At 37.6% G+C, this 279,573-nt stretch overlaps 12 protein-coding genes and 2 long non-coding RNA genes across 17 annotated transcripts; 6 read left to right on the forward strand and 8 right to left on the reverse strand.

Moving 5' to 3' along the window:
- Positions 1-3,627: 3,627 nt before the first annotated feature.
- Positions 3,628-5,210, reverse strand: LOC105443102. The gene is made up of 3 exons (XR_004065908.1): positions 5,143-5,210; positions 4,430-4,621; positions 3,628-3,794 (listed from the first exon to the last, which is right to left on the reverse strand). It is a non-coding gene; the product is annotated as an uncharacterized LOC105443102 (long non-coding RNA).
- A 33,003-nt stretch (positions 5,211-38,213) lies between these two features.
- LOC100889102 (deoxynucleoside triphosphate triphosphohydrolase SAMHD1-like) lies at positions 38,214-54,787 on the reverse strand. Its single transcript, XM_030994192.1, has 11 exons — positions 54,741-54,787; positions 53,706-53,895; positions 52,921-53,064; positions 51,254-51,466; positions 50,583-50,674; positions 49,005-49,061; positions 48,585-48,777; positions 47,103-47,231; positions 45,862-45,966; positions 39,930-40,179; positions 38,214-38,359 (listed from the first exon to the last, which is right to left on the reverse strand). Exons 1-11 carry the CDS (start codon positions 54,785-54,787, stop codon positions 38,214-38,216), a joined length of 1,566 nt encoding a protein of 521 aa, XP_030850052.1.
- A 27,434-nt stretch (positions 54,788-82,221) lies between these two features.
- Positions 82,222-94,021, forward strand: LOC115918953. Its single transcript, XM_030995523.1, has 11 exons — positions 82,222-82,384; positions 83,915-84,259; positions 87,331-87,669; positions 88,104-88,388; positions 88,690-88,977; positions 89,344-89,625; positions 90,125-90,145; positions 90,482-90,742; positions 91,110-91,214; positions 91,484-91,608; positions 91,958-94,021. Exons 1-11 carry the CDS (start codon positions 82,264-82,266, stop codon positions 92,384-92,386), a joined length of 2,601 nt encoding a protein of 866 aa, XP_030851383.1. The 5' UTR covers positions 82,222-82,263; the 3' UTR covers positions 92,387-94,021.
- Positions 94,022-112,851: 18,830 nt separating this feature from the next.
- On the reverse strand, positions 112,852-113,535 carry LOC105436904. Its single transcript, XM_011662953.1, has one exon. The coding sequence runs from the start codon at positions 113,533-113,535 to the stop codon at positions 112,852-112,854; it is 684 nt and encodes a 227-aa protein (XP_011661255.1).
- Positions 113,536-122,455: 8,920 nt separating this feature from the next.
- LOC115927886 (nose resistant to fluoxetine protein 6-like) lies at positions 122,456-143,258 on the forward strand. The gene is made up of 13 exons (XM_030994194.1): positions 122,456-122,652; positions 133,614-133,895; positions 134,655-134,818; positions 136,049-136,130; positions 137,038-137,143; positions 138,156-138,382; positions 139,115-139,297; positions 139,722-139,815; positions 140,311-140,403; positions 141,017-141,173; positions 141,852-141,931; positions 142,410-142,511; positions 143,168-143,258. Exons 2-13 carry the CDS (start codon positions 133,637-133,639, stop codon positions 143,256-143,258), a joined length of 1,638 nt encoding a protein of 545 aa, XP_030850054.1. The 5' UTR covers positions 122,456-122,652; positions 133,614-133,636.
- Positions 143,259-143,580: 322 nt separating this feature from the next.
- Positions 143,581-145,358, forward strand: LOC115928217. Its single transcript, XR_004065948.1, has 2 exons — positions 143,581-144,153; positions 145,033-145,358. It is a non-coding gene; the product is annotated as an uncharacterized LOC115928217 (long non-coding RNA).
- A 3,109-nt stretch (positions 145,359-148,467) lies between these two features.
- Positions 148,468-152,447, forward strand: LOC100888663 (nose resistant to fluoxetine protein 6). Its single transcript, XM_003728239.3, has 4 exons — positions 148,468-148,533; positions 149,212-149,398; positions 151,058-151,200; positions 152,013-152,447. The coding sequence occupies exons 1-4, from the start codon at positions 148,468-148,470 to the stop codon at positions 152,139-152,141; spliced, it is 525 nt and encodes a 174-aa protein (XP_003728287.1). The 3' UTR covers positions 152,142-152,447.
- A 5,278-nt stretch (positions 152,448-157,725) lies between these two features.
- On the reverse strand, positions 157,726-167,538 carry LOC764875 (SET domain-containing protein 4). The gene is made up of 9 exons (XM_030994195.1): positions 167,412-167,538; positions 163,731-163,832; positions 163,284-163,321; positions 162,505-162,593; positions 161,016-161,451; positions 160,402-160,576; positions 159,512-159,713; positions 158,865-158,985; positions 157,726-158,375 (listed from the first exon to the last, which is right to left on the reverse strand). The coding sequence occupies exons 1-9, from the start codon at positions 167,512-167,514 to the stop codon at positions 158,256-158,258; spliced, it is 1,386 nt and encodes a 461-aa protein (XP_030850055.1). The 5' UTR covers positions 167,515-167,538; the 3' UTR covers positions 157,726-158,255.
- A 57-nt stretch (positions 167,539-167,595) lies between these two features.
- Positions 167,596-182,086, forward strand: LOC105436902. 4 transcript variants are annotated; one of them, XM_030995186.1, is made up of 12 exons: positions 167,599-167,707; positions 168,858-169,013; positions 169,678-169,831; positions 170,337-170,582; positions 171,045-171,155; positions 171,954-172,271; positions 172,744-172,881; positions 175,689-177,000; positions 178,735-178,801; positions 179,515-179,637; positions 180,557-180,662; positions 181,519-182,082. In XM_030995186.1, the coding sequence occupies exons 3-12, from the start codon at positions 169,688-169,690 to the stop codon at positions 181,885-181,887; spliced, it is 2,934 nt and encodes a 977-aa protein (XP_030851046.1). In that variant the 5' UTR covers positions 167,599-167,707; positions 168,858-169,013; positions 169,678-169,687; the 3' UTR covers positions 181,888-182,082. The 4 variants fall into 4 exon arrangements, with proteins under 4 accessions (XP_030851047.1, XP_030851046.1, XP_030851045.1 ...); XM_030995185.1 differs by having other exon boundaries at positions 168,858-169,009; positions 181,519-182,081; XM_030995187.1 differs by lacking the exon at positions 168,858-169,013 and having other exon boundaries at positions 167,596-167,707.
- Positions 182,087-184,631: 2,545 nt separating this feature from the next.
- On the reverse strand, positions 184,632-225,007 carry LOC754042 (activating signal cointegrator 1 complex subunit 3). The gene is made up of 42 exons (XM_030995189.1): positions 224,967-225,007; positions 223,404-223,626; positions 222,220-222,327; positions 221,169-221,758; positions 220,669-220,780; positions 217,798-218,002; positions 217,190-217,343; positions 215,798-215,923; positions 214,973-215,173; positions 214,074-214,214; positions 213,214-213,378; positions 211,882-212,130; positions 210,818-210,952; positions 209,887-210,078; positions 208,914-209,138; positions 208,068-208,187; positions 207,272-207,523; positions 206,542-206,718; positions 205,341-205,566; positions 204,021-204,274; positions 203,455-203,623; positions 202,739-202,830; positions 202,186-202,314; positions 201,777-201,862; positions 201,025-201,191; positions 199,954-200,099; positions 199,377-199,497; positions 198,651-198,793; positions 197,877-198,014; positions 197,159-197,279; positions 196,501-196,633; positions 195,424-195,549; positions 194,510-194,621; positions 193,886-194,020; positions 193,065-193,120; positions 192,299-192,467; positions 191,209-191,360; positions 189,533-189,644; positions 188,086-188,197; positions 187,339-187,430; positions 186,351-186,513; positions 184,632-185,771 (listed from the first exon to the last, which is right to left on the reverse strand). The coding sequence occupies exons 2-42, from the start codon at positions 223,537-223,539 to the stop codon at positions 185,584-185,586; spliced, it is 6,630 nt and encodes a 2,209-aa protein (XP_030851049.1). The 5' UTR covers positions 223,540-223,626; positions 224,967-225,007; the 3' UTR covers positions 184,632-185,583.
- Positions 225,008-226,068: 1,061 nt separating this feature from the next.
- On the reverse strand, positions 226,069-243,202 carry LOC764886 (cyclin-dependent kinase 8). Its single transcript, XM_030995190.1, has 14 exons — positions 243,185-243,202; positions 240,137-240,347; positions 239,374-239,484; positions 238,516-238,659; positions 237,644-237,701; positions 237,006-237,137; positions 236,366-236,509; positions 235,015-235,084; positions 233,883-233,955; positions 233,087-233,184; positions 232,039-232,123; positions 229,753-229,848; positions 228,503-228,622; positions 226,069-227,977 (listed from the first exon to the last, which is right to left on the reverse strand). Exons 2-14 carry the CDS (start codon positions 240,335-240,337, stop codon positions 227,702-227,704), a joined length of 1,608 nt encoding a protein of 535 aa, XP_030851050.1. The 5' UTR covers positions 240,338-240,347; positions 243,185-243,202; the 3' UTR covers positions 226,069-227,701.
- Positions 243,203-250,885: 7,683 nt separating this feature from the next.
- LOC105436901 lies at positions 250,886-252,010 on the reverse strand. Its single transcript, XM_011662948.2, has one exon. The coding sequence runs from the start codon at positions 252,008-252,010 to the stop codon at positions 250,886-250,888; it is 1,125 nt and encodes a 374-aa protein (XP_011661250.2).
- Positions 252,011-253,956: 1,946 nt separating this feature from the next.
- Positions 253,957-255,259, reverse strand: LOC588161. Its single transcript, XM_795398.3, has one exon. The coding sequence runs from the start codon at positions 255,079-255,081 to the stop codon at positions 253,957-253,959; it is 1,125 nt and encodes a 374-aa protein (XP_800491.2). The 5' UTR covers positions 255,082-255,259.
- Positions 255,260-264,185: 8,926 nt separating this feature from the next.
- LOC115927887 lies at positions 264,186-265,313 on the forward strand. The gene has a single exon (XM_030994196.1). The coding sequence runs from the start codon at positions 264,186-264,188 to the stop codon at positions 265,311-265,313; it is 1,128 nt and encodes a 375-aa protein (XP_030850056.1).
- The last annotated feature ends 14,260 nt before the right edge of the window (positions 265,314-279,573 follow it).

A 279,573-nucleotide genomic window follows, 5' to 3' on the forward strand; every position in this document is an offset into this window, starting at 1 on the left:
TCAGCCAAAATCGAATGAGGTTATCATCCTCGCGTTTTGTGACTTTAACACTTTGTGGCAAGGGGCTGGTCTCCTGTAAGGAACCAGAACAAGTCTGTAAAATGAAAATATTGGAATCATTATTACATTATTAGGAACTCGGTCCCCGCTAGCTTGCTTTGAACAGTAATCCCAACACCCATGATACCATACAGTGCGTCCCAGGAAAAACGAAACCGAACATTATCGATGTTTTATCATAACTTACTCACAATTACAATAAATAAATGACACATATTTGTAAAGTTTAGATCCTCCTCTTTCATTTGATGCAATAAAGCATGGGTGATTTAAAACGATTTGAAGAGAGGAAGCCGAAAAGTCATTTGGCGGGCGATATCCGAATTTAAAAGAGATAATCACACTTCTAGAAAGCTCATTTTCTGCCATGTCATATGACACCTCAATTAGGAAAAATGAGCCAGGAATAACAAAGTTCTGTTTGTTTAAAGTAATGCTTGCATTTCCATAATTTGACTAAACGGTTTCATTTTAACTGGTTGCCTGTCGTAGCAACAAACAGAGTTGACAAAAGACTTAACTCCGCTTAGTTGACGATCAGCCATGCATCAAGTCTTTCGTCTTCTTTGTGAAATTCGGATACCGCCCGCCAAATGACCTTTTGATTTCCTCTCTTCAACTTGTTTTAAATCACTCATGCTTGAAAAATGCATCATATGAGTTGCATCAAAAGAAATAAAAATATCTAGGCTTTACAAATATATGTCATTCATTTAGTATAATTGTGATTAAGTGATCAAAACCGTGTCGATGTGCTATATAAGTGCCCTTTTGTGGGGCATTAATACTCATTACTGTCATTTATGACTTAAGGGCGAAGGTCCCCTAGTTGATAAGCATATTAGCATACACATGCCTTTATCATTCACGCAAAACAAACACTGGCAAATAATTATTCAATACAATCTGAGAATGTATACTATTATCTAGATCTATTAAAAAAAATATATTCCAACTTTATGAGCGACAGTGTATACAAATTTTGCTAAATATTTGTTTTTTTCCCTTCTAAATATACTCATCAAGTGAAGGTCAGCAGATAAACTTAAGGCAATTGAAATTATTAATGTAGGTGTCTGTATGCTATCATCTCTAGAATGCATAGAAATTGGAATAGAAATTTCGAAATATGTAATACGTGCTACTCAGATGACTGTGTCAAAAATAGGAGACCCAAAATACATGACTTTAATTCAATTGTCCAAACCTGTTCTATCTCAATAGCCGATTGATTGGATCTCGAGTTGGTGTGTTGGCTCAATGATTGGCTCAATGATGCAGACCCTGACATTTTCACAAGTGCTTCTAATATGATCGCAGAGATGTTGTTAAGTGCATCTTCTCTCGTCTTCGACTCCCTTAGTATGAATCGCATATGTCTTTCAAGTGTTGATGCAATTTTTTCGTTGGCAGCTCTCACCTGGTCATCTTCATCATATTTCAAAAACTGAATAGGAAAAGTAATAAAGTTTATAACAAATTATAGTTATCAGATATTTCCTGTTGTTTTTTGTAAACCTATGTAGGACTCCGTGTAAAACGATTCGGCAAAAAACAAGAAAGAAAAGATCTAAAGAAAACATATGCCCCATTGAATTCGAAAAACTATTTTGTATGTGACATCAATTATTTGCAAAAGTAAGTAGTCCACGCCAAATTTACGTTGATATACACTGCGGCCCAGAAAAAACCAAAACCGAGAATTATCGATGTTTTTATCATAACTTAATCACGCATCAGGTCTTTCGTCTTTCTTTGTGTATGGCTGATCCTCAATGAAACGGAGTTAAGTCTCTTGTCAACTCTGTTTGTTAATACAACAGGCAGCCAGTGAAAACCAATTTGTTTAATCAAATTATGGAAATGCAAGCATTTCTTTAAACGAACAAAACTTTGTTATTCCTGGCTCATTTGTCCTGATTAAGGTGTCATATGGAAGACCGGAGCAGAAAATGAACTTTCTAGAAAGTTCATTTTCGCATATTTAATGAGCTTTGAACTTTGACCTACATATTCTTAAATCGAGATTAAACTTTATTTTGATACCATGTACGGCCTTCATATCATATTTCATTAAAATACGTAAAACATTTAATACTAAAGTTATCGAAGGGAAACCACATTTCGGATACATAATTAGCTGATTGTGCATTTGTAATGAGCTATGACCATTTGACCTTTGATCTACGTACTCTGAAATCGAACTATGGCTGTATTTTGATACCATGTACTTCCATATCAAATTTCATTAAAATCCGTCAAACATTACCTCAGTTATCGAACAGAAACCAAATTTTATAATAATTACCTGTTTTTGCATATTCAATGAGCTTTGACTCTTGACATACATACTCCCAAATCGAACTTAGGCTGTGTTTACTAACGCAAATCATAGCATCCCCTCGCTGGGTACAAATGGCATATTTTTAGCAGTTAGTGCATATTTGATGAGCTGTGACCTTTGACCTACATACTTTGGAATCGAACTTAGATTGTGTTTTGATACCATGTACCTTCATATCATATTTACTAAATTTATCCCCTCCGACTATGTCGGCGAGGGGATAAAATCTCCTTTGATAACGCAAGTCTATCTTCTCCACCTCCCTCTCTCCGTTTTTGTTTTGTTGCTCGTGTTGATCATGCACATGTTGCCTTGACAAGCTTGTATAATTTACGTGTATCTTTTGTTAACATTTCTAAAATGCACTTGTATTCAATGAAGAAGCCTTGTTTAATACATCGTTACGTTTTTTTAATCAAGATTCATACTTTGTGTTGAGTCTCTCTCTCCATATATATATTAACATATAAAGGCGCGTACGCAGGGAGGGGGAGTTTTGGGGGTTGAACCCTCCCTTCCCCCCTTTAGTATTTTGTATGTGTATATTTTTGAGCAACCCCCCCCCCCCCTTGGCGTTTTTTTTTTTTTTTTTAATGAAAAAAAGGTGATAATAATAAAAAAAAAGTGACCTTACCCCCCCCCCCCCCCCCCCCAACGATACAAAATTTCAAATTTTCAAATTTCGAGACCAAAAAAAAAAAAAAAAAAGTGTCCTCTAACCCCCCCCCCCCCCGGCTGGCTGAGTCGTTACGAAATGTTTCGGCCCAATTTAAAAATTTTAACCCCCCCCCCCCCCTTGAAAAAAAATCAAAAATATCCTGCGTACGCGCCTGAACATATACATTGTATACTTTATAACATTATACATATTTTACATGTAAATATTTATTCATACAAGTCATATACTTGTTTAAATACATATATATCTATTATTTGTTTTGCTGGACAGTAAAGCTAACAAAAAAATGTATATAGATATAGATGAATTTTGACTTATTATTAGCCTATTTTGTTCCCCGAAATGAAAAAAGAATGAAACTGAATGTTAAAAATAACCTCAATAGAATTTTCATTATTGATAATATCGGATATCAAAGAACATGAACCACCCCCTCCTCATTTAAAAAAAAAATCCGGACGAGAAAATAAAAGACAATGTTACTTGGCCTTAGCTCCAATAAAAAGAGATGTAAAAAGGAAAATTGCATATTACGTTTTCCTTGTATAAATTGAACATGGATCTATCCGATTGCTGGTTCACGGGCATTGTCAGCAGAATTTCACATACGTCTCTGTTGCGGTCGACAGGAATAGTATCTAGTGCATCTAGAAAATATTCAACATCTGTCAGAACATCTTCTTGGACGCCCAGGTTTCCGCTGCTGAGGTACTGGGATAAATTGTGGGGAGCGATTGACAGAAAAAAAGGATAAGTTTGCTGTCACATGTGGGCTAACAATTACAACCTCTGTATTAAGGGCACACTGGTGACACCGGGTTATTTATTTTTTAGGGGGGATCTTTGCAAATTTGACTGGAGAGTTAAACCATGTATTACAATCACAATGTACAATGAATGTAATATATGTAGAGCTCAATAATGTAATTAAATATTGGAATTATATATATATATATATATAATTTTTAATAGTCCACCTCGATGGGCGAATATAGGATAACACCTGTCATGGTAAAATCTCCCAATAGTTCTAAGAAATAAATAAATATCTGCATGAGTTTCAAATTACAAAAGTTGGAACATGCTTTCTAAATACCACGGATGTATATTCCTTTAAGTATTTATATATGTATTTTCATGTCGGGACTGTCCTATGGGTCAACGCGCGTACGGCTTTGTAATGTATGGAGAAGGAAAAATGGCATGAGAGATACTCACATGTGTACAACATCGATAAAAAAAATATCTATGATCTGTTTCTTCTTCTTTTTTAAGTTAAGGGTTAGTTTTCAACAATAGAGATTACGTCATCAATAGGCGGCTATATAAAGGGGGAGATTCCCTACCTTCTCAATAGATGCAGAATAGTTGTAACCTTTTTGAGGTGCATCTTCTTCTTCATGCAACTCTACAAAAGAGTGTAACACTTTTCTCATGCTTTTCACGACTAGGCGTCTTCCTTTCTCGTTTTCAGCACAAATATCTTCTATTAGGAGTGGTCCTACAGGCGGTAGTGGTGTTTCTTCTGCATCTGAGGTCTGTAACATAAGGCAGACAATATGGTATAGACTGGCTCAACCAAACAAAGTCACTCGAAACAGGACTCCCGAAGATTATGGACTTTTTCAGCCTCTTTTTTTCTTCGTGCATCCAAAGTCGTTGTATAGCGCCCTCTCAAGACTGATATTACTTTAGCTCTTAAACAACATTTCTTGACTACACTCGACCGATTTGCTATTCGCGTTTGGAAATTATATATCAGAACGCTGAGATTTCCATGATCACAGCTACCATGGAATGGCCTTAGGCGCTATGTGAAATATTTTGAATTTACCGGGAGTACCTGTAAATTTTAGCTTAATTAATTTCTCGAAAGCAGAAATGTTTTAGGGGCTAAATATTTTCTAGTGCTTATTATACATCTACAGGGGCATCTAAATATATCAACATTTTAAAGAAATACTATCAATCCAATTTTCAAAATTTCCCGAAACTTTGCATTACCTTTAACAGATAGGGCAAATACAAGAAAAGTTTAATGTGAAAAGAGTGTACTTACTAATGCCTGGGATGCATTTGAATTTTCTTCTGGCCTGTCATCCACGTCTACATCATCACTGCCATGTGTACCTTCCTATTAAAAAAAATAGAATATAGCCAAGCCTTAGAGAATGAAACACCCTCATCCACAAGGAGTTTGTTAACGTAGATGGAAAACACTTTTAACTATACCCCGTGTCAAAAAATATCCTGTTCAGGGATGGTTAATTTGACATAAAATAGTCCCACCACGAAAATAAAAGTAATGGCTGCGTTTTAGAAATAGAAAAAAGTCAGAGTTTGTCATTGTATGATAACATTTTAAAAGTCAAAGACATACCTGTGCACTATTATAGAGCAGTGTAGTAGAAGAAGAATTCAAGTTGCACGGGGCACTCGCGTACAACCCGTTACAGGTCGTACTATATTGAGGCCTCGATGAAATATTGGCTTGGTCGCTCATGACTGCTGGGCTTCCTTGCTGTAAATAAAAATTATAAACCAATTCGAAATCATATTTAAATAAAGGGTAAAAATCCGGACCAAAGGTTACTTGATTTCACTACATACTGTTAGAAGCGGGAAAATCAGACAAAGAGATTTTCATTTTCTTTTTTATTGCGGGAAATTGGAAAACTAGTTTTACTTTTTAAATAATTAAAGAGAGGTAAGTGTTTGTCATTGTATGATATAAATATACAAGTCATTTACTTACCTGTGTATGGAGCAGTGGAGTAGAAAAATAATTCGCGTTATAAGGAGCACTCGCATCCAACCTACTATAAGTGTTAGGCCTTGGACCCTCCGATGAGATATCGGCTTGAACGCTGGTGTTTGCCGGGCTTCCTTGCTGTAAGTGGTAATAACAAACCAATTTTAAGTCACATCTAAGTAAAGGGTAAAATCCGGACCAAGAGTAACTAAATTTCATTACATACTGACAGGAACAGAAGAATCAGACAAACAGATTTTCCTTTTCTGTTTTACTGACAAAAATTGGACAACTGGTTTTACTTTTTTCCCCACTGACATTGAATATCTATGGAAAAGTAGGAAAATCTCTTGACAATTAGAATTAGGCCATGAGTTTGTGTAGTTATTCGTAATCCCTTCACTGCGTGTTTTAGTTGACCAAGTTGATAGTTGTTAAGGAATTTGCATAGTACTTCCCTATATTTTACCCACTTCATTAGTAAATTAATAATTTGATGATCAGTTTTTCGATAATCTTCAGGCTTCCTAACTCTAATTGTTTTTTTGCTTATATTGAAACAAGTTAATCTCTGATCGGACATGCCCTTTAAAACCGGTCTGCACTAGTTTGGCCAGGGGGGGGGGGGGGTTAGACCTCCCTGCAAGGTGACTGACAGGTGTTTATCTCATCAAATTAGCTCTCAATTAACATAAGAAAAAGAGGATCATGGGGGACCACTTAACAGGCACCGATTAGGCATTGTTTGCTATATAGAGGGCGCAAGTAGCTATAGGTAGTGCAATATTTAGGGCTTTAAAGAAATCTTTCCTTTTCCAGCTGTTCATAAGGTAACCCTATACCAGTGGCGTATCAAGGTATTGGCCTCATGAGGCACACAACTTCTCAGGCTAGTGCGATCCATTATCTAAATAAGGAAACCACATTTTAAGGGCCTTGGTTGAGTAGAGGGGAGAGGGGGTCGTACTGTCCAAAATGGACTTATTTTGGGAAGAAAGAGGAAAGAAAAATCCCAAAATTTGTATATATATCATGCGTTTCCAGGGTGCAATCGTACAACTATTTAATCCTAACTCCTAAAAGTTGCTTAAATTTTGTGTTCTTAAGCGAAAATCTGTCAGAAGAGGCACATTGTAGAGGTGTCGTGGTCGAGTGGCGTACGCATAGGGGTAGTTTTGGGGGTAGAACCCCCCCCCCCCCTCAATTTTTTGTGTGATTGTTTTGGAGGAAACCCCCTCCCCTCATTTTGTTTTATCGTTTTAAATATAAAAAAATACAAAATTATTAAAAACAATTTTTTTTTTTAACGTGCTAATAGGTGACCCAAAAAGGTGACCTTATCGATCGGCCAAATTTCCAAATTTCGGGACAAAAACAAAATGTGCAGAGCAACGAGCCCAGGACAGATCATACTGGAGCATGATTTCTCGTAGGGGAGCAAGGGGACACACCGTCCTATGCACTTAAGTCAAGTAAGTCAAGTAATAAGTAAGTCAAGTCAAATGGGACATACATAGTACTTTTAAAGAAAGACTTCGTAACGGCGCGCCACCTTTTATACATTTATCTATTTATATATATTCATTCATTTATTCATTCATCCTCGTTCATGTTAATGGGTGCAAAAGGTAATTAAGCATATTGAATTTGTAGGCATAAGCATAGCTTTTGATACTGAGACCCGCTCTGTAACGGAGTATTTTTGCAATTATGTTGTTTAAAAACACGTATCCAGGGTTCCATTAACGACGGGGGTTCGTACTCAATAAATACTCCGGTTTCATAATCCGTTTCTACTTACAGAAGATAGAACGTTTTATTGTTTAATAACAATAACACGATCAATTTATCACACAAATGAAATTATATAAAACAATTGAACAAGGAACCTTCTTACCAAACTTCGGCAGGCTGTAAAGAGTCTTGTATCCATAATTCCTAAAACATAAGGAACATATTTTATGGTATAGATCAGTTTGAATTCAATTTTTGTCCGAAATGTGATAGGGTTCTGCGATCTAAATTAAAAACATAAACACTTAACAACTAATGTTTGGTTTAGGTGATGGGACTAATCTCAAGTAGCAGTTTGCTATTTGTGTTAGTTCCCTCTCCACAGAGCATCTATGTTTATTGTTTATCTGTTCGTTGTATCTATTCGACATGAATGTTGGTATTTAAACAAAATATCTTATGTCAGATTTGATCCAGATCTGATGTGTCCGTGTATGCCAGGGGTCTAATGCCCATTCATTAAAAATACATCTTTTGTTAAATATATCCCTGCGAATACATCCCACCCCCTCCCCCCCCCCCCCCATTTTTTTTTTTTTTTTTAAATAAATTAATTTTAAAAAAATAATAAAAAAATAAAAATAAATAATAATAATAATAATAATAATAGTAATAATAATAATAATAATAATAATAATAATAATAATAATAATAATAATAATATCAACAATGAAAATTAAGTTAAGATAAAGGTGGGTGCTGGTAATGCGATTGCATTGTGAAAGAAAAGGTGTTGAATGGATCATAAAAGATGATCATATAGCATGTAAGTATTGGTGTGCACTGCAAGGTCCTGGAGTCATCGAAATCATAATAGATTTGGCCAGTCTTGGTAAAGTAACTTTGGTATTACAGCTCACTTTGTCTACATAGCTACATTTTTGACATTATGATATAAACTTTAAATTTGGGCAAGTCCATATCTTAGTTTCCATTTAATTTCCTAGAAAATAATTTTGATATGAGTTTAGATCCTGATTCCTAATATCCTGAGGGCAACATTGATATCATTGTCCAATCCCACAGAAACATGAAGATCTTAAAGGGATCCGGTAACTTTGTCTCAGATTCTGAAACAAAATTCTGGATTTAGCTCATGCTGCATGATAATTATAAACCTTTTATGTCAATCAGGAACCCCATGACTTTTACAAGCCGATCGCCTGTCTGATTATCAAGATATTTATGATTGAAATTACAAATTTTGAAAACCGTTTGCCAAACGGTTTTCATAACACTACAGTCTATTGGGGAAAACGAGTATGGTAAAAGCGGCCACTCGAAGATTTTTTTTACTTTTTTGAGGTACTTCTTGATCATTTTGAAGCGCAATTTTTTTAGGGCTTCAATATTACACCACATCACAACCACTGATAACACGTAGGGCTGTCTTTCTCAGGTTTAACATTGTTAAACGATCCCTTTAACATTAAAAGTCAATGTAAATAGCTTTTGAGCGGGTAATAAAAAAAAGAATGTGCTTACGTTGCCGGAAAACAAGACACAAAATGATGATGATGATGATGATGAGGATAGAAATAATTATTGACAAAATAATTATTATATCTTCAGTAGGTTTCGGTGCTATCTTCGTTGAAGCTCTTGAGGGAACACCTGGAGAGGTTGTTAAAAGTCCTCCCTCTTGATCTAACGATAAAAATAATCATGAATTCATCGCTATCATATTTTGAGAAAATTTAGGCTAATATACATTTTTTTTTTTAAACAATAATAACAATAATAATAAAAACGGTGCTTATAAAGCGCTTACCACCGAAGTCTCTGAGCGCTATTGCCAATTTTGCTCAGCTATTTGCGGATTTTCGACGACATAATTTGGAAGAGCCTCATGAACTCCTCCTCGAGGTTGGTTATTTATTTGTTTATTTGTTTGTTATTGCCGTTCTATTTTTGTTACCATGCCATTTCTCTTTATCGTTAAAAATATGAAATTATTTTTTCTATCCTTTCCCGCCTTGTCTCGTTGCCCTGCATAACCATTCATGCAACGATGTTTGCTTTGTCTGCTAATATTCTCTATTTTCTCCTTTCCATTCTTCCATTCTCATTGCTTCCTTTACACCCTTTCAGCACCAGTTTGGCCATGAGGGATTAGACCTCCCTGCATAGTCACTGACAGGTGGTTATCTCATCAAATCAGCTCTCAATTAACATAAGAAAAAGGGGACCATGGGGGACAAACCGTCACCACTAGGCATTGTTTGATAAAAGGGGGCGCAAGGGCTTTAATTCCTTCTTCCTCCCTTCTACTATTCTCATTTCTACATGCCTGTAATTTTGTTATTCACAGGGCATACCCATAACAAGCCTTGCTTTACTTTAGGCCCATTTACTATGCATAGCAATACAATGAACGATGAAATGTTTAAAACTATATATTGTGTTGCAATTGACTTGTATGCTTTACTATTTATAGTGATTATCATGATTATACTGCAAAATAATTGGACGAATTTTCTTTTTTTGTTTACTATTAAAGGAATGTTGTTAACAATTTGAAATAGAAATAATCATGTGAACAAAATAAAACTAACAGTAAAATAAAAATGAAAATACATTTGTTTAAAGTTATACATTTCACGTAATCGAGGTAACTAGAAAAATCGCAATCTGCATTGCCGCGCAATGTGAATGTATCCCCCGGCAGTGGCAGCGTTTTTTGTGTCATCCTTATGTTCGAAGGAGGGACAAAGATCCCCTTCCCTAAAACAAAAGGATAACGTAGAGATCGCCACTCGTGGCTCGGACTATAATTGTCAAAACTAGGAGCAGCATCAGCGAACACTAGAGATGTTAAAGACACACCTTCATACAAAATTTGAAAGAAATCCGTCAAGAAATGCGGCAGTTAAAGCGCAAAAGACATATGCCCTTTGACCCTATAAAGGACGGACCAATAAGGACAGCATCGCCCGAAAGTGTAGATGTGTAGATTGTACCAAGACACAATCCATACAAAATTTGAAAGAAATCCGTGAATAAATATATGTCCTGCCGAGTGCACTCACGCCATCTTGCAAAATATGACCTTTGAGCCTATAAAACATGGGACACTGGTGACAGCAACACCGAAACTGTCAGTGTGTAGATGTAACCGACTTAGACTTTCATACACAATTTGAAAGAAATCTGTCAAGAAATGTTGCAGAATAGACTACACACTAGAGTGCGTTGGCGTAATGAGCAAAACGTTTGGGGGTCAGAACAAATCCTTATCACCACCAAGTAGCATAATGCAGGGGCGGCGGAGCGTCTTCCAAAATAGAGAGGGGGCACCAACAAAAAAGGGCACATCCTGGAGAAAAAAGGGGCACCTAAAAAGGGAAACATCAACAAAACCTGGACAATTTTTAGACATTGGTATATACTCCTACATCGTCATGATCGTGATTACACTACGAGGGATGATATCAATATTTCTTTCTTTCTTTCTTTAGGTGGTACAAGATACTGCTTAATTAAGCAACATACTTTGCAGTTCGATGTGATAGTCTGAATATTAATTTTCGAGCGTGTATAAATGTTGAGATTTGTGAGGTCCCAGTGCAAAAAAAATATATCTTATAAAGAAGACCAAACAAAAACCTGTTGAGTATTAAGCGCAATCTAATAAAAAAAACTGGAAAGTTCTTTAAAAGCAACATAATTGTAACATCTATAAATGCGATCGAGCGTAGCGAGCTCTAGGGAAAGTTAAGGAAAAAAGGGCCTCTACGTCGCTTTGAATTAGGGGTGCATATTATGGAGAAAGGAAAAGTAGGCTCTTATCAAAAGGGAAAAGGACAGTTATTAGAAAAGAAAAGGTGCTCGTGTCAAAGTAAAAGGGCAATTACCAGAGTCTTAAGAGGTAAAAAATGGCGTTTCTTTCACCTGAAAAGGGACACTCAACAGAACAAAAAGAGGCGCTTATGAGAATAGAAATAGGGAATTTGTTGGAGGAGAAGGGCATCTATCAGATTGTGATAGGGGCATCTATCAGATGTTAAAAGGGGCATCTATCAGATGTTAAAAGGGGCATTGTTAAAAGGGGCATCTATCAGATGTTAAAAGGGGCATTTTCAAAAGGGGAGGGGCTCATGTCAAAAAAGAAAAGGGGCACTTATCCGAAGGAAATATAGTACTTATTAGAAAGGAAAAGGGGAACGTGTCCAAATAAAAAGGGGCACTTATCAGAGGTGAAAAGTGGCATTTAAGAGAAAGTGAAGGGGGTTCTTATTCAGAAGGGAAAAGGACACTTATGAAAAGATGTACTCACCAGAGATGATAAGAGAGGAAAATGACAGTTATTAGAAAAGAGGGGCGGAGGCCGGGATTATACCAAGATACACCTTCGTCCAAAATTTGAAGGAAAAAATCCGTCAAGGAATGTGGCAGTTTAGAGCGCACACAAGAATATGACGCGGTAACGGCGTAACGCTGCTGAATCCAAAGTATTCTCCTGCATACTGCCGGGGGATATAATTATACATATGATAGTATACAGCCAATTTATATATTAATGACTTATGAAAATTAAATGTAGGCACAAGCATGGACGTATTACGAATGGAGATTCGACGTGATTCTCCCCCCCCCCCCACTCCGGGAACGGAGGGATACCATGCGTGTTCCCGAAATCTCCGGCTCGTAACAAAAGAAAAAGGTCTACCCGTAATAGACACCGGACTTATGCTGAAAAGGGTGTGGTGCTGAAAAGGCTCGTATAACAAACGAAAAAGGTCAACTTTACACCCCAGACTTTTGTTGAAAGGGGGGTGCTGGGAACACGCATACGCGTACCCTAAATAACACTCACTATGAACATGACTGACAAAGAAAGCGGACAAAATATACAGTTCCCCATGTACACAAAGGAACATCCCTTCACTGCTATTATGTAAAAATGTGTAGAACAGGTGTCACATGCATATTCACCTTTTTACATAATAGCAGTGAAGGGATGTTCCTTTGTCTACCTGAGGAACTGTATATTTTGTCCGCTTTCTTTGTCCGCTACGTTCATAGTGACTGAGTGGGGGCGGGGGATTATTTCTTTGATCCAACGAGATCCGCCGCCTTCTGATTATTTGCATCTTAATGAAAACATTCAGCAATAACGACTGCGTAAGCATTTTCGGTCATTGACAGAGATCGAGCAGTCTCCCTCTCTTGGGTTTTGTTTGGATGGTGTGCTCTGTAAGAGTGTGTCTTAAATAAAAACATTTTCAATAGGGAGCAGCAAAGTTGAAAAGAAGACGATTTTGGTGATATTATTACTGATTCGCACACTTTCGCACGCATCAATGACCTTGTAAAACGGTTGCAGTCTGAGCATGAGCAGATAAGGTCATTGCAGAACAAATTGTGAAATACACGGAGACGGAATACTGGATACGTGCTCATGAAAGTTATGTAATCAGTGTTCATTTATGCACAAGCAGAGCACTCCATGATACACAGGTGGAAGTATTCTTTCAAAAGGGGAAACAAAGGGTAAGTATATAGCTTCCCATCGCTGTAGAGGGATTATTTCAAAATGTACAAAGTGGGACCTCTTCAATTTTGTTGAAGTTCTGTGGATATTCGGGGTCATTGCAGCCATGTGCTAACCGTGAACTGTCCATTAGAAGGCCTTGATCTTTGTAAGCCCTGTGCGTTGTTTGTAACTCTGGAATAGTATGAGGAAATTGGGGGAAACGGGATTTTAAATCACAAACAATCCAAATATAACCTGTATTTGGTAATATCAATATTTTTTTAATTAAAAAAACAGTACTTGGAACAACAATTTCCTATTATTAACCACAACTGCACATCGATTTCCCATGATTTAAGCGATTTATTATCTTCTGCGCATGTATATTAACATTTTTAAAATCGATTCTGTCCCGGCTTATTGGCGGCGGACCTCATGAGATCAAAATGAAGAAACATGTACGGAATGTTATTGAGACGGCATTGACGGAGACAATTACAATGAATTCGTTGACAAAACGACGAATGTCCATCCGTAATAGGTCCATGATCAAATTCTACTCAGTAATGTAATGCTAAGCTAATCTAATTTTGTTGTAGTCCTCTTGGGATGTTGCTTTTAATAATAAAGATTTATACTGCGCTAAATCCACTTAAAAATCAAACACTCAAGGCATTGGAGTGATATGATACTTTATCATACCTGTAACAGATAGCAGTACTTGGGCACCTTCCTTAGTGAAGTTAGATGTAGTATTAGTCGCCACTTTACATTGATAGATTCCACTGTCCGTCTTCTTAAGATCTTTGATCGTTAAACGTGTAGCATGGTCGCTGCCCTCATATCTTGTGTCGTTTGTCCATGGGGTATTACTCTGGACTTCGAGAGAGTAGATAGTGTGATCGTTCTTCTTCCAGTACACATATTGCCATGTCACATCATGGACAAAGAGACACGACAAGGTGACATTTCCTCCAATGGGGACAATCTCTGTAGAAGGAGTAAATTATAGTAAAGATACATTGCACTTCTGTTATACCTTTGATGCATTGGAGGTACTTGTTCAAATTATGCCGCAGTTAACTGCCTTGGTTTACCGCTTTCTTTCTTTTTAAAATTTGTTTTGGTATTGTTTCTTTGCTTTTTTATCATACTTAAGCGTGTACTTCACATTTGTGTATAGATGCTTGTTAAGTGGGAAATACAAACACATACCACGAACAAATTCATTCCCTGGCTCATTCAGAAATCAAGTGAAAGTAACAGTTTGACAAAAAGCTATATAGAGGAGGTGCCTTTAAAGGGCCCATGACATCGAAATACAAATGTATTCCTGTTGGTGTGCATTACTGCATACATCTCATCAAGCGCGTACGCAGGATTTTTTCAAGGGGGGGGGGGGGGGGTTAAAATTTATAAATCAGGCCGAAAATTTCGGAACGACTCAGCCAGCCGCTGAATAAGCGGGGGGGGGGGGGGTAAGAGAACACTTTTTTTTCTATTTTTTTTTGTCTCGAAATTTGAAAATTTGACATTTTGCTCCGTTGGGGGGGGGGGGGGGTGTAAGGTTAGCTTTTTTAGGTTAACCATGGGAATTTTTTTTCTTCCAAAGGGGGGGGGTTAGGGGAATTTAGGGGGGTTTCCACCAAAAAAATACCCCCCAAACCCCCCCCCCCCCCCCCCCCCTCTGTTCGCGCCTGCATCTCATACTTTGATATGTTAACTTTTAAATTTGTTTCATAGATTATTAAATATTTTTTGAAATATTTGTTTTTCAAACTTGCTAAGCTCCACCCCCAAAACCTCCAGATATCATTCCCCTTGTGACAAATTCTGTCAGTCATCAATGAGCTTACTTAAGAAAGTACCACAAACAATAGCAACATACAAGTTGCTTTGTCAGACGTGTCAGACTAAATTAATTTTCTAGAATAGACAATGGTATGTAATTTCCCCCAGATTAGCACACGTTCATAATAGAATTGCATGCTTCCATACATATGTACAATACATCATCATTGCCTTCGTCTTCCTGGTGACGCCACAGCATGTGGCCAAGCATTCTTACAGTATCTTTACATGACTGACACCTCGCGACTTTACAACTGGATGCTAAGGGGAGAACCGAGCGCTCCGAAAGACTAGATGGTGGCAGCTTACCGTGTGAGAATGTTTACTTGATTTTGGTGGCACAGTGATAGCCTATGTACCTTTTTCTCTCACTGAAATACACCCCTCTTTCTTACCTTCCATCCATCTCCTCTTCTTTTCCTCTTTGTTAAATAACCACACCCCACCCTTCCCCGTATTCCGCCACATTTGGTGGCAGCGTTGGGATTATTTATCTCCCCCCCCCCCCCATTCCGCCACAATTTATTCATATATATATATATGAAGAGAGAGAGAGAGAGAGAGAGAAGGAGGGGGCTTGAATTAGCAATGGTGACGTTACTGTCTTATTTATATTTGGTAAAACATGTATTGAAAATTCAAAATACCTGACTGAGGGTCTGATCTTCTGATTTGCCCTCCCACCGTCAGAGCACCTGCGAACATGCAGGTCATCATGCAGTTAATAATGCCAACTTGCATTGTGTCATTCCTGTAGTATATAATACATACACAATATCATATTTCTGAACAATAGCATAACGGACCAAATGGTTCAATTGGCAGAAGATATTGATGTTGTCCTACCCCACAAGAGAATATCATTAATTCAGTTGAGAATTCATCCATTAAGGTCACTCAATCTTCACAAACCTCATGGACAATAGTATTAGGGTGATCACACTGCCTGTCCCGCGAATACACACACACACACAACAGCAGTCAGAAGGTGGAAATAGCAATTTTTTGTAAATTTTTTTTTTTTTAATATTTTTAAATTTTTATTTCACATATATTTCAAGCATACCTTTAATTACAGTTCTGTGTAGCTTCATTGTTATAGGCATGTGGGAACTATGTTAAATGATTTATTTACAATATTGTCTTTTCAGCCATTGTGTGACATGGCCCGCTGATCGCCCATTGACTCGCGCTGCTATTCTGCGTGGTGAAAATGCACCTCAATGTATAAAACTCCCCTACAAAAAATGCAATATCCTCGTATGTTTCACTCATTGAATTAATTTGTTGTTTACACTCAAGGTAGTCACAACTGTACTGGGGTCACCAAATTTTTGTTTACTCTGATATTCAGTCCCTGTGGAATGTTATTGCCTGTTGAATGGCTTCTCGGAAAATCGTCATAAATCCTCAAATCTGACATTTTTTAAAAAGAAAATATACTGTGATGTAGCTGAAAGTCTGCAAATTTTTATCATTTGATCGGTTTTTCTGAATAATTTGTGAAACACATGAGAAAATAGCTGTGACGGTGATCCAAGTAATGTTATCGCCATATTTTATTTGTATTGCAAAAATATTTGGAATTTAATGTTAATATTTGGTGTAAATATGATCTATAAATATATAATTTAAAAAATGCCAACAAAATGAACAGTTTGACTTTCCTATATATATAAAATTAGCTGAAATGACCTCATTTGCATATTTGATGAATATTCATGATTTTTTTTTCTTCAATCAAATATATTTCCATACCTGTCTAATATACATAGGTTTCACTGATGTATCATGTTCGGGTTTTTTCATATCTGCAGATTCGCAAAAATGGCAAAAATTACTTATTTTGTTGGCTTCTGTTTTCAAAACGGTAATAGATTTATGAATTTTCTTTTTTGTATTTTGATATTTTATTGTCTGATAATTGAATTTATTATTTGTGTCCGAGAAAGTGATGAATTTAGTTGTCAACTTTGTCAAATTTTGCCATTTTTGCCAATTTGACCATTTCTGGCAGGTTTTTCGGTAATTTTGCGATTTAAAAAAAAATGGTATAAAATCACAACGCATTGACCGATTTCAATTCTGTTTTTTGTTTTTTGAAGCTTTCATAAAGCTTGATCATTTGCAATCATCAAATAACATGTGTTTGTTGTACTTAGTTTTGGTGCGCTTTACCTAATAGTATTTTTTTTTGTAGATATTTACATCATCATTGTTACCAATATTAGTATTATCATTATAATTAGTAATAGTAGCAGTAGTAGTAGTACATATCAAAACGTTTGGGTCACTGAACAGTAATTATTTTATTAGCCAAAATGTTCTATGGAGAATAACGTGAAAAATAGGTCTTTTTTTACATCCATCTACGTTCTGCAAAAATTTCTGCAATGTTTGTTTTGTTTTGTTTTTGTTCCCGAATGCCTTGATTGACTTGTAAAAGACGACAAAGTCTATGTTCTTTCTAGCAAAGCGAACAAATTACAATTTCATTATGAATTACTATATTTTATTTTTTTTTTAGTAAATTATTCACTCTTGCATTTCAATAAAATGTCATAACGAAACCTGCAATCACAAATAGACAAAATGAAAGGGGAAAAAAGGAACAGTACTTATAATTCTTTCTTTTATTTTACTTATAATGTGACATTGTATGATTTAATTACTAAGGGATTATTATACATTATGACGTTGACCAGAACAAAAAGTAACATCAAGAAAAATGATACTCCAAATTGTTATTCTCGATTACAATTGGTAAGGTATAAAACACAAATTACACTGGCCTTGTATTTTGGGGGGTTAAACTCCCCCTCAAAAGAACAATTGTTTGCTGACTAACTCCCCCCCCCCCCCTAGAAATATCGACCGGCGCTATTTTCACATTTCCACATTTCCACAAAAAATGTGCTCATTACCCCCCCCCCCCCCCCCCCCCCCCCCCCCTCCCCTCCTCCCTTACTGGGCGAAATATCGGCCGGCGCGATTTTCACATTTCCGGGGGCAAAAAAGGAAGAACAAAAATTGTGCTCACTACCCACACCCCAAATCCCATCCGCCATACTGAGCAAAATATCGGCTGGCGCGATTTTCAAATTTTCGGGGGCAAAATTGAAGAAGAAAACAAATTCTGACAAAATGAAAGGGGGAAAAAGGAACAATACTTATAATTATTTCTTTTATTTAAGTTATAAAGTGACATTGTATGATTTTATGATTAAGGGAGGATCGAACCATATGACGTTGATCAGACCAAAAAGTAACATAAAAAAAAATGAAACTCCAAATTGTTATTCTCGATTGCATTTGGTAAGGTATAAAACACAAATTACACTGGCCTTGTATTTTTGTTGTTCCTGGTTGTCTACTATTATTTTCGTAATCATCAACGTACACGATACAATGAATAATACACAATGTAATATGACAACAACATGGCGGATTTTAGGTTGTTTCAACGAATTACAGCTGTTCCTCCATAACTAATAAGCGTGGTTTTGAATAAAAATGTACACATTGACTGTATTTCCATTTAAATAGATAATACTCACCTTTTATCTCTTAAACCAGTCCTTTCTTTCCGTTCAAAACTAGAGTGGACTAGGAGCAATGGCTTTTATGTGGCTCATACACCGTTTGCGCCTAACAAAACGGGGATTTCCAGACTTGACCCCAAAGTTTGGTAATGGGGATTCCCCATTTTAGAGCAAAGTCTTGCGTTTCGCTTCAAGATATTTTTTTTTTTTAATTAAAATAATATCATTAGAACAGTTACACATTAATTTATAACAATATTAGTTGTGTTCTCCAACATAAAAAGGTGTTATTTTGTGACACTTCATAGATTTCTGTTGAATTTTCAGTTGGCGTTATTATTTATGATGTACGAAAAGCCTGAGTTAAAGACTAATATCATGACCTCGGCTTAAACAACAGTGACGATCGAGCTAGGGTCTTATTACAGAGAAGTGAGGTGGTTCCACAAAACCGACTGTGATGGACATTGGTCCGTAGCTTTATCGTGCCTTGCAATTAAGGTTCGATCTGCAGGTGTAAAATACAAATCAAATGCGATTTGATCAATTTTTATACACGTTGTACAATGTACCCCTTTTTCACGATATTGTGCAATGTCAGTTTCGGTGGGAATTCCCAAATCGAGCGCCATGTATAGTCTGAACTTGGTGCTTCGTGATCATTCTTTTTTCATGTGAATGAAGAAACACATTAAAGAACCCTTGTCTGATCCCAACGAAATTACTGTGTATCAACGTTGCTTATTTCCTTGCAACACAGCTACATAAAGATACTGAGTTGCAACAGTTTCTCAATATTAGATGTAATTTTCAATTCATTTGTTGTAAAGCCTTGACTAAAGACCAAAATAATGACCACAGAGCATACCCTTACAAACGCCTACGCAGGGAGGGGGGGGGGGGGTGTTTTGGGGGTTAAACTCCCCCTCAAAAGAACAATTGTGTGCTGACTAAATCCCCCCCCCCCCCCCCCATAGAAATATCGACCGGCGCTATTTTCACATTTCCACTTTTCCACAAAAAATGTGCTCATTGACTGTATTTCCATTTAAATAGATAATACTCACCTTTTATCTCTTAAACCAGTCCTTTCTTTCCGTTCAAAACTAGAGTGGACTAGGAGCAATGGCTTTTATGTGGCTCATACACCGTTTGCGCCTAACAAAACGGGGATTTCCAGACTTGACCCCAAAGTTTGGTAATGGGGATTCCCCATTTTAGAGCAAAGTCTTGCGTTTCGCTTCAAGATATTTTTTTTATTCTTATTAAAATAATATCATTAGAGCAGTTACACATTACTTTATAACAATATTAGTTGTGTTCTCCAACATAAAAAGGTGTTATTTTGTGACACTGCATAGATTTCTGTTGAATTTTTAGTTGGCGTTATTATTTATGATGTACAAAAAGCCTGAGTTAAAGACTAATATCATGACCTCGGCTTAAACAACAGTGACGATCGAGCTCGGGTATTATTACAAAGAAGTGAGGTGGTTCCACAAAACCGACTGTGATGGACATTGGTCCGTAGCGATCTGCAGGTGTAAAATACAAATCTTATCTGATTAGATCAAGTTTAATACACGTTGTACAATGTACCCCTTTTTCACGATATTGTGCAATGTCAGTTTCGGTGGGAATTCCCAAATTTAGCGCCGTGTATAGTCTGAACTTGGTGCTTCGTGATCATTCATTATTTCATGTGAATGAAAAAGCACATTAAAGAACATTTGTCTGATCCCAACGAAATTACTGTGTATCAACGTTGTTTATTTCCCTGCAACACAGCTACATAAAGATACTGAGTTGTAACAGTTTCTCAGTAATTTTCAATTCATTTGTTGTGAAGCCTTGACTAAAGACCTAAATCATGACCACAGAGCGCGCCCGTACGCGCATATTTTTTTTACACAACTGTTTAGCCACTTCAGTCAAATATACTGTGCAAACGACTAGAGACAGAGTCTAGCATTACCCTTAGCAGTTTTGTTGGATTGCTGGAGCTGTATACATGCATGTGTACATACATGTACGTATGTACGTACATTCCTCTTCTCTTTCATTATGTATTTCTGTGTTCTCCTTCAATCTATCCTCTTCTCTTTTGTCATGTATTTCTTTTTTTTTCTTTCAATCTATCCCTTTTCTCCTTAGTTATATATTTCTTTGTTTTTCCTTCAATCTATATCCCCCAGTTCTCCTTCATTATGTATTTCTTTTGTTCTACTTTATTCTAACCTCTTCTCTTTTGTTTTATGTATTTCTTTGTTTCTCCTTCAATCTATCCTTTTCTCCTTCGTCATCTATTTCTTTGTTTTAATCTGATAGATTCCCTTTCTCCTTCTTTATATTAATTTCCCTGTGTTTCCTTAGTCTAGATCTATGATCCTCTATAGCTCTTCAATTATGTATTTCTATGTTCTTCCTTTGACTTATCCTCTTCTCTTTCGTCATGTATTTCCCTTGCTTTTCCTTCTCCATATCCTCTCCACTATCCTAGTTTTCCCCTTTCTATCATTTTCCCTTCCCTGAGTGTACGTGCTTGCTGACGACTTAGACTCTTTCACCAGAGCACTTCTTGGAATTTTTTAACCAAAATGGCTAAACAGTTGTGTAAAAAGAATATGCGCCGCCCGTACAAACGCGTACGCAGGGGGGGGGGGGGGGGTTGGGGGGGTTTTGGGGGTTAAACTCCAGGGAGGAATAGGAATACAAAAATTGCGATTTTTCAAATTTCCGGGGGCAAAACTGAAGAAGAAAACAAATTGTGCTCACTACCACCACCCCCACCCCCCCCCCCCCCCACTAAAAATCCTGTGCCCGTATATACATAATGTGTGTTTGTGCGTGATTTCATGTGTGTGGATGTGCATGGAGTTAGTAACTCCATGGAGTGTGTGTGCATGGACGTGGTGGAGCGTCGGTGTAGAGCGCTACATAATCATTTGGCTTCCAGCTACTGGGGTAACAATATCAGGGAACCAGGACGGACACGATGTGACGTCAGTGACGAACATGTACGTGCGCTATGTTATGAGAAGCCATCGTTATTTCAACAAAAAAAGAAGCCAATAAAATAACTGTATCACTGATTATGAGCTTTTGGTGCACCGCTGGTACCACAAAATACGTAATTTAAATGTTGTGGTTAGGCCGATCAACCATCGTCCTATATCGTGCGGAAAGTGAAAGTTCAATGCGATATCATAATATACCCATAATCTCTAATCGAAACTCCTCTCATTACAGCCTCTTGTGAACAATTTGAACAGTGGCAGACCCAAAATTCTCTGGTGGGGGGGGGGGTAGAATGGGGGGTGGGGTGTGGTGCACAAGTCCGGAAATGATGTGATAGGCGAAAGAAAATATTTTGTTTGGTGTTGCGTTTCGCCTTTAAAGATGATCTTACAAGTCCCCCCCCCCCCCCCCCTCCCCCTTGGGATAGGCACGTTCCCCTGCTGCACCTTGGATCCGCCTTTGGTGATTATGTTTCGTATGTATGTATTGTTTTGATTGGAAATAATTGGAAAGGACAATACAATGTGTCACTTGTGTTTATCATATGCTGTCACAATATCTCACTTTCTATTGGTTATGTGGCCTATCTAATCCAAACTAGAGCCTGAAAACGAATGCACACTTTATGTGAGAAAACGGTTGGCATCGCGTAGGGGACAATTCTCTCCGACCTTTATCATGGATATTTTCCTCGCTTCTGTGATGTGCTTTCTACCTTTAACGCGTATGTATCCATAATTAATCGATGTTTCATTAGTGTACATTTTCATGTTAGCGTCATTGTAATAGTTATCTTATATTCTGTACCCTGTTTTTAAGAAACTGTACGTTTATACGTTTATTTTAGTAATATTGCTTTACTGTTGCTTCGAATATAATGATCATAAAAAAAGATATTTATTTAGATCAGGATATGGGAGAAAGTTTAAATCGCCAAACATTTTTTAACATCCTGTTATAAATTTTGAACTAGGATTTCACGATTTAGCGATAAGCAATTATGACCGCTTTTTACTTTTAATCTAACAGTAAAAAATGTAGTCAAGAAGTCAATTCAGACATATTTCCTTTTAAAACAATATACACCGTGTGAGTCAAACAAAAGTTTACACCTAGAAAATTGCTAGTTATTTTAAAAATTATCCATGAACAGTAAGTTATTATACATCTCATGAAAGAGTGTTTTATTTCAAATCATTTGGTATTATTTTTGTGTGGTATGTGTTCACGCTTGGATGAACAGGAGGCATTGTTTGCGAGAGTGTAAAAATCGACTTGTGCCAAAGTGATGCCTACAGTGAATAAATTGAATGTATCAAATGAAATGCATTGCACATGCTTTTTGCTGAAGCAAAGTCACACACACACACACGCGCGCGCACAAATGTTCGTTTATATTTGATATAGGATATGTGTGGCATGATCAAATTTGTTAGGGGTGTTATTTGGATCTGCAAATACCGAATTAATACCCAAATCCCAATTGTTTTATTCGAATATCACATAAGCAACTTTGGCGCAAGTCGATTTTTGCACTCTCGCAAACAATGCCTCCCGTTTATCCAACCGTGAACACATACCACACAAAAACGATACCAAATGATTTGGGATAAAACACTCTTTCATAAGATGTATAACAATTTACTGTTCATAGATGATTTTTCTAGGTGTAAACTTTTTTTGACTCACACTGTATATATGCGCGTGCGTGTGTGTGTGTGTGCTTGTGCATGTGTGTGTATGCGTGTGTGTGCCTGTGTGTGTGCGTGCAAAACGAATGCTCACCAAAATGGCTATCTCTGGTAATGACATTTTGTTTTGTTTTCGACCTAGCCACAGCTAAGATGCAATTTGCTACAATAATATATAACAGGTGAATGTAGCAGTTCGTCGCTATTTGGCGTGCATAATTTATATGTGATTACATTTGCTCTATAATTGTAGGAGTTGGAGGATTGACGGTTTGGGGAAACGGTCCAGTGGCTTCCTTCATCGGGGGATCATCTGAGCTAATGTGCTCTTTCTCGTCTACCAATCCTCTTATCAGCCTACCAATCCTCCTACCCGGCTCAGGAATTTCTCACGATGACCTCCCAATCGGATCTTGTACAAAGACGCAATGTACACCTACCTCGTCGAAATATCAACTATCTGTTTCTACGACTGGTAGTACCGGAATGATGACTTTAAACATTGGCGATACACAGGTTTCAGATTTGGGGAGTTATTTGTGCAGAGTTTCAACTATCGGGGATACTAAGTCAGTGTCACTAAATCTTAAGTTGAGAGGTACTTCTGCTTTGATACAAACTCTATTGTCTCCTTATCATATTTATTATTGTACTATCAACCGAAACAATGAAACTGCTTAAAGTTCTTTTCAGCTTAATAATGTTTGATTTGTTTAAATATGTTAATATTGGAAACTCGAAAAGCTATTATAATAAACATTGCAAAAAAAAAATTAATTCAAGCATTAAGTTGAACAGTTAATTAAAGCACTTAAGATGAAATGAAAGAGAGAAAGAAATAAAGAAAAGAGGGGGAAATGAACGAATGCATGAATAAACAAGATTAGCCTACGTATGATTGTCATGATCATTTTCATATTTTCTTTTTTCGGAGTTGAGGGGCTGCTCAAGAAAATAGTAATTACATTTTGAATGTGACAACGGAATGTTTAATCTGTCACTGATTAAAACGGCTATAATCTACTAGGCCATTGACCCTCTACCCCCCCCCCCCCCCCATCTCATTTGGCAACGTCACTGCATTGTGGCCTAAGGGTCATCTCATTAGGAGCATCTCTATCGGCAAATCATGATTAGCCGATTTTGAATGACTGGGTAGAAGTGGGAGAAGGTCATTACCCATGCTGGTTTCGCCATTTTGAAACTTACATGAAACGTAAGGAAAAGATATTTGATTCTGCAATTTTGTCCATTATGGTCCTTGGTGATCTTTTTTGTACTTCTTTTTCTTACATGAGTTCTCAAAACGGTCATGTACAACAAAATACAGACTTTGGGCACTGCATTTTTAAATGAATGAATTCTAAATATTTCAATTATTGTAAGTACATAAACCTCGTTGCGATCGATTCCAAGTGAACATTGAGCCAAACATCTTGCATGTAAATGTATCGTTAAAGTTGTTGTTATTGTTTTGTTTACTCCCCTCTCCCCTCCTCTCTCTGTCTGTCTCTCTGTCTGTCTCTCTCTCTCTCTCTCTCACACTCTCTATCTACAGAGTGTCCGATACAAATACCAAACATTAATTGTTCATCCAGTGTAACCATCGGCTCAAGCAGTCTTTTGACCATACAATGTTTCTACCAGTTACAAGAGAATCAATCCCATCATCACCAAACACAATATGACGTAGTTCATCGCTCAGAATCTTCTGACCTGTATCATGCTAGAAGAACCGGGAACTTCTCTTTGTTGACTGAGACTGTGACCCTCACCAGAAATAGCATTCCTAACGCAACGGAAGACTCGGGTATAGAGATTATCACCCAGTGCTGTATGAATAAGACTAGACTACCTTGTAAGCCGACTGGTGAAGACCTCTGTTCTGGTCTTTGCAATACGACAGTTTTGTGTAAGTGAATGAGGTAAAAATGTGCAAATTGATTAACAATTATAAATCTGTTGCAGCGGGAAATAACAACAAACAGTAAGGGAATTGGTCTTTGCATTGAAAACCATTCGCATTCTTCCCACATTTTAATTTTTGATTGATAATAATACAAAATAATACATTATATTTATATAGCGCTTATTACAATGTTTCTAAGCGCTTTACAGAGTTGTACTTAGATAAGAATACATTCAATAACTATAATTAATATATACTAATCAACCTACAATTAATTCAAAATACATACATAAGCACAGATACATCTAGTCAATACATATAGATACAATAGAATACAATTAATTTTAGGGCGAAACATTACGAATTCAAATTAAGGCAATTACATTACATCTACCGTGCAAAACACATCAAAGCTACATTGATATATGTTCACACTGCATTCCATCTGATGTTAAAATAACCTACAGATCCTCCTTCTGATCTCGTCTTGACGCAATCTCCACCGGGACCTTGGCGGGATAGTTGGCGAAATGCTTCCATCCTCTGCAGGTCGAATGGCTTTCCATCACCAACCGTCTCCTGGCGGAGAATTCGTGGGGAGGGTTCACCGGTGGTCGTCCTGGCGAATGGGACAGAATCATCCACGTTGTTCTTCACGGAGGTTCAACGTCATCAGACCGGAGCATATATATGTGAAGCTGATAATCACCTAGGGAGACTAGACAAAATGAAGCATATATCAATACAATGTGAGTTTTCTTTCAGACAATAAATACATTTTTTCCTTTTATTATCCATCTTTCAAAGATTAATTAATATAACCTGACTACAGTAGGTTCTTATTCAAATGATTCATTCGGTCATCATGGTCATATTAAGAATAGTGTATAATTTCACTATTAAAAGCAAACATTCTGTCTTATTATCCATAGATCCTCCTTACATTGATCACCGGATGTCCGTCGTTCACAGTAATGAAGGAACTGTCGTCAGCCTACCGTGTATCATCGACGCCAATCCTACATCATCAATGATCACGTGGTCTACTTCTAACCAATCACGCATCACCACAGATGAAACTTTCTCCATCGAATTGACCGGTCCATCTGATAATAAACCAGAACGCAGGGAGAGCAGAATTTCCTTTACGGTCCACAGAGGCTTGTTTGGAAATTTTACATGTACTGCGAATAATACCATAGGATCAGATTCTGCCGTCATTCAGCTCTCGGGACACTGTAAGGAACCGTGTTAGTTTCTGTAAACCCTTTATGCTCGTAGCGCTTAATGCGTCATTTGGGACTTAGTGCTGCGTCAATGACTGTATGGTAGTGTATTTCACACATCGTACAAAGAGTGAATGCAAAATGAACAATTGCGTTTATCACTTGCTTATGCAATAATCACTTTGTCGACTTGTGATTAGCGTATAAGTAACAACGCAAGCTATAGACACTAAGCCGAGTTAATAACATATTCATTTTTTTTTTCTATGTTCAATTCATTGTTTCAAATTGAACATATTAAAAAAGAAACGCAATTTGAATTCAGTGTTTCTCCTACCGCTTGCAGTAGGAGAAACAGAAAGCCTCATTTGGATAAGATGATAAACCAGTAGAAAGCCTCATTTGAATAAGATGATAAACCTACAAATAAAGGTATTAAAATAAATCGATTATAACAGACATTACTACAAGTCATAATCATACGTGATCAACAAAATATTTCATCAAGGAAAAACAAAAAGGCCTTTTACATCTACCAATTACAGGTTACCCAGATCCCCCGTACAACCTGCGAGTTATCAGCTACTCGGAGACGTCTCTCACTCTCTCCTGGAGTCCAGGCCAAGATGGCGGCTTGCCGGTGACGTTCACCGTTACCTGTTGCGTCAATAAGAGCCAAGTGGAAAGAGCGTGCAAGACGGAGCATTCCATAGTGACTCCGGTCCTCACGGTTACTGAGCTTAAAAGCTATACTATGTATAGCATAACCTTGCGTGCTGTCAATGGCGTTGGCAACAGCAAGACTAATGTTGAAATCGTCGCATCGACTGCTCGTAAGTTGGAAAAAATCTTTTTCATTAGGAAAAAAACGTATTTAGCCAATCCACCAGCTGTTGTTGCTCTTATGTCCTGTCATTTATTTATTCATTTTTTATCTACTTATTCATTTATTCATTTATTTGGAAGGAGTAAGTTCACGCTATAGAATATGTAATACTCTAACTGTCTGCCCCACCAAGCATTTCAACTACGCCTGCTCGCACCGTATGGTTGTTATTATCGTCGTATTAATTTTGTGGGTATGTTTCTTTCGTTATTGAATATTCCCGCCGAACGTTTGTAGACGTTTGCGTGTATCAAATCTACCATTTTACGTTATAATCAGATAACATCCGTCAGGAATGAATTAATTCATTCATTCATCACTAGAAATTTGTAAGATCTTTTGTATTATTATTAAAACGTGCAGTTTTGAGGCAAGATGATGCCCTACGCATGCGAGAGGCCCGAATTATTTCTTCAGTCCAAATTTAAATTACTTTTTTAATTTGAGAGTGGTGGTGTTCTGTTTTAGAAAAGTACATTTTCTGAATTAGCTTATAAATGTCTAACATGTGTTTAACTGTGTATACATTTTGTATGGTAAAACGTAAAATTATAATTACAATTTCTTTATATTTCTTCTTACAGCGGGAACTATAAAAGTGTATGGTAAGTGAATCTTCAATTCGCTATCATGAACATTTTGTTGACGTTTCTAGTACACATTTCTGCTGGGCATATTGCCTTGCATGCTCTGACACTTCGTTAAGGCCTATACACTATAACGGTGAGCAGTACATTGTCTTTAGTCAGCGACTGATTGCTCAAGATTTTTGATCGCCTGGACGATTTTAATGATGCATCAAAAGCGCTTTGCCGACAAAACTGGTCAGCAGAATGTTTTTCATGATGATTAATCGACTGTCCAAGCTTAGGCGACCAGTGGGTGACTGGTCTTAACTGTTTTGGGGCAGCATTGTTTTGTCGGTAACATTCAGCACGCAATCGGCAACCAGTTTGCGACCTATATACTTCGCGTTATTGTTTAAAAACGTTGATTGACTTTTTGTTCTTGTAAACCATGTGCAAAGTTATTCCGCCAATTCATTAGTTTTCATACGGGCAAATTACCGTAAAAGCAATGGCCAACAATGTGTGACCAGTTGGTAAAACTTTTGTGACCAGTCGGTGACCAGTCCGTCAAGATTTAAGGAGCTGTTCTGACCATTAGGGTAAATAATCATGGATATAATTATGTCAAAAACAAACTATGGAACACGCACATATTGGATTTTTTGTTTCGGTTCAGATCCGATGTATTAAAATATGATCAAACATTATTGTAGCAGTCTCTGCTGTGTATTTATAAGTAGAATATACAGATTTTACGAGTTATTTTTTTTCGTCTCTCTAGGTGTCAAGGCAAGGTATCAAATAGGATCTGGTACACTAGAAATATCTTCTGCTGAACTTCGTCCTTTCCCAGACGATCTTTGTATTTATGCCGAGTTCCATGTTGGTGGATTTCGACACCGGAACGAGACATGTTTACGTCCGGGTCAGACAGGATATATTCAAAATGGCGCCAAAGAAAATCAGCTCTGGTTGGTCGTCTGTGGAAAAGGAGTATGCAGCTTACGATCAGCCGTGACAGATGGTGAAATTGATATTTGGAGTACGTATTTATAAGGATATATTCTGTCAGACTATTTGCAATTCAACTACAATTCAATAAGAACATGGCAGACGATACAAACTGGAATTATTGATGATATAAGGGTAATTTGTGGACTTTCATTTTTCTTGCTGTTTGCCCTCTTTTAATGAAGAGCTGTCAATGAATAACCACTTTTATATATACATGTATATGTATATATATATATATATATGTGCGTGGTATAATAGTCAAATGAGAAATAGATTCCAATTTTTGTAATTAGTTCTTTTTCTTTACTCATTCCAGGGCTTATGGTCATTGTGATTCCCGTGCTTTGCTGCTTTATTGGATTTTTATTGCTGCTTCTGGTCATTGCTTTCATTCGATGGTTTAAACGTAGACGACCAAGGGGTATGAAGATGTTTATCTAAATAACAAAAAATAAATTGTAATGTAACTTTTCACTAAACATATTGACATTCTTCAGTATCTGTTTGAATTATTATTCGGGACCAATCAACCAATAGTCAGTGGTTGATCTAGGATCTCAAGACCTGGATGTGGAGCAAGGGGTGGGCATAATTAAAGTCAAGAAATTCCCTGACAACAGAAAGTTGCCACCTAATATTTTAAAGGTACTATGTCCCATTTGCAGGCCAAAAAATGAAAAAGTTAAATTCCAACTGCATTTGAAAGATAATACTAATTTAGAACTTCCCTAAAAAAGATGGGGCTTGAAAATGTCTTCAAGTGGGAAAATAACGACTATTAGTTGTCAAATCGACTTTAGGGCTATAGAGCCCAAAAGTAATAGTCTTAATTTTCACACAATTGTACCGAATGATCATACGTTTTATGCTGCACAAAGATTCAATCAGTTTAATCTTGGCCATCACATGAAGTGGGTTATTGATGTAGACAAATGCTCATGTACCCTTTACAACTTTTTTCATGTGTGTTACCAAAGAAGAAAAAAGCCAGTCAGTCACTCAATAGTGTCTGACAGTGAAGTCTAGCAAGTAAACCGGTTTCCTTGCATAATTTGAATATGAAGACACTGCTAATGTTTAAATTTCACAGATAGGACATACATGACATATTCATAATTCCTGCAAAGTTCTACAGAATTTGAGGTTGGCTGCAAAAGGGACATAGTACCTTTAAGGTGCAGTCGATGATGAAATTACTGCCGGGGTACTAGTCAGTTTTCGTTTTTGTGAACTTTAAAATATGGCACAATGGGCTCTGGCAGCCAGCCTTCTTACCTGGATTCACTACGGACAGTCGATACAAAAATGTGTTTTTATATAAATATATATAATAGAATAAAAATAATAGTAATACTACTCATAACAATTATTATCATTATCAGCATCATCATATAAAGTATAATAATAATAATAATGATAGTAATAATGATGATAATGATTATGATATTGTCTTCTTTAGCATGGTTAGTCTTATCAATTTTCACTGTTTTGTCGTTATTATTTTACAGCATATGATCTCAAGACAGTTGAACCCTCTACACGGATTCTGCCAACGCCGCCAACCCAACCTCGTGGAGTTCGAAATTTGAGGTCAGACCACACTGGGGTGGAATTTGGAGCAACAATGAGTGAGGCAAGTCGATATTTACAATATTTCCACTTTCTCAAAGACACACATGAAGAGAAATATCAAAAGATATGCAATTAGAATCATATTATATCAAGGACAAATACCTTAGTTATTCTTTGATAGGATAATTGAAAGGTTTTTCACGCTGATGTGTTTCAACGGATAATTCAAAATTTTCAATATGAATGAGAAAGCATTAACAATTGAAACCTGATAATCACGGTTTAATTATCACAGACAGTAGTTTTTCCTACTTGTTTTACTTTCTCATCAACACCTACAGGCCTATGAGGTGATGGAGACCAAACGGGTGGACAAAGGGCCAGTGGGTTTATACCTGTTACCCAGCACAGTAAAAACCGGTGTTGATGCACTAAGCAGTCCCTGCAGCCATCCACAAAGACCCCCCAGCGCTGACGAGGCGTTACCTCCTGACGACCAAGGCTACACCCCAATGGACATCACCCATTCTGAAGGAATATACATGACCCATATACGTCATGGTCATAACCAGGAAGCTGAGGGTGATATCGCCTGCGAAAGGAGAGAAACTGAAATGGAAACGTGTCCTGCCGCAAGTGACAAAAAACCTGACGAAATCAAAGACGACGACGACGATGATGATGACGACAGTGTGTACGATACGTATACCATCGGTGAGGACGATGTTATTCGCCATGAATATATGGAACCGATTGGTCAGGCACCTAGGTTTATTGAAACTGCACTTTGATATGTTGTTTGCGTGCTATTGGTGGAGGTGTCATGGTATAGTGGTTCATTCAGTTGACTCTCTCAAAGCAAGGGTTGAGAGTTCGAATCCCACCCTGGCACTACTATCCTTTGCCCATTCCCGCCATGGTGTAAATTGGTATATTGCTGGGGTACTGATAAATTCAAAATCCCCTAGGAAGTACAGCATTGATGATGAGACTCCCATAATTGGTAAACAAAATTATCATCATTATGACTGGAGCAATGTAAGTAGCCACATAAAATGCAGATATACCTATAGATGAAGACAATGTGTAGCCTTTTTAATATAGTAAATACAATACACTCAACTCCACGTAGCCTCTAGAGATCTTCCACAGACTAAACACCTATTAAAGCTATTTCGGTGGATGAATGTCATCCGTAGAGTATACGCCTGATTTATGGTGCTGTTAATATACACTGTTCTGGTGTAGCGAGAATGGAAAATTGGAAGTGCAAATATTTTACACATGTTTATACATATTTCCTGTATGACCTCTTTTGTGAATACAATTTTCGCAATACATACATGTATGATATAAATGGCAATCGTTTATGACATGGATTATTAATTGCATGTAATTTTATGAGCACAATTATTAATATATATATACAGTGGAGACCCCAGTAGGCCCAGGCCATCGAAAAAGAAGGGGAGTGGGCCTCATATATCCTGTCACATAAAAATACACAACCTACACCGTTTTGTTTTCATTGATTTCTCAATTAGTGTTTCTATCCTACCAAGTAACTGAAGGAAATGTTAGAATATAATTATGTACAGATTGTATGTCAACTTGCTGTTACTTATCTGTATATCCTATATTGTAGGGCTATTAATAAAAACTCAATTACTCCTACTCTTTTCTTTAAGAAAAATCACCGGACTGGGAATTCCCACCCTTTTGAGTATCTCCAATTTCAGAAATGGATCATCAGAAACAGTTGATCACAATCCCCCTCCCACCCCCCCCCCCCTCACTTCAAAACCGGTTGTCATGCATGCACTGCCTTAATGTCGAGTGTTGCCAAGACACAATTAACAGACTGACATTCAAAAGAACATATGAAAAGCTCCATTCAAGAAATAAGAGCGAAACCAATATTCGTTTAGAATGACTTTGTTCGGGGAAAATAGAAACGTGGGGTCGCTTTGAAAATATATTTTGGACTTTGGGTCTTTGCACTTTTGATAGATATAAGTTCACCATGTTTCCTTGTGTTCGAGAAGGAAAGCAATTGAATAACTGTATTATTACAGACACCACGCATTAAATGCATTACTTTTCGCGTTTGCTGTTCACTAGCCCTGTCAGATTGTTGAATGATTCCATGGTGTACTCAACTCCACACCAGAATTAGGTTTGGACTTTGGATCGTTGTATGCATTCGACTTCTATGCGTAGATACAGGGGTGTTGGAGCTACCCCCTCCCACCCCAGTCCCAATCTTTATCTTCGTATTTCTACAATATAGGTTTTGTACCCTCTCATTATACCAATAGATACTTTTATTTTCACGCAGAGAGCGGGAAATGTAAAAAAAAATGATGAAAGCCCCATTCCCATTTTTTTTTTTTTTTTTACTTCATTTTGATTGATAAGATCATTAGCATAAAGACATAATCACGGCTAACTGCGATTACCTGCACAGGGTGTCATATATAAAATCAGTACCCTCCTGTTATCTTACCAGCAACAGCAAGAACAGCATCAAGAACAGCAGTACCATCAACAACAAAAACAACAACAACAACATCATCAACGAAAACAAAAACAATAACAACAGCAACATCATAATGTCACGTGTGGTGCATCAGGTAAAGGAGGAATTGCTACACAATATCCCTTTGTATTCTTCGTTACAAGATACCTTAACTAGAATAAAAATGTGTTTAAGTATGACATGATTTATGTTTATCTTATACAGTGTATATTGAAATCAGTTACGTAGTTTTCATGCTACACTCATTTCACAACACATGTTTCACAATTAATTTTCTCTGTCATCATAATCATCATCATCCTCATCATCATCACCGTCGTCATTATCATCATAATAGTGGGTACTTGTAAATCGCGCATGTCTCTTGAATGAATTACTGCTTAGTCAGAAATAATGAGCTAATTACTTCATAACCCATTTTGATTAAATAAATCGTAGATGAAGATTATGTCCCAGTGATATTGTATAAAGGAAATACCTGTATTTAATGTTTTGCAGGAACTCTGTATAAAAATGTCCTTTTTTGCCTTTATTTATTATATGTTAATACTCTGATCTAGTCCATCCTGATAGAAGGAGAAATACGAGAGAAACAAGTCAGTGGAAGTTTGAACAAAAGCCGATGAAAAATAAGAAAGTTATGAATTTTTGAAGGTGCGATGACAGTCAAACACAAATTGGCAACTTTGTGACGTATCTTTGCCACTTATGCAAACAAAGTAACTGGGATTTACTAGCACCAAAGGGAACTGGACTTTTATCCTTTTTTTAAAATAAACTCTTGCCCTTTTCATAAGATGTTTTAAGCCCCACTGTCCTACGTGTAGCTACTTGCTCCCTCTATATAGAAAACTTCCCCAATCGGTGCCTGTTGGTCCCCCATGATCCTCTTTTTATTATGTTAGTTGAGAGCTGAGTTTATGAGATAGCCACCTGTCAGTGACCTCGCTGTGTGGTCTAATCCCTTCTGGCCCAGTAGTATTGACGGTCTTTAAATATAGTATTAAACATAAGATAAAGTAGAAATGAGTGAATTGAGCCTGCATGAATATTGACAGCCTTAATTGAAAGCACACACCAAAATCTTCAACACAAACTGACCATGCTGATTATCGTTTTGGGAATCATAAAGGTGATCGAGCTCGTTTTTTTTAAATTTTGTTACCCACTTTCCATGAACCTGTAGAAAGCAAGTTGATAACAGAATAATTCAATTGTATATTAAGTTTTGCCATGCTTTATTCATACATGAATCAATCGCAGCACCCCAAAGAGCGATCAGAAACTGATCCCTCGTGAAACATTCCCCTCTAATATTGCATTATTAGTCGCCTTGAAATACACGCAATTTTGTGTAAAGGTCCATTGAGCCCCAGCGACGTCATCTGCTTGGGATCATTTAAGAATTTCAAACATTATTAGACAACAATGCGGAAGAAAGCAGAGAAATAGGAGAAGCAGACTGGTGAAGGTTTGAATGAAATTGGACAAAAAATGAGAAAGCTATGACTTTTTGAAAGTTGTAATCGAATTGGTTGAATCTGTAATACTGAGACGTAGTGCCGAATAACCTTCCCGTTTCAACACACAAAAATTGCCACTTCTTTTCCATAATAATTATATGACTTAGCAGCTCTTTTTTTTTTGAGGACCTAAAATAATATGCTATCCATTATATATTTTAAAAGTGAGAAGGCTATGAGGAAAAAAAACAGAGATTAATGATATTTTTGTGCACGAAAAAGGGGAGAGATGATCATGACTACATCACAAACCACTGACAAAAATTACCAAATTGAGATTCGCACAGCTGTATGATCTCAATATGTAAACATTCATTTTGTTATTTGTCCGATTTATTTCAAACATTCTGTATCTGTAGATTTTCTGTTTCCATAGAAATGAACATTTTAAAAGTATTTGATTGCCCCTTTAAATGGAGGCGAGATAGCTAGGTGGTCCTGGGTTCGAAACCGGGTCGATGCGCTTGTGTCCTTTGGTAAGGTATTAATCCTCATTACCAAGTCTCTCGGAGAGGACTGAAAGCCGTATATCCCTTAGTTGCTTACTTAATACAAGCAGGTGCTTTCTGAACAGTTAAAAAATAAAACAACCAAAAAGGGCTAAGGGCGTGCCAAAGAAAAATCATATGGATATAATAAAAATTATATCTTCGAATTACTTTTTTCTGATGGGAAGGATAAAGGATGTTTGTTAATTACCTTTTTTTTATTTTTTTTTATTTGATAATTTCACTTTTCGGTGTATATATACATATTTTTAAACCGACATACAAAACTATATATATATACATATATATATATATATATATATATGTTAATCACTCGCTTTGTCCTCATGCAAAATGTTAAGTTGATACTCGGGAAAGGGACCTCTGTCTCAATTCACTGAAAACATTAACAGTATATTTTTATATCAATACTTTGCAGGTTGCAATCTTTATGTTCAAATACTCCAATAACCTACTTCCTCCGGCATTCCACACCCTTTTATTTTTAAAAACACAATCCATTCTTATCCGACACGAAACTCTCAGAACTTTCATTTGATATAACCCCTAATTGCTCATTTCGCATCAACATATCCGACACAACGGCCCTGACATAGGGAATAGTCTCCCAACTACTGTTAAATCATGTACTACGATATATTCTTCGTAGGATGTAGCGTACATGTAGATTGTTATCAGCTTACAAGTCATAATTTAATGAGCGCTCCAAAACATGTACATGAACACACTTGTACGTGCACATACATAACAAAGTTCAGGAAAAACATACACTTAATACATTGTTTCCCCTTTTTTACTTAACGCATTTTATGTTATGCGTGAAGAAAAAAAGATTTACTTCATTATGTGGATGTTACAATTGATTTATTGCGGAATATACTATATGTTGTATACGTTTGGTCGCCCATAAAGGTTCCTTTTCCTGAGGCCGCAATTACTTTCAAGCTTTAGCTTAAGATGGCGGTCTCCTGCGTTTTTCAATGTTGAATGATTTGTCAACTGTTTGTTTTTTAAGTAAAATTATTTGTTTGAATTATATTATGGTATGATTATATATGTATTTTAACTTTTGATACTAATATGTATGTACTTAATTTGTATATTACGTTTAATTATGTTGACAAATGCAGAAATAAAATCAAACAAACAAACTTTGATCCCATTTTGTCACCAATATTTATTTTCCTAATTTCCAGCATAATAATAATAATAATTCCGATTTATATAGCGCTTAATGCATCTACGATGTCTGTATTAAGCGCTTTACATATACACTATATTCTATATATACTCACCACCCAAAATTATTTACAAAATAAATACATGAGAGTTTAAACACACAAATAACAAAATAAGAAGGGGAAGATAATTTTGTTTGAATGCAACTGTATGAAGGGCGAGTGTGAGTTTATCTGCATTTGCGGGGCCCTTCTGAAGACAAAAAAAACAAAATATGGAGAAGAAAAAAAAAAAAACCAACAACAAAACAAAAAAAATCAAATATGTGTGACCGATTAAATAAACACAGTTCAATCAAATGAAAAATGTATTGCCTTGGGATAAGAGATATAACCTACCAGATATGTAACCATATTGGAAAAGTATTTTGCCCCCATTTCGTCCAATATCATACTTCTCTCTTGAATGCCTTCAAATAAGAGTTTGAATTTTCTGTCTTGATCTTATGATCATAACCTAAGTTTTGTTTGTATTTAGTACGAAATTATTCTTCTGAGTCCAAGAATAAACTTCATATAATGCTTGATTCAACTTTGATTAAATTTCAGGAACTATCGACTCATGTACCGATAGGGTTTCATCGTCGGCAAAAAGAAAAACGTATCCACTAGTTTATGAAAATTGTCTTTGTGAATTCTTTTGACAGAAGAATTTGTCCCCAGATATACGTGTTTAGCCCAATTATCTGTCATACAGAGTAGTGCAGTTTCAAATGAGTGATTGGGGCGGAACCCAAATTGTCGATCGGTGAGAATATGATGCCCTAATAGATATTCTTGAAGTGCAGTACGTACAGCTATCTCTAATATCTTAGATAGAATTGACAGTAAGGAAATAGGTCGATAATTTTCGGCATGTTGTTTATTTCCAGATTTCAAAATAGGCTTTTTTCGTGCGGTCTTCCATACATTAGGAAAAACACCCTTTAACAGTGACAGATTGAAAAGGTAAACAAGAGACTTTGAAACTCATTTCCTACTTTTTCTTCTTCTCAGTTCTGTTTATTCTTCTTCTATTCATCTTTTTCCTTTTTTAGTTGTTTTTCTCCAAATGAATCAAAGGCCCAGTCCCTCATTTTCCCCCTATTTCTTACAATTCATATCTACGCTTGGGAAATGATTGACATTCATAAAGAAACTGTTTAAATAATACCATGATAAATCAATTTGTCAACTTCTCGTACAAATTAACTTTCTTTTCCCTTAGTACTCTCGCTTTTACTACTTTCTTAATGTCACATGTGATTGGATGAATAATTCAATCAGTTTCATACAATTTGCCATAGGTTTGTTTCATTTTTCTGCGATTGTCTATCTAGTACATGTCTGAGTGTCTTTGTATGAAATACATTCATGTAAGAAGTACCAAATTTGTTTTTAAAAATGCTTTTGACACACAAACACACACACGCACACACACATCCCCGCCCACACACATAAATACAAAATAACCTTCCAAATTACTGGGTGGGGGTCGAAGGTTTGGGGCATGTTACATCATCCGCGTACACGAAAACTCGTAAAAAGGGTGCGCACTACACATCCTCCTGTTATCCGATTTTCATAGTAAGGGCGGTTGTATTAAATATGTAAATCTAATCAATCATCTTCCTAATTTAGGTTGTAAAGAATGATAAAAATATTAAACGACTTGAAATTTAGTGCATTTAGCTATTCTAGTCAGAATAACAGCTGAATTGGCTTGATTTTTTTTCCCTTTTAGGCTAGAAAGTCTAGGAAGAATCATTCGTCGAATAGGGTGTACAAAATCATGCAAGATATAAAATATATGTTGCAGCAGCGCACGAAACGTCGTGATCTTTTGATCCCTTGTTGACCATACATTGCGAGACAAACGAATGTCACTAGCGATATTATTTTCAATATAAAATGCCTGTTAAGGGTCTATTAATCGGAGGTGTTAGAACGGTTTCCCTGTCAATGGTATCGAACCTACTCTTGACTACGATCCTTGTTAAGGGTGCTTTTCAGAAAGTGATAGATATGGCGCTTGGAGGAGTCTAGTGTAGCTTAACCTCTGGTTCAGGAGATCGCGAACCTCGAGGATTAGACTCAGCCGGCCCCGTACCAACAGCAGCAACAGCATCAGGAGGGTTCGACATCAGACTTGGAATACCTTCGTCCCCATCAGTACTGACAAACGAACCTGTTTCAAGGGATTAAAAACAACAAACGCATGCTGTTATTACAAGTAGTAATAGTAGTATTACAGGCTTTTCAAGCTATCTAACTTTTACTACTTTCTCCTGCTTTGTTCATTTATGTACCATGCTCCATTTTCCCCAAAAAATATCTTAAATTTTCTTACCCTTTTTCAATTTTTCTAATTTTATTTCAAATTATCTAACAAAATTTATACAAAGCATTCATGCAGGATAATCTTTACTTACGAAAACATTGAAGAAATACCGTATATCTTTTGTGAAAATTTGAAAACTGTCTAAACCCATGGTATTTGCATTTGTATAATAAATTGTGCTAGTGTACCAACATACATATGTGATTTACGTCTTGCCAAAGGACATTAGTGACGCGGCGGCACTTGAACCCCGCACCTTTTTCTTTGCAGACGGGTGACTTATCCACTAGCCCACAACACCTCTAAATGTATAAATTAGGAGATCTACATGTAACCTATTCTCTCCTGAAACTTAAACCTTTCGCTCTTCACCCATACAACACAGATGGAAATAAACCAAAGGACATCAAAACCTTAGTATATCCGCAATAAAAATAATGACAAATTTCTCGTCAATTTCGATTGCTAACATTTTTATATCCTTAGAAACAAGGCTACATGCTTACAATATATAGTCACCCCCCCCCCCCCCAACCCCCAACACCCGAGCATCCCCTGAAATCACTACATATCAGTAACAGTGACTTTACATCTGCCCAGCAATTAGGTCGTGTGTACTGTACTTACTTACTGCTCGCACTTCGTTCCCCCAAATTTAGAGTAGGACTTACTGAGAAGTTGGTTAGGTGAGAATGTCAGCAGTCAATTTTCTTAGGAAGGTGGGCCCGTGATAAAAGAAAACGTTCATCATCACAATTGTGTAAGTCAAATGCAATATCGGCGACGCATGGATTTTTTCAGGCACGAACACAACTATTTCCGAAAAATCAATTCAAGGAGAATTAGTATATCTTCTTGAAATTATAAAAGTACCGCAGTCATCTATTCTTTGCTTTCTTTCATTAAGAACAACATATTTATGTCGACAATTAGTTTTTCAGGCCATCCTGTTGAATTGTGGCATTTCCCAGAATAAGAAAAGGTAAAATTACTGACTAAAGAGACGTGGAGAAACAGACGTATGGCGACAGGTAGAGATGGAGAGAACATGGGGATGGTCACTTGAAAGAGGGAGGAGATTTAGGCAGAAACTGAAAAAGATATTAGACGATGTACACATAGTCAGCGACTGATAGTGAGAGGGGGAAGAGGTAGACACATCAAAAGAGGTAGACCTACTTCATAGTCAGAGACTGATAGAGAAAAGTGAAAAAGATAGACAGATACAGACAGAATGAATGGGAAAAAGCGGGGACAGAGAGTGACAAAAAGAGACACAAACCAGCGATCCTAGTTTTCAGGCCATAGCCCGACATTCTATTGTACAGTACATAGAGGACGCACACATTTCTCAGTCGCTTTTCAGGCTAATTGGGTGTAACCATCGGGTGTCCCTGTAAAGAAGAAGAGGTCTTGCCTGAACCGGAACTGGGGCTGGTCACAGGGCCAACGGCGCTTAATGGCGGGCTAGGAGCCACTGGTCCAATTGGTGGACTCTTGACCTTCTGCTTGACGGGTTTAGTTGGGACGGAGCGTTGCCTCTCATGAATCATTTCTAGCCTGGTCTCGCATCTGGACTTGGCCATGTTGACGGTCTCTCGATCTAATTTGGGTACCTTAGTGTAGATGCGGAAGGAGACGTCTACCGGTGGCAGGTCGGCTTGGAGCTGGTTAAAGATTAACGATGCAACGATCAGTATAGGCTTATTATCTAAAGTGCTGCTTTTAGTAAAAATTTGATTAATCTTATTGATGACTTATAAACACTAGAGCCTAACCCACGCAAAGGACTATACAGGGTCTATGGTAGCCTATCCGATATGCGTCGGGCTTTATGGCAAATATACTGATCGCGTTATGGAGACTGACATCGGCGCGGGCGTCAGCCCGAGCGCCTATCATCACTGGTCAACTCATCATTATTCATATAATGTGTATCGTATGTGTGACGAGCGAATTCTCATGCATGATTTATAAGACTAACCTTATTTGGTGATTGATCACTTTGATTCAACCAATCAAATATCATCTCCAGGTTCCTCATCGCTCATTGGCCTATTTTGGTCCATGCTATATAAATATTCATGAAAGAGCTTCACAGGGGGTTCGTAGATTTTCTACGAACGAAACATTGTACATAAAAGAAAATAAAACTTATCGCATTTACCAGTGATGATAGGCGCTCGGGCTGACGCCCGCGCCGATGTCACTCTCCAAATAAACGCGATTAGTATACTTGTAAAGCCCGACGCATATCGGATAGGCTAGGTATATGGTTGAACAATTTAACAACACCTGTATCGGGAACTTTTGATGGATCAATGCTCCCATATTGCTCCGGTTGTCTCATTTTTGCTCGCTGGACGTATATAGCAGACGACAATCGGCGGATTAGACGACACTTGGTAGTGAATTTGTATGTGAGATTGCTTTGATAAATATTAATACAAGAACACTTTCCATATCTTTAAACTATCATTGATATCTGATAATTAAACAGTTATTAAAATAAACCTACCAAACTACATAATACAATGAAATACTTGACTCAAAGTAGGGAGTTTGGTGTGGTGCATAATGGCACCCCTCTGTAAATAATCGAATAGTCCATGGCGATCATGAATATTCATGTTTTTGCTTACCTCGGCAAAATGTTTGCTTATCTTCAATGGACAAATTACGGTGGGGGGTTGGCTGAAATAGACATAATGAACCGATCAGAACTGATCTATTATAATTCATGCTTCTTATCCTTCGTATGCTTGACCTAAAACCTTACAATCGCTTGGCAAACTGAGTCCAAAGTTCGACTTGTTTCACATGTGTTATATAGGCAATGGCGAGCTTGCAACCTATTTTGATCAAATTACGGTGAGTGAACTTTCAAAAGTCAATGAGACATGAGGGTTCCAAAGAAAGAGCTAGTGATAACGTACGTCGGGGTGGAAAAATGAATTTTTAACGATTTTTGTTTGTGTGTGTAAAATTCCATAGGCTAACATGTTAGGCTGCTGACTCTGACGATAGGGGGCGTTGTCAAATGAGACTAAGCGGAGCTATATGCCAGTTTTATAGGTCGATCTTAATATTTGTGATGTTATGGTTGCTGTATCCCGACCTTTATTTTAAGGTTCTGTGATATGGAATCCCTTTTGAAAATTTATAAATTTGAATACCAATGAGTACAAAGATACATCGAAGTGATATAATTGCTGCCCATTTCTATCCAAAAAAATCCTTCTTTTTTGTTAGTCCGAAGTTTATAAGTTGTTCAGTTTAGTCCGACTTTATTTATTAGTCAGAAATGTCTTCATTGCGAAGATTTTATAGTTTCGACAGTATAGTTCTTTGATCGAAAATCCGAAGGGTGGTTATTTAGACGCTAGTCGCGTCGATATTTTGCTTTGTCCAAATTTGTGTGAGAGCAGAGAGAAGGATTGCTGTATTCGCATTGTTCTAGTATGAACAGCATTGTCATTGGGGAATTTCATAGTCTAAAGTTTTATTTGCAGATTAATCTATCAAAGTTACCATCAGACTAATAAGTAGATTCTCATGATCAAACTGTTTTGCAAAGCAAACTTTTGAAATCCCTTGGTTCATAAGTCTTGTTCAGATGTAGCGGTAAACCGCGGTGGTTTGTTTTAGGATGACGTAAAGCGCCACACGCTTCACATTTCTCATTTCATTTGTACAGAGCTATTAAAGGTCCCCTTCAACCAAAACAGGCTTAAAATTGAAAACGTGACATGAAGAAAAAGAATTGACGGAGATTCCGAATATGACGATGATTCTTCTTAGAAATCATCCATTATTCTGGAATCTAGCTTTAAAAATGACGACTCAGAACACTCAGAAAAAAGCCCAGTTTCGGAGCTGTATTGCGCAATAGCATATGACGTCACTGCAGGAGACAACATTGGCATTATACACAACATAACATAGCATTGAATGGAGATACCCCAATCGTCGTTATGCACTACACACTAAGAAAAATGGTGCAAGTATGAACCTTTAGGGGTGCAAACCGATGCAACACTGGCAGCACCTTTAGGGGTTAAATCTTGCACCCTTTTTAAAGGTGCAATCCTGCACCCTTTAAAAGGGTGCCAGATTGAACCTTTTAGGAGACCTATGTTAGTACCCTTTATGGTTCCATCACGCACATTTAGGGGTGCAAACCGATGCAACACTAGCAGCACCTTTATGGGTTCAATCCTGCACCCTTTAAGAGGGTGCCAGGTTGCACCTTTTAAGAGACATGTAGTACCCTTAATGGTTCAATCCTGCTCCATTAGGGGTGCAAGCCGATGCACTAACAGCACCTTTAGGGGTTCAGTCCTGCACCCTTTAAAAGGTGCAATCCTGCATTATAAATGACGTTAATGCGTCATTTATTTATTTATTTTATTTATTCACGAATATTTAGACAGAGAAGCCTGATCAGTATTAAAGACATTAACAAAGATACAAATTTACAAATGAAATATAAAAAAGCAAATTTACATAGTCTAAAACACAAACATTTCTTAAATTGTGACAAGATACAGCAAATACTTAAAATAAGTTACAAGCTGGTCTTCGTCAGGGCTCTGTTTGCATATGATTAAAACTGACCTATAATAGGTCAACATAAATGGAACCAAAAAGTGTGAATATTAGAATAAAAGACAACAACAAATTGATAATCAGGGACGATTTGAGAGTAATTAAAACATAGAAAACAAAATTCAACATGAATTATCAAGTAATGTTGATATCGTCATCAGGCCACGTGACCGTATTTACCTTTTTTCCAGGGGTTTTTTCCAGCAAGCGTGATATCTGTGAAAAATGGATGGTTATTATCATTTTTTGGTCAACATAGAGATTATCTGAAAAATCTTAGGCGGGAATATTAATAGGTAGAGGTGAACTCGTGCTTTAAAGGCACACTGTCCTACTTGTAGCTACTTGCTCCCTCTATATAGAAAACTTCCCAAATCGGTGCCTGTTGGTCCCCCATGATCCTCTTTTTCTTATGCTAAATGAGAGCTGAGTTAATGAGATAGCCACCTGTCACAGTGACCTCGATGGCTCTCTGGGTGGTCTAATCCCTTCTAGCTGCAGTAGTAAAGCCTCCCTTTAAAAGGCTACGTTTCCGTTGATTCACACGTAACAAATATAAACCGTGGTTATTTTTTTATTTTTTTTGGGGGGGGGCGATTACAGCGTCTTTTCTGAACCAGCCTTTAGAGAGATTCATCCTAGAGTTATTCGCAAAACGGTCCGCTAGTGCGGGTCGATGTTTTTTTTTAATTCTGAAGGTTAGTTATTTGGCAGTTTGGTAAATCGAAGGATCGATGATTATAATAATAGTAATAATGATAACAACAGTAATGGTGATAATAGTAATATGAATGATAATGATAATGATAATAATAATGACAATAATAACGATAGTAATTATGATAGTAATGAAGCCTCGACAGCAAGTATCTATTAACACCTGGGTGGAGAGTGGCAAAGATAGATTAATGCCTTGCCAAAGGATGCTAGTGCCGGGATTCGAACCCTCAACCCTTGGATTGACAGTCAAGAGGATGAACCACTATACCACGACATCTCCAATTCGTACAATATATATATATATAAGCATACTTATCTCTAAAAGTGCCGGGCTGGGATTGAAACCCAAAACCCTTGGGTTTAGAGTCAAACAAATGAAACACGATACCACGACACCTCCCCGTGGGTAGATTTGTAAAGGTTTGCTTAGTTTCAGACGCAGATCCAGGTAACCAAGGGAGCCTCCCCCCCCCCCCCTCCCCCCTCCCACCAAAAAGAGAGACACAGAGAGAGAGAGAGAGAGAGAGGGAAAAGAAGGGATAGGAAAAGAGGAGAGAAAAGGAAAGAAAGAAGAGGAAGAAAACAAGAAAAGGGGGAAAGAGTAGATCAAGGGGGAGGGGGCGAAAGGACCTCGCCTCCAAGACTTTTACCTCTACCCCCCCCCCCTCATCAAAAAAAAATTGACAGAGAAGGAAGAACAGGGAAAGAAAAAAGAAAAGAGGAGACAAAGTGAAGGAAAAAAGAGGAAGAAGAAAAGAAGGGGGATATCAGTTGCAGTTTTTTCGCCAAAAAGTTGTGGATGGTGGGGGGGGGCAAAAGGCCCTTGCCTCCTCCCTTCCCCTTTGCCCCCGCCAAAAAAAGAGAGAAGCCAGGAAAAAGGAAAAGGGTGAAGAGAAGGGGAGAGCAAATGCGATTAATCCAATGCCAACAACGTGTGCATCGGAGGGGCCGAAAGGCCCTTGCCCCCCTCCCCCCAGCAATCCTAAAAGAGAGAGAAGAAAGGTAGGGGAGATCAGTTGCGGTTTTCCCGCCAACAAGGTGTAGATCGGGGGGCCACTGGCATACTGATAAGGTGGGGCTTTGGGGGGGGGGGGAGGCAATTGCCAAATATAATTCAAACGTAGTTAATTCCTAATTCGATACCGGTGATTTACAAATGTTGCTGAAATTACATAATTTTTCCGATATTTTTACCTCACTTTTTAGTAAATTATATTTTGTATGCGTTTGTTGGAAAATGACAAATTCCTAAATTTAGAGCCAAGCGCGCCAATTAGTGTCCTGCCAGTGTCTCAAATAAGGTATCAAAATATGCTCATCTGACCGTAATTAAACGCCTAAAATCCCTGAGCATCTGGGGACTCTGCCCCTGGGTCCAACCAATGGCCCTAAAGCGGTCACCTGGATGCTTATCTGATCGTCATTTAATACCTAAAACCCCTGAGCTTCCGGGTACTCCGCCCCTTGGACCCTACGCCAATTAGTGTCCTGCCAGTGTCACAAATAAGGTATCAAAATATGCTCATCTGACCGTAACTAAATGCCTAAAACCCCTGAGCTTCCGGGTGATTTTTCCCCTGGACCCCACCTAGGGCCACAAGGCGGGCCTTAGATGCTCGTCTGACCGTAATTAAATGCCTAAAACCCCTGAGCTTCCAGAGACTCCGCCCCTTGACGCCCACCGGGGCTTTGCCTCTAGACCCCACGCCAATTTACGCTGCGCTCTACCTGATCGTATATACTTTAACCTTCCTCCACCAACTTTGACAACCGTTCAGCGGGGCCTGCATGTAAGAGTGGGGTGATACGGATTTTTTTTTTTGTCTGCCCCTCAACCCCCCCCCCCCCCCCCCAAAAAAAAAAAAAAAAAACAAAAAAAAACAAAAAAAACAAAAACGTCACTGCTGGTCACCATTCCGTACCAGTATTTGGCTCGCATAATTTTAAATTTGGGCCCCCCCCCCTTAAGAAATCCTGGATCCGCGCCTGAGTTTACATAGGTCATGTCTTAGTACACTTACCTCGTCCACTGGTAGGAACTCGGCAACAAATGTACCATCACTTGATTCCTTGTAGAACGGGATATTGATGAGAGGGTTTCTGCCTCCACAGTCAAATCGTGATAACTATCAGTAAATGAGAAAAAAAAGTAAAAAAAATGAAAATAAATTAGAATACGCAAAATATTTCTTAATTTAATTTTACATATTTGTATATCTCTCTTTAGTATGTTGAATAAACCTCGTGACCATATTTTCCCTCAGCGCTGCGCGCTTCGGGAAAATATAACCACTTGGGAAATATAACTCCCTTCAGGTCCAAAGAATGATATATTACACCCCCTGCCAGTCAATAACTGTTATATTAGATAGCCTTGGGGTTTTTTTTGTGTGGGGGGGGGTCCATTTTTTTATAAAAAAATTGGGGGAAAAAAAAAAAAATCTAACCTTAAAAAACATTGATATCACGTGACGAGCTCTGGACCAATCACATCTCGGTATCTGTCTAAGCTATCTAATATAAACGGCTATGCCTCTCATAGCAGTCAATATATCTGTATTATTAAAGCCACCACAGGATTGTTTTCGTAAATGTGTTCATAGAAAAAGAATAGTTTTATTTTAGTTTCCTCCACGGTACACTATTTTATGTCGCTGACAATCTTTGAAATTGATATATAATATATTAAACACATAAGGGTGTCGCTAGAACCAGTTGAATTGGGTCCGGTAGCAGGTCAAATTTACCGACAATTTAGCCCAAGCTAATTCTCACAAGATTAAAAGAGTTTTAAAAATATATATATTTTTGGACGATCATGCGTCCTACCAGATTATGAAAATGTATATGCAGTGACCTGACCTTCTGCCGTAAGGGGGGGGGGGGGGGCTTTCGTTTTTCCGATAGCTCATAATTTCGAAACACAAACTTCCTTTATTAGGGGTTCCTAATTCCCTATTTGTTGCGTTACTTTGAAGGTTCCTTGATCTGAAGGTTCAGAATTCTGAAAATGAAGAAGGGTTCATTATTACAAAGGTCCGTAATTCTGAAAAGTAAAACATTTAGGTTCGTAATCCCGAAAACGAAATACGGTTCATGAGTCCGAATATGACAAAGAGATCATCATTTCGTAAGTGCGAAATTTGAAGAAGAATATTATATAACGAACCCTATTTCTTTTCAAGCATTACGAATCTTTATAATATCGAACCTACGGAATGACGACACTGTTCCCTTACAAAAATGCTACAATTGGTAATACCTTGACTGAGATGACTTCGATATTGTGAGCTTGCCATATCTCACTTGAAGATGAGGACGAAGGTGATGAAAGTTCGTCAACATCAGTTAAGATCTCCCGCTTAATCTCAGCTGGATCCATTGTACCCATCTTTAATTAGAACAAGAATTATCGTGAAATATATTTATATATATATGTATTCTTCTATATTCCCGTTGGAACCTGTTCCTCTGGTGATTCTATATATATATATATATATAAAATATGTATATATACATATATGTATAGGTACATGAATGTATTTTTAAGTATGTACCCTTCCACCAGTCACTTCAGGGTCTAGTAGTTCACACCCGTCCTGGCTTGTCCTCGCCCATGTGAAACTGCCACGAGTTCCCCCGAGAGAGGGCCGTTAATAACTTGCAAGAGCTACCGGTACCTACCCACCTTTATATACCATGTTGGTCATAGAGGTGTTTATGTGATCATATTAGACCCGGTCTGGTCATGACATAGCATTGCGAGAAAAACATTGTGGAATCGATCAGAAAAGGTTGATCATCTAGCATATAAGTGTTGGTGTGCCATGTACTGCAAGGTTCTGGAATCATCAAAATGATAAGAAATTTGGCCCAGTTTTGGATAAGTTACAAGCACTGTACACAAAAAGATGTATATGGGACTACACAATACCTATCCAGGCCGGATCGATATGATAATTTACCAAATATCAATTAGTAAGCGGTTTCCCGGCAAAATTTGTATCGTCACGTATTAGTCAAAACATATCCTTTCACATGATTTGTAATAAGAGCTTCCACTTCATTTTTTGAGAGGGGGCGTTTCCAAAACTGGTCTATACCTTTAACAACTAAATCTACTACAACATCAGCCATCACTCCTGCTACTGCTATGAATATCATTTTTTAGTAGTCAGTAGATTTTATTATATTTATTTATGTTTATATTTTTCTCAGTTCTTTAGTTAGTTTAGTTTATAAGCATTTTAAGGTATGCATTATTTTTATCTGACGTGTTTGTTCATTTAGGACATACTCATAAGCCACTCATGGGGGACCTTAATTCCACACTCAAGCCTCGCTTTTAACCAAGGTCACCTTATCTTTCTATTGTAACGCCATATTCTGTCAACTTGTTTATATTCATGTCATATTTGCAATGTGTGTTATGAAAGAAAGATAAATAAAACTTGAACTTGAACTTGTTAACTATTATTCTCTTTAAATTCAGGCTATTCTACTGACACTTCTTCAGATACATGTTGCCATCTGCTGGTAACAGTTTCTCACTGTGTTGACAGCCATGTCCCACAATGCATCATCAACTGATGACGCGCTTGATGATGTACGGGACCCAGAATCGTTCTATGTACGCATTCACTGAGATATGGCGTAGTTGGAGCTACATGACAGCAGTGGTAGCCATGTCGGTAAAATACCCTGCCTTTAAATCATTAAATAAATTTAAAAGACGTGAAAATACCTCTTCTTTGGCATGCTTGCATTCTGCAATGCAATGATAGAATTCTCTCCTGTGTATCCGGTCTATTATCTCCCGTGCCTTCATCATTCCTGGTTCTTGAGATAGTGATTGCCTGATCGCGTTTACAATGGTGTCATCGACTTGGCAGAAGGCCTCGGGGTCCTTCACAGAATCCAATAATTTGTACTTCTTTCTGAAACAGTTTCATACGCAAATGCAAAACAAAGTTATGAAAGTTATGGTACAGGAGGCAACCTGTTAAAAATCCAGTTAACCAGTCGATCAATTACATTATCACATACTACCCACATTCAACGACTGTATCATTTTCCCATTAACTCTTTTTACATCCATAACACGGAATTACACAAATGAAAAGCAACACAAGGAATGTTGTTCCGATTTGTAAAGGAAACTTACCCGCCTTCACCAACGAATACGAGATGATCAGCTGCTTCTTTGAAAGCGTCCTTCAGCCTACAAAAATATTAAGAATAAGGTTTTGTGATATGTATATATATGTATATATAAAACAAATAACTATTACGGGTTTAGATGTATTTCCTCAGATAGTGAATTCAAAATTACAAATGATAAACAAGTGCAACAAACTGTATACAAACAATGAGGACAAGCGCATTGCGCAACAAGCAGCAACAAGCAGCAACAAACCATGGTGTAGACGAAGAGATGAAAAAAGGAGCTCCTGCCACGAGAACAGAAAAAGGGAGTGGCTGAGGATCAGCGACTCTATAACGAGCAGATCGTTAAAAGCATGACGGAGAAGTGTGAGGGGATACAACATCAATCACCGTCGATGGTATGCTTAAGTTAAAAACAAAGTCCAAGAATACCACTCTTTAAACAGATGAAAATGTTGCCTTTATACGATTTGACTACATTCAATACTCTCGAAGGTATGTACTCTGTAGGACATAAAACTTTCCCCGATAAGTATGATAAGTTTGTGCTAAATTCAAACGTTCATTAATATGCCACTCGTCAAAATGGCCATTTTCATCAACCCAAGTAAGATTTACTACTTCGCTTAAATCATTACATGTTGCTGGCGTATAATAATGGAACCCACTTCATTCAAATTAAGTTAAATTTTAACCTGTTTATAAAAGCTTCGTTGCAAATACCCATTTGAAAATTTGGTGACAATACAGTCATTACAAAGTAAGTTTACAAAATCTATTTTTTTCATATTGATAACTTTTTACAAACGCTTTCGTGTACTTTATGTGTGTGTTTGTATGTTGGGTATAAGTGTGCAGGTATGGTGATTTATTATTATTTTGTTTAATTTGTTTTATGTGATGCCCTATTCATAAGCGATTTGCCTTTTTGTTGCCATGGTCATGTATTTGCTTTTTATCTCATATGTTTAATGTATTCTTTTTTCTTTTCAATATTTTGCTTTTACATGTATGTAGATCAGTAAATTCAATTTAATTCAAAGTCGTCAAGCAAGAGAGTGGTACGTAGGGTAAACAACTTTTGTTCCTCTTTATATAGATACCATCTTTGTTATGATTTTCCACGCATGGAATGAGCAGTACAAAGCAGCACAAAGATCAGGGTCAAAAGAGAAAAATTGCAAAATGCACAAGTACGCACTGGCATTGTTATGCAGACCACTCATCTTTCTTTGACATAAGTGATTTTTGTAAATGATAGTAGAGCTGCTTTACCCCCAAAGCATCAAATCTTACCAGACATTTCACCATAGTGCATGCATTTTATTCTCAGATTCTTTACAATGTGGCATTCATGGATGTCCATTTGGGAATAATAGCCCCGCAGTCATTTAAATAATTACACAACTGCTTACCAGTGCATTTTGCAACTTTTCTCTATTGACCCTGTCCCTTATTTTGATGTACAGCTCTTTCAATGGGTGGAAAATCCTTAAAAACCTCTCTCAGGTATGATGCGTAATGTATTCAAATCAAATTAAATCAAATCGAGTGGAACTTTTTTTCTTCTAATTACATGATGGCGATGACCTCGCTGTGCCTATCCTGGTAAGATGCGTAGTTAAGCTGGCGGCTTGTGAGAAACATTTGGTTTAGATCTCTCGCTACCTAAGACAAGGAAGAAGATGAAAGTTCATTTCGAAAGAAGGACAATATAAATTTATTCGATTAACCATATTTCGAACACGAAGTACACAATGAAGTAATATTATACAGTAGGCTTGCGGGTGCACCATGTGAGACAGAGGGAGGATTGAGGAGTCCTGAAAAGGATTCTCGGTATTAAATCTTTCTTGAGGGTGTGTAGTTCCTGAAAAGGACTGTTGGTGTAGTCTTGAAAAAGACTGTTGGCTATCTTTCTTAGCTTATAGTTCTAAGGAGAACTATAGCGCTTGGAGAGGATGAGTAGCGGGAGTGGCTCGACGTTTCGAACAGGTTGACTATCCGTCGTCAGGAGTGTGAAGTAATATTATTATGGTTAGGTTTTGTAGGATGAGGTGTGGTACAGAAGTAATATTTGTATGGTTAGGTTTGGTAGGGTGAGGTCTGGTACAATGCTAGGATCCGACAATAACTCATACGTTGTTGAGGCTCGGGCTTGCACCCTATTTTCGAGGTTCTGCTATTTATACAGTTTCCATGATTTTGGGTGAAGAATTGAACCTGCATTTTTATGTGAGTGTATACCTCGTCTCTAAAGCAGAGTTCCCTCCTGGTCTTACTGCCTCGCTTAACATCGAGAATCTTCACGGAGGACAGAATACTTTTGAAGTCGAATGTAGACTTCCTGCCTACATGTAGGTAGTGGGCGCCCCGAGCAATATAGTCCCATCTGTCCACGTCCATCCCGTATACGCTGTTGTTCACTAACTGATACAGGCAGAACTTGTTCTCACGAAGCTGAAACATTTTAAAGGATATTGTGAGAGAACGTTACAGAGGCAGGCAAAGACTCACAGAGAGAGGCAGGAAGAGATTCAGAGAGAGGCAGACAGAGACTCAGAGAGAGGCAGACAGAGACTCAGAGAGAGGCAGACAGAGACTCAGAGAGAGGCAGGTAGAGACTAATAGAGAGGCAGACAGAGACTCAGAGAGAGGCAGACAGAGACTAAGAGAGAGGCAGGCAGGCAGAGACTCAGAGAGGGGTAGGCAGAGACTAAGAGAGAGGCAGGCAGAGACTCAGAGAGAGGCAGGCAGAGACTAAGAGAGAGGCAGACAGAGACTCTGAGATAGGCAGGCAGAGACTCAGAGAGAGGCAGGCAGGCAGAGACTCAGAGAGGGGTAGGCAGAGACTAAGAGAGAGGCAGGCAGAGACTCAGAGAGAGGCAGGCAGAGACTAAGAGAGAGGCAGACAGAGACTCTGAGATAGGCAGGCAGAGACTCAGAGAGAGGCAGGCAGAGACTCAGAGAGAGGCAGACAGAGACTAAGAGAGAGGCAGGCAGGCAGAGACTCAGAGAGGGGTAGGCAGAGACTAAGAGATAGGCAGACAGAGAATAAGAGAGAGGCAGGCAGAGACTAAGAGAGAGGCAGGCAGGCAGAGACTCAGAGAGAGACAGGCAGAGACTCAGAGAGAGGCAGGCAGAGACTCAGAGAGGGGCAGGCAGAGACTCAGAGAGAGGCAGGCAGAGACTCAGAGAGAGAGGCAGGCAGACAGGTGGATAAAGGCACAGAGAGAGTATCAGACGGACGGACGGAGAAAGAAAGACAGAGAGGGGCAGACTGAGTATGTAAGAGAAAGAGACAGGGAGAGACAGACATGGTGTTGGCAAGAGCCATACATAATTATAGACGGTTAATGGAGATAGAGTAAGTGAGGGGGAGAGGAGAGAGATATAATATATTTTTTATGATTTCTTGTTATTTTGTCTTGTGTTTTGTTCATCTAATTTCATGTGACATCACCATGCATTTGTTTGTTCTCTGTTCACGAATAACATTTTTTTAATGTTTAACTCAATTCCCTTTTAGTACAATTTGTGAATATGAATACAAAGTTTATAATGATTAAGACAAATTATCAAAAACATTTCCTACAAGATACCAATGCACATGCAAAGTCCTCCAAAATAATGAAATTTTCGAGTAAAAATTGTATTTATTTATTTATTTATTTATTTGTTTTGTTTTATTTACCCAGGGTAACCCCATCAGTGAGTAAAACACTGTTATACTCGGGGGCCCTGCTAAATTAACACAAGTATGTCAACGGTAATCAGACGACTTTGCCAAGAGGAAATCAGGAGCTTGGACAACTCGAACCCCTCCCCTCCCCTTCCCCCCCCCCCCCCATTCTTTTGCTCACTCTCGCTCTCTCTCTCTCTCTCTCTCTCTCTCTTGATGATCTCATTTATACCATTTCGTCATCCTCTTTAACACCCAGAATAAGCTGACAGATGAAGTCGATATCTTCGGCGTAGATTTTTAGATCTGCGAGCTTCTTCTCTAGGCTGTTATGCTTGATGAGATATTTGAGCATGAAGACCGCCTGCTTATCAGGCTGCAAAGATCATGGAGGAAATGATAAACTTGGGTTATTATTAAACACATTTGAATAGGAATAAAGAACACCCGATCTCAAAGACTTTCGAAAAAGCGAATAAGCACAATTTTGACTCCTTTTTTAAGCAAAAGCTAATATATGTCTTAAAAAATACAAATTTAATGTAAACATTACGAACAGGCTATTTTGCAGATAAATTTTGATTATTTTTTTGTTCTTCTTATATTTTGACTTAAATTATACATTTACGATATTTTTCACCAAGCCACTCCTTGCCGTCCAGTAAAACGCTTTTCAATACTCACATTGCAAACATTAAAATATCCATTTTGTCTAAATGTCATCCTCTCCTTCTGTCCCCCTGAAATATGACCCTATTAACTGGGAAACCCAGAAACGGATTAAATAATCCTGTGACAAGTGTAACTTTAACTAATATGCATTTGCATATGTATGGTTGTTAGCAATGAACAAGGGGACCGACGACCAAAAGTCTCCGAGTGACTGGTTAAAGAGGATTAAAGCCTTCCAAAAGGGCAGTGACGTGGCTAATCGATTTGGTTTCGAACGCGGGACCTCCTGGTTACGAGACCACTGCTCTACAACTGATCCATCGTGCTCTTATTTTTTTAACTCACTTTCCATTTGTTGCCATCTTCATATGGTTGTATGATGTCTTCAAAGGCATGAGAAAAGGGACCGTGTCCGAGGTCATGGCAGAGACCGGCGATCTCAACACAAGCGACCTCGGTGTTCTGAATAGGGGTGCTGCTGTTACGATCATTCTCTTGGAGCATTAAGGCCAGTTTGCCCCCTAAGTGGCTGACACTGCATTGAAAATGGAAAGTAATATAGTCTGAAATAATGAAATTTTGTTTATGGTCTTTTATTAATATAAAAGCTTCTTACTGTCATAGAAACTGACATTTGATTTCATTTGGAAAAAGTACATCAACTTCAGGTCGGAAAAACACAAGAGTAATTTTGTCTTCTTGTCTTTATAAACACAGATTTTTTTATTATTTGTCTTCCTAAGTGAATTTGTCTGGTCAGGACCCAAATTCTGTGGCATTTCCTCGCATGAACAAGAAATTAAACTTGACAATATCCATTTCACCCACTCCTGCATTTGTTATACGAGCCTTGCTTTGGCGACAATTTATCCACGTGAATCACATACACTTACTGAATTCTTAACTTCGACACAATGCCCAACACTAACGCTCTACCAATTGCAAACATTCTGTTGATGAAAGAAAGCCCGTAGCAAGATCAAGCATCTCGCTAACATATGTCTCTGTTCCATGGAAGTTGAATTGCATGAAAATGAGGTTCGTTGTTTTTTCAGTGCTTTATATGATCTTTTAGAGATATTGTAATGTTATATTCATTAGACAGGCCTAACTAATACCGAGAGGGACTTTCGTTTTAAGAATGAAAACCTTATAATCGAATGAAGATAAGTTGTGGTGGAATATGTTGGTCAATATTCGTGGTATCGTGGTTACCTCTTTTATATTTATACTGGGTTATAATCTTTGGATCTTTATAATGGAAACACTACATCTGCTGTATCAAAGTAAAAAATCTGTGTTCACCATTTATTTGTAATTGTTTAAATGACTGAAATTATCTTCCATGGCCAATGTCACAGTTGTCTCCTCTTCCTCTACCACTTCTTCTTCTCCACCTCCTTTTTCATCTCGCCCTTCTCATTCATTTTCTAACGATCCCCTTTTCCCCTCTTTCTTCTTCTACTTTTGCTTCTAATAGTCCCCTTTTTTAGTCTGGATAAACCAGTATAACCTTTTACTAATAGAGTAGCTATTATCTAGAGTATATTTTTAATATGTACACTTTGTCATATTAGTATTTGTTTCGTACATAATTTCGCCTCTACCATTTGTAGTTTGTATAATGTGTAGTAGTTGGATATTAATTTCTTATGATACTGTTACTATTCGCACTACCCTCCGTCTCCTCTTGCTATCCCCATTTGAATCTTCTTCTTCTTCCTCCTTCTCTTCTACTTTTTTCCTCTTCTTCTTCTCTCTTTTATTCTTCCTCTTCATTTTCTTCTATATCTTACCATCTTACTATCCCCTTTTATTTTCTTTCTTTACTCTACATCATCATCATCATGTGCTGCTTCACTTATCTTTATCTCCTTTATAAATCAAATGATTTAGGGAGACCAAAAAAGAAAAAAGAATTTTCAAGTTAATTCATTTCATACAATTAACTCCTTTACGTTTTGTTCATTAATATTGATGTCATTTTCTATAAATATTTTTATATGTTGTATTTTACAATTGTAAAACATTGCCCAATTTGGCCATTTTGGCCGCGATGCATTGTTATTCTTTAATTCTAAATAAACACCATTATTCATTCAATTCAATTATCAGTACCATACATTGTACCAGGGACAATTTCTTATAACTGTGCAGTCGAAGCCAGGTTTAGTTCGAAGTGACTATTGGTCTTTCATTCGTTTCTTGATTTATATCTTTTCAACCGCTACTCGAGAATTTATTCCCGTTTCCATTTCTACCCGACCAAATAACCCTTAAATCTCTCATTATGAAAACTAAAAGTACCCTATTGAGTGTTCAAATCTGGTATGGACGGCGCTTGGGAACACATAATTGGTACAGCCAAGCTGCTTGATGAATCGTAGTCTTTGGAACTCCGGTGTATCGATAATTATCTGGCAATACTTCGGTATCTGAATAATGCCATGAATGAGGTCATCGAAGTCCTGTATTGAGAAAGAGAAAGAAACTTCATTCCGGAACCTTAAATCGGGGAATTTTCTCGAATCTAGCTTCCATTTTGTGTATTGATGGTTGATTTTTACATGACCCCCCCCCCCCCCCCCCCCCCACCCCCAAGAAAGAAGGTAAGAGCCTACAAACATGCAAAATACGCCGACGTACTGTTGGGCATCTCATTTTAATGTCACAACTTCTGTTGCAAAATCATCTCTATTGTGGAATGAATTATTGAAGGCAATATAAATACCAGGCGCGAATCCACGGGGGAGGGGGGAGACGGTCCTGCCCCCTGGCCCCAAAACAGGTTTAGAAAAAGATGGTAACGTTAAGTTTACCTAAAAAATATATATATATATTTTGTTTGTTTTTTGTTGGAGGGGGGGGGGGCTTAAGGGGGAGGTGGCGACGGGTGTTGTTGAGAACAAAGTAGTGCTCACTCACCACCCCCCCCCCCCGCTTTTTCACCGGCTGGCTGATTCGCCGCTAAATATTTTTTTCTACAAATTGCCCCCCCCCCCTCCCCCACTAAAAACTAGTGTTCCTTTTTTTTTAAAAAGGGTTTCTCCTTCTTTCATGTAAATTCTATTGTTATGCACGTGTACCAACCTGCTGAGATATAAAGCTTTATGGAATTATAGAAGTGAAATTAAAGGCTGCAAGTTTTCAACGTAAAATACATGTATGAATTCATTACAAATGGCATCTATTAAGTGTACACTCACGAAGGGAGAGGAAGATACAAAAATGTGTTATTGTTCATGTTCTTATATGTGAGCTTCTGTACATTTTTTGCAGAGATTCTTATTAGACAGCATGACTTGTCATAGATTTGCATTATATTTGCATTTCAGAATGTGCGTACACGGAAAAAAAATCAATAACAATACTCAGGCAACTATTAATCATGTATATCGCCATTCAAATAAAATAAGTCTATAGATGAAATGTTGTTACAAAAGTAGCTTAAAGGTACTATGTCCCATTTGCAGGCCAAAATAATGAATAAGTTAAATTCCAATGGCAATTGAAAGATAATACTAATTTAGAACTTCCTTCAAAACGAAAGGGCTTGAAAATATCTCTTTGTTGGAAAATAAGGACCGTTAGTTGTCGAATCGACTTTATAGATAACAATCCTTTCAGTAAATAGTCTGATTTTCAGACCCTTGTAACGAATGATCGTATGTCTTGTGCTGCGCAAATATTCAATCAGTTCAATTTGGTCGATTACAAAAAGTGGGTTATTGATGTAGACAAATGCTCATGTACCCTTTACAGCTCATGTTATGAATGTTATTACCAAAGAAAAAAAGAAATCACTTAGTCACTCAATAGTGTCTGACAGTGACGTTTAGAAAGAAAACGTGTTTCCTTGCATAATTTGAATACTAGGACACTGCTAACGTTTACATTTTACAGATAGGACATACGTGGCATATTCATAGTTCCTGCAAAGTTCTACAGAATTTGATGTTGGCTGCTAAAGGGATACAGTACTCTTAAATGCAAAGTTGAAATATATGAATAAATGTACTTACTCCTTCTTGTCTGCTATTCACACCATACCTGTCACGTGTGTCAGGGCTAAGTAATCTAGTATGTATATCTTCCTATTGAAAACATGAAATAAAGTTAAGCCTTAGATCATGATAGATTGAAAACACCACTGGCGTTGTAACTTCTAATGTTAAAAATATATGTGTTCATTTTAACGAGACACTGTCAATGTTAGACTATGTTTGTAAAAAGTGTGCCAGATAGCAAACTGCCACCTGAGAAAAAGCTCCAGAAAATCCCAACTAGAGGGGCTTGTCTGGTGTTTGGTGCAAAGAAGAGAGGACCCAGATATCCGTTGTTAAAACAATTACACTGGCTTCCAACCAAAGAACGCATTGAAGATAAACTGGCACTTTTGGTCTATAAATGCTTGATGAATACTTCTCTAAAACACCTCTCTGATCTACTGATCACCCCTTCTTTTTCCAAAAATCATCTCCGTTAACAGAACATAAAACATGACTTTAAAAATCCCACGCACAAACACCAAGGCATTCGAACTGTCATTATCATAGGCATGAACGGCTATATTGAATGCTCCACCACAACTCTCCACCTATTAACACAGAAGAAACTTTTTAAAAAGAAACTAAATAAATTACACTCTTCCCATATCGCCATTATATCAAGTTCGTGTTGGTGCTGTGAGTCAGAGATGTGTTAATATTACTAACACCTCTCTGATTCTCAACTGGACAGGTGATATACATCTCAAATGCCATTGCTATTATAATGTCCTTGTCTTTTATTATACTGTTATGAACATTGTAATTGCCCAATCTTTGTATATTAAGAAATATTATGTCTACTGCTAAGTGCTATAAGTGTAAATGTTATTGTTCCAATACATTCTTTTTTGAGGTATCAGCGCTCTTATCTGTATTCTGTAAAAACGCTTGACAATAATCAATTAGTATTATTATTATTATCAATTAATAATGCCCTCATCCACAAGGAATTTGTCATCTTAGATGTAAAATATATTTAACTAAATCGTACGTCCGAAAATCCCTGTGGAGGGTTTGGCCAATATTATTGTCCCACCACGATAATAAAGGAAACCATGATGTTTAGTGTGACGTCAATCGTATTATATATATATATATAGGTATATCCTGGACATACCCCGGGGGCATATCATGGCGCCACATTTCGAAGCTTTCGATAGTGCGACTTTTTACCATCTTATATTTTCAATAAGCTATTCATGGCCATGTTAGAACATGAAAATGGCGAAATTTGTAATTCTCCCTCTCTCATTCTCTGCCTTAGAAATGTAGGCCAAGACAATTTTTAGTAAAAGTATGGAATGTTGAAGAAGTCAGCCAAATAAGAAACAGACCAATTCAAATTGTAAACAAGATTCGATCTGGTAGAAGTTAAATGTGGCAGCGCTCTTCACGACATGAGTGTTAGTGCACTCTGTATATTCACAGCGTGTCCACACACAGACAAAATTATCCCGAAACGCTATTAAGAAACGTCGTAAAAAAGAATCATCGTAAAGCGAAGAGGGCGTCCACACGCAAGAACAAGTAATCCCGAAACTCTACAGCGAAACGTCACGTAGGTGTGCAGTTTGCTACTGCGCTACGCCGCGCCGCGGTCATGAAACGGAAGTGAAAATGAGAGGTCAGGTCTCCTTTCACGCAGGGTCGTGTAAAGCCCCGCCCAGTTAAACCGTTCTAGTCCGACCATACGTCCACACACAAAACATTCTGTGATTCTTTACCGAGTTCTAGTTCGAAACAATGCCAAGACCCGCGTTTCGTTATACATGTACGACGTTTTTTTTAATGACGTATCGTAGCGTAAACACACACTCTCATCGAATGAGTACTGCTCACTCATACCCCCCTCCTTTTGAGCCAAAACAAAATATGCTCCAATAGTGTCTGACAGTGACGTTTAGAAAGTAAACGGGTTTCCTTGCATAATTTGAAAACTAGGACACTGCTAATGCTACGGTCACAAAGGTTCGTACGAACGATAATTTCGTACGAATCTCCCTGTTTTTCTCCCATTGTCTTCCTGAATTTCCATTGTCTGAAAATCATTCATACGGCGTTCGTAGCAGTTCGTAATGGCATATATTTGTGACCGAGGCTTATCGTTTACATTTTACAGATAGGACATACGTGACATATTCATAATTCGTGCATAGTTCTACAGAATTTGATGTTGGCTGCTATGGATACAGTACTTTTACATGCAAAGTTGAATACAATAAATAAATATATGAATAAATGTACTTACTCCTTCTGGCCTGCTATTCACACAATCCCTGTCACGTGTGTCAGAGCTAGGTAATCCAGTATATATGTCTTCCTATTGAAAACATGAAATAAAGTTAAGTCTTAGATCATGATAGACTTCGTCCCGTAGGAGATCCGGGCCTTCAGATTGGAAACACGACTCTCGTTGTAACTTCTAATGTTTAAAATATATGTGTTCATTTTAACCAGACACTGTCAATGTCAGACCATGTTTGTTTAAAGTGTGCCAGATAGCAAACTGCCGCCTGAGAACTTTCAGGCAACGCATGCAATCATGCAGTGCACTCTCTTATTTTGAGCAGGCTTGATATGAATTTTAGAGATGTGAAAAAGCTCCAGAAAATCCCAAGTAGAGGGGCTCGTTAGGTGGTTGGTGCTAAGAAGAGAGAACCCAGATATCCGTTGTTAAAACAATTACACTGGCTTCCAACCAAAGAACGCATTGAAGATAAACTGGCACTTTTGGTCTATAAATGCTTGATGAATACTTCTCTAAAACACCTCTCTGATCTACTGATCACCCCTTCTTTTTCCAAATATCATCTCCATTCACAGAACATAAAACATGACTTTAAAAATCCCACGCACAAACACCAAGACAGTCGAACTGTCATTATCATAGGCATGAACGGCTATATTGAATGCTCTACCACAATCTCTGCCTATTTAACACAGAAGAAACTTTTAAAAAAAAACTAAATAAATTCCACTCTTCCCGTATGGCCATTATATCAAGTTCGTGTTGGTGCTGTGAGTCAGAGATGTGTTAATATTACTAACACCTCTCTGATTCTCAACTGGACAGGTGATATACATCTCAAATGCCATTGCTATTATAATGTCCTTGTCTTTTATTATACTGTTATGATCATTGTAATTGCTCAATCTTTGTATAAGAAATATTATATACAGTAGATTTGCGGGTGCACCCGCAAATCTACTGTATAAGAAATATTATGTTTACTGCTAAGTATAAATGTGATTGTTCCAATACATATTTTTGTTTTTGCTGTATCAGCGCTGTTGTCTGTATTCTGTAAAAACGCTTGACAATAATCTATTAGTATTATTATTATTATCAATTAATAATGCCCTCATCCACAAGGAATTTGTCATCTTAGATGTAAAATATATTCAACTACATCCTACGTCCGAAAATCCCTGTGGAGGGTTTGGCCAATAATATTGTCCCACCACGATAATAAAGGAAATCACGATGTTTAGTGTTACGTCAATCGTATTATTTCCTGGGCATACCTCAGGGGCATATCGTGGCGCCACATTTCGAAGCTTTCGATAATGCGACTTTTATCTATTTTCTTATATATATATCTCTCATATTTTCAAGAAACTATTCATGGCCATGTTAGAACACGAAAATGGCGAAAAATTGTATTTTCCCTATCTGATCCTCTGCCTTAGAAATGTAGGCCAAGACAATTTTTAGTAAAAGTATGGAATGTTGAAGAAGTCAGCCAAATAAGAAACAGACCAATTCAAATTGTAAACAAGACTCGATCTGGTAGAAGTTAATGTGGCAGCGCTCTTCACGACATGAGTGTTAGTGCGCTCTGTATATTCACAGCGTGTCCACACTCAGACAAAATTATCCCGAAACGCTATTAAGAAACGTCGTATAAAAGAATCATCGTAAAGCGAACAGGGCGTCCACACGCAAGAACAAGTAATCCCGAAACTCTACAGCGAAACGTCACGTGGGTGTGCAGTTTGCTACTGCGCTGCGCCGCGCCGCGCCGCGGTCATGAAACGGAAGTGGAAATGAGAGGTCAGGTCTCCTTTCACGCAGAGTCACGTTAAGCCCCTCCCAGTTAAACCGTTCTAGGTCGACCATACGTCCACACACAAAACATTCTGTGATTCTTTACCGAGTTCTAGTTCGAAACAATGCCAAGACCCGCGTTTCGTTATACATGTACGACGTTTCTTTAAATGACGTATCGTAGCGTAAACACACACTCTCATCGAATGAGTACTGCTCATTCACATCACCCTCCCGTTGAGCCAAAAAAAATATGCTCCATTAGTGTATGACAGTGATGTTTAGAAAGTAAACGGGTTTCCTTGCATAATTTGAAAACTAGGACACTGCTAATGCTACGGTCACAAAGGTTCGTACGAACGATAATTTCGTACGAATCTCCCTGTTTTTCCATTGTCTTCCCGAATTTCCATTGTCTGAAAATCATTCATACGACGTTCGTAGCAGTTCGTAATGGCATATATTTGTGACCGAGGCTTATCGTTTACATTTTACAGATAGGACATACGTGATATATTCATAATTCATGCAAAGTTCTACAGAATTTGATGTTGGCTGCTATGGATACAGTACTTTTACATGCAAAGTTGAATACAATAAATAAATATATGAATAAATGTACTTACTCCTTCTGGCCTGCTATTCACACAATCCCTGTCACGTGTGTCAGAGCTAGGTAATCCAGTATATATGTCTTTCTATTGAAAACATGAAATAAAGTTAAGTCTTAGATCATGATAGACTTCGTCCCGTAGGAGATCCGGGCCTTCAGATTGGAAACACGACTCTCGTTGTAACTTCTAATGTTTAAAATATATGTGTTCATTTTAACCAGACACTGTCAATGTCAGACCATGTTTGTTTAAAGTGTGCCAGATAGCAAACTGCCACCTGCGAACTTTAAGACAACGCATACAATCATGCAGTGCACTCTCTTATTTTGAGCAGGCTTGATTATGGGCATTCTCTGCCGGCAAAATAATTTACCGATTCAAGTAGATTCTGAATCGTCAGAAAGATCTATGTAGATCCTCCTTAAGAATCAATTATAACCATTTAAAATGGATTGTATCATTTACCAAGTGTAAAGGGTTTCACATGGAATATAACCTCGTTCTCCTATACCACGAACATGGTGAAGAGTTGTTATAAGCTGCCCTCTGGTGCTCTATTACTGCAAACGAGAATCAATGATTTCTTTGAATATTACTGTGAAAAAGGTGCGAAATATTAGGGGGAAGTGCCTATTCTGATGGGCCCCGTTGCATAAAACTTCCATGGAAACCTTGATTTAAATGGCTGTTGAGTGATGTTGCAATGGGAGTTAATATTGATGGAAAGTTACCATCAACAGAGAGCTAAAGCAAAGATCGGAAACCAGATCGTACCAAAGCTGATGTAATTGTTGCAAACATATCATATAAAATAATTTTACATATTAAATCAACATTTTTGATAAATAGAGTAAGACGCATTATCAGCGTTTTGGACAGCTGGATTATGTCCCAGTTGTAATGTAATGAGGCCTATATTCATCGGCACAAAAGCTGAAGTAGAGAGCTATATCCAATTAAAATTCTTGATCGTCTCATTTCAGGGCCAAACAAAAATCCAATATTAAACCTTGAGTAATTTTCCTAACAATAACACATTCAATTTATCATTTACATGGAAATATATATACAAAACAATAGAACCTGGAACTTTCTTACCTGTCTTTTAGATCTGCAGGCTCCCACGATTCTGGAAGCCATAATTTCTAAAGCAAAACGAACATTTCACGGTATGGATCAGTTTAAATTCCCTTTTTGTACGAAATGTGATGGGGTTCTGCCATCTATATTAAAACATACATACAAAACGACTGTGTTTATTACATGAAGTAGTTATGTTTATGTTGATGGGAGTTACCTTCATTAGCAGTATGCTTATTGGTGTAAGTGTATAGTGTTAATCTTTTTGTTGTATCTATGTGACATAAATGTTGGTAAATAATAATCAAATCAAATCAAAAGCAAGTGAAAATGTTTGTCAAATTTGATTCAGATCTGATGTATACTGCGGATGTAAAAAGTCTGTAGTCCCTTAACAATAGCGATTTTTAGATGTACACGTCGACATAGTAGACTGCTACGTGTGACGTCCTTTTAAGGCACTATCAGTGCCGTAAAAGGAAGTCACAGTATTAAAAGGACGTCACATGTAGCAGTCCACTTTATCGACGTGTAAATCTAAAAGTCCCTTATAATAGTCCAGCCCCTTATGGCGCACTGTTTGACCAATAGTTCAGATAACACTGTTTATCGAGTGATAAACACTGTTTATTTAAACGGCGCGGCGATAAACTCTGTTTAAAGACAACGCTGTTTATCGGAAAGCAGAGTTATTTGTATTTCGTTGGGAGTGGGCGCTTTTCCAAGTTGCACTCAAAGAGATTCGATCATACATATAGTAGGCCTATGTCCTCCGAAGGAGTACTAGAGGGGCAGCTAAATTGTGACCTTTGACATTCTATAGGTTTGCATGGGATGCATTATTATTTTGAATTGAATTGAATTGAAATTTATTTCCATCATCATAACAATATATACAAAGATAAAATATGGAATTTCATAACATGTAAAAATATCAAAATTACATATAAAATTGACATAACAGCATTCAAAATATAAATGGAAAATGGTGCATCCGTAAAAGCCAGTAAGGCTTGACAATTGAATGCACCAGGCGCAGAAGTAATATGACATATACTTGAAGAAGGGAAAACGATTTTGGAGGGTCAATGTTTATTCATGAGCAATGCCTTACTAAAGACGCCAATTACTGTTTGTTGATTCGCCATCAACAAAATGTTTTACAGTACTAATAACGATACATCATGGATAATTATAATGATAATAGCTGATGAACAACAATAATAATGATATAAGGTAATAGTAGTAATAAAAACAATAATGTAAATTTTAAAATTACTCGTTAAACTCAGTAAATTCCTGTGCTTTCCATAGCATGTTGATAATTGAATTAATCACATGGATTTCATTTTTAAAATATTCAAATTCTTAATTTATTTAAAAAAGCAGCCCCCCCCCCCCCCCCCCCCATTTCATGTGTTATTTTCCTTGTCTCGATGTAATATAATTTAAAAAGATCATTATAGAACAAAATATGTTGATAAATGAGTTCATCAATGTTGATAAAAAGACTTAGTACTGCTGCTTAATTCGTTTCTTTTCATTTTCTTATTTTGTGAAAGATATGTGATGATGGTGGTGATTATGATGGCACTCTGTAATAATCACAATGCTGTATGACTGAAGTGTGATGGTGCTGGTGCAGTCTTATGTAGGATTGAATACTTGGTGCTCGACCTTGTAATTTTTTAGATCTGGCAGCAGCGAGATAGATTTGATCATCTTTCCTAATGAGGGAGAAGGAGGAAATATATTTAGAGAGTAAGCAGGGCAAAAGTTTATGCAAAAATGTTGTACAATAGAGAGGGGGGTTCAATGAAAAATTAGTTGGTGCCAAAATGACAAGGTAATGTCGCTATTCAGAACTTGAGAAAAGGGGTTATTATTCATAGGCCCATGGGTCATTTTTAACATGACATTATTGTTGTTAGTAGTAATATTATCATTATTATTGTTGCTATCAGCTACCATCATTATAGTTATCGTTATCATTCTTGTAAAAATGCTGTTGATGGCCAATCAACAAAGAGTAATTGGTGTATTTTGTAAATCATTGCTCATGAATAGACATTGACCCTCCAATATCGTTCAAATGGCACAAATAATAATGCATCCCATGCAAAACCTATCGAATGTGTATGATCGAATCTCTTTGAGTGCAACTTGGAAAAGCGCCCACTCCCGGCGAAATACGAATAATTCTGCTTTTCGATGAACAATGTTTATCGAGATAAACTCGATAAGTGTTTATCTGAGTTATTGGTCCAACGGCGCGCCATAGCCTCCGTACAGTTTCCGTGTCGCGCGTCCAATCAGCTGATAAAATAACACATTCTCAACGTTGACAGTAGACCTTGCCATTCCTCTCTTCTTTTCTTTTTTGTTACGGTTGCTTTGGGAAATCGCGCGATGAGTGGAGACACCGCGCTGTGTGTGCATGGGATTGATGCGTTTGATAGAAGAATAAAAATTAAAAAACGGACAGAATCTGGCCTATAACCATAATAATAATATAATAAAGACATTTTCATTAAGTCCATAACACACATAATTTCCCTGAAAACCCCGCCAATATTGTAACCAAGCCCGACTGTCCCTGCGAATAAAAAAGTAGGCCTAATAGTATTAAAATAGATAAATAAATGGATTCATTAATGAATTAAATAATAATAATAAAAAAGTATGAAATGAATACGAAAAAATGAAAGAAATAATATTGTGTACCTTGGTTATACAGCTCAATATGTCCCCATAGAAATATTGTTAACAATCCTATATGAACGTAACATTTGGGCAAGTCATTATGTTTTTAATGTTATAGTTTCTATTTATTTTCTAAGAAACAACATTGATTTCACTTTGGATTCTAATTTCAAATATCCTGAGGGCAACTTTGTATCACGGTGCAATCCTACAAAACGCATAAATATCTTGTCATATCTATTCAATGTAAATGGCTTTTGAGAAGGTAATAGAACAAATATGCTTACGTTTCCTGTACATGACCACATAACACACGGGGATGAAGATGATGAGGATAGATACGAAGACTAATAAGGTGGTATTATGTTCAGCATGTTGAGGTGGTATCGTTGTACAAGCTCTTAAGGGAACACTTGAAGAAGTGGTAGAAAGTCCCACCTTTTGGTCTATGGATAAATCATACAAAGTAATCATGAATTTATCGCTATTTTTTTTTTGGGGGGGGGGGAAGCTGGGGCTAATATACATGTGTATTTGATTTGAAGAGATTATCAATACTGCTCAGCTATTTCCAAATTTTTGACGATATGATTTGGTATATCTTTATGAACACCTACTCGAGGTGGGTTATTAATTTGTTTGTTGTTATTGTCGATTTTGTAGTTTTTCTTTGTCAGCTTCGATATTATTGCTGTTGTTGTTGGGTTTGAATGAGGGTGTAATTTTTTAAAGACCAGGGTCTGACAAAACATGTATAAAATATATATGGTGGCGGGCGATAAGATAAATACAGAGGTGCATCGCCGTTCTATTTTTACCATAGCATTTCTCTTTATCTTTAAAAACATAAACTTCAACAATAATACTATAACTATTTTGTCCATCCTTTCTTGTCTTGTCTTGTCTAGTTACTGATTATACCCATTCCTGTGGCGTCGTTGGTTTTGTCTTCTAATATTCTCTCCTTTCTGTTCTTTCTTTCTCATATATTCCTTTAGCCCCTTTCTGTCTTCAATTCTTTCTTAATTCCCTTCTACTATTCTTTTTTTTCTACCTGCCTTTAAATTAATTATTCACCGCGCCTATCCGCGACAAGCCTTGGTTAACTTTAACCCCATCCACAAAATATAGCCATACTATGAATAATGAAACGTTTCAACTGATGTAATATGTTGTAATTTACTTGTATGCTTTACTATTATCATGATTATACCGCAATATCATTAGACAAATTATTTGTATCGTTTTATTTACTAGTATAGGATTGTTGTTATATATTTGAAATAAAAAATAATTATGTGAAAAAATGTAAAATTTAAACTAAATTAAATAACTAGATTATTTACCTCTCTTAAGAAATCTAGCCATCTGAGTGGGCGAAATTGGAGTCGTGATTTTAGCCATGCCCGTAAAGAAACGAACAATGCCAGTTATGGTCAATAGTTCATGAGAAAGACTCCTGTTCGCTGAGATCCCCATTGGTTTACGTGCAAAAGTTTCTTTGTGCGAGCGCGGATACCATGCAGTGTGTGCGATTTGGTCGCTTATTAGTGAGTACTATTCCCGAATGATCGTAACATTCAGGCAACGAAGATTAACTGACAGTGTCACAGATTTTCCGTGATGTTAGGCCTCTCATAGCAGTCAATATATCTATAATAGATACTAATTTCAGGTGATCAAGATAATTATAAATATGATAGTACAGGTAGGTTATACATTAACGACTTGTGAAAAATTAAATGCACGTACAAGCTATTGAGTAACGTAAAACGTAGTCAAGCTAATTTTGTGGTTGTTATTTTTGGATGTTGCTTTTGAAGTGATATGCTATTTTATTATACCTGTAACAGATAGCAGTACATGGCCACGTTCAATAACGGAGATAAGAGTCACCACTGCACAATGGTATATTCCACTGTCTGTTTTCTTGAGGTCCGTGATCGTTAAACGTGTAGCATGGTCGCTGCCCACATATCTGGTATCGTTTGTCCATGAGGTATTACTCTTGACTTCGAGAGAGTAGATAGTGCGCTCGTTCTTCTTCCAGTACACCGACTTCCATATGTCGTCTGGGATAATGGGACATGGCATGGTGACATTTCCTCCAATGGGGACAGCTTTCTCTATTGAAGAAAAATATCATATAGATCTAATGTCACTTCTATTATACGATTTTATACATCGACGCTAGATCAAAATTTGCTGCAGTAAACTGCAGTGGTCTATCATGTTTTTTATTTTCTATGTTTTTCTGTTTTTTGTTTTCATACATTTTTGTAAAGGCTGCTAACACATAGATAAGTTGGTATGCGTAGCATCTTTCCTGCCCACAGCTACTTTTTCCAAATCGCCGATTTGTGCCATTCAACTCGGTCGTTTATACCTCGCAATATGCATGATAGGCTCTATAGAATACAAAATAAAAGAAGAAAATACCCTACTCTCTAGTCATCTATACAGTTTGCCATAACATAAAGATCACTTCACTAGGCTTTCACAGAACCTCGTTTCAATTCATATGATAACCTTTAATTATTTTAAACAGCCTACTAACTTCTTTTCTCATGATATTTATCGATAAGTTCTTTCTGCTCGCTTGTCCGCTGTACCATTTCACACGCGTAAGGAGCATTAGATGTTTATCTCGAATAATGAATGAAAACCCAAAGGTTACTACACCCAAAGGCAAGAGAGAACACATATGATGGTAAGTTTATCTTTAAAAGTCTATCATGTTATTTGTATTTTCTCATTGCAATACCTCCAGTGGCAGTAACATTTTGACATAATTCTGTATATATATATATATATATATATATATATGGAAGGTGCCTTTAAAGATGCTAAGTAGTGAGCTCCCAGTGTGATTCGACACAATTCGGGTGTTTACCCAATAACAGGTGTTGTGTTGTCAATCACAAGGATAAGCCTTCAGTTTTATGACCAGTAGGCCTTATGTAATGCTCTGCAGTTGCTACCAATCGCCCTGAACTATCGTTCATTTCCTTCACCCAAAGACTCTCAGAGAGACTATAGGGTAATATCTTGACGGTACCACGGGTTTGCTGGGTGCGAGACTTGTACACCCATTTAATGGTATTTCCACCAATTCTGTTGCCAGCGAGTTGTGACCTACTGCACTGTCTACCAACCCCTTCTAACGTATACACGCATTTTACGAGAGTTGGCCCAAACAGAGTTGGGGGCGCTCAAGACAAATATGATACCGATGAAACAGGAGCAAGTGATGTGCCCCTTCCCCCTTCTTGGATCTAGATACGTTACTGTCTTTCCTTGTTCCAAACATTCTTGAGGCTAAAGTGTTATTGTATGTGTGGACGGTATGCGTGTGTGCGTGTGTGGTTTTGTGTAAAGGGACAGAGAATGCGAGAGTGAGAGACAGAGTGAGAGAGAGAGAGAGAGAGAGAGAGAGAGGGAAAGCGATAGAGAGAAAGATAAAAGTACATATAATTATATACCGAGAGAGAGAGAGAGAGAGCGAGAGTTGGCTTGAAGTCATACATATTTACTCAGGCTCCTACCAGCAATGGTGACGTTACTATCCTACACATATTTTGCAAAATAACAAAATCAATATACCTGACCGAAAGGCTAGGCTTTTGATTGGCCCTCCCACCGTCGAAGAAACTGCGAACATACAGGTCATGCAGGTGATAATGCCGACTTTCATTGTGCAATTCCTGTGGAATATAGACAATATATTATCAGATATCTGAACAGTAGCATAACGGGCAAAATGTTTATTGGCCGAACATTGGCCGAAAAGAATGTCATCAATTCAGTTAAAGAATTCATCCATAATTTCATTTTCACTGTTATTTATATTATTATTAGTAGTAGAAGTAGTAAAAGTAGTAGTAGTAGTAGTAGTTGTTGTAGTAGTAGTAGTATCAATATTATCATCATGGGTATTATTACCAACATCATTATTACCATTGTTATTATCATAAGTAGCAGTTGTAATAGTAGTAGTTCTAGTCGTTGTTGTAGTTCTAGTAGTAGTAGTGGAGGTATTTTGGTTCAGATTCTTTTTAAAGAATCAAATTTTGCCCAAATGTCGACCATTGTACACTATTATGATTTTTGCGGACGCCAAGAAGGACGGCCAGCTCTTGAGGCCGCCATTATGCCATTATGGTCACATCCAAAATGGCCTCCATATGAGCTTGAAATAAAATTAAAACTTGTACGAAAGGAGCTAGACTAAAGAAATTATTAAAGGTATAAAGAACCCGATTTTGATATTATTTCATCGATTCAATGTCATGGAGGGCGCCCACTAGGTCGCCATTTCTGTAAATTCAAAATGACCGCAATTTGACATTGTTGTATTATGAAATGATAAGATTTCTATAGTTGTGAGGTTTACAGGTATAAAGGTATCACATTATAATGTTATCCCATCTATTTGTCAAGATGCCGTGAGTCCCTCTTTTGGCCATCATTTTATACAAATCCAATGCGGCCGCCAGAGTGACCTACGAGCTCAATGTCAGTGTATAATTCAAAACGAAATTATCTAGAATAACGAAATTCTACAAAATTATGAATTTAACGGTTACAGAAAATCTGATTCTGATATTTTGTCATCCATTTGATTTCAAGAGAAAGGGTTAATTAAGTTTTGAAAGGATATACAACTATAGTGTTTACAGGTACAGAAATCTAATTCCGAATTCATTTTTTCTGTGTGATGCCCCCCCCCCCCCCTAGTGGAGCATCTTCCAAACTAGGGGGCACTTTCTCAGAAAAAGGGGCACCCTAAAGGGAAACCTAAAACCCAAATTATACAATTTCTATACGTTGGTATACCACTTTATTGTGATACGTTACCAGGGGTGATTTTAATACTTGATTCTCTCTTTACATGGTCCAAGAAACTGCTTGAGCATCATCTGAATATTCGTAATTTCGTAAGATTGTGAGGTTGCAGTGCGAAAAATAACATCTTTTTAAGAGGAAAAACCAAAGCTTTAAGTAGAATCTGATTATGAGAGACTTTTAATCAGTAACATAGTTATATCAATTATAAATCAGGCGATTTTTGGAGAGGAAAAAAGGTTGCTTTTAGTCGCTATTAACTAGGGGCACTTATTAAAAAGAAGGAGAAGTGGGCACTTATCAGAGGAAAAAAGGACCCTTATTAGAAGAAGAAGAAGAGAAGTAAAACGGGCAATTATCAGAGGTGAAACCGGAGCACTTCTTGCACAAGAAGAAACGTGCACACCAGAGATAAAAAAGGGCACTACTGAGAATGGAAAAGAGGCATTTGTCAAAGGAAACGGGACACATACCAGACTTTATTAGGGACAATTATCAAAAGTGAAAAGGGGCCGCATCAGGATCATTCCCCCCTCCCAACTAGAGGACAATTACCCCTTTAAAATTACCACTAGGACTCATACGCCCCTAATGGTAATGGTAGAAGGTAATGGTTTTATTAAAAATTCATTTGCAGCCGGTTGGCTGAATCGCAGGATTTTGTACATAAAAACATAAATAATAATTAATATAAATGAACTACAGTAAAATTAACCAGCAAATCAACGTATTAACCAACGTATCACACAGTGAATGAATTTTCTAAATAAATATATGTACACCTATATATACAAATTAATAACATTCGCTAAACAGGTAACAGTTGCTTAAATCTATTCCCCAATCATACATGACATATATGAAAAGATCGTTCGAAATAAGAGAGAAGAAGGCAAAAAGGGCTGAAGGCAAATTTAGAAGAGAGGTAGGGAGGGAAAATATATACTGGTTGTAGATCCGTAAATTATAAGTACATTTTCCATTTTCATTGGCGAGTTATGGATACGAATATTTGTAAATTGATAGGTAGGTATAAAATAAAGTGAAAGACATTAACTATGGCGATTTTGAGGTTTTTTTCTGGTAATAATAATATGTGGTAAGTATGTTTTCAATCAATAAAAAATTAACCATGGTAATCTTGATTTAGTTTATTATATTTTAATTTAAACGATCAATTATCATGGTTGTACAACTGTCATGGTAACAAAAAGTTGTATATTATTTCACACAAAATATGTTAACTCTACAGCTCCTCAACCTCATCACTATGGGGATAAGTTTACATGTTATACCAATGTATATAAAGTGCATGATCACTACTGTGAATTTAGCAAGTCAATTATAAGTAGGGAACTGGACTCTGACGAAATCGTTTGGTTTTACATTTTAACTGTTCTCTAGAATTTGATTTGCGTAGGTTTCCGAAAATTAAGGACAACGACCACCGACGACAATTACACCTACCTCAAAATTACTCGACACGGCCTAGTTAATAACCCATTGGTCCATATGTCGAGTAAATCTAACTTTAGAGTTGATGGAGACGGTAGAGTATTTAAAATCACTAGATAGCAAATAGTAATTAAATTTTCATCACGGACTGTCAGCTGTGGACAGAACTTTATAGAATAGGAAGAGATATTTTTTATGGAAAGGGAAGAGAGATGTCAGGACCGACTGACATGATTAGTGATGCAGAGTAGCTAAGTGCTATCGAGATTCTCCGGCAAAAGCTATACCTTCTGACTTACCTTATATTCCTTATGTTCAAATCATGATTTTATTTTTAAAATAAATATCATCTTAATCGAAAAGAAGAAAAATAAAACCATCTTTGTCTGCCATTCTGAAAATTACTTCATTTCAAACTCCACCCCCCCCCCCTCCCAACAAAGATCAATCTTAATCTTACAATTTTTGCTTGCTCACATCGACCGCTCGCAAATAAATCTTCAGACAATCATACACAATTTGAATATGGTGCTGAAGCAGTAAAATGGACTCTGTAAAGAGAAACTGTTGAAGATCATCCTTGATGTATATATGTATTAATTGTGTAGTAATGCAATGTAGGGGTTTAAACCAATTTCTAAAAAAAGTGAAAGACTTACCCCCTGGAAAATCAACCCCAATAACAACCACTGCCTTGGGACAATAAGCCCCCCCCCCCCCCCTCTCCCTCCCAAAACAAACAAAACAACAAAATTTGCTTTTATTAAAACCAATTTTCTTTTCAGGCTGGACTTCGCCTTTAATGAACAGGGATAATTTTGGGAAGGGGGGAAATTGTCCTAGGGGTAATTTTTCTAGGGGTTATTGTCCTTTGGGGGATAGTTTTCTGGAGGAAATTGTCCTGGTGGTTAATTGTCCTGATACCGTCTTAAAGTGCCCTTGTGCGTAAACTGTGAAAAGAAATAGCTGAAATGCCTGGAACAAACTTTCATGCCACCGATTTGTGTGCGATTGCATATGATTTTGAGCAAAGCAAGACCAATTTAGTTTATATATTATCAATTTGACGGTTCCAAAACCTGAAACAAACATCAAGTCACCAAGTCTTATGTGCTCCGTTACAACCCTTTTCTATTGTTTCTAGTTCACACTACAATCCCATCACCAGAACTCAACCAAAAATGTCTTCACTTCATTCAAAATGGTAGTTCACAACAGAAGCTTCTCATCATTGTATCTCGTCTGAAAATGTCAGTTGTATCTCATTTGTGAAACCGCTCCATATTAAAATGTCTTTTCCCTGTATATCTCTCTGAAAGTTCGAGTTGGGTCTAAAACGGGGACTGTAATAAAAGGATTTCTTGTAATTTCGTTATTTCGTCTGTTTGTCAAACCTACATTACATTCTGACATGAAGAATAATGCTCAAGAATTTAAAAGAAAAGAATAAGGCTCAAAATGATTTTACAATTCATGCATCATGTTGAATATCATACATAACATTGGTCTTAAAGGTACTATGTCCCTTTTGCAGCCAACCTCAAATGCTGTAGAACTTTGCAGGAATTATGAATATGACTTGTCCTATATGTGAAATTTAAACGTTAGCAGTGTCCTCATATTCAAATTATGCAAGGAAACCCGTTTACTTGCTAAACTTCACTGTCAGACACATTTGAGTGACTGACTGACTTTTTTCTTCTTTGGTAAAAACATACATGAAAAGAGTTGTAAAGGGTAGATGAGCATTTGTCTACATCAATAACCCACTTCTTGTGATGGCCAAGATTAAACTGATTGATCTTTGCGCAGCATAAAACGTATGACCATTCGGTACAATTGTCTGAAAATCAAGACTATTACTTTTGGGCTCTATAGCCCTAAAGTCGATTTGACAACTAATAGTCGTTATTTTCCCACTTGAAGACATCTTCAAGCCCCACCTTTTTTTAGGGAAGTTCTAAATTAGTATTATCTTTCAAATGCAGTTGGAATTTAACTTTTTCATTTTTTTGGCCTGCAAATGGGACATAGTACCTTTAATATGTGGTTATTGTTCTTTTTTTCCTTAAATTAATTTTTAAAAGCTCAAAAAGAATTATAAAATATATTTCAATTACTATAATGTAGATATTATACGTATTATTCATTACAAAAATCAAACAAAAATATGATCATGAATTGGTTTCCAACTATAAACACTACATAATCACGTTTGCTTTGTTATTTGTATATACCATTTATTAAAACATTGAAATAACTATTTAAATTGAATCTTTCTATGATAATACATGAAATAGTAACAATGGATATAAATGATAACAATAATAATAATTACAATAGTAATATTGATAATAACGACAAAAGTAATAATAATTATTACAATAACAATGATACTACATGATCTATAATATCAGACGTATTCGTAAATATTTAGATAAGGACATTACGAAAGACATTGTTCATGCATGAATCACCAATAAGTTGGACTATTGTAATGGCCTACTGTATGGGATCCCTGACTCTCAAATAGCGAGGTTACAATGGGTTCAAAACACCTGTGCAAGGCTGATCTGTGGTTGTTCAAATTCACACGGATCACCCCAATTTTAAGGAATCTACATTGGTTACCAGTACGCCAGAAAATAACATTCAAAATCTTGCTGATAGTATATAAAGCACTGCTTGGTCAAGCTCCTACTTATATCAAAGAACTGTTGAATTTCAAATCTAATCAACACAATCGCAACTTGCGCAGTTCCCGAGGTACTTTGATGATGCAGATCCCATCTATCAAAACAAAAATAACGCTAGGTGATCGAGCATTTGCTTGTGCAGCCCCAAAACTCTGGAACAACTTGCCATTTAAAGTCAGGAAATCACTATCTGTAAATATCTTTAAATCGAAACTGAAAACACATCTTTTTAATTAACCGTAAATCTAAGCATATCAGGAGCTCCTGTAGCGCAGTAGAATATATAATTAATGTTAAAAAGTTTCTGCGCTCTATAAATGTATTATTATTATTATTATTATTATTGATGGTTTTGATAATCATGACAATAATGATGATAATGAAATAAGGATGATAATATTAATAATAATAATTATAATAATGGGTTCTTGTATAACGTTCATAACTGTAATTTTTTACACTCTTCCTTGACTTTCTAGACCAACACACCTCTACATCAAATTCACACACACGAACACACACACGCACACACACGCACATATTAACGTATAATGTACAATTATTCACTAATACATTTCAATAAAATATCATAATGGAGAGTCATTATAGAGACAAAAGGAAAGGAAAGAAGCTGGGAACAAAACTTCAGTCAAATTATTAAATTTAATAAGGAAGGATCGTACCAGGACGTTGACCAGACCAAAAGTTAACATCAATCAAAATGATACTACAACTTTCCATTCTCTATTACAATTGGTAAGATATGAAACGCAATTTACACGAGAGTTGTATTTTGTTTTACCTGTAACTTTGTCTAATTTATTACAACAATTTCCGGTTGTTGTAATAAACAAAATGCAGCTGCCCTTCCGTCGAGTCCCTAATAATTTGCGTAATTTTGCTTAAAATCTACATATATTGCAAATATATGTAAGCTTCTTAAAACATAAATATATAATGGGCTCTATATTTCATTTATCTTGATAAGATAGCACTCACCTCTTTTCTTTTAAACCAGACCTTACCTTCAGTTCACAGCTAGGGTGGAGTAATGTCAATGGCAAATTTTGGTTTGGTTTGTACCGTAATGCTGCCCCCGCAAAACAATATAGGTTTTCCCAGATTCTATTTTTGGAGCATTGTGTTCTGTTTTACTTCAAGGTTTTTTTCTCCATTTTTTAATTAAAATAATATCATCGGAACAGTTACGCGCTTTTATTGTAACAATATTACTTATGTTTTCCAATAAAGAGATGGTTCCTGTAAACAGTTTATAGATTTATGTTGAATTTTCAATTCGTGTGATTATTTGTGATTGGTAAAAAAAAGTTGATTAAAGACTAACATCGTTCTTTGTCTTTTCAGCGCCGTGTTGTCTGAACTTGGTGCTTCCTGATCGTTTTTTTCTCCTTTGTGAGAATTAATGGACCATTAAACAACACTTGGTTGATTCCAATTGAATTAATGTGTTATCCCCGCAGCATGAAGACATACAAATACCTAATTGTGACAGTTTCTCAATTTGTTATGTAATTTCAAATTCATTTGTGGTGAAACCATGTAAATAATATTATTTGTGTGGGTGGGTGTTCGTGTGAATGCGTGTGTATGCGTGTGTATGTTGGTACGATTGTATAGAGCAGCGATGTACACCCCGGGTGCCGCGACAAGCAATAGATACACATCAAGTAATTGATAATCACAAACAGATGAGCACAGACCCCCCCCCCCCCCCCCCCCACCTCACTTTAGAAACCGTTCGGCATGCATGCACTGCCTTCACGTTGAGTGTTCCAAAGACATACTAAAAAAGCTCAAGGTCGTAACAAAATATGAAAAGCACCACAAAGAATAGAGACCGAAACAATATTTCTTTAGAATGATTTTATTCGGGGACAATAGAAACTAGCAGACGCTTCCGAAATATATTTTGGACTTTGGATCTGTGCATGTAGTTTATAAATATGGGTTCATCATGTTTCCTTGTGTTCGAGGTGGAAAGCAATTGAATATTAAACTGTATTATTAGAGACACCACGCATCAAATGCATTACTTTTCGCGTTTGCTGTTCACTAATTCCTGTCAGATTGTTGAATGATTCCATGGTGAACTCAACTCCATACCAGAATTACGTTTGGACTTTGGATCGTTGGATACATTCGACTCGTATGCGTAGCTACAGGGGTGTTGGAGCCCCCCTCCCCCTTCCAACCCAACCCCTCCCCAAATCGAGTGGTTAAAAATTTATAAAGATAGATTCGAGAGCAGAGAGAAAGGAAATGGGAGAAGGAAAAAAGAGTAAAAAAGGAGACGTCTGCACAACCTTCCACCTTTCCCACTAGCCTTGTAAATTCGCGTTTCATTTTCAGAGTTGGACCAAAGGCACCCCCCCCCCCCTCGTCGTGCCAGTGCCCCCTTAATGAGTATACTCATGCTACGCCACTGATTCGACTGCTCAGCATGTGTCATGTTTTACTTGTATTCTTGTCAAAGACTTATAATGATAATGTTGATGATTATGATAATACCAATGATAATGATAATAGTAGTAATAATATAGATCATAATAATGAAAATGATAATGATTTTAATGGGTTCCCGTTTAGCACTCGTGTCTGTCAACCTTCATACTCCTGACGTTTTACAATTATTATCCTGGCTTCAGCATGGCTGCCATTATGGAGCTCTAACATTTTCAAGGAGTTAATCTTTAACAGACACCCATTTACCTCACCTCACCTGGGTCGAGTTTAGAAATAATATGAAAATGACTTTCCGAAGGACATTAGTGCCGCGGGGGAACACGAACCGTCCGGTTACTTATCCACTAGACCACGACACATCTACAAGTTTCCTGATGTACTCAACTCAATGGTAGATAGTATTCTTAATATTTTTCGCCCTCTTTTGACAACGATTCGATCGGCTGCCTATTCTATATCCTCCTCCTCTAACAGTTAACCACATGCTCTCGTACATGTATTTAGTCCCAATCTTTATCTTCATACTAAACAGTATAGGTTCTATACCCTCTCATCACACTAATATACACATTTAATTTATCATGCAAAGAGCGAAAAATGAAGTGAAATTGATAAAAAGCCCCCTTTCCTTCCTATGGTCGAGGAACCGATCAGTCATGTAATTATGACACCTAATTTAATGGGGATTTTAAGCTTTCTTGAAGGAGGACAAGCTAAATACGACAGCAGCTCAGAATTGTAGTGACCAATAATACAGTAGAAAATGGGTAGAATCCTAGTCGGTATTTATTCTGACGTGAAAGCTTAAAGGCCCTAAAATTCTGTTTGTGAATATTCATATCATTATTATATAATTTAAATCAGAAAACGTTCATTGTTTAGATTTCGGTAAATGATACAACGCTCAAAAATGTGTAGCTAATTCGTTCATTGTGCTTTATGAGTATTCGTTTATTGCATACATATGTGTATTTGGAAAATTGTTTCACATGTAGAACCATGTTCATGATAATGGATTGAGGGGATGATGCAGGAAGCAATGGATGCATTCAAAACAGTTCAAATAAAATCAATCAAAATTGATTTATCTTTTATTATAATTAAATATCAATAATGTTCGTGTATTATCTTTACTAATTAAAACACTTTAAAATTAAATTATATAGTGGGGCATGACTGTTGCATAATGTTTTTACCTATATTCCTTAAATCACATTCACCTTTTGACACACATATTTGATAATAAATATAAAATTCTGCTGATATGAAACAAGTTGTATTATTGCCTCTTTTGATTTAAATAAGCGCCGGATGCTTGGTTTGGAGATGGGGGATGCAGCACCTTTTTTTTTTAAATCTCAGGGCATGTCAGACTATTTTCTTATCATTTGATAACAAAATACATGGTCATGAGAATTTTCTAGAAACAAGTCGAAGAAATGGATTTGAAAGAATATTCAAAAATAGTCTAGACTTGGAAAACTAATGTTGATTAACGAAAATATTACTTTTTACTAAAATATCATCAAGATTGCATTTGGAATCATTTGAAAGCTCTTTGAGCATGTGTCTCTACCTTAACACCAATATCCGACTTCTTATCTACCATATATTGTAAATGTGCAGTACCGATAAAACGTGATAAAAGGGGGGGTCTAACCATTACAAATAAAGTTTTCTATTAACTTGTTTCAATAGATTTATACATCTTTCATAGAAGTTCAATAAAGTTTCATTGAATAGATGCTCCACAGTTCATGGACAAAATTGTAAATGTGCGAGTGTGCATGTGTGTGTGTTTTCAGTGAAAATACATTAATAAAATAAATTACCAATTATCTTGATGGCTCAATTCACGAAAGTGAAATATACTTACATTTTATATCCTGTGCATGAAATAATCAGTCATGAAGTTACAGGTACATATTACAAATATGAAGAAAATGTTGTTTACCCCATATACCTCCTCTTCTAAATATGGTATTACGAACTAATGGAAAAAGAGAGGTTGAAAAAGAAAGTAGTTTATAAACTGTGGGGTAGAGTGGAAAGAAACACGCTCTAATCCAAATGCTTTTAATATGAAAATGTTGAACGAGAGAAAAGCATATATACCCAATTTGAGGACCGCACCTCATTGTAATGTTGAAATTGGGTCTGCATTTTGATTGATTTCTGGTTATGCGATTTTATCGTGAGAGAAGCTGTCTGCGGAAGCAGTTATGAATGTTGATTATGTAGTGCTCTGAAATGCACGTGTACTATGAGGCTTTGAATTTAGTTAAAATATAATGAAATTGATTTTTAAAAAGTCACATGCACTGGAAATAGATATGAGTAGGCCACACATACACGTGGTGGTATGTGTTCCAAACTTTTTAGCTATGTGTAACGAATATAGGGATATTTGAAGCGCAATCTTTTCAGGAGACATTTTTACTTTTTGACTTACGAAGGGTAAGAAAGCTATACAATCGAAGAAGGAAAACAAAATCTGTTTTGCCAGACATCAATCTTGAAATACTTTTCCACAAAGATCCTATTAATTCCAAATTTCTTTTTTTCATGGCTTCTGTAAATACCCAAATCTGTCCCTCAAAACTTGAGAAAAGCTTGACATAACTACCATTACTTCTCGGCTATGTAACTATTGTCAATGTCAAGTATTACCTCTTCCTCTATTACAGGAAATAAAAACAACAAATTTTTCAAAACAGGAAACTGTAATAGTCATAATTAGTTTCTTTTTTCTCACGAAAGCGATATGGATAATTGCGGTCGCTTCTCTAACGGCGAAATTGTTTGCTAATATGATGCATAATTGTTATAGTGAAAGAAAACTATAATCATGAAAAATGATAATTAGGATTCCCCCCGGATATTATTTTTTGAAAAATATAGTAATATAAAAGTGTTAAATCTTAGTTTATAGTTATCGGGTGTTCTAGAATGCAAGTTTCAGTATCACAAACCGAAAAGAAATATTCTCTGCATCAATCTGCTCCTCGCATGATAACAAGAATTTAATCAGGTTAATGTATGAAAATGGAAACCTACAACGGGATTGTCAACCCAGAAATGTATAAACCCAAAGCGCAAAACTCGACATCATCATGATAGTAGAGAATAATAATAATGATTTAATGAAACAGTGTAGAAGAGTACCTTGTCTATAATTTGGTAAGCATACAATGACTATGCAATGCGAAAGGAAACCCTGACAATGTTGATAATAATTATAATAATGGTAATGATGGTAATAGTATCAATGATAATGATTATATGCTGTTGTTATCATGTTACCTCGGCATTAGCCAAAGGAAAGTTTCACTCAATTGTTATTGCTTGTAAATAACTTACGAAATTGGCTATCAAGATTCATTGTGTTTATCGAGTGAAAGCAAAGCAAAGAAACAAAAGCAGATTTTCGAAAAGCCCCATCGAAACCAGACCATCTATTCACTGAACTGTACTAACAGCTAAATGTCATCTGTGTGTATTAGCGCAAATCTCAAAAGGGATGATGGGCGTACTGATACGGGAGGGGGGCTTGAGGGGAGTTGCCCCCCTCCCCCCTCACAAAAAAAAAAAAAAAAAAAAATGTTTATTTTTAATTTGATACTAATGATCTATAAATGTTGCTGAAATGACATGATTTTTCGGTATATAATTTTGTATGCGTTTGTTGGAAAATAACTCCAAAATGTAAAGTCAGGCAAAAGATATGCTTATTAGAAGCCTACATGTTAGGGCCCTCAGAACGGAGGGTCTAGGGGGGGGCTCGATCCCCCGGCCCCTCACTTTTTGAAAAATTATGTTAAAGAGAAATAGAAATACAGAAAAATAGAAAGAATGGTGACCTGTCAGTGTCACAAATGAGGTATCAAAACATGGTGATTTGACCTTATTTAAATGCCTAAACACCCTGAGCTTGCGGGGCTCCGCCCCCTGTATGCTTATCTGACCGTAATTTAATGCCTAAAAACCGTGAGCTACTCGGAGCGCTGCCCCTGGACCCCACACAAATTAGTGACCTGGCAGTCTCACAAATAAGGTATCAAAATATGCTCATCTGACCATAATTAAATGCTTAAAACTTCTAGCTCTGCCACCTGGCCCCAGGAGAACGGGCCTTTGGTGATACTTATGTGACCCTAATTAAATGCCCCAAATCCGCTAAGCTACAACCGGGGCTTTCACCCTGGTCCCACACCAATTTACACTTCACTCGCACTTAAAATTTGAGAGCGGTGTTGATTCGGATTTTTTTTTTTCGCTCCCCCCCCCCCTCCCAAAAAAAAATAACAATAATAAATACAAATCAACCGCTTTTGCTCATTACGCCACTGGATGAGATGGGGAGTGCGAGGGGTATAAGTATTCCCCACTGGCAGGAAGAGGAGGTTGTCTGAACAGTTCTAACCCCTTCCCCACCCCCCCCCCCCCACCCCCCCCCACACACACACACACACCCTTTTATAGAAACAGTCATGTTAAAATTGAAATCTTCTCTTTTTAAATGCCAGTAACAGAATAAAAATAGTTATAGAACGTCCTAAAGTGAGTCCGATTTTTTTTTCCTCGAGATCTCACATCCATAACCAGTCGTACATGTAATAATATAATAATAATATTTAATTTGTATATAGCGCTTAATACAAATGTCTCTAAGCGCTTTACAAATATACTATTACCCCGGTCATTGGATTCAGTGCTTGCCCGCACACAATGTGTGTGTGTGTTTGCGCGAGAAATTCCGGTGCTTGGTTGCTATCACCACCCCCCCCCCTCCCCCAACCACCCACCCATCACACACACACACACACTCACACTCCTCGGAACGGGTCTACGATACTGAAATCAATCATTGCAGGATTGACACTTGAATACACTCAACCTAATTCGTCGTACTTATGTTCAGCACTGTAAATGAGGAAGTCGCAATCCATAATTATGATATATCATCATATCATGCACTCGAAAGGGTGGAAGATGTTCATGACAATGGATTGTCTACTTGGTGTGGTGACGTGTTTATTAATAATAACAGGTCAGTGTCAACATTTAATCTGTTTATCTTTGTATTGTTTTGAAATTAACGAAACTATTGGGCCAAAGTAATGAATACAAAGAAACGCACTGTTGTTTTATTTCAACGATGTCCATGCAAGTTCATGTTAAAACTGAAACATTCGGTCTTTATGATGAGCATACAATGCGCCATTGAGGTGCGTACCTCTCGTATGTAATCTGTTTAGTTCGTCGGAAAAATTGGTTTATATTGTCTTAATTTAAAGTCGGTGCCGTGAAAGTGTTAATAATGGTAAACTGTATTCTATAACTGTTCATTTATTTTTTAATTTTATTTTAAATGGAACAGAGATGTTCAATGTTTGGCTAGGCGGTGTGGCGTGCGCCTGTATTCCAGCTAACAGTGGAAGTTAATAAATAATCATATCTGATTGATACACGTCTGTAAAGACCCAATCCACACACAATGTCACCTCAGCAGTACACAATTGACTGCCCTGTCCTGTTGCCCGTTTCATAAAACTTGTTCTCTATAACAACAGCTAAATTTCAATGACAAATTAGCTCTCAGCCAATTAGATGCCATGATTTCAGTAGCTTGTAACAGTAGCTTGTAACTTGTTATTGAAATCAAGTTTTATGAAACAGGGCCCAGAACTCTCCTTACAGAATCACTTGATCATACTGGTGATCAGTTCTAAAAAACAACTTCCTGTTGATATCGAAGGAGATATTGTTTGCATCTGCGCAATCATGACAATACCACCAACGAAATTATCTTGTGTTGGTCGATGTTACGGTAGGCCTATTAAATCAATTCAATTTAATTCAAGATTTATTTCAATATCCAAACATACAGTGACATACGATATAAATGGTCGACAGCTAAAGGGCTGTAAGAACCCTCACAAATGTTTATATTATGTTTTCTTGGAATTTCAATCGGAAAAAGAAAAATATCCATTAAAGGTACTATGTCCCATTTGCAGGCCAAAAAAATGAAAAAGTTAAATTCCAACTGCATTTGAAAGATAATACTAATTTAGAACTTCCCTAAAAAAGGTGGGGCTTGAAAATGTCTTCAAGTGGGAAAATAATGACTATTAGTTGTCAAATTGACTTTAGGGCTATAGAGCCCAAAAGTAATAGTCTTGATTTTCAGACAATTGTACCGAATGGTCATATGTTTTATGCTGCGCAAAGATTCAATCAGTTTAATCTTGGCCATCACAAGAAGTGGGTTATTGATGTAGACAAATGCTCATGTACCCTTTACAACTCTTTTCATGTATGTTATTACCAAAGAAGAAAAAAGTCAGTCAGTCACTCAATAGTGTCTGACAGTGAAGTCTAGCAAGTAAACAGGTTTCCTTGCATAATTTGAATATGAGGACACTGCTAACGTTTAAATTTCACAGATAGGACATACATGACATATTCATAATTCCTGCAAACTTCTACAGCATTTGAGGTTGGCTGCAAAAGGGACATAGTACCTTTAATAAATGACAATTCTGACACTTGAAATATTTTCTGAATATCTTTACAGGATCTGTTGCTTTGGTTGTGACGAGTGGAGGACCTGTTACCACCTTCGTCGGCGGGCAATCCGAGATGACATGCTCCTTCTCTCCTACCAACTCACAAGGGTCATCATTTGCTTGGTCTTTTGACGGTCAAAATGGACACAGCAGTCAGATCGGCACCTGTGACATCACACAATGTACGCCGGCAAATCCAGCTCGGCACCAATTGGTCAAATCGGCTGATAATGACATGGGTAGGATGAAACTCATCGTGTTTGATACGGTTTCATCGGATGTTGGGAATTACACCTGTTTGGTCTCGACCAGTGAGGATGCTCAATCGGCCCTGGTGAAACTCAACGTTACTGGTAAGAGCCCGATAAAATCATTATGCAGGCGTCGTCGTGACGTAGTGTGAATCTGCGCTATTAGAAGCTTTTAGATTTGCACGTAGACATAGTGGACTGCTACGTGTGAACTCCTTTTAAGGCATTGTGACGTCCTTATAAGGCACTGCCAGTGCCTTAAAAGGACGTCACATAGCAGTCCATTATGTCGACGTGCAAATCTAACAGTATATTAAGCGGGTTCTGGTACGATTGGGGTTGTTATTGTTTTGTTTTGTTTTGTTTTTATGGCGTTCATTCAGTACTGAATACATACGATTTATCTTCAATTATATAAGATAATTCCGTTATCAATGAAAAAAACTGAAACTAACAAATTTTATTCACCAGTACTGCAATTTATTAAAAGTCTCTCGATGGTTTACAAATTCGTAGTTCTGTTTTATCCCGTTTAATCTGGTTAGACCATTCCGGTTGCATTTTTTTGTCAAAGAAGCGAAAACAAATTCCTGAGGCCTTTTTTCTTTACTTGTAGGCATACGTACCAGCTGGCCTCTTATTCAAAATTGTATTTGAAGCTACCTAGTAAAATGGCATATTGAGCCTTCTGTGAAAACTTGAAAAGTATTCTTTTCGATTCTTCCATTGTGGTTGTGTCTAAATCTGAGAAGAGAATTGCTCTTTCAACAATGAAATATAAAATGTTCTTCTGTTTCAGTGATGTTATAATAATCACAGTTTTCTGTTCCACAGAAACCTACGTTTGCCTTTTATTGGTTCAGTTAAAAAAAACACCCATTCTTAATCTTTGTAATATTTCTTCACTGTATCTGTTAACCTTGTTCGATATTCCATCTTTCTTCCCAAATTGTACGTACTTTTTTTTTTACTCAGTTTTGATTTCAGTTCTTACACATCGCAATCATTGTTAACTTATATGTTTTTTCTTTAATGCTCTCTTTGCAACACAATCTACTACTTCATTTCCCATTAGTACTAGTCCACAGTGAGATGGGATCCATTCTAAATTTATGTTCATAAATTATCTCTATATTGAAGATGTGTTATATTTATCAGTATTTCTACCACAACATTTTCTTTTTTCTGAGACTCTATGGCAATCAATTGCACTTGGAGAATCTGAAAGAAGAATAATACCAACATAAATATTCAAGTTTTCAATCCAATCTAAGGCCATAATAATGGCCGCCTGCTGTGCCCTGTATGACGATGTGCCATTGTGTAATCTTTTCTGTTCATGCATTTTCATCGATGGAACGTCGCTTGGGATCTTTAGATCCGTCTGTGTATATATTTAATGGTGTTTTATACCTAGTCTTTATTACATATCGAGATTAGGCTTTTTTGATAGTGTGGGTTGTCATTCGCGCTGATATATTATGTAATACAGTTGATAAAGTGGGTGGTATGTAATGCCATGGTGGGCATGGTATTTTGTTATTTTCGTCAACCTTATCCGATTGCTCGACCATTTTCGCATGTAATATTCTAAGACCAAAGGGCTTATTTCCATTCCATTTTTAAAGATATTCATAATTTCAACAGTTGTTTGTATATTTTGGACTGGGTACTGGGGGCTGATTTCACCAAAAAATAGTATTTATTCGTCAACATTGTTCACCTTATGGCTAGAGGTTCTTCTCCTTTTTTTAAAGCAATGTTTGTTATGAAGTTACAATAGGGACACCAGTTATTGTTAAAGCTTGATGTTGTACCGAGTTAAACGTATTCTTCACTAAGTATGAAGCCGGATCAGATCTTTAGCAGCCATAGTTTAAAAAGTCATTTTCCCATGTTTCCAGTTATTTTCTACAAAACATTCAATTTCATTTTACATCTTTCTTTTTTTTCTTCTTTTTTTAAAAAACTACATCCTGAACTTGTACTTCTGGACAGAAGGCAAGGGTATTCTTTCAAGTTTCAGTTCCATTTGTTTGTAATATTTTTTGTAAACAGAACTGAAACTACTTTTTCATGAGATATTGCAATTCCCCAGTAATTATACCATTTTTATTTTCACTTCCTTTTCCAATGGTATATCATGCATTATAATGTTGAATAAAATTTGACTGAGGGCACTTCCTTGTGGTAATCCACTTGAATAGGGATGTTTAAGTTAGTGTTTGCCTATTCCTCACTTGGAAGGTTCTTTTCTGTAATAATCTCTTAATAAATGTAAACATATTTCCTTTTACTCTTTCCTTTTACTAGTATGTGTAATTTATATGATAAACCACAACCGAACATATGCCTTATTTATATCACAAAAACAAACTAGAGTATGTTCATGATTCCCTAAGCTTTGCTAAATACTATTTTGAAGTATTATAACAATTATTATATGTAGAGCTACTTCCTCCTCTGAATTCACACTGTATGCTTGGAAGAATACTTTTATATTCTGAATACCATCTATTCTTCTATAAACAATCTTTTTCAAAATCTTAAAAAAAGACTGGAGTTAATGTTAATTCATTGCATTGTCAATAACTATCGAGATTAATATGCTTAATCTTATGGAGGCACAGCCGTTCTTCCCCCTCTCTTCCCCAGAGGAAAAAAGCGCTTGTCTGCATTTGTTCGCACTAATACCGGGCTTGAGATACAGGTGATATTTCCGAAATCATTGCATTGAAGAAATACAAATGTCCCCCCCCCCCCCCCGCCCATCCGTTAAGAAAATCATGAAATATTTCCCTAACCTGTCTCCTTCTATTTTTCTTTTTTTGTGAGTGTGTGTGCGAGCGGGGGTTAAATAGAATAAAAACTTTGCGTTTCCCAAAATGATCAAAGAGTCTTTCTTTTCTTTCCAATTTTGGCAATAATGAAGGCGTGAGATCATTATACATGTACAATACAAACAACCACGAAAATACAATAAAGAAAAGAAACATGGATGATGTCAGCTAGTTTCTTAACATGCATGTTTCTAATATGAAAACCGATTCTACCTCATAAAATTATGATATTTAATAGAACAAAACATCGACATGACTAAAATTTTGTTTGTGCTAGCTAAGAATTCAGCTTATTCCTTTTTTAGACCTCTTGTCATTTTCCTCTTGTTGCAGAATGTTCTGTCCACCACCCTACCATAGATTGCCCCGGCGAAGTAAGTATCAGTTCTTTCATGGATCTCTCATGTTCGTACCTCACACCTGACCAGTCTCCTAGTAAGCTCACACGGATCGCCAATATATATCTTACAGACTCTTTGGAAACTCCCTTTGCAAGCGTGCCGAACTTTGACATTTATGTGAACGTCAGCAGGCAGAGTATTCCAAATGTCACCGAGGTAGCAACCGGACTGCGACTGACGTCGATTTGCTGTAGGAGTGAGTCCTCTCTGACATGCAGGGCACCTGATGGACAAAACTTATGTTCTGACGTCTGCATTACCAATGTGCTGTGTAAGTTTAGCAGAGAAAACATGTTTGCCTTCCAATGCCGTATATCATAATGGTACATTAAAGACTAGTGCACAGTCTTGTTCTAAGTGAACCGTAACCATGCTTGGTTTGTCCATACGTAGGCTAAATGAGATGAGGCTTGAATGTAGGTAGGTTTATCGACTATTCCAACGTCAAACAGTTTGACACTGTCTCTGTGACTTTATCTCATTGTGAAAATATCAAGCTTATTCTAGATAGCCTCGACTCCAAGGGGGAACAACGTTGGATGTAGCATGTAAGTGTAATTATTGAAGAGACTATTCGATTCAATTTCAAAACAGAACGTGGTAGTGGGGTAGACTGAACATGATGAAGCAATGAATATCTTGTAAATCAACATTTCCACCAACATTTCAGCCTTTTCAAACATCCCTTTAACATCAAATCTGCAGATCCACCTTCTGACATCGTCTTGACACAATCCCCACCGGAACCTTGGCAGGAAGGCTCGCAGGATGCCTCCATCCTCTGCCAGTCGAATGGTTTTCCATCACCAACCGTCGCCTGGCGGAGAGTTCTCTCGGGCGGCTTACCTGGAGAAGTCCTGGCGAACGGTACAGGGATGTCCAGATTGTCCTTCCCGGAGATTCAGCGTCATCTTGCTGGAGTGTACCGATGTGAAGCCGATAATCACATGGAGTCGAAAGAGATAAAAACGAAAAACATCTCGGTACAATGTGAGCTCCTTTTCTACGTCCGTGTGTAGTTCTTGTAGGAATGATGTAATCAGTAATCATAATATGACATATTCACAAGTTACAGTAACCTTGGACCTAATTTACAATCTATAACCTTCTAAGAACCTCCGAAATTAATAATTGATAATGTTTTACATGGGACATAACCTTTTATTTGATGATGATGATTTTGATGACTCAACAGCATTTGTATTGCGCCATATATCTGTTTGAAAAAACATTCAAGAGGTAGATATTAATCATTTGGAGTACTGGAATACTTTTTAATTAAAAAATGCAGATCCCCCACACATTGATCGCCGGGTGTCCGTCGTTCATTCCGATGAAGGGACCGTAGCCGTCCTATCGTGTATCGTCGACTCCAATCCTTCAACGACATCAATGATCACGTGGTCCACTCCTAACCAATCACCGATCGCTACCAATGTGACACGACACTCTGAGACAGAACTGGAAAGCAGATTGGTGTTTACAGAGAAGGTCCACAGGGGTGTCTATGGAAACTATACTTGTACCGCCATCAATGCACTAGGGAGAGATTCGTTTGTAATTCAGCTGACTGGATACTGTAAGATATTGCACATCTATGATTTTGGATCTTCTTAAGAATGGAATTCTAATTGTAATGCCATGACATTTTTCAAAAAACTTCAAGGATTGTCCTTCAGTTTATTTACTAAATTTGTCCCAAACCCTATTACTGTATGTTAATGATAGGCCACTTGCTCAATCTAAGAAGCAACAATTTGAATGATTTAGTGCACTTTGGCATTTCTTATCAATGATCATTCCACGAAGAAGAGACCATTGTCATTGGCAAATTTACAACAATATTGACTTAGACAAACCACCGTTCTTTACAAGAGAATGAAGTGTGGAATATATTTCAGAAGCTACATGATAACAAAATTTCGTTCAAATTCTATCACAAAAGGTTATCCTGATCCTCCGTACAACTTGCGAGTTGTCAGCTTCTCGGATACGTCTCTCACTCTCTCCTGGAGTCCGGGCCAAGATGGCGGCTTGCCGGTGACGTTCGTCTTTTCTTATTGTGTCAACGTCACCCAGACGGAAAGGTGTCGCAAAGAGCAGGGTGTAACGGATCAGCAGTTCACACTCGATGGCCTTAACAACTATACTATTTACAGAATTACCGTCCTCGCAGAAAATGACATCGGGAGCAGTGGAAATGTTGACATCTTTGCATCTACTGCTCGTAAGTCGCCAAAGGGTGGACCTGTTACATTATTAACTAAATTGTGATTTCAGCCATAAGCAATATGACGATATACCAAACAGTGCCTGAAACACAATTGGAGACAGAGAATATAATATTGTCAGGCCCTGAAATGTTGGACGACGAGAAATTGGTCAAGATATAAAACTGCAAGTAAATACTTCAATGATTTATGTAAAACATACTCGAGCATTGACCCCGTAATTAGTTGTTACTCTAAAATCCGGTAATTCAAGAAGTTTTGTCATGTTAGCCCCAGTCAGCCAACGTCGCTTTCCATTGAATAAATCACCTACGTACTTGTCAGAAATGATTGCTGAGACATTAGTACCAACATGTGATTGCTAAAAAACCGTTTGAAAGATCAGGGCACCACTAAATTGTGGCTAGTATAAGTAAAACAGTCGTGTAAGCGTATAGACTTTGGTAAAACAAAGGCATTTATGGAGGTTTCGTTCTGTTTTTATTTTTCTTGCAGCGGGGACTGTGGATGATATTGGTAAGTCTGTGATCTTATTTATTTTTAATAAAACCAGTTTTCAAATTATACTAAGTGCCAGGCGTCATTTCCTAATGCCGCGTTAGGGGGAAGCACAAAGCATTTTCCTTATATGGCATTGCTGTTATGATGCCAAAGTGAGAATTGTAATGTAAATAGAAACCTAGATATCCTTCCTGTTTCAATCGAAGTGTAGAATAAAATGCCAATGACAGTATTGCGATCAATTATTACAAGAATTTCCTCGAGTGGAAGATTGTAAATACTGAGTTAATCTTGCTTGAAATATGGTAAATCTTGCATTGTATCTATTTACATATTCCCTTTCTTTATCAGGTATAAGTGCAACATATGAGATGAAATCGGGAAGACTCGACATTTCTTCGACTGACAGTGATACAAGCGACCTTTGCATCCATGCTGAGTATCATGTTGGAGGGTTGCGTAATAGGAATGAGACGTGTTTACTTCCGGGTCAGACGGTGTACATCCGGAATGGCGCCAGAGAGCATCAGCTTTGGCTGGTTGTATGTGGGCGTGGCGTGTGCAGCGCTTCATCTCGTGTGAAGTACCTGGAGAACAGCGATGAAAGATGGAGTATGTATATAACCTGTCAGACAATCAATCAAAAATAAGATTTGTTGAAATGTTGACAACCCTTTGAGACAAACCTAGCTAGACACGCCATTAAACACACGCGAAAACCAACCCATACCCACACACCCACATAGACATACACACAATAATATATGTGTCTAATATAACGTGAGATGTAGTGATGGTAGGCCGTAATTTGTACGAGAGAATATGAGACTATTTCGAACTAGAATTAATTAATTTTTACATTCATTTCATACTATAGCCATTAAGATAGCTGGAACATACTTATCTCGTAATCACTTTACAAGAATTACTTTTCTTCATTATTTTTGAAATGATTTATTTTCTATATTATTTGTTCTAGGTCTGCTTTTCATCTTGGTTATTACACTGGGCGGATGTCTGGGAGTCACTGTGTTAGTCCTTCTCTTCTTCGGCTCGTATCGCTTAATATCCCAAGAAAGACGATGTAAGAACGAATTTCACTGTTTATAATCAAACATAAATTGCCTTAAATCTGTAAGCGCTTCTTTCTAATAAAGACCAGCTGTTTTAAAAACAAAATTGATTTAGGTTCTATATGAGGATAACTAATACAAATAATAACAAAATGCTTCTCTAAATTTTGTTCAAAGATTTCCAGTAACATTTTAGAGGACAGCTCGGTGGCCCAATTTTCTAATTTCAAATTGATATAGAACAAATAATGATATATTTTTACTTTCTTTTAATTTCAAGCATGGAATTCTTTGGACTCAGACGGCATGTCGACTATTCAACGTGCTCTTCCCATTCCCCCAGCATGCGCCCTTGCGATAGGAATTGGGTCCTCGTCTCTCAGAAAGGATGATGACACGGAAATTGTAAGTAATTCTTTGGCAAGAGAAGTTATAATTTTGATAGATTCTACATTTCTCTTTCAACTTTTCTGCAAAATATACACATGTATGATAATGTACTTTCCTTGGTTCTAGCTAAGTTATTTTAATTTGAAATGAGTTTTATTGGATGCACCGAACAAAACAAGAATAAAAGGAAGACAACAAAACTAAACGAATGTAACAAGCCATCTATACTGCAATCATGGTCGGAACAATATCGTTTAAAAATATGTAATGATTGTTAATGTAATCTGTGTTTTAACTAAATTATTAGAAAAGAACGTTACAAATCATAATTCTGATTGGCCGTTATCTTCATGTTTTCAATCAGAACTATGATGCGATAGAGAACATCAAGGGTAAGGAGATAAGTGATAACCAGCGTAACGCAAGCATAAATGCCTCGAAGAACACCACCACTCAATCAACAACGAAGTCCCCTCAAGACGATGTGTTTCCTCGTACACTAGACGGCTACATGAAGATGGATGCAGGCAAGACTACCATTCCTCAAGACCAAGGCACATACACCACTCAATTGCATTCTGGACTTAACGCAGGAAAGGAACCAGAGGCATTTCCCTACGGATACAAAATCGACCAGAGTTCCGTGACGAGCATGATTTTCAAGGATGTTGACCTGCCTCGCATCGAGGTCAACAATGATACCTACGCTGTCGCCGAACGCAACAAGGAAACGGTTTCTGACTACATGGTACCGACCAGTCCAGGGTGTGATGTTCAAGACACTGCAATGTGATATTGTTAAAAACCCCTTCCAAGTCAACTGCTTCTCATCCACACCGGACGCTTCCATATTCCGTAAGGTTTAAAAGACAGTTAACGCGATTTATATGAGCACCTCTACCAGCTTTGTACAAAAATATTAGACAACACACTTTCATTTTGTGAGATAAAAAGTCACCGGTGTTGTGAAAGGCCAGGGCGAGTCGGTCATCTTCACTCATAATTATATTCTAGGACACATTCCATAGCTTTGCGGTATCTTATTTAATTCATTTATTTCGTTTTATTTCAACAGAGTAGCCCAATCAGTAGTTAAAATACTGTTATACTTGGGGGTCCTGCACAACATAAAAAATATATTAAGAAATACATATGTATGAAAACATCATTACATGGTTTCTGTGTCAATTAGTTTGATAAATTCAGTTTAAAACATTATTAATTTGTATATACCATATATTTCAATATCTGGTTGATGAACAAGTGGAATGAACACACATATTGAATGTGCCCTTTAAATTGTTTGGTACCCAAAAAGTCAAAAGTGGTCTAAAAATTAACGACCGCTAAGTGTTTCTTGTATAAAAATTAATCTTCGCGTAATTCATTTAGTGTAAGTTAATCAAACAACAACATGTGTCATAAATAAGGGTCCTCCAACGTGTCTACATGGTATGAAACATCTATGGGTACATGAATACAATTTAGGGAAATGGCTTGACACCAAGCTGTTCAAGAAAAATGCAAAAACGTTTTGAATACTTAATCGAAATACTGACGAAAGATGAAATGCAGCCTAGGGCTGTACAAATTAGGAAAAATGTTTCTTTGTTAGTATTACAGTACTGTATAGTCTTTGGGAGTGGTGTTCAAATTTAAGCAATCTCATAATTCTTTTTCTTTTTTGTATGCTGGTACATCAACTTATAAATAGCGCACGAAATATACTGATATATATTCGGAAGCACTGGTTAAAAGTATTTGAAAGAGTTTTCTCTTGGAATGTTATGAACTGCAATATCTTCTATATACATTTTGCACTGATTTAATATTTCGATGGTTGTCGATTATTACTCACACATGTAAATAATCATTTTAAATTTTGAAGCGATATAATGCAAACCAAATAAGCTAGGTGTATTAGATTCATTAAGGCTGAACTACGTTATATGATGTTTAATTATTTGAAATAAAAATTACGGGATTTCAGATTAATGACAATATAGTGTCGATTTTCTAGCAAAAAAGGCATAAACAAAGACAGAACAAATAAATCAAACACACTTAAATATATCGAGACAGCACAAGAAAAAAAATATCCTCGTTGCTTTAATTATGCGCATCCAAGAACTTTTATGAACCTTCTTTCAAATTTTAACAAGATGGTTATAAGAAAGACATGTTTTGGAGAAAAAAAAGATTGGTATTGTAAATTTAAATATGTGGGATCCTATTGTCATGGTTTTTTGGTTCAAGCTAGAGTCTAGTTCAATGCTTCATTATAATGTTTTTCAAGAAATGAAGCATCTTTCTAAAAATTAAATGTTACCACTTGTTTTATATTGTGTGCTTAAACTACTTTCGTCATCGCCCTACCAAATTTCAATCATATTGTCTTACTATTATTTATTTGTGTAATGTATATAAAGCTCAAGTGATTAAAAACAAAAAAATGTGTGATGCTTTTTCATTGTAAAAATATAATATATACTTGTTGGAAATTGAAGTTTTTCATATGGTATCTTTTGAACTTAAGTAAATACTCATTTGATTGACATTAAACGGTTTATCATCGTTGCAATTTCCAATTTTTGTACATATTTCCTCTAATATTTCCTTTTTCAAAAGTACTATCTTACGTATCCAATCACTTATTGTAGTTGTATATTTATGTATTTATAGATCTACCTTTAAAAAAAAAAAACTTTGGATACGAAAAGAACTGATAATTAGCTTGTATCTTCGAGAGCAAAATAAAACAAAAACAAAACAAAATCTAGCCTTACGTAGTGAAACTTGCCTTCCTGTCGAAATACGTAAACACTTTTTCAACTTGTTTATTAATTTTATCTTGGTTACCGGAGCCCACTGACACACAACACTGTCTACTAATTATTACCATTAATGAGTGTTATCTACTTGTGGTGCTTTCGTTTTCGATTACTTGAAGCTTCCCCCTTAGACATTATCTGTTGCAATATTGCATACGCGGTTCTATGTTTATCCAAGTTAATCAGACAATTTAATTTCTCTCCATATTATTCAATTCACTCTTTTTTTCAATTTAAAGAAGGGTTATTATGTAAACGTGCACATACAAATAAAATTATACGTAAATATCGGAATATAGTTATATCCGTCGCCGCTAACAGCCGAATCGCGGGATTTATTACAAACGAAAAGATTGAAAACATCAGATTCAAGGAAATAAGAGTACTATGTAAAGAAAAATATATTACTAGTACAAACACTTATTTAAACACTTAAAACTGACAAAATATGCAAACAATAATTGTTTTAAAATAATAACAGTGTATTGCATGGGTGTATTTTGCAATTAAAAGTATAATTATTTATTTTAGACTATAGTCTGGAAAGGAAAAAAGAGAGAAAAACATATTCGGTATGTAAGAAAGAAAAGGAGAAGGTGAGAAAAGGGGCGCTACATTTATTGATTGAATTATTGAATCGAATTTATTCCATTTCATATCAATTATTTGCATAATAAAGAACATAGTTGACAAAGTAAGTTCAAAATTATGAAATGAAACATGAACCTATACTTTGTCTTTCAGTTCCCTTAAGTATAATTTTCTCTTTAACCAGTCCCTCGCTTATTCAATGTATTTGTGCTGGGAGCAGGGCTGTGTGCTATGGAAGGGTTTAATGACAACATAGTACAATCTTTCGTTATCTAAGATTTGGTAATCAAAAAATGTTTACGTCTATTTTGCTCTTGGGCTCATGTCAACTTGGGACATGTCAGAGAGGAGGTCTGAAAGTAAAGGGCTGAAACCAAAGAGAATTATAAATGTCCTAGCTCCACTCTCGAAAGAAGACTTCCTGCTTGAAGTGACTCGGTAACATTGCATCAGATTCTAAAACAAAATACTGGATTAAGCTCATGCTGCAATTATAATTATAAACCTTTCGGTCATTCTGCAATCCCATGACTTTTACAAGCCGTTCGCTTGTCTGATTATGAAGATATTTATGATTAAAAATCGAAATTAAATTTTGCTTTTTCCTAACGGTTTTTATAAAACTGAGTCTATTTGGGCAAAATGAGTATGGTAAAACCGGTCACTCATTTTTTAAAACTTTTTTGAGGCATTTCATGATCATTTTGAAGCCCAATTCTTTATGGCTTCAATTTTACTATCACAGACACTGATAACACGTAGGGCCATGCATCTCAGATAATTAATTGTTAAACGATGCCTTTGATGTGGAATATCCCGTCACACTATTGCAAGGTAAAGAGTAACTTGTTTTCTTGTCTAATGATACCCAATTTATATTTTTCTGCCACGGATGACTGAGCATCATGGTTTTTAAAAAGTTACGTCAACATCTCCTTGTACTAAGTTTGGGCTGATGCACCGAATATGGGTCAGGCCATATAAACATCGTTCAGCAGCATTTTTCAACAGGCGCACAGTGGGCCAGGAATGAACCAAAGTGCGCTAAAAGCCATTTTTCGTGATTTCCTTTTTTTCTTTTCCTTTTCTTGCCCAGTGGAAAGATAATACATTGAATAATACCTCAGTAAAATATTTAATTTCGGTATGCACCATCAGGGTATAAATTTACTCCTTAAAACAGCAAAATCTTACATATTCATAGTTTTAGTGCAAAAGTGACTTATTTTATAGATCTTTCAATTTAACATGGAGTTTTTAAGCTATTGATATGAAACTGCTCTCACATATTCCTGATAGTTCATTTCACTGCATGAATTGGCTAATAATGGATATAAACACAATTTTTATAAATCCAGAGGAAATGTTTAGATTTCCAGAGAATTCCACTTTGATTTTATTACCGTCAATTTTTCTGATGTCTAAGCTTTAGGTTGATACCAGATATGGCTGCCATCTTCGGCCTGTTTTTTATGTTAAGCTATGGTCACAAATCAGAGCGGCGGCCGACCGATTAGTAGCCTGCTCGGTCGCTGCTGGAATTTAGGCATCGCCCAGCGATTTTTGGAGAAGTCGAGCAGGCTGTAGAGCCCCATCGGTGCCTGGGCGGTGCCCTGTCGATTTCCCGTCGGTCGCCGGTCGATTTTAGGCCAAAATCGGGCAAAATCGCGGAGCTTTTTCGCGCGGTGTCCCGGCAATGAACGACCGGTGACCCACCGATTCCCAAGCAGTCTCCCACCGGCCGCCGGCTGGTTTTAAAGATATTGCACAGTGGCCGGCCAGTGATCGGCGGGGCTCCAAAATACGCTCGGTGCCCGGCCGGTCGCCGCCCGGGCACCGAACTAATCGAGCGTTCGCCACCGAGCGATTTAGGTAAAAAATCGAAGCCGCTTTGGACTCGCCAGTGACCGACTGATCTCCGAGCGGCGACCGGGCGGCGACTGCTCGACAGCCTTTGACCTGGCGGCTTCGATTTTTGACCTAAATCGCTCGACGTGGTGAACGCTAAATTAGGTCGGCGCCCGGGCGGCGAGTGAAAGGGCGAGTGAAAGTGAGCAGGCGCAGCCCGAATTTTAACTCCGCGCTAAAACTTTAGCAGCGACCGATCGATGCCTTAAAAACGAGCGGTGCCTGGGCGGCCGCCGCTCGGTCGCCGAGCAGGCTACGTTTGGGTAATGTGACCATAGCATTACAGCCGGTTTTCCTTGCCACGAAAAATGTGTTTATTTTGGTCCGCGGTGTCTGAGCAGCGCCCCCATGCGCCGTAATTTATGACCACGAATCTGTCATGCTTCAGTAGCGGACCATACTAATAATAATAATGTGGTCTGCGAAATACGATACGAGAATTATTAGAAAATGCCCTCTATTCACTACTTAACAGGGGGAAGAACGTTTAAGGAGACTGGGATAAATATTAGAATTTAAACTTGTATGGTAACCCAACAGTAATAAATATCACGAATCTTATCTTTAACTGTTTAACGAGGCCTGTCGGGGGTGTTAGCAATTTTACCAATTAACCAGTGATGCCGTGTAAAATATGATTCCCAGTTAAGTACTTTCGATATGTTTTGACGCCGTAGATCTCATGATTTTTTTTTACTGAGAACACGAGTTTGATGCTTGCATTTTTTATTAGCATTAAAGGTAAAGACCAGTAATGGTCATGCGATTGCATTGTGAAAGAAACGTTGTGGAATCGATCAGAAAAGGTCGATCATCTAGCATCTAGCATCTGCAAGGTTCTGGAATCATCAAAATGATAAGAAATTTGGCTCATTCTTCGTAAAGTTACAAGCACTATACACAGAAAGATGTATATGGGACTACCCTATCTCTCTCACCAGACCATGAGAGAAATAAATTTACCAAATATATGAATTAGTAGGCGGTTTCCCGGCAAATTTTTTATCATCATGTATTAGTCAAAACATATTCTTTCACATGATTGGTAATGAGAGCTTCCATTTCATTTTTTGAAATTGGGGCGTTGCCAATACTGGTCTTTACCTTTAATAAATAAGTTAAGATGAATTATCAATCATCATTATTGTATACTTTACAAACATATCTGTAGAGTTATGCGAATAAGCAAATAACGACACTTGGCGTTCACGAATGGAGACAGATTGGGTGTCATTAAATGGTATCTGATTTTCAAGTGACGAATCACACATAACAAGAGAGAGAGAGAGAGATGGAGGGAGAGGGGGGCTATGAAGATATAATCACAAGTCGAAAATGCAAAAAAAAAAAAAAAAAAACGGGCGTGTATATATATATATATATATATATATATATATATATATATATTCTTACTCTCCCTAAATGGTTTAACATTATTTATTTTCCCAATGATAATTATAAAAACTAGTTATTTGAACAAAGTTGTGACAAATCATTATTATTAATTAATGTTCCCCCTTTTTTCTTCAATACTTGGAAAGACATGTATGTCTAGTTCATATCGTCATCCATCTATAGGTGTCGATCTAAACAGTCATTAGTATAGCTCTATTTCTCCTTTTCTTTTGAACCGTCTATTTTATAGGACATTTCAACGATGACGATGAAAAAGTCACCAAATAACCTTTCAACGTACATTTAACTTTTGATCCTCCCATTCAAAGAATCCCTACTTGATGGACCATAATGCGCAGAAAACAAAGATCATCACACTGAAAAACAAACATCCATTTAACGGTAGAATGTCAAACGCTATCGATGACATTTTGAATCTAGCCCGAGGTAAAACGGCCTGGCACTAGGTATAGAAGAACAGGTCATCCCCTTTCGTCTATGCCTTTTCAATACCTTCAATTTTGCCTTCCATGGAAAAGAGGTTAAATAATTATAAGCATTAAATATGTCAGTGTTATACCAGATTTTTTTCTGAAATTCATATTGGTGTACATTCATGACATTTCAACTATTCATTTTCCCTTTCATTTACTAAATGCTTCCTCTTTCTGTGACTGTATACAATACAATACAATACAATGAACATTTAGGGCGCCATTCCCATAAGGCTCAGAGCGCTAACATCAAATAATATTATTGGTCTTTACTACATGTAGTAATTAAAGGCTACAATTAGATATTCCATATAAAATATTAAATTCAATTGATTAAATTAAATAATTAAACATTGAGGAGAATTCATGTAAAGAGATGAGTTTTCAGAGCCTTCTTAAAAATATTGATAGAGGCAGATTGTCTGATGGACATGGGGAGATTATTCCACCCTTTGGATGCTGCTACCGTGAAAGTCCTATCCCCGGCTTGGACACGTGTAATTGGATAATTTAGACGGAGGTTATCATTTGAAGATCTGAGATTTCTGCTTGGTGTATATAAAGTTAAACAATTAGACAGGTAATTAGGAGCTAGGTGGTGCAATGATTTATAGACATATAAGAGTAACTTAAAAATGATTCGCTGTTGAATTGGAAGCCAGTGAAGGGAATTAATTAATGGTTGAGCTGAATGACTTCTACCGACCTCAAACACAAGACGTGCTGCCCAGTTTTGTAGGCGCTGGAGACGGTTTACATGTAACTTTGGAAGAGAGGAAAGAAGTCCATTACAATAATCAAGTCTAGAGAGAATTAAAGACCTTACAGCATGATGACAAGTTGATTGATCAATATATCTACGAATTCGTGATATGTTCCTTAAGTGAAAAGTGACCGTTCTACTAACATTGTTAATATGTGAATTCATACTCATATGAACATCAAAGAATGCGCCCAAGTTTTTAATTGTGTCTGTAGGTTTTACGGAAATATTTCCTATGGTGAGAGTTATGTCTGGCAATTTTCTGAAATTGTGTGGTGAAGCAGCAATAAAAAACTCTGTCTTACTGTCGTTCAATTTCAACTTGTTGATGGACATCCAATTCTTTATATCACAGATGCAGTTTTGCAGTGACAACAATGCACAATCTAATTCACCACGTATTTTGGGATCAAATGAAACATATAACTGTATATCATCCGCATATACATGGTATGACACATTATGATGCTGAGTAATATCACTAACCGGGAGGGTGTAAATTGTAAAACCAACAGGACCTACTACAGAACCTTGTGGCAGACCAAACTTGGAAATGATAGGCGCAGACAATTCCCCTGCAATGTCTACTTGTGTTGACCAGCCATCGAGATAAGACTGGAACCATTTTAGGGCAGTGCCTTTGATACCAATCCTCGTTGATAAACGAGAGACTAGGATATGATGGTCGATGGTATCAAAGGCTGCTGACAAGTCTAATAATACCACAAGAATTACTTTGTTTGAGTTAAGTGAAAACATAATATCATTCTTCACCTTGATCAAAGCAGTTTCTGTGCTATGTCGGGGTCTATATGCAGACTGAAACGGGTCAGCAAGATTGTTAGCTTCAACATGCTCCATTAGTCTTGAGCAAGCTACTTTCTCAATGAGTTTTCCTACATACGTTAAATTAGACACAGGTCTATAGTTCTTAATATTATTCTTATCCATGGATGCATTTTTCAAGAGAGGTTTAATTACAGCACGATGAGCTCCTTTAGGAAAGATACCAGATGATAAGGAGATATTCACAATATTAGTGAGTACAGGTAGAAGATGATCAATATTCTCTTTCAAGAACCATGTCGGTATAGGATCTAAACAACTAGATTTACTAGGAGATCTTGTAATGATTTTCAAAAGATCACTTTGGGAAACTGGTCTTAAGACTTCAAGCGATGGTATATCATCATTCAAAGTATTATTGAAGTCAGGCAATGGCATAACAGGAAGGTTATCAAGTATACAACACATTATGCTCTTGTGACACTATACTTGCTTTGATGTCATGTGTACATGTTCCAACACGAACAGAATTCCTTTATTTTAACCAAGCACCTAGCAATATACCCCAACCTAAAGCCTAAACCGAACCCCATTATACAGAAATAATTGTTTTAATTTTTGTTAAACCTGTTTCAATAATCATTCATTAATTTCCTACACCTTGAAATGGCCACTGATCGTAAGCCTTTGTGAAAATGGGAAATTATATACGACAATGTAAAAATAAGCGGTATACAGGCATAACGAAAGGACAGAATATCTTAAACAGGACGGCAAATGAGCTCTTTAAGGTTTAGGGGAAATGAAATACACATTTAGTAAGAAAGAAGAAAAAAAGATTCATAAAAATATATCAACTGAAGAATTAAATTCAAGATAACATTTATTTTGTTCAGTGTATCGCGCGAAAGATTAATCTTACCTCTGTTACCGAAATGAAATTATGAAACAAGTATGTTTTGGTGATTAAAAACATTACTCATATTAAACGGGATTTAGGGGAATGGGAAGTGTTACCCTACATTAGATCATAGGTTTACGGATTGTGGGTCACTACTAAAACATATCTACAAATTTGAGCAAGCTAACAACACATAAAGACGGACGAGTTATTTGTAAATCCGTGTTTGGTGAATAGATATATACTTCAAGGTGTTACCAACCGAGGGGGATACAGTTCACTGTGATTGGTAAAAAGGTGTTAAAACGTGGATGCTGGTGTTTGGTGTTCTAAGCGAACTGTTTAGCTAGTGGATTTGAATGTATTAGGAGCATGGTGTTTACCCTCAAGAAAGGGCGATATTTGTTAGTTTTTCTGGAAATACTGAATATCTGTGATATGAGAGGTCATGCAATAACATAAGGTTACGCAGAATTTGACATTCTTTCACGTAAATGCAGAAATGTTCTGAAAGTTGTTGGTGTCGTTCCAAAGGTTGCCAGTACATAAGGTTAAAATGTCGTCAATTTTATTTGAGAGGTTCAAGGCAGTCCATAACTTCTTGCATATATTCATTACACTTTCACATGACGAATTACTAATCTACCGTGTACATTGGTGGGTTTTTTTAAAACTAGAAATACAACTTATTAAGACATTCTTATTCCCCTTTCACAAGTAATGGTTTGGTTACAATTGCAATCATGTTTTAATTCAAAAAATTTCAAGTACCTTATTTCTGCAGCCATTGCTGTGGTAATTATTGTGCAGTTGCTATTCTTCAAGAAATTGTATCACAATGCAAATTAACTTTCAATTGGGATACATCGAACTTCGTGCATCTATACAGGTAGCATCAGGGCGCCATTTCTTAGCGCTCTCTAACCAGGCTTGCACCACGTGATCACACGAGAAGGCGCTGTGCATGGCATCGTGATTACGTATTAACACACCTCGAACGCACTCGCCCCTCTTCCGACAAACAACTCCCCATGGTCTCATCCTGGTTGTATTTGTGATCTGATTATGGTGATAACCATTCATCTGCATGAGGATAGACCTCCAGGCGGTAATGAGAAGAAATGGAAATTATTCTCGAGTCCATGCAAGTCATACTAGGATGATTTCATGCTCATTAGCAGAGCGTGTTTCTATTAGAAGCCATTATCCGGTTAATGGCCGATAAGGGATACATTTTGCCTAATAGAAACTGACTTTCTCCGCCATTATCCGGATAATGGCCGTGAGAGCTGTGACGCGTTCACTGGCAAAATTATCCTTCTTTTAGAAGAAGGATAATGCAGGGAAAGCTTACCGGATGTAAGTAGAAACTCACGCCGTTCCGATTTTTGCACATAACGGAGAGAAACCGGAAATCGGAGTGATCACGTGATCGAAATCTTTTACCTTGACGCGCGCGAAACTAAAATCCCAGGTTGACCTAGAAGTCCGTTCGATGAACTTTTATTCACGGCCTTTTAACCCGCGTAATGGGAGCATGCAGTGTATTTATCCGGATAATTCGCGTAGATAGAAACTGCCCTTCCCTGGCATTATACGCTATTTTCTTGGGAAAATTTTAAACGAATAAATTCAGTATAAGTAGAAGCACGCTGATTGTCGAAAAGAGAGTGCATCACACGAGAAGGCGCCATGCATGCCTGGCATCGTGATTTTTATTATTTTTTAATCATATTTTATTTCCTTCCTCATAAATTCATTTTACAATAAATTATCATTATGAGTTATATGAACGAGATCTTCGATACAATACACTTCATGAATTACAATCGTCTAATGAATACAGACAAAATCTCAAATTTAAAAAAAAAAAAAAAATCGTATAACAGTTTGTAATCAAAATAACAATAGAGGAATGAATGAATTTACATAGTCCCACCCAATCACACAGGCTCGCACAACCTCAACTCGCACCAAACAAACTCATGACACCCCCCCCCCCTCCCCCCTCTAGCACACCCACCCCACACACTGCATGCAACCTGTTACGTTTTATCCACCTGTTTATGAGATAGAAGGAAAACAAGTAAACGCAAAGCGTAGCATTCCCTCACAGGGTACAAATGGCCTATATATGTCAGAACAAGTTACCTCCACTGAACATACTAGGCAAGGAAGTTAACCACATTTTCACATAATTAATTAGGTGTTTTTGCATATTTACTGAGCTATGAACTTTCACCTTTGACCTACACACTCAGAAATCGAACTTAGGCTGTACATGCGAGCCGATCAGTGTTATCCTGTTAAAAGATGTTTTAATAAATAGATAAATAAATAAACATGTATTTTGATATGTACCTTCATATTAAATTTCCTTAAAATTCGTCAAACATTACTCAAGTTATCGAGTGGAAACCAGATTCGCATATTTAATGAGCTATGACCTTTGACCTACATACTCCGAAATCGAACTTAGGCTGTGTTTTGATAGCATGAACATTCATATCAAATTTCATTGAAATCCGTCAAACAATACTTAAGTTATGGATCGGAAACCACATTCGCATATTTAATGACCTATGACCTTTGACCTATATACTCCGAAATCGAACTTAGGCCGTGTTTTGATAGTATGAACCTTCATATCAAATTCCATTAAAATCCGTCAAACATTACTAAAGTTATCGATCGGAAACCCAGATGTGTATTTTTTCGCATATTTATTAGCTATGACCTTTGACCTACGTACTCCAAAATCGAATCTTCATATCAAATTTCATTAAAATCCGTCAAATATTACTAAAGTTATCGATCGGAAACCGGATATGTATTTTTTCGCATATTTAATGAGCTATGGCCTTTGACCTTTGACCTACATACTCCAAAATCGAACTTAATTAGCCTGTATTTTGATACAATGAACCTTCATATCAAATTTCATTAAAATCCGTCAAACATTACTGAAGTTATCGATCGGAAACCAAACTTGTTACGGACGCACGGAAGGAACGAAGGAAGGACGGACGGCTTCGTTACTATATCCCCTCCGACTTCGTCGGCGAGGGGATAATAAGAAGGAAAAAAAACCACATCCACTCAAGTAAAAATGCATCGATTTGTTCCCATTTATGTGAGTGGATCCCTAGTTTTCCCTTTTTGAAGGCTATTTTATATTCCTTGTCTCTGCAATCTGTCAGCATATGTATTATTTTTTACGGATGGCAGAGCGGGGGGGGGGGGGGGGTAAGAGGACAATCACAATCACAAGTTTGCAGTCTCCCATCTTATATGTACATAGTTATGATTGATATCAATCACAAATAAGTTGCGATTGATATCAACTCTTTGTAATACAGGGCCCTGGTCTACAGAAGGAACAAAAATGGTCTGACTCAAAATCGATTTTAAAGAGCTCTCCTTTCGTATATACAGCCTCTTGTAATATTATTGTTTGTATTGAAACTCTCTTTGTTTATTACATAACATTGCACATTTTATCCTTGTGAATGTTTCTTTCAATTCCAACATGACTTGTAATGTGTCATCTTTTTGAAATTCTTTCAATGAAGTGATCATATAACCGCCTAGACTTTATATATATCACATAGTTTCTGTTAACGTCCAAGTATAATCAATTCCATTTCAAAATTGTCAGTGTCCACTTCCATACAATCACTCTGTATTCATTCTTCACTGATTGCGGAACCCAAATTATAACAATTGTAAGATACATCTTCACACGAGAAGGCGCCATGCATGGCATCGTGATTACGTAACACACCTCGAACGCACTTGTCGCTCTTCCGACAAACAACTCCCCCATGGTCTCATCCTGGTTGTATTTGTGATCTGATTATGGTGATAACCATCCATCTGAAGATAGACCTCCAGGCGGTAATGAGAAGAAATTAAAATTATTCTCGATTCCATCGTACTAGGATGATTTCATGCTCATTAGCAGACGTATCACCACTGCCGAGATCTCGAGATCTCGGGTCTTGCTTTATAAACTCAAGATTTATTTTTTAATGACGAGAAGTCACTAATTTAAGGTATAAAAATATAAAAAATAAAAATATTTGACCTTAATTTTCATATCGTGATAACACTTGAGTGAAATTGCTTTTAGGCAATTTATTATTGCCTCACCTTATTGTATTATCTCCAAATGCCACTGGGGACAATAATTAATGCAACTGATTAACAAATTGTCCTTCACCGACTCAACCCACATAAACACTAATTAATGCCTAGGTCACACACTACGAACATTACGAACAAAGAAAGCGGACAAAATACAGTTCCACAGGTTGACAAAGGAACATCCCTTCACTGCTATTAGATAAAAAGGTGAATATGCATGTGACACCTGTTCTACACATTTTTACATAATAGCAGTGAAGGGATGTTCCTTTGTCTACCTGAGGAACTGTATATTTTGTCCGCTTTCTTTGTCACTCATGTTCATAGTGACATTTGCCGCGGCCGCCGTGTGGTCTAAAATATCTATGGCCAATAGCAATTATAGGGCAGCCGCAGTATTCCCACGGTCACATACGGTAGCGGTCACATTAATTTTGTTAGGGTAGCCGCACGGCGTATTTTGAATTTGTGGAGACAGAAAATCTACGGCTGCCGTACGGCCTTTGAAGTGATGACGCACAGTCGACTGCGTCCCTGCAGCGACCGTAGGTTTTTGACAAATGCTAAGGTAGACGCAAGGTGCCCGCAAGGCGGCCGAAGGGAGACCATACGGCGATCGTACGGCCAGACTCTTGCTACCGCTTCAGCCCTGAAGTATATCAAACGCAAGACCACCTTACGTCCGACGTATGGTCGCCGTAGAACGGCTCTTTGGCATGGCTACGGCGTTTCTAATCGCTACGGCGAACCTATAAATGTGAAAACAGTTTTGACTCCGCGTTAAAATTAGCGCCGACTCAGCCCGCCGGTGAATAAGCGGGGGAGGGGGTAAGAGCACATTTTTTTCTCCAGTTTTTGAGGGAAAATTTAGCACCGACTCAGCCGGTCGGTTATTAAGAGGGGGGGGGGGGGTAAGAGCAGATTCTCTGCGGCCGCCGCAAGTATCTCTCGATTTCGGGGGCGTACGGCCGCCGTATCCTAGCCGTAGAGCAAATGTGACCTAAGCATAATAGTGTGTCGAGTAAGAGAGATGAACAAAATCATGGGTCATACATACTCGGGGGGGGGGGGGTTCGAACCCACGACCTCCCGATCTCGAGGCAGGCGTCCTATACCTATCCACTAGACTACCGAGCTTTCGCCCAATAGGCAGTGTTGGTTCTTACCCCCTTGTACACTGTCGCTCATAAAGTTGGAATATTAGTTCAGTGACAAAGCAATGGCCTCGTAACTGTGAGGCCGCAGGATCAAAACCGTGTAGATGTGCTATATATTAGTGCCCTTTTGTGGGGCATTAATCCTCATTACTGTCATTTATGACTTAAGGGCGTAGGTCCCCTAGTTGATAAGCATAGTGGCATATATATGCTTTAGCAGTCACGCATAACACACATTGTCAACTTATTATTCATTAAAATCTGAGAATGTATACTGTTATTTAGATTATTTTAAAAATAATTCCATAAATTGGGATAAAACAAAATATTCCAACTTTATTAGCGACAGTGTATTAAAGGTCATCCAAAGTTTTGGTATGGGGTCATGAATCTGGTTCAAATGAATATATTGGAAGCATAATCCTACAATATTCAATGATTGTTGTCGCGGTTGAAATCGAGTCTAAAGTCATGAAATTGTAAATAATAAACTCTTTATGTTGTATAGTTCCCTCACAAGGTCAATATATTAATTTAGCTATAAGACAACGTTTCTTGACTGAAATCAACCGATTGGTTATTCCCGTTTGGAAATTATATATCACAACTACATATTCTGAGATTTTCATGGTCGCAGCTACCATTGTATGGTCGTAGGCGGTATTTTAAATTCATGAAAATTTGATATTCAATTTTTCTCAAAAGCAGATGTGTTTTAGGGGCTAATTTATTGTTTTCTTGCTTATAAAACATCCACAGGAGCAACCAAATATATCAAAATTGTAAAGAACTTTATCACTACCCAGCCAATTTTCCCAAAACTTTGTATTACCTTTAACGGGTACCGCATATTTATTCAAATGAATGAATCTTGCGTCGGGTTGTTTTTATTACAGTTGGTTAACAAATTGCCCTTCACTGACGTAAATAAATACAGATTAACAGTGTGTTGAGTAATGAAGATGATACGAAATTCGTCAAACTATGTATGAGATGGAATAGATTGCCAAAATATGTTCAAAACAAAATTATATACGGACAACAGCTATTATAGACTACATCAACCATTAAAGCTGCATTTCAAAATCATCTTATCGCGTGTACATACGTATGTGCGGTCGGGTAGACGGACAACTTGGAAACATACAGGCATTCAAGCTCCTTTCAGGGTTTGAGACATAACCAGTAGCCGATTTTTTTATTTGCTATAACATCAAAATCAATATTATCATCAGTATTACTGTCTTCTTCTTCTTCTTCTTCTTCTTCTTCTTCTCCCTCCTCCTCGTTACTAGGCAGTTTTCGCAACCGGGGACGGGGCCTTCTACATCGTCGGCTTATAAACCCAAGACGGAAAGGGAACAAAGTGACTATCACAGAAACAAACAATAATATTCATCAACAAACTCAATTGGCAGATCGGGGGAGAATTGGGCTACCGATATGTAAGGACTTTTGTTTTGTTGTCATCGCGAAATGTAGATTTAATAACATGCACAAGATATATGTCGGATTTGTTTTGGTTTTTGTTTGTTTGGGGGGGGGGTGGAGATCTCCACCCTTTTATTGTTCCCCCCCCCCCCCCCCCCCCACTGGCATCATCCTAGATCCACCTTTGAATTTTTTTTTTTCATTCATTCATCAAAAAGAAATATAGCTGGATTGAATTTAATTGAATTTAAATGATTTATTGTCCACTAAAATGGAAATTAATCAGTCGCTCAATGGTACAGGTGTATTACAAACAACGGAGACAATTATACAAATCATAAAACATAATAACAACATAACATTGAGTGTAATGAAAAAAGAAATATTACTTGCTCGCTGTTGTGGAGCTTACGATCTGAAGAATTAATATTCGAGAAAGGAGTTTATACCACTAGTGATAAAGGTTAATTCAATAGCAATTCATAATATAGATTGTATTCTTTCATTGCATTGCCAAAATCCGCCTCCTCCCCGTCCCACGATTAAAAACAAACAAACAAAGAAAGATATATAAAAATCCTTACCATGTAATGTACATTGTGGCCCAGAGAGAACGAAACACCTGCGATCTACAATAATAACTTCATCATTGACAAAACGTTTACTTCATGAAGTAGATCATTCTCTTTCGAGATGATAAAAAATGATACAGAGATCATCAGCTTCGAGTCATTATGTCAATGTAATTGGAAAATATCAAATGTTCCTTACTTTTTGAGCAACACAGTATAGTCTGAAAATACATAGGCAATCTCTTTTATTTATCTTGATATTGATTTTGGCTTTTTGTGATTTTCGTTCACCAAATTTAACAAAGTCTTGCTCATAAACCCAATATTTATTATTAAATGACGGTAAGGGAACAAAGTGACTATCACAGTAGCAAACAACGATATTAATCAACAAACTCAAATTGGTAGATCGGGGAGGGGGGTGAGGCACCCGATAGGTGCTCCCCAGGGTTGCGTTTTATCTCCCGTTCTTTTCTCGTTGTACACAAGTAATTGCACGAGCACCAAATCCTCTTGCAGTTTAGTTAAATATGCTTATGATACTGTGATAACAGGCTACCTGTTCAATGACCCTCATGAATACATCTCCCAAGTTCAAGACTTTGTCCTTGGTGTGACAACCATTACCTATCACTGAATACCAGTAAAACCAAAGAAATTATCGTTGACTTCCGGAAAGGCAAAACAATACATGGGCCACTCCGTATTCATGGAGACGTCATTGAGCAGGTACATGAGTACAAATACCTGGGAACAATCATTGATGATAATCTTTCTTGGAAGCAAAACTGTCTGTTCAAAAGAAAACGAACACAAGGATGTTCTTCTTACGGAAACTAAAGAGCTTTCATATCGATAGAACCATCCTGAAGCTCTTCTACCAATCGATCATCCAAAGCGTAATGATATTCAATCTGATCTGCACTTTTGGTAACATTTCAAACGAGCAAAAGGGAAGAGTAGACCGAACTCGAAGAGTCGCACTGAGGGTTATAGGATCAGAATGATCTGCCCCCTGTTCCAGCACTTTATGAAAAACGCTTACTTGCAAAAGTTAAAGTTATAATAACAGACAATACCCATCTTCTCAATGATTGTTTTAGGTTCAACCGTTCTGGAATAAGACTGTGCCCTCCCCGTACTCGCCTTTCACGTTCTCGTAATTCATTCATCCCTAATTCTACACATGTGTATAATTCAACTGTGACGCGATAACTGTATTATATAAGGCTACCTACCTATCCCACGTGCAGCTCATCTTTTAGTATTATTTTCTGTACCCTCGATCTCTCACTTCTTTTTGTCATTGTCTACTCTTTGCATTATGACCGTGTTCTTCTATCTTTGTCGTTTAAAGTACTGTCTTGTCCCTTTCTCGTCTCTGTTGGCATTCCCCTTTTTCTTTCCCCCATTTTGTAGTTCCTTTTGTAGTTACAGATTAGTTAATTTAATTACTCATTATTCCTAAGTTTCATTTGAGGTGTTCACACTTGTAAAAGCATTGCTTTTTAGTGGACCCTCTGTTTTCAACATGTATTTCTTAAATTTGTTTTAAATGCTTATAATTGATTTGTAATGTTTTGTTGGAAACATGAATAAATTTGAAATCTTTGAAATCCTTATAATCATATATTTCCTACTGGATTTGAAATTGCTATTGTTGATTTTGAAAGCTGTCCGTTTAATTGCACTTCAATAGCTGCTATTGAAGTGCAATTAAGCGGATAGCTGGAGACTGTCGATCGGGAGCTAGCGGATGGGGGGAGGGGGGAGCTGAGGGGAAATGAAATATCATATTATGAGACAATTTATGACGCATGTTATTCACTCATAAGAGTGTGCCGGTTAATTGTTAATTGTTTTCTTCAATCGTTAAGAGTTCATTTTACTGTAGAAGTGTTGCCGTAATTATATCTCGCATTTATAATTATGAAATATGAATGTAAATGTATTTATTCCTGTTATTTTCTGCAAATAAATAATTATCCATATTTATGTACATAGTTTTCTATTGTTAAATGTTATATTGTATTTTCTATCATTTGTATTTTCACTGTCAAAAAAGCCATTGGAAGCAAAATCTCTATGTAATGTTTGCATGCATGGACCAATAAAATAATCTTGAATCTTGAATCTTGAATCTTGAATGTGAGGACTTTTTTATCATCACCAAATGTAGATTTAACAACATGCAAACAAAGTGGGATTTTTATGTGGTTTTTTTTTTTGGGGGGGGGGGGTGGGGGGATGGAGATCTCCACACTATTTTTGCCCTATCCCCCCTTCTACCGGCCCCAAAATCCTAGATCTACATGTGAACTAGCTTATTATTGGTAAAAGGCATTCGAGGAGGCGCGATAGCTCAGTCGGTAGAGCAGTGGTCTCGTAATCCGGTGACCCGGGTTCGAAACCAAGGCGATGCACTAGTGCCATTTGGTAAGGCATTAATTCTCATCACCAGGTCACACGGAGAGGACCTAAAGCCGTCTGGTTGCTTACTTACAAGCATTAATGCTTTCTTAGCAGTCAGGTAAAATAACCACCACCATTCCATTCCATTATTTTATACATCATAAAAGAAATATAGCTGGGTGAGTGTAATGAAAAAAGAAAAATGAATTGCTCGTTGTTATGGAGCTTATGATCTGAAAAAGAATATCTTGTAAAGCTTGTTTATACCACTAGTAATAAAGATTAATTTAAACAAATTACAGAAATGTATAAATATAAATGTAAATTGTATCGTTTCTTTGCATTGCCAAGATCTGCTACCTCCCCGTCTCACGATTAAAAACAAACAAAGAACGAAATATAAATATCCTTACAATATAATAATGGTATTTGTGTACATGGTTGCCTAGACAGAACGGAACATTGAGGGTAATTAATTGATTTCATTGTTCTAAAAGTCTATCTAAAAGTCCATCTGACCAGTTTAACAAAAGTCGAATAATGGCATTACGAAAAAGTACATATAGTAACTTAAAAATAAAATTGGCAAATCTTCTAAGAAAACCAATTCTCTTTGATATTTTCTTTGCATTAAGTCAACATGGTAAATATTTGACAAATTTTTGTCTGGAAAGGCACCAAAATATTTAATTTATCATTTCAATTTCCTCGTCATTATTAGTTAGCTGTATGTTAGTAAAGGTACCAAAGCGTTGATTTGTATTAAATAATATCATGAACTTGGTTTTCTTTACATTGAGTGTAAAATAAAGTCTGTCAACCATAAATAGATTTCATTGATACCATATTGCATGTTTCCCAAGAAATCTTAGATGTGCCTTCGAATAAAACAGTTGCATCATCAGCGTATATGTTTATTTTCGGGTGGGTTGGGGGATTGATAGCGGATTACGTATACATGATAATCATTAGTGTTACTACTAAAATTGATATAAATCGGTCACTATTTCGTTTATCTATTCTCAATACTAAGGAAAACGCTAAAATGGACAATTAAAAAGATTATTCAAGAACAATGCATAAGAGTATTTCATAATCATTAACACGGTTATCATTTGCCAGTATAATTCAGTTTTTGTCCATGTTATTAGATTCCTTCCGATTTACTTCAATGCAGTTTTAAGACCTGCCTTTTAAACAGCGCAATGTTTAATCATTTCTATTTAATAGATTTATAAAAATGTATGAAGACATCTAAATTATATAGCAAGTCGAAACAAGCCATATTACAAAATGAAAATCAATATTATGTCAATTATAATTTATGTCATATTTTGTATTATATTTCTAATGTTTGTAAACCATGTGTGAGCATCAAAAATATCCATGTCAAACTTATATTGGACAAATAGATACACGAGATGTAATGAAATAAACAACTTTAAACTGTTTCCTCTCTTTTTATTCTGTTCTTTCCATGCTCGTACGAGGATATTGCGATATCGTATTCTCATGTTATCCTACACCAGTTTCTTTCTATCTTTCTCACCCTCTCCATCTTCATATATCCATTAGGCCTATGCACTCTTTTTCAGCCCTTCCCTCTTTCTTTCTCCTCCCCATACATCCATGTTACCCTCTGAACATACAAAGTACAGTCACCTGCCATATATAGTTTGATTAATTTTTTTCTTTCTAGAACACAATTTCTTTTACTCGCGTATAGTTGTATAGTTTTATGTTGTTCTGTAGTAAACGATTCATTTCCCTTTACATCTGATGATTCGATATCAAGCGAAATTCCGAAGTATTTTCAATTAAACTGAATTCATATAACGTTTTGTAATTTACGATATTTTCTGTAATTATTACTAGGACTTAAAAAATTGAACGCATTCTCTTCGAAACTTCTTATTAGCAATGAGATAGATAAAAACATTGATGAATTGGTTGATGAAGCGCAGGTTGTAAAGAACAGTAAGGATGGCAACGCCTTTAGGGAGGGTCTGAGCCAGGCGCGACTTCTGATCGGTTGTCATGATCTGAATAGCCAACGCAGGGTACACCAAGACGAAAAAGATAAAAGTCATGATGACGAGCATTTTGGTTGTCTTGTGGTCCGCCCGTTGCTTCTTTCGCGTTGTACGCTTCTTGTACGGCTCTTCAGTACCAATGCATCGAGGCTTCTTCAGGTCGATTGAAACGTTGACGTCATCTAACCCAGAGGCTCCATTTGCTTTTTTATCAGCATTACTACTGACATCGTCAACAGGGGGTGGTGCACTTGATAGCTGAACTGAGGGCTGGCCGTCAGTAGGGGTAGAAATGTTGGAGGTCTTCGAGACGGTAGCTGATATCGAGGAGATGCGCCCTTCAGCATCGCTGGCTCCTAGGCCTTTTGTCATCCTCTCTCGAAGAGCCTGGTGGTGACGAATCACTCGGTAGATCTTCACGTACAGCACTATGATGATAGACAACGAAGCGCCAGACAGGACCAAAGGGAGCGCAACGTATATCTTACGAAGCAGAGGATCATCCCCGAAGGCGTTGCACATAGCGATGCCTTGCGAAGTTTGCTCTGGTCTAGCATGAAATGCGATCGGCAGCTGAATCAAGATCGAGAGCACAACAGATGCCGCTGACGCTGTCCAAGCTAGTCGCGACGAAAACCGGGTTGAAAACGGACGGCAGACCGCGAAATAACGACACACAGCTATGAATAAAGTTACCAACAGACCTGCATAAAAAAGGCCATTCTTTAAGATGTTTTCGACAATGCACAGCCAACGAACATTCTTGGATGTCGCACTGTTTTCAATCAAAAGTAAGCATAGAAAGAGATCGAGGAGGGCAAGGGCGATCACCGCAACATCAGTTGGGTTTTTATTTTTTCTCCGACTGATGACAAGTACAATGAGAATGTTACCTGGAATGCCGATTACACCGGCAAAGGAGGCGACCGCGATATTTATCAGTTGGAAAGCATTCATCCTGAATTGAGGCCGGGGTAGAAATAGGAGACTTGTGAATTCGTTTTGTTAAGAAATAGTTATATAAGAAACCAGTACTGTTAGAGACGAAACGTTTCACTCTTTCTTTCGAATTCGGTTAGACAAGATTCTTGTCAAATTTATCGCTTTTATCCCTGCCTATAGCGGCCCGCGTCTTTTTTTTCAACCTAACCTTGCCATCCTCTCGCTGCATTTGATTGGCTCAATAGGAACCATACGTCATGCGCTAGTCATCAATATTTAATGTAAATATTAAAGTATACAAATGATGCACAGGTTTGAGTGCGTCGGTAGGGATTGTGCACAAGGTACCTTTGAATGGTTTTAGACCAAATTCAAAGGTACCACGTGCACACAATTCCACCGACCCACGAATTAAACCTGTGCATCATCTGTTTTATAAAATGGGGCCAAAAAAAAAATCGTCAAAAATACAAAAATCTGTTATTTTACAAATTTACCGGGTGCATGGCAAATCATCCTTTCCGGTAATTACCGGACGCATGATTTTGCCATAGCCATGCTTTCCGGTAATTACCGGAAAGCATAATTTCTTGAAACTTATCATGAAATTTAAAAAAAAAAAATTAAAAATTGTCAGTGCACATTAAACTGTCAACTCTATTTTTTTTGTTTTATTATAAAAAATTAAAAAAATTATAGAAAAAAAAAAGAATAACAAATTTATTAGAATTACCAAAAAACGACTATTTATTTTTTTTTTTTTTTAATTCAAAAATAATTATCAAAGACAAAAAATAGGGATATCGGTGGCATCGATCCCCAAAATCGGGTGCATCCAATAAACAAAACTACACAGTAATTGACCAATCAGATTGAAGGGATTCTTCTACCCATCTTATAAAATCCGATGCGATAATTTATTAAATAATGAGATTTCATACAAAAATTACAAGTGCAAAGCTATTTTTATTTTAATGAAATCGGGTGGATTACCGTTATGGTCATTATCCTGTGTATTGTGGGTTGTGTTTGGGAAAATGGAATTTTGAATCCAGAGGCAGCTAATCTGTACGCAATGTACTCCTGAAAATATTGCTAAATTGAGAAAAGCATTAATAGCAACTGATTGGAATGATGTTCTTTCAAATAAAAATGTTGAAAGCGCTTTTGAAAATTTCTTTAATAAATTCATGTTGTTGTATGATGAGAATGTCCCACTGGTTGAATACAAAAAGAAAAACTATAATGAAGTTCCTCGTATGCCATGGATAACTAAATCAATATTAAAGTCTATTACTAAGAAAAACAAGTTGTATTATCAATATGAAATGAGAAGCTCTGACTTTATGTGGAGAAAGTATTCTAATTATAAAAATACTCTTACCTCTGTATTACGTACTGCAAAGAAACAATATTTCAATTCAATTCAACTCTATCTCAATTGTTCAATTCAATTTATTCATGTTTCCAACAAAACATTACAAATCAATTATAAGCATTTAAAACAAATGTAAGAAATACATGTTGGGAACAGAGGGGTCCACTAAAAAGCAATGCTCGATTTAAAATGACTTTGAATAATTTAAAAAATACATGGAAAGTAATTAGAAGTATTTTTTAATCACCTTTAAAAACTTCAAATATTAAATGTATAGATGTAAATGGGTGATCCGTAGAAGATACAAAAATGATTGTGGATAAGTTTAACGAATATTTTTGTAATGTTGGGTTGAAACTTCAGGACTCTTTCTCTAGATGTAAGAAGAACTTTTATTTTATGCAAGAACCGAATACAGGTATACCTGTATTCGGTATACCTATATACCGAATACATATATATAGGCTATAGCCTATTTTAGATGCCCACGAATGAAGCAGAACTGCTTTAACTTGTGAACTCGCTTAAAAGTGATAAAAGCCCTGGCTTTGATGGCATAAAAAATGAGTTAATTAATGATATCGTACATGGAATTGTGATACCGCTTGTCTACATTTTAAACTTATTTTTCTTATCTGGCATTGTACCAAAACGAATGAAAATTCCTATTAAAGGTAGTGCCAATTTTTAAAAAGGGTGATCCTCAAACATTAAATAATTATAAACCCATTTCATTATTGACATATTTTTCCAAAATTCTAGAAAAGCTGATTAAGATAGAACAGTAACATTTTTAAATAAGACCAAAATATTTTCAAAATTCCAGTTTGGTTTTTGTGAAAAACATACCACTACGCATGCCAACTTACATTTTATTGATGAAGTAGCTCAAGCGTTAGATAATCACCTTCACACAATCGGCATAATATTACTCTTGGATTTCTCAAATGCGTTAGATCCTGTTGATCATGAATAGTGAATTTATAGTTGGTTCAGGAGCTATTGAACTGACAGGAAACAATATGTATCATTAAATGGAATTAACTCAAGTCATCAAACTATATCCTGTGGAGTCCCTCAGGGATCCTTTCTTGGCCCCCTCCTTGTTTTAAATTATATATTAATAATTGTTATTTTTTTTTTGACGTCCTATATAATTCTTTTTTTTTTGCAGATGATTCAAGTGTATTTTTTCTGAAAATATCATGAAACTTTATTAGAAACAGTTAATAGTGAATTAAAGGAAGTTACTTTGTGGATCCGTGCAAATAAGTTGTCTTTGAACCTTCAAAAGACAAACTATATGCTTTTTAGTAATTCCCTAATATAAGAGACTTACCTGGAGTCGTACTTTTTGATGATGCTATTATTGTGAGGGTAACTTCCACCAAATTTCTTGGGTTACACATTGATGAGAAGCTGACTTGGGCATCACATTGTAGTAATATTTGTAAAGTTATGTCTAAAAGTACTGGTGTCATTTATAAACTACGTTCTTTTGTGCCACAAGAAATTGTGCTTATTTCATACTCTACTCTGATTTTGCCTTATCTCAATTATGGAGTGTTGGCATGGGGGAAGTCACTAAAACGCAACGAAATATTAAGATACTTGTCGCTCAGAAAAAAGTGATTAGAATTGTTTTTAATGTTATCGTGCTCATACTAATGTTTTGTTTCATAGTAATAAACTATTAAAGGTAGAAGATATCTATCTCTTGCAGTTAGGCTCAATCATGTATGATTTTGAAAAGGGTATACGGCACTGGTTTTTTTAACATATACCAAATGTGTCCACAAAAGGGTCAAAAATGAAATTATGTTTGCTTACTTCAAACGTGTATATTTAGGATCAGGACCATTCATATGTATGAGAAATGCAAATTTTGGAGCTTAATCTATCTCCTTATTTATTCACCAGATATGAATACTATGAGTTCTTACAATTTTATTGTGAACTATAGCATATCTAATAACTGTGATATAAAACTCATTTGCTATTAACTACACCTTTAAATATGTTGGGTCTTTAAGAATATGTTTCAGAGATTATTCATGCAATTTTTTGAGTTTCTATCTTAAAAAATACAGATTATGTATACCTTGAAAGTGAAAAATAGCTCTAAATTTGGGTTTTGACAATAACAAGTTTTAATTTCAATAGGTAAAATACTTTTTCTTAGGTCAAACTTATTTTATTATAACAACTGATGATATAAGGTAAATACATGCAAAAAATTGGGAACCAGTGCATTGCATAATAATTTTCATATGTCACACCACTGATGTTTCGGACGTTACACACTGTTAACATCATAACTTTATCCAAGTTAATTGCTTTTATTTAGGTTTTATTGACCTCATTTACATTAATTGTTTGCAGAATAATACTTCTGTAACATTTATGGATTTTTTTTCTTCAGTTTTAATTAGTTTAGCACATACCGTACATGTATACCAACTTTGTCTTCATCGACCACTCAATTTATGTAAGGTATATTATTCATTTCAAGAGCGTGTACCGGTATTTAAAAGTGCTTATGTGATCTAACAGTGAAATATGAAGCTAATAGCAATTGTCGTCATCAAAACTCCTTAGAAAATTCACTTAGAAACATACCCTTTATTGCATGTTATGAACAACAGTGTGAAATGTACATGCATGCTATGTTTTGTTTCGGATGTTACACAATGTTAACATTTCAATGAGATCATCAATTTCTATAAACTCTACAATAGATGTTTAATCAGCTTGCTAATGTCCTTCAACTATATAGTGTGTCATTCAATAATATCACTAACACATACATGTATGTAAGCAAAACATTGACAAATTTTTTTGAAAGTAAAACTATAAAAAAAAAGTACCCCCAGTCCTGTTAAGTAATAAGAAATAGGTGAATCCTAATTTATGTACATCTCAAGAATGAGACATTTCAGATGTATTTTCAAATTGTGTATGTTTTAGGTTATAATACTACTGTAGTAACAATCATCCTTTACCACTTTTTGTATTAGGAGGCTGTTTCAAACGACAACATTTTGTAATGCTCTTAAATAAGTATTTATTTATTTATTTACTTGATGACCGATTGATGAATGGATGGATTGATTGGTTGGTTGGTTGGTTGGTTGGCTGGTTGGTTGATAGATCTTAAATCTTGCTGTGCCGATATCACAGGTGACAAACAGTATACAGTGTAGGTTAAACATGTACCGTATTTACCGGCGATAAGGCCGCAGCGCCGCACCCCAACTTTGACATTTCGTAGAGGGAAAATAAAAACGGACAGCCCATTTATATTTTACACTAGCTTATACATTTTGTATGTATGCATACATCTGAGGAAGATACTACCAGTGGTGGATCCAGGAGGGGGGGGGGGGGCTCAGAGGGCATGTACCCCCCCCCGGCCAAAACAAAAATGTTGAAATCAGCCCCAAATTCGCCCAAAATGTACTGGCAAACAGGGACGTGCCCCCCTCCCCGGGCCCCCAAAAATAAAAAATAAAATAAATTAGTCCGCACTCCTCCCCCACCCGCCCCACTGAGCGAATTTGCGGCCAGCGCGATTTTCAAATATTTGGGAGCAAAAAAAAAAATAAATAAATGTGCTCTTACCAATCCCCCCCCCCCCCCCCCCCCGCTTATTTAGCGGCTGGCTGAGTCTTTGCGATTTTTTGGGACCAATAAAAAAATATTTATATGTCCTCTCACCCCTCGTGTGTACCCCCCCCCCCCCCCTGCGCCCCCCCCCCCCCCCCCCCCCCCCCCCGGGAAGAAATTCATGGATCCGTCCCTGACTATATGTTTAGGATCATGAAATAAGTTATTAATGTAATGTCTTATTCTTTTATAGATGTATGTACTTTCTACATAGATTAGTTACGTGTACTGAGTGCCCTTTTTAAAAGGTATTTTCAAATGAAAATCCATATTTCCCATAAATTTTTAGACAAACATTTTAATTTGCTTGATTTTATCAACTTTATGTACCTGTATCAATACCCGTGTCATGTACATGTACACTGTGTAATGCTTAAGTGGATAATTTTGAGCTTTTGTAACCTACCAAATAGTTTAGATTGACCATACAATCTTTGGTTATATGACATAATTTGAAACAACCTCTGTAAAAATGAAAACCTGATGATTTGCAAACACACAGCAATGTAAATAGCAAGAGGAGAGGTTGAAAAATTGAAATTTGCTATTTTCACATCTATCTTTGCCTCTCATTTGAACTAGTTAAAGTATGAAAATGTCTGTTAACAGTTTAATGTAACGTCCGAAACGTGCTAACAGCATACCAGAAAGTGCTGTTAAAATGGCTGAATATTTTTTATGAGTCACTTTTATTGAGATTTTTTCTGATAAATTACAATAAAGGATATACTAAAGCAGCCAGCCATGCCTTGCATCACAATGTGTGGCTTCAATATTTGATGTTTTATAAGTCAATTTGCAGAAAATTCAGATATTTTACGGAAAATTTCAGTTTTTGCATCATATTTCTTCATATTCTTATATTTAGATCTAAATGAAATTCTCAAAATAGTGCTTTTAACTGGGGTGTGCATTGTGAAACCGTTACTTGCACATATGATCGATAATTAGTTGAAATTTGCAAACTATGTGTTAACAATCAAATAGTGTAACGTCCGAAACACCCTTCTTGAGCTTACACAAAATTATTGGATTTGAAAGACCTGATTTGTGTCTTGACTTATGTTAAGACTTATAATAACATATTTCATAATGATTTATTCACTCCAGATACCCTCAAATATGGATTATCATCATTTATTTGGTATTTTTTGTTTCGGACGTTACATTTGTTTCGGACGTTACAACTGTTAACGGAAAATTGGTTTTAACTATAAAATAGTATTGTAATGATGTAATGCAAATTTCTTTTTCGGGGTGGGTAGCCGCCATGAAATGTTTAACAAATGTTACAAGAAAAAGGTCGTGCAGTTCATATATTTTCTGCTACTTCAAATTGAAAGTTGTTTCGGACGTTACAAAATTGTTTACGGAAAATGAGACACCTTTTTCAAATTTTGAGTATATTTCTAGTATAAGCGCTACTACAATTAAATTATATTTTCTTTTAATTTAATGACTTGGAGTAACTAATAAGCTTATTCAAACCATAAACAATCTCATTAATTTATTGTTCTAGTGGGTTAAATGAGGGTCTACATTGTTTACGGAAGATGTAACGTCCGAAACACCATTTTCAATTGCACTGTTCCATCAAAATACAGGAGTTAATTCAGATTACTGTTAACTTTCTTTAAGATCCACCCATGCTCATTAATCATCAATAGAAAAAAAACATATTGTTAGTGGGTATATATTTTTTTCGGCTCCAACCAAAAAGGTATGTCAATTTTGTTACAAAATTCCGTAAACAATTGGCTGTTCAGGGATAGCTGATGCACATAAAGCAATGTTGAAAATTTTTCATTAAGCTATGGGAGGTCAATCTAGGTCCATGCTACAAGAAAAAATTGTAATTGATTTCTAATTCTTTATCTTTGAAAAGTTTCAGGCTCTCAAAGGGCCATTTAGGTATTTGGTCATAGTTAAAAAAAACCAGTGCCATACTCTCCCAAATGCGTTAGTACAGCTAGAAAGAACAGTCAAATTCACAGTTATAATACAAGACAGGCAACTGCACTCCATTTACCGCGTGTAAGAACTGCCTTTGCTTTGAATACATTAGCTTGTACTGGTCCCAAATGTTGGAACTCACTCCCTATTTATTGATGTAACTCGCTCTATCAGTGTCTCTGTTTTTAAACGCAAACTGAAATTACATTTATTGAGTAATTAGGCTGGACCTTGCTTTACCTTACCAACATTTCTTCATTTATTAGCAAACTCGTTTTGTTCTGTTTTGCTCTATAATTGTGCTTTTTCTTTTCCCCCCCCCCCCCCCCCTCTCTCTCTCTCTCTCTCTCTTATATTTTTTCCCCATCACCATTTCACCTATACTCAATTCAATTCAATTCAATTCAAAATGTATTGGTCCAAAAGGAAATTCGTTTCGTTTACATGCATTGTTCACAGAGGAAAATAAATAAAATGTACATGTAACATTATACATACAACATAAAACGAGAATAAACATATAGCACTTTAACATTCACATTATAGTTATTTTCTCAGAATTTACATTTTATTCAATATTTGTTTATGTATCCAGAGTAATTACCAAAACAATATAACATTGTAATTATTATTACTATTATCATTATCAATATTACTATTACTATTATTATTATTTATATTTGTATTGTTATTATTATTATTAGTTTGACTCATTATATCATTATGATGAGTCAAACTAATAATAATAATAACAATACAAATAATATACTTTCTTCCATCTCAACTTTTCTCTGTTGTTGTTTTGTTCTGTTTTGCACTTTCGCTCTCCATCCTATATCTTCCTATATTTTCCTTTTCATTATATACATATTCATATTATATTCATATTCATATTTATTTCATTTCCAACAGAAAGGTAAAAAAAAAGGAAACAAAGGGGGTAAGAGTACCCTCTTTTTTTTTGGTCTCGAAATTTCAAAAATTGACATTTTGCTCCGTTTTTTTTTTTTTTAATTAAAAAAATTATTTTAAAAAATCCACAAAAGGGGGGGGGGGGTTGCTCTAAAATACACACATTAAAAAAACTCAAAGAGGGGGGGGTTAACCCCCCCCCCCCTGCGTACGCGCCTAGCTGTGTTGAACATTACTATTGCACTTCAAATTATGCTTCTCTTATTGATAATCTGCTGTTCCAGTTATATTTGAAATTCTATGTACAAATGTTTGTGAAAGAAGAAATAAAATGAACTATAAGTTCATTGTATTTCTTCTTTCACAAACATTTGTACATATGAACTATGAATGACTACCCAGGTCATATCCATAATCATTGCGACATTCTGGTTAAGTCCAGAATCTGGCCGGTTTAATTCTGCCTCTCCATCACACCGTACCAACGCAAATATTCATATATTCAAATATTAATATGCAGGGCAGCATGCATGGCAAAAGACGCTCCCCGTTCCCTCTCGATCTCTATATCATTATCAGGTGATCATCGAAGAATCGCGGTCACATGATCTCGTGTGTACATATTGATCGAGTGGGCCATGATCAGCCTAGAACTTTAGAACCATGACCATGAAGGCATGATGACCACGCTAATTTATACTTATTCTAGAACCAACCTGTTAACAAATTAATCAACAATACCAATGCAGCAGATAGCAGCTGGAAGGCCTGAAGGACAAATTTCAATGGTAAGTCATGAACGACAAGTTTTGTCTTTTCAATATCAATGTCCTAGATCTAGGTCTAGGTCTAGATATTCTACGTGATGTGACAATGATCATGAGTAGGGAGGCCAATGCCCGGGCGTAAGGCTTCTACACCTACGATTTGTGCGCTCGTCGTCCACTTCAAAATATTAGCGGAAGGAAAAAAATGATGTATGTTATGTATGACGTCTGAAATTAAGACTATTCATGTCTTGACTTGTCATTTTATGTATACGCATTGCCCAATGTACCGCGCGTAGTTTCCATCGATGCCTTCATCGAATAAAGTCCATGCTACCACCATGTAGTTTTAAAGTTACGAATACGTCTTTATTTGTCATCTTTATTTGGCTGAACATCAACCTTGAACATTGACAGAACATAATATTGGCGACGAGGTCGAGATGATTAGTTTGGTTTGCCGCAGTTTGCTGAAATAAAGACTTGAAAAAAGTTTCTCCAGCAGAGACCCGACATGGTTTGGAATTATGCCTGTACACGTGCAGTTTTTTATGAACGCTTTGCCGTACAGTAGGCTTGGGCGGTTCCCTTGTTGATGAGAACCGACTCCGGTTCCCACTCTCGGCCTCGGTTCCAAGTGGAATCGACTCCCGCTGGCTGCCATATACAGTACATGTAATTGAAGCCACAATGCTGTAAAGGCCACACACACACACACACCAGGGAGGTGTTTAAACACTGTATGTTATGTACTGTGCATGTCGGCTCCACTCAGCAGTGGCACCGATAGCAACAGATGATTTTCTGAGATATTTTTTTGGAAAACTTTACTTTTAAAACTGAGTATCAAAAGTATGAATGTATGTGTGACTTGTGTGTGTAAATTGATGTTTTGTTTATATCTGTTTCGTCTCATGATATCTCTACAATTACATGCAAACAATATATAAAGAAGATCAAAGTGCAGACCTTCATAAACAGTTATGAAATGATTTATTTTACTACTTTCGATCAAATCGAGAAAAAAACATGACCACTGCTAATAAAGTAATTAATTATTTAATAACTCATGGCAACTTGGCAACAATGTAAACAAACAAAAACATGTTAGGTCTAATTTAAATTCTAAACTTCAACATAGAATTATGGAATAATCAACTCGTACTTACACTGCTAAAATGTAAGAAATGCAGAACAATTATTTCCAATATTACGGTAAACAATCCATTATGTAAAACTAAAGATTCTGATTCCCTGCCTAAAATAAATGGAATGTATCCGAAACATGCCTGGTCCGCTGGCTCTCCTCCCAGGGCCCAACCTTTATCTGAGAGCTAAGTGTCAATAACTCATGCTCACATGGCCGCCCGCCCGCCCAATGCCACCCAAAAACTTTAATGACCCCAGCCCCAGCTCGGTGGCACTCCATTCCCATGGTTACTACTAACCACGTGCTTTCTAAACAACAGATAACAGCGCTAGATCTTGGTTTCAGAATAACTAGTCTGCATTTTCAGCCACTATTAGAGATGCCACAGCGAGAGGGGACACTTGACTTGCCTGAATTATTCTTATTTGTTTAAATACCCCCAAAAAGAACACAAGACAGAGAGATGTAGATCTGCAAAACTTATTCTTGAGACAAAAATAATAACAGAAGGGGATGCTAGAGGGGGAGAGAAAGGGAGAAGGGGAGATGTTGACCTGCCACATTTATTCTTGTAAGGAAAACAAAATAACTGAAGGAAATAAGATATAGGGGGTGGGGGAATGTACATGTAAATTGTAGACCTGTCAAATTTATTTTTAAGAAGAATAAAACTTGATGAGGAGAATTCAAGGGAGAGAAAGGAGGAGGAAATTGTGAGTTGTGTGATTTAGTTTATTTGAGGAAGAAAACTAAACGTCTGATGTCTAGGGGAAGGGAAGACTAGGGATAGAGAGAGAGAGAGAGAGCAAAAACAAAGTCACATAAATCAGTTTGCGCACGAGAGAAAACATGAATCAACTTGATCACACGCTCCAAGAGGAGAGAAAATGGGGCCATTGTTCCAAGACTCTTGCGCAATTTACCAAAGGTCAAACGTTCAGCTGGGGGGGGGGGGGGGGGGGCAGTTACAGACAACATGCAGCAGTGCTATACACATCGCATAGCACACACATCTCACTCTGATGCACAGTACTACGAAGGAGGGACACACACAAATGTGTGTATCAAAACAGCATGCTGCTAGTGCGCCCATCGCTCGCATGCATTCTGCTTTGACAGAGCTGATTTTGTTCATTCTCTGTGCTGTGGAATCGACACCAGTTCGTTCAGGCAATGTTCCTTCGTTCACTTTTGCAAAGTATCTCTTTGAATTTTGGTGCTGTGGAGTCGACTCCAGCGCCAAAGACTCGGTTCTTATCTTGGAACCGAGTCTCCTTTTCTCGGAACCAACGTGCTCGAGTAATCGACTCTCTAGAGATTGGAGTCGACTCCTCGGTTCTGGATTTCAGAATCGGTTAGAGTCGGGTACTCGGCTCTCGCTCCCAAGCCTACGGCGTACAGCACGTACAGCTATGGAGAATTGTGCATCAGCATGTATTCAGCAAATGAACCGAACTAATGGAGCTGAGTTTGCCTAATTTGGATGAAAAACTCTTTAGCCAGGAGATCCAGCCGTTGATCGTAGGTGAGCGAGTATTTGTTTTGCTGATGTTGCCTCATCAGTTTAACTTTATTAGCCGCAGTTGGATGAATGGTGAATGGATGCCCCCAGCCTAACTTTCAACTGGACGATCAACCAGTGGCAGTGCTGCAGTAGTACTACAGTAGGCCATGCAACTCAGTGGCAGTAGCCAAGCCCATGAAAGCTCCAACCAAGTTCAAGGCCCAGCCCATGGTCAGCCAGCCAGCCCGCCAGCCAGCCAGCCCAGCCCGCCAGCCAGCCCAGCCAGCCCAGCCAGCCCAGTCCGCCAGCCAGCCCAGCCAGCCCAGCCCAGCCCAGCCAGCCCCGCTTAGCCAGCCAGCCAAGCTAGCCAGCCAGCCCAGCCCAGCTAGCCTAGCCTTGCCCAGCTAGCCAGCAAGCCAATTTAGCCCAGCCCATGGCCAGCCAGCCAGCCAGCCCGCCAGCCAGCCAGCCCAGCCCGCCAGCCAGCCCAGCCCAGCCAGCCCAGCCCAGCCAGCCCCGCCCAGCCAGCCCCGCCCGGCATACATTGTTTCAGAATCCAGGTTCCTGTATCTAGATCTACTGCAGCGTAGACTAGAGGAGGAAGTGTTTTGTTTTAGCCTTAAAATTGAAATACAGGAAGTTGTTACTTCGTGATTGCCTTCAATTTAGGACCAGGATCCAGTTCAGTGACAGTGTCAGTTGACTCAGTTCATAGTTTCGGACTAGTAGCAACCCACCCAAGTGAAAGCCAGACCACTCATCATGAAGTGATGGTGATGTTGATGCAAGCAAATAAACATTTAGAACTCATTTGATAATATTGTCGATTGTTATGATGAATCTGTTTTGTAACTGAGTGTAAGGACCAGTCCCAGACCAGGACTAGTACCATTACAAGTTGAAGTGTAATTCAAGTGTGAAGATGTGGATCTAAGTAGGTCTACAAGTTTAGAGTTAGACATTAGTCTCGGGTTTTTACAGTGTAAATAACAGTAGAACCTATTAACAATCAGACAATAATTACGTCTAGTCTTTGCAGTCTAGTCCAGGTCTAAGTCAAGAATTTTGTTCTTCAGTTGTAAATTGCTTGTCAAAGAAATGTGTATGTGTTAGATACATGTGTGGAAGTGGAAAGAGCCCAAATGTTGTTGTTGTTTGGTATTGGTATTTCAAGTCAAATATTTATGCAAGTATTTGTTATGGTATAAAGTTGTTCATTACAAGTTTAATGCGCCTTACATAAACATGGCAGCACAAATGTTTGGTAATGTCCCTCAGTTGGACTCAGGGTATAAATTTGAAGATTGGATTGAGGTTCTTGAGTCATGGTTTATAGCTAATGATATTACAGCAGATGCAAAGAAGAAGGGTATATTCTTATCAGGATTAGGAAGTAAATCCTATGCCACATTACGTGCATTGTTGCAGCCCAACAAACCAATTGATAAAACTTACCAAGTATGTAAGGATACCCTGTCTGAACATTTTGCCCCCCAACCAACTGAAATAGTCCAAAGGTATAAGTTTTATACTTGTGTTCAAGAATCACGTGAAACAATCCCGCAATTTGTTGCTCGTTTACGCCAGTTGAGTGAAGGATGCAAGTTTAAAGAATTGAATAGCATGCTTCGAGATCGCCTTGTAGTTGGTTGTAAGGACAAAGCTACACAAAGAAAGCTTCTTAGTGAATCAGAGCTTACATTTGATAAAGCGTTGAAAGTAGCCATGGCCATGGAGATAGCTAATAGAGATGTTGAACAATTGCACTCCAGTGACAATGGTAGTGAAGACAAAGAGGTTCACCAGTTAAGAACCACGCAGATGAAAGAAAGGTCTTCAAGCAAGTGGAATTCCAAGCTTACTGAGAAGGAAAAGCCCACAGGTCAGTGGACTGACCAGAAGTTAAGGTGTTGGCGTTGTGGATCGACAAGACATGTTCATCAATCCTGTCCGTTTCAGAAAGAGCAATGCTATCAATGCCAGGAAATTGGACATACTAAAAGCCAATGCAAAGCAGTAAAGAACTATTTTGCAAGATAATTATATTTATGCCAAGTGAAACTATTGTAGATCAAACTCTATTTGTTATGGGGTTAAACATTTTTAATCTTGTATTGCATAAGTCTGCAAAAGTTCAACAGATGTTGTTTATATGTGTTACATAATTATAAGGCAATGATTAAAAGGTAAACATTTATTTTCTTTAGCGATGAAAGCTAATTTGGTGCATTCATCACAAGTGTTGATGTTTTAAAAGTAACAGTGTAAATTGTTCCACATTTTATCAAAAATACTACACGATTTTCATGGAGAAAATGTCACTTATTTTGGTCTGTTCTTTATTATGCCAGGAGATAAGTTAGTTGATAAAGTTTGGATCCAATCAGTTTTGTATCAAAGTACAAGGATTTTGTTTTATTTTCTTGCCATGTAAAGTTTTCATGCATAAAGTAATGCATAAAGTACTGCATAGAGTAATGCATCAAATAATGCATATGTTGACTATTTTCACGGAGGAAAAGTGTTGTTCCTTGGGTGTCAAACAACCTTCAAGTAAAACTTAGATCAGTAAAAAATAGGTTGTTATAACAGTGAACATTTTGTGTTGTTGTATTTACATGCATACAAGCAATGTTGCTAGTTTATGTTATACATGGAATAGGATTTTTTTAATAGAATCAAGTTGTGTGAGTTAGGCTTGGGCGGTTCCCTTGTTGATGAGAACCGACTCCGGTTCCCACTCTCGGCCTCGGTTCCAAGTGGAATCGACTCCCGCTGGCTGCCATATACAGTACATGTAATTGAAGCCACAATGCTGTAAAGGCCACACACACACACACACCAGGGAGGTGTTTAAACACTGTATGTTATGTACTGTGCATGTCGGCTCCACTCAGCAGTGGCACCGATAGCAACAGATGATTTTCTGAGATATTTTTTTGGAAAACTTTACTTTTAAAACTGAGTATCAAAAGTATGAATGTATGTGTGACTTGTGTGTGTAAATTGATGTTTTGTTTATATCTGTTTCGTCTCATGATATCTCTACAATTACATGCAAACAATATATAAAGAAGATCAAAGTGCAGACCTTCATAAACAGTTATGAAATGATTTATTTTACTACTTTCGATCAAATCGAGAAAAAAACATGACCACTGCTAATAAAGTAATTAATTATTTAATAACTCATGGCAACTTGGCAACAATGTAAACAAACAAAAACATGTTAGGTCTAATTTAAATTCTAAACTTCAACATAGAATTATGGAATAATCAACTCGTACTTACACTGCTAAAATGTAAGAAATGCAGAACAATTATTTCCAATATTACGGTAAACAATCCATTATGTAAAACTAAAGATTCTGATTCCCTGCCTAAAATAAATGGAATGTATCCGAAACATGCCTGGTCCGCTGGCTCTCCTCCCAGGGCCCAACCTTTATCTGAGAGCTAAGTGTCAATAACTCATGCTCACATGGCCGCCCGCCCGCCCAATGCCACCCAAAAACTTTAATGACCCCAGCCCCAGCTCGGTGGCACTCCATTCCCATGGTTACTACTAACCACGTGCTTTCTAAACAACAGATAACAGCGCTAGATCTTGGTTTCAGAATAACTAGTCTGCATTTTCAGCCACTATTAGAGATGCCACAGCGAGAGGGGACACTTGACTTGCCTGAATTATTCTTATTTGTTTAAATACCCCCAAAAAGAACACAAGACAGAGAGATGTAGATCTGCAAAACTTATTCTTGAGACAAAAATAATAACAGAAGGGGATGCTAGAGGGGGAGAGAAAGGGAGAAGGGGAGATGTTGACCTGCCACATTTATTCTTGTAAGGAAAACAAAATAACTGAAGGAAATAAGATATAGGGGGTGGGGGAATGTACATGTAAATTGTAGACCTGTCAAATTTATTTTTAAGAAGAATAAAACTTGATGAGGAGAATTCAAGGGAGAGAAAGGAGGAGGAAATTGTGAGTTGTGTGATTTAGTTTATTTGAGGAAGAAAACTAAACGTCTGATGTCTAGGGGAAGGGAAGACTAGGGATAGAGAGAGAGAGAGAGAGCAAAAACAAAGTCACATAAATCAGTTTGCGCACGAGAGAAAACATGAATCAACTTGATCACACGCTCCAAGAGGAGAGAAAATGGGGCCATTGTTCCAAGACTCTTGCGCAATTTACCAAAGGTCAAACGTTCAGCTGGGGGGGGGGGGGGGGGCAGTTACAGACAACATGCAGCAGTGCTATACACATCGCATAGCACACACATCTCACTCTGATGCACAGTACTACGAAGGAGGGACACACACAAATGTGTGTATCAAAACAGCATGCTGCTAGTGCGCCCATCGCTCGCATGCATTCTGCTTTGACAGAGCTGATTTTGTTCATTCTCTGTGCTGTGGAATCGACACCAGTTCGTTCAGGCAATGTTCCTTCGTTCACTTTTGCAAAGTATCTCTTTGAATTTTGGTGCTGTGGAGTCGACTCCAGCGCCAAAGACTCGGTTCTTATCTTGGAACCGAGTCTCCTTTTCTCGGAACCAACGTGCTCGAGTAATCGACTCTCTAGAGATTGGAGTCGACTCCTCGGTTCTGGATTTCAGAATCGGTTAGAGTCGGGTACTCGGCTCTCGCTCCCAAGCCTAGTGTGAGTACATTCCTATCTTGCCAGTGTCACATCTCTATACAAACATTTTTTGAGAAAATAAGACCATATTGTTATATAGTTCTGCCCTAGTCTGCATGCCAGTTTGATACATGTATTTCATTTTGATGTACCCATGTAATTCACTAAAAGGGGGAGGAATGTTATGTATGACGTCTGAAATTAAGACTATTCATGTCTTGACTTGTCATTTTATGTATACGCATTGCCCAATGTACCGCGCGTAGTTTCCATCGATGCCTTCATCGAATAAAGTCCATGCTACCACCATGTAGTTTTAAAGTTACGAATACGTCTTTATTTGTCATCTTTATTTGGCTGAACATCAACCTTGAACATTGACAGAACATAATAATGTAAAAATAAAAATTGATGAAAATAAGAAAATAAAATAGGGTCTACAATAATACATTTCAAAACATACCTATAATCACGGATCTGTAACGGTCTTTCACCATTTGTTGACGATCTTGCAGATTTTGATGTATTTGAATCCAATAATTGTCGTAGCAAAAGCTACATGACGCACACGCACCACCGACTAAGAAAATCCTAGAGGGCGTAGAAGTTTGCTCACTAAAAACCTTCTTATTAATTGGCAGAAGGTAGACCCTAAAAATATGGGATCCGTTTTGAGTAAAGGACTTTTGATAGAGATTAACATTTCAGATGTTCACAATTGCCACTTCTAACAACTAGAAAATATAAAGAAAAAAGATTATATCTTTTTAAATACAGATTTTTACAAACTGAACATTCAAAGGTAGATAGAATATGATGTTTCTGTCAATCTTGCGTTGGTTTGAGCCCTATAGCTACATCCATCTCAAAATGAGAAGGAAAACTGTGAACAGTGACGTCATTGTTCGCGCCAAAAAAAAAGGGTATTGCGACATATGTCTGAGCTCCAGTCAGATCGTGCTCCAAGCGTAGTCTTACTTATAGTACCTTATTCTCACAGCACTAGATACGAGTGTCGTGCAGTAATGTATAAGAAGTGTTAAAAAAGATATTTCAGTAAAAAAAAAAGTCTATGTGAGCAGTCTATACTCCAATTGAGAATTGGAATGAAAGCCATGATTTGAAGGTGTGTGTTTTGTGTATGATACATGGTTAGTGAGTACCGTACGTTATGTATAGGATCTATAGCGAGAGAGAGAGAGAGAAATAATATAGTACACGTCTGCGAACGTACGTTGCATGCTGATTCCGTATTGTGTTCGCTGCAAGATGGATGTTAATTGGACCTCGTAACTTCTCTATCGTTGATAATGCAGTGTCAGATTGATCTTTACTCATGAGAAAATAATATTGGATTTGGAATACCACCTTAAGGTAGGCCTAGTTATTAATTTTAATTCTTTTCTAGGATTATATTGACTACAATCATGTAGAACTACGTTTATTTTTTCTGTCTGTTCATGTTTTGTCCCTCCATGGCTCGATTTCAGGACTGCGGCTTGCAATGCAATCACCAAGCTGTGTCGGTGTGTGCGACCAATTCAAGGCTAGCCGCTGATGATGAATGGAATTTTCGCGTGAAGTTTTGAACTTGTTGTCCGGGCAATGACACGCCCCATCCCCTCGGGCCTGTCTAATTATGAACGTAATTTTGCGACATGAAATATAATTGTTTCAAGGCTCTTGCGTACGGATAGGCGTAGAAGGAAGGGTCTACAAAAGAGCTGGATATCTCCTATTTGATGGAACTTCTGGAGTCGGCAGATGGGTGAATTTTCTTAGTGAAAGAAAATACTTTCTTTTAATCTTTGTTTTATTATAAACAAATTAGTAATTAAAAAGTTAGATTTTGGCATTGGCCTCCCTATCATGAGACAGTCGATATGACTATGTGACCTTTATATGGTAGTCTACTCTCTTTATACCCTAGCTATTACTATCGGACCTAATGGAAGAATGCAATCATTCCTTCCTGCAATATAGTTTCCAGGTCTACATCGTTTTGTTTGTTGCCATCTCAATTTTGTTCTAGTAGATCTAATTTCTATTCTACTCTAGGCCTACTCTTGTCTATTAAACACTAGCAGATGATTTATAGAAATAGAATCAATGAAAAACATTTACTGGTACCGAGTGTTAGACCCCATTGCCATGCATTGTGAGCCCGGCCCCCCCCCCCCCCCCCCCCCCCCCACTCCGTGAACGGAGGGATACCATGCGTGTTACAAAACTCTCCGGCTCGTAACAAAAGAAAAAGGTTGACCCGTATTGACTTTACACACCAGACTTTTGCTGAAAAGGGGGGTCGCCTGGAACACGCATATGCGTACCCTAAATAACACTGAGTGGGGGGGGGGCCGGGACTAGGAGTGGAAAGCCTCTGGAAACCATAATATTTTTGTTCTGCTTTTTTAAGTTTCAGGAGTTTCATGTCTGCATAGATCATCAAGTCTACGTGTTATCAAATAATTCCCTCCCCAAATCTGAAGGCAAGAGGAAATGTGTATATAGTAGGCCGACTCCTAGCTAGTAGCAGCCTAAATTTTAAAGAAAAAGGGATAGATAATGTTTGACTTCACTGTTCAGTAACTTCAGGCTTTGTTGTACTCTTAAGCTGGGAAATAACAATAGACTTTAGACAAGACCTCGGTACATGCGAGCCAGCTATGCGTCTTTAACTGTTGACACTGTTGAAGGAAAAGTTGAAGGAGAAGAAAAATAAGAAGATTATTAAAGAAGATCAAAGGATCCCTAAAACTCTGTTGTGATTTATGAAAATGTCTTGTCATGTATAAAAAATAGACAAATTTCCTTTCATGTGGTATTTAAATATCAAGTTTCATCATTAAACTGAGTGAGCTCTAGCAAACTTTTAGCAAAGTTTCAGATGAACTGTTTAAAGGTAAAGACCAGTTTTGGAAATGCCCCCCTCTCAAATAATGAAATGGAAGCTTATTAACAATCCTGTGAAAGAATATGTTTTGACTAATACGTGATGATACAAATTTTGCCGAGAAACCGCCTACTAATTGATATATTTGGTAAATTATTATATCTATTTGGACCTGATAGATATCGCGCACGTGTCGCATAGTCCCATGTACATCTGTCTGTGTACAGTGCTTAATTGTAACTTAATTTACCAAGACTGGGCCAAATTTCTTATCAGAGTGATGATTCCAGAACCTTGCAGTACACACCAATACTTATATGCTGGATGATCAACCGTTTCTGATCGATTCCACAATGTTTCTTTCACAATGCAATCGCATATAACTGGTCTTTATCTTTAATATAAACCATTTGCAAACAATTATACAACTTTAATTATATTTCTTAGAAGAATTATTTGTGTTTCAATAAACCAGAGGAAGCAATTATTGATAATTGAACGTCAGTAATTTCACAGTGTAGATCCACATTTCATTTTTTGTTTTTGTTTTACTTATTAGGGAAAGATGCTTCTCTGAAAATAGTCCACAACCCAATCAGCTCTAACATATTGAAATATTTCATAAATGGAAGTCTTTTTAAAATCAGTGACTATTTAACTATCGTGCTGAGCCACGCTGTGATCAACCATTTATAGACAGTCACATATACATGGATGGGTCCATCTGACACTAACAGGAATCTGCATAAGATTTCTTAATTATTACTGTTTTAAATGTATTCTTAACCTCCAGGTCTAATACCACACAATTCTACTATGATACGTTTAGTCTGCAACAAGCGGTTCTTCGAGCCACGCTCATCATGTAGTCAAAAAGTGGGTATACACACCCTTTTCATCGTTACCTCATTATGTATTCAAGTGACCTCTGGGTTCATGACCCCTGACATGATACTGAAGATGGCCACTGCAGGATGCCCTCCCATGACACCCCATGTCCAGGGTGAAGTATCTAGCAAGTGTGAGGCTGACCTGGCTGACCTCATGGCAACAGAGACCGGTGAACTGATTCAGGGTGAGCAAGTTGATATGAATTCTTCCTCTTCCTCTTCCTCTTCCTCTTCCTCTTCCTCTTCCTCTTCCTCTTCCTCTTCCTCTTCCTCTTCCTCTTCCTCTTCCTCTTCCTCTTCCTCTTCCTCTTCCTCTTCTTCTTCTTCTTCTTCTTCTTCTTCTTCAAATAATTGAAAGAAGATAATGATGATATTGATTAGTTTCAGTTTGTTCCAAACCTGTAACAAATAAATTGATATGATTTGGTTTAAGGTATCCTTGTTTGTATTTTGTGTGATGATAGAATTATTCTGTAAAATTGCACAATTCTTCTGGATAATCTGCCTCCTTCAATACTGAAGATTCTTGCAGATGTATATACTGTGGTGTGCAGGTGGACCACTACACCAGGGTTTCCCCAAATTTGAGAATTGGTGGTAGGTATAGCAGCTAGTGGTCCTGTAACTGGGAGGTTTAGGCTTTGAAACTGAGTGCTTCTTCAGTTACCTAGCCCAATGAGATGAATTAATGTCCATGCACTGTTTCCTCATCTACATAAACCGCAACAAGGCAGATGATCTGGCATCTCATGCAAGAATCAGACTTAATGTCTGCTACATCTTTGAAATGATTTGCTCTCAAATATTTTTAATTTCCTCTTAATATTAAAAAAAAAATCTAATATTGACACAGTGCATACTACATTTTTTTTTTATCAGAATAAAATATATGATCTAGATACATGTATTCCAAAGGCTGACTTTTATTGATATTTTTCTTGCAGTTGTTGACTCTTTTGGGAAGCCCGAGTCGGGTCTTCTGGCCGGTAATGCAGTATGGATGGGCCACTATGATGAATGCATGAGCATCTCAGATTTTAATTTCTGCATGTCATACCTACAGCTTACATTACCACAGAACAGTTCTAGTGTTCCAAGTCCTACAGGTGTAAGTATTTTAAAATTAATATATAACTTTTATTTTCATCTCCTTCGCTCTTGCCAATGTTTTCATGTACAGCTGTTTTCACGGATGATATAGATACATGACATTTTGTTGGATGTTGTTTTCAGGATGATTAAAATTACAGGCTTCTTACACTACATGTGTGCACTTGCATTGCCAGATCTTACATGCATGTGTTTGAATTCTCAACTTGGCAATATTTTGTAAAATATAACCCTTGTAGAAATATTTGCATAAAAAGTTGGTCATTTTCTTGATGTTGGTTTATTTGTAGTATGATGATTTTTTTTCTTCTTTTTTTCACAAAAGTCAGTAAATAACCAACCAGCACAGATGAAAGTTCAGAGAACAGCTTCTGTTTGTGATATAAATCATTAATGAATACATGCTGACACAGATTCCAGAATACAGCCAGCCAAATGCTAGATACCTGACTTTAAAATTGGCCTTTCACCACTTCATATGACAAGATTTGTCTTGCCACTGATTACATTATCATGCAGTTAAAGGGGAAGTCCACCCTGAAATTAAGTTAGTTTTAATAGGAGTGAAAGTTTGAGCAAATTCCGATTAAAAATAAGGAAGTTAGGATTTTTGAAGTTGTGATCAATCAAACACAAATTGGCAACTCTATGACGTATCATGCGAGCTCAACTTCCATTTGCTCAGTACTAAAAAAATCTAAAATTTTCATTTTCCCTCAAGAAAAATTTCAACCATACATGCACCCTAAATATAATAATTGCAAATATGTTTCTATACTCCCCCTGCAAGGAACAAATATATATTCCGTCATCAATAACGAAGAAAACATGATTTTATGGAATATTATGCACAAAGCAAATGAAGGAGAGCTCGTATAATAAGTCACAGAGTTGCCAATTTGTATTTGATTGATCACAACTTCAATAATTCATAACTTTCTTATTTTCATTCAGAATTTGCTCAAACTTTCATTCACCTGACTTTCTTATTATTCTGCCTCTATCGAAACAAACTTATTTTGGGGGTGGACTTTCCCTTTAACTTGATATTGACATCATCAGCAAGTTCTCTTACAAAATGGGCCATTTATGTACCTTTCATGATCCTCTTACTTCAGTATGTCATTATATATGTTTCTATTTTGAATATTATATATCATTGTTTTAATCTGACATGGAAATAGATAAATGAAATGAAAATATAGTTATCTTTGCTTTCTCATTTCAGAAAACTCAGTTGATGTGGGGAGTGTGTGTACCACAATCTTGCTCAGACTCTGACATACTGTATGCTCTACAAGACTTACTGAGTAAGATCATTTTCATTTTATTTCCAAACTCTTAGTTTCTATCAAAGCAGTTCCTTTTTTAAAGTTGCAAAGTGTTGCGATCAAAGATCAAAATTCATGAGCTCCAAATATTCCTTCCATAGCACAACTGTCTCTCTCAATACTTCACTTTTTGCTTTTTATTACACTGTAATGACTATTTTGACCGAACTCTATTAATGATATACATCAGTCTATGGAGACTCAACTAATTACACGTTATGAAACGATGGATTGTTTAACTGTATACTTTATTAATACAAACATAAGTCAACTTCTCCAACACGTTATCATAGTTAACACCGACACCAATTACCTGTATTAATCTCAACAAGTAGTAAAGGCAGGGATTGCCTTTTATAGGAACTCTATTTCTCGCTTCCAGTCCTTTTCCTTACTACTGGTAAGTCTTTTAGGCTTAGGACTTCAGTCTTATTGTATTCGTTTAGGTCAACAATGCTACGTCATTATTTTCAGTTCTTGGGTATTTCTATTTTGTCTTTAATACAATATTTTTAGATTCTTATCACCTGTTAATGTTATTATTGAATTTATATACTTTGTACATGTTAAAATATGTTCAACAGAACTAATCTATCAATCTCATCTATCACTCTTTATGATCAAACAATTAGTATTAGCATTAGTGTTAATAAAAAATATACGCATTAGTATTAGTAATTGTATCAGTATTATCATATTTTTATTATCAATATTATTATTAATGTGCAATGTATACAAATACAAAGTTATATTACTACTATACTACTACTACTACTACTACATGTAGGCCTACTTCTTTTCTTACACTGCTACTTTTAATCAAGAAGAGGAAAAGTATTCAGTTATTTCTTGACATTGTGACCGTGACCTTGTTGATATTTTACAGCTTTGGTGGAAGCTCCTTTCAACATTACAGCTGTCAATGCTTCTTCGGTCGTCTGTGCTCAAGATCCCCCTGCTCCATACAACAGTATCGGTTTTATTGTTACAATGTGAGTTCAAATCTTATTTTGTCTCTATTGATTTTTTTGTGGTTTCTTGTATCTTCTCCATAAAAAAAGCAGAATCTCTTTTCTCCACCCTAAACCTTGGGGAATTCAATTTGATTATATATGTTTTCTTCTGTATTTGGCCATATAAATATAAACAATTTTTGGTAACATAACAAACATATAATACTAATAAGTACTTTCTAACAATGGATCATAAATCAGCAAATATACAGAACTTTTATTATAGAAAAATCATTAAAATATAAATTGTCAAAGTACATGTATCGTATTTCATCAATATTTGTGAAATTATCTGCGGAAGAACTGCCATTGTAAGTGAAATGCTTGAAAATATGACATCCCAAAACAAATCTTGTGATATAGATGTTAAAATGTATTAAGCAGAACAGACAAATAATTGAAAACATATGTAAATATAAGGATAATGAAGATGTTAATCAGTTTCAGTTTGTCCCAAACCTGTAACAAATAAATTGATTTGATTTGATTTACGGTATCCTTGTTTATATTTTGTGCGGTGATAGAATTATTGGGTAAAATTGTATACTTCCTCTTATGGAGAATCTACCTCCTTCAATTCTGAAGATTCTTGCAGATGTATATACTGGGGTGTGCAGGTGGACCACTACACCGGGGTTTCCCCCTTCTCTTTTACGAATAGTGCAGTGCGTTCTTTAACGTGCAAAGGTGGTGACTCTCCTCTACACGGGGCCTCCATTTAACGTCCTATCCGAGGGACGGAGTGTTTTCCACTTAACATAGCCTTCATCAATGAAGGGAAGGGGCACGTTAACATACAACGCAGTGTTCAGTCATCCGCCTGGGTGGGATTCAAACCAGAGATCTTTGGTTCGACAAGCAGACGCTTAACCAACTGAGCCAACTCACCTCCTCACTAATGATAATCTAAAATTATGGATTCTATTTCAATATATTGATTTTATTTTATTTGTAAAGGTATAAAATGGTATCCTTCTATGTATCTATTTAGGGCGATTATTGGATTATTAGCAAGTTTGATGCTCCTAGGGGCTTTCCTAGACACCACCCTGCGTTCAGTAAACTACAAGGCCCCGCCCAGCACCCACAAGCTGGTCATCAACAGGACATCAGACTCTTACCCCTACCAGAGAGTGAGAAGCCCCTCTGGAGGTGATGATAGGGGTGCGGTGGAGGAGGAGGACCAAGGGGCGCGAGATCTGGAGGAAGTCCCGACAGGTGAATTTTGAACGATATGATAATGATAATACCTCGACTACTATATAGTAACAATAATGAGTAATAATAATAGTAATATTCATGCATACTTGCCAACCATTAGGAATAATCTGTAGTAGATTTTTTTTTTGGAGGGGGGGGGGGCGCTATAGCGATTTGAGAGTTTACGTATTGTGTGCGTTAAATGGCTGCATGATCGGGAGCAAATTTGTATTCGCTTTTTGGTACAGATGTACTGTGTATTGCCAGTTAGGCTGCCGCACTGCAAGTGCAAATTCTTTTTTTCAAAGGCATACCGTCCTAAAAATTCCTAATTCTTATTTTCAAATGTTTGCAGGTATGAATCATGATGGTAATATTAAAATTGAAAATAATAATATTATTGATAATAACTATATATATATTGTACGATGTATCCATCCCAGGGGATGGTCAAGGTGTCTACAAACTACTTTTAATAACTGGTTTAGCCCAGCTTCAAGGAATAATTTCCTACCAGGTACCCTTTTACGATACACCTGTGTGGAGAGTGGCAAATTTAGATTAATGTCTTGCTAAAGGACATTAGTGCCATGGCAAAAATTCAAACCCTGTACCTTGTGATCCACAGTCTGGTGATGTAGACTACAGCACCTTACAAGTACATGAACATGTACAGGTGTATGTATTCTGTAGTATTGACAATGTATTATGATATACTCGAGTGTGTTTTCTTATTCTATTCTATACCAGCTTGCACCAGGGCATGGCAACAGTTCCTGCTCTGCTTTGCTGTTCATCGCAACCTCACAAAACTGCTGTCTTCTAAGACCAGTGAGGGCGGTATAAGCTGTCTGAACGGCATTCGGGTCATCAGTATGACCTGGGTCATCCTTGGTCATGTGCCACTCTTTATTCTTATGGCAGGAGTTGTGGGTAAGCAAACTAATTAACTGTTAAATCAATGTTCCTGTGGACGAAATATGATTATGGCGTAACATGCATTTTCCTGGGATTCCAGCCTTCTTTGTCTTGGGCTTGATATTTAAGAAGTTAAAGCCTATCTTCACTAGTTTGGACAGGAGGTATTAGACCTTCCTGCATGGTCACTGACAGGTGGTTATCTCATCAAATCAGCTCTCACTTAATAAGAAAAAGAGGATCATGGGGTACCAATGGTCACAGATTAGGCATTGTTTGCTATATAGAGGGCGCAAGTAGCTATAAGTTGTGCAGTGGGGCTTTAAATGACGATTAAGCTCGGCTTGTGTTATGGTCTTTGATATTAAATGTATAGTCTGATGACATATAACCTACAAGTTTTCATTTTTTTCTTTTTTTTTCTTTCATTTTTTTGCAGGGAATCCATCAGTTGCCTTGGATTTCATTGGTCGATTTGGGTTCCAAGCAGTGGCCAATGCATTTTTCTCAGTTGATTCATTTTTCTTTCTCAGGTAAGAATGCATGTTTAAACAAAATGAAAAATGACTGCATTAATCGGTCTAAAAAGGGAATCTTTCTTTGGTGTTCACATCACTGACTGGGGAAGAGGGGGGGGGGGAGGGGGAGGGGGGAGGGGGGGGGGTCCACCAGTACTGTCAAACAATTATGAAATAACAAGTGGTTAAAGCATTTTGCATTGAAGAGATCCATTGTCACTAATTACATTATAACTATTCAAATATTCACATCTAATGACAAGGGTGCATTTTGTGTGATGTCTGCCAGTATATACATATATGTTTGTTTTAGGGGCATTTAGCGAGGAAGTTTTTGACACCACACAGTATCCAGTTTTTTTTCTTTTTAATGAAATGATCCATGAACACTTATAGCAAATGTACAGTTGGAGACACATTTAATATTTGAAATTCTGAATTACACAACATTGTTTGCACTATCTTTTTCATGTTCATGTAATTTACGTTTTGAATGTACTGCATTTACAGCGGCTTGTTGGTGGCTTATATGGCTCTGGGTAAAATGGCAAAGACGGGAGGGAAGCTTCCTTGGTTCTGGTTTTATTTCCATCGATACTGGAGGTAAGGATTTGTATTATGTAAATGAATTTGTACACTACATTTAGTATTGGAATGATAGTTGGAGTAATAGCATAGGTCGTTATAGTCGAAGTTATAGAAGTCGTATAAGTTGTAGCTCTAACATCTTTTAGAAAGACATTAATCTACATGTAGATTGGCCAGTCTCAAATTTGGTTAGGTAAATGGGTACTTGGCTGGAAATAATTCCTTGATTGCTTCCAGCAAAGCATCTAATGCTAGCTCGGCTCAAGCTAATAATGCAAGCACCATAAGTGCCACAGCGTAACAGGTTAAAGTGCTGTATAAGAAGCCATTGTTTGTATTATTATTATTATCATCTTCATCATCATTATCATTATTAGTATCTTTATCATTATTATTATTATTATCATCATCATCATCATCACCAACATCATTATCATTACGGTATTATCTTTACCATCATTATTTTGATCTTTATGTTCATCATCATCAGTATTATCATTAGTATTATTATTAATTTTTCGGCATGGCTAAACACAATTCCTTAGAAAAAATATGTGTCGTGCCCTGTAGCTGTGCTAACTAAAAGCATTATTTTGTTATCGTCATTGTGTTTAATTCTGCCCATCAGACTAACCCCAGCGCTAGGTATGACCATGTTGATCTGGCTCCATCTGAAACCTTACCTTGGCTCCGGACCTATCTGGCAGGCTACGGTCTCCGATCCGTACTGCTCCAAGTACTGGTGGGTCAACCTGCTTTACATCAATAACTTCTACCAAGATAATGTAAGTATAACCTTCTATGTCATGATTGTAATTTGTAGGTTTATTTGCACTTTTTTGTTTTGTTTAATATGTAATTGTTTATCAGTCTATTTTGTTTGTCATAGCACTTAGAGACCTCGGTGGTATTAAGCGCTTTATATAAGCAACGTTTTTATTATTAATATTATTATTATCCCATTTTATTTCCGCCCATTTTTATTTTGCCCTTTACATTATTCTATGAAAAAAGTAACGTGGACTTAATTTGGAATTACATTTGTTGTTTTTTGCACAATAAAGGTGATATTGGAGAAAAAAAGTCACCGACGACTTACCAATAATTCTCTTGTTGCTATACACTTCCAACCTTCTTTCAACTTTGTTTACTCATGTTACAAAGCAAACGTTATAGGCTAGCGATTAGGAGTTAGATTTGTATATATACAGTCAAACCTGTCTATAGTGACCGCCCAAGGGAAACACAAAAAGTGGCCTTTGTAGACAGGTGGTCTTTGTAGACAGGTGGTCTTTGTAGACAGGTTCTTTTAGTACATGATTCAATGAGAAACCATTTTCAAGGGAAACAACAAATGTGGCCTTTGTAGACAGGTGGTCTTTGTAGACAGGTGGTCACTAAAGCAGGTTTGACTGTACCTGACCAATGGATTATACATGTACTTCTCTTTTGATTTGTTTCAGTGTATTGCTTGGGTATGGTATCTAGCTAATGATATGCAGTTTTTTATCATCAGCCCTTTTCTGCTCATCATGCTACACAAGTAAGTTACAATTTACATTTATTCTCTCCCCTCTTTTATCTCTTTTTTGTTCTATCTGGTTTCATATCTTTGTATACACTGTATGCCCTATTTCCTCTTTTTTCTCGTCTATCCTTCCCCTCCCCTTTGTCTGTCTCTCGTTATTATTCTTCTGCCTCTTCTTCTACTACATGTGCTTCTGCTGCTACTCCTACTACTACTACTACATTTCCTAAATCTTCTACACCCCTCTTTATCTCTCTCTCTATCTCACTCTACTCTTCTCTTTTGTTTTTCTCTCACTAATTCTTATGATCTTGATAAACATAATGACAAATGAAAACTGTATGTAAATGCATGTGCAGTGCATAGATTCTAAAAAATGAAGACAGTTAATATAGTTATTGTACTATAGCTACATAAATGAATATATATTTAAATATATATGTATACAATATTGTAAAAATATTTGTTCCCTACTGTTGTTTTATCATTACAGACTACCATTGCTTGGACTGCTTAGTATGCTAGTAATTTGTGTGGTCAGCTCCATTACTACTGGTGTTCTCATGGCTAAACACAACTTCTCTGTTCTTTTTGTGTAAGTATATCAAATAAAAGGTTATATACACAGTTTTGGTCTGGGCCATTGATTTGGGGTATAAGTCAATATTTATGAATTTGAAAATGTGAAGTTGATACATTCAGTTGATGTGACAGGGGTTTCCATCTTCATCAAACTGCCCTGATTTTGTTTCTTTTTCTGATGGATTACAAAAATTCCATAATCATTTCGGCCTGTATCCAGTTTTAGACAGCTTTATCTAGTGGATATGCTGTTTGAACACAGGACAAAATAAAAGAGAACGTCTTCTTTTCTTGCAGCCACTCAAATCCTCTGAATTTCCCATGATTTTTCCATGACTTTTCGCTGATGTGAGTGATATTCTCAAATTTTTCTCTTTTCTAATTTCACCAAGTCCTCAATTCATAAAGTAACTACAAGCAAACAATTTATGTTATATATTTCATGTACTTATGATGTTTATTTAAAATACCAATGTGTTATTATAATTATCATAAATTATTTTTCTTGTAAACAGAACTGACAATGTGTAAGGCAATATATGAAAACTGAAAATGAACTTTACTGACTTTTCTGATCGGAAAAAATGTTTTCCTTTATTTATAAGATACATGTATCTAGGAACCCTGATTTTATATGTTATTATTTCCTTCTTTTTTGCGTTTTCACAGGGATTTGTCTAATCCAAATCCACCTGCAGATATAAATCAATCCTTTCAGGAAGTGATCTATGACAAGCCGTACTGCCGCATTGCACCTTAGGGAAGGCAACTTTATTATCACTCGCGTTCGTCCGGGTTCAGGACGATCGCGTCCCCTCCTTTGTTAGCAGAACGCGACTGTCCTTAACGCGTAAGGTATGGGGGATTAAAACCTTCTCCATTCATCGCGTACCCTCCTTTGTTTAGAGAACGCGAGCGTCCCAAACGGGTCCCCAATGAAAGGGGCAAGAATGGGGGGATTATCTTACATAATATTACATAATTCTTGAGAGGAATAGGGTTTCTATTTGTCGCGCTAAGAGGGGCAAGAACTCGTTTAATCACCTTGCCAGTAAAATTCCTTCCTTCCAGCGATTGGAAGGCTTTCCCCATTTTAAATGAAATGTAAATGAAATGAAAACTGTGTGAATCGCAATCAATGCAGAGGTCCGTTGTTTGAGGTTGAGAGAGAGAGAGAGAGGGAGAGAGAGGTAGAGGGACGTAGACATGCATGTTTTGTTCTTTGAAATGTTTACTCTACGAGACTGTTATGTATTTTTTATATGTCATCTATTTTGGAGGTTTGGTCTTATGAAAACTGATTTTGAATGAGTGATACGTGGCCGTGGCCGCCTTGTAGTTGTAGCGACCAGCAGCGCTAGAACAATTTATAATTTGCATACCCTGTGCCGCCCATTGAACCCTGGGAAGGGTAATAGACATTCTGGCATTTCTATCGATCTTTTCGTGGGTACAATGAATAGGCACAAATGAAGTACTAGAAAGTTGGATTGATAACCGTATCTTGGAAATGTTGTAATCAACACCCAAGTTCAGACAGACCGCGATATTTACGATTGTCAGCCTACGCCTTTGTTCTGAGAGCGCCGACTTGTGGCGGGAATGTCATAATAAATCTGTCATTATTTGTATGTCGTTGTTGCGACTGGACAATGGTGAGGAGAATTTTTGTTATGATCACAAAAACAGATCCAACAATACTCCTTTTTAATTCGGGTAATACATCTGTATCTCAAATCAACACAATTTCCTTTCTTATCTGTTATCTTTCTCTCCAGGCCCTCTCTACGCCCCCCTTTTTTTGTTAGCCCTCTTACTGTCTCTCTCTCATCCAGTCACCTTTCTAATCTCTCTCTACCACGTACTATCTCTCTTTCTTTAATCAACACTTTCTTTAGCTAGTGCGTCCCATGAGAAAAACGAAACGGAGAATTATCGATGTTTTATGATAACTTGATCAAAATTATAATGAATAAATGACACATATTTGTACAGGAATAACAAAGTTCCGTTTGTTTAAATAAATGCTTGCATTTCCATTATTTCCATAACTCTGTTTGTTGCTACGGCAGGCAGCCAGTGAAAACGAATTCGTTTAATCAAATTATGGAAGTGCTAGCATTACTTTAAACAAACAGAAATTTGTTATTCCTGGCTCATTTTTTCTGATTGAGCTGATCGAGGTTTAATTTATGAAAGGGCAGAAAGTGAATTTTCTAGAAATTCAGATACCGTTCGCCAAATGACTTTTTGATACCCTGTGGTGGTGGTTATTTTACCTGACTGCTAAGAAAGCAACCAGACGGCCGACGGCTTTAGGTTCTCTCCGAGGGACCTGGTAATGAGGATTAATGCCTTACCTATAGGACCCTGCATGTCTTCAAATTGTTTTTTAATCGCTCATTCGTGAAATATGCATAAGAGTTGCATCACTGAAGAGGATCTAAGCTTTACCAATATGTGTCATTTATTAATTATAACTATGATTAAGTTATGATAAAACATCGACAATTCTCGGCTTCGTGTTTTCTGAGGCGCACTGTATAGGTCGATTGCTTATCTGAAATGAGGCGAGTCATGTCAATCAACACCAAAGTTCCAAAACATCGCGTATATTAAACATCGTTACGCGCCTTGGTAATGCACACCCTCCCCAATTTAAATGCAATTCCGAGAAAAAAATATATGATAAAATTAAGTTTGTATTTTAATAATTGAAGAAAAAAAAAAGAAAAAAAAATTATTTTAAAGAGGTGGAATTACAAAATTAGAGGGGGCAGATAAAGTAGGTGAAGAAAAAAAAAATTAAGTTTCAAGATAAAGAAATCGGGAGATGTATTGAAGAATGAATTCGCAGTTTTGAACACAATTCAAATTTCTAATTTCAATGAAAGTCTGAAAAAACGATATAATAACGTTATCATATTAATCATTGAAAAAAAAATCTAAGAGATGGAATTGCAAAATTAGACGAAGTAAGTGATGAACAGGGGCGTACGCAGGATTTTTTCGCAGGGGGGGGGGGGTTAAATTGCGCCGAAAAGTTAGCAATGACAGGCGGGGGGGGGGGGGGGGGGGTAAGAGCACATTTTTTTTTGTGTGTCCAGGATTTGATGTTTTTTTGGTCACCCATAAGCACACACAAAAAACAAATGAGGGGGGGGGGGGGGTTCCCCCTCCCCTCACTGCGTACGCGCCTGGTGATGAAGATATAAATAAAGAAATATTAGAGTTCAAGAAGAAAGAAAGGATCGGGAGACGGAAAGATGGCAGCCGCAGGTAAAAAGGGCGACTAAATAAATACGAAAATGCATTGAAAAGGGAAAAGTAAAACCAACGTGAAGGCAAAGATAGATCCACAACTTCACTTCACTCATTCTGGACATTTCATTACTATCTGTTATTTATTTGAGAAACCAACTACAACTACCAACTACGAGTGAGCCATCACTCATCACGTGGCCTTGGTCGATGATACATAATGCGGACATAATCCGATCTTATCAAAATGCTAATGTCTCCCCCTTGTTCAGCTCCGATCCCTTCTTGGCGGCCAAGCCCTTTCATGTTTGCGCGCTCTCCATCAGACATTCCCCTCTCTTTCTCTCTCTCTCTATTGCGCTGTCTGTTTCGTGAAGTTATCCCCTCCCCCCCCCCCTGAAAAGATAAGCGTGGGAAAACCTCTCTCTCGCTCTCTTCTCTGTCACATTCACTTGAGGTCATTCACTCGGCCCATAAATGGCTTTGTTTTTGTTTACATTAGCTCAGAGGCGGCTTCATAAGTCATGAATGAACTGACTAGTATGTCTGGTTACTAAGCAACTATGCAGTCAATCAAAATTTTCAAATTCATTTGTGGCTGCATTTTCATATCGGGCAATAAAAAAAAAATCAAAATTATGATATTTAACAATCATTTTTAACATAAGTATGAAATAGTGAGATCCTACTCAAACTCGTGAATTTCTCATTTTTAAAGAACAATTTCCAGCAAATTACAAATATGAACTGGCCATGTTAATGACGCGGGCGTACAAACACGTCGACAGCTCTTCAGACTTTCTATCAATTGCTTTGGTGTCTCGAAGTCGACGGGTGTATATGTCATTTTGAGACAGAGAATTTATTTTACTCCAATATAAAGTAAAAGACGAAGAAATTTGAGTACTGCAATTTTTGTGAAAATAAGAAAATGCAATATTGTTTTTAATATAAGGAAAATAATTACAGCTTTAAATACATGACTTGGTCTAGCTCCATAAAAATCCAAACAACTATGATCATATACATTTTTTTTTCTTCGTAACATTGGATAACAAATTTCACAAATTCCAACATACTATAAATATTGATTATTTAGTGCAAGGGTAAATATGACAATGACTCGGAACATAATACAGGGATAACAATTAATCAAATTACTCTTAATACTTGTAAACGTTTTTTTAATTATTTTTTATAATTTTTTTTTCTTCAGGGGGGCGGGGTCAAATTTTCCCTCGTGTCGCGCCACGCCTTTTTAATTTCTTGGCGAGAGGCCTGATTATGCATAGAATAAAAAAAATCAACAAAAGGGAAAAGTAAAACAGGGGGGCAAAGTTACATATCTACATCTTCACTTGTAAGGTAGACTACATGCATGCAATGTAAATCCTTATTTTTATTTCTATATTTATTTTGTAAAAACACTGAATGTTCTGCTGTGACTTTAGATAAAACTCAGACTTCACAGAGCTGCCAAGCAGAACGTTTTTAACGTATTTATACGTGTTTTTTTAAGGGAAAATACGTATTTGTTTTGCTGTGCTAAAATTGTAAGTTCTGAGTATGGCTATGCGAACGTGGCTACAGGTTGGCTGTGAGAACGAGCGTATGCATAGTATGCATACACACAACACAGGGGATGTACACCACTCAAAGACGTGCGCATTACCCCAGGCCATGCATACACACATGCATCCGATCGTGATATCAAACCAGCATCCACAACACACGCAAATTACATATCAGTGCACTGCACTACACACAGCGTCACTCACTAGTACAAGGAAATCCCGATGTCACTTCCAAAAATCCACCCCAAAAGCCAAATTTTGCTGTCACAAGTGCGGAATCGGAGCCATATTTCCAAAGCACGCGGTGGCTTAGCCAAGTTTTAAAAAACGGCTTCGCCAAAAAAAGCGCTTAAAATTAAAAAAATCAGAGATTTTGTAACGAGTTTTTTCGCTTATCGCAAGCGCCCTTCGAGGCAGGCCTGCTTCGAGGGCCTTCGAGTGTGTGGTATCTTTACCAGCGCTGTAGGGTTTAGATCACGTGACCGCATTTTAGGTCACGTGACCGCTATCCACATGTTTTGATTTGCGCGAATTGCTGATACACGCAATGCAGTACTGATTAATAGGTTGGGGGAATACAGACACTACTAAATATGATTTATATATTTGCAGTGTCGCACAAGAAGCTTTTATTCATATGCGGCTGTATGTAGAAAGACTTGAGGCGTTGCTGGTTAGGTTTATTATTTTAGCGCGCGACACATTTTTTAGACAAATTATTATCAATCAACACGGGAGGATTGCAGCTCTAGCTCTGCTTTCAAGACTGAAAATTCATCTATGAAAATTTACTATCTTGTATTTTAAACACGAGCTAGACGTGTGCAACTTTATTGTCAGGGAACACCAGATTAACGCGTTCTAGACGGGTCAGCTATTGTCAGGGGACGCCAGATTAGTAAGGATTAGAGAGGGGCTGGATAGCGGTGAGGTTGATTGACAGCGGTCCTAGCGGACGGGATGGCTTCTTTTCTGGCTGCCTGCTCTATTGTCCAACAAACAACAATAGACGCGAGCAAGGGACGCCAAGGGACCGCCAGCGTACAATACGCGTCCGGGAACGGGGGATTAAGAGATAAGTAGGCGTCCCGAACCCGGACGAACGCGAGTGATAATAAAGTTGCCTTCCCTTACATGGTTGGTATGGCAATGGGATACCTTCTTCTTCGAATCAAGAAACAGAGTTTCAAATTGCATCCGGTATGATAAGTTCTCTATAACTTAATTATAGTACTGTATTGCCTTTAATTATTATTTGCTGGAAAGCATTATTACTGTACTATGTGAGGCACTAAACACCTGGCATACTGATGGGGGAGAGAGGGGGGAAGGGAGGCAGTTAACCCCCCCCCCCCCCCAATAAAATTCAAATATGGTTTATTTATAATTCGATACCAGTCATTTACAAAATGTTGCTGAAATGAAATGATTTCCCTGGATTTTTGTGCAGGGTAAAAATTGATTCAGATATAGATTCATTAGTTAGGTACATTAAATCTCACAAATGCCAAGCAAAACAAATGGTTAAAAAAGCCTGACTCAGAAATAATTGAACTAAAGAGATAAAGAAAATAGTTGCAATAAGTATTACATGTACCGATATATGGTAACTATATTGATAACTATAAGATTTGGCAGTAAAGTAGCATAATGATAAGCCATTGATTATTTTGGCAAAGTAGATCAACATAAAATCAACGTAACTACTTCTACAAAGAACTGAAGATCATCATATCAAGTGTTAAATTGAACTACAGCATTCTTTTAGTAAATTTCTGAAAAGAACTTTTTTGGTGGTGTTTCCAATACATGTAAATTGCTCTTTTTTGTTAGTTCATTTTTGTAATAATCGTTTCCTTGTGTCTCCTCCCGTTATAGTCTGTTGTGATTATAGGATGGTGTGCGGCTACAGCCATCGGAATGGCCTGTGTGTATGGGCTGTATGGAGGTTACAACAACCACCCACTGAGTCCAACAGAGAATGCAGTCTACATGGCTCTGTGTCGGTTCGCTTGGGCAGTCAGTCTCTCTTGGGTCGTGTTTGCCTGTCACTATGGATACGGAGGTGAGTTTCAAATCTATCCAAGGACCAGAGCTGAAAGGGCTTTTCTTCTTTATATAAAATTGGCAACATGGTAGCTAGTATTTATACTCACTTTCGTATTCCTGATAAAATGTGTATCTACGGTCTTATTACAAATGAGTGAATTGATCATTTAATAAAAATTGCTACAGAGAGGTTAAAGGCATCGTTTAGCAATGTTAAATCTGAGATGCCCGTCCCTACATGTTAACAGTACTGTCTGTGATATGATGTACTATACAACTCACTCACAGATCCTAATCAAATCTTTGGTCATGCGCGGTCACGTGTGATTCATTTACTGAGCCTATTGCACTCGTTTTCATGAAAAGGAGTGCAATATTTTCCCGTACTATTGAACTCGTTTTCAGAGCGCAGTAGTGCGCGTAGAGGTTAGAGCGTGAGCCTTTTCTTGCGCAGCACTATGCGTAAATGGTTATATAGGTAATTAGTGCGCTTGCTATATCTATAGCTATGTGTGCGCACTAATTTAGCCTTATTAAACTTGAGATTTATTTGTCAGCCATATACTGTTACGAGAAACAATCTTGAATGAATTCTTTTTACATCAAATAACAAGGATCTAGGAGTTTCGTTGTATAAAACAAGTGATGCATGTTTTCATTCGTTCTTGATACGATCTATCCACCCTCGTTGATGCTGTGTGTATCTATCGCACTCGTCCTTAATGGCTTCTTGGATAGATCCACACAGCCTCAACTCGAGTGCGGATAGATCATATAATGAACTCATGCGCATGCATCATTTGTATAATATTGAAGCCCTAAAAAATCGCGCTTCAAAATAATCAAGAAGTACTTGCCTCAAAAAAGTAGCAATCTTTGAGTGACCGGTTTTACCATACTTGTTTTCCCCAATAGACTAGTCTTATGAAAATCGTTAGGAAAACACAAAATTTGGTTTCGATTTCCAATCATATATATCTTGATAATCAGACAGTCATGGGGTTCCTGACTGACCTAAAGGTTTATAATTATCATTACAGCATGAGCTAAATCCAGGCTTTTGTTTCAGAAGCTGAGACAAATTAAGTTACCGGATCGCTTTAAGTTTTTGTTGTTGAACGTGTATTGCCATTTGCAAGGCTGTATGTACCCAGGTGTTAAATGGGTACTGGTAGGAAGGAATTCCTTTAAATGCTGTGAGCGTTGAAATCGGCAGCCTAGCATAGCCAGGTAATGTTGGAGCGCCTTGAGGACCTTGCAATGTCGATAGGTGCGCTATATAAGAATCCAATATTATTATTATTATTATTATTCAATGCCACAAACCACATTTCAAACTTCAGGAGGAAGTGGAGATAATGTTTTCTTTGTGGTGCTTTGAATTCTGCCTTGAGTTAATGCCACAATGATATTTAGAAAAAGTATAACAAAATTATCCACATATTATGGGAATTTTAAGGCCGTCTGTACTAGTTTGGCTAGGAGGGATTAGACCACCCAGGGTGGTCACTGACAGATTGCTATCTCATCAACTCAGTTCTCTATTAACATAAGAAAAAGGGGATCATGGGGACCAATGGTTACCGATTAGGCATTGTTTTTATATAGAGGCAGCAAGTAGCTACAAGTAGTACAGTGTATTGGCTAATGTACACCGTTCTCTTACGCTATTTAGGTTGGATCAACGACTTCCTGAGTTGGGAGCTGTGGATACCAATGAGCCGTCTGACCTATTCTGCATATCTTCTACATCCTATCATTATTACGATCTACATCAGCAACTTTGCTACCAACTACTTCTTCTCCATCTATATGCTTGTAAGTTACTCAGCGTTAAACTTTGTTCAGATATATGAAGTGGTATTAAAACCACATCATTTTTTTCTTCTTTTAAAAAAAAATATTTTGTATAATGACATGTATAGTGTAATATGTACTTTCACATTGAATATGTGACACGTATTCAAGCCTGTCTGCACTAGTTTGGCCAGGGCGTATTAGACCTCCCTGCAAGGTCACTGACAGGGGGTTATCTCATCAAATCAGCTCTCAAATAACAGAAGAAAAAGGGGATCATGGGGGACCAACAGGCACCGATTGGGCATTGTTTGCTATATAGAGGGCGCAAGTAGCTATAAGTAGTGCAGTGGGGCTTTAAAGCTTCATTCAATGGGCTAAAACTGAAAGTTTAATACAGAAATAATTATAACCCCAGTCATCGATCTGATTGAGGCTTGAGAGTGCACACAGTGTATGCACCTTCTCCACTCCCAGGGGAGCATTCCAATCAGGCACCATTTTACAGACACTCGGCATTCAAAATGCTGAGCAATTAAACTAATTACTTTTGCATCCTACCGGATACAATTTTTAACAGCTGGGTGGAGAGAAGCAATGTACAGAAAAAATACCTTGCTTAAGGATAAGTGCTGTGCCAGGGATTGGACCCATAAGTATATGCATCCCCTATCAAGTATTGAACCACCCAACAATCGCACCTCTATAATTAAATAACTGTTCAAGGATGGATCGGTAGTATACATGTATGTAAAATTGCTAGAGTGTCGGAATGTTCATGAAATATGTGACCATGGATATTAAATAATTATGTTATTTGTTTTGTCTTGCAGGCATTTGAGGTTGCAGCCATCATTACTCTGGCCTACACTGCTGCGATCCTACTGGCAGTATCCATAGAGTTTCCTTTTGGAAACCTGGAAAAAATGTTGGTGCCATCACCAGATAAGAAGACAAAATAGCAGCTGTATAAACTTATGTACAATGTATATCGTGGTTGAGTTTTAATTGTGTATCACTTACAAGTACTTGTAAGAAGAGAAAATGACAGACAGAAAGAAAAGTGGCAAATTCAGGGGGCATTTAGGGCACATGCCGCCCCCCCCCCCCCAAAAAAAAAAGAGGGAAAAGAAATGAGAAAGAAAAGACATGGGCTGATGACCCCTCTTGTCAGAGATTGCTATATACAAAATAGGCCCACCATAATCCTGATAACCTTTTTATTTCCTCATTTTTGTTGCGCGTGTGTCACCAAGTTTTTGGACATATATACACTACCCCCCCCCCCCCCCCCCCCCCACCCCTGCAGCATGAGAATCCTGGATCTGCCACAGGAGCAAGAAAAGTAAAGAAAGAGAGAAGGGTAATCTATGATTTTTTGACAAAGAGATAACTTTTTATTTATTTTTATAATTGAATCACTACTAGTGCACTTGGATCTAAAGGTGAATTGTCCTGAATGTTACAATATTTTTATTTAACCATTTCTAATACTGTACCAGGCTATTTTTGAGCATCTCCGTTTCTTTGTGGGGGGAGGGGGGGGGGCTATGATCTCGGCCATTGAATGTCCGACATACACAAAAATTGCATGTTTGTAGATACCCGCGTAAGGAACAAGATGCAGGTATTATTAATTTTTTTCCTAGTATGCACATTTTTGTTGTTATAGCCTAATTAATTAGGCAAAATGCTAATTTTAAGCATTTTACAGAAAACTCTTCTTATTGGTCTCTCTACTTGTGAAGGATCTTGAAATGTATTGAATCATTTCAAATTCATTAAGTTTCATTATTTTTATGATATTTGAAAATGCATATTGCATAAATTATGAATACGCAATTTTTTTTTTAAAAGTATGTTGAGCACTGTGAGCAAAGCCCAAAACAATCATTTCACCCACTTTTTTCACTGTAGAATAATCTTTCTCCACTACCCATCTGCATATCACTGCTCATATCTGAAGGAAAATGTTTTGAAATTCATCATTTTATTTTCTTATGTATTCTTTGTGCTGGAATACATGAAGTTACTTTGAGAAACATATCAAAGTAATTTGATATCAATTCATATCTTCCACTTATGAAGAAATACATCTTAACCTGTATTTTCATTTCTGCTAGTACATAAATATATGCAATTATAACACTTTTTGATAACATGCGCATACTCATTGTTATGTAACACCTTACAGGTATATCTGATTTCGACGAAAATGGTTTCAAAATGTGCGTAAGACTTGAGGGAAAAAAGTCATGAAAAGGCAATTTAAAACTCCAAGCGATTGCGGCTCAATCTCTGAAAATGTGGAGGCATGGCCTCCCAGGTCCCCCCCCCCCCCCCCCAGTACCGTTAGGGTTAATGTGATCCTTAGTCAGAATAAGAGTAAAGAGAATATAAGTACATATAATTTCAACAGTTTGTGAATAGCAATACAATTGCATTATTTTTTTGTAAGGATTTTCTTACTACATGTATGTCTTCATTTCTTTTCATTAAACATGTATGTATTTTTTATGATATCATCAGTTCTCAAAAAGCTGCTCAATGTGAAAGCTTTTGTTTATAAATGTAGGTTTGTAGAATTTGAGAGAATGACTGGCATTTATTATAAATAATCTATTACAGACAAATAGATGTTCTAAAAGGCCCTTTTTAACCCTTGCCATTTCTTTGTTCTTTTAAATCTTGCTGCTGCCAATATTATTGCTATAATGTGCCATTTGATTGCTTGTATCGATTAAATTTCTTAATTTAATAATATATTTAATTTTGTATGGGCTTAGGAGTTGAGAGTTGCCTCAGAAGTTATATGTATGACATTCATCATATTTTTGCAATAATCAAACTGAAATACATATGTAGTTAATCATTAAACATTCCAATGTTTGCCAAATAATTCTCATGAAAGCTTTCCTGAAATGAAACCTGTTTATACCTGTTGTATCTATGTAATGTTTCCAGAAATAACTGCCATACAAATAAGATCAGGCATTCTGTTATGTAACTTGTTTATGTCCTTACCAGTGTCATGTATATGTCCTGACCAGTGTCATGTATATATCGAGGGACACAAAGACCTAACTCCATTTTGAGAAAAAGTGTCACTCACTGAGCACTTAGGCCTTAAGGAGTTAAGTCTACGTTTCACTAGCCATTGACTTCAATGGGGTGTTGGGTGGGGTTCAGTCTTTGTGTTTCCTGGAAAGCCCACATTTTTCTGAACATTTTGATATCAAATACTTTTTAATTGGCAAAATGTGGAGATACGTCTTTGTGCCACGTACTGAACCCTCGATATAGTGATGAAGAATAAAACACTGGCAGACAGTCCGACTCACAAACCCAGAAGTGATGCCTCTTGCTGTTAAAAGTTCGAGTAGATACAGTACTCAAAAATAAGTACTGATTCTACTTTATTATGTTTAAATATAAGCTAGATTATAAATGCCTTTAGAATATACACCTATATTCTAAGTTGGAAAATAAAAGTGTTTCAAGCAAATATTTTCATTCAGATTTTATGTAGTGTATATGTGTATATTAAACATGTATGTGCCATGGTTAATCTATCCTCATAACAACATCAAAGCCAGGAGCAACAACAGTTTTAGTGGGAAGCAATAGTAACTCACAAAATAAAATGTAAATAAAACATTTTTTTTATTTTTTTATTCATATCATTTTATTAAATGCTGATTTAATTCAATGATACCCATTTACATTGTATGTTTCACCGAAACTTCTTTCTTTATTTATCAATACATTGCAGTTAAGAAATACATGTACATGTACATTTGAATACCCAGGGAAATGTTACACCAAAGGTGTCTAACTATAAGAAACAACTTATAGTTAACAAACAAAGTTTGTTAACAAACAAAACAAAAAATTTGACTGAAGGTCAATGAGTGCCGTTGATGAACTCTTAACGAACTTCTTGTCGTGTACATTTACCTGCAATCCCATTTAAAAAAAACAGAAGGCCAGATGTCCTACCATTTAAAGGTAATACAAAGTTTGGGGAAATTTGATTTATTTGGATGCCCCTGTGGATGTATTATAAGCATTCGAAAATTTAGCCCTTAAAACATTTTCTGCTTTTGAGAAAAATTGAATATAAAAATTTACTGGTGCTCCCGGTAAATTTTGATAAATTTCAAATAGCGCCTACAGCCGTACAATGGTAGCTGCGACCATGAAAATCTAAGAATATGTAGATGTGATGTATAATTTCCAAACAGGAATAGCGAATCGGTCGATTTTAGTAAAGAAACATTGTTCTATAGCTTAATTAATATATTGACCTTGAGAGGGAGCTATACAACCTAGAGACGGTATACAGTGTCAAAAAAAAGTTTACACCTAGAAAATTGCTAATCATTTTAAAAATCATCTATGAACAGTAAATTATTATATATCTTATGAAAGAATGTTTTATCCCAAATCATTTGGTACCATTTTTGTGTGGTATGTGTTCACGCATGGATGAACAGGAGGCATTGTTTGCGAGAGTGCAAAAACGACTTGCGCCAAAGTTGCTTATGTGATGTTTGAATAAAACAATTGGGATTAGGGTATTAATTCGGTCTTTGCAGATCCAAATAACGTCCCTAACAAAATTAATCATGCCACACATATCAAATATCGAATATCAAATATCAATGAACATTTTTGCGCGTGTGTGTGGGTGTGGGTGTGTGTGCCTTTGCCCTTTGCAAAATGCACATGCAATGCATTTCATTTGATACATTCATTTCATTCTCTCACTCCGCTAATCCCAACGTAATACATACTGTAGGCATCACTTTGGTGCAAGTCGATTTTTGCACTCTCGCAAACAATGCCTCCTGTTCAACCAAGCGTGAAAACATACCACACAAAAATGGTACCAAATGATTTGGGATAAAACACTCTTTCATAAGATGTATAATACATTACTGTTCATAGATGACTTTAAAAATAATTAATAATTTTCTAGGGGTAAACTTTTTTTTGACTCACACGGTAGTTACAGACCTCCACTGATACAAGACCCTTACATAGTTAAAATGAAAAATGCACCATATCATTATATAACAAATTGTGTTATCATGGGATATGAAGCAGCACCTTCACCTTATACTTTTTATTTATATAAGAAAATCTTTGTTCAGATTGCTTAATTTATATTGAACTAATTAATTTGCATATTATGTTGTAAAAATTGTTCCTTTTTATAATGTTGTATCCAAGTATTACCATCACCTTTTCCTTTTTTAAAGGAATTGGAGCACATTCTGTACACTTGTTTGAATGTGTACTATATAAGGTTGGATACTTATGGAAAATATTTTTTTAATATGTCTGTGTTTATAATGTATGAGACAATGTACTACATGTATGTTTATACTGTAAGAACAATGGTGTTCCTATTCATCATTTTGTATAATTATGAAGATCTGAATAAAGGCAAAAAAAGCTTTAAAAATTTTTTTTTTTACAATTTCATAACTTTAGACTCGATTTCAACCGCAACAGCGATCACTGAATATTGTAGGATCGCATATACTTCCAATATGTTCATTTGATCCAAATTCATGACCCCATACCAAAACATTGTATTACCTTTAACAAACAAGCACAAAATAACTGACCAATAAAGGACATTGAGCCTGTTGCAGCAGGCCAAATTAAAGCATGTCTCTATGCTGTGATGAGTTGTGGATTTATTACATGTGTTTTTGTGTTATCATAATTTATTGTAGACATGTACGATTTCAAGCAAACATCAACAACCAAAAAGATTTTGTTTTGGAGATTGTTTCCCTTTAAAATTGTAAACAGGTGTCTTGTGCACAATGACTCTTGGTACAGCCAGTTATTGATCTACTCTGATCTCCACCACCTTTCCTTACCTCTCCAACAGTGTGTCTTGGTTGACAGCAGCACAAGAATAAGATAATGTAATATGGTCAGTCTTATCAGTATCTTCCTCCTCTCTGCTATATCCATTGTAAACCAAGTTACGGACCTTCCTCTTCATCCATCTCTGCCAGTTCCTTCACCCTTTTACCTTGCAGTCTTCTTTTGAATTTTATAGCAAGATGACATACATGAAGCTGCCAAGCTAATGGACATTTCACGTTTGTCATATCAAGAGCAAGTCATCTCCCCTCTTCTCTTCCTAACATTGTGTTCTTCTTCTTTTCTTCTTACAATCTCTTGTCTCGTAATAGAGGATTCCAAAACATAAAATTGTCAAAGACTCCTTTGTCCTGGCCAACCTCTACGCGCTCCTTACTTTCTCCCTCAACCATTAGGTTCTCATTCTGCCTGTCTAACTCTGAGGGTGAGCAACCTTTCCATCGGTATTCATGGGTTGACTCATGATTTCTAGGCGGAAGAGTTTCCAGGACTACCTGGTCCTGGACAATCCTTTCTCCTCTCCACATCATCCCACTGTTCCCACAACTACTGGGCAGTGTCTCATGAAACCGTCATAAGTACAAGTTCACTGACATCCCATTGGTTTAACACACGTTTCAATGGGATGTCGGTGAACTTGTACTTATGATGGTTTCATGAAACGCTGCCCAGGGGTCTAACTCTGCTTGTCTATCCCTCAGGATTTGAAGTCTCTTCTGCAGCGTTCAATGATTGCCTGGTCCAAAACAAGCCTTTCTCCTCTTTACCTCATCCCTTAACCCTGGGTATGACTCTGCATATCTATCCTTGAGGAACAGATCTAGGTCTCTCCTGCATCACTGAAGGATCACCTTGTCAAAGACAGTCCCTTTCTCCTTCTCACCTCTGCCTCAGAGATACTGAATGAAGATGTGAATTCTCTCCTCCATCACACAAGGATTGCTTTGACCAAGACAACCTGTAGCATTCTCTAATATTCTGATTTGTGATTGTCAGGCAGAGGAGTTTCCAGGACTACCTGGTCCTGGACAATCCTTTCTCCTCTTCATCTTCAGCCATTAGGTTCTCACTCCGCCTGTCTTACCCCCAACAATGTAGAACGTTTTCTACATCCTTCAAGTATATCGCACTGTACAAGATCGATCCCTTTCTTCTCCTCACCTTCTCTATCAACCATTGGGATCTAACTCTACTTGTGTGGCCCTGAGGATGTCAAGTCTTTCCTTCCACAGCATTCTCACATTTTCAACATAATCAGTGTTCTCTTCGCAAACTCCATCATCAAGTTTCTGAAAGAAAAAGAAAAAAGAGACAGTTCTAATACTCAAATGGAGAGTTCAATATTGTAAGCAAACTGTAAAAAAAAAACATTCAAGAAGTATATTGTAAATGCATTTATATCAGTTTGTGATAGATTCTACCATTTTACTAAGATACTATGCATTGCCAGTCATTTCATGTTACAGAACATACTTTCTCTTGATGAAGATCCCCCAACAGTAGCTAAATTTTCTAATCTTCATTGGCAAACTTTTTTCTCTCAACTAAAATGGAAAGAAAAAAAGAAAAAAAGAAAACGAAGGAGAATTGAAAATCATCCCTACTTTAATACATGTAGCTGTACATGCAAAATGCACAACCACAGCTTGAATTTAAAAACAAATACAAAAATAAAGAGATAAAAGTATATTAAAATAACAAACATTACTAGACAAACAGCAGTAAGGAATAGTGACTAGTAAGGAATATTTAACAATGCCAAAAGTTTGAGAATTTACCTGGAGCATGGAGAGAGCCTGCTCTTGCCCATCAGTGGTGAGCTTATGCAAGGCCAAGGGGATCAGTTTCTTGGTAGCTGGTGAGATGTTATTCTCAGCTATCACCCTCTTCCAAGTCACACTGAGAAAAGATCAAGAATAATTCATTAACATATTGAGTATGATGATTGAGATAATATGACTGAGGTCTAAAGATATGTTGTGTTTTAATATCAATCTGAATTCAATTTGTATTAAAGAGGTTAAGACGTCCAGTCACCTATGAAAATGGGTTTGAAATAAATGTTGACAAAAGGGTAGTCAAAGGTTAAAACAGGATACAGCAAAATCAATTAATTCAGTGCCCACTAATCCAAACAAGATAGTACCTGACTCTACATAAACAATTTTTTTTTTGTAATTAAATTTTATCCATATGTACATCACAATACAATCCCAGAAAAACGTGAAATGGTTTGAATGATCTCTGACTCATAACGTAACAAGTCCAACTATCAAGCATTTGATCTCCATGTGATTGCACATGATCATACCATTGCTAGATTAAAGTTATATCCTTAATAGTCTGGAAACATTGATAATCAGAAAGCAACACAATTTGGGTAAAGAACTTGTGGTTGGATGGGTCGTATTTACTACATACTTACATCTCATTGTACTCCATACAGAGAATTCTAAGTGCTGTTTGAAGATTCCATGAGGGACCTGACATACTACAGGACAAGTCAAGATCTAGATTGGCAGACTTCAATGTATGGGCTTTGAATTCCCACGGGTCATTGACTTCTCTGGTTCTTCTGCAAGGAAGAGGGCTGTCGTGTTGAGATTTTACTGCGTCTACAACAGCTCCTTTAATATAAAGGAATGTAAAAAGGAATATGACATGATGAAAGAATGCATGCGGTAAACATAGGAACAAAGCTTTGGTGAAGTAAAGCAGAAGCGGATTAACAAGGTTATTCGAAGGACAATAAACAACTTGTATTTATTCCAAAAGAAATTGTTAACAATTAATTTTGATCCTCTTTGTACAACCATCAAAATGGTCAGGTTCTTGATTAAAATTTTCACATCATCTTCATAAATGATGAAACATAATTCTGTTTTTCATTTCTTCCTTTCTTTGTCTAATTTCTTTCTTTCTTCCTTCCTTCCTTCCTTCCCTCCCTCCCTCCCTCCCTCCCTTCCTTCCTTCCTTCCTTCCTGTCCTTCCTTCCTTTTCTTTCTTTCTTTCTTTTTCTCTTTCTTTTTCTCTCTTTCTTTCTTTCTTTCTTCATTACATTAAATCATTTGTTCGATCCTTCATTTATTGATTGGTTCTGTAATTTCTATATTTCCAAATAACTCATTAATTAATTTGTGTGGGGCCTACATGTACAGATATTTATGTCTTCAATCATTTAGTTATAAATACATTCTTTGTAATTGACCGGGGTGGCCTCATCAGGGGTTAAACACTGCTTTATATTAAAGATGGTCCGGCATTAAAACGCCAAACCAACTCTTTGAACAAACATTAATTCTATGAGAGGCTCACCTAGCTCAAAGCTAACGGCATCATGTGGGTTGGATGGGATGACGAAGCCATACTCTAGGAGAAGGTTAACATTGTCATGGGGACCGTAATGAATGAAGACTTGGTCATAGGCATGGTAGCTGTCTAGGGTCTTGATCCGATAGCAATTAGATACAGGGTCGAATCCAGCAGTAACCTGGTGGAGAGGAAAACAAAGAAACAATACCTTATCAGTGGATAGCTCTTACATCTTATCTTATTGCTAATCAGTCATTGATTATTGCATCATAATGTGATTATGCATTTCATACTCTACACAGACACTTGCTATCAGAGGTCTGAAAGCAATCAGGAAGAGCAAATTTAATTAGGGTAAAAATTGCTTTCTCATTAATAATCTACCATCAGCTAGTCTGACTTACATTATCTTATTCAAGATAATAATTTCTTTCTCTATATCTCTTTGGTCATTAAAATTGAAACTGTTCATAAATTACTTGCAGAATTCTCTCATTTCAAAAGAGTTCCATAGCCAAATGTTTAAAATTAACCATACTTTCCCACTTTGAATGTAAAATATATACAACAGTTTGTACAGAATTACAATATTAGGTTTCTGCAAAATATCAACAAACCTCAGCTCCTGGGGAATGGTTGAGCAAGTCCAGAAATGGAGCTAGTGCAAAGTCATCGCTTGCTTTAGGATCAAACGCCTCACAGCCACTAGGCTCAATGTAGACAGACCTCGAGTTAATGACAAACCAGGCCCAGACGAAGGAGTCCAAGCTGAAGAAAATGCGATACTGAGGAAAAGTTCTCTCAATGTCTTCAAACAGACATGAAGCACTCTCGAAGGCAGCCCGAATGTCCTGCAATTGGTTGATTGCTCGGCTCCGTGCGATGGTGGGAAGCACATCGAAGTCGGCTTGTTTAGTGGAGCCAAACGCTGGTGTTGTGAAGTCCTTTGGCAGGACATTGATGTATGGATACCAGAAAGAGGATTTGCCCTTTGACCTCTCTGTAAGGAGGAAAGCACAAACCACTTGGTACGGTGTTGGTTTCTGCCGCTGCCTGCAAAGTTGGAGAGATTGAATTTGCCATGGGGCAATTCCACGGTAACGGAAGGACACTCAGACAAGATTTTTGAACTTCAGGTTCATACTAAAAGAAATGTTTTATTAGTATGTATTAAACTATGGGGAACAAAATGTGTTTCAGTCAAGTGGAAAGCTTCATCAACTTCACAAAGTTTGGATAAACACTAATTAACTGCAAAAACCATGTCCATTTTTATGTCCTTCCGTTACCGAGATAATTAATATGCACATTCTTAAACTACTTAACTATAATGACAATTTTTGGGGGAGAATTAAAGGCACTTATATAGGTATTATATCTGTACTGTTTCACATCTTATACTAATAAAACAGTTCTTTTAGTATGAACCTGAAGTTCAAAAATCTTGTCTGAGTGTCCTTCCGTTACCGTGGAATTGCCCCATGAAAATTTTGATAATTAAGTTCTTCACAATCAGTAGTAAAATTACCCATTTCGGTAAGCTTTCACTTGCCGTACTACAATAAAATAGTAATAACGCCATCTATGACAAAGTTCTGAAGAACCTTGCAGCATGGCGAGCAAAAGCATACCGAAACGGGTATTTCTACAAATGATTGTATATTACATGAGCAATCAGATGAACCTCTTTAGTGAATTGCTATGAATGTTTTCTTGGTGATTTCTGGTTTGTTATTATGGCTATTTTTGCCATTGTTTATCTTTAATCAGTGGTATCACGTAACAAGATTCAATATACAGGACCTACTTTAAATTTAAGAAAGAAAGATAATTTTTACTGAAGGAAACATTCAGTTTAGCTTTTATTCTCTTGGGAGAGAGGGAGTGATGAACTGCCTATAGGGGCACTGATATGTTAACTTGGTGGCCAATCTTATAGCAATTATCAGTATCTACTTGTAGAATCTGTGACATAATAAATTACAAGTTTACAAGAGTTCTCATCTCTGCAGTATTAATGTAGATGTAAACAGCACTTTTTCATGCAACACCTACCGTCTGCTGTGACTGACAAAATCGGTAAATATCAACCCAAAAAATCCATACCTCTTTATAATTGGTCCTAATTCAGTGTTCAAGATGTCTTTGGCCGTCACAAGCAGATGACGGGGAATCTCAACTATGGAGTCACCAGGCTATAAGAGGAAACAAGTATAAACAACATTTACACTGCAGCACAAGGTCTGATATGGCCCTCATACATGTATTGCAGTCATACACTGATATGAAACATTAAGAAAAGAACAATCTTTCTTAAAATCTACGTCTTAAGAGCTATAATGTATGAAATCATCATTTGTTATGGTGTAATTAGAATTCATATTAATATTGCATACCAATGTTTACTATCTTGGGTAATCTCATGGCAATATTTTGGGAAGAGCATGCAGAGCTACCAAGTATCACGCATTAGGCGTGACATCACGCATTTCGAGGGTTTGAAAATGCTCTTACGCACGACGCGCGCGCTAGATTTTGAAAAAATGCTATACCTTATACGTGTGTTATACCCTCGCACACGCGCTTGCACGCTGAATCATGTAAATGTCACGCATTGCCAATCTTTGAACTTGGCGTCTCTGGAGCATGAAACAAGAGAATTTGGAGGGGGTCTACACTGCAGCATGCTGTACAATGTTTCTTTATATCTGCCACTCAAAGAGCTACTACATGTGTGTATGAAGTCATCTTTACTTTTGCTATCCTGTGCAATCTGATGGCAAGATTTGGGGAACAGCATGAAACAAGAGCATTCATAAGGGGTTTATCATTAGAGGTGGACAAATGGACTTCATATTCAAAGACATACATGTTCAACTTCTTACCCTCAAGTTCTTTTTTGTCATCAGGCCTCGTCCGGTATCTGTATAGGTAGGGAGGAATGGTGTGTATATTGGTATTGCTCTTTAGAAGAAGCTTGCAAGGATAGCACTGGATTAATTTCCGAAATTACACTGTACCTTAATTTTTGAGTAATGATACAGGAGGATCTATCTGAACAAGTTTTACTGACATTTGTTTCACATGCACATCCCCCCCCCCCCTAAAATATCAACATTTTCGATAACAGAGGCCCAATTTATGTAGATCACATCATATAATCAAAATCCTCATGTGAAAAAAATGGTAATGTGGAGCCCAGTATTTCTATGAAGAAGAATAGTCCTTATGTAGAAGCGTTAGAACGTAAGGTGATATCTACATGTAGTTCAAAACCATCTGAATTACTACATGCTATGATTGCATCATGCATGTGTTACAACTGTGCTTACCAGAAAAGACAGCAGGTTTCAGACAACAACCCTTGCAGTTAAATCCATGTTCTTTCATCCACTTCATCAGTGTAATGTACTGCTCGTCATGGTCGACTGGTACTGATAAAGAGGAAGTATAAATAAAAAGAGGATAGAGAAAGAAGATAATGGAGAAAAGGGACAATGGAGGAGGATGATGGGGAAAAGGGGAGGATAAGGAAAAGAGACAGAGAAAGAAGATAAGGAAAGGAGATGACAGATAAAAAAGGTGATGGGGAAAGTATATAATGGAGGAAAAAGATGAGAAAGGCGATAATAGAAAAAAAAGAGATGATAGTTAAAGAACAACATACATGCAATCATTCTATTAGTTATTATGCCTGATGGATGAACTTGAATTATGTTATGTTATTTTACCGTTACTTCTTAAATCTATTTATATGTAACACCAGTGGATGTGGAGAACCTCATGACAGAATGGAAATTCTTTTAGGTAATCCTCAGGCGTCCGCGGGTGGCTTTTTCGCCGTCTTGTAACTCTTAATGTTATATGCTCTGTGTTGTCATTTCTATTTTGTTTATACATGTACATTGTACCTGGAAATCAAATAAATTTCAAATTTCAAAATTTCAATGGAAAAAAATGCTTGATGGAGAAAGAAGATGAAAAAGGAGATGATGGGGAAATAAGATGGGGAAAGAAGATGACGGGGAAATAAGATGGGGAAATAAGATGATGGGAAAAAGAGTAGAAGGAGAAAGAAGGTGATAAAAGAAGATGAAAGAAGATGACAGAAAGAAGACGGAGGAAAGAGATGATGGATAAAGATTATCAACGGAGAAAGAAGATGATGGGGAAAATATGTGATGGAGAAAGAAGATGATTGGTAGGGAAAGGAGATGACGGAGAAAGATGATTGACAGGAAAAGAAGATAATGATGAAAGAAGATGATGGAGAAAGAAGATGATGGAGAAAGAAGATGATGGAGAAAAGAGTAGATGGAGAAAGAAGATGATAAAAGAAGATGAAAGAAGATGACAGAGAAAGAAGATGGTGGAGAAAGAAGATGGTGGAGAAAGAAGATGGTGGAGAAAGAAGATGGTGGAGAAAGAAGATGGTGGAGAAAGAAGATGGTGGAGAAAGAAGATGGAGAAAGAAGATGATGGAGAAAGAAGATGATGGGGAAAAGAGTATGGAGAAAGAAGATGATAAAAGAAGATGAGAGAAGATGACAGAGAAAGAAGATGGTGGAGAAAGAAGATGGTGGAGAAAGAAGATGGTGGAGAAAGAAGATGGAGAAAGAAGATGATGGAGAAAGAAGATGATGGGGAGATAAGATGATGGGGAAAAGAGTAGATGGAGAAAGAAGATGATAAAAGAAGATGAGAGAAGATGACAGAGAAAGAAGATGGTGGAGAAAGAAGATGGTGGAGAAAGAAGATGGTGGAGAAAGAAGATGGAGAAAGAAGATGATGGAGAAAGAAGATGATGGGGAGATAAGATGATGGGGAAAAGAGTATGGAGAAAGAAGATGATAAAAGAAGATGAAAGAAGATGACAGAGAAAGAAGATGACAGAGAAAGAAGATGGTGGAGAAAGAAGATGGTGGAAAAAGAAGATGGAGAAAGAAGATGGTGGAGAAAGAAGATGATGGAGAAAGAAGATGATGGGAAGATAAGATGATGGGGAAAAGAGTAGATGGAGAAAGAAGATGATAACAGAAGATAAGAGAAGATGACAGAGAAAGAAGATGACAGAGAAAGAAGATGGTGGATAAAGATAATCAAGGGAGAAACAAGATGGGGAAAGAAAGAAGATGATAGGGAAAAGATGTGATGGAGATAGAAGATGATTGATAGGGAAAGGAGATGATGGAGGAAAGAGATGATGGATAAAGATTATCAACGGAAAAAGAAGATGGGAGATAGATGACATAGAAAGAAGATGATGGGGAAAAGATGTGATGGAGAAAGAAGATGGTTGATAGGGAATGGAGAAAGATGAAAGAGAAAGAAGATGGGGAAAGAATGTGATGGAGAAAGAAGAATGGGAAAGAAGATGATGTAGAAAAGAGAGTTATACATATAGGGCCTATAATAGTTCTGTGTCAACTTTCATAATTCAATACATAAACGACTATATATTTTTGTACAATGATCTGCCAAGCCTGATTTGGGGTATTTTGACACATTTGGCCATGGCCAGGCAAAGCCTATTCTTGAAGTTAGGGATTTTAATCAATGCCAATCGAAACTGAGAGAACATATAGACCTATATTTACGGATTACGGATTATTAATATTACTTAGTCTATCATAATCATAGAATCAACATTTGATATTTAGTAGGTCCAGCAGATCCGCGCAGAGTCAACTCAGGTCAGACTTAGAGATAAGATGAACTTGTTTAATAATCATTATCAATTTCATATGATATGGTAGACAGCAATAACCATCTGATTTGGGTCATTTCTTTAATAAAACTGACATTTGTTGTCATTCCCCAATACAGATGGCAACCCAGAGATCTCGTACGGTGGGGGTGGCTATAGGCCTATACGTGCATATTTTCATCCACGACATTTTCTCCCCGATTTTCTTTATTTAGATCTAATTTCCTGATTTCTAAATCAGATGTAAATTAGGTCGGTATGTCATTTGTCCTAATTACAGTTATCAAAATTTGATAACTCAATATTCAATGGATAATTTACGGACTTATATGAATTATCCAATTTGTATCTCCGAACGTTCATGCACTCGGAACATAGGGCTATATGACCCGGCGGCCAAAATATTTCCGGGTCAACCTACCAAAACATAGCCAAATGGCCAATCAGAGCACTCGTTTTGTGGGAGTTCGTTGGTCAAGCTGGGCTTACTCGTACGTAGCTACGGTAGCTATTGGACGTTCGAAAAGAAAAAATGAATATTCATCAACTAACACCAAGACGGATAATGTTGACTACGAGACTTTCTCGGATTAATCATTAATTTAGGATCTAAATGAGCAAGGCAAAGCTATATACATGTTATTTTTAATTTGTGTTATAGATCTAATTGCAGCAGTTATGAGGATGTAAAGAGTGAAAATCTCGTTGCATATCTCATTCATCGCGGTCCGGTCGAACCGAACCATTTGTTCCGTACAGTGCCTCACAGAAAGAGGTCCCCAGACTTCAGTCTCTATAATCGGAGGTCTAGTGGAGCCAGACGTAGTCTCAGTGGAACAACCGACGATTAGAGAGACTGAAGCTTTCGGTCTAATGATATGGTTACTGTACGGTATTTCTTGTCCTGTGCCATTGATTGAGCAGTTTGTTGTCTTGGTCTTCAACAATGAAGGATGCACTTTTCCCGAAGAAGAAGTGGAGGCGCTGATGTTTAGAAAGAGTGACAAGTACAGTGTCATGATAAATTGATATGTCAATGATGCGCCGAAGCTGCCATGCATGCAATGTACCGGTCCCGGCCCGGCCGAGCTGAGCCTAATTCAGCGGTCAGCTGGGCCAGACGGTCGGCGAGCGTTGACTGTCACAAGTACCCTCTGTCTGCAAATATTCACGTACACGCCGCACACGCTCTCAGCTCACAGCTGATAACAAGTACTTATCAAGTGCTAAGACTAGCTTTTTCACTATCATAAACTTCAAATGTAACTATAGATTTCGAATGAATCTTAAAAAGAGCTTTGCTTACTCGGTTTGTTGAATAATTTGATATTTTTCCTCCGTCGACACTGCCGTCTTGATTCAATCATTGTGCAGAATGTGACGTCATATGTGCTTTCATGAATATTCATTAACTGCCCGACACGCTTCGAATTTCAAAACAAGGGACGAAGATGAATGTCTTGAAAGATTCCGTAGATGATACCAACGTTCGCAGTGAAGAATTGCCTGTTGTATTCCAATGTCAGAGCTGTAAATCAATTTTGAGTGATTCCTTGGCTTTTCTAATCGCGAATGACGATATGAAAACCATCACCGTGAATCGTGAGTATTAATGCATTGCCCCACGTGCAGACATCTGTGTGACTCAGCTCCGCTGCGCGCTGCATGCTACACTACATCTGCATTGAGCTTGAGCCAAAGCTTCAAACTCAAAGCCAAGGCTAGGCATTAAGGCCTAGGCTAAAGTTAAGCCTAAGTCAATACGCATTAGCATTGACTCTCTATAGAGTACCGAAGCTGTGACGTCAAAAAATCTATTTTTAGATATTTTTTTCTTCCTTTTCTGAAAGAGCATCAAAATTAAAAAATAATGTCCAAATGAAATGTTGAAAAACCAATTGAAAAGGTCTAGCATCTAGAGTTCTAAAGTTAGAATCTAGATCTACAAAATTTTGGGAAATTTTGAAAATTGGGTGGATAGTGATTCTTTACCATTTTGATATATTTGGATGGCCCTGTGGATGTATTTATAAACACTAACAAATTAGCCCCTAAAAGTAAAACACTTCTGCTTTCGAGAAAAATTGAATACCGGTATAAAAATTTACTGGTGCTCCCGGTAAATCTAAATAAATGTTGATTAATTTCAAATAGTGCCTACGGCCGTACGATGTTAGCTGCGACCATGAAAATCTCAGAATATGTAGTTTTGATATATAATTTCCAAGCGGGAATAGCTAATCGGTCAATTTTAGTCAAGAAGCATTGTGTTATACTTAATATCTTAACCTTGAGAGGGAGCCACAATGCCACATAGACCCTACAGAGTTTTAAATTTACAATTTCAAAACTTTAGACTCGTTTTCAACCGCGACAACGATCACTTAATATTGCAGGATTGCATTGAACCAAATTCATGACCCCATACCAAAACTTTGTATTACCTTTAAAGGCATCGATCATTTAACAATGTTAAATCTGAGATGCATAGCCCTACATGTGCGTGTTCTCAGTGTCTGTCGTATAGTGTAATATTAAAGCTCCAAAAAATTGCTCTTCAAAATGACCAAGAAGTGCCTCAAAAGTAAAAATCTTTAAAAGTAAAAGACCTAGACTATTTATTTATTCGATTAATCATAATGATTTGTTGGTATATTATATGTCATCATATGTTTTGTTTTTAATTACAGGGTAAATATCATTTCTCATTTATTATATTTTATTTTGCCTACTTAATCCTTGCTAAATGGAGATGATTTACTAGAGTAAAGGAGGGAGTTTTCCGCCACTTCAGCACTTCTCGTTTTCTAAATTCGCTACTTCGCTCGTGCTTGAAGAGAAATTCACAGGTACTGCATAGCAATAGCCCCAGGTACCAAAGCTGCAAAGATTTGGTGTTCACACGTAAGTACATCTGCTCCTAATTTTCCTTTAAAACTTGACATATTCTATTGGACGTCGAGTCCAATTTATAGCTTTCTTACGTGTGCAGCTATAAAGACGATAGGAACTTAAATATCTAGACCTCGCTTATTCTTTAATTCATTGTATTTACGGTAAAATCTCTCGTAAACTGGAGCTCTTGGGCTACAGTCCTCTGTCTATCGCAACCATTTTGCAACTGAAGCCTAAATTTGTGTGTGCGAGCTATTGAAATTCCAGCTTGTTACAAGTGGGCAGCAGCTGGAGTTTTCGGCCACGCAACGTAAGATGCCAAATTCGCACAACTGACTCACTGCTAAGACGCAAATTAAGATGAGGAGAGCAAAGACAAATGAGATGGTGTAAAGAAAATATTTGAAATGATAAAAAGAATAAATTATAAATAAATAGTCTAGATCTAGGGTCTAAAATGAAGATGATAATGAGAAAAAAGATGACAGCAGTGATGAAGATGACGATGACAATGAAAAAAGGTGATGATGATAATGAAAGAAGGGATGACATTAGGAAAAAGATTGAAAAGTTCACACAGAAATTTTACTTTGAATACTCTGATAACATACTTTTGTATGCTTTTATCGGACTCTAGATAAAATTAAATTTATCCTCTTCTTCTTTTCTTTTTTTAGAACAAGAGAGATGGCTCCAGTGAGAGGAAGTTACAGACGTGGGTATGACCAGGAGGCTATGGAAAATGCCATACAAAGAGTCAAGTTGGGGGAGGTTTCCACAAGGGAAGCTTCTCGACTCTATAAAGTTCCCAGAGCCACCCTTATGGATAAGGTACATTAGATGAAATAAAGCCATGCAGTTGATTTGATCACTTACCAAAAATATACATTTAAATGAAGATATGCAAAAAGAAACAATTAAGGCGATTTAAAAAAAAAGAATTTATTCTATATACATATACGTCTTTCCTTAGGTTACCATTGGAGTTAAAATAAGAATATCAGAGTGATAGTGCTTGATAGATGATTGTATAAATGGTTTCACTAAAGTTCTTTTCCGTTTGAATTAATCTTCTAATGGTGACTATATGGAGGTGAGCCTTTTTTCCAGAGCTTTGTAGCAGTGTTATATTGATTATATATTATTCTATCACCACGATCAAGCGGAACCTTAAGCGGAGGCAAATTGAAATCAAGACTTGGACAATTGCTGCAGGCCAGCGAGCTGTATGGAGAACAGCTGTAAATTGAAAATGAAGGCAGTCATTGTCGCTTCGCGACAGACAGCTACTACTACCACCACGACTAATGTCTTTTTGTTTATATTTTCTTTTTAGTTGGCCAATAGGGTTCCGCTTAATTGCCGTAGTGGACCAAGCCCTAAGCTTCCTATAGCTGATGAAGCGAATTGCGCTAAACGGGTCATTAGAACAAGAGCGATGGCTCCAGTGAGAGGAAGTTACAGACGTGGGTATGACCAGGAGGTTATGGAAAATGCTGTACAAAGAGTCAAGTTAGGGGAGATTTCCATGAGGGAAGCTTCTCGACTCTATAAAGTTCCCAGAGCCACCCTTATGGATAAGGTACATTAAATTAAATAAAGCCATGCAGTTGATTTGATCGTTTATCCAAAATATTTATTTTTAAATGAAGATATGCAGAAAAAAACAATTAAGGCGATTATCGAAAAAAAAATTGTTCTCTATATACGTCTTTTGTAAGATTGACAATAGAGGTCTCAAATGAATTTTTAATAATATATAATTAATAAACATTATTATCATTATCAATTTTATAGCAATACTGTATATGACGTTTATCCCTAGGTTACGTACCATTGGAGTTAGAATAAGAATATCAGAGTGACATTGCTTGATAGATAATTGTATTAATGGTTTCACTAAATTTCTTCTGTTTTAATTGATCTTCTAATGGTGACAAAATGGAGGGGGCCTTTTGTTCCAGAGCTTTGTAGCAGTGTTATACTGATTATATGTTATTCTACCACCACAGCTAATGTATTTTTGTTTTTATTTTCCTTTTAGTTGGCCAATAGGGTTCCGCTTAATTGCCGTAGTGGACCGAGCCCTAAGCTCCCTATAGCTGAGAAAGGGAACAGCGCTGAACAAGGGAAAAAAAGAAAAAAAACAATTAAGGTGATTGTCAAAAAAAAAATTATTCTATATACGTCTTTTGTAAGATTGGCAATAGAGGTCTACGTATGAATTTTAATAATATATAATTAATAAACATTATTATCTTTATCAATTTTATTGCAATATTATAAGATGATAACATAGATCCTAATCAAATGATTGGCTGAAAGCGTACACGTGACCAGGCATTTATTTTGCCTAACGGGTAACCGTGCGTAATTTGGGTAATGACCGGTCATTATCAAAATCATGTTAGAAAACATCATTTTATAAAACAAATGAAACATACATCTTATAAAACAAATAATACACATCATTTTGTTTGGGCATTAGTAAATTTACCCACACTTGGTACCTTCTAAACAGTCCAAACGTTAGAGTGTTCCAAGGGTACCTTGTGTGGGTAATTCTTACTAATGCCCTCACTGATGTTTATTATATGTATACTGTATACCTGTATGATGTTTATCCCTAGGTTACTATTGGAGTTAAAATAAGAATATCAGAGTGACAGTGCTTGATAGATGATTGTATTAATGGTTTCACGAAAGTTGTTCTCTGTTTAAATTGATCTTCTAATAGTGACAATATATATTCATTTAATTGTATTTCGTTTTTTAATGTAATGTTTGTTTGTATAATTACTTGTTTAAATTTATTTGTGAAATATGGAAATAAATTGTAATCAAATCAAATCATATGGAGGGGGCCTTTTGTTCCAGAGCTTTGTAGCTGTATTATATTGATTATATGTTATTCTACCACAACTAATGTCTTTTTGTTTATATTTCTTTTTAGTTGGCCAATAGGGTTCCGCTTAATTGCCGTAGTGGACCGAGCCCTAAGCTCCCTATAGCTGAGGAAGCAAATTGCGCTGAACAGGTCATTAGAACAAGAGAGATGGCTCCAAGCCCTGATCTCCCTATAGCTGAGGAAGTGAATTGCGCTGAACAGGTCATTAGAACAGGAGCGATGGCTCCAGTGAGAGGAAGTTACAGACGTGGGTATGACCAGGAGGCTATGGTCAATGCTGTACAAAGAGTTTCGTTGGGGGAGATTTCCGTGAGGGAAGCTTCTCGACTCTATAAAGTTCCCAGAGCCACCCTTATGGATAAGGTACATTAGATAAAATAAAGCCATGCTGTTGATTTGATCACTTACCAAAAATATATGTTTAAATGAAGATATGCTAAAAAAAAATTAAATTAAGGCGATTATCAAAAAAGAAATTGTTCTATATATACGTCTTTTGTAAGATCGGCAATAGAGGTAAACATATGAATTTTAATAACATATAATTAATAAACATTATTATCATTATCAATTTTATAGCAATACTGTATATGACGTTTATCCCTAGGTTACGTACCATTGGAGTTAAAATAAGAATATCAGAGTGACATTGCTTGATAGATAATTGTATTAATGGTTTCACTAAATTTCTTCTCCATTTGAATTCATCTTCTAATGGTGACAATATGGAGGGGGCTTAGTTGTTCCAGAGCTTTGTACATGTAGCTATGTTATATTGATTTTATGTATTTCTAACGCCACAACTAATGTCTTTTTGTTTATATTTTCTTTTTAGTTGTCCTATAGGGTTCCGCTTAATTGCCGTAGTGGACCACGCCCTTATCTCACTATGGATGAGGAAGCGAACATCGCTGAATGGGTCATTAGAATGGCGAAAATCGGGTACGGACAAACCCTAAGCGATCTCAAACAGGTATAACAACATTTCTTTTAATTGAATAATTGTTAATTTACCCGAGCAATTTACCTCAGTTATTAAACAGCTCTCCCAGCCGGCTCTTTATGAAATTTATTACCCTTCTCCATTCTCTGAGTGCCTGGCTACATTATGAAAAGCTCTCGTTAGAACTATAACCCACCACTATAACACAGGAACCAATGTAAACCAGGTGGGGTATAGCTACCCCAATTTCATTTCTCTCGTTAAAACTTTGACAGAGCCAATAATACCCCACCACTATAACACAGGAACCAATGTAAACCAGGTGGGGTATAGCTACCCCAATTTCGTTTCTCTCGTTAAAACTTTGACAGAGCCAATAATACCCCACCACTATAACACATGAACCAATGTAAACCAGGTGGGGTATAGCTACCCCAATTTTGATTCTCTCGTTAAAACTTGGACAGAGCCTTGCAGCTCTGCGTGAGAGATGGCAGCTGTACTCGTCATCATCTTATGTAATAGTGTAAACAAAGTCTTTCTGGGGCTCTGCCTGAAAGGAAATGAGAAGTAGGAAATATATATTTTACTTGTTTTAAGATTTTTTCATGTCCAAAAGTCACTTATAATTTAGATAAAGACCATGAAAGTTCAAACGAAGCAAAATGACCCAGAATTGGCAATAAAACAACAATTTTAATTGTGAAAATTAGCACTCTTTCTCCCTTCCTCTCTCCCTCTATCATGCTTACATGTATCTCTCCCTCCCTCTCTATCACCTCGCCAAGGTCTCCGCAGGGGGATTACACATTGTTTAGCGCTAGTGTTTATTTTAGGCTTAGCTCTAGGGTAGTGAAAGTCAAATGGGGGTTTCAATTTTAAACGACAAGTTTTTGTCATGAAAAGGCAGAAGGTCCCATTTTTGTTTTTACATTTTTTTTCCTTTTAATGCTGGTGATTTTACTTACTTTACTCTACTTTGGTGTTGAGGCTTGAAGCTTCAGCTTATGTGCCCCTCTTTACTGCATTGGTTTTGTGTTGGTATGGGCAGTATTTCATATGATAGCTGATTTTTTTTTTTTTTTTTTTTTTTTTAAATATATATGTATACCGGTATATACTTTTTAGCAATTTCTAGCAATCACTTCACACAAGGCTTTTCAACATCATTATAAAACTAGAAATTTAATTCGTCATGGGGACGAATTAGGTGGTCTGTTTTCAATTTTATGATCATTGAAAAGTCAAAAAAGAAAAAAAAGTGAAGAAAAAAAATTGTTGGAGACTCCCGGACTCGAACCAGGGACCTTGAGGTCGGAAGTCAAGTGCGTTACCGATATACCAAAACATTTCCCATAGAGATTACACGTAAACGGAAAATAGAATTCACAAATCCCACTTTGTAAGTGAAATATGAGCATGATCCCGGCATCTAATCGAAAAATAAAGGGCACACTTGTGATAGCTTATTCTCTCAGCTACATCATACTCAAAGCTCATTGTAAACGAACATAAAACGACGGAGATATTGCTCGCGAAAAACGAGAATGTAGAATCCCGTTTTGTGAAAAATTAACATGCTTCCTTTAATCGCAAAAATACGCCATGATGCTTTCGTCAAAATGAAAATTTGTGACAACTGCATTTGTAGAGAATTGTCTCAGCTAAAACATATCAAAATTTAGAAGAAAATTGATCAATATTTACAGAGATACAATCAATTTTCCAAAAATCTGCTGACGTCATAATATGCAAATTGAAATTTTGAGTTCGGAGGCCATTATGATGACGTCATGAGTTAATTGAGGGTCAAATGAGACATGAAATCATATCTCCAACTCATACTTTTTGCAACTATGATATAAAAATTGGAAGTCAATTGACTATGTGAAGAGCTATTTCGATTTTTAAAATGGCATGTATTTGATCAAATTTGCATTATATTTCCCATAGCAGCACGCGCGGATTTTGAACTTTGACGCGCGCTCACAGCCTTATGAAAGGTCAAGAGTAACTGAAATTATTGTAAATTGTCATTTACGGTAAGAGGAATCTAAATCATGTAAAAAAATTGAATTTGACCTCTTCCGCGTGCCGTGAGCGCGCGCAACGCGTGCGGGGACACGTACGGACGGAAAATTTTGAAATGCTTAAAATGACCTGATTCGTACTCTCGTTTAATAGTTAAGTGATTTTTAGCATTTTAAAATTTTGACGCACGCGTACGTGCGCGTCATGACCTTTATGTGACCTTTGATGACATGACTTGTTGACCCTTGACCTGAAGTATATATGATATTAATATGAATGACCTTTGATAATGCATCATGAAGATATGATGGATAATGTGATTCCACAAAATGGCGCCTGGATGACGTCACGATGACTTGATGACCTTGAAAATGTTTCTGTCACGTCTCATGACAATGACCTATCACTGTGTCAAAATTGAAAGAAATTAACACAACCAATCATGAGTTATCCTATGAACAAAAAAGTGTAGGAAATAAATAAAAATAAATAATAATAAATAATAAAGAAAGAAAATTCTGACGAAAACAATAGGTGATCTGTTTTCAACAGACCACCTAATGAAATAAGTAGAAAAAATAGCTTCCTTTACCATGAATTAATGTGGCGTCCAAAGAGTGAATAGACTAGTCCAATCTGATTACTCCTTCTTACTCTTAAAAGAGGATTAGACTGTAATATATTACCTGAAACATTAAGTGACTCAGCAATTCTCTTAAATAATACCCTGACCGAATAACAATTATGTAAGAAAGAGTATTTTACCTTGTTATCCTTCATTTCCCTATTTTTTCCCCTTTTTTCAGACAGTGAAAAAGATCCTAGATGATGACGGGAGACCCACGCCCTTCAAGGATAATCTTCCAGGGAAGAAATGGATGAAAGAATTCCAGCATCGCCATCCAGAGCTGGTGATGAGAACCCCCCAACTGCTGGGAAAAGAGAGAGCTGTGCTGTCGGTCGAGGTAATCTCAAGATGGTACAACCAACTTGAGGACTTTCTGACCTGTGAAAATGCTGCCAGCATTCTGACGGAGCCGGGAAGAATGTTTAATTGCGACGAGTCCCGTTTTGTTTTGGGTGAGGGGAGAAATCAGAACATCCTTGCGAAGAAAGGTGAGCATGATGTAACCTCAGTTGGCAACAGCGACAAGAGGCAAATAACAGTCCTTGCCAACATGTCATCAGATGGCACCTACCTTCCCCCCTTGATCGTATTCCCCGGTGTTAGGCTCAGCCCAGTGGTCGCTGAAGGAGCCCCCGAAGGCTCATACATAGGAGGCTCCCCCATTGGCCGGATGAACAGCGAGGTTTTCTTTTGCTATATCTCCAATTGTTTTATACCATTCGTCAAACAGAAGGGGGTTAATTTCCCAGTTCTACTTCTTGTCGACGGTGACAGGAGTCATCTGTCTTTCGAGTTGAATGAACTCTGCAAGGTAAACAAGGTAATACTTTACTGTTTGCCACCAAATGCTTCTCACATGATTCAGCCTTGCAGTTTGAGTCTCTTCTCCTCACTGAAGGAGAAGTGGGCGGCCACTGAGAGCAAGTACAGGATGGAGAATGAGGGTGCTCCTGTCAGCAAAGTTATGTTTGCGCGAGAGTTTGACAAGGCATGGACGGAGATAACCTGCGACCCCATGGTTGCACGGAATGGATTCCGTGCAGCTGGGTTATTTCCCTTCACAAAGACATGCATGGGGGACAAACTTCTACCAGCGACAGTCTTTGTCAGGACTCCAGCAACACAAGATAAGCCTGCGAAAGCTGCCGCGGGGCAAGCGCCAGATGCACCACCTGCACCACCTGCTCAGCCAGATGCGCCACCTAATACATCAATAGATGCAGGGGGAAAGTCCTTTGTCAGCCCTTCCCTCAAACACCATCTCCGCTTCCGTCCTATCACCGTCCCTCCAAAGAAGCGGGAAACGTTGAAAACAAAGAGGCAGAAGAAAGAAGAAGAACAAAAGAACAAGATCAAGAGAAAAGAAGAAAGAAAAAGAAAAACAACAGAGAAGGAAGAAGCGAAAAAGAAGAAGAAGAAGAAGAAGACAGTTCGTAGTGCCGACAGAGAGGAAGCAATAGACAAGGTCTACACATGTGGAGATTGCGGAGGTGAATACTTTAATGAAGATGATGATGACTGGGTCGAGTGCGACGCCTGCCATCAACGGTATCATGTCGTCTTTACTGCTCTTGCCAATCTGACAAATGCAGAAATCACTAAGATCCATTTTAGATGTTACAACTGTTGAAGATGAAGAGTTTAAATGCAAGAACAGATTAACGCAATTTTTTAACAACAAAAATAAATAAAATTCATAATAGAGTCTAGTTCTTTTTCGAATGATAGGGCCTATAATGCTCATTACATATGAAGGTATATAGTAGAAGTTATGGTTAAAATTACACACAATTTCATTTAATTTCTTTATGTTTCATGAAAATTTGTATTTGCAAGAGTAGTAGAGACAACATGATACCATTGATCGCAATGTACAGTGTACATGTAGTACTTGTATTCATTTATTTCAAATCGCCAATGTGAGCTTCTTCACTAAAGGTACTATGTCCCATTTGCAGGCCCCAAAAAATGAAAAGGTTAAATTCCAATGGCATTTGAAAGATATTACTAATTTAGAACTTCCCTTAAAAAAAGGGGGGGGGGGCTTGAAAATGTCTTTAAGTGGAAAAAAAACGACTATTAGTTGTCGAATCGACTTAAGTGATACGTATTAGTCTGATTTTCAAACTATTGTACCGAATGGTTGTTTAATCAGATTAATTTTGGCCATTACAAGAAGTGGGTTATTGATGTAGACAAATGCTCATGTACCCTTTACAGCTCATTTTATGTATGTTATTACCAAAGAAGAATAAAAGCCAGTCATTCACTCAATAGTGTCTGACAGTGAAGTAGACAAGTAAAAGGGTTTCCTTGCATAATTTGATTATTAGGACACTGCTAACATTTAAATTTCACCGATAGGACATACATGTGCATGACATATTTATAATTCCTGCAAAGTTCTACAGAATTCGATGTTGGCTGCAAAAGGGACATAGTATCTTTAAAGGTAAAGACCAGTATTGGAAACGCCCCAATTTCGAAAAATGAAATGGAAGCTCTTATTACCAATCATGTGAAAGAATACGTTTTGACTAATACATGATGATAAAAATTTTGCCGCGAAACCGCCTACTAATTGATATATTTGGTAAATTAGTTTATCTACATGGTCTGTGAGAGATAAACGCATGTGTCTCGCACGTTTGCGTATAGTCCCATATACATCTTTCTGTGTACAGTGCTCGTAACTTTACGAAGACTGGGCCAAATTTCTTATCATTTTGATGATTCCAGAACCTTGCAGTACACACCAATATTTATATGCTAGATGATCAACCTTTTCTGATCAATTCCACAACATTTCTTTCACAATGCAATCGCATGACCATAACTGGTCTTTACCTTTAAGATGAAATTTATTTATTAAATAACTTGATTCCATTTGTTACTTACCTATCTTTAATGATATACTTACAGCAGGAGAAATGTCTATTTTTAATTCTTGAATTGAATAAACAAAATTATGTCATGAATGAGGAAATCAAATTTCTCCTATTCATTTCAAGATTGCTTTTGATTTTTCATGAAATCATTTGTTTGTGTTTTTTGACAGAATTACTGTAATCTTTAAGAAATGAGGAGAATGACATTTAGTGTTCCATAAAACTATGTTTTAAGTGAAATTACATGTAGTTTTCAAATAGCATGCCTTTATGATTTTATGAATATATTATTGGAGGCATTAGGACTATGTTTTTTTCTCTCTCTCTTTTCTTCAGGAGTAAACTCTTCTGCTGAGATATCAGCAAAACTTATCACATCAACGCATGGTGTAGACCAAGGAAGGTGAGCAAGGTTCTACCGTATTTAATTCAACATTTTTAAAAGTTTGTTATAAAATGGTTGGATTGGTGTGTATCTAGTAACACAAAAATGGGGGGGGGGGAATAGAAAAAAAAATATGTAATTACTCATTTGTCATCTGGAAATATGTGCAATTGATCATGTATACAGCAGGCCTGATAATTACCATACATGATTTAAATCTGTTTCCTGATTTTATTTTATTTTTTTCCTAATTTTTATATATTTTATTTTTCTTCCCGATTTTCTTACTCAAAAGGGGGGAATGTTGTTAGATGCCATTTTTTCCCCCCAAATCCTTTTTCTTTTTTTAAATCAATGGGGGGCGTGGATGTGCTCACTATCACCCCTGAAACAGGTGAAAAGAGAAAACAAGTTCAAATTTTTGAACACTGAATTCTGTAGTCCTATTGGCTAAATAAAGTGACTATCCTCCCTGATCCTTGAGGTAGAAATTAGATAAGCTATGATACCATAGAGTACTGAAGCTGTGACATCATAAAAATCTGAAGGTCGAAAACCAATTGAATATGTTAAGTATTGGCTGAGATATGACCATCTGAATAAATATATGTCCAATAGGAACTTAGTGTAATAGTGCTCTGGTTCCTAAATGAAGAAAAAAATGAGAAATTCTGAAAATAGATTTTTGATGACATCACATTTCACCACTCTATTGTCTTTATTTCTTTCAGTACGTACAGCCCAGTTGAATGCCACGACTGCCATGCTATGGTGGGCAAGGTTTACAGAACTACGCCAAGGCTTCTGGATGATCTTAGAGATAATTATACCTTGGATGCAAACAAACTTTCAATGTAAGTTCTTGATATGTGTAAAGGTTCTGAAATATAAGTTTTGTGTTGCATACTACCTCTAGTCTTAAAGCTAAAGTTGAGTTCTGGTCATGCAATTGCTTTGTGAAAGAAACAGTGTGGAATCAATCAGAAAAGGTTGATCATCATCATTGGTGTTTACTGCAAGATTCTGGAATCATCTAAATGATAAGAATTTTGGCCCAGTCTCGGTAAAGTTACAAGCACTGTACACAGAAATATGTATACGGGACTATACAAACGTGTGGCATAAAAATCTGTCCCGATGTTTATGCTGTTACATGCCATATTTATGATTTTAAGACATTTGAAGAGCCATGCTTTTCAGGGAACATTTTCAATCTGATGTTTTTCCACACTTGCATTATAACAATGATAACGCACACAACTTATTTTTCACCTTTTCCCAGAACTCAACTTTCTCTTTAAGTCTTGCAACATATTATTCATCTGAGCAAGCTCACTTAAATACGTACAGGCTTTTAGCAAGGATTTCAAATTGGCTGTCCAAATGTAAAAATAGGGTGTTCAAAAAATGTTGTTTTTTCATTAAAAAGTGTTGATAAAAGAAAAAATGTGGGGCGTCTTCCACAATAAATGGGCATCTTTTTGATGTGCAGCCACTATTTAGTTTGAATTAATACAAGATTTTTCCCTTATTTTCTCTATTTTCCCTATTTTTTTTCCAATGTTCTTCCGATTTTCTTCCAATTTTCCTACTCAAAAGGGGGGAATGTTGTTTGATGCCATTTTTCCCCAAAAAATCCTTCTTTTTTTTTTTTTTTACTCAAGGGGGGCGTGGTTGAGGGAAAACAAAAAAAATTGTTTTTCTTTTAGTGCTCACTATCATCCCTGAGTATGGCTGTGTAGCCTCAAAGTAACACTTTTGCTATTTTTGCAGCTATCAAATTGGATCCGCCACTACCACCGTATCCCCAGCAGACGATGCTGCAAGTTCTCTCCTAAACATGACCGATCTAAAGACTCTAAAGGAAACAATGCTGAAGGTAGGTGCATGGCGTGTAAAAAGAGATTGTGACCTTGATATTCAAGAAGATACACTATGAATATGACGGACAAAGAAAGCGGACAAAATATACAGTTCCTCATTCTACCCTCAACAATTGCTATTATGTCAAAATCTGTAGAACAGGTGTCACATGCATATTCACCTGTTCTACACATTTTTACATAACAGTAGTGAAGGGATGTTCCTTTGTCTACCGTATCAATTGTTGAGGGTAGAATGAGGAACTGTATATTTTGTCCGCTTTCTTTGTCCGTCATGTTCATAGTGATATCTTTGAGAATTACAGTTTCTATTGGACAGCTTTAGTAGAAAGAAAATAACTGGTATGGGAATGGAAAAAAATCAGTAGTCAGTTGGTTATAATGCTTGAAAAAGCATGCAATTTTTTTCTAAACAACAAACAAACAATAAAAAAACATTGCTATATGTTTTCTGACTGCAATTCACAATGCCTTATTTGTACAAATGCCAATTCCCTACACCTGTATAAACTGTTTTGTGAAACATTTAATAATAATAATAATATTTAGCTTCTGTATAGCGCTTAATACAAATGTCCCTAAGCGCTTTACAAATATACTATTACCCCGGTCATTGGATTCAGTGCTTGCCCGCACACATTGTGTGCACAATCTACAATTTTCAATGTATTCTGTTTTTGTTCATTGTGTTGTTAAACTTGTTTAATCAATATGTATGATCTATAGTAACCCCCAAGGAGCTCATACTGTAGATTTATTTTTGATTAGGTTAGTAAAAGTAAATCAAAGCAAAATGAATACAAAGAGCTATACTTTTAAATCAAATCCCCTTTATTGACATTATTCTCACAGCTGCAGGTTTTAATGTGCACTATGCATCAGAGGATAGCAAACATCGAGCAGTCTCTCGAGATTGAGGAAATCGACCCAGTCGGACCAACCCAAGACCTCATACCGCAGGTTCTCAGTCCAATTCCCAAACAGAAGCAAAGCAACGGCAACAAGGACATGGGCAGAGTTTCCCAAAATACCAGCATGCAGTTGGGATCAAACATTTCATCTTCAGCAAATAGTGATGGTAGTGGACCCAAGGAAAATGTTCCAAGCAAGAAGAAGTCAAAAAGACGAGGTGTTGACAGTCGTGAAAGTGTCTCTCTTGAAGAAAGGGTGAAGAAAAGGGAGAGGAGCACAAAAAGACTAAAGAAATCTGGAAATGATTGAATGCTGACAAAGGATGTACATGTATTAATATGTCCTGGAATATCCAGTATGGTTTTACTGTAGGTGATTCAATGCCTACATTCTTGGTCATTTACATAGAAATCTTTTTGATTCAGCGCATGAATTAGAAAGATTGTGAAGAGGTAGTGTCATTTGTAATGAATGGATATAACAATGATAGTTCCATTTTAAACAGAGATGCCAACCAGTACGATTACATCGTAATTAGTACGATAATAAGAGTGAAATACAATTTTTTTTTTTTAAATATTTTTTTTAAACCCATAAAAACAGCGGAATCGCATAAAAACCTGTACAAGTAAACCCCCGCAACCCCAACAAAAACTTTGCTTTACAATTTTCTCATTAAATTTTAATGAAAGAGAAAACATTTTTCTGAATTTTTACTGGCCCGGGGCCGACAGGCCAGTGGTAGTGTCGAGTTTTCGTGAAAATCTGATTTTTCTCTCCAAAATCTGATATTTTAGGATACTCAAATCTGTTTTTTGTGTCAAGAGGTTGGCATCCGTCTCTGCATAATTATTAATACTTGCCCTGCTATATTGAAGTATCCTTGTACTGTATACTTAGGAAATATCTATAGTTTCCCACATTTGACCAAATATTAGAGTTGAAACCGGACTCTTGAGCTTAGTTTTCATTGATCAAACACAAATAAACAAAGAAGATTGCTATGCTTTTCCCCTTTTAATACATATTTCTCCGTTGGAAATCTCAGGTCTTCTATATTTTTAGATATATTAATGTGGATAGAACATACTTTGTGAATTTAGAGTCGTAAGCAATTGCTTGACATGTATTTTAAGTCTTCCATAGCGCATTTTTATGGGTTCTAGTTTATCCTCTTTAAAGAGATAGTTGAGTTCTGTTTTCAGACCGCAAATGCCTTCAAAGTGCATGGTTATTTAGTTCTTATTCTTATCTATGACATTTATAGTGCCCTTTTAGAACCTAAAATTGCCATGAAGGTAATTTTAGACCCCAAAATGTGTGAAATTTAGCCAATATGATCATACCAATTCAGCTCCACTTTAAAAAAAACATGGTGACCGTTAATTAATTATTAAATTAAAAATAACAATACATGAGCCGGCTAATTGTGGGTAATATAAGCAACACGAAAATGCCAACATAAAGCCAACATCGGCATTGACTGGAATACGACGTAAAAGGCGTTATTTCGTGTTTATTAAACTTTTTTTTTCTTCAAATTTTTGAAAATATCTAATATTTGTGGTGGTACACAAGTTTTAGAAATCGTTATATTTCAGCCGTCTCGGAACCGATTTTGATCAAACAAAGATGATTTTGTCATTTAACTATTATGTTCTTTCAAACTTGACACTCAATTTTTCATTATTTTGTGTAGCGCCCTCTGCAACAGAACTCAACTATCCCTTTAAAGAGAAACTGGAGTTCTGGTAAATCTAGAATCCAATAAAACTTACACTGAATGTTCAAATAACGTGTGCCAAACAATTTTGGTAGAAAATGTATAGTGGCTGAGTAATGAGCATAAATATAAGAAAATCTGGATAAGTAGGCCCTACACCATGTGCTTATTAAACTTAGGTCACTATGTGTAAATGGGAGTTGTGGTTTTTATTGAAGATGATGCCCAGTAAGTTTTTGTGCATTTGTTTTTATTTCACTGGTTTCATGAAATAAAACTAGTAAACTATGGAATACTACTAGAACAGGGTTTTATTAAAGGCAAATTTATACATGTATATATTTGTTGGTGAGTTATACATAATGGTAGGGGATGAGTTGACAAAAACTAAAATGAAAACTTTTTGTTAAGAACAAAATTCTTTATTACTGACATTCATGATATTCTCCTTGGGAGAAGAAAAAAAAGTTTGGCATATCATAATGTATGCACATAAAGAGACAAGCTACACACAAACATTACATTCTACATGTACATGTACTACATTTATCTCATGTTTTATTGCAGCAAAATGATAACGTAAATGGTAATGTATTGTCATGTTTTCCAGTTTACTCCGATGTTACATTTTTCTTCTTCTAGGAACACGATTCTTCATCAAATCTCTCTAAAAAAGGAGACAAATGATAAACGAAAATGTGACAGAAAATAAATACATATATTAATCTTGCATGCATTATGATAGCATATATGAAGGCTACATAATTTGATATATATACCGGTACAAGTATCTTGTAAATATTTCACATAAACTCATTCTGTTACTTGTACATAATATCTCAATAAGATGCTCCACATATAATTTGACAAATACATGTATTTGGATGTGTGAACAAGAATTTTGAGATAAGATTCAATCTATTGGTGCTTGTTTTTAGGACTGAACATGTCCATTGAGAATTAAAAAAGAAAATACCCTTTACTTTTACAAGGGTGCATCAGCAACAGGCCTATAAATGGTCTTTTATTTTGTATTGTAATTGATATGATATACATGAATAGAATTATTCAACTTATTGTTCATTGCAGGTTATCATCGGACAAAAAAGTTCCTCTCGTGAATTTAATATGAAGGCACAGAAATATTAAAGGCAAGGAGCTGTACTGCACTGTAGATATGTTTCAATTAAGGTTTATAGTAGAGGTGGTAATTAAGGAAGTCTACAGGCTCAAAATACACTTATATCAGAAAGAGAGAAAGTGAGAGCAAGAGGGAGAAAGAGGGACGGAGAAATGGAGGGACGGAGAAATGGAGGGAGGAGGGAGGGGGAAGGGGGGGAAGGAGGGAGGGGGAGAAAGAGAGAGAGACCTTTTGATAATACATGATAAAAATCTCTGCTTTGCCATGCCAGGGGGTATTTCAAGAAATCAAAATTTCTTTCAAATTACATTCAGTGCAAAAATAGAATTTCATGACATGTATGAGTATCTCATAAAGAAAGTTCAATTGCTTGCAATATAAATTGCTCAACATGACGAACCAAACAAGACATAAACATACCATGACACAATCACAGATGAATGAAAGGCTACCCTCAAAGCAGTTTATTTCATTTCATTAATGTAAGTGGTACATGATAAATCTAAAGGCCTGCACAAAGCCTATGAGCTGAGAAGTTGACAAATGTAGGCTCCAAACCCAGGGTGATTGCACATGTGTTGGACCAGCTGGACCTGATATTACACTGTCTACATGGATCAGGATGATAGATAAAGCCTACTAGTTGGGGTTATAGCAGCTTGTTCTAGGACCGGGAACTGACACACTGGTAAATACAAATCCAGCTCTCCATTCTGAACCAAGAAGCATATGAAAGGAATTTTCAGTCCACAAGAAAGTGAGCACTAATCAAGGTCGGGCTCTGTGAGTTCTGTTTCCAGGTCTAAGTACAAGTCCAATTTGTAGATCTGGGCCCTGTCTTACAAAGAGTTGGGATTGATCCAAATCAATCGCAAGTCCTCTTATCATTTGCAAGTTTTCACTCTCCCATCTCTTATGTACATACATGTAGTTCAGATTGATATCAATCGCAAATAATTTGCGATTAATATCAACTCTTTGTAAGACAGGACCCTGGGATTATTTCAGTGTGGAACACGGCAGTTAACTTGCTTTCCTGGTTCCACACAATATGTTCTTCTCCAGCCAATGCAGTACTCTGATCCAAACCAAAAGGACTATGAAAGAATGATACAGAATAACCCGGACCACAAGAGGGGGATCACTGATCCAGGTCCAGCTCATTTAATTCTGCTTCCAGTTCCAAGTCCGAGTCCAGCCCGTCTGGGTTGATCTCCGTGTTGAGTTGTGTCTCGATGTTGGCTTCGATGACATCCAGGCATACGCTATACTGCTGGTCTACACCGATGTAGCAATCACTCATGATGTATAGACTGTAGATCACACGACCTGTGAGAAGCAGGGGTAAATAGAAGAATGTTTGTAATTTTAAGATATTTCTGTACATATATGTGGAAGCCACAACCAGAGGCGGCGGAGTGCCTTCCAAAGTGGGGGGGGGGGGGTGGCACCAACAAAAAAGGGCACCTTCAAAGGGAAATCTCAGTGCAAAAATATACAATTTTTTTTAGACATTTTAGACAAAAGTGAAAAGGGGCACTTACTAGAGATTAAAAGGGCACATATGAGAATGGAAAATGGACACTTATTGCAAAGGAAAATGGGACCTTGTCAAAATAAAGGTGCACTTATCAGAGGTGGAAAGGGGAAGGGGCACTTTTAGAAATTAATAGGGGCACTTTTTATGTGAAAAAGGGCACTTCTTACAAAGATAAAGGGGTACTTTTCCTATGTAAAAGAGGGCACTTTGGGTACTTTTTTTTTTCTTTACCTCTTGCATGCTATGAAGTGAAACCAAGACTGCCAAATTCTTTGGCAGCATATGATGTCTGTATCGCTAAGGTCGACTTTGGCAGTCGATGTCTGCTCAATAAGTGGACCCAAGCCTGTAAAGGGTTAAAAACTTACCTAATCTCTCAGGGGTGTAGAAGGAGAGCTGAGCCACTGATCTACCCCTGATGAATCCTATTCTCTTCATGGCAAGTAGATCCTTGTTATCTACGTCTCCCAAGACCAGCCACCAGCCCTCATCCTTCGGCTTGGAGAATCGAGGTGCATGGGCTTTGTTGTCCTGAAATTTGAAAATGCAATGTATCAGATGAATTGAATATATTTCTAATACCAACTTTTCCATTCTCATTAACTGACTATTATCATCTATATCAACAATGGGATTATCTCCTATATCTAAATTAAAACTTTCACGATAAATGTCAATGTATTCATTATTATTTTCAATATGAATATTAGATATTTCATCAATATTACTATTGCTATCATCATAGCTATCATCATCAAAGCTATCGCCATCATCATCATCATCATCATCATCATCACCATTGTCATCATTCACATCAAAACCATAGATTAAAGTTCTAGGAATTACTGAGAATGTAATGAATATTACATCCAAGGCTGTTAACTGTAAAGAAACACATTCAATTTGTAAATTCTAAGAATGTTAAACTTTTTATTTTTTATATAAACCCACCGGAGGACATCACTTCATTTTAAAGCCTATCTGCACTAGTTTGCCCAGGAAGGATTAGACCTCCCTGCGTGGTCACTGACAAGTGGTTATCTCATCAAATCACAAATCAGCTCTCAATTAACATAAGAAAAAGGGGACCAAGGGGGACCAATGGTCACCACTTAGGCATTGTTTGCTATATAGAGGGCACAAGTAGCTATAAGTAGTGCAGTGGGGCATTAACATGCCATTATGTAACCTCTTTCAGAATAATTACACAAAAACAATTCCAATTCCACATATATTTATTTTTAAATAGCATAAAGGACTCTTGTATTTTAAACCCCTCTTTCTGTACGATGGGTAGGAGGAAGACAATGAGGAAGAAATGGACGATGTGGAACAAAAGAATAAGAAAATTTTTACCCTCCCTCTGTTGCGCCTCTTGAGTTCCACCTGTAGAACATACTGCTGATCGGCATGGACCTTAGTGACGTCGCTCTCTCTTGCTCGACCATCTGCATAAAGCAACATTTTCAACATTTCTTTTATCTAAAAGTGATCTACACTTTCGTTAATAATAATAATAATAATAATATTTGATATTTATATAGCGCACATATCCACCCTGCAGGGTGCTCAAAGCGCTCCAATATTAGTATTACCCCTACCGGTCCCCATTTACTTCACCTGGGTTGAGTGTGGCAAATGTAGAACAATGTCTTGCCAAAGGACATTAGTGCCACGGTGGGATTCGAACCGCGGACCTGGAGATCGACAGTCCGTTGACGTTTCCACTTGTCCACGACACATTAGGAGTAATACATGTAAATAAGTGAACAATTTTTGTTTTTCTTATTCCATCTCTATAATATCTTCTAGGGCTACATTGATCACTGACCTAAATCTGGACTGTAATCTTCCAAGAAAGCCAATACAAATTTGATTTGAATAAAAATCATTATGAATGAAAACACAAGTGAGAACAAAAAAATAAATTTGCACACCAATAAAGAGAAGACATACATGTACATGAAGGTTGCGCACAGCCTGGTACCACAAAGGTTTGGTTAAAGTTGCTCAGGTGATCAACTTCATCAGAATTTCTCACCAATATAACTTTTTAAAAATCCCTGCCCCTGGAAATCTGGGATTGAAGCGTCGGATACTTACGGATATAGGTCGCAGGTAGCCGTTTACTCTCTTGCTGTCCACCTTCCACCCACCACCCGTTCATAGAGAGACCAACCTCGATTACTGGCAGCTTTTCCACTACATGCCATATCTGTAGATGATAAAGAGATGACAACATACAGTAACAACTGATGAACTTTACCAGACTAGGGGGTGTTTCACAAAGATCCTAAGGCAAACTTAACTCTAAGTTGGACTTAAACATTATGGAGAGCCATTTGTAGCCTTAGATATTCAAAAGCGAAAATTCAAGTATTTTAGAATTTCTATACATTCCACATCAAGAACATGAAATCTCCTTGATAATAGAAAATATGAATGATTGGAATCAACATTTTATCGTCCTTGTTTTCACGAATTGACGGTAGTGAGGAAAATCGTAACGCAAAGTGAATGCAATTTTTTTTCACTACCGTCACTTCGTGAAAACAGCGACGTTATGTCTTTTAAGATAACTTTTACAAAATATTTTCATAGATGCTAACAGCTTTCCATAATTGTTAAGTCTAACTTAGAGATAAGTTCAACTTAGGATCTTTATGAAACACACCCCGGTTTCTGTACCACACTGTACCATGTCATGTAGTGGATGAACAAACACTATGAATATGACGAACAAAGAAAGCGGACAAAATATACAGTTCCTCAGGTAGATAAAGGAACATCCCTTCACTGCTATTATGTAAAAAGGTCAATATGCATATGACACCTGTTCTACACATTTTTACATAATAGCAGTGAAGGGATGTTCCTTTGTGTACCTGAGGAACTGTATATTTTGTCCGCTTTCATTGTCAGTCATGTTCATAGTGAAAACACAACAAACATCTTACAAATTCTATTCTTCCCATACATCTTCCATGACAGCTTCTAATATCTTAATATTTGGCTATCAAGATGTTGATGAGATCAATTTGATTTCATTCTTTTCCTTTCAAAATGTTCTTTGTTTCATAATACAGTCATGAAGGTGGCTAACAATCTATTACTTCCAAGATGGGATTCATTGCATGTAATTTTTAACTCCAGGGCATTAACATTAAAATGCCAAAAAGGATTTATGTACAATTTTCAATACAGAGTGTCAAAATTAACTCATGCCTTTCTGGTTCTTAGCAGACACTACCCATTTATACTTGTTATGTACGCAGACTGTACCAAACATACTGTAGCATCTGGCAGTATTGAATACTGCACTACACTGCAAATAGTGAGAGGCACGATGGCTCAGTGGTAGACCAGTGGTCCCGTAACCTAGAGATACCAGTTTGGAAACCCAGTCAATACACTAGCGCCCTTTGGTAAGGCATTAATTCTCATTACCAAGTCCCTTGGAGAGGACTTATAGCTGTGGGTCCTGTGGTTGCTTACTGACAAGCATACACATGCCTTCTTAGTAGTCGGGTAAAACAAACAAACCCCATACCTCATCAATCTGGCGATCAGTCAGCTTGTTCTTGAGCATAGACCTCAGGGAGTGTTTATTGTGGCAGGCATCCATTAGCTCCGGTAGACCTTCAATTGCCCCTGCTCTTGTCCTGTAGGATACAGTGTACATGTAAAGTGGGATTAAATATTATGTTAAAGCCCCACTACACTACTTATAGCTACTTGCACCCTCTATATAGCAAACAATGCCTAATCTGTGCCTGTTGGTCCCCCATGATCCTCTATTTCTTATGTCAATTGAGAGCTGATTCGTTGAGATAACCACCCGTCAGTGACCTTGCAGGGAGGTCTAATCCCCCCTGGCCAAACTAGTACAGATGGGCTTTAAATATAACCACCAATGGATGATTTGAGAATAGTTTGGTAGAGTACATGTGCACGTATTAGTTCATGGGGAGAAAGATCATGTAAAAATATATCTACCGGTAACCCAAAAGGATGCATGTAAGAGTATTTTCTGTCTTAGATATCTCTGTGTGAAATGTGGAATAACCCACTTTGACAACTTAAATTTGCTTATCAAACAAATATTCGAAATTTGAAGGAAAAAAATGACCTATGCCATTTAAAATGTTGTAGCTGATATTCATTTGATTATTCTAATTCCACTGTGTGGAAATTGTGAGTTTGGTTTGCAGCATGTATGTATGTGTGTGACTGCAGAGAGTTTTCACCTGAAGAGATGTAGATGCGAAGGCTCTACATTAGGTAGGGTTAGTAGAGGCGAGTCATTACGTGAGAGAGCAAAAGAGGGATAAAGAAATTGAAAAAAAATGCAAGAAACAAATTAGGATACAGAAAGGGGAGAGGATAAAAGAGTTTTCTCATTGGGGATCACATGATATTGCCCAGACTATCACCACAAACCTAAAGGCGCAGGGGGTGTTTCACAAAGATCTTAAGTTGACCCTATCTCTAAGTTGGACTTAACAATTATGGAAATCCGTTAGCATCTTTGAATTATTTTGTAAAAGTTATTTTAAAAGGCATAAAATGTTGATACAAATTATTCATATTTTCTATTATCAAGGAGATTTCTTGACGTGGAATTTATGAAAAGTCTTTAAAATACTTGAACTTTTGCTTTTGAATATAATTCATTTTAAGGCTACAAATAGCTCTCCATAATGTTAAAGTCCAACTTAGAGTTAAATTTGACTTAGGATCTTTGTGAAACACCCCCCTGGGCCCCGTCTTACAAAGAGTTTTGATCGATCCAAATCAATCGCAAGTTTGCAGTCTGCTATCTCTTATGTACCGGGTACATACTTGCGATTAATAATAATAATATGTTTTTTTATATAGCGCCAAATACACTGATCCAACGATGTGCCTAAGCGCTTTACAGATATATTATTACCTCGGTCATCAGATTCAGGCTTACCCGCACATTTTCCACTCCCTGGGGAGCATTCCAGCCAGTCGCCATTTTACAGGCGCACACTTGCTCGTTCAACCACATGAACGTTCGCATCCTACCGGGTACCCATTTAACACCTGGGTGGAGAGTAGCAAGTGCAGGTAAATATCTTGCCAAAGGATATTAGTGCCGTGTCGGGATTCGAACCCTCGACCTTCGCATCTACAGTCAAGCGCCTTAAACCACTCGACCACGACTCTTTGTAAGACAGGGCCCTGGTCTCATCTTCTCACCTGAAGTGTTGGAGATGTGAAGGCTCAACATGAGGAAGGGTTAGTAGGGGAGAGTCATTAAACCATCTGGCCTGGATGATGGACTGTACAAGGTGCATGGTCTGCAGTGCGGGCGCCAACCAGCCGTTGAAGGATACAACATCAATCATTGCCTGGTGATCAATATATATAGAAGATACACAACCATTAGCATTTCAATTCAATCCACTGGTATCAATGTGGATAAAGAAGTTGTTTATTCTCAAAAGATAGGTAGAGAAAGGTTATTTCAGTTACCGTTTGGGTCTTGTCAGTATATGATTGATGAAGAATGTATAACAATGCTGTTACAAACAAACAAAGAAAGGAGAAATCACATTGTCAATTCATTAGAGACAATTTAATTTTGTTTTGAATGGCTGTTTTGGGAGTACTGGTTAAAACAGCAACCAGTTAATAAATGCGCTTCTAATTCAATGTTCTAATTTTCTGGTATCAAAAACATTCACATTAAAATTTCCCCCCTGATCATCGTCACCACAATCATCATCATCACCACTATCATCATCATCACCATCATCACCAACACTATTACTATTCGTCGTCATCATCATCATCACATCACCATTGTCATTATTATCAACATCTTCATAATTCTCATCATCATCGTTTTCACCACCAACACCATCATCACCACCATCACTAGTGTCACAAGACAGTGCCAACTTTTGAACCAGGAAAAGTTGGTTAGTCTTTATCTTGCTTTAAATTTGTGAATAAATTAATTAACAATTATTCACTCCAATCTTTGAGTTTGCATAATTTGCCATTAACCTCTGACCAACATGTGATACTTTTGTTTTGAACCGCATGGTTTATTTTTGGATCATTGCATTGGATCAGTGGTTTGGGTAGGGAGCGTTGGTAATTTGCTATCGCTAGAACCCCCCTCATCATCATAAACTTCATCATTACTACCACCACCAACACCATCGTCATCACCACCATCACCACCACCACCACTATAATCACTACCACCATCACTATCATCACCTCCAACACCACCACCAGCACCATCAGCACCGCTAAGGTCATCCACCCTGATACCCACCTGAAGAACCCTTATGGCTTGGTCTAGCACTGACTTGGTATCAGTGAAGTAGTCACTGCATGGTAGCTGGGCTCTTGACATGTGAGCTTGGAGCAGCAGGTTCGCCTTGGTGTGAGGGCTGTCAAAGGAATGCTTGTTCACCTCCAGAGGAAGCCCTTCTGCTAGATTGCTGTGCATGAATGGGAGGAAGACAGAGGTGCTTACATTTAGTGTTTACAGATTCAATTATTTACATGTACATCTAAGATCAACCTTAAAGGGATTGGGTATCTTTGTCTCAGATTCTGAAACAAAATCCTGGATTTAGCTCATGCTGCAATCATAATTATGAACCTTTAGGTCAGTCAGGAACCCCACAAGTTTTACAAGCCGATCGCCTATCTGATAATTAAGATATTTATGATTGGAAATCGAAAATTCAACACTACAGTCTATTGGGGGAAATGAGTATGGTAAAACTGGTCACTCAAAGATTTTTACTTTTTGAGGCACTTCATGATCATTTTGAAGAGCAATTTTTTTAGGGCTTCAATATTACACTATATCACAGACACTGAAAACACGTAGGGCCGTGCATCTCAGATTTAACATTGTTAAACGATGCCTTTAATACCACGTCAAAATTTACATCAAAGACACATGCTCTAATAACAACTGTTCCACAACCGGTAACCCGATCACTAAATTCTAACTTCAACCCTGGACCTACCAACACTAGTACTATATCTAACTTGACTGCAAGCCTGAATATATTGCTAATGTATACCTGTTTAGAGAATCCTCATTGTGTCTCACTGGAAGACCTTCATACTCATGGGCATCCTGCAAAATAAAACAAAAGAAGGCAGAAACAGAGCAAGCCATGTTTTAGATATTGAAGTGGATTCAAGAAATGTTGCATTAGATAAAAGCAATATTATGACTGCACTACTGGAGCTGTGCATACATGTACATGTAGGTAATAGTTACTGCACCTGTGCACCATTGTGCAATATGACAAAGTACAAGTACCCTTTAGTACAAGTAGATATAGCAACATGTACCATATTTCATCAGCAGAAGAAAATAACTACCAGAGAGTTTACTGATATTCTGCAGAACCCAATATCTTCTAACCAAATACAGTGTAATGCAGAACGATTCTTTTCATTTCTTCTGATTCTATCATTTTTCTTCTATACTGTTTCAATTCCTTTGTCTTCCTCTTTCTTCCCCCCCCCCCCTTTCCTCTCTCTCTCTCTCTCTCTCTCTCTGTGTCTCTCTCTGTCTCTCTGTGTCTCTCTCTGTCTCTCTCTGTCTCTCTCCACCCTTCATTTTCTCCTTTCCCTTTGATTCATCCCGTTCATTACCTTCTTCCACTCCTCCTTTCTCTCATTTTTTTCCCTTCTCTCTTTTATCAATGTCTCACAAAGACAAATTTCTATATGTTTTCATCACCATCTTTCCTAATATCACCTACTAGGGCTTTCATTCGTTACCCTCTTATTTGGGTAAGGTCGGCTCCTCTCTTTAGAGACAGAAGCCGACCATAGGGTCTGCTCTGCAAACTTTGGCGGCACAATCGGTCTAATACACAGCATGCCTTACTGATAGTATTGTGAGGAGGTCTGAGAATGAACAGTCTGGTCCTAAGCTCTCTTGGAACATACGGACCGTCCTGTGATGAAGGTAGTAGTAGGACGAGATCCTCCCGAGGGTCTGGGGCTCAAGGGTACGGTCATCCTGTAGAGAGAGAGAGAGAGAGAGAGAGAGAGGGAGAGACAGAGACAGAAAGAGACAGAGAGGGAGAGAGGGACAGGGAAAGAGAGGGAGAGACAGGGACAGAGAGGAAGAGACAGAGACAGACAGACATTTGCAGAGACAGAGAGATAGTGAGAGGGGAGAAAAGAGGGAGAGAGACAGACATACTTGCATAATTATTCTCCCATAATTGTTCTTGAGAAGCTTATCTAGAATACGTGTAGTATGGTTGACATGCTTATCGAAATAGTTCATCCCGCATTATTTTGGTCACATTATTATAATACATGTAATATTGGAATAAGTATTGTTAGTTGGGTACAAAAATTGGACAGGGGAAAAATATCCACTTCCATCTTTTCTGATACACTTTCATATTTCAAACCCACATCTTATTCACTGAATTCTTCCTCTCTTACACTTTATATTCATAATATCAAACTTTGTAGAAGATTAACCACATGTACTCACATCTCCAATCTCTACGCAGTAGGAGTAAGCAAGATCCAACAGAGATTTCTCCACCAGCCCAGACAGGAACTTATTGATGCCTTCATGAGAAGTGTCCTCCAGCTCATAATAGCTTTAATAAAAAAGTAAAGAAACAATAAATCAATCATATATAGATATATATGATACATACATTATCCTTTTATGTATTTCGTCTCCAGGGGAGTAAAGAAAATGTCAAAACTGGTGATCCAAACTGGTGTTCTGTTCTACTTATCATTCTTGCAGATGAGAAGAATATTTGTACATGTAGTTCAAAACATTAATCATTCATCAATAGCAAAACTCTTGGCTTTATTTCCTTCATTTTCTATGAAGGCCATTTTCAATAAATACTGTATTCTTAGTACACCCATGCACCCAAGTATCTACAACTGATGCAGCAAGCAGAATGGATATCAGTAAAAGAGAATTGTTTAGGAATAGCTGAATGCATTTTTTTTTTCCAGACTAGAAGAATTCTACAGACAAATCATCACATCACATCGCAGTAATAATCTGTTATCATACATCTACGTGTTTATGGGTTTTGACATAATGTAGAGGTGTTGTGGTCGAGTGGATGTGTCACCAGATTGTGAATCACAAGGTCCGCGGTTCGAGTCCCGCGGCACTAATGTCCTTTGACAAGATATTGATCTACATTTGCCACACTCGACCCAGGTGAGGTAAATGGGTACCTGGTAGGATTATTCCTTGAAATGCACTGTGCGCCGATTACGGCTGCCGGAGCTAAAGCTAGGGTAATCATATCCAAAGCTCTTTGGAACCGCATAGAGACGTTATATAATGTGATATGCGCTATACAAGAACCGAATATTATTAATATTATTATTATAAGTATTCTTGAGGTTCAGGAGTGAAAGGGCTAATACCTTGGGTTCATGACGAGTCTCCTGAAGAAGTATGTCCATGTGATGTAGTCCATAGCATCTTGTTTGGACGTCACCGTACCAGCTACTATCTCTGCATTCAGATGCTCAGGTAGTACATCCAGTAGGCTATCACAAAAAGATCACAGATTTGAAACTGTTATCTGTGATTCCTACTGGAATTGTATGAACTGCTGTGTGTCTTGCAGAAGGATGGGTACATCAATTTTTGACTAATTACAAAACTTGCGAGTTCTGATGCTCAAGTGGATAAGATATCAACTATTTTGGCAATGCACGGACTGAATGTGTTTTGCATATCTAGTCAAAGAATGATACAAACTTTGGAAAGTGGCTTTCTCGATGTATGTGCAATCAGTTCATTCATGGTTCACTGTTTACAATTTCACATGTACATGTATATGTATGTGGATTGAGGGGAGGATGACTAAAATTCCACTTTACAATATCATGGTTTATTAAACTGAGTGGACTGAAACATCTGAATTACTTGGACTCTCAGGGAAGGGCTCATACAGGAACTTCTTGTAGAAATGCTTCTTGATGTCATGGACCAAGATGACGGCTGTTCATTGGTCATCATACAGATACAAAGCAACCTATCATTGTCTCTGAGGGATAGGTTGGGCGGAAGGGGGAGAGTAGGGGCACCCTTGTACTTACTTGAACTCTACAGGAAAGGGCTCATAGAGGAATTTCTTTTAGAAGTGCTTTTTGATGTCATGGACCAAGATGACAGCTGTTCCTTGGTCATCATACAGATCGAAGCAATCTATCGTTGTTTCCGAGGAGTACGGTGGGCCGAAGGGGGGGGAGGGGTAGGGTGGGTGGAAGGGGAGTAGAGGCACCCTTGTACTTACTTGGACTCTACAGGGAAGGGCTCATAGAGGAATTTCTTTTAGAAGTGCTTTTTGATGTCATGGACCAAGATGACAGCTGTTCCTTGATCATCATACAGATCGAAGCAATCTATCGTTGTTTCTGAGGAGTAGGGTGGGCCGAAGGGGGGGAGGGGTAGGGTGGGTGGAAGGGGTGAGTAGGGGGCACCCTTGTACTTACTTGGACTCTACAGGGAAAGGCTCATAGAGGAACTTCTTGTAGAAGTGCTTCTTGATGTCGTGCACCAAGATGACGGCTGTTCCTTGGTCATCATACTGAGGGCGCCCTGCTCGACCCATCATCTGAAGGACATCTGACAAACACAAATAGATTGATATAATACAGCATTGTCTAATGACGCTAAATAATTGCTAATTTCTCTATCTAAAGGATTTCTAGTGACAAATTATTATCATTATTTATTTAATATAAAGAACTTGAGATATAAAATACTGACGATTAAGTATTGAATATATTATTATTATTATTATTAAACATACATGAAGATTATGTGACTCTCATGCATTGCATCTTTTCAGTGAAAAAATGAAGAAAAAAAAAACATCTTGTCACAAATGAAGAGTACTTAACTTACTAACTTATTTTGAAAATATTATGTTTTTTATGCAGTGTTTCTATGGTGAAAATCTCAAACATAATTAAACAATATGAATTCATAGATTAACAAATCAACGATATATATCAATAGAATACAAGAATACAAAGAGAAGACAAAAAACATGTATCCCAAGAATGTAATTGGGTTCTTAATATGAATATAAAGTAACTACAAATCTACATTTCAGGACTGAGATAAATTCATCAAAATGCTATTTACCTGTGATGGGGAAGTCAGCATATCTCTTGGTCTTGCCGTCAAAGTATTCTGTGCCTTTGATTACAACCAGATGGGCAGGGAAGTTGACTCCCCAGGCTAGGGTGCTGGTTGCTATCAAGACCTGACCAAAGAGAAACAATCACATATTACACTTACATTACGTAATATAGGTAATGTAACCTTGAAAATACAACTTCACTCTGCATATATTCCCCCCCCCCCCCCCACTAACAACATGTAGTTTTAACTGTGAGAACCATATAAGGTAATCACAAAGAAAACAATTGAAAAATCTGCTTTATTTAGTTAAAACATATTACTACACTTCTGACAATCAATATCCAAGGACTCACTACGATTTTCTATACCTAAATGTTACTGTGTTCCCTTCTACAGCCACTTCCAAAGATGTTGTAGCATATTATACATACATGTACGTCTTCAAACAAAGGAGTTAAAGTACAAGTAAGTATTAAGGTCAGTATTTTTAATTGAATGTCATCAACCTTCCTTGTATCTTTTTCATGGCACTGTTTTTTACAATTTATTTTATCTATTTAGTTATCAATTGTAGTCAATTCTAGACAACAAGCAAACAAACATATTTTTAAAAGGATTAATATAACACTTAAATTCAGAAAATACAAAAAATCCCGGACCTTCATTGTATGTTAATCTAGTTTTCAGAATGGGGAGAGGAAGGGGCGGATATTCTTACCTGTATCTTCTGGTTACAGAAGAGTTCCTCTACGGTCTTCCTATCTCTCTCGTGTAGACCAGCATGATGCATACCAATACCAAAGGACAAGGTCAAGCGTAGGTTACTGTCCTTCACAGACTCTATGAGATGATCCATCTGAAAATCAAATACAATGCATGAGTATAAGTTATGAGTCAAGAACAAGGCATTGTTTCACGAAACCGTCATAAGAACAAGTTCACTGAAATCCCTTTGAAATTAAATACACATGTTTGACTACCTGTTGACTACCAAATTCTTTCGTTCCCCATTGGCTTAATACAGGGAACACCTGGTTCCAGTAGGCAAAGGATTAATGATGCAAAATTGTTAATTGTTACAACAGAAACTTTGCCTTCCAGTGGTTACTGAAAGGTAATCTGTACTTGATACATTGTACGTTATATTGTACATTGTACGTTTGTTTCGCTTGGGAATAAAAGTACAAGTACATTTGCTACATACTGAACCCAAAGTGATCAACAAATCAAATCAAATCAAATCAAATGCTTGCATATTTTCTTATCATCCTAACAGTTGACCGTTAGAAACAAGCTGACTTAGAGCACCTCAAGCCTCTGACAAAGGAAGATTGAAATGGAGAAACAAGGAGATCTGTGAAAATGGGTAAAGTGAAATTGATGTAAGTGTCAACAACATAAAAACTGCTTCATCCCTATTAAACAGTTCTTGCATTGGACCTGTCCCGGTTATCAGGAAACCTGAGAAGAGGTCGTCTCCTCGTCGTCTTACCTGTTGTTCGTCCATGTGCATCCACTGTTTGGGATTGTCATCTCCAGCTAGATAGGAGATGAGATCCAGAGCGGTCAGTCTGGTCTGTCTACGAGATGATACAAAGACCAGAGTTGGTTTGGTCGGGGAATGCACCTTGATGGCTGTGGAATCAAGAAGGAAACATTCTGCTGTAATTCATGCTATATAATGGTAAACTCAACAAAGTCATCTTACAATGGTGGTACCAGACTTTCTCCCTCTCTGTATTTTACACACCATTAAACATCTTTGGACAAGCAAATACACCTGTCCATTATGATCACTTTCAATGTATTTTATGAAACTAAATTTATAATAAGTGTTATTGCATTGAAGATGCATGCATTTTCTCTGTCACATTCAAAATGCATGTGTCTATTAGCAATGAGAAGTTCCAAAACAAATACATTGTATTTGTGTAATACTTCATTAATTTCATTAATTTCTCTCCATTGCACTTTATTATGCACAGTAATTGTATCAGATGTCTCTAGAATATTTTCAACACGACGAAGTAATAACAGTGGGCCATCGCCGCCATTCATGTCGGGTTTCCGGACGGCTCGAGGGTCTCTAACTCCCATTTCTTGGCTAAGTTACTGCGTTTGTTTTAGTATTCAACATCTGTCCACATAACAAATCCCCTCTAAGTGTACATTCTTAATTCTTTAACCATCGTTAGGGCATCAGAAGCAAAGTATTCACCTTGAAATGTTGGCTTGTTCATCGTGGCCATACGAGGGCAGTAGTGCTTGCCAGGAAACCCACTGATATGAACCTCCAGAGGAACGGGTCGTACCGAGGGACGGAAGTTGAACAGACCAACCTATCATAAAAGTGTAATACATTAACAATGAACTATTATGCTGATACTGATCACATGAGTATAAATCGTTTACATGAGAGGCATGATTTTTGTTTAAGCCATGTTATCTTTTCTCAATTTATGTAAAGAATCAGGGAAGGTACTGAAGCCAATAATTTTGGAAGCCTTGATTGGCAGGCATGCAATTTTCAAACATACGCAGCTCATAATAAGCAGTGTACCAGCAAATTATGTATTAAAGTGCACATTTTAATGTGACATTGTTATTATGCATAGTTTTGGAATGGCTATGCGATATCTAAATGTCTAAATGGCTTTTTAATTCACATTTTGCAAAATGTTCTAAGAAGGATAGCTTAATTATTCAGAGAGCTTTATGTACAATCTTGAAGCCCTTAACCCTACCCCCCCCCCCCTCTTAATTGCAAGCTAGAAGCAGGATCAATCTTTCCTTACCTCCTTTATGCCAAGCCAATCGGCCAAGTCTCTGGCATTGGCGAGAGCAGTGGAGAGGCCGATCACTCGCACCTTGCGGTCAGTATGATGAGAGATGAAGTTAGTTCTGGATACAATCACTTCAAGAACTGGCCCTCTCTCATCACCTACAAGTGTGAGGAAAAGAGAAAATAAATTCACATGAACTTAGAGGAGAGTGTCCAGGGCAAAGGTACAATCAATAATATGTTTAATACAACAATACCTTTAATTTCTGTTGTAATAAATCTCAACTCCCAAGCATTTCTAAATCAGGACCAAAATGTTAAATGTAAATCTTAATTGACCTTATTGCAATGGGACCCTGATTATCTTTGATCCGCTAAATTTATTGTAGAAAAGGTTATAAAACGTTAGCAACATTCAAGTATCAAATGATTTCAACTTTTCTTCTGCATGCCAGTTCATTATAGGTTCAAGACACTCAATTTCATATACATGTGCATTCATATGAAAAGACAACACATGTCACAAAACAGTCATGAAAACTGAGAAAAGTTATCAAATTTTATTGATAATTTTGTTATTTTATTATGCATACATTGAAAATATCTTGTTTGCAAATTACATATGAAAGAGAATTGAAGTATATGAGAATCAAGTCAATCAATACAAACACATATCATTCATTGTATAGGAACTATGCATACATTAAAAATATCTTCTTTGCAAATTATGTATGACGAAAATTTGAAATATTTACGAATCAAGTCAATCAATATAAACGTATATAAATTCATTGTACAGGAAGAAACAGCTATTAACCTGTTAACTTCTGTATCCATTTGTAAAAGTTATTATAAAAGGCATAAAATGTTGATTCAAATCATTCATATTTTCTATTATCAAGGAGATTTCATGTTCTTGATGCGGAATTTATAAAAAGTCTAAAATACTTGAATTTTTTTAAGTTTAAGGCTACAAATGGCTCTCCATAATTTTAAAGTCCAATTTAGAGTTAAGTTCGTCTTAGGTTCCTTGTGAAACACCCCCACTTCCTGTAGGCATTGGGCTACTAAACAGAATCCTCACCAAGCAGATGGATCTCATCAATGACGATCAGCGAGACAGCCTTGACATAGTTTCTGTTCTGCCAGCTTCGACTCACCCCATCCCACTTCTCTGGTGTCGTCACAATGACATCTGCCCTGGCTATGGCGTTGGCGTCTGGCGTCACATCGCCGGTCAGTTCTACCACTCTGAAAGTGAAGTCATGAGTACAAGCTATTTTATCTTTCAGAAAATATGGAAATATTGGCGATTTTGTTTTAAATATCTGTAGACATTAGATGTAATATGGATTTTTGTAGCAGAGATAAACGAGAATGGTAATTACATTTTATTTCTTTTCCAAGGAGCAGTCACAAGGATACATGAATCTGACAAGACTATGGAATTGTTGTCTTATGTGACATCACCAGTCTGTTCTCCTACTCTAAAATTAATCCATTTAATTCATTATAAGGACTGTCTTGGGTACAAGTGAATAAGTGCAAAAAATATGCAAACATTGGGACTTTTTAAAAATGCATTACCTTTAGATATTTGACTAAATGGTGAAAGCCCTGAGGAATTTTATTCACCAACAAAAATGATTTTCTGGACTTTTGTGGTCACGTCGTGGCTGTTGCTTTCAAGAACACAGATCCTGTCAAACCTAATGATACTTTTGCAACTCCCAACTTGATTATGTTGATACAGGGCCCATTGGTAAACAGTTTCTTATAACTGAAAGGGCTACCCTGTCAAAATAAAATGACAAATAAAAATAAATAAAAACTCACCTTTTGCCCAGTTTCTCCTCCAGTCTGACTTTCCAATCTGTAATTCTCTCTCGGACCAGAGCCTTCAATGGTGCAATGTACACAACCTGTACAGGATCAATATATAAAATAGCTACTAGGTGATCGTTTGATCAATAGGGAGAAACGTTACATCCACCAACTAAGAAATACTCAATTACTTGCAAAATGCAGCATTAAAATTGATTTAAAGCTAAACATTGACTGATTAATACTAATTTATTCCATTTCATATCAATTGTTTACACAATAAAGAACATAGTTGACAAAGTAAGTTAAAAATTATGAAAGGAAACAGGAACCTACTGGAAAGCATAGCTTGTTTTTTTGTAGGAATTTCTTATATATTTCCTAGTTCGACAGAACTCTTTGAATAGTAGAAACTATTTACCTTGGTCTTTGGCTGTTCTCTGAACACTCTGAACATGGCAATCTCAGCTGCTACCGTCTTGCCTGATCCTGTAGGAGCACCAAGCAACACATTGTGGTCTGTGTGGTACAGGGTATGGAAGATCTGTGTCTGTGGACAGAGAAAAGGATAAATCATAAACAAAGTTTGTGGAAATGTGCCACTTCAGACGTATTTTTGCGTTCATTTAAAAGCATTTGGAAATATTTGGAGAGGGGGTACTGGATAATAAAAAGTCTTTCAAATGTTTGTTGGGCAGGAGGCTTCATGGAGTTGCTTTATGGTCTGACGATCATGAATGGTACATGTATAAAATATGAAATGTTTGAAAACCACTCATGAAAAACTGAGCATTCTTGATGGATGTCACTTTCTGACCACATTACACATATTTATAAACTTTCTTTCATCTCATAAAAACAAATATGTTTGTTTTTCCTACATTTCAAAATGAGTTAATTCAATCAACCAATAAGAAGATTGTGACAAACATTTGATAGTACTTTCAATATTTTTAGATCAACAAATTTCTTACCTGGATAGGATTGAAGTAGTCAAATTTCTGAAGCATCTGATACTGTGCATTCTTGAGGGCAGTCTTAGGAAGAGGCACAAGGTCCAGCAACTCTGGAAAGAGGATTCAGAAAAGATGAAATGAAGTCAGAAATGTCATAATTATGTACTGTAAGATCACACAATGTTCCAAATGATGTAGGGGGAAGGTGAATGGGTAAGACAGAGGAAAAGATGTAAAATAGACACACAAAAGATTTCTTAATTAAGACTAAATTTATTTGTTTTTTAATTAAAAATATTTCAATACTATGAGGTTTGATTGTGTATGGGAAGCTGGAATGTCAAGGTGATCACTTGTTTTTACTAAATATGTTGCCAAATACACCATTTGGGGAACTGTAACACTTGAATCCTGATAATTTATCTACACACCTATCTGCAAACCTGATCCAACAGCAGATCTGTGACAAATGCTCCAATGACAATTACTCCGCGGTCAATACACTACACTTCCTGAATTTCAAACACTATATCAAACCCTAACCCTCACCCTTCCCCTCATCTTAAATAAATTTGCAATGCTCCTTCTGATCCCACATTTTTAAAGAAAGAAAGCCTGGAACACTTCTTGGCAAAGCAAATATTGGGTCACCACAAGACCCCCTCCCCCCCCCCCCCCCCCAACTCTAGCCATGCCCCGTTCCTGAATGTAGTCGTCTTCCATCTTCAACCCACCTGTGTGTGGAGGATGTCTTTCAGGCAGAATAAGATGCTGAAACGAGATGGGACAGATAGTCTCTGATCCCAGCCACCGATCTGATACAGCCTTCACGTAGTACTGGGAGGGTAGAGGCTCAAAGATTGGGATGGTGAACACCAGAGTTTGGTCATCTCCACTTAGAGCCTAGAACAAAAGAATTACAGATTTAGAAGTTGGTGTTCAGACTACAAAATAGCCAAGGGCTGTGTCACATTGAAGAACATTTGTTCCTTTCATTTGATACTATGTTTCTCAGACAACTCATAACAAATTTGGATTACCTGTGCAACCCTACGCTACTACTTAAAAGGAGTTTTTTATTTCATTTACACACTTGTGTAATATTTGTGGCGTGCGCCTGTAATCCAGCTAACAATGGAAGTAACAAACTGATTCAGCCGAGGACGCAGGTTTAAAACTGAGTCACGTCTTTCGGATGATGACGTTAAAGGTCGGTCCTCAGACGTACATAATCATATTTGATTGATACACATCTGTAAAAATCCAAATACACACACACACAAACACATAAGAATGTTACCTGTTTCTTTTGCAGAAGGAAGTACTCTGAATGGTAGATGTGATTGTTCTCAGGGTCTTCAACCCAGATCCACCATGACTCTGAGCCGGTACCATGCACCCTGTCATTCCATGTGAAGTCCGGCGTGATGGTGAGACGCACCCGAAGCACAGTGCGCGTGATGGGCTGGATGGAGGCGTCTAGTCTGATGGCAGGTAGCTGGTGGACGCAGCTCTTGATCTTGGGGCCCATGCTGACATGGTGGACCATCAACCCTGAGGGAGGGATCACAAGAGATTTGCTAATTAAAGTCCATCTGTACTAGTTTGGCCAGGGGGATTAGACCTCCCTGCAAGGTCACTGACAGGTGGTTATCTCATCAAATCAGCTCTCAATTATCATAAGAAAAAGAGGATCATGGGGAACCAACAGGCACCGACTAGGGATTGTTTACTAGAGGGCGCAAGTAGTTATAAGTGGTGCAGTGGGGCTTTAAAGGCTCTTTCACACATGAGGTGGGAAACTGCAGCATTTTTTTGTTATTGTATATAAATGGCAAGGAGGGATGAAAAACTATACCTGCCCACAGCAAAAGTCCTATGCATACTCACTATCTGTGTGTTATAAGTTAGACAAATGTGTGAAAAATCCATTTTACCTTACCATACGTGAATAGTCATTCAAAAGAGGTGCTATAGACAATACGCATACTTATATATTACTAAAGAAATTTACTATACCTTGTGAAATGCCTATCATTAGGTATGCACATCACATCACTTTATTTTTATGCACCCCCCCCCCCTCATTTTAATTGATAAATCTTTGCTTTGTGTGTGTTATCATTTGAAGAGGCCTTCATCATCATCTTTATCATGTTCTTCTTCTTGCATTTCAGATTGTCACTAATATTTTTTTTTTTTCCTCTCTTCTTTTTTTTAATTTCAGCACACAGCCTTTCAGAGGGCTTACATTAAAAGTATACAGCTTATTATGATTCAGATTAAAAAGCATTAAATTAAGTTAATAATACCCTGTTAGCTTCATCAATATTACAAGATATTATTTCATTTCATTTATTTTTTTTTTTTATTATGTCCATAGAGGATAATTGTTCATATTTACATTAACAATCTTGCTTCACAAGTAATTTCACAGGAACAACATATAGTTGATAATCATAAGTACTTAATTAAATATATATGAATTGTAAATACATACTTCATGTTTGTCTGAATTTTGTTCAACCTTGTTTCTGATTTAGTCTCAAGGCCCTGTTTTAGTATACATTCAGTATACATGATCATGATGATATATACTTTTTAACAAGATTTTGATTACCTATTTCCTTGGAGTCCATCTCTCTGAGCTTATCCACAGTAAGCTTCCTGGCCTCCAGCTTGCGTAGTATCTCATGAGAGAGCACAGAGAACTGTCTTAGAGGGTTCTCCCAAGCCCAGAGACGTCTATCGATGGACTTTGACAGCATGAGGAGACTTGCCGCCATCAGGGGCCAACCTGTACGCAGGGTGATCTCAAACAGGGCTCTGATTATACGGGCTGCATTCTGGAAGAGGAATCAGAGATACATGTATGAAACCATGGTCATGAGCATTCTGTCATTCTCTATGAAAATGTGGAATTTCAAGAGCTGCGTGTCCTTTCAAAAAATCAAAGCAAAACTATGCCTTAAGGCCAAGCATTAATTCTCAAATCAGTATTAAATTAAATGGTTGAAGAACTTGGCTGTATAACGACGTAGTCTTGAAAATAGACAATACAAAACTAACTGACAGTCTACATGTAAGTGCCCTAGGAAAAGGATTAATACTCTATTATCTTACATACAAAACATGTCATCATATAAAATTCATGTACATGCTTTTTCTTCTTCAAAATATACTACATGAACGTATTGATATTGATTGTAATATATATTAGTCACACCACCAACCGATTCTACACCGACTCCAAACCAACCAATTCTCTGCCATTCGGGGTAACGTAGTTCTGTCATTGATTTGTTGGCCTCGCATCAGTCTTGTGGGTTTGATCGAGGCATGACATTTGCAAATGTATAAAGGTTTTAAAGGTATAAACCAGTTCTGGTCATGCGATTGCATTGTGAAAGAAACGTTGTGGAATCGATCAGAAAAGGTTGATCATCTAGCATATAAGTATTGGTGTGTACTGCAAGGTTCCGGAATCATCAAAATGATAAGAAATTTGGCCCAGTCTTGGTTAAGTTGCAAGCACTGTACACAGAAAGATGTATATGGGACTATGCGATATCTATCCAGTCGGGATAGATATAATAATTTACCAAATATAACATTTAGAAGGCGGTTTCCCGGCGAAATTTGTATTATCACATATTAGTCAAAACATATTCTTTCCCATGGTTGGTAATAAGAGCTTCCATTTCATTTTTTGATAGGGGGGCTTTCCAAAACTGGTCTATACCTTTCACAGATTTGGGGATCAGTTACGTTCAATATAAAGTATTGTAGTGTGTTGTAGTGTGTGTTCTCGTTTTACTCACCTGTGCAACATATGCTGAATCTGAGACGAGTGAGAAGCTGTCCACGTTGCCCCTAGAGATGAAGGTCTGGAGGAGGATGTTGACCTTACCATGAGCATTCTCTACTCCACCAGCAGCTGGCATCTCACAGTCATCCTCAAGATGGTCCTGAAGCTCCCGCATCTCATCCTCTCGAACCTAGCAGGTGGATTGGAAAGATGAATCATAATGAAATTTTATGACCAACTTTTCATTTGCCATTAGTGCCAATAGACGAGTTCGTAGTTAGGACATGGTTCAGGCGACCCCAAATATCTACATATCTTTTAAACATAGATAAATCCCACTTTGTGCCTTTTGGAATAATCACAGCTAAAGGCATGGAGGTGATTCTTTGTTTGCCCTCTTGAAAGGATTACTTCCACAGTCATGTTGTTTAATAGAATGTATCACAGGTGCAAGCATGAATGATGATTACATAACTTTGTGAGCATGTATTAGCATGTATCCAGTATTACTCTCAGTGGGTTTTACAATTTTGTACAAGTGACCTTTATCTGTGCATGCGCAGATTGTATCTACGAAATGGTACATTACCTTGATCTGTTCAAACTCCTGTGCCTGTGAGACCATAGAGAACACCTCGGCCTAGCCCATGACCGACTTCATCTCGTTTAACTTCTCAATAACCGGCACATTACGTGATGCAAATCACAACTGTTCGAGCTCTTTTCGTTTTTTTACCAATTACCTTGATCTGTTCAAACTCCTGTGCCTGCGAGACCATAGAGAACACCTCTGCCTCACTCATGACCGACTTCATCATCTCGTTGAACTTCTCGATGGTAGCATGCTTGATGTAGAAGTGGCTGGCAACCCTCCCAAGGTCGGTGGAGTGAAGGTCACCGGTGTGCTCCACGAAGCGAATCATCTTGGCCTTGTCCAGGCTGCGGGCCGCTGTGATGATCAGGTCGTTCCTGAACTTAGCCAGGCCTGGGTCATTCTAAATGTTGAAAATCACATAATGGCATTTGTGCACGTTTATGCAATACTCGATGTTAGTGTATTGAGCTGTATTCATTAAAGAAGGAACAGAAGTTTACCTTACTATATTTCAAAACACATAAAATATAGCTTTGCATATAAAATCAACAGCAGTGTATCATTTAATGTACATGGAGAAGATGTATCAACAATTAAGTGTGAATTGGAAAGTTACACATACTTGTATGTAAACATATAGTTTTGTTTACACATGTTCTTTGAATGTGTCATTGTATTAAATATGAATACATGTACCTTCTAATAGCAACACCACAAGATAATACCATACTATTCTTTCACTTTACGTTTGTCAAGAATACGTACAAGTAACAATCTGTTTATTTTCTTCATGGATGTACCTGTTTAGTATATGTCCTTCATATATTGCTGTTGCATATTTTAAAACAGTTTTACTGTTACATTCACCATCATTCAAGATATGCAAAAACGCTTTCTCTCTGAATTGTTGGCAATGCAAACACTCCAACTCTAGTCCTTCTTACCTGTGTGTCTTTGTACATGAGGCCGTATGCCATGGGATTCAGGTGCATTCTCACGTACAGGTAAGTGTAGCTCAGCCATCGTACAGCCTCTTCCACATTGCTCACTGTCCCTAGTGCGATCTAGAGAGGGGTATTACAAACAATCTTCAGTATTACAATATTTATGTAAAAGTAGTACAGAGTTTTTGATAAATATTTGCAGAAATTAGGAATAGGCGTTCAAAATCTAACTCTACATCCATGTTTCATTCATTTAGAATCAATGCTACCTTATCAACAAAACACAAGGTATGACCTACTTACATAGCAGTGGATTGGCACACAAGTCAACTCTCTGCCAAAAGGTGGCAAAGTCCAGACAAGAAATATTCTCAAAGTATTAAATATCTTTACGTTGGGATATCTCAACATCCCAAGAATGGTCTGAACGTTCCTCACTTCTGCCCTAACATTTACAAGGCAAAGAGGAGACGATTTGGCTGCATCAAAACTATGGTATAAAAGCTGAAGAATTAACTTTAACTAGGCATTGTGGAGTGCCCCTGTAATCCAGCTAACAATGGAAATCACAAACTGATTCAGCCGAGGACGCAGGTTCGAAACTGAGTCACGTCTTTCGGTTGGTGACGTTAAAAGTCGGTCCCCAGTTGTAAATGATCATATCTGACTTATTCACGTCTGTAAAAACCCAATACAGACACACACACACTCACCTAAAAATCACAACGTTTAGAGATGGATATTTAGTAAAACCATAATAATGATGTCATTTGGTAATTTTTTTGTTGATGACAGCCATCCATTAGAAAATTAATATACTAAAAAACCTACAATAATTGTGTTTACCTCTGCATTGAGATTATCTGCTAGACTGTTGATGAACTGACTCTCGATGGCGTTCTGCCTTGTGATCAGACTGAGGTAGTGATTGAGCTTCTCGTGGCTTGTGATGATGAAACCCTCTCCATAGCTATCATACTGAGGGCGCCCCGCTCGTCCAAAGATCTGAAGCACGTCCAGGATTCCCAGGTCCTTGAAGGCACCCTTGTTGGCATCGTAGAGTTGGGTGCCCTGGAGGAGAAAAAAATAGTAAGGTAGAAAGGAGAAAGATGTATTTGTTACTTGGTTATTATTTGGAGGAGTGTCAGGGTCCAGTGGTTTAAGGCACTTGACTGGAGATGTGAAGGCTGAGGGTTTGAATCCTGACACGGCACTAATATCCTTTGGCAAGATATTAACCTGCACTTAAGCGCTATATAAAACCGGGATATTATTGTTATTATTAAACTGACTCCATACCAATGTCAAACCGACGGATTATTTTCGTTTTGGGATGATGTCACTTTTCATTTGGTCTAGTGTCAGTCTCTATGGTATGAATAACGTATAAATGTGCAACCCCAAGGTATTTAATCCCGTACCTTACAGACAACATTACAGATATTACATTTTGTATACTGAATGATTGCACCTAGTTGAAAGCCTCACTGGTTGAACTATCAGTATTTTTTACTGAAATACAAACTTAATGGCCCGAATTGACAAACGAGATTAGAATTTAACCCATGGTTTAAACCCTGATTTACTTAACCCATGGTTTAATTTAAATCATGAGTTATGGAAATAATGGTTTAAACCATGGATTAAATTTAAACCTCCTTCGTGAATTCGGGCCAATGACAATGTACAGTGATCATTAAATCTTTCTTGTTTAAATAATCGTTATATTTTGCGTAACTTCTACCTAGCTTTAAAATTTAAAGAGGTAACATTGAAGAAAAAAATTTGGGATTCCTTTGCAAAGAAATCATCTTCCTACCTTGATGATAACAGCATGAGCGGGTAGATTCACACCCCAGGCCAGTGTAGCCGTACAACATAACACCTTCAGATGGCCAGCAGCAAAGAACCTCTCTACCAGGTTCCTGTCCTGCCTCAGCATCCCAGCATGGTGGATGGAGAATCCATCGGGGAAGAGCTCTCGCATCTGCTTGTTCCGAGATTTCAAAGTCTAGACAGAGGGGTTTCACACAAAAAATAAATATTATTTATTAAGTATTTGGCGTCGTCTGTGCCTGGGAGGTGAAAAGCGAACTGAATCACTGTAACCATCGGGTCTCTCCTCCCGATTGAGGGTGTCCAGGTGGACCACTACACCGGGGTTTCCCCCTACTCATATACGTGGGTTCTTAGCATGCAAAGGTGGTGGGTCTCCTCTACACGGGGCCTCCATTTAAAGCCTTTTCTGAGAGACGGAGTGTTTTCCATTGAAGGAAAAGACCCTCCATCAAATTTACAACGCAATTTGTGATGGGGATATAGACATGGACATAATATGATTTCAAATACCGTTATGGCGCCCTATAAATCTTATGTATTATTATTATTATTATTATCATTGAATGTGATAGGCTGCATTCTGAACATATATTCTAAGGCAGCGTTTATGTTCTGTATGCAAGAGAAATATAGAGTTGTATAGGGACATTACACCGATCTCAGCCAGACTAAGAGACCGCCGCCTCCGTTTCAGTGGGCACTGCTGGAGGAGCAAGAGTGAAATCATTTCACAAATGCTCTTCAGAGGGTGCCCAGCAATGACTTACATAAACCAGTTAGAAAAAGACACTTGTCTACCAAGGTAGGAACTCCCAAAGATCATGGAGAATAGAACTGAATGAAAAAGCTTGTCAAATCAGTGCGAGTACGCGCGACCTAGTAGTATGCAGGAGAAAAGGATTCTCCGTTACCTGTTTGAGGGCTGACCCAAATTCTGGTGTCTGCTGCGGTTGGAACATGCCGATCTCCCCGTTACCCTTGGCTGTCTCACGTAGGTACATGGCAGTGTGGACGGTGGCATTCCTGGCATGCACAAACACCATTACCTATAACAGATGAAATGATAGAAATGTTGTAGTAATAAAGGTATAGACCAGTTTGAGAAACGCCCCCCTCACAAAAAATGAAATGGAAGCTCTTATTACCAATCATGTGAAAGAACATGTTTTGACTAATATGTGATGATACATTTTGCCGGGATAAATTTGATAAATTATTATATCTATCCAGCCTGGATAGATATCGCGTAGTCCCATATACATCTTTCTGTGTACAGTGCTTGTAACTTTACCAAGACTGGGCCAAGTTTCTTACCATTTTGATGATTCCAGAACCTTGCAGTACACACTAATACTTATACAGTGTGCTAGATGATCAACCTTTTCTGATCAATTCCACCCCATTTCTTTTACAATGCAATCGCATGACCAGAACTCAAAAATTTGTATATGTTGCGATCATAGCAGTCTGAACAATGGCATTCCTGGGTTGCACAAAAACCATCACCAATGGCAGATAAAGTAAGAGAAATGTTGAACAGTTTGGATTTGTTGTGAACAAATTGGTAAATAAAATTCTGTTTCTAATGTATGTACAGACAGTTTCATTTGACAAGATATTTTTTTTGTTAAGATGACGGGCATTTCCATGTTTCCACATTATCTATAAAATTGATGCGCAAACAAGAGCTAATTTTCTGTGTGTGAATGAACCCATGTGGCTTTGGTGCTACTTTTTTGAAAGGGGTTGTTTCTTAATTAGAAAAAAATTAATGCTATCTATATATAAATTTTAGATAAGCACTAATATCCTTTGGCAAGACATTGATCTACATTTGCCACTCTCAACCCAGGTGATGTAAATGGGTAAGTACAGCAGAAATGAATTCCTTGAAATGCTAGAGCGCCTTGGAATAGAATCTCTAGGTAAAGGGCGCTATATAAATGCCTATTATTATTATTATTAAGATACATACCTGATGGCCTCTGTCCACCAACTCTCTCACTTTCTCGTAGCACACATGGTCCATATCTCTCCTCTGCTGCATGATGCTGGGCGTCTTGATCCCGATGAAGGTCTGGCCGAGGGGAACCGGCCTGAACCTGGTGTCGAAGAAGAACAGTCCGATGTAGGGGTTGACGTTGAGGAAGCGCGCCACGTCCACGTAGTTGGGGAGAGTGGCGGAGAGACCTATGATGCGTATCATGCTCTGGGAGGACTCAACCTGTTTAGATTGTGAAAGGAGAACATCTTTATTAAAGCAGGACTGCACTACTTATAGCTACTAGCGCCCTCTATACAGCTAACAATGCCTAAGCAGTACCCGTAGATCCCCCATGATCCCCTTTTTCTTATGTTAATTGAGAGCTCAATTGATGAGATAAACACCTGTCAGTGACCATGCAAGGAGGTCTAATCCCTCCTGGCCAGACTAGTGCAGGTATGTAGGCTTTAAAGGAAACAGTCAAGATTTGAAATTAAATTGAGTCTTTGTCTCATTTTTTTGGATATCTCATCATATTGAATCAAGTGAATAATTCTAGATTCACACACATCAAGTGGCCTTGACTATCAAAGATTCATAAATTTCTTATTATTGGTCCAATAATGCTCATATTTTTACTTCAACATGTTTCCTTTGTTTTTCAGATAAAACTCCATCCATCTATATTTGACATACTGGATTGCCATTGAATGCCTACATCAGGGATACCAGTTACTTTAACCAAATCGCTTGAAGAAGTCCAAAATATATGGAGACCCATACAAAGACTATGAAGCCTGAAAAACCTTTAAAGGGATCGTTTAACAATGTTAAATCTGAAATACACGGTCCTACATGTTACCAGTGTCTGTGGTATGGTGTAATATTGAAGCCCTAAAAAAATTGTGTTACAAAATGATCAAGAAGTGCCTCAAAAAAATAAAAACTTTGAGTGACCAGTTTTACCATACTCGTTTTCCCCAATAGACTGTAGTGTTATGAAAACCGTTCGGTGAACGGTTTTCAAAATTTGTAATTCCAATTGTTAATATCTTGATAATCAAACAGGCGATCGGCTTGTAAAAGTCATGGAGTTCCTGACTGACCTAAAGGTTTATAATTATCATTGCAGCATGAGCTAAATCAAGGATTATTTCTAAAAGATCTAAGACAAAGTTACCGGATCCCTTTAAACAGATATGTGACAGGGCCTGAAGTGGTGCAAAAGCATGATAACCGGCATCCCTGCTTACATACAGTATTGATTAAACAACTGAAATGCAGCAGACAAAAGGGACCGGTTTCTTGGTGGGGGCACTTTACCTGTCTCAAGGTGCGGGCGACCAGGCTTTCGATGACAGCTCCACGGTCATCATGAAGGAGATGGACCTCGTCGATGATGAGGAGTTTGACCAGCTGTGTGAGGGCGACGTCACCAGTGCTCTTACGTGTGACCACATCCCATTTCTCTGGAGTGGTCACCAACATCTAGAGAAAACAGAAACTTTCAAATCATTGTCATTCTTTCTGATCTGTGGTTTATTAATTCAGTCTAAGAATAATAATTATGTAAGGATGAAAATTAGCAATTTGATTTGGAGTAGAAGCTAATAAAGATATCAATAAAGGCGTCATGTAACACCTGGCTGGAATGCTCCCCAGGGAGTGGAGATTGTGCATATATTGTGTGCGGGCAAGCACTGAATCCAATGACCGGGGTAATAGTATATTTGTAAAGCGCTTAGAGACATTGGTATTAAGCGCTATATAAAAATTAAATATTATTATATCAGATATATAAAGCAAATTCTAACATTTAGACAAAGATTTAAGATCCTAAATTTGACTTGTTGAAGTTCATTTAGATTTAGTATAAATTGTCACCCTCTAAGTGCTACAGAAGGGGTAAAAAAATTCTGAACTATTGTACTACACACATGTACATCGTTAATCAAGATGAAAATCAAAAATGTAAAATGTATCAGTTCAAACATGTAAATATCATGTTCAGAATGACTTTTTTATAATTTGGATTGCTTCCTAATATTCCAGGAATACATGTACTGTACAAGTCATGTAGGTGACTAGGGTTGTGACACAATGCATACATGTAGGTATGTTTTTAACTAAGTTGGAAGCTAACAATGAACACTCTAACTCTTTATTGCTACTTGTAATGTTACCTGTGTTTTCATGATTTCATTTTTGGTAAGTTGCATGTCTCCAGTGAGCTCCTTCACAGACAGACCAAGAGGGGCTAGACGGGTGCCAAAGTTCCTCACCATCTCGGCTGCTAGAGCCTTCATGGGAGCCACGTATACAATCTTAAAAAGTATAGAAACAAGAATTTAACATGAATTATTCAGATACTGGTAGATAACCACAATAAACAAAGCAAAAGATTCAACACTAAGTACAACACAAAGGTCATGTATTATTTTATGGATTATGGTTGAACGTACACTGCATGCCCTTTCAAAATGTAAAAAATTATACAATTATAACAATTAGCAAAGGATAGGAAAAACAGGTTATGCAACTGGAAATACATGAAAGGAGTTCACATAAATAATTGGATGAAAATGGAGAACAAACAGAGAAACTATGTGAAAGAGAAATGGAAAGAGGGGGGAAGAGAGGGGGAAGAGAGGGGGAAGAGAGAGGGAGGGAGGGAGGGAGGGGAGAAAAAAAGAGCAGAGAGAGTACAAGAAAGAAATGTAAAAATAATAATGCTTACTGAAAGACACTATAAAGATAAACAAAACAATCACTTTTCATTTGTATTATATGTCAGACATACATGTATTGGCCCGAATTCACAAAGGAGGTTTAGCTTATTTCAAACCCATGGTTTAAACCCGCATTTACATAACCCATGGTTTAAATACTAGCGCAAAATAAGCATACCTTGCCTTGAGCCCGTCTAATATTGGACATTTCACGCTTATTTTGCACTAATTTTAGACCATGGGAATATGTAAATGAGGGTTTAAACCATGGGTTAAATTTAAACCTCCTTTATGAATTTTGGCCCTTATGTTTGAGCATTAGTGCAGGTTAAGTACAAAATATATATTTTTACCTTGAATTCATCCTTCTTGATGACCCCTTGTTGAATATGTTTCTTGACCTCCTGCAGGATGGTCAGCATGGCGATGTTGGTCTTACCTGCACCGGTAGGGGCACAGATCAGAAGGTTCTCATTGGTGTTGTACGCTGTCTCAAAGACCACTGACTGGATTCGGTTTAGGCTCTTCATTCCCTTGAATGCGATGCGCCCAATCTGAGATGAACCAAACAAAGCAAGGAATACAAATCAAAGTAAGAGAGGGAAGCCTTCCATCAAGAATGTTAACACTGGTGTTCTAGGTCATTTAGAAGATAAACATATTGTAATATTGTGCTAAGGATTACTAAACTTACTGATTTTTTATTTTTTTAATATAAATTGTTTACTACAAACTGCAGTTTTTAATTGATCATTGGTGCACCTCAAACACCTCAAGAGAGCACATGACCACAGGTTTCAGGCAAAATGGAAACCATTAAATGAAATAAAAGAGAATTTTCACATCTCTTCATTTATTTTTCTGAGTGTATTTCATGTAGGCAAATTTTGGAGGATGCCATATACACAAGCCAGCAAAGATTTGTTCCATGATTATTTATTTTGTAATGTACAATATTTCAACATGTCTATCCATTTGAAGATATGTTTCAAGATTTTTACCAGGATTTTTTCCAAGATTTGTTTCAATTTTGTTTAAAGATTTGTTCTAATATCTGGTCCAAAATCTGGTCCAAAATCTGGTCCAAGTTCTGGTCCAGGATATGGTCCAAGTTCTGGTCCAAGATCTGGTCCAAGACACACTATGGTAATTACAGACAAAGTGATGCTTCATCTTACCTCATCAAGCTGTGATATTGGGATGAGATTCTTCCCCACACTGACAGGGGCTTGGTCTGCTGGGGGTATGATAACCTCTTCGTAGAGCTTGGTGGCTGACTTCTGAGCGCCAATCGGTAACATCATCTGTCAAGAAAATAAAAGATTGTTATTAAATGTTCTCCAATCAGTCCAAGCATAAGTGTAACAGTACATGCATCAGATCTGAATCAATGTGGATTTGGTAGTAATTGTGAATTTGTAACACAGTGAAACCTGTCTATAAAGACCACCCAAGGTAGACAAGAAAAGTGGTCTTTATAGACAGGTGGTCTTCATGTACAGGTTCCTTTAGTACATGTTTCAATGAGAAACATTTTCAAGGGAAACAAAAAATGTGGTCTTTGTAGACAGGTGGTCTTTCTATACAGGTGGTCACTAAACCATGTTTGACTATACCTCCCTCACTGTATCCACGGCAAGAGACTTGTTAGAATTGAGCTAAAGATATTGCTTTACTTTTTAAGATTCTGAAACCATCTACCCTGAATGTACACACCATAATAAGTTTTGTTTTTGGGTGGTGACCACAAAGCAGTATAGCTTCATGAGGTCTACAGTGCTAAGTCTTGTCTAGGGGACTAGATAATATCTAGAGGTATGGGTGCAAAAGTGATCCCTTAACTCTGGATCACCCCGTTTCCAAGACCATCACTTTATCTGATGAGCATAACAGTCTTCTCAATGCAAAATATATTGCATATTAATTATTTCAATGCAAAGTTATGGATGAGACTGTAGGAAGTTACATGAACTAATTTGTTAACTCCGGTAACAATATTTCATCAAAGATATACACTTCAGGGTTAAATATGATGGTTGGGAATGGGTTTTAGGTTAGATTAATGGTAAGGATTAGGGTAAGGTGCAGTGCTGGGTTTGGGGTTGAGGTTATAAATTTGGTGAACATTAAAGTGACGGGCACCAGAGCCATGTGTCCTAGAACTGTTGTAGAGGTGTTGGGGATGAGTGGATATGTCACCGTACTGTGGATATGTCACCGTACTGTGGATCACAAGGTCCGCGGTTCGAGTCCCCCTGCAGCACTAATGTCCTTTGGCAAGACATTGATCTACATTTGCCACTCTCCACCCAGGTGTTAAATGGGTACCTGATAGGATGCGAAAGCTAATGTGTTTAGATTAGCAAGTGTGCGCATGTAACAAAATGACGCCTGGCTGGAATGCTCCCCAGGGAGTGGAGAATGTGCATACATTGTGTGCGGGTAAGCCTGAATCCGATGACCAGGGTAATAATATCTATATCTGTAAAGCGCTTTGAGAGGGCCTCCGGTCCTGAAAAGCGCTATATAAGAACTAGCTGTTATAATTATTATTATTAACTGATTTTTACCTTGGCACCTGCTATGAACGATGAGGACAACTGTGCTGTAGCTAGAGAGTCATAGACGTTAGGATAGAACTCCTTGGGTGCCCCGCTGGATCGTTCTAGCCCCAGCGTGGAGGTGAAGAGAGGGGTGCGTTTGGCATTCTTCAACGCCTTCTCTCTGATAATTGGAGAAATAAAAAGATATTAAATTAAACATTAGGGCCACATACAAGGTTTGAACACTTCAATAATTATCCTCAAAATAATCATGAGGATTTGTATAATACATGTTGACGTTATGACTACAAAGATCTTCATAACTGAAAATGTGAAATATGAATAATGGTGTGTAGGATTTGTTTTTGTGAAATAATTGTTAAATAATTTTCATTAATTCTTTAATGAACTGTCACTACTCGTTGTACAAACTTCTTCTCAACAGATTTAGCAATTCATAAACAATGTAATTCCCTCACTGTGTCAACAATTGTTCCAGTCTTCAGAGGTATAGGACATCCCCTGTTCATAACAACACTTTTTAATAAAAGTCCTTCTTTGCACTAGAATTTGAGTGGATTGTAGAGACAGTCAGACAGATACATAAAACAATTCTGTTGCCAAATCAGTCATACCTCTGTGCCTTCAGGTATTGAGGATCAAACGCTTCTTCGCCTCCCCCTCCTTCTTCTCCCCCTCCTGAAGATTTGGCTTCTTTCTTGAGCATTTTCTTCTCTTCTTTTCTCAGAGCTTTTTCCAGCTCTTTCTCCCTCTCCGACTGGATTGTGACTTGAGTGGCATAGGAAGGCTTCTGATTGCCCAGCCTCTCTCTACGACTATCTGTTCAAACACAACAAAAATGACAAACGTAAGCCCACAGTGTATTAAATATAGCTAGAGTCTCTTTTGTGGTGGGCAGGACTTCACTGACGCCATTTAAATCCCAAATCCTGACCTCTGCAACATCGCGAACGCAAGCTATAAGCACCAAACACTTGCGTACTAAAACAAGTTCGGCTCAAATCCAATTTATAAAAAAATTAATATTTATTTGTAACAATATCGGACAAATTTTACAATATCAATGATGACATAAATATACATTATAGTATTTTGATATTTACCTTAGCTATAACCCTATAAGCCCATATTCCTTGAAGCTGTCCTAGATAAATCCAACAGACTTGAACCTAAAATCTTCTCTTTCGTTTTTAATCTTTGTTCAAATTGTAATTGATTTGTGGAAGTGCAAAATAAATAATAACAATATCAGGTCAATATTTGCTTTTTCCTGAGTTATATCAATAACAGCAAGTATCAAATGTTTTTCAACCTTCCAGTCTAATTCAATAAAACGGCATCTTTCACCTAAATAGAGGTGTTGTGGTCTAGTGGAGAAGTCTCCAGTCTGTAAACGACAAGGTACAGGGTTTGGATCCCTGCTGCAGTACCAGCGTCCTTTGGTCAGACATTAATCTACATTTTTCCATGCACCAGGGGCCCCGTCTTACAAAGAGTTGATATCAATCACAACTTATTTGCGATTGATTTCAAGTGCAACTTTGTACATAAAAGATAGGAAACTGCAAACTTGCGATTGATTGGAGGACTTGAGATTGATTCGGATCAATCTCAACTCTTGTAAGACAGGGCCCAGGTGATGTATTCAAGTGGCTAGGATTATTTCTTGAAATGAACCCTGCACTGGTAAGGGTTGCTGGAGCTACAGCTAGAGTAACAATATCCATGAGCTCTTTAGAAGCACATAAGGGAGTTATGTGCACTGTACAAGAACGAAATACTATTATAATTTTTGAAATTATTACCACAGGCCTTAAATTTCGTCATTTTTAGGGCAAGGCCAGTTTGGCCTTGAGTACCTCATATTTTTAAGGGCACCAAGGCCAAAATATTTTTACAAAAAGGGCATCGAGGCCAAAATATTTTACAAAAAGGGCATCGAGTATGAGGCCAAAAAAATTGATTCTATTTTTGTTAGATGTCATGTGTATTTTATGAAACTTGTGCGGTATCAATTTCCCATGACTTTTAGCACCAGCTTCTTCACAGAATGTATAGAGGTCTACGGTACATACAAACAAGGCGGCGGCCCGCAAGCCTTAGATTTAGCAGCCAGGAGCAAGGGGCAATTTTTTTTTTAAGTTGCCCTTTGCCACGGGAATTTACCAGAGCAAGGGGCAAATTTCCAAAAACAGATAGGCCCCTTATCTAATCATAAGTTCAAAGAGAGTCTACAAATGTTAATTTCATAATGTGAATAGATTCTAGATCAAACGATCAATTTTATAACTTTTTAATCTTAACAATATGAACAGGAAAGATTGATTAAGAACATCAAACTTGCACATTAAACAGTATTTTAAAGTAACTAAAAATATTGATGAGCAAATGAATAAATAAATTGTCAATTTCACAAACATCGCAAGTCAGAAGGACTTGGCAAGTTTACCGGGCCGGGTATCCCAAATCAAAATTTTTAACTGTTGTATAGAAAGGTCTAGATAGGCCTAACTAATGAAATAAGACGTAAAAATGTCCTTATAGACATTCGACAGCTGAAAGTGACACGCTCAGCTCAGTTGCGTAACTTGCATTCACGAAACCAAAATCGTTCCTCGCACACACACTCTCGCCACTTTTGGTGGGAAGCTGTCTGGCTGGAAGTTTGCCAGCGAAACCGATGCACCCTCGGAGATTCGCAGCGCGTAATTTTACCGGGACTCGAAACGTTCGTCTTGGGAAGCTGGCGGGGTAGCTTTTTGAAGCGAGGTCGGCTGGTGGCAAAATGAGAGTAACTACGATCGAGAACATCGTAGGTGTTCTTAACTTATTAATAAGATAATTCTAAATTCTATTTGAGATAAAATAATAAACTAGACTTACAAACAAACCTCGACAGATCTCTAACGACTATTTGAATGCTTGTTTATTTCTCCATTTGACGATTTGTTTTCTTGATCCTGGCCTTCGATTTGTACGTACGTACGTGCGTGCGTCAACAGCATGCACCATATATATCATGCAATCGCATGAACGTACGTGCGGTAGCGCATTGCCTATATAATAACAAAGGGCGCATTTTCACGGCACTTGCGCCTTATTAAAGCACTAAATACGAAGCTAGAAGAGAGCTCGTGGGCGGCAAACTGTTCGTGATTCATGTATTTTTACTGTTCTAATAATTTATGGGCGCATTTTCACGGAAAACACTTGCGCCTTGCCATCTAGTTTTAGATGATTATGGGCGCAATTGGTGGTTTTATGTGCGCAAATTTAAAAAAAAAAGGCACGTCCAGTTGGAAAAAAAGGCACGTCGGCCAGTTTGAAAAAAAGGGCACGGCCTTTTTGGCCGTGAATTTATCTTTTTTTGGGAGGGCACCGCGGCCAGTCATAGGGGCATCGACGGCCTGGCCGTCGATGGCCGTCGATTAATTTAAGGCCTGTTACCATTATATAACAATACATATATTTCTATATTACTGTACCTGCAGCTATCCTGGCCATGCTGGCCTGTGTGGCTGCTGCTACAAGGTCAGTTCTCCTGGCAAGGAGCTGCTGTATCAGCTCAAAACAGTCAAACCCTAACAAGTCAAACAACTGCAAGAAGAAGGAGAAATAATTTCAGTGTAAATCTAGAATCGTTTGATTACATGATACATAGGTTTGTTTTACTTTAGTCAACTAAACTCCTGTATGAAATATTGGCCTATCAAGATGTGGTTTTAAAAAATAGCCTTTCTTCTGCCTTACATTTCAATATCAACATAATTTTTTTGTCAATACTTTTCAATTGTGAAATTGGTTACCGAGCCTGAGATAGACACGGGCTGGGGTCATACATGTATATGAAAATGTACATGTATATTACGCCACAAACTATTGTAGTATTCAAGAGGTTAAATCTGGTCAATGCATCAGGGCACAAAGGCTCGTGAGTCCACTTTCTTCTTGAATATCTGTAAAAACGTCGTAAATGTACACTCACATCCGTCTGGAGTTCATCATTCGTCTTGCCAGAGGTCAATTCCACCAGAAGCTTGCTGCACAAGCCATCCACTGTCAGACCGATTGCACTGTGTCCTTCACTTCCTACCGACTTCTTCACCTCCTTCTCCAGCCACTCCATCTGGGCATTAGGCTGTAATCCTTTGGTCCCTTCCCCATCCTTGGGACTAGGTTCGCTCGCCTTAAGAGACACAGCTGCATTGTTCAAGCTGAACTGGACGTTGAGCGCCGGAGACGGAGGGCGAGGCTCCGGGTCAGCACTCAAGAAGTGATCTGTGTCTATGGCTCTCTCGTCGAACGAGAACCCATAGCCATGACCAAATTCCTTGGCATTTTCCTCCTCCTCAGATGTGCTAGGATTGAACAGCGCCCTCAGGACCTCTCCAGGGACGTGGGAAACGAGGACCTGGATCTCATGCTGGATCTTCACCAGGAGATCTTGTTGGCATGTGCCGAGTTTGGAGCGCACTGCCTGTATTTCATACTGTCCCAGTGACTCAGACTCGTATAGGATCTCACAGAAGCATACTGCTGTTGCCGATACTTCCTCAGGACTCGCATCTGCTCCAGCTGGAAAAAGATGTATGATGCAGAATAAAAAGATATTAGAAGAATGATACTAAATCACCATTATCCTTCAGCCCATTAATAATTTTGCCACAAGTCGTTTTTGCATCGATCTAAAACCATACAATTTATACGAAATTATAATTAAAAATAAGATAAACATTAGAATAAATGTTCATTTTGTTTAATTATACTGTAATTTCAATAAACTTTGGCCTTTGACTTGCAGTGAAATCTAGTACATTGTAATGCAGTTTCCTAAGTACCGGTAATACAACATTTCATTCTAGTCCATGTGAACATGCAGTTCTTGAGTTATCATGAAAACAAGAAGAGACTGTGTAATAAACATACATGTATACATAAATTGACCTTCTCAACTGTTTGCATGTTACATGTATGTTCTACAGTATTGTCTTTTATTCTTTTAAATATTTCGGGCCACAAAATCACTTGATATTTACCAACACTCCTTGCAAGCTGAATAACGTTTCGCGATGTTCCGGTGACCTCACTTTTGTTAGCTGATGTATGATGCAAGATAGCTTCACCAAGCTCTCTCCAAGTCAGACCTGTGTATAATCACCAAAATAGATTTAATAATGGGCTATAATAATATGATCTTCTGTGAATTATTATTCCATCACATGTCAAAGTATTGGAGTAAATCTATTTAACAAAAATGTAAAATGACACATATTCCTTTTTTAAAACAAACCGTGTCAATTTACCAACAATACGTCAAAGTTGTGATGCTACAATAGGATTTTGCAAAGAGCTAGAAACCAATTTTAAATTATATATTCTTGTATCGTTGTTGTATCGTTGTTGTATCATGTACCTGTATGCCATGTTCGAGGAGTAGATCTGAAATAACATCACTTTTTTCATAACGCTCACAAATTATTTTTCACCTCTTCCCAGAACTCAACCTTCTCTTTAAATATGAAGTGCCTTTATAAATTTTGCAACTCTTTTAATGTGGGACAGGGTTGTTATATCAAATTCCTAATAAAATGTTGCCTTATTCCTACAAAACAATTTGTGTTTTTTAAATTTGATGTCCATGTAGCGAAACAATATTTGTCGAAGTTAGAATAATGGCAACAGCCCAGCTGGACATGTTGGCGGTCATCAAGCTATACCCATGCCTATCTATGAGACGGACTCAGTTATTCAGAAGAATGAAAACAAAGAATGGGCTTCTTTACCATGAAAGTCTAGAAAGAGCCTCGTACGTAAAATGATAAAATAAGTCAAGTAAGGTCAGCTTCTGTCAACTAGTTAGAATCCAAATATGCATAAAACTTTTTTTTTCCCACATCCAGTCTGACAAAAGAGTGGCCTTTGAAATAAAGGCTTAAATCCCAACTGCATACTTGCGCCCTCTAAACAACCAACAATGCCTATTAAGGCGGTACCTGTTGGTCCCCCATGATGCACTATTTGTTATGTTAATCGAGAGCTGATTTGATAAGATAACCACCTGCCAGTGACCTTGCAGGGAGGTCTAATCCCTCCATGCCAAACTAGTGCAGACGGGCTTAAGACTATCTATCAAAATTCCAGGAGACACACCGTTTTTTCTACATTAGCCCAACGATTTCTTCCATCTGTTTTTATATAACAAGTTACAAATTATAAGCACCTTGTTTTGCTTTCCTTTGTGACTGATAAATCCGTTTCTGAGCAAGGCTGATCTCTCCTCCATCTGGGACTTCATCACCTGCAGTCACAGAAGCGAACACTCTCACAGCCTTGGTCAGCCTGGGTAGAGACTTCATGATGTCTTCAAACCTTGCCAGAGTGATGGTTGACTAAGAAAGCTCCTTTGATCTGATGCACTTACATTGTAACGCACTGTCAAGTATCTGCCAGTAAAGAAGCAAAATTTGATGCATTTTAAAATAAATCTTCAAGATGCACACTTTTCAATGGTCATGCACAGAATATGGGAAATAAGATCTAGACTCCACATGCGTATATTTTTTTCATTATGAATGTTGAGGAAATCCAAGGCCGACAATACGTTGTTTTTATATACACACAGTGACACGGAGTGGGAAATTGGAATCAAAGATCAGATAAAGTTTCAGAGGTAGAGACGAATGGGGCACCCCCCCCCCCCAACTCCTCAACCAAGAAGAGAAGGAAGAAAATGGGCTGATGCCTGATGACCTTATTGTTTCTTTCCCTTAACCCTTGTTTTTTTTCTTTCTTCTTTGTCAGATAATTGATAGCCCAAACAGCACATAAAAACCCATGACTTTCTTTTAAAAAGCGTTTTTGGACATGTGCCCCACACCCTGCCCCACACCCTGCCCCTCCCACCTGCACCTAGTCTGGATCCACCACATGCACTGCATGACAGTTGACACCATCATTTTTGTCAGATTAGATTTCGGTCCAACTTCCAAATCAATTCAAATCAAAGACAAAGTCCAATAAATAGACCCAACTTAGAAGTAGGACTGAGGAGTGAGGGTGAGAAAGCCCCTGGAAAAATAAAATTTGAATAAATTTGATTAGATGATTTTTATCTTTGCAAATGCATAGTCTACATTTTAACCCATATCTCACCCTTTGGCCCAAAGCCCCCCCCCCCCCCCCCCCCCCCCACAAAAAAAATGGTGTTCAGCAACATTGACATGTCATTGGCATTGCATTGTCATGATTGTCTTGGGTTTGGTAATTAGGTCATGCTATTTTGAGTATTGGCAGTGCTTTTAGTTTTAATTTGTTTGACTTCTTATTCAGTGTTCAGAGAAATCAAATACTCAGGAAACATATATATAGGCCTATATAGATTAGGGGTAAGCCACAACAAACATGCACGGGCAATTTTGAGGCGCGCCGTAGCCGTGCTGCAATGCTGGCAGCTGCAGCTCACAATGCACACGATCACGACCCGTGAAGCATTCACCACCAGTACACTCTCAAGATAGATCCCCAGGCCTTTAGGCCTGGCGAAGATACATTTCAGTTTCCGTTCCGTGCGTCAACTCATAATCAAATTTACCGAAGAGCGCGACGCGCGAGGCCATAAAAGTAATACCTTCCTCTTGTAAAACGTGAATAGGTCCGTGCAGATTAAATTACTAAAACTATTCAAGCACACATGGTACTAAAATAGTATATCTTACTTCACAGAAATTATTACATTGAATTATTATAAACAAGTTCCTCGTAGCTATTTCATCTTAGTACTTACCTCCATCCATGGATCCACTATACGGTGTCTTGGAATTTCCCACGATTGTGCAATTTTCTATACAGTCCATATCCCCCCCCCCCCCCCCCCTCAAAAAAAAAAAAAAAAAACCCACCTAGATCTACAACTTCTTTTGTTGGGTTTCTTTGATTACCGGGTACTATCTATGAAGAAAAAAATATGTAATATTTTGACTAGGAAAGGGGGGGGGTTGGGTTATGCAAATATAATTTACATTTTAGTTTTTTTACGTTTATAATTTTAGTGTTTTTGATAGAAAAGATCATACGACTTGTGTAAAAAAAAAAATAGCTTTTAAGAATTTTGTTAACAAACCCAACTACAAGTTCAATCACAAACAAACTTTTTTTGTATTATTTCTTTTTTAGCATAAATTATGGACATGTGGTTTGAATTCAAATTTCATCTTTATGAAAGTGTTGAATAAATTCAATTAATTTCTTTTTTTAAAAAAGATATTGTTCCTGCTTGCTATCACTGCCACCCTCAACCCTTCCTCTCTCTCTCTCTCTCTCTCTCTCTCTCTCTCTCTCTCTCTCTCTCTCTCTCTCTCTCTCTCTCTCTCTCTCTCTCTCTCTCTCTCTCCCTCTCTCTCTCTCTCTCTCTCTTTCTCTCTCTCTCTCATGAATCAAGTTTATTGATGACCATGCAATGGTATGTCACATTGCCAAATACAGAGCAATATAATGGGAAATATTTCACACACTACTCTTGTTATCAAATGACTTGCATGTATGATTTATTGTCATAATTCATCTAAAATACACATGGGAAAATGAAAAGCTTACAGCCATTAAATATATCAATTTACACGATAGAAGGATCCTACCATTCATGTATGGCATGGTTACTTACAACAGGAGGACAGTTACTAGTAGTTCTTGCTATAAAGAACCTTTATAACAAACTCTCATCACAACAAGGTAAATATGCCAGCCCAGGTCTTTTTCCAATTGTTTTGTAGCCTTGATATAATACAGGCTTCAACATAAAGAGGTGATTTTCTTGGTCCAGAGGCGTTTGATATTACAAGGTTCTACTGTACATATTAAGAAACCACTCCAGACTTTCCTCTTGAGCTCAACATAGGTGCAATTACCGCAATAAATATCGTTCCTACTCCTCACATTTTCACACTGTATGCCAGCATACTACATTTTTCAGGGATTGAATAACATTACACATGAATAATGAACCTGGATCAGGCTCTCTTATTATAATAGAGAATGACATGAATTGACCTAAATGTTGTGTCTCTCAGGGATACTGCCAGCCCTTCCAAGTTTCTCAATTGGGGGGGGGGGGGGGGCGTCCATTTCGACCCCACTGGATCTGCCTTTGTTAAATAGATATTTCATAAACCAAACAGAAGTATGCTATAGGTTTTACGTCAATTGGAGGATAAATGTTATTTCAAACACACACTAATTCTCTCTCTACATCTGTTAAGCAACATTTTGTGACTGTTTTCCGATTGAAGAACCATGTCTTCATATGAAAATGATTGTCAGGTATTAGTTTGTGGCCCATTGTACTGCATTTTGCTCATTAAGTACACAAAATTCAACATAATACATGTATGTACAGATCATTACACTGTGGCATGGGGGGAGCAAAAAAATTGTGGGTATAAAAGTTCTCTGATTGGTGGACAGAAATGTGAAACTCATTATGTTCATCTTGTCCCTGTAGTTTACTCCAGCATTATGGAAACAATTATCATATGTACTCATTAATTTAGGGATCACATAATTTCTTTGTTTACTTTCTTGAAAAATGCCAGGAAACAGTGTTCACCTTGTACAAACGATGTAACACAGCCAACTGCATACAGTGTTCACATGATAAAAACATAATATCTAATTCCAACATAACCCATAATCCCCTGTCAAATCAAAGAGGGAAACATCAATTCTATAGAGACTCTAGAACATGTCCAATAGACTCTTCAGATTGGAGTATTACATTTTCAGAGAACTGTAATTTACACATTATATTAGTGTGCCAAATGTTGTAAAGTCCACACAAAACTTCAATTCTAATAAAGCAAAAATCATATTACTCACTATTCATTTAATTAAATACTAAAAAAGGGTAGTTCCTGACATGACTAAGGTCTTTTTCCTCATTCATTTTCCTGTACAGTTTAAAAGCCCTGTAATGGTGATGAATTAAACATGAAGCTGACATAGCGCTGCTATTGAGCCTGAGAGTCTCTGTTTTGAGGATGAAATATCTTTGGGGGAAATTCTGATCCGGAAAATAGCCAGCGCTACTGTATCTTCTTGTTCAGCATGTTCCAATAATAGAGGAAATATCATGAAGCACATTCAAATGTATGATGTAATGCGCTATATAAATGCTACATACAGGAATAATTACCATACGGTGGCAGGTAAACATTCAAATTCACATCTTCCATCCTCTCTTCTTGTTGGTCATGTTCCAATGGTAGAAATAATATCATAAAGTGACGTACTCCAGAAGAGTGGAAACAACAGAGAATGCATGCAACAGATTAAGGAAAACTTGCGCAAATTATCTTCAGTGATTGACCTGCCAAGATGTGTGCTGTGGTCCCAGTAATATGTGTTTTATACCAAAATCATATTTTATTCAACAAGTTGCAATGTTGATACTCCTGTTCCAGGAAAGGCCCAAGTGAGTGGTGACCTTGTGGAAACCAACAACGCCGTTCGAGGAAAAATGTCACTTCAATAGTGTCTTGGTTGGTTTTGGTTGTGACCCTGATGGTGCTGCTGTTGTTGTTGTTGCTGCTGTTGTTGATGTTGCTGTTGTTGTTGATGATGTTGCTGATGGTGTTGTTGTTGCTGCTGCTGTTGCTGTTGCTGCTGGTGATGGTGGTGTTGACCATGTTGCATCTTGTTGGAGTGATGCGATCCAGAAGAGGAGTACATCATGCCCTGTTGAGGCTTGTTGTTTTGAGATTGACCCTGCGTTGTGTTAGCCCCCTGGTAGCCAGACATTCTCTGCAAAGATAGAACATTTGAATTTGAAAATCTCCTGTTAAACATATTAAAGTAATCATATCGAGGGGTCAGTGACACAAACACGTAACTCCATTTTGGCCATTTTGAGAAAAAGTGGTTTATTTGTCACTGAGCACTTGGGCCTTCAGGAGTTAAGTCTATGTTTCACTAACCATTGACTTCAATGAGGTGTTGGGTGGAGTAAGTCTTTGTGTTTCCTGAAAAGCCGACATTTTTCAGAACATTTTGATATCAAATACTCATTTTGGCAAAATATGGAGTTACGTCTTTGTGTCACTGAACCCTCGATATAATCCTTTTGAATATTCATTTTTGTCATAGTTCTACTTTTGAAGAAACACCGTTTATAGTTGATAAGGGCACACCCCTTTCCCTAACTAAATGGTGGAGGGGTGGGAAAGAAAGGGAGAGAACGTACACTTTAAGAACATGGCACTACTATTCCCCCTATCATTCTACAACCCAAAATAACTAGACACAAACTATACTACTATCAATGCACACCTGTTGCTGCTGGTATTCCTGAGGCATTATCCCTGCCTGAGCTCCCCCATGGCTGGAGGAATTGGTGGTTGCTACTCTCAACCGCTTCGCTCCTTGGGCGTGGCTCGAGGATCCTCCGGTCTGTGAGAGATACAAGGTAGGGTTTCAAGAAAGGAGGAATAGAGGACCAGAGAGAGAGAGAGTGATGGAGACATGGAGGTAGAGGGGAGGCAGGGAGGAAGAGGGGAGAGAGGGAGGAAGAGGGGGAGAGAGTGAGAAACGGAGAGAGAGAAAGGGAGATAGAGAAAGGGAGATAGAGAGAGAGAGAGAGAGAGAGAGAAAGGGAGAGAGAGAGAGAGAGAGAGAGAGAGATTGAAAGTGTAAACCTAACACTTCTCACATTTCCACTATCCAATATGAAATATGCATTGATTTTCACACATTGGCAAAAAACACCATGTTTGTGGTGGCAGTGCAAAGAATAGCGTGAAATAGAGCAATGAGCAAATTAAAATAAGTTTTGAAGAATTTTTCATCAAATTATGTACCTCAATGTATCGAAATGGTCGCATATAAAAACGAAACATCTTACATGAACCTGTTGGCAAATAAAATCTTAATAGACGCATTCAGTGTTTTCAATTAAAGCAGAAATCACCTTTAAATTTTTTTTAATTTGTTAGCTTTTTCTACTCTAAGTGAAATGAGCAACATGCATTGCTTCAGAAAGAGCTCATTTTAAGGATGTTTCCCAAGTCGAAATCTTTTTGAAAGCAAATACATCAAGAATCTGTTTGCCGTTCAGGAGATAGTATACAAATATTGACGGATTTGAGGAAGAAGGGTTAAAACAATTGTGTGAAATAATCTAGTAGTCTAAAGATTATTTAGGGGGTATAAATTAACTATGACCTGAAAAATAAGCAGTAAAATATTGGTTTGTAATAACCCATCTCTCGGGCTCTTAATAATCATATTTAGATGGACATAGATGTATTTATATGTAGGGATATTTACTTACTTTATGTATTGCACAAATGTCTTACTGTGCATATCCAAAATTAACTTCATGCACATTTATTGCATCCTAGCAAAGCAGGCTTGTGACCGGGCAATATTTTCTGCTTTACTGTCCAGTCAATAGTCCATAAATAATTTCATGCCTGCAATTTTAGACCCATCAGAGGCCTAGAATCTTGAGAAGCAGGATAGAAGAATAATTATTCAATGATTGCATCCCCAAGGTTTAAACCGACCCTAGTTCCACCTACACTTCCTTGCTGTGAGGTAGAGCCAGCCATTGATGTAGCTACACGCTGTCGCCGGGCATCGACCATGTGGCTTGAGTTGCGACTGGAGGACGATTTCTGCAGATGAGAGAGGGATGGGGGTGGGGGTGAACATCGGGGAGGAGGGAAAAAGTGCATAAAGTAATAACGGGTTCCAGCGAGATGTGTGCAAACAATCTAAAGGATGAAGGAATTATATTTTAAAAGTTATAAATAAATGGAGCAGGAAGTGTTCAGGTGAAAACATAATATGATCACAATGATTATATCACAGGGATTTTAGCATAGCCAAAACAATAAGGTCAACATCATGACACTGCAAACTGTTTGTACTCGCAGGGAGTGAATGACGATGTTTGACAACACATTAGTGTCTTAAGGGATATAGAACAAAGTTCACCAGTGCATGTCTGCTACTTAAACTATAGGCGACTTCGTCTGAGGTCTACTAGTTGTGCGGCACATGCTCCTCCAACAATTGCTCATTGGACGATATCCTGCACTAAACAAATTCTTAACTTTAAATCTGAACTAAACAGCTTCATGTGACCATGATAGTTACCTTAAACCTACCTTAAAACCCAGTTGAAACACTAACCCTAATCCTTTATCTTTGACAAATTAAAGCCAGGAGCAAATGTCTACAAAGCAAACATCTGAGCACCAGTCTAACTTTAGTTAAGCACTATTTGGCCAGGAGGGATTAGAGCTCCCTGCGTGGTCACTGACAGGTGGTTATCTAATCAAATCAGCTCTCGATTAACAAAAGAAAAGGAGGATCATGGGGGACCAACGGGTACCGCTTTTAGGCATTGTTTGCTATATAGAGGGCGCAAGTAGCTACAAGTAGTGCAGTCCCACTTAAAACCCAACATCTACCAAGCTCACGGTGAATCAATACCAGAGAATGCAGGCCTTGTAGTGCTGTAGCTCAGAACCAGAACCTGTCTCAAATTCACCAGACTGAAGGTTTTCAGCTGAACCAAACACAAACCTGACTTAAACATGAACCATGTAAACTCAATAGCAGTGGTCTGGTATAAAAAAAATAGTAAAAAAAGATCATCATCATTTGTCTCTATTATTACCTCAGAAAAACTATTTTTCTAATATATTTGTATGCCCACATTTCTGCCTTGATCATTGCGTTACATTCATAGCACTCTGAAGAGAAGCACAGACATTTGTAGGTTTTGATGATGTATTCGCATTTTTGGTCCTGTGTGAGAAGTTACCGGACCTGTCCAAAACCTGGTAAGGAGTTTTAGAAGTTAATGAGCCAGAGTAGATCAGGATTCAGGCCTTGCAAGCTACAGCACTATTATAAGGCTCCTTCATTTAGGGTCAAGGGTACACAATATACATGTACTTTGAACATTTTGTTGTGCAAAGATATGGAAACTTAAATAAATCAGTGATGTTGGTAAAGTATGCAATATTCCCATATTTGACTAATTCCTATGTGTAGTCCATTACTATCACGACCCCGGTTCCAAATATAGAGAAAAGCCAAGAATAAACATAAAGAATCCTTTATTTTACCTCTTTTTTTCAAAAAAGATGATATATTACATATGTGCACATGAAGAGAGCATTGCAATTCTTTTGATGTGTTAGCAAAACATGCAACGTGAGCGGTTTGCAAGCTAAAAGGAGACCACTGCTTTTGGTTACTCGTGCTTACAAAGAATTAAAAATAAAGAAGAAAAAAATAAAGAAAAAAAAAATATGCATTGAATAATCATGCATAAAACTAAAAGAAGCATTGCATGCTACATGTATAATCAGACATTAGTGCATAACAAATACACAAAACACTTGACATTCTGAACATCTAGTGTTCTTCTGAACAATACTCTGAACATTCAACGAAGTATAATGACAATTGGCTTTCAGGTACAGGGATTCACAACTAAATGTACATGTATCTATACAAATCGATGCATAGAAATTATATTCATTCGTACCATCACAACAGGGAAATAACATGTATTTTTTTAATTTGGTGATAAAAAATACACACTGTTTGCGGATGTGATAGAAACAAATTAAAAGTGAATAACACAGATATTGCATAGCATAAAGATTTTTTTTTTTAAACGTAACATAAATTTTGTTGGTATGGCTACCCTATTTCAAAATGTTTTTTAAAAATGTAGTGGGTAACTCACATGCTGATACACATATTAACTGTCACAATGTAAGACAACTAGAGACAAATTGTAAAGCAAATATGCATTACATTTTATTTAATAGATAAAATGTTACCTTATTATTGTCTGACTTGTCATCATTGTCATCATCTGTAAGAAACTCTCTCTTGGGGTACGGGATCGGCTTCCCATCAAAGACACTGAGGAAAGTTGGGGAGAAATGAAAACAATCAAAATAAAATTAATTACAGTTTTATTTGGGTATGCATTTGCAATATTTTCTTCTCCATAACAAACAGAACACAGATAATCCCATCTTTAACAAAATGGTAAGCAACAACACATAATATCTTATGTGAGGTAACTTCATCATCATCATTTGTTAAAGTCAGCTTTTTCCCTCATACAAGGGATTACTGACTTTCACTCCATTATGACTCTCCCTCCCTGCGGCCACCTGTCGAACCATAGATTGTGGGTTCAAATCCAATCCAGGCAGATGACTGAAGGCTGCGTTGTGTCTTAATGACCCCGTCCACTATCCGTCAGATAGGATGTTTAATAGAGGCCCTGTGTAGACAAAGTTGTCACCTTTGCACGTTAGGAACCTACTGCATTATTTGTATAAGAGTAGGGGGAAACCCTGGTGTAGTGGTCCACCAGTACATCCCCAATCAGTTATACCGGGAGGCGAGACACAATGATTACAGGGATTCAGTTCGCTTTTCCTCTATCAGGCACACATGGCGCCAAATACGTAATAATAATAATAGCTCACATTTATAATGCGCCTAATACTTTGTTTCTAGGCACAGCACGTATTATTACCGGTCATCAGATTCATGCTTACCTGCTACACATACATGCCCATTTTCCACTCCCTGGGGAGCATTCCAGCCAGTCGCCATTTTACAAGCACCACTTGCTAATCCAACCACATTAACGTTCGCATCCTACCTGGGTATCCATTTAAAACCTGGGTGGAGAGTGGCAAATGTAGATCAATGTCTTGCCAAAGGACATTAGTGCCGCGGCGGGACTTGAACTGCGGACCTTGTGATCCACAGTCTGGTGACATATTCACTCGACCACGACACCTCTAATACCAATAATACTTAATAACGAGCCTTGACAAGGTAATCTGTCACTATACATGTACATACTCTGCTGTGTGTTGAGGTTGTTCTTTGAAGTACTGGTCCTCCATGGCTTGTTCTGAAGTCATCCTCTTTGTAGGATCCATGGTAAGAAGCTTAGATAACTGCAAATTAAAGGGAAACATCAGTTCTACAAGAGCCCCCAAATAGCCAGTGTGAGCATTTTATGTCAGCTAATTGCACGTAAATTTAGAAAAAGTTTAACTTGTATTGTTGTATTGTTTTATACTGGCATACCAAATACAAGCCTATACTTAATGGGCTTTACGCCTCATTCTTTATCTTATTATTGTCATCAATCAACATAACTTGTATGTATGTTGTCATGTTACTATGAAGAAAGAAACAGAACATTTTTTGGATGTTTGAAATAACTGTTATATGAATAAAGTATACTGTACACTGCAAATCAACTTCATTTTGTTCAGTTTGTATCAATTTTTCAATACTTAATTAATAGACTGTTAGTTTTATTTACAATGTATAGGTTCAACTTCATGTACTTTTTAATTTATATGATTTTTAGAAAAGAAAAACTCAATATTGTCATTGTTACCAGGTCCCCACGTCTATTACTTACAGGTTCCCATGTAATGCTAATAAGGATACATTCAATTCATGTAAACTATGTTTAGAATCTCTATGCACTCAAAAGTACTTTTGATATTATCTTCCTGGCATTCGCTCTGTCAACATTTTTTCAAAGGACTGTTTCTTTGCCAGCAGTATTATACTTACAATATTAACTGTAATCATAATTTGACATAAAATTGAAAGAAGCAAGATTTGTATGACAACTCACCAGTTGGAATGCTTTACTATCTTTAGGCACTTTGTGCTTCTCCATATACTTTGGTAAACAGCAGCTAGCATAACTGTTAGGAATATAAAAAAAATAGAGGTGGAGAAAGAGAGCAAGGGATAGAGAGAGAAGGGGGAGATGAAGAGAGATGGAGAGAGACACACAGAGAGAGAGAAAGACAGAGAGAGAGAGAGAGAGAGAGAGAGAAAATTAAAGTTATGTGAAACCTCATTAATAGTAAAATCCCTCATACCATAATTGTATACAAGCAAACTGAAACATTACCTTGGCAAAAAGTTTAAATACAGTGTCACATTGCCGAAGAAGAACAATGTGGAAGAGACATTAATCAAGGAGACAGTCAATGAAAGTGTTTTGAGAATGCTATTTTCCCTCTGTCACTGTCCAAACTACGGACCCCCAAAACAGCAGCATAGCTCCAGGGACCCGTTTCACAAAGGTTTTTTTCAATGACAAATGACAAAATCAGTGACAAATCTGCTAATAACCAATCAAAAGCAAGGATTTCAGTAGCTTATAACAACCACTGTCGTTTGTAGCTGATGACAAGTTTTGTGAAATGGGGCCCAGACGTCACTAGAACTGTCAGACATCGTCCAGACACACCATGTTACACAGACAAGCTGACAGAATTGAAGCGGAATCCTTGTGCGCTAGAAAACAAAGCTTTTGGTCTTGAAATAGATTGCCAGATCTACAAGAAAGGTTCACATCATTATAATAATAAACTCATTTTGGCCAAGCGAACTTATCGTTGTAATCTACTGAAAGCCTGTTCTTCGAGAGAGCTTTTTAGGAAGGTTGAACACCTCTTACGGCCCCAATCATCTAAAACTATAATAATTTTACACTTTTATAAAGCGCCCAATACATTGATACAACGATGTGTCTAAGCGCTTTACAGATATATTATTACCCTGGTCATCGGATTCAGGCTTACCCGCACACAATGTATGCACATTCTCCACTCCCTGGGGAGCATTCCAATAACGATTTTGAAATATCTCTGCCAGAGCATTCCGTAAGTTATTTTGCAGAGAAATTTCAGGCCATCACTGATGAGTTAAAGTCATCAGTGGCTGAATTGCTTTGATAGCTCCATAATACTCACTTTGATCTCCTGAAGTCTTTCATAAGATTACCATGTTCAGGCATCTTCTTTATATCCTCCCAATCTTTCTCTGTGGAGGAGAAATAGACTGTACTTAAAAAGAATCATTCATACTCAAGTGGATTAAGCATACTGTAATACAAAAGAATATACCGGTATCCACAAGAAATAGTGATATTATCTGCATTTACTGTACTGATACACAACCAATGAAGGTGCATATTCAACTCCAATACACTACACTGGACTAGGTTTGCCCAATGACCTGTTGATTCAAGACCTAATATGCTGTACCTTCAAATATATACAAGATGACACAAAATAGAGAGTTCATAGATCGATCAGCCCTCCATTTAGTGACTGTAATTTTTATTTAATCTTTATTGATCTTGACTGAAAGTCAAATATGAAGTGAAATATCAGGGAACCTAGATTAAAACGTGTTGATAACAGACGAATAGTTATAACAAATGGACAACAACATCTGATAACACACGAGAATTAAAAATTAAAAATTAACTAGATGGAACTTCGACTGCGCGCAGTCGAAAATGATGCCTCCGTCATAGAGCAATTTTACAAACCAAAACAGAAGAATTTTTTTTAATTCAAGTTCAATTGTAATCCATTAGCAGGTTCTCAGAATATCGTGATTACAAGCAATTTCTCATATACATATATGACCCTTTGATCTTTGACCTCATGACCCTAAAATCTACTCAGTTCATTGGCTCTGCAAGATGTCCTGAGTTAAATAGTAATCCATCGGTCAGTTCTAATGAGAATGCGTTCACAAGCTATTTTTGCATACATAATAAGCCCATGACCTTTGACCTTTGACCTTATGAACCAAGAATCTACTCAATTCATTGGCTCTGCAAGTAACATACATGACCTAAGTTTGGTAGGAATCCATCAATCGGTTCTTGAGATAATGCGATCACAAGCTGTTTTTGCATACATGTGTGTTGTGGCCTTTGACCTTTGACCTCGTGACCCCAAAATCTAATCAGTTCATTGGCTCTGCAAGTAACATACATGACCTAGGTTTGGCAGCAATCCATCAATCGGTTCTTGAGATAACGCGATCACGAGCTGTTTTTGCATACATAATGAGCCCTGTGACCTTTGACCTTTGACCTCACAACCCCAAAATCCAATCAGTTCATCGGCTCTGCAAGATACATACATGACCAAAGTTTGGCATGAATCCATCAATCGGTTCTTCAGATAACGGGATCACGAAAACGGGACGTACGTACAGACGTACGGACGGACAACCCGAAAACATAATGCCTCCGGCTACTTCGTAACGGAGGCATAAAAAAGAGATGAGGTGCATGAACATTACCCTGTGGGAAGCCCATGACATTGAATATCCTGTCTAGTTGATCATGATGGTAAGGATTGCTGGTTTTGATGTCTTCTTGACGGCAGTGGAAGATGGGTTCAGATGTGAGTAACTCTGCAAATATACAGCCTATAGCCCATATATCTGAGCAAATCAGGAAAAAAAGCACAAACACAATATTACTGCTTAATAATAATCATTATTATCCTCATTGTCATCACCGTCATCATCACGTACAAGAACAATCAAACCATAACTTGGTAAGATATCATTTTTGTTCAGTATCTGTTTGTTTTGTGTTTTTATCTTGAACAGGTATTGAAAATGAATTATTTTTTTCACAGAGGCAAACAAATAGAAATCAAAAATATCAATGGAGCCCAAAAGAAATGTTTTACAATGCATCCAAAAATAAGCCAGAGTTCACTTTCGATACTACTCTACTTGATTCAATTCAATAAACAATTATCTCCTTCACAAAAACAAATGAACATATAATGAAATATATATTTACAAACCTCCCCTACAAATATCCCATGTTATATCATGATTTTAAAAGATAACACACATTCAAAAGAGAATAACACCATCCATGACACTGCCGATACAATGCAGGAAAAAGCACACATAGGACTGTTACCTATTGCTTTTGTGTAATGCCTAGCTCCTAGTAGTAGCTCCGGAGCTCTGTACCAGAAGGTCACGACCACAGGGTCAAGGTCAGCTAGAGGTTTGAGAGGAGAGTTGAATAACCTTGCAAAACCCATGTCAGCTGAAAAAGGAACGAAAATTGTCAAATTAATTATTTTTAGTCACAAGAAACTTTTATAAATACATGTAAGAAATGGATTAGGTGTAATAATAATGCAGCTCAATTGATAAAACAATGCTTAAGTTATGGCGATATGATTACATTTTGAGAGAGACTGGCTTAAATGCAAGAGATTTGCTGTCCTGACAAGCAAAATATGAAATGCAAAAACACTTTTGAAAAAAAACTTTTGGAATTCACATATCGGTACTTAAAATTGCACAATCGCACATATTGGTATACCACTGCATGTTTCAGTGAATGAACATGGTCAAAACTAAAAGTTCATTTCCTATTCATCTACATTTACTGTACTCAATTATTGGATGTTCCATTACGGGCTTAGATTTTGGTATAATTAATATGACAATATATATTTGAGGTGTTGCAATTTTTCTTTCGCAAACAGCAAAATACTGTTTCAAACCTGGATTCCATTTGTTTTTAATCTTTATCACTGCTCATACCTATTTTGACTCTTCCTCTTTCTGAACCTTCTCCCATGACTAGAATATTGGCTGGTTTCTGTCAACAAAATAACAAACATTTTTAAAATGTTACACAACATTGACAAAAAATAAGTACAATGCTGAAGCAATAACTTACAATGGGCATGTCAATTGACTAGCCAGTAATTAGGCAAGAAAAATATAGCATACATGGTAAAATTGTCAAATCACACTTTCAATAATCTGATTTGTTTTTAAAGTAGGCTTTACACAATGTACAAACCAAATTCATTGGATTGTGTTTAACAATAAAAGGTAACCCCCCCCCCCCCACCCCTCCCCCCCCAAAAAAAAAAAAAAAAAAAAAAAAAAAAAACAAATGTAAAAATATGTATTTGAAGAGCATGAACTTTCCAGCCTCTTCAAGTTTTGCTAAACTATGAATGACATTCAATTTTGATTGTAGTTAAACACACATATCCCATCTACTGGGGTGCAAACCGAAAATTTCTTTACGACAATAAGACAAATTCTCAGGAAGCTTAGCCTAAGTAATATTCAAAGCTATTGTCCTAATGGCAGACTGATGAATATTAATAAGTCAGAATGCGTCAGTAGAGCTGAGGTATTCATTTATATTTCATCGCAACTGTGCCATGGACCAAAGATGGTGTGGTGGTTAAGTCTCTGTCAGCAAGCAGTAGATGGTAGGTTCAAATCATGCTGGCTCCAAGACTTTTTCTGACTTGTTTTCAATTACAAGATCAGGCATGGGCATTTTATATACTGGGTGCAAGTCACCAAATTTCTTTACAACACATATCCCATACTCTCCATCAGGAGTTATATCAGGCTTGGTACTCAACATGTCCATGATTTGACATACTTACAAGATCCCTGTGTAATACCCAGTTAGAGTGAAGATAATGGATTCCATCAAGGATTTGGTAGAGGAGAGACTTGACCATGACGGGAGGTACTGAAGTGGGCCCCTTTTTGCTGGCTTTGTTTGCCCGATGATACTTGATTATATGCTACACCAAAGGAGAAGACAATTGAAGGAAAATGTAAGTAATATCAGTGTTAACAATCATCATCATTATCATTATAATGATAGCTCCTTTGTTCTACTTTTCATTACCATGTACTGTTAATGTTTTCATTGATGCTGTTATTGTCATTGGTGTTATAATCATCATTATTACCATCATTATCATTATTATCATTATTTTATCATTATGGTTATTATTATGATTATCACCATCATCATCAGTAGAAGTAGTAGTAGTAGTGTTGTTATTTTATATTTTTATTGTTATTATTATCATAAATATCATAATTATCACCATTTTCATCATCATCTTTATCACCTTTATTACATCATTAACTATTATTTTTACTGTTACTATTGTGTCTATGTGTATATTATAAAGGGTAACGGGTAAACCAGTCAGTGCATGAACTATTAAAGGCCCTGTTGAAAGACACATAAAAAAACAAATATACCAATGGGAACAAACAAATCATTGATATATACATAAATTTAGTTGATACTGTATAAACACAAATTGTTTCTACGGTCAACGCATTGGCCAATGTGAAGAAGTAAAGGATCAGATGGTTGATGATTTTATACCCAAATATCGCAAATTATTCCACTCTACAGAGTGCCCATCTTACATATCTTCTCTTTGGTTTTGACATTGAATGCTGGACAAGTATTGCTAAATCTAACAGAGCTCACTTACCCATAGATCATGTTCTGAGAAGTCACAAAGCAGGTACACCTTTCTATCACTGTGAGAGAGGAAAACCCTTCTTAGACAGATCACGTTTGGATGACGTAATTCCCTGAGTAACTGCAAGGAGGGAAATAATCAAAGTAAATTTGTAGCATTATTATCCAGGATACCTTTGCGTTGTGGTTTACCTGCACATCCCAATCCTGTTATACATACATTAAAGCAACTTTGCACTCTCGCAAATAATGCCTTCTGTTCATCCAAGTTGGGACACATTCCACGCAAAAATGCTACTAAATGATTTGGGATCAAACACTCTTTCATAAGATGTATAATAATTTACTGTTCATAGATGATTTTTATAATAGTTAACAATTTTCTAGGTGTAAACTTTTTTTTGACTCACAATGTATAGGGAGGAGATACCCAAGGGTCACAGTTCGCGGATACCCTCCGAAAGCGCAGGTTACACCAAATACTTTATAATAATAATAATATTCAAGCAAGGCACAGGCAGTTTTTGCTTAAATTGAAATTGAATCAGCAAATGATAAAACCTTATCAAACGAATTAGAATGAGAGACCAATTTTCACCCCATCTTCCTAAAATTATTTGTCTATAATTATTGATTCAGTTGTTTCATTTTTGCTGATTGGTCTTTTAAAATTATTGCTGATGTCTATTCTCAGTAATTTTTCCCTAATAGATCCCCTACATATGGTTTCAGTACTCATACTTCAATAATGAAAACAATATATAATTACTCACAGCTACTTCTCTACATGCAGACATGGATATCCCTGTGCCTTCTATCTGCTTCAGCGCATACTCCTTCTTAGGTTCTTTCTTGGTTGTGGCCTTGTAGACATGTCCGTACGTCCCCCTGCCGACCTTGCATCCCTCAAAGTCAAAGAGGTCTTCCACCGACTCACGCACCCCGGAAGTCTGCTGCTTGAACTCGTAATCCATCTTTGCTGTTTAGAAAGAAAATTTTTTATTATTACTAGGTTTTTGGCATCACCTGCGCCTAACAGTAACAAGTTTTAAATCGCCCGGTTTTTTCACATTACAAAATGATGGTGGGGTGCGGGCACGCACATGTGTTAGCGACTGTAATCTACGCAATTCATTAATAAGGTCGCTAACTTAACACACGCGCACGCCTGCACCCCACCGTTGGTATGGTATGCCAGCAGTTTGCCGTGAATCCTGTGAGAAAGTGTATATAGTCTAATAAGTCTTTGTTTTTAAGAAAAATACTCCAAAAAAGAAAAGATAATTGACACGAAACAGGTAGATCTCAGAAACATATGAATTTTAAATCATGACCATTATTTGAACAATTGATGAAGATTTAGGCCTAGTCGATTTTTAGTATGTTTGGCCGTATATTTCAGTAGGGTATCTCCACGCAGGAGTTCCGGGTCAAAGTCTGGATAGACTTCTGACCTAGCGCCGGCGTTTGGTCCCACATCACGCACAGCTCAGCTTAGACTGAAAGCTTCAGTCTCTCTAATCGTCGGTTGTTCCACTGAGACTACGTCTGGCTCCACTAGACCTCCGATTACAGAGACTGAAGTCTGGGGACCTCTTTCTGTGAGGCACTGTACGGAACAAATGGTTCGGTTCGACCGGACCGCGATGAATGAGATATGCAACGAGATTTTCACTCTTTACATCCTCATAACTGCTGCAATTATAACACAAATTAAAAATAACATATATATAGCTTATTTGACTTACGATAGCTTGCTCATTTAGATCCTAAATTAATGATTAATCCGAGAAAGTCTCGTCGTCAACATTATCCGTCTTGGTGTTAGTTGATGAATATTCATTTTTTCTTTTTGAACGTCCAATAGCTACCGTAGCTACGTACGAGTAAGCCCAGCTTGACCAACAAACTCCCACGAAACGAGTGCTCTGATTGGCCATTTGGCTATGTTTTGGTAGGTTGACCCGGAAATATTTTTGCCGCTGGGTCATATAGCCCTATGTTCCGAGTGCATGAACGTTCGGAGATACAAATTGGATAATTCATATAAGTAAGTCCGTAAATTATCCATTTAATATTGAGTTATCAAATTTTGATAACTGTAATTAGGACAAATGACATACCGACCTAATTTACATCTGATTTAGAAATCAGGAAATTAGATCTAAATAAAGAAAATCGGGGAGAAAATGTCGTGGACGAAAATATGTACATATAGTAGGCAAATTCATGCAAAAAAAATATATTCAAAAAATTGACTTGAAAACACATCAGACAATTAGTCTGAACCGAGTCAGGAGCAGATTTGAAGAAATTATATTTTTAAATGTTGTAAAACCAAAGATATAAGAAGAAAACTGACCAAGTATCTGTACGAAAAATCGTACATGTAAAATTGGTCGTACACATTCGACAGCTCTAAATGACGCGCACGGTTGCGTTACGTGCGTTCTCGAATCCAAAATCATACCTCACCCACACACTCTCACCATACCGCGAATGGTCCGTCGTGGGGAGCTAGCCGGCTGAGAGTTTGCAGCGATACCAACGCAGCTTCGGAGCTCCGCAGCGCGCCATTTTAGCGGGACTCGGAAAGGTTCGCGGTGGGAAGGCAGCGGCCTAGTTTTTGCCCAAACAACGCTAGATCAGCTGCTGGCAAAATGAAAATAACTACGATCGAGAACATCGTCGGTTTCTTAACTTTTCAGTGAGATAATTCTGAATTCTAATTGAGACTATATAATAAATTAAATTGACAAAGAAACCTCGGTAGAACTCTTATAACTATACAAAAGCTTGTTTATTTCTTCATTTGACATTTCGTTTTTGACCATTTTTTCGTGCGCGAGTCAATGCAAACTATGTATTACCAAACTTTCAACACGCAAGGAACGGGGAACACTCGCGGACCTCGTATCAAATTCGTTGCAAAAAAAAAAATCAAGGGTGATTTTGAAGCAGTGAAGAATATTGGCGCTGCAATGCGCAGAAATATACTTGAAAGAAACTTAAAAAATCATACCTGAATTTTCAGAAAATCGTATTTGTATTAGTGTACCTAGATGTGAATTGTTTATAACTCAGATTTTATGAAGATTTGTCGGGAAAAAATGTCAATTTTTTCCGTTTGGTGGTCATTTCTAGGCTAATATTTTAAAAGTTACTTCAGTAATGGTCCCGATGTTTCTCTTATCATACTCGCATGTTATTCCTACATAGATTAAACATAGGATGGTTAAGGGTAAGACCGGATAACATTATAAAAAAGATATATCCTTCCAACCTCCCATATCCAAGTTTTGGGCTGATTATTGCCGACCCACCGCAGCAAGGCCATTCAGATTTTCGTACGCGATCGAAGCGCCCTCTAGACAGTCTAGTGCCCCGGCCCCATGAATGTGCCTACATATAGTAACATAGCCATCCCTGATCCTTCCATCTTTCGCGGCATAACAATGACAATGTCAAATTCAGGTCGTGTAGTCTCTCTGGGTTGCCATCGGTATTGGGGAATGACAACAAATGTCAGTTTTATTAAAGAAATGACCCAAATCAGATGGTTATTGCTGTCTAAGCTCAGCTCAGCAGCTCAAGCGCCAGCGTCGGCCACAGTACACTAGCACAGACAAGGCCCGATGGCCATGCATAGGCTTGGAGCTCAGCGGTTAGATATGGACCGAAGCGCCGAGGCAAACACCATTCCGCCCGCACAACGTACACACACACAGACCGACATAACCGAGTGCGCAAAACATTAAAACAAACATCCTTTTTTCAGTTTTTTATCTATTTGTCTGGTTTCTTAAGATTATATTTATACATACTCTGAGTCAGAGGGTCTTCTTTTTCTTTGACGTGGTCCTTTTGTCGGTTTTTCTCTGTGTTTTTGTGTGATGTAAAGCAAAGGAATCAACATCCGCAGAGTAGCACAGCTGTCTTACAATGCATTAGTGCGATGAAATCGAGACTAGTCTCTAGTCTTGATTATATCTAGGATCACTTTCCTACGAATTCTGTCAATAATTATGTTGGGGCTAATTTTGAGAAAAACAATACAATTATATGACTTATTAAATATTTGGCATCCATTTTGACCAGATGAGAATTGCAATAATCAATATTGCACTACATAAATGTGAAAAGAACTGAAATAAACCACATTTTTCAGTTTAAAATGCTTTTTCCCATACATAATAGTTCCATGACTATTTGGGGCAGCAAAGCTAGTTAGGGCACTTTGGATTTTTAGGGGAATATTTTCTACCGCTTTCCCGGTGGCCGATTTTGTCAGTTCCCTATATTTTTGTAATGAAGGGACTACACTACACTATTTTGACACGTGCCTCGATCGTTTCCTTTTCCCCTTTTATTTTTTACACGTGCCCCTTATCCTTTCTAATTAGTGCCAATTTCCTTCTGATAATATCCCTTTTCCCTTTGTAAAAAGGGCCCCTTTTTCGTTGTCATAAGTGTCTTTTTCCATCTCTGGCGAGTGCCCCTATTAAGTACGAGGAGTGCCCCATTTTAACCTCTGGTAATTGCCATTTTTACTTTGACATGTTCTCTTTTTCTTTTCTAATAAGTGTCCTTTTCCCTTTGGAAATGTGCCCCCTTTTCCTTTCCCCATAAAATGTGCTCCTACTTTTTTAAAGCGATTAACAGCAATTTTTCTTGAATTTCACCATTAGCTGGCTCGCTATGCTCGCTCGCATTGAGTTGATATAATTATGTTTTTTATGAAAAGTCTTTTCAGTCTTTCATCGGGATTGCCTTTTCCTCTTTAAAGCATGCATTGTTTTGTACTGCGACTTTAGAAATCTCAAAGTACCACCACACCCAACTGCAAAGTACATGCATGTATGATGCTTATTAAGCAGTATCTTGGACCATGTAAAAAGAGAAACGAACATTGAAATCATCCCTGATAATGTAATAAAAATGTAGGGGTATATACCAATGTCTAAAAATTGTATTTTTTCGGTTTGAGGTCTCCCTTTATAAGTGCCCCTATTTCCCAGAAAGTGCCCTTTTTTGTTGGTGCCCCCCCCCCCTACTTTGAAAGACGCTCGGCCACCACTGGACTGCTTAACCGTTTTATCTGATCATAAACACTTTAGCCCCGCCCCCGCTCCCCCCTCCCCTCCCTTACTTTGACAAAAACGTAGCGCAGGCCCTGCATAGGCATTCTATCCAATCATGAATAAACGATTCGGTTGTTTGCAATGAGCACATTAATTTTCACTGACAACTTTCCATTTTACATAGGTTTTATCTGAATGGTAAAAAACTATGGAGTGCTTTAAAACTGAATTGTTTCACTTTATTGTTTTTAATACTTTGAACGTAATATCTTTGTCCAGTCAAAGGCGATAGGAAGGTTAAATTGTTTTTCCTAATGTCCTTATACAATAATATTGGATTACTTTTCTTGAATTGACACAATAAACTATAATAATATTTTGACTTCATTGTTGACAATCTAATAGCATCACTAAACATCATTTATTTGATTATTATATTTACATTATTGTATACTTTTTTTGTCAATGTAAAGTGAATGTTCATGAATTATGTATTTAAATCCTCGTAATGGTCTTTCTGTTGCTTATTGCATTTATAATCATTCAATAAATCCTTCCAGTGTTTTAATGTTGTTAAATTGTGGAATTTTCTAATAAAGTACCAATGAAAAGGGAAATATTAGAAAGAATAATCTAAAACAAAGATGAGAATTTCTTTAGTGCTTAATTTTAAATATAAGTCTTATGTATAGCGCCTTTCATTTCTAAGATCAAAAGATCTTAACATCGTTCTCATATGTTTGTTGACATTTAAAAAAAACTACACGCTTTTGTTCTGGATCAACTCTGAGATATTCGACTTTGACCTATTGATTACCAATTTCAATCTCATTTCTCAAGTCTAAACTTTTATCGTAACCTTTTTAATCATAAATGATCATCATCATGATCATAACCAATGGTGTATCTAAAATTGAGAGTCGGGAGTCCCGTTTTTCGTTTTTCATATTTTATTGATCATTTTCATTTCAAATGAAACATCACTTTCAGTGGCGGATGATCCAGGGGACGGCCTTGTTGAAAGGTCCTAAATTGTTAAAAACTCAAGAGTGTCCGGGGGGTTCCGCCCCTGGATCACCGGCAACCCAACAGTGGCCCTATGGCGGGCCCTGGACCTAAATCGTAAAGCAAGAAGTAGTTCCCCTGCACCTATCCAGACGACTTTTTATTTTTGTTTAAATCCTTTGGGGATGAGTATGTACATAGTGTGTGTTTGTGTATTGTGTGTGTGTGAGAGAGAACTGGTTTCCAAAGAAATAAAGCAATAGGGGCATAGAGAATTTACAAGGCGTGGATTAAATACAGTTTATATCAATCAAGATATCCAAGACAACCCTTTATTGTATAAAGTTGTCAGTATGTGTGCCTATCTTGACCCCGACTCCGACAGGGCCCTGTACCAAATGGGCCCTCAAAAGAAGTGGGAATTTGGACCCCACCCGAGAGAAGGGGAGGGGCGCTTCGCTCATACGGTTTACTTCCGAATATAATGAATAATATAATTTGTTTGCCTCCCTGGAAAAAGCCTCAACAGTAATCATTGGGGTTGATCCTATTGGTTTAAAGGATAACTTTTGATGCAGAAAACAAAAATCGTTTATGCTGGCAACATAATTATAGACCTTACGCTATATAGGAAAAAGGGTGGGTACTCATGCAGTGCGTATATAATTTTATAAAAAAAGTATACCCAAATTTGGTAGCTTAATAAGTAATCATCAATGTGACCTTGGAATCTATTGTTGCGGGAAACAGGTTTGGGAGATTTGTGTGAGATGATGTTTGGACCCGTGTTGATTCGTGACATAAGGGTGGGGGCGGAGTTGTGTTGGGTAGAATCACTGGGGCGCAGGGGCGCAGGGGCGCAGGGGCGAACCTGATAACTGCATCTTATCCTATTACCCCGCTCTCATGTCCTCGCTCTCACACACTCCCTCTCTTCTTTTCTTGGTAGCGAGCGGTCCGTTAGCAACAGGGGGTCGGAGATTGGCGAATCGTATACGAATAATATTTTAGTAACTCCACAAAAAAGATACCAATTGAAGGCATGGTTTGCGGTGGATTTTTATTGGAGCTCTAAAGCTTCCTTTTTATTGTGTATTGACTCGACTGTTAGTGTTACATCCATCGTTTTATATCGTTTTATACTCTACTCGTATCAATGTATACACAATTATATACAATCAGGCGCGTACGCAGGATATTTTCAAGGGGGGGGGGGGTTTAACATTTATAAATCGGGCCGAAAATTTCGCAACGACTCAGCAAGCCGCTGAATAAGCGGGGGGGGGGGGGGTCTCGAAATTTGAAAAATTGACATTTTGCCTCCGTTGGGGGGGGGGGGTAAGGTCACCTTTTTAGGTCAGCCATGGGAATGATTTTTTTTTTTTGATGGGGGTGATGGGGGGGGGGTTTACAAAAAAAAATACCAAACGGGGGGTTTAACCCCCCCCCCCCCCCCCCCCCTGTGTACGCGCCTGCATACAATACAAGGAGAACTAGAGTAAGCACATGACATCCAATGTTTCGGACTATTATATCTGACCCTTGACCAAAAACACCACATAACTGTATCTACTTTGTCCAGTCCATCGCTTACACTACAGTATTCAATTCATTTGTGTTGGGAGCAGGCCCGCCCCCCGCCCCCCCCCCCCCCCCCCCACTCAGTGTTATTCAGGGTACGCGTATGCTTGTTCCCTCTTTTTGAAAGCACCCCCTATCTGAGGACTGCCAACATTTCCGAACCCCCCTTTCGCGGGCTTTTCGCGGGCTTTTCCTGCCTTGGAGACCCCCCTAAATACGGAAAAATGCTCAATGTACCCCCCTAAATTCGGAATAATTTCTCAGGAGTCCAAAAAGATGAGAGAAAAAAAGAAAGAAAAAAAAAACTTTTTAATGAAATCTCCGAGTGAAAGTATGAAAGTCAAATACACCCCCTTTTTATTACAATTCTCGGGCCGGACTTTGTCGCACGAAAAGTACCCCTTTACCGGACATTTTGGTAACACGCATGGGGTCATTCCGACCCCGGAGTGGGGGGCCGGGGCATCGCCCAACGATTTTTCGAGAAGTCGAGCAGGCTGTTGAGGCCCATACAGCGATGCCTGGGCGGTGCCCTGTCGACTTCCCGTCGATATTAGGTCAAAACTGGGCGAAATCGGGGAGCTTCTCCGGGCGGCGTCCAGGCAGGGACCGACTGATGACCAACCGATTCCCGACCGATTGCCCGGCGGTTGGCCGGTGATCGGTGGGGCACCAAATTACGCTCACTGCCCGGGGGTCGCCGCCCGGTCACCGACCTAATCGAGCTTTAGCCGTCGAGCGACATAGGTCAAAAATAGAAGCTGCGAGGTCAAAGGCTGCCTACCGTTTTTTAACTCGCCGCCCAGTGACCCACTGATCTCCCAGCGACGACCGGGCATCGACTGGGCGGCGACCGCTCGGCAGCCTTTGATCTAGCGGGTTCGATTTTTGACCTAAATCGCTCGACGGCGAACGCTCGATTAAGTAGGTGCCCGGGCGGCGAGTGAAAAGTGAGCAGGCGCCGCCGAATTTTAACTCCGCGCTAAACCTTCAGCGGCGACCGAGCGATGCCCTAAAAACAAGCGGTGTCATGGCGGCCGCCGCTCGGTGCCCGTGCGAAATTGGCTAAAAACTCGCCACCCGGCCGCGGCGGCCGCCGAGCAGGCTACTTTTGTGGGTTGTGACCACAGCGCTCCAGTATTTCAAGAGATTAATTCCTGTCAGGTATAAGGTGTCATTAGACAAAATATTAGTTACTCTTCGGTTAACAAACTGCTATCCCTAAGGGCCCTACACAATAGAAACAAAAACTTATATAAAATATTTACAGACTTAAAAAGGTATAGATTAAACACATAATATAACACGAGAAACAAAGATTGTGAAAAAAAGAGAACCGTGGGAGTGTGTGTGTGTGTGTGTGTGTGTGTGTGAGAGAGAGAGAGAGAGATGTACATGAGTGATCTTTTACTCGGTAATGTTTCTGAATAACACAGAAACAGTTATACACACAAATGCTTTAAAACATTTGAGTTAAGGGACTAAGGTCTGTTCGGCATTCCATTGTTTCTATTCTAAGTACTGAAAAGTTCGTTTCCAATCTCGTAAAACAAAAACACCCATTTTCTTGAAGGGAGGCAGTGTGTTCTTAAAATCTTGTTTCGAGTATCGGTGTTTTGAAAAAGTTGGCATAAGTATATTTATTGTAAAGCCTGAAATAAATACGGTTTGTGGGTTCTTGGTTGCGCTCCCAGAATCATTCTTGCTAGCCTATTATTTAGTTTTATTTACCAGTCCATCTAAAATTCCATCCGACCAGTTTGACAATAGTCTGATAATGGCATTACGAACATGTACATAGTAACTTAAACATAACATTTGGAATACATGGCATTGCAAATCTTCTAAGAAAAACAATTCTCTTTGATATTTTCTTTGCCATTAAGTCAACATGGTACATATTTGCCAAATTTTCGTCTAGAAAGACACCTAAATATTTAAATTATTTTATCCTTTCAATTTACTTGTCATTTATAGTTAGGTGTAGGTTAGTGGAGGCATCAAGACGTTGACTCGTACTAAATATCATGAACTTGTTTTTTTTTACATTGGGTGTAAAATTGAAGTCTTTCAACAATAAATAGATAACATTAATACCACATTGCATCTTTTGAATAAAATATTTACATCATCAGCGTACATGTTTATTTTCGGGTGAGTTGGGTGGTTGATAGCGGTAACGTATACTTGATAAACATTATTGTTACTATTTGTTACTACTCAAATTGAGAGAAATCGGTAACTATTTTCAAAATCTATTCTCAATACTAAGGAAATCGCTAAGATGGACAATTGGAAAGATTATTCAAGAAAATTAGATGAGATTATTTCATAATCATTAACACGGTTATCATTTGCCAGTCTAATTCAGTATTTTTTGTCTAGATTATTAGATTTATTCCGATTAACTTCAATGTAGTTCAAAGATTCTATGTCCCTTTTGCAGCCAACATCAAATTATGTAGAACTTTGCAGGAATTATAAATATGTCATGTATGTCCTATCTGTGAAATTTAAACGTTAGCAGTGTCCTAATATATATTCATATTATGCAAGGAAACCCGTTTACTTGCTAGACTTCACTGTCAGACAATATTGAGTGACTGACTGGCTTTTTTTTTTCTTCTGTGGTAATAACATATATAAAATGAGCTGTAAAGGGTACATTAGCATTTGTCTACATGAATAACCCACTTCTTGTAATGGCCAGAATTAAACTGAGTGAATCTGAGGAGGCGCGATAGATCAGTCGGTAGAGCAGTGGTCTCGTAATCCGGTGACCCGGGTTCGAAACCAAGGCGATGCGCTAGCGCCCTTTGGTAAGGCATTAATCCTCATTACCAGGTCCCTCGGAGATGACCTAAAGCCGTCGGCCGTCTGGTTGCTTACTTACGAGCATTTATGCTTTCTTAGCAGTTAGGTAAAAATAACCACCGCCACCAATCTTTGCGTAGCATAAAATGTACGACCATTAGGTACAATGGTCTGAAAATCAGACTATCACTTACTGGCTCTATAGTTCTTAAGTCGATTCGACAACTAATAGTCGTTATTTTCCCACCTAAAGACATTTTCGAGCTCCCCCCCCCCTTTTTTTTTTTTAAGGGAAGTTCTTAATTAGTATTATCTTTCAAATGTCGTTTGAACCTTTTCATTTTTTGGGCCTGCCTTTTAAACGGCGCAATGTTGAATCATTTCTTCATATAAATATGTATGAAGATAGCTAAGTTTTATAGAAAGCCGAAACAAGCCATATATCAAAACGAAAATCGATGTTATGTTTATTATAATTTTTGTCATATTTTGTATTATATTTCTGATGTTTGTAAACTATGTCTGAGCAATTTATTTACATGTGAGCATCAAACATATTTGTAAAACTTATATTGGACAAACAATACACGATTTGTACTGAAATGAAAATCTTTAAACTGTTTCCTCTCTTTTTATTATGTTCTTTCTCTGCTTGTACGAAAATATTGAGATATCGTATTTTCATGTTATCCTACATCGCCAACAAGAAATTGTTGACACCTATTACACAAAAATTGGAACGATACACCAGTTTCCCTCTAGGTTTCTTACCCTCTTCACCGATCCATATTACCCTCTGATCCCTCTGAACAAAGTGTTTTTATGGAACACGTACAGTCACCAGCCATATATAGTTTGGTTAGTTTTTTTTTTCTAGAACACAATTTCTTTTACTCGCGTATAGTTTTATTAATTGATTTTCCTTAACATTTGATAAGAATAATGAAATCAAGCGAATTTCGAAATATTTTCAACAAATCTGAACTCATTAAATAATAATGAAACATTTTGTAATTTATAATATATTTTCTGTATTCAGTACTAGGGCTTAAACAATTGAACGCATTCTCCTCGAAACTTGTTATTAGCAATGAGATAGATGAAAACATTGATGAACTGGTTGATGAAACGCACGTTGTTAAGAACAGTAAGGATGGCGACACCTTTAGGGATGGTCTGAGACAAGCGAAACTTCTGATCGGTTGTCATGAGCTGAATGGCCAACGCTGGGAACCACAAGATGAAAAAGATAACAGTCATGATGACAAGCATCCTGGTTGTCTTGTGGTCCGCCTGTTGCTTCTTTCGCGTTGTACGCTTCTTGTACGGCTCTTCAGAACCACTGCATGGAGGTTTCTTAAGGTCGATTGAAACGTGGACGTCACCTAAACCAGAGGCATCATTTGCTTTTGTATCAGCATTACCGCTGACATCGTCGCCAGGGGTAGGTGCACTTGATAGTTGGACAGAGGGCTGGCGGTCGGTAGGGGTAGATATGTTGGAGGTGGACTTAGTATTCGAGACGGCAGCTGATATCGAGGAGATGCACCCTTCAGCATTACTGGCTCCTAGGCTATTTGTCATCCTCTCTCGAAGAGCCTGGTGGTGACGAATCACGCGGTAGATCTTCACGTACAGCAGAATGATGACAGACAACGAAGCGCCAGCCAGGACAGAAGGGAGCGCAACGTATATCTTACGAAGCAGAGGATCATCCCCGAAGGGATCGCAGGCAGCGATGCCTTGCCTTTGAGCTGGTTTAGTATGAAATGCGATCGGCAGGTGAATCAAGATCGAGAGCACAAGGGATGCGGCTGACACTGTCCAAGCTAGTGGTGACGAAAACCGGCTTGAAAACGGACGGCAGACCGCGAAATAACGACACACAGCTATGAATAAAGTTATAAACAGACCTGCAGTAAAGATACCTTTCTTTAAGATGGTTTCGACGACGCACATCCAACGAATAGTCTTGGGTGACGCACTGCCTTCGATCAAAAGCAAGCATAGAAAAAGGTCGAGGATGGCAAGGGCGATCACCGCAACATCAGTTGGGTTTTTATTTTGTCTACGACTGAAGACGAATACAATGCAAATGTTACCCGGAATGCCGATTGCACCGGCACAAGAGGCGACTGCGATATTTGTCAGTTGGAAAGCATTCATCCTGAATTGAGGCCGGGGTTGAAAAAGGAGACTTGGGGATTTCTTTTTGTTAAGAAATATTTATATCAGAAACCAGTACTGTTGGGGACGAAACGTTTCACTCTTTCTTTCGCATTTGGTTTGAAGAGAGGACATATTCACATGGTTACTAGCATAATAGTTTTATAAACATTTGATTATGCTGTCACAAGATTGTTCATGCCAGATGCCTCCTCTGAGCACTATCAATAATTGTAGATTTATACAGTGAGGGACATTCACGATGGGCTTTGATAACAACAACGCGTCTTGCTCTAACATAATTCGAACGTTCTGTGGTGCTTGAGTGGCAAAGCAAGCTATTTTAAATCATTTTCTTTTAACATTTTTTTTTGTTGAATTATTAGTTTTGTTTCGTTAAATTATTTTACGAGGTAAAAAAATTACATTGACACTTCAGAATTGATAACCGTAAGGAAATAATCAGTCAGTGAAAAGAGAAGAAATCCTGATTGACAAAAGTGAGTTGACAGCACCCGACTAATAATTGTCGGAATTAGATTTTTTTTTTTTTTTTTTAAACCATACAGCAGGTTCCTCGGGGTAAAATGAATATTAAAATTGTTAAAACACGATCACAAAGACTTTCAAAAATCTAAAGAAATTACAAAAGCATGACGTACCAACAAGGCGTATCAACACATCACGTATTCTCAATATCATTCATATAGGCAAGACAATGGGGTATTGCCCTTGAAATTTCTTCGAAGTCGTTGTTATCGTGAGCCCTATTACCGCGTAGTGTCCAACTATGTCGAGCTGATTAATTTACATTCATTCTTCATATTCGCGAAAGAGTAACAGTATTCATAATTATTATGATATCGAAAGATAAACAATAGATAGACATAGATTGACAGATGGCAACCATTCTGGACTGGTGCTTCATCAGTGGCGTAGCAAGAGTCAAACCATTAAGGGGGCACGGACATCATCGCCGGGGGGGGGGGGTTGTCTCATTCGGAAAATAATATGCTAATAGCGCTTTTACAGTTAAATACTCTGATTTCAACCGTTTGTGGTCAAATCGCATCGCGAGTGAAAAAAAAGTAATACCAATAGTTTGGAATTACGTCAATTTTATTTAGAAACAGCATCGATACCGCATACATGTCTTATCCTTAGACACTGGTTTATGCATTCTGATTGTGCTTTTTTTGTACGTACAGTTAGCAGCCAATTTGATTATTTTTTTAAATTAATGAAACAACTTTATTTCGTTTGTAGGTTTATGCACCCATTTCAACCCTTTACTTTAAAGCATATACAGTACAATAATGCCAGAATGAGACACTGTGTTTGACTGTGTTATTTTTTTTTTTACTTTGTTACACATTATTTACACACGCTTGTTTCTTTAGATCCTCTTCAGATGCCCATTTTATTTCTTACTTTCCAACTTTCTTCATATTTGCTAGTAGATCTGTACATTTTTATATCCGATATTATCATTATTACGTTTTATATATCCATTTCTGTTATTTGTTTTAAAATGTAAACGCTCAAAATTTAAATATTACGAGCAAAGGGAATGAAACGCTTTGTTCATTCTCATTTTCTTTCTTTTTCTCCTTTCCCGCTCATCCATGTATGTAAATTCGATTTAGTTTATGTATGATGTGCAAATTATTAAAGTTTCCATTATTAGTATTGTTATTCTTTCTTTGAACTAAATTTAGATTCTTTTCCATATTGATATATTTGTAATTTTTCTTTATATCTTTGAACATTTAAACTTTGTGATCTTTGTTTGTATCAGTCACCCGGCTGTTTTAACAAGGAATTTAGATTCAATATAATGAAGGAATGAATGAATAATATCAAGCGAAATTTCGAAATATTTTCAATAACTCTGAATTCATATAATGAAACATTTTGTAAGTTTACGATATTTTCTATAATCATTGCTAGGACTTAAAAAACTGTACGCATTCTCCTCGGAACTTTTTATTAGCGATGAGATAGATGAAAACATTGATGAACTGGTTGATAAAGCGCACGTTGTTAAGAACAGCAAGGATTGCGACGCCTTTAGGGATGGTCTGAGACAAGCGGAACTTCTGATCGGTTGTCATGAGCTGAATGGCCAACGCTGGGAACCACAAGATGAAAAAGATAATAGTCATGATGACGAGCATCTTGGTTGTCTTGTGGTCCGCCTGTTGCTTCTTTCGTGTTGAACGCTTCTTGTGCGGCTCTTCAGTACCACTGCATCGAGGCTTCTTGTGGTTGATTGAAACGTTGACGTCACCTAAACCAGAGGCATCATTTGCTTTTGTGTCAGCATTACTGCTGACATCGTCGCCAGGGGTAGGTGCACTTGATGATTGAACCGAGGGCTGGCGGTCAGTAGAAGTAGAAATGATTGAGGTCGACTTAGTCTTCGAGACGGTAGCTGATATCGAGGAGATGCGCCCTTCAGCATCACTGGCTCCTAGGCCTTTTGTCATCCTCTCTCGAAGAGCCTGGTGGTGACGAATCACGCGGTAGATCTTCACGTACAGCACGATGATGATAGCCAACGAAGCGCCAAACATGACAGAAGGGAGCGCAACGTATATCTTACGAAGCAGAGGATCATCCCCGAAGGCGTTGCAGATAGCGATGCCTTGCCTTTGCTGTGGTCTAGTATGGAATGCGATCGGCAGGTGAATCAAGATGGAGAGCACAACAGATGCCGCTGACACTGTCCAAGCTAGTGGCGACGAAAACCGGCTTGAAAACGGACGACAGACCGCAAAATAACGACACACAGCTATGAATAAAGTTATAAACAGACCTGCAGTAAAGATGCCTTTGTTTAAGATGGTTTCGACGACGCACAGCCAACGAACAGTTTTGGATGTCGCACTTCCTTCAATCAAAAGCAAGCATAGAAAGAGGTCGAGGAGGGCAAGGGCGATCACCGCAACATCAGTTGGGTTTTTATTTTTTCTTCGACTGAAGACGAATACAATGAAAATGTTACCCGGAATGCCGATTGCACCGGCACAGGAGGCGACTGCGATATTTGTCAGTTGGAAAGCATTCATCCTGAATCGAGGCCGGGGTAGAAAAAGGAGACTTGGGAATGTGTAATTGTTAAGAAATAGTTATATCAGAAGCCAGTACTGTCGGAGACGAAACTTTTCACTCTTTCTTTCGCATTTGGTTTGAAGAGAGGTCATATTCACATGGTAACTTGCATAATAGTTTCGTAAACATTTGATTACTGCTGACAAGATTGTTCATGCTAGATGCCTCCTCTGAGCACTATTAATAAGTGTAGATTCATACAGCGAGGGACATTTAAAACTCGTTGAATCAATAAAGCTGTTGAATGTATTCGTGATTCACGATAGGTTTTCTTTTAAAACAACGCGTCTTGCTCGTACAAAATTCGAATGTGGGCTGGTGCGGCAAAGCAAGATATTTTAAATCATTTTCTTTCAACATGTTGTTTTTGTAATGTTAGTTTTATTTCGTTAAATTAATTTACGAGGTAAAACAAATTAAAATGACGCTTCAGAATTGCTGTTTGATAACCCTAAGGAAGGAATCAGTCAGGCATAAAAGAAGAAGAAATCCGGATCAGTGACAAAAGTGATTTGATAGCACCCGACTTATAATTGTCGGAATTATATATTTTCTCTCAAACCATACATCATACTCCTCGGGGTAAATTTGAATAATATGGTTGTAAAAACACGATCACAAAGACTTTCAAAAACCTAAAGAAATTACAAAAGTACGATGTGCCAACAACGCAATGAAACATTACGTAATCCCAAATGGTTCATATAGGCAAGACAATAGGGTATTGCCATTGATATGTCTTCGATGTCGTTGTGATTGTGAGCCCAATTACCGTGTAATGTCCAAAATTGGCGAGCTGATTAAATTACATCCATTCTTTATATTTGCGAAAGAGTAACAATATTAATGATAATTAATATGATATTGAAAGATAAACAATAGATAGACATAGATTGACAGATGGCAACCATTCTGGTGCTTGATCAGTAGCGTAGGGCGAGACAAACCATTAAGCGATGCACCCATAATATTTGGCAGGGAGGTGCCCGAATACATATTGTGTGGTTTCTTTTACATCAAACTTAAATTTTTACCTTATTAAACTTTTTTCCTCACTCGCTTCACTATCTCGCAAAATTTAAAAACAGGATGATTCCGGGCAAGAAAAAATCTGAATATATAATTTTGTTTCTTATTATTTTGCTCCCTCACTAACTTGACGAGCGACATAATGATGTCAAATGAATTTTCTGTGATTGCTGAATTTGGTGACTTGGGTGCCAAGAAACTTTTTATTTCTCAAAATGGTCCCGTGAGTAATAGAGGTTCCTCAACGCTGGATTACTCTCTCTCTCTCTCTCTCTCTCTCTCTCTCTCTCTTTGTCATTTTCCTCTTATTTATCGGTCAGTCGAGGGGGCGCACGAACCCCTGTGTCCCTGAATGTACGCCGTTTTGCTTGATGAGCCCCGGGGCTAGAAACAGTCATTCATCGCAGAATATTATCCTGCCTGTCAAAAGTAAGGATGATTCAAGATAACTACAAATTAATCATGATAATTAGAACGGAAACCATGCATTATAATCATTTACCTCGGGGTACGACTTGAGCTTACAAACCAGGGTCATGCTTATTAAAGCTTGATATCAATAACACGTTACAAGAGGTGGCGCGTGCGTAGTCGAGGAATTTGAATAAAAGACTGGAAATGCATGCAAGAATCCGAGCCCCTGCGTGGCACTTATAATATCCCTTGCAGTGGCGGGGAAACAAGGGGCGCCCCCTATCGAGTGGTGACAAAGAAAGAAAAGGTGAGAAGAGACAGATAGGGGAAGGGAGGGGGAAGGAAATAGAAGAAACCTTGACTACACGCTCCCCCAATTAAATAGCCTTGTAAATTCGCATTTTATTTTACCAGTAAGACCGGTGTGCCCCCCCCCCCCCAGTCGTTCCAGGGTCCCTTCAGTAGGTGGACCTCACGCTACACTCTAATGTTAACCTATGGCATCTGCTACTCTGAACTCTAAATGTTAGTGTTCTGAAATTTGCATTACTTTGTAGGGGCTAGACACAATTGTATCATACATGTACATCTGACAGGGGCGATATGTATAGCTAGAGTAATTTATTAAATCCACTGGTTTGAACACTTGCGCAGTTGGCTAGAGTTCATCTCCCTAAACATAGAACCGGAAGATTTCAATGTGACATTCGATACTCTGGGCCAAAATATTTTGGAACACCTTACCATCTATCCTACAGAAGTCGCTCTCCTTGCAGACGTTTTCCCGTAAGGCACAAATGTATTTAATTGCTCGATATTGATACCTTCTTTTGTACTATTTACACGCCTCAGCTGTTGCTAGTACCATCTGTATATTCCACAGGACAATGCTGTTGGATGAAGCTGTTTTTTATGATTTTGCTTGATTTTAATGATATGTACCCGCTGTCTATTTTTAGAATTGTAGTACTTCGTTATTTGTATGATGTAATTGCAGACACATGCACAGCCTAATTGAGTTAACTTTCTCTCTATAAGTGAACATGCCTTCCTATACTTAATTCTCTCCTCATTTTTTTTCTCTCTTCCATTTACTAATTTTTCTTTCCTATCAACGTTCTGTTATATAAAATGTAATTTTCATAATAATATATAAAATGTTCTCTCGGTAACTGTGTTAACTTATTATAGGCGTTCCCAACTCAAGCTATGCTTTCCGGGTTTTCGCCTCCTTCCGTATCTGAATTATTTACTGTATACTCTGTGTTGAAATCATTGTTACATATATCATTTATATATACATTGTGCTTCATATTGTACTGTTGAGAAGGAAATAAATGTTAATAAATACAAATACAATACATAATTCCAGGGAATAGTGCAATTACATCTGCTGCTATTTCTTTTTTTAAATCTATTTTTATTCTGGTAGGGTCTGGCTTACTTTCATATCTAGTTGCTTTTTTCAGATATAAAGTAACACTTCTTCCATACCATTAACTTGCACCTTAATTGTATGTTCCACAAATTTCTCATGTTACATGGTTGTGTTAGAAATGAATATTCGTACTTGCACAATATCATACATAAATTGTATAGTACCTATCTTAAAAGAAAGAATTTATATTTTGTAAATGTATAAAGTATGTTGTTTTTCCCCTTATTTTTATAAGGCCTGATGAGAGGTTTGAGGATGAGGGCAGATGTCTGGGCCTGCCATGCGACCATAGAATGCGTCAAGAACCACGATCTTCTGTCCTGATGGACAACCGATGTGAAGCATATTACTCCATCTCTGGCTACTTGTAGGTACCTACACAGGGATCACTGAAGATATTGAATACAGATCTAGAAGAGCAAGATCCCAAATTCATGTACAGCAGATTTGCTGAACATCACCCTAGCACTCGTCAAGTGCCATGAACACATGTGCCCAGTTGTATCTAAATTTGCGAGCGAGCGAAGCGAGCGAGTAAAAACAAACGAATTAATTAATTGTGCGGGGACCTCGCTGCCGAATACAAGAATAGAAAAAACATTTTATGTGCGGTCACCTCGATGCTATTCTCTAGAATTATCCTGTTTCTAAATGTTGCTAGCGAGTGAAGCAAACGAGCATGTTTAAAATGTCATTTCGATATCAAATATATTCATATTATATTATGTAATATAAATATTACATTCACTTACAGTAGAAAGTTATAACGGATATTTCACTCCGGTAACATTTATATCAGAAGCTGCAGTCTCAATTACTGTAGAATTAGAATTATTCCGGTATATAGCAACATTTGAAAAATGATGATTAAAGTGGTTAGTAATGATCTGGCATTGACTAGGTGGAGGGTGAGAAGATGACGTTTTCTTAGGTATCAAAGGTTGAGTGACATCCGAATATCAGTTGATTCCTGTTGATGTGCAGGGCTGCATACAACCCATATTTTGTTATTCAAACATCTAAATATATTTCATAGATTTTTAAATATTTGTTAAAATCATTTTCTCAGGCCTGCTTAGCTCCACCCTGAAAAATGCTCCAGATCTCATTCATCTTATATGGCATCATCTATCAATCATTAGTGAGCTAACAAGATAAAGTGGTATGTAGCTTCACCAGAGCTGACCATCTGCCTACAATAGACCATACAATACCAACAAAGGGGTTGTTATGTCAGACGTGTAGCAGCACCAGGAAAAGAAATGTATAATGTGAAGGTATTGTATGAAAGATTGAAATTCTTTTGTGAGCATGCGCTGAGCTAGGGAAAGTTACATACCATTGTCTCTTAAATGATTGACAGATGATGTCACAAGATGAAAGAGATCTGGAGAATTTTTTTTTATGGAGGGTGCATACTCACCTATGATTGCCTATCAAGACAAAATGTAAAATTCTCTACTTGTACATCGATCACATTTTCCATGCCTCAACATTACCGCTGTAGCTAGCTAGGTTTTCTTTTTCACGGTCTCGGACTGATTTCCTACAACAATTTTTCTTTTCTTTTTATTAACTCGTCATGACGCTGTAATAAAATAAAAATCATTATTAATAACAGCAATTACGCCCAAAATTACCGGGCTAATACGCCTTATTACGGCGTAAGTATGCCCTAATTGCCGGCGTAAGTACGCCCTATTTCGGCGTTATTACGTCGTGAGACTTTAATCCTTCAAATCAGTGAGTGTCAGTGGCGCAGCATGAGGTCCACCCACTGAAGGGGCACTGGAACGACTGGGTGGGTGTGAATTTACAAGACTACTGAATAGGGCGAGCGTGTGGAAGGCTTCTTCTAGCTTTTCTCTTATTTCCTTAACCCCTCCCTTTTTCTCCGTTTCTCTCTTTCTCTCTCTCTCTCTCTCTCTCTCTTTCTCTCTCTCGTCTTACATTTCTTTCTTTTTCTTTCTTTTTCACCACTTCAAAGGGCCACGCCCCTGTATTCCCGCCACTGCAAAGGCTATTATAATTAGTGCCTCTTATAGGCTGGAATCAATTACAATTGCATGCATCTCAAGTCTATAATTCTAAGTCCTCGACAACGCACGCCACCTCTTAAATCTGAAAATGACTGGACTAACCTGGACCCTACGATTTCATAAGCTTATTATAACAGCCATTGTAACTTGTTATTGATATCAAGTTTTAATAAACATGGCCATGGTTTATAAGCTCGAGTTTTTACACGAGGCAGATTATTATAGTGCATGGTTTTCCGTTCTAATTACCATGATTACATTGTAGTTATCTTGAATCATCCTTGCTTTTGACAGACAGGATATATTATGCTTTGAATTACTATTTCTAACCCTCGGGGCTCATCAAACACACTGGCGCAGCGTCAGGGGGCCAGGGGCTTGTGCTCATTCCCCCCCCCCCCCACCCATTGACTGACCGATAAAAAAGGGAAAATTATAACAGAGAGAGAGAGAGAGAGAGTTGAAATGAAAGATAATGGAAAAGGCGAGAATAGAAGACGGCAGGACCCCTCCAACACATTTTCCTTTATCCAGTAATACAGCGTTGATTAACCTCCATTAGTCGAGGGACCTTTTTAAGAAATAAAAAGTTTCTTGGCACACCAGTGACCAAATTCAGCAATCACAGAAAATTCATTTGACATCATTTTTTCGCTCGTCAAGTTACATCTATGGCATACTGCGGGCACATTTTCGTGAGAGGGGTGATGCTTTTGCCGCTCAGCTCCTAAATTTTCCGGGAAAGCAGAGTGAGGGAGCAAATTCATTAGCTAGTGAAACGAGTGAGGAAAAATAGTTTACTAAGATAAAAATTCGATGTAAAAAAAAACTCATATGTATTCGGGCACCTCGCTGCCAGACTATTAGGTAGGTTTCTAGGCACATCACTGCCTGAGACCATCCGGTTTCTGAAGTTGGCGAGCGTGGCAAAAATACACTTTATTATCTTTAAAATGTTACATGTATTTCTTCATCAGATTACACGAACTAATACATAGTTTTTTGGGGCACCCTGCCGTCTGCATATGAGGTGACTAAGGCCCACCCACCCCTCCCCTCATCCTCGTATACGTCTATTTGTAGTGCGACAGACAAATAAGCACAGGCGCGGATCCAGGGGGGGCCGAGCGGGCCTTGGCCCCCCCCCCCCCCCGCAAAAAAAAAAAAAAAAAAAAAAAAAAAAAGAGAGAAAAAAGGAAAAGAAGCGAAAGGGAAAGAGGAGAGAAAGTGAAAGAAAGAAGAGGAAGAGGAAAAGAAAAGGGGGAAGAAGGAGATCGGGGGGCCGAAAGGGCTTTGCCTCCCAGGCTGTTGACCCCCCCCCCCCCCCCATAAAACAAATAAGAGAGAAGGAAGGAAAGGTAAAGGAAAAGAGGAGATACTGGCGTACTGAAAGGGGGGGGGGGGCTTAGTGGAAATCAAATTCAAACGTGGTTTATTTCTAATTCCACAACGGTGATTACAAATAATGCTGAAAAGACATCATTTCCGAGATTTTTCCTCACTTTTTAGTAAATTATACGTTTGTATGTGTTTGTTGGAAAATGACAAATTCCTAAATTTGCAGAGTCAGGCAAGAAATATGATTCTTGATATTCCTACATGTCAGGGCCCGAGGTACGGCGGGGATCGGGAGCCTCGAGCTCTCCCCCCCCCCCCCCCCCCCACACTTTTGTTGAAAAAGTATATTAAAGAGAAATAAAATAGAATGAGAGCAAGAAAGAAAGAATAGTTAACTGCCAGCGTTAACAAATAATGAGGCATCAAAATATGCTCATCTGACCGTGATTAAATGCCTAAAACCCCTAAGCTTCCGTGGGCTCTGCCCCCTGGATCCCGCCAAGGGCCCTACGGCGGGCCCTTAGATGCTCATCTGACGGTAATTTAATGCCTAAAACCCCTGAATTTTGGGGGGGCTCCGCCCCCTGGACCCAACGCCAAATAGTTGCCTGCCAGTGTCACGAAATAATAAGGTATACAAAGAAAAATATGCTCATATGACCTTAATTAAACGCCTAAAACCTCCGACCTTCCGGGGCCGGCTTCGCCGCCGCCCCAGACAAGGATTAACAATCGAGAACGGTACTGCGAATCGTCTTCTTTGTCTCATAATCTTATGAAACGTGAAGCTTCCGCGCTTTGCGCGGGAGGGGGAACCTGAATTCAGACAAGGATTCAGAGGCGAAAACGGTAATACCAATCTTTTATGATTTAATAAAACGTAAAAGCTTCCGCGCTTCGCGTGGGATGGAGGGGGGGGGGACTTAATTCCGACGAGGATTATTTTCGAGAGCGGTACAACGAATCGTCTTCTTTCTCTAATGATTTATTGAAAATTAAAAGCTTCCGCGCGAACCTGAATTCAGACGAGGATTAAGAGTCGAGAACTGAACAGCAAATCGTCTTGTTTCTCTAATGATTTAATGAAACGTAAAAGCTTCCGCGCTTCGCGCGGGTGGGGGGAGAATCTAAATTCAGACGAGGATTATTTTCGAAAACAGTACAACGAATCGTCTTTTTTTCCTAATGATTTTAGGAAACTTAAAAGCTTCCGCGCTTCGCGCGGGAGGGGGGGGGGATCCTGAATTCAGACGAGGATTAAGATTCGAGAACGGTACAACGAATCGCCTTCTTTCTTTTATAGTTTAATGAAACGTCAGAGCTTCCGCGCTTCGCCCAGGAGGGGGAGAGGGGGGGGGGGAACTGAATCTAGACAAGGATTAAGAGTCGAGAACGGTACAACGAATCGTCTTCTTTCTCTAATGATTTAATGAATCGTAAATGCTTCTACGCTTCGCGCGGAAGGGGTAAACTGAATTCAGACGAGGATTAAGAGTCGAGAACTGTACAACGAATCGTTTTGTTTCTCTAATGATTTAATGAAACGTAAAAGCTTCCGCGCTTCGCGCGGGAGGGGGGGAGAATCTAAATTCAGACGAGGATTATTTTCGAAATCGGTACAACGAATCGTCTTTTTTCTCTAATGATTTAAGGAAACTTAAAAGCTTCCGGGGGGGAACCTTAATTCAGACGAGAATTTAGAGTCGAGAACTCTACAACGAATCGTCTTCTTTCTCTAATAATTTAATAAATCCTAAAATTTTCCGCGCTTCGCGCAAGAGGGGAAAAACTAAATTCAGACGAGATTTATTTTCAAGAACGGTACAACGAACCGTCTTCTTTTTCTAATAATTAAATGAAACGTCAAAGCTTCCGCGTTTCGCGGAGGAGGGAGGGGGAAATTCGCCCCTCCCTGCACCGACCCCCCCCCCCCCCGCATCACGTCACTGTTGGTCACCATTACGTACCAATATTTGGCTCGCATAATTTCAAATTTGGGCCCCCCCCCCCTAAGAAATCCTGGATCCGCGCCTGAATAAGCACAAGTAGACTGCCAGCACCGGTGTCTGAGGATTGTATGCTGTATCTATACTCTTTCTAAATAAAATTGACGTAATTCCAAACTATTAATATTATTTCCTTGTTTACTCGCGATGCACCTTGATAACGGCCGGTTAAAATCAGAGTATTTAACTGTAAAATCGCTAATAGCATATCATTTTCCGAATCAGACGACACCCCCTCCCCCCTCCCCCGCTCGTGCGATGATGTCCGTGCCACTTCGCCACTTATCAAGCACAAGGATCATTAATTTTGTTACTCTTTCGCGAATATGAAGAACGGATGTAAAATAATCAGCGCGCCATGATTGGACACTTGACGGTAATTGGGCTCTCTCTCTTGTCTGAACACAATCACAACGACTTCGAAGAAATTTCAATGCAATTACCCTATTGACAATGTAATTTGTTTACCTCGTAAAAATAAGTGATCGAAACAAAAGGACTACTTTACAACAACAAAAACATGTTGAAAGAAAATGATTTAAAATATCTCGCTTTGCCATTCCATCCCACAGAACGATCGAAATTTGTAAGAGCAAGACGCATTGTTGTTATCAAAGCCCATCGTGAATCACGAATACATTCAACAGCTTTATTGATTCAACGTGTTTTAAATGTTCCTCGCTGTATAAATCTACAATTATTTATAGAGGAGGCAACTGGCATACACAATCCTGTTAACAGCATAATCAAATGTTTATGAAACAAGTCTCTTTGTTCAACCACGACCTCAATTCAGGATGAATGCTTTCCAACTGACAAATATCGCAGTCGCCTCCTGTGCCGGTGCAATCGGCATTCCAGGTAACATTTTCATTGTATTCGTCTTCAGTCGAAGAAAAAATAAAAACCCAACTGATGTTGCGGTGATCGCCCTTGCCCTCCTCGACCTCTTTCTATGCTTGCTTTTGATTGAAGGCAGTGCGACATCCAAGACTGTTCGTTGGCTGTGCGTCGTCGAAAACATGTTAAAGGATGGCATCTCTATTGCAGGTCTGTTTATAACTTTATTCATAGCTGTGTGTCGTTATTTCGCGGTCTGCCGCCCGTTTTCAACCCGGTTTTCGTCGCCTCTAGCTTGGACAGTGTCAGCGGCATCTGTTGTTATCTCGATCTTGATTTACCTGCCGATCGCATTTCATACTAGACCAGCGAAAAATTCCCAAGGCATCGCTATCTGCAACGCCTTCGGGAATGATGATCTGCTTCGTAAGATATACGTTGCGCTCCCTTCTGTCCTGGCTGGCTCTTCGTTGTCTATCATCGTAGTGCTGTACGTGAAGATCTACAGCGTAATTCGTCACCACCAGGCTCTTCGAGAGAGGATGACAAATGGCCTAGGAGCCAGTGATGCTAAAGGGCGCATCTCCTCGATATCAGCTACCGTCTCGAAGACGAAGTCCACCGCCAACATTTCTACCCCTACTGACCGCCAGCCGTCAGTTCAATCATCAAGTGCACCTACCGCTGGCGACGATGTCAGCAGTAATGCTGATACAAAAGCAAATGATGCCTCTGGTTTAGGTGACGTCAACGTTTCAATCAACCACAAGAAGCCTCGATGCAGTGGTACTGAAGAGCCGCACAAGAAGCGTACAACAGGAAAGAAGCAACAGGCGGACCACAAGACAACCAAGATGCTCGTCATCGCGACTATTTTCTTTTTCGTCTTGTTGATCCCTGAGTTGGCCATTAAGCTCTTGACAACCGAACAGAAGTTCCGCTTGGCTCAGACCCTCCCTAAAGGCGTTGCCATCCTTACTTTTCTTTACAACCTGCACTACATCAACCAGTTCATCAATATTTTCATCTATCTCATCGCTAATAAGAAGTTTCGAGGAGAATGCGTTCAAATTTTCAAGTCCTAGTAATGATTACAGAAAATATCGTAAATTACACAAATGATTCATTTTCATTATATGAATTCATTTTTTTTGAAAATATTTCGGAATTCCGTTTGATATCATTATCATCAAATGTAAAGGTAAAAGAATCGTGAACTACAGAATAAAATAAAAACTATGAACGAGCAAAAGAAATTTTGTTCTAGAAAAAAGATACCGAGAATTACCGATGTTTTATCACAAGTTAATCACAATTCATTTCGTCTTCTTTGTGCATGGTTGATCGTCAATGAGACGGAGTTCAGTCTTTTATCAACTCTGTTTGTTGCTACAGCAGGCAGCCAGTGAAAACGAATTCGTTTAATCAAATTATGGAAATGCAAGCATTACTTTAAACAAACAGAACTTTGTTATTCCTGGCTCATTTTTTTCCTGATTGAGGTGTCATATGAAAGAGCAGAAAATGAAGTTTCTAGAAATGATACCGCCCGCCAAATTACTTTTTGGTTTCCTCTCTTCAAATTTGTTTTAATCACTCATGCGTGAAATATGATATGACATCATATGAGTTGCAGCAAATAAAAGAGAAGGATCTAAGCTTTACATTGTGATTAAGTTATGATAAAACATCGATAACTCTCGGTTTCGTATTTTCGCACTGTATATGACTGGTGAATGTAAGTGTTCCATAAAAACCCTTTGTTCAGATAAATATGGATGTATATGAGGAGGAGAAAGAAAGAAGGAATGGCTGAGAAAGAGAGCATAAAGGATAGATTAAGGTGGAGAGGGTGAGAAAGATAGAAAGAAACAGCTGTAGGATAACATGAGAATACGATATCGCAATATCCTCGTACAAGCAGGGAAAGAACAGAATATAAAGAGAGGAAACAGTTTAAAGTTGGTCATTTCATTATATCTCGTGTATTTATTTGTACAACATAAGTTTGACATGGATATTTTAGATGCTTACATGTATTATATTTCTGATGTTTGTAAACTATGACAAACATTATAATTTACATAGTATTGATTTTCATTTAGTTATATAGCTCGTTTCGGATTGCTATATAACTTAGCTGTCTTCATGCATATTTATATATCTATATAGAGAAATGATTCAACATTACGCTGTTTAAAACGCAGGTCTTAGACTGCAATGAAGTAAATCGGAATAAATCTAATAACCTGGACAAAATACTTAATTATTTTGGCAAATGATAACCGTGTTAATGATTATGAAATACTCTCACCTAATTTCCTTGAATAATCATTCCAATTCTCCATCTTGGCGATTTCCTTAGTATTGAGAATCCTTAGTAACGAAATAGTTACCGATTTCTCTCAATTTGAGTAGTAATAATGTTTATCATGTATACGTTACCGCTATCAATCACCCAACTCACCCGAAAATAAACATGTATGCTGATGATGCAAATATTTTATTCGAAGGAACCTTTAAGATATGTTGAGAAACATGCAATCCCAATAAACAAAATCACGTGAAAATCACGTCAATATTAAGGTATCGACTTGAGGAGAGTTACGTTCTTCAAACACCTGACATTTACGTAAATGTGTTAATACGTTTATACCCTTTTCACATCTACCAAATATTGCTTAACCCGGGAAATAGGTGGGGCTAAGGGGGCTCTTAGCCCCACCAATTCCTTCCTTAGCCCCACCAATTACCCGGGGTAATTTTAGCCGGCTTTCTGTTCACATTACGTTTTGCCAAAGTGGGCTAACCCCACAAATAGTACGGGACTATCTGGCCCTGCAAAATAGCAGGGTTAGCCGGGCAATTGTGGTGCTAAGCTGCGTAGTGTGAATCCGAACCGGGCTAAGGAGAAGCGGGGCTAAGCAACAGCCAATCACAGACAGCGTGGTCGTGTGGTCGTGAATTTGCATTTATCGCGCGCTATGCATGCAGTTCACGTTACGCATGCATGCAGTTCACGTTACGCATGCGCGGTAGCAAAAGCATTAATATTCATGAGCTATCGAATAGTCCGGGGCTAAGGCGAACGTAGTGTGAATCGCGTGAAATTTCTTAACCCCGGCTAAGCACATAGTCCGGGGTTAAGAAAATAGATGTGAACAGCAAAAAAAATAGTATGGGGTTAAGGATAGTATGGGGTTAAGGATAGTCCGGGGTTAAGAAAAATAGATGTGAAAAGGGTATTAGTGCACTTATACCCTTTTCACATCTATTTTTCTTAACCCCGGACTATCCTTAACCCCATACTATCCTTAACCCCATACTATTTTTTTTGCTGTTCACATCTATTTTCTTAACCCCGGACTATGTGCTTAGCCGGGGTTAAGAAATTTCACGCGATTCACACTACGTTCGCCTTAGCCCCGGACTATTCGATAGCTCATGAATATTAATGCTTTTGCTACCGCGCATGCGCCTTACGACTAAACGTGAACTGCATGCATGCGTAACGTGAACTGCATGCATAGCGCGCGATAAATGCAAATTCACGACCACACGACCACGCTGTCTGTGATTGGCTGTTGCTTAGCCCCGCTTCTCCTTAGCCCGGTTCGGATTCACACTACGCAGCTTAGCACCACAATTGCCCGGCTAACCCCGCAATTGCCCGGCTAACCCTGCTATTTTGCAGGGCCAGATAGTCCCGTACTATTTGTGGGGTTAGCCCACTTTGGCAAAACGTAATGTGAACAGAAAGCCGGCTAAAATTACCCCGGGTAATTGGTGGGGCTAAGGAAGGAATTGGTGGGGCTAAGAGCCCCCTTAGCCCCACCTATTTCCCGGGGTTAAGCAATATTTGGTAGATGTGAAAAGGGTATAGGTCACTTAAAACACGCAATTGTCACTGCAATATCACCATTATAATAGCGTGATTATCCCTACCTTGGAGACCATGGTTGGTAAACCTAATACTCCCGTGTTTGTTTGGTTATGAAATTAGTTTTAGTCAGTTTTAGTTTTAGTCAAAATATCTGCGTGAAATTCACGTGAATATTACGAGGCTGACTTGAGATGAATCATGTTTTTCATTCACGTGAAATTTACGTCGAAGAGGAAATATGTTACTATAACCCGCGTTCAACCCAATAATTACGCAAATGTTACACAATACATGAACCAAAATAATGACGTTCTCATCCCGTTTCTGAACATCGTGTTTTGGATCTTCCATAATTACGTCCAAGTGCGCCGGAAGCAGTTTGGGATTAGAGGGGGTGGGGGAGGGGATGGGGGTGGGGATGGGGGTGGGTGCAAACATCCCAGAAGAGAAAGCTAGTTGCAACTGGTCCAGTTGATGAACCAGTTAATGCCACTGGTTACCCTGGAAATTGAAATGATCCAGATGATCCAGACCAGTTAGAATTCGACTGGTCTAGCTGAGCCATTAGAACCATTTGGTAAAACTTCCAACCAGTTGAACGACAAAAACACTTCAATACTTGTACGTCTGTATTTCCAATGTAAAGGCATTGGTAATAAGTAGACTTACATAATTTAATTAATCGAAATTTGTTCATATACTTGTATTTTATTTAAATTATTTTAGTTCATAGTTCATGTTTCCCTTATTCACGTTTAATTAAATGTAATTTATACGAAGTAGCGAAATTTCCTAATAACTGGTAATTTATATTTGTAGTATTTTCGAAATCATGAATTGCATATTACTAAATCATTAGTAATTAAGCAATATGCTGTAAATTCAGATAAATTGTTTTAATAACATAGATCTGCACGCACCCCATATTGAATATGCAAATTAATTGGTGTCAGCTGGTTCAACTGGAAATATGCCAACAGTCAGTCATCAACTGGTGCAACTGGAAATATGCACACAGACCAGTTATCAACTGGTGAAAATAGAAATATGCCGACAGTCACGGGACTATCACCACGGAACTTAAATGGTAACTGTGAAACCATCAAAATACCCAAGAATAACTCATTTTTCACACCTGGAAGTCACGGAATACCCAGCTTATATTATTAATCCGTTTGAGTCACGAGATCATCACCGCGGAACTGCTGGCAACTTTGACTACCATTTAAATACTTGTTTTAAGACACCTAATAATTACAAATTTTTCACACCTAAACATCACGGATTCACAGCTTAGATTAGTAATCAGCTTGAGCCACGTGATCATAACCAAGAAAGTTATGGTAACTTTGAAACCATTTAAAGAGGTGTGTAAGACACCTCAGAATTACTATTTTAATATAACCAGAGATTCACGGACAAAACAATAAGATGATTGGCCGGTGTAAGTAACGTGATTATTACCATCAACCTTGAATAACCTGTGAAACCAATCGATAAAGGTGCTTACAAGACCAAATAATTACTTATTTATCACCACCATCGGTTAACGGAAAAAATCTCGTTGCTTGGTCAAGTGGTTATTTGGTCATAAACACTTGATTTACAGAGGTAAGTGGAATCACGTTACTCCAGTCGCGTGATAAATTGGTGGTTTTTAGGTTAGATGAAAACATGAACAGGAGTACCTTTTTTGTTTAAATGAAGGCACGTTTCGATAACGTTTAAATCTAGTTCAAAAGGCACCATACTTTAAAATCACTTAAAATACACTCCCAAAAGAGGTTACTTTTTAGTGTTTTGTTTATTGGGATGTGGTATTTACGATGTCTTGTTATGGTTGAAAGACTTCAATTTTACACTCAATGTAAAGCAAACTAAGTTCATGATATTTAGTACAAGTCAACGTCTTAGTGCCTTCACTAACCTGCACCCAGGGGCGGCGATTTCTTTTCATGACCGGGGGGACGAAATGCGAGGGACGAGGGAGCAGTGGCGTAGTGAAGAAAAAACGTTTTGGGGGCAGAAAAAAAAATCCACATCACCACCACTCTTACATGTTACGCAGTCCCTGGGAACGTTTTTCATTTTTTTTTTTGGGGGGGCGGGGCTAAAGTATTAATGATCAGGTAGAGCAAAGCAAAGCAAAGTGTGGCGTAAATTGGTGCGGGGTCCAGGGGCGAAGCCCCATGAAGCTCAGGGGTTTTAGGCATTTAATATGGTCAGATGAGTATATGTTGATACCTTATTTGTGACACTGGTATGCAGGTCACTAATTGGAGTGGGGTCCATGCAGGGGATGGAGCCCCCAGATGCTCAGGGTTTTAGGCATTAAATTACGTTCAGATGAGCATCCAGAGACGGCCTTAGGGCCCTTGGTGGGGTCCAAGGGGCAGAGCCCCCGGAAGCTCAGGCGTTTAAGGCATTTAATTACCGTGAGATGAGCAACCAGGGGCCCGCCTTCGAGCCCTTGGTGGGGTCCAGGGGCAGAGCACCGGAAGCTTAGGGAAAAATCATGCCATTTCAGCAACATTTGTAAATCACTGGTCTCGAATTTGAATTTCATTTTGGGGGAAACTGCCCCAAAGGCCCACCCCCCCCCCCATCAGTACGCAAGTGCGAGGGAGCAATAGTAAATGAGAGGGGTGAAGGGGTGAAGGTGACGGAAGTGACTACCCCCTCACAGTTTTTTGAAGTTTTGTTATATTACAAAATTACAGTCTTTAGCAAAACAACAGTATACTTTTTTTACACTTCACTTTTTTGGTATTTACTTGTACATTTTGAAGGATATTGTGCGAGGTAGCGTACATACCGAGTGAAAAGATTTTTGAATTTTATTTGTCTTAACGCTGCACTCTTGGGCCCTCCAGAGCCCAAAAGTGTGTTACAGTGTTTAATCAATATTTTGGTAAACATTTTTTGGGCACTTCTTCAAATTTTGAGGGGGGGGGGAGACGATCCCCCCTAAACAAAAATTGAGGGGACGTGTCCCCCCCCCCCCCCCTGCCCTCGCCACCCCTGCCTGCACCTAATTATAAATTACGACTGTACGAGGAAATTGAAAGGATGAAAGAATTTAAATATTTAGGTGTCTTTCTAATATAGTCACCGATATGAAAAGATGGATGTAACAGTCAATACACATTAAAAAGAAAGCTTTAGAGCTCCAATAAAAATGCACCGTAAATCATGCCTTCGATCGGTATCCTTGTCATTGTGTTGTGCATGCATTTATTGAAATTTGTGTACGATTTACCTAAGAAAAGAAGAAAGGGAGTGTGTGAGAACGAAGACATGAGAGCAGGGGAATGGGATGAGATGCGGTACCCAGGTTCGCTCCTGTGATTCTACCCCCAACACAACTACACCCCCATTGTGTCACATTCTTGTCCATACAATTGGCAAACAAATCTCTCCAGTCCCGGGAAGACATCCTCTTCTACTATGAATGAGCTACCTAACTGCAGCTGGATCGTGACTTTGAACTGTGCACTTTCTGCTATCAACTTAAATAGGTTTAGACTTGGGTCAGATTTGGTTTGGACGGGTGTGTGCCGCTGAAACCTCGAACCCCTACCCGTTTTTAAGGGTCATTATGGGCGATTTTTCTCGAAGTAAAGCCCATTTTTAGCAATTTTCGGAAGCTTGCCATCATATAAAAACCAGGCAGGCTCATCATTCCACAATCACAGGTCACCAGACCCAGCCAGGAATTACTATCAGTAGTCTTAATTATACTAAGCTTCTTCTTCTTTATTTTAAAACTTGACTGTTCACCTGCAGTGTAAGGGGCAACCGCCCCCCCCCCCCGACTCAAGGGTCGGAATGACCGCCTGCGTGTTGCCAAATGTCCGGTAAAGGAGTACTTTTCGTGCGACAAAGTCCGGCCCGAGAATTGTAAAAAAAAGGGGTGTATTTGAATTTTCACCAGGAGATTTCTTTAAAAAGGGGGTGTTTTCCTTTTTATCTCTCATCTCTTTGGACTCCTAAGAAGTTATTCCGAATTTAGGGGGGTACATTGAGCTTTTTTTCCTGATTTTTTCCTGAAAAGCCCGCGAAAGGGGGGTTCGGAAATGTTAGCAGTCCTCAGATAGGGGGTGCTTTCAAAAAGAGGGAACGAGCATATGCGTACCCTAAATAATACTGAGTGGGGGGGGGGGGGGGGGGCGGGAAGGGGCACAGCTCATGCAGTAGGCTCATTATTCACAGGTCAACATCCGTCCCAGCCAGAAATTACCTACACTTTAATATTATTATACTAAGCCTTACATTAAAAGGAATACTCCCTTCATTGAACAATGTCATATAGAAAATAATGATAACAAACAAATATTTTTAAACAAAACTAGAATGGGCGTGCCGTTCACCAACAGTTTAAGGGGCAGGGCCCGGTAGGCTCATCATTCACAGGTCACCATCTCCCAGCCAGTTTTAACCTACACTTCTTATTATACTAAGTCTTACATGTACATTAAACGTAATACCCTTCATTGAACAATGTCATATAGAAAATAAGATAACAAATAAATATACAAAAACTTAGACTGGGCGTGCCGTTCACCTACAGTTTAAGGGGCAGGGCCCGGTAGGCTCATCATTCACAGGTAACCATCTCCCAGCTAGTTATTACTTACACATATTATTATACTAAAGCCTTACATTAAACAAAATATAAACCTCAATAAAATGCCATATAAAAAATAATGATAACAAACAAATATTTCAAAAAACTAGACTGGGCGTGCCGTTCACCTAAAGTTTGAGGGGCAGGGCCCGGTAGGCTCATTATTCACAGGTCATCATCTCCCAGCCAGTAATTACTATACTTTATTATACTAAAGCCTAATTATGTACATTAAAAGGAATACTCCCTTCATCGAACAATGTCATATAGAAAATAATGATAATGAAAAATATACAAAAAACTAGACTGGGCGTGCCGTTCACCTACAGTATAAGGGGCAGGGCCCGGTAGCCTCATCATTCACATGGCACCATCTCCCAGCCAGTAATTACCTATACTTATTATTATACTAAGCCTTGCATTAAAAGGAATACTCCCTTCATTGAACAATGTCATATAGAGAATAATGATAATAAATAAATATACAAAAAACTAGACTGGGCGTGCCGTTCACCTACAGTTTAAGGGGCAGGGCCCGGTAGGCTCATCATTCACAGGTCACCATCTCCCAGCCAGTTTTAACCTACACATATTATTATACTAAAGTCTTACATGTACAATAAAAGGAATACTCCCTTCATTGAACAATACCATATAAAAAAAATTTATAATGAATAAATATAAAAAACTAGACTGGGCGTGCCGTTCACCTAAAGTTTAAGGGGCAGGGCCCGTTAGGCTTCATTCACAGGTCACCATCTCCCAGGCGGTAATTACCTACACTTATTATTATACTAAAGCATTATAATAGTGTACATTAAAAAAAATACTCCTTCATTGAAAAAAGTAATATAGTAAATAATGATAATGAATATATTTTTTTTTTAACTAGACTGGGCATGCCGTTCACCTACAGTTTAAGGGACAGGGCCCGGTAGGCTCACCATTCACAGGTCACCATCTCCCAGCCAGTAATGACCTACACTTATAAAACTAAGCCTTACATAATTAAACAAAATATAAACCTCGTTAGAAAATGCCATACAAACAAAAATGATAACAAACAAATATTTAAAAAACTAGAATGGGCGTGCCGTTCACCTACAGTTTAAGGGGCAGGGCCCGGTAGGCTAATCATTCACAAGTCACCATCTCCCAGATAGTTATTACTTACACATATTATTATACTAAAGCCTTACATTAAACAAAATATAAACCTCATTAAAATGCCATATAAAAAATAATGATAACAAACAAATATTTCAAAAAACTAGACTGGGCGTGCCGTTCACCTAAAGTTTGAGGGGCAGGGCCCGGTAGGCTCATCATTCACAGGTCACCATCTCCCAGCCAGTAATTACATATACTTATTATTATACTAAAGCCTAATTATGTACATTAAAAGAAATACTCCCTTCATTGAACAATGCCATTTAAAAATGTGTGATAACAAACAAATATTTTAAAAACTAGAATGGGCGTGCCGTTCACCTACAGTTAAAGGGGCAGGGCCCGGTAGGCTCATCATTCACAGGTCACCATCTCCCATCCAGTAATTACCTACACTTATTATTATACTAAAGTCTACATGTACATTAAAAGAAATACTCCCTTCTTTGAACAATGCCATATAGAAAATAATGATAATGAATAAATATTTAAAAAAACTAGAGTGGGCGTGCCGTTCACCTACAGTTAAGGGGCAGGGCCCGGTAGGCTCATCATTCAAAGGTCACGATCTCCCAGCCAGTAATTACTTACACATATTATTATACTAAGCCTTACATTAAAAGGAATACTCCCTTCATTGAACAATGTCATATAGAAAATAATGATAATAAAAAAATATACAAAAACTAGACTGGGCGTGCCGTTCACCTACAGTTTAAGGGGCAGGGCCCGGTAGGCTCACCATTCACAGGTCACCATCTCCCAGCCAGTTTAACCTACACATATTATTATACTAAAGTCTTGCATTAAAAGGAATACTCCCTTCATTGAACAATGTCATATATAAAAATAATGATAATAAATAAATATACAAAAACTAGACTGGGCGTGCCGTTCAACTACACTGTGAAAAAATTGGGCAATATTATTTCAACAATTTGCCCAACGTGTGCCATAGTCAACCCAACCATCTATGGGCAATATTTGCATAATTTTGTCGTATTTTGCCCAACAGCTGGTCAAGATTTTCTCAACAAGTGGGCTACCGTAGTCGGGCAGTTGAAGGGTCATATCTTTGCCCAAATTTTGGTCAAAATACGAAACAATTATGCACGTGTGAAGTCGGGTACTTACGTTTACCAATACCAATGGGCAAAACATTGCACAATAGATGGTTGGGTTGACTATGGCACAACGTTGGGCAAAGTGTTGAAATAATATTGCCCAAATTTTTCACAGTGTACAGTTTAAGGGGCAGGGCCCGGTAGGCTCATCATTCACAGGTCACCATCTCCCAGCCAGTTTTAACCTACACATATTATTATACTAAAGTCTTACATGTACATTAAAAGAAATACTCCCTTCATTGAACAATACCATATAAAAAAAAATTATAATGAATAAATATAAAAAACTAGACTGGGCGTGCCGTTCACCTACAGTTTAAGGGGCAGGGCCGGTAGGCTCATCATTCACAGGTCACCATCTCCAAGCCAGTTTTAACCTACACATATATTATACTAAAGTCTTACATGTACATTAAAAGAAATACTCCCTTAATTGAACAATACCATATAAAAAAAATATAATGAATAAATATAAAAAAAATAGACTGGGTGTGCCGTTCACCTACAGTTTAAGGGGCAGGGCCCGGTAGGCTCATCATTCACAGGTCACTATCTCCCAGCCAGTTTTAACCTACACTTCTTATTATACTAAGCCTTACATGTACATTAAACGTAATACTCCCTTCATTGAACAATGCCATATAGAAAATAATGGTAATAAATATATATACAAAAGCTTGAATGGGCTTGCCGTTCACCTACAGTTTAAGGGGCAGGGCCTGGTAGGCTCATCATTCACAGGTCACCATCTCCCAGCCAGTCATTACCTACACTTCTTCTTATACTAAGCCTTACATTAAACAAAATATAAACCTCACTAAAAATTGCCGTATAAAAAATAATGATAACAAACAAATATTTTTTTTTTAAATAGAATGGGCGTGCCGTTCCCCTACAGTTTAAGGGGCAGGGCCGGTAGGCTCATCATTCACAAGTCACCTTCTCCCAGCCAGTAATTACCTATACTTATTATTATACTAAGTCTTGCATTAAAAGGAATACTTCCTTCATTAAAAATTGCCATATAAAAAATAATGATAACAAACAAATATTTTTTTTAAAAACTAGACTTGGGCGTGCCGTTCACTACAGTTTAAGGGGCAGGGCCGGTAGGCTCATCATTCACAGCCACAGGTCACCATCTTTCAGCCAGAAATTACCTACACTTATTATTATACTAAGCCTTACATTAAAAGGAATACTCCCTTCATTGAACAATGTCATATAGAAAATAATGATAACAAACAAATTTTTTTTTTTTTAAACTAGACTGGGCGTGCCGTTCACCTACAGTTTAAGGGGCAGGGCCCGGTAGGCTCATAAATCACAGGTCACCATCTCCCAGCCAGTAATTACACTAAGCCTTACATTAAACAAAATATAACCTCATTATAAATTGCCACATAAAAAATAATGATAACAAACAAATATTTAAAAAAACTAGACTAGGCGTGCCGTTCACCTACAGTTTAGGGGCAGGGCCGGTAGGTTCATCATTCACAGGTCACCATCTCCCAGCCATAATTACCTACACTTATTATTATACTAAGCCTAACTTTAAACAAAATATAAACCTCATTAAAAATTGCCATATAAAAAATAATGATAACAAACAAATATTTTTAAAAAAACTAGACTGGGCGTGCCGTTCACCTACAGTTTAAGGGGCAGGGCCGGTAGGCTCATCATTCACAGGTCACCATCTCCCAGCCAGTAATTACACTTAGCCTTACATTAAACAAAATATAAACCTCATTAAAAATTGCCATATAAAAAATAATGATAACAAACAAATATTTTAAAAAAAACTAGACTGGGCGTGCCGTTCACCTACAGTTTAAGGGGCAGGGCCCGGTAGGCTAATCATTCACAGGTCACCATCTCCCAGCCAGTAATTACACTAAGCCTTACATTAAACAAATTATAAACCTCATTAAAAATTGCCATATAAAAAATAATGATAACAAACAAATATTGTTTAAAAAAACTAGAATGGGCGTGCCGTTCACCTACAGTTTAAGGGGCAGGGCCCGGTAGGCTCATCATTCACAGGTCACCATCTCCCAGCCAGTAATTACCTACACTTATTATTATACTAAGCCTTACATTAAACAAAATATAAACCTCATTAAATATGCCATATAAAAAAATAATGATAACAAACAAATATTTCAAAAACACTAGACTGGGCGTGCCGTTCACCTACAGTTTAAGGGGCAGGGCCCGGTAGGCTCATCATTCACAGCCACAGGTCACCATCTTCCAGCCAGAATTTACCTACACTTATTATTATACTAAGCCTTACATTAAAAGGAATACTCCCTTCATTGAACAATTTCATATAGAAAATAATGATAACAACAAATATTGTAAAAAAAAAAACTAGAATGGGCGTGCCGTTCACCTACAGTTTAAGGGGCAGGGCCCGGTAGGCTCATCATTCACAGGTCACCATCTCCTAGCCAGTAATTACACTTAGCCTTACATTAAACAAAATATAAACCTCATTAAAAATTGCCATATAAAAATAATGATAACAACCAAATATTTAAAAAAAAACTAGACTGGGCGTGCCGTTCACCTACAGTTTAAGGGGCAGGGCCCGGTAGGTTCATCATTCACAGGTCACCATCTCCCAGCCAGTAATTACTACACTTATTATTATACTAAGCCTAACTTTAAACAAAATATAAACCTCATTAAAATTGCCATATAAAATATAATGATAACAAACAAATATTTAAAAAACTAGACTGGGCGTGCCGTTCACCTACAGTTAAAGGGGCAGGGGGCCCGGTAGGCTCATCACACAGTCACCATCTCCCAGCCAGTAATTACCTACACATATTATTATACTAAAGTCTTACATGTACATTAAAAGAAATACTCCCTTCATTGAACAATACCATATAAAAAAAATTATAATGAATAAATATAAAAAACTAGACTGGGCGTGCCGTTCACCTACAGTTTAAGGGGCAGGCCCGGTAGGCTCATCATTCACAGGTCACCATCTCCCAGCCAGTAATTACACTAAGCCTTACATTAAACAAATTATAAACCTCATTAAAAATGCCATATAAAAAATAATGATAACAACAAATATTGTTAAAAAAAAACTAGAATGGGCGTGCCGTTCACCTACAGTTTAAGGGGCAGGGCCCGGTAGGTTCATCATTCACAGGTCACCATCTCCCAGCCAGTAATTACCTACACTTATTATTATACTAAGCCTAACTTTAAACAAAATATAAACCTCATTAAAAATTGCCATATAAAATATAATGATAACAAACAAATATTTAAAAAACTAGAATGGGCGTGCCGTTCACCTACAGTTTAAGGGGCAGGCCCGGTAGGCTCATCATTCACAAGTCACCATCTCCCAGCCAGTAATTACCTACACTTATTATTATACTAAGCCTAACTTTAAACAAAATATAAACCTCATTAAAAATTGCCATATAAAAAATAATGATAACAAACAAATATTTTTTTAAAAAACTAGACTGGGCGTGCCGTTCACCTACAGTTTAAGGGGCAGGGCCCGGTAGGCTCATCATTCACAGGTCACCATCTCCCAGCCAGTAATTACACTTAGCCTTACATTAAACAAAATATAAAACCTCATTAAAAATTGCCATATAAAAAATAATGATAACAAACAAATATTTTTAAAAAAACTAGACTGGGCGTGCCGTTCACCTACAGTTTAAGGGGCAGGGCCCGGTAGGCTCATCATTCACAGGTCACCATCTCCCAGCCAGTAATTACACTAAAGCCTTACATTAAACAAATTATAAACCTCATTAAAAATTGCCATATAAAAAATAATGATAACAACAAATATGTTTAAAAAAAACTAGAATGGGCGTGCCGTTCACCTACAGTTTAAGGGGCAGGGCCCGATAGGTTCATCATTCACAGGTCACCATCTCCCAGCCAGTAATTACCTAAACTTATTATTATACTAAGCCTAACTTAAACAAAATATAAACCTCATTAAAAATTGCCATATAAAAATATATGATAACAAACAAATATTTTTTTAAAAAACTAGAATGGGCGTGCCGTTCACCTACAGTTTAAGGGGCAGGGCCCGGTAGGCTCATCATTCACAAGTCACCATCTCCCAGCCAGTAATTACCTACACTTATTATTATACTAAGCCTTACATTAAACAAAATAGAACCTCATTAAAAAATTGCCATATAAAAAAAATAATGATAACAAACAAATATTTTTTTTTAAAACTAGACTGGGCGTGCCGTTCACCTACAGTTTAAGGGGCAGGGCCCGGTAGGCTCATCATTCACAGGTCACCATCTTCCAGCCAGAAATTATACACTTATTATTATACTAAGCCTTACATTAAAGGAATACTCCCTTCATTGAACAATGTCATATAGAAAAATGATAATGAAAAATATTTAAAAAACTAGACTGGGCGTGCCGTTCACCTACAGTTTAAGGGGCAGGGCCCGGTAGGCTCATTATTCACAGGTCACCATCTCCCAGCCAGTAATTACACTAAGCCT

Source organism: Strongylocentrotus purpuratus, unplaced genomic scaffold (assembly GCF_000002235.5).
Source record: "Strongylocentrotus purpuratus isolate Spur 01 unplaced genomic scaffold, Spur_5.0 spur5_scaffold_21, whole genome shotgun sequence".
NCBI classification, from domain to species: Eukaryota; Metazoa; Echinodermata; class Echinoidea; order Camarodonta; family Strongylocentrotidae; genus Strongylocentrotus; species Strongylocentrotus purpuratus.

Coding starts and splice junctions, on each gene's coding strand:
- LOC100888663 (XM_003728239.3), top strand. CDS start 148,468: ATGGTTGGTATGGCAATGGGATACCTTCTTCTTCGAATCAAGAAACAG. Junction 148,534..149,211: donor AGAGTTTCAAATTGCATCCG/GTATGATAAGTT, acceptor CTCCCGTTATAG/TCTGTTGTGATTATAGGATG. Junction 149,399..151,057: donor CTGTCACTATGGATACGGAG/GTGAGTTTCAAA, acceptor TACGCTATTTAG/GTTGGATCAACGACTTCCTG.
- LOC100889102 (XM_030994192.1), bottom strand. CDS start 54,787: ATGAATGAGAAGGGCGAGATGAAAAAGGAGGTGGAGAAGAAGAAGTG. Junction 48,778..49,004: donor GTATTCGTTGGTGAAGGCGG/GTAAGTTTCCTT, acceptor AAACTGTTTCAG/AAAGAAGTACAAATTATTGG. Junction 47,232..48,584: donor GCAAGCATGCCAAAGAAGAG/GTATTTTCACGT, acceptor TTCTAATTAAAG/ATGGGTACAATGGATCCAGC.
- LOC115927886 (XM_030994194.1), top strand. CDS start 133,637: ATGATACGTTTAGTCTGCAACAAGCGGTTCTTCGAGCCACGCTCATCA. Junction 141,932..142,409: donor CTGCTCATCATGCTACACAA/GTAAGTTACAAT, acceptor TTATCATTACAG/ACTACCATTGCTTGGACTGC. Junction 142,512..143,167: donor AACTTCTCTGTTCTTTTTGT/GTAAGTATATCA, acceptor GCGTTTTCACAG/GGATTTGTCTAATCCAAATC.
- LOC115927887 (XM_030994196.1), top strand. CDS start 264,186: ATGAATGCTTTCCAACTGACAAATATCGCAGTCGCCTCCTGTGCCGGT.
- LOC105436901 (XM_011662948.2), bottom strand. CDS start 252,010: ATGAATGCTTTCCAACTGACAAATATCGCAGTCGCCTCTTGTGCCGGT.
- LOC764886 (XM_030995190.1), bottom strand. CDS start 240,337: ATGGATTACGAGTTCAAGCAGCAGACTTCCGGGGTGCGTGAGTCGGTG. Junction 239,485..240,136: donor CTGCATGTAGAGAAGTAGCT/GTGAGTAATTAT, acceptor CCCTCCTTGCAG/TTACTCAGGGAATTACGTCA. Junction 235,085..236,365: donor TGTCATGGGCTTCCCACAGG/GTAATGTTCATG, acceptor TCTCCTCCACAG/AGAAAGATTGGGAGGATATA.
- LOC764875 (XM_030994195.1), bottom strand. CDS start 167,514: ATGAATATTCATGAAAGCACATATGACGTCACATTCTGCACAATGATT. Junction 162,594..163,283: donor TGACAAAAAAGAACTTGAGG/GTAAGAAGTTGA, acceptor TTCCTCTTATAG/CCTGGTGACTCCATAGTTGA. Junction 158,986..159,511: donor TGTATGGAGTACAATGAGAT/GTAAGTATGTAG, acceptor ATCTTTTCTCAG/TGTGACTTGGAAGAGGGTGA.
- LOC115918953 (XM_030995523.1), top strand. CDS start 82,264: ATGAGGAAGTCGCAATCCATAATTATGATATATCATCATATCATGCAC. Junction 82,385..83,914: donor GTGTTTATTAATAATAACAG/GTCAGTGTCAAC, acceptor ATATCTTTACAG/GATCTGTTGCTTTGGTTGTG. Junction 84,260..87,330: donor GGTGAAACTCAACGTTACTG/GTAAGAGCCCGA, acceptor CTCTTGTTGCAG/AATGTTCTGTCCACCACCCT.
- LOC754042 (XM_030995189.1), bottom strand. CDS start 223,539: ATGAAGTCTCTACCCAGGCTGACCAAGGCTGTGAGAGTGTTCGCTTCT. Junction 221,759..222,219: donor TCAGCTTGCAAGGAGTGTTG/GTAAATATCAAG, acceptor ATCTTTTTCCAG/CTGGAGCAGATGCGAGTCCT. Junction 191,361..192,298: donor AAGCCATAAGGGTTCTTCAG/GTGGGTATCAGG, acceptor ATTGATCACCAG/GCAATGATTGATGTTGTATC.
- LOC105436904 (XM_011662953.1), bottom strand. CDS start 113,535: ATGTGCAACGCCTTCGGGGATGATCCTCTGCTTCGTAAGATATACGTT.
- LOC588161 (XM_795398.3), bottom strand. CDS start 255,081: ATGAATGCTTTCCAACTGACAAATATCGCAGTCGCCTCCTGTGCCGGT.
- LOC105436902 (XM_030995187.1), top strand. CDS start 169,688: ATGGCTCCAGTGAGAGGAAGTTACAGACGTGGGTATGACCAGGAGGCT. Junction 170,583..171,044: donor GAGCCACCCTTATGGATAAG/GTACATTAAATT, acceptor TTTTCCTTTTAG/TTGGCCAATAGGGTTCCGCT. Junction 172,272..172,743: donor GAGCCACCCTTATGGATAAG/GTACATTAGATA, acceptor TTTTCTTTTTAG/TTGTCCTATAGGGTTCCGCT.